At 33.7% G+C, this 288,358-nt stretch overlaps 1 protein-coding gene across 3 annotated transcripts; it reads right to left on the bottom strand.

Annotated features, from left to right (window-relative positions):
• Positions 1–115,292: 115,292 nt before the first annotated feature.
• LOC118203447 (uncharacterized) lies at positions 115,293–236,799 on the bottom strand. Of its 3 annotated transcripts, none has more exons than XM_035375730.2 (10): positions 235,904–236,799; positions 148,546–148,761; positions 146,694–146,864; positions 143,346–143,726; positions 139,519–139,701; positions 139,241–139,410; positions 131,794–131,941; positions 128,489–128,625; positions 121,818–121,941; positions 115,293–118,479 (listed from the first exon to the last, which is right to left on the bottom strand). In XM_035375730.2, exons 1-10 carry the CDS (start codon positions 235,962–235,964, stop codon positions 116,933–116,935), a joined length of 3,138 nt encoding a protein of 1,045 aa, XP_035231621.2. In that variant the 5' UTR covers positions 235,965–236,799; the 3' UTR covers positions 115,293–116,932. The 3 variants fall into 3 exon arrangements, with proteins under 3 accessions (XP_035231621.2, XP_035231616.2, XP_085677254.1); XM_035375725.2 differs by lacking the exon at positions 235,904–236,799 and adding an exon at positions 211,113–211,230; XM_085821128.1 differs by lacking the exon at positions 235,904–236,799 and adding an exon at positions 153,859–153,892.
• Positions 236,800–288,358: the final 51,559 nt, after the last annotated feature.

Raw genomic sequence — 288,358 nt, 5'->3', positions numbered from 1 at the left:
ATTGATCAATTCAAATTGTGGGGTAATTTGAATTTGACAAATCATTCCTCTCCTCCAATTTACTTGTTTAATGAAATTTGAAAAATATCTACTAATTTATTATAAAACATATTTGAAATTTTGGGATAGTTCGAAATTTGAATAGCATGATACTTCAAAAAATACGATACCCCATCCACTGCAGAATACATCTTTCCTTGGTATCTATGCCTCATCTCCAATCTCATTTTATTCCTTTCTTCTGCTGACAATTTAATGCCTTTAACACAGCTTGAATGATAAGAAAAGCCTGTAAATAAATCACACTGCAGAGAAGTATGAATTTCTTCTGTAAAACGAGCTTTAAACATAAAAGCATTAAAATACTCTTGAATAGGGAAATTTTTAATTTTCCTTCTATATACATTCCCTGCCTAACCTTATTGTTTTAACAAGTATTTTAATATATTTAATGATTTTAGTCTTGCATTTTACTTTAGATAATTATGTGATGTATGTGTAATTGTTTATTTAAAGTATTTTATCATTATATTTAGTATCATTGTAGATAACCTCATCATTGCATTTCATGCTGTTCTTGTGGTTTTATCTTGTCTGGTTGTTTATATGTGTATTTGCGCTCAAAAGTATTTAACGTGTTTCAGCGCATATTAACTGTTGATGTTTTGCGCCAGGAACTTGACTACTACCACCACCGCCTTCCTAACAGATAATAAATTTATAAAAATATTTTAGATAATAAATTTATATTAAATTTCCTAACAGATAATAAATTTTTGTTTCTTTAGAGCCAGTGTAATGCCGTTATCGTGAAACAATGAAATTTCTTCCCGTGCTAATGAGGGTCATCATCCAATGCATTCAGGGTTGAGTGGATGATTGTCCACATAGGCAGCTGGAAGTTGAGGTAATAAAACAACGAAAAAGTCCTGGGTAGCCACTCTTGTAGTACCTTTTCGTTCTACCAAAAGTCGGAAATGGCCTGCATTTGAGGCGATATTGAAAATAATAATTATTCGTCACGGCGATTTAGGATCATGAGTAGACAAGCAAGATAATGCGTAGCAAACTGCAGAAGGATTAAAGGAAGTGACTAAGTCCTTCCGAAAGAATCTGAAGCAGTGCTCGTTTCAGGATACTGGCACGTCATTTAAGAATACTATTGAAATGATGACGTGAGGTACGATAATTTGTTAAACGTTCAAAACGATCAAAATCGTAAAAAACAACCTTATATTTAGCGTAGGTATAATGAAACACTCAATCGATTTCGAGGGCAGCTAAAGGTCCCTCCTCATCAGGAGAAAGAAATACATAGAAAGAAGAAAATAGGAATCACAGAAACACGTGGTGCTTATCAGCACTGCACGTGGTTATAACTAGATTTTTAATCAGAGTTGCACTGGCCGCCTACTTTTACTGAGCCAGGCTGTCTGAATATTTTTAAGTTTATCAATGACTTCAACAGAATTTTTTACAGAAAAAAAAAAATATTTCCCCACTTCGTTCCATTATGGTTTCATTTGATGTCAAATCATTGTTTACTAATGTTCCGGTCGAAGGAGCACTAAATTGTCTTGAAACTAGGCTTCGGGAATTTCACTTCACACATACTGAAATTAATGAGTTGGTTTCGCTTACTAAAGTTTCTCTAAGTCAAACCCACTTTGTTTTCCAAAATGCATATTTTCGTCAAGTTGAAGGATTGGCTATGTGTAATCCTCTCAGTCCGGTACTTGCTGACATTTATATGCATTATTTTGAGATGAAATTATTTGATAAATTATCTTTTCGTCTTTGGATTCGGTATGTTGACGACACTTTCGCACTTTTTGACGGTTATAAAGAGGATTTATCCGAGATTCTATCTATTATGAATTCAATTGATCCAGCCATCCAATTCACTCTTGAAATTGAATCCAACAATTCCCTCCCCTTCCTCGATATTCTTATAATACGCAATGAAACCGATTTTAGCACCACTGTGTACCGTAAACCCTTTGCAGTTTGTTTACCACCCCATGCCAAGTCATGCCACCCTGTTAAGCAAAAAATGGCTTCTTTTTACTATTATGTTTTCCGCGCGCTAAAAGTTTGTTCCTCTGAATCTTTGCTTACCAATGAACTTAATTATTTGAGAGCAGTTGCGATTGACCGTGGATTTTCTCCCGTGATTATTGATAAAGCCGTCAAAAAATTTTCAGATTCCCATCAAAGAAGACATTTCACTGTTAGAAATAATATCAATGACCTTGTCGTGCTTCCATTTTATCCTTCTGTTAGCTATAAAATTGCACGGATTCTCCAGAAATTCAATTTTCAAGTCAGTTTCTCCCCTATTAATAAAATTCACCCTTCGATTCTAAAAGATTGCGTTTCTGTCTTGAATTCTTGGGGAATTTATAGTATATCATGTCAGTGTGGTTTAAGATATATTGGCCAAACAAAAAGAGCGTTGAAGTTTCGTATCAAGGAACATGAATCTTATGTCAAAAAAGGGGAAATTAACAAGTCTTCAATAGCGTATCATAGCTGGACTTTTAACCATAATTTTGATTTTGGGTCTGCAAAAATCATCCAAAAGGCTTCTTCCATATGCGAATTGGATTTTCTTGAGGCTTTTCACATTCACAAAGATTTAGAAAGTTTAGTTAATGATTTGAAGTCCAATCCAGTCCTTCCTAATGCCTTTAAAATTCTACTGTCTTAATTCAATTATTTTTGCCGATAGATGGCGTTACCTCCTCGCACTTGGTACTACCAGGGGGTATAAAAATCCGTTCAGTGGTTGCTTTCCATTATTTGAAGTTCAGAATTTGAGCGTAATGTGCATTTGCCCCTCGCTCCCTATTTTAACTTCGCTAATATTTCTTTATGCTTGATCAGACAGCCTGGCTCAGTAAAAGTAGGCGGCCAGTGCAACTCTGATTAAAAATCTAGTTATAACCACGTGCAATGCTGATAAGCACCACGTGTTTCTGTGATTCCTATTTTCTTCTTTCTATGTATTTCTTTCTCCTGATGAGGAGGGACCTTTAGCTGCCCTCGAAATCGATTGAGTGTTTCATTATACCTACGCTAAATATAAGGTTGTTTTTTACGATTTTGATTGTCACATTAGCGTGTTTCTCTTCTAGTCTAGTTCATAACGATATTGCTATTTGTAAACAACTGCCTGATATAAACTGAAGAGCCAAAATCAATAACATGTTGCCAGACAATTGGCCTGCAAAACAGCTGCAACTCGCCTTAGAATAGATGCCATAAGTTCTTGGTAGATAACTGGAGACAGATTGTACCAAATATCTAAGCAGCACTCACGCAAAGTAGAGATATTCCGACATGGTGGTGTTTTGAGCTCTAAGCTACCGCACCATGACATCCCAAATGCGTTCTATCGGGTTACAATCTGGCGAGATAGGTGGCCAAGCACATTAATTGAAATTCATCCTTATGCTTCTTAAACTACTCCAACACAATTCGAGCTTTGTGACCGTGGGGCATTGTCCTTCTGGAAGATTCCATTTCCAGTTGGGAGGGTGCAACTGATGTAAATGTAAGGGTGCAACTCATCCTCAATTATGTTCAGATGTACTACAGCTTTCATGGTTTGTTCTGCCACAACCAAGGCTCCCAGAGCCGCTCATGAGCGTCCCTTAAGGCATAATATTTCTAAAGCCAGCCTGTGTATGACATGCTGTAGGACGAAGCAACAGTTTCCTTGGAAGACGGCTTTCTCTGACACTACAATTGACGTGATGAATGAGAAATCGTGATTCCAGGCAATTGTCTTCCATTGATCCATGGTACAGTTTCGATGTTGCGAAGCTCACTGTAGGCATAGTTGCCTCCCGGGGGTTGACTCAGGCGAACGCCTGGGAAGTACTGGTTAGGATCTATACCTAGGCTGTCTCAACCACGGGGGTATATAATTTGGCTTCACAGAACTAGAATCCGAGTATTGTACTCAGGTAGGTTCAGGCTTGGTAAGGACCGTACTGGTACTATCGTGTCTGTTCCTTCGGCTGCGGTGTAGATAGATCGGAAATCGTCGACAGAATCCCCGGGGGTTTGACCCCATTCAGTTCTCGTGGCGGGGACTGACAGAGTGGACAGAGCACTCACAACAACGTACGTTTTGCCAATGGAGTGGTGCCCGGAGGCAAGGTGACAAAGTTCTTTTACATATCAATGATTCGTTCTGCTCAATGCTTTGTATAAAGCCGGGAGGGGACTGCGGATATTGCGCCCGCGAGGATGAGGTCCCTTGGCCTATAGATATCTAAACTCTGTATAGGTCCGCAAGTCGGACCTGGGCCGGAGATCTAGGTCATCTGGTGTGTCTGTAGGCATGGTTGCCAATGACGCACGGTCAACTGACGCCCACGAGTGGGACGTCTTCTGCGGGGTCCCATATCTAACAGTGCCCGCTGAACTGTGTGTTCCAAACACTTGCAGTTGGACCTGCATTGTACTGTGCTGTTGGCTGAGTCACTGTCTGCGCAGAATTTGGTGTACCAATCGGAAGTGTAAAGGTCGTCGTTGGTTTTCTTTGATGACGATTAGACGTCCAACACCTTGGCATCTACTGCTAGTTTCATCCTCATTTATCCACTTTTCATAAATACTAACAATGACGTATCATGAACAACCTACCAGTAGTACAGTTTCAAAGATACTCATTCCAAGTCTTCGGGCCATTACAATCTGCCCACTATCAAATTCACTTAGATTAACAGCCTTTCACATCACTCGCAAAATAACTGCAAGAATGATTCCTAATTTTGTCCAACAGCAGTTGAGTACCGTTCCCACTTAATCACGTGCCCTCCACGTCATCCAGAGGAGTTCATTGAAAAATGTGGAGATGGACATAATGTTTTGGCTCCTCAGGGTAGTTAAAGAAGTGTTAAAGAAGTAAACAGCATAGGTATAGCATCATCTGATAGAAAAAGAATAAAATAAAACTAATAAAGTAGCAGAAAATTCCGTACTAACTACTGTAGAAATTGAGAAAAAGCGCTTGAAAAAAAAATATTTGGTTAAATTAAAGGTCATAATTTTAATTCTTCTGATTTTGATGTTTTATATTCGATGTAAATGGGAGCAAAAGAATTAGATGAAAATACAATTTTAATGAGGTAATTACATTTTTGCCATTGTTTCCTTTAACATATATATATACCTACAGACAAAACTTCAGCATAAATGCCATAAAATGAGATAAACAAGGTAAGTGCTATCAAAATAATTACATTTTAATGAAATTCAGGAATTCGAGTAGATTAGAGATGTTTACATCCCTCTTCTCAGTTCTCGTTAATCAAGTTTCCCTGAGCAAAGCTTAATTAATTAAATCTTATATCTAAAATACTAGAAAGGATCATCTGAAACATTCGTTTGGCCTCCTACTGTTGACTGACTATCGAAATTACATTCAAATCTGAAATAATATGATAGAAGTTGTAAAGATTCTATACTGTGTGCTTAAGTTACAGTTGAATGTAAAGAATCTTAAGAACTGATGAGTTCGTGTAACAGAAAACAACAAGATATAAGGGTGAAATAACCCTTTATTATTCCATCAAGTGTAACAGAACTCCGTCTTGGAGTTTTACAATAAAGCCGACTCTTGGGCTTGAACTTAGGAACTAAGAATTAAAACTTAACTAAGCTTAACTAAAAAGATATAGCCGAAGCTATCAAGATTCTAACGGAGTTGACCCCCCTAACGCTAACTGATTGCGAAGCTATTAAGTCCTTAAGTATGGCCGAGCGTAATAATAGCTTAAGAGAGAGTAGCCTAAAACGGCAAGGCAGACGCGTGCTAGCCAGAATCTCTGGTTCTCTATAACTAAGACAGTAGAACTTCGCGGTTAAATACCACTCTTCCTCAATTTGTATCCAAACGTGATTCTAAAACTATGTTCTGACCGGAAGTGGTAAGTTCAAATTAAGAAGGGATAGGAAAAGAAGTTTAACTCAAAATTTAACTGTAAATAAAATTAGCATAATCCTTACAGAGTTTTTTGTAATCTTGCAAGTAGTAAAAATGAAGTTATAAATTCTAGGTAAAAATAAAAATTATAATTAAAAATTATAAATTAATCTGTTTATAAGTTTTAATTATAATTTATTATTATTTTTATTTTATAATAAAATTATTTATTTTTATTTTTATTTAATTTATTTTTAATTTATAATAAAATTATAGCCTATTTTTTATTTTATTAATTTAGTTATAAATAAAAATTAATTATTATTATTTCTATTTTAGGATAAAATTGTAAATTATTTTTATTCTGTTAATTTCATTATAAATAAAAATTAATTAAATTAATGATTTATAATTTACACTTTATACACATTTTAATTTTTGAAATATCTTAAATACTCATCTATAAATATACCTTCTTTTCCGCTTCTTGTTTAAAGAAAAAATTTCTCTTTTTCCCTTGGGCTTCTGCGCTCTATAATTAGTTTCAGATCCGAGAAAACTATTTTACTAAAATTTCTCCTCCTCTTGGCAACACTACTTGAGAGAATGATCCAACTGCATCTTGTATCAACGTCTTTTCTACACACAATCTGATTAGTGTATTGAAGAGATTATCAATCAAAAAATTTTAAACTTTAAAGAATGAAGTCTACTTCCCTTTTTGAGACTTATTCTTTGATTTCCTAAATGCTAGATAAAAATCTTGTCCTATTTCCCCTACTTTTAATATTTAGTTTGGAATACTAATAGTCAAGTGATCGCTAAGCTTGTATTTCGATTCGAATTCGAATCCCGACGGAACCAGCTGGTTACATGAGCGCTTTCTTAAATCTAACGAGCCAGTTTCCCTTAGACTGTTTCGCACGAGCTCATCTCTTCCTTTAGGCAAATAGTCTCATTGTGTTGTTAATGAAGCAAACAAGCAAACCGCCGATTAGATTAGTTTAGATATAGACTTGACATTGCAAACTGGTAAAGTTTGATATGCGTTTTGGTGATTTTTCCATCTTGATTTAATCTATGAATCTGGTAAAAAATTAGTTAATTCAGCTGCAATTCTGAGAGTTTAATGCTTTACTAAACGCAGGTATTTATCGATTAAATATTAAAAGTATTTAAATATATCTCGGGAAAGAATAAGGTCACGACTACTAAAAGAAAAGCAAAAATGTTTAAACAATATGAAAAACGTTCATTAAACAAAGGCTGCTTTTGCTGAAGCAAGAAGCATTTGACAGATTTCTGTAAATAGTTTTGCAAGTCCAATTTAGATGTTACCACTCTTAATATGTGATTTCATGATGAACATCCAGAAAGATGTACGAAAGACCACTCTGATTACTATAGACGTACTACACCTCTACACCTTGTACACCTCTACTGATTTGAAAGTACGATCAACATCCAGTAGACGTTCGATAGCCCCTCTATATAAGTAGAGATTTTTATTGTGTACCTTCAAATCAGATGTTAATATCATATTTCTGGATTTTGGCCGTATAATTTGCAGAAGATCTTCTAATCTGAACCTTTTATTTATGCAACACTATCAGTAGAGGTGTACAGATCGACGTTACTCAAGCATTAACTCTTAGAACAGTACAGACAGACAGATGACTTATCATCACGAACCAAATCTCCTCAGCTAGTTATCTGAGCAGCCCGGGTTTTCGGATCTGTCATGAAGACCTGTATTTAAACAGCATTTATTAGGTAAATTTGTATAATTACTTATTTAGTCTCTATTTTCATAAACTTATATTCATTAAGATGACAATTACATTATTAAAGAAAGAAAGAAATTAAAATATCTTAAATTATAAAGTAATATATACCAAGTGACAAAAACTCTCATGACTAGATAAAGCCAGTCATGTCGCTCAGAGGGCTATTAGGAATTTAGAACAAATGCTCAAGTCAGACCAAAATATTCAATACAAAGTAACATGCGGCGAAGCAAGGTTTGGCTGTAACGTCAGTATTTTTGCGAAGCAAATGCGGTTGTCAAAGCTGAAGCCTATTCAGGAGTTCAAATCAGCAGTAGGAAGTTCTCGCGGATTAACTGGACTGCGATAGCTGCCAAAAGGTTTCACGCGAACTCGATTCGGCGCTTAACTCTTTCGCATCGAAGTCGCCTGTAACGCCCGTTCATTCAGGCAACGGCAAACCGCCCCAACGCCTCGTTTATTTTCTACCTAGTTCTTTCCCCTCCACGTTAGTGCATGGCTCATTGGTTTCGCGAGTTGTTAAAAGACATAATTATTCTTTTGAAGCAAGTAAAGGAGAAATACGGAAAGGTATTGACGTTCGCAGGTTCAATCCGGCCCTAAGGTGAAACTGCACACAATAGACGAAACCGCAGGGGGAAAGTAAAACTATTCCAAGACAAATTCGTAAACATGGGCGTTTTCGATGTTTGTTGAAAACAGATTTGGTCGTCTCTCGATGCGAAAGAGTTAAATATACATTAACTAATTTGATCTTGGTGGAAGTTGACATAAATGAAAACAAAGGCAAAATAAAACATAATTCTTCAATTAATGTTAAATCTTTTAGAAGTGACAAACAAAAGTTTTAATAGAATTATTTTAGAGTGCATTACTTTAATTAATACGAATGGACTTCGAATTATCGAAACTTTTACCTAGATAATAGTTAGCAAAATAAAGGTGTTAATGAAAGCCCGAACTTTTAATCTGATCTTATTAGTAATTGGAAAGAAGTACCTTAGCTGCGTCGAAATTATTTTGAACTGAATATTATATGTCCAAGTTTTGAAATTTTAAAACCAAAGAATATGATAAATTAGCACATAAGATTTTAGCACTCAAAAATTGAACTTAGAATTTGGAACTTTGAAATTTGAAAATTGAATCATTTAATTTTTTCATTTACCTACAGATCATGAAATTACATTGTCTGATGATACAATATTTGAAGTTTGAAATCTAGGAAATTATAAATAAATACTAGAAAAGCCACAAGTCAAGAATAGTGTTGTTGTCCATCTAACTTTTGTGAGATAGTCTCTATTATTTATACAACGTATTTAATATACTTCGAGACTCTATTAATATGAAACAACTTCTAATTCTTTTTCGCTTCGTAGCACTATTCTAGAATTTATATGGTCCTAGGGTAAAAGAAAAAGCAATGAGAAAATTCCCTGCGGAGAAAAATCAACCCCATGGCTAAGCTGGTATCATTACACCAGCAGGGGTCTTCACTGTCATACAAAAACCTGGTGCGATATCGCTACACTTCGTTTCATCCACCTCCTGGTCATGGAGGAATCACGCTGAGTTCTTTTTTACTCGGATGGTTTCTTTTTGGAAGTTGTTATTTATTGCTTAACTACAGTAAATGAAGTCTTTGATTCAGACTGATATATGCTATTAATCGGAAAGTTTCAATTGCTGTTTCGTAATGAGTTGTAAAAAATATGTCTACAAATTATATGTTGGCCTTAGTATGCAGTTTCCAGCAGTTTGAATATAACAAAATAGGTACATTGATTACATGAGACATTCAGCAAAATCTTTCTTTTTCGTATATGCTTATATATATGTAAGGAAGAGATTTTTTGGTACTATTCGGTTTTGAGGGCCGTAAAAAATTGCCAAACTATTGTTGAAGCCAGTGCTGCCAAATATAATTGCGGCAACCCTAACGCAAGAAGGGAAGTATAATAGTAAAGAACTATCTAAGATTGATGGTTTAATTTAGATGAAAGATTAATTTCATATAATTTTATTATTATAATTTATATAAAACGGCTAAACATGAATGAATGGAAGCATAAGTGTAAATTTTCAGATCATTACTATAATTTATGTAAGAATTTCTATTCATAACTGAATGGATGCCTGCATCGCTATTTTGCTACCGAGTTATCGCTAAAGCATAGTTTCATCACGTTGGCTGTTTAAATATAATTTTTTATAATGAATAATGCCTTTTCTTTGAAAAAATTCTCGGTAAAGTGCAGAATCGCCCACTTATTTGTTTGCCGCTTTTCACAAGGGTAAAAACAACTGGATTTTTGTCATACAAACTGGATTTGATACTTTTTAAGTAAAAATAGGTCGATGTGTACGTAGATAAAGTCAAGGGTGTGCACAGTGCCATTTTTGCGCAATTCTAGGATTTTTTTTTTTTTTAAATTGAAAATAGGGCGATGTGTACATGGATACCGAGTATGTGCAATTCTTAACAACGCGTCAAACGGTGGGTGATTCTGCACTGTACCCAAAATTCTATTCCAGACTTTTCGTCATGGGCAATTCCCAAATTGTTAAATGCATAGGATATCAAAAAAGGATTTAAAAATTAAACTAGTATTTCAATGGCGTCTTAAGAAATATAGAACTATATAAACTTACGCAATCTGAAATCAGCGCGTACGCTAGATTTGGCGCGCTGTTAAATGGGCGCATTTGCTAGATTTGGCGCTTTTGCGCATACATTTTCGATGCAATTTTTTTACGGTTCTCAAAACGGAATAGTACTGATTTTTTCCTCAAAATTCTGGTCATGTAATATATTCAGGAGCAGGAATTTTGATGTCTTAAAATGCAGAAACGACATGAACTTATTGGTCCACAAGATGATAATAAGCTGGACTTAATGGCATCAAGAGACTTTAAAAAAGTATTTCATCCTACCTCAATTATTTTTATGAAAGGACTTTAAAACCAAAATTTCATTTTCAATGGACATTTTAAGAAAAACTGAGGACTTTTATGCTTGTAATTTATTTATTATTATTATTCCATATAAAATTTAGTTAGATGTTTACTTATAAATCATTGTATAATTCAAAAACTTCATAATTATATGAGAAAATATCATGATTTATAATAGGACATAGTTAAAGCATGTAAGCTATATCCTGGATGCGTAATGGCAAACCGCACATTGAGTTGATCAATGTTAAACGAATTTTGCATACTGCGCATGCCCAGAAGAGACTTTGGCGCAATTGTGACTTTGACACAATTTTAAAAGAAGACAAATACGGTGTGTGGTTTATATTCTGTTGTCTGGTTGTAAACGGGTCGGGGTTTTAAAACTCTGTAAGTTGCTTCATTACTTAGAATGTAAATATCGATTGTAAACTACGCAAATTTTCGGTTTAAGATTGATTACAAAACAGGAAACATTACAAGATATATTAGCTGAATGTATTCTATTGATTATATTTCTGAGGAATAAAAGCAACTGAATATTTAGCATGTGTTTCAATTGCATATACTTTAACAAATTAAGGAATATATCCAGTTTAAATTACTAAATAAAAGTTAAAGAAATTATTATCATGCTTTTGAACAAAACAAACCAAAATAAATGAAAAGAAGCAAATGCATTGAACAAATTTACATCGTATTGCAATTGTAAACAGTCGATAAGACCTACATGACGAACAGGCTTGTAGGGTTATTTATGCTTAGTCGCCAATATTTTCTCCCACGCCAACGGTACAACACTGAGCATGCGCAGTAAGCGAAATTCGTTAACATTGATGCGGACAATGTGCCAATTCGTTAACACTGTGCGGTTTGCCATTACGCATGCTGGATGTTTCTTCAGGTCTTTCCTCATACTTCCTGCTTCACTAATCTACTAATGTTTTACTCACCCGGTTTCTCGTTTTTGAGGGGGTGGAAGATGTAAAATATAGAAAAAAATACAATGGATTTGCTCTACGCGAACACGCAACCTCCAATTAATTTTCCGCAATTTAGGATTTTCCCCCTAGACCAGTACCTCCGAGAACATTCTAGCTATTATGTAACCGCTACTATAAATAACGAATACGCGTCATTTTGCAGACAGAAGCTTCCCTCTCCCTGTGCTGTTAAAACCTACGCTGCTGCTTCCTTTCCTCTACGACGCAGTACATTTAAAATAATCTTATTTAGTAACGAATAATAATCTGCTTCTGAAATTGAATTAAAGCTATGGAATAATAATGTGTAATTAAAAGCTAAATCATCTTGTTTCGTCATTCGGATTTTGCCTTACCACTCTGCAAAAACAATGCCTGAACTTTGATGCCAAGCTTTATCAGGATTGCCGAAATATCACAGTTATTTTATTTTTTAATTTTCTTACATATGTATATATATGTCGCGACCACAAAATCCATCGCAGAATCTACTTGTAACATTCAAGTGTTTTAAACGAAGCAAAGATTCATGTGTTGCCATTTTCAACTTGAAAGAAATCAGTTTTATAAAAACTGCGAAATCTACCAATTATAGATTCCTCCAGTTCCCATACTTAACTTCGGAAAAATTATGCACTCGTTTATAAGATTCCTGTGTTTTAATCTATAGCTAAAGTTGAGATACATTAAGAACTGATAAGCGAATAATCGCTTGAGTTCGTGAGACAGAGAACAAAACATGAGAAGCGTTAAATTTCCGTTTATTATTCCAAATAAAGTTTAACAGATGACTCCGTTCTTGGAGTTGCAATAAAACCTCCACTCAGGCTTGAACTAAGGAAAGTAAGAATTTAACTAATCTTAACAAAAAAACAAACAAAAAAAAAAAAATCTGAAATGTTTCAGATTCAGATTTTAAATTACGTCCAAAGGGGCGTTTTTTAACATTTTGTGTGTTACCTTTCTTTATTAAATATCATGTTCCTCGCACTTAAACCATAAGATCCAGTGCAACAGCAATATCGCAAAATAGTTTTAAAACGAGCATATCTTTAGAATTTCCGATACAGAGACTCACGCGCTGGAGATAAAAATGTTTTTTCTGCACAACGTTGCCATTGCTCGCTTTGAAATCCTTGAGTTTGTTAATCAAAAATTCGTCAAAGTTTTAAAAAATAGGAAATCGATCATAAAACAAATTTCAAATTTCAAATTTGGTCTTCCACATGCTCATATTCGTTGGAGGATTACGTTATTCAAAATTCGATGACTCTATGTACCGTTGTTTTATCACAATACGAGAAATATACATACATTTATGCAGATTTTTCATTATTTAATTTCTTCAAATATAATGCAGGACTCTAACATTTTGTGGCAACAGTTTGAAAAGTGAACCGACATTTATGAGTCCGACGCAAAATGCCAAAACGAAACTAATAGTCCTTCGGGATTCAAATCCCTTTGGACTAAAAATCTGATGTGTACACCACATAACTTCCTTGTACGGAATATTGAATTATACGCATTTTTTTTTCATTTCGTTTAAACTTATTGGATTTAATTAAATCTACTTCGCCGACAGCGCATAAAACATAATAGAATAAATGCATTCTTTAAAATTCATTCTATTTGTTTACCAGTTTACCATAGCGACACTCTGGCGCTAGGTTCACTTAACAGTATTATATTTCGTTCATATTATAACTCAGAATGCACAAAATTTATATCATTTAAAAAATTATCTAATAGTTGCCACATGTTCTATTCAAATACTATAATAAAGCTAGAACTATGTATAAAAGAAATTAAGCAAACAAAAAAAAAAAAAAAAAAACAGTTCTTCACAGACGATTGAGTATTTCTCATTCAATTAATTCAGTTCTCTCTTAAAACTTAAAAGTTACTATTCTGTTGACGTTTAAAAATCACATTTTAGCGCTTTCATTGTCGCCTAAAAAATTCGACAAATTTTGAAGGCCAAAATAGTTTGGCGCTAACTTACTCCGCTTATGGAATTTTAGCCATATAAATATATTTATATACGTTTGGTGCGGCCGATTGCAACCAAAATACGAGGTGCACATCTACATGTTATAGTAGTCCTATACGCAAAATTTCAACGTTTTGAGACTACTCGTTTTTGAGTTATGCGAGATACGTACGTACGTACATACGTTCGTACAGACGAAGATTATCTTCAGAATTCGTTTTAAAGCAGTTTTATAATTTTTTTGGAGGAAAAGAGTCTTTTATTCTGTCCTTATGTACAGATATCACGCAAAAACATCGTTAAATTGCATTCGAAAGCGGTCAAAATGGATATTTCTTCGTTGAAATATGCTGCCTGAAACTTTTCGCGATTACAGTACTTCCTTTTTACTTCGTACAAGGAAGTAAAAATAGCCGAAGCTATCAAGATTCTAACAGAGTTGGCTCCTTAATGCTAACTAACGTCGAAGCTATCAAGGGCCTAAAGTACGGTCGAGCGTAATAATAGCTTAAAAGAGAGAGTAGCCTAAAAAGGCGAATGCGCGCTAGTCAGAATCACTGGTTCTCTCTAACGAAGTCAATAGAAATTAACAGTTAAATACTTATCCTCATTTCTGTTCAAACGCGATTCTGAAAATACGTTCTGGCCGGAAGTTGTAAGTTGAAATTCAGGAATATAGGAATGTAACTTTTAACTAAAGATTAACTGTTATAAAAAATAATATAAACCTTAACACGCTATGAAAAATAAAATATAAAATGTTTGACCCCCATGCGATCAAACTTGACTGCGATATTTAATTTCAAAATTTGCGGATTTTTATATCATTTTCAATTTGTAATGAGTGACTAATGACAACTGACTTATTTATTCTTAATAGTTGTGAACACGATGTATACAGTATATATTGAGTAGGGAGCGCTTTCGCTCAAGTTGTGTTTCTGATATTTTAAATTTGCGTATCAAATATTTGTGTGTCAATAAATTTGGTAAATGAGTGTAATTTAAATAAGTAATTTAAACGAAAATACCAGATTTTCGAGCAAATCCTAAGTTCCGACACAACTTCGACATCCAATTTCCGACACAAAGAGTACAATTATTTGTTAAACACAATTTTGGGCTAGACACTCTGTCGCCAATCTATATAACAGAGTCAGCACCAAGGTATCTAGCTACATGACCTTACCCCTCGAACAAGTAAACTTTCCTAATGCGTATAAAAAAATAATAACTGAAAATAAAAAATATAATACAAATAATAATACTTTTTGTAAATATCATGTTTCGTTTACTTAGCCCTTAAGTCTTTCTGATATACTCCTTTCCTTTTCAAGCTTTAAATTGGATCTTTAAAGGTCTTCAGCGCTTTATATTTGTATGCAATATACATATATTCCGTGTGTGAAGACAAAGTAAAATATGCTCGCATATTTTACTTTGCTATTGCACGAATTTCCACGATATTTTCTAACATTTTAGGAGATTTTCTACGATTTGAAAAATACCCGATTTTTCGGTTACCGTCGAATTAATCCGCAAATTAAAGTTTTCTTATAATCGTTAGATTATTTTTATATTTAAAAACGGTGAATTTTCGGATTATGGTAACTTGGCAATTTTTTGGCGACCAACCCTGCTACAGCAACCTGCTAGGTTTTTTTTTTTTTTTTTTTTTTGGCAAAAAAATTTTGTTTAAAAATGGCGCCAAAGTAAAGGCATTTTTTTTTTTTTTTTTTTTTTTTTTTTTTTAACTAGCCGAATAACGCTTGTGCTAGAACTTTTATGGAACAAAAGTGCTTAATTATGACGAAAATTAGGTGCGAAATTGGGAGAAAGTGTAGACTCGCCCACTGCTTGCCGCGTTTTTAAGAATTGCACATACACGGTATTCATGTGCACGTCGACCTATTTTCACTTAAAAAACATCCCAGAATCGCACAAAAATGGCATTGCGCACACACTTGACTTTATTCATGTATACATCGACCTATGTTCACTTAAAAAGTCAAAGAAAATTGACAAAAATCCAATTCTTCTTACTCTTGTAAAAAACGCCAAACAAATAAGTGGGCGATTCTGCACTTTAGCAGCGAAACTGTTTCTAAGTGCTTATTAGCTAAAATCCCGATTTGAATTTTCCGGAAAACGTCACATTACATGTCTCATGATCTCTCATTTCTCTGAGAGAAAATAATCTGTGATTCGAACTGTGTACTTCTCAAATTATTGCTAAAGTCCTAGCTAGTAACCTTTATCGCCTTACCAAAATGTCGCCAAACTACCTGTTACCATATTCCAAAGATTAGCCTTAAAAACTTTTTACGCTGCTTTACGGCAGAAAATAATTTGTGATTCGAACTGTGTACTTCTCAGATTATTGCTAAAGTCCTAGCTAGTAACCTTTATAGCCTTACCAAAATGTCGCCAAACTACCTGTTACCATATTCCAAAGATTAGCCTTAAAAACAATTTACGCTGCTTTACGGCAGAATATTGGGAAAAATGCAAGGCACAGTGATTCTATTCTAAAACTCCAAACCAAGTAGTTATCAGGTAATTATTTCGAACTTTATTTTTCTTTTAGTGTTCGTTAGTGTTCGTAATTTTTTTCTCAATTCGTAGGAATCAAAGGTACTCGAGACCATCTCGTTAAAATAAATACCATATTCACTCGCCTATTCCCTCCTAGCGTTTTAGCACAAAGTTCTACAAATTTTTAAGCAATATGAAGTCTCGTCTTCTTGAACATCAAATGTGAGAAATTTCTAAAACCTTTTAAGTGAATTATTGCTATGCCTTGTAAAATATCACAGAGTTGATTTAACTCCATTATCAAAAGGCACCACTCGGATAGAGAATAGTCAGCATCTATGGCTTAAAAGTAATGAATTTGACTTAACTTTGTAAATACAAGTTAGCCCGACGCCTAACACAGGCAGAGAACGCGTAACGTCTTATTTAACGTCTGCCTGACATAATGGCGAGAATAATACAGGTCTCAAGAGAATCAAATTAGCAACGTGTCGTTCAGAAGGCGGATCATGCTCTGATTTTATCTTCTAAAACTTTCCTTTAAATACTACATCCTTTCTACCTCATTTGAATACACGCGAGCTAGAAATTTACAATATGGCAGGTATTTGTTGGTAGTTCAATAATTACTAATTAGTAAATAGCTTATCTTGAATTTTCATCGACTTATAGTTACCTGGAAATACTTGAATTTGGCACAGTAAAGAGACTCAAAGAATTGAATAATATTTTTACTTGGTTAGAATTGTTTACATGTTTTCATTCTTTCTTAGCATCGAATACTAGTCGTTTGGTTTTATTTAATCTGTTGCCACAAATACACGGTAAAATTAAAAATACATTACGAATTAAACATCTGGCGCGAGGGCAGCGCCATCTATAGAAATGGATAAAATAAGGCATAAACATTTTTAAAAACTGAACAGCAGGGAAATGGAAAAAGAGAATGACCGAAAAGCAAATTAACATAAAATAATTGGTTAATAGAACCTAAACGAAACCTTATATCATTCACTGAATTTTTCACTTCCTCAAGGCGTTCATAAAGCCAGCCTTCCTGAATTTTTAAACGGATTCGTCAACGTAATGATAATTTTCTTCTGATTAATTCATTTACTCGTGAATTTTTGGTGCATGAGCTCTGACGGGTGAAACAATAATAGTGATGTGCTTCAAGAAAAAGGGAATATCTAATACTCTTGAAATCGGGAATATCTAATACTCTTGAAAATGGGAATGTATAATACTCTTGACAATGCTGAAGATGTGGAATTGGTAAAAGTAGCAGGGTGGGAATAAACTAGTAAATACTGTAATACATTATCTCTTTCGATGAACCAATTATTTTAAAAGCAGATTTACTTAGGTGATAATTTTTTAAAAAGCCTGCGAAATAATTAATTCAATAATTGTTTTTTTATAAATGCTTCTAGCCAACTTGACGAGAGAAATCGGGTCGACCATTCAGCATTTAATAGCTAAAGAAAATCCTTTCATCCCTTGCCTTTAACAAAGGCTAGCAAAATATTATTTTCAAAATTACATTCGGCAAGATGAGCCAAACCTTTTATTGCTCACGTCTCCCAATCAATAATTCGACGTTTATCTTTTCTTGTAGCAAATTCAAATTCAATTTACGTTGTTAGAACAAAAATCAGAAGACATCAAGCGGTCATAATAGTTGAAACAATGTAACGAGTTTGAATTTATTTTTGTTCCTGTCTCGACCATTACTGTATCCTGCCACTGTGGCCTGCTTTCTTCCAAAAGAGCTTCCAAGCTGAGGACATAATTATCTCATATATTTTAACTACGTTGGAGAACAGCGCTCCAATAAATAGTGTATATGGGAGCAATAGCCTTTGTTTTCTTTCGAATTTCCTCTTGATTTATTGCACTTGGCACATAGTCATAAGCCAAGATGCGTGTGGTAATAGTTTGCATTTAAAGGAAGCATCAAGTTTATATCACATGTGGATTATCATGCATCATGTTGACAGATATTGACGCCATCAATTTGTTGTCTTTTCTTGGATCCGTATAAACTTGTTTGTTTTACCTCCATAAAAGCGATTTTTTTAACCAACAAGCAGGCTGTGGAAAGGATACTAATCAAAGAATTATCCAAATAGTAGCCTAAATCCTGAGCTTGTTAATTAAAGAATTCTCTATTATACATTATATTATAGAAACATGGTTGTATTTTCATATCACTCTGGATTATTTATTATTATTATTTCATTATTAGCCCAAAGTGCGTTAGCCCAGAAGGGCTATTAATTTCGTTTTGGCATTTTGCGTTGATTCACTATAAATGTCGGTTCACTTTTCAGATTGTTGCCACCAACTATTAGAGCTCTGAATTATATGTAAAGGAATTAAATAATGAAGAATCTGTATGTTTCTCGCACTGTGAAAAACGAACGGTACCTAGGGGCATGAAATTTTGAATAATGTAGTTCTCCATTCGAATATTTGCATCTAGAAGGCCAAATTTGTAATTTGTTTTATTATCTATTTCATGTTTTGTCAAACATTAAAGAATTTTTGATTAACAAACTCAATGATTTCAATACGAGAAATGGCAACATTGTAAAAAACATTTTTATCTCCAGCATGCGAGACTGTGTATAGGAAATGCTAAAGATTTACTCTTAAATATTTTGTGATATTGCTGTTGAATTGAATTTACGGTTGAAGTGAGAAGAACGTGATATTTAACAAATAAAGGTTATGGTTTAAGTGCGAAGAACATGATATATAACAAATAAGGGTAATTAAGACAATAACACGCCGAATAAATACTAATTCAGAAGTCAAACAACAAAAATCAGCGTTATATTTACAAAATTTTCACAGGACTAGTTTCGATGGTTTTACCGAACCACCATCCTCAGCTGCAAAACCGCAAATGAACAAGATAGGGAATAATGATTAGATAAGAAAGCCTGGACAAGAATAAGCAAGTGGCGCCATCTGTTGTAGAAACCAGAACTAAAACATAATTTCTTTAAAGGCCGAAGGCAAAGTTGGATTGGAATTAGGATCGTTAACTAGAACAGAAAGATTTTTATGAATGTGAAATGCCTCTAGAAAATCCAGTTCTCCAATGGAAGATGTTTTTTGAATAATTTTGGCAGCAGAAAAATTGAAAGTGTGATTTTCGGACCAACAATGTTGAGCAACAGAAGACTTCTGTGTTTCCTTTTTTCTAACATATGCCTCATGTTCCTTGACGCGAAATTTTAAGGGTAACACACAAAATGTTAAAAATTGCCCCTTTGGGCGTACTATAAAATCTGAAAGCTCTCAGATTTTTTTTAATTTTTCTTTTGCATGTTTTTTGTTATTAATAATTTTATATAGCATTATCGTAAGGATCTGTTTGGCAATTTTCAGGAAGTTCTTTCAAAACTGTGTTAAGAGGAGTAAGAAAAATATCATCATTGTTGTTTAATAATAAATAAGGTCTATAATTTCAGTCAAGAAAGGAGCAATCGAATGCATAATGAATGTCTTAAAAGAGATAATGTGTACAAAGATATGTTACTCAGAAATATATTCTGCACCATGAAATATGTTCGAAAATGAAGATCATCGAAAACTTAACAAGCAAGTTGAACCAATTTTTGTGATACACAAATAGATACCTGCAACATAAAACATTTCCTTTCTCATATATACGAGTATATACATATATAATTCATGAAACTGAAACTATTAAAGAAAAACTTTATTTTATCAAAACTTTTTGTTAAATACTTAAAATTTAATACGAATGTAAGTTTAACTACAAGTTGCCATTCGCAACATGTTCCAAAATTGGTGAGACAAAAATGCCATACCACAGAATATTCCAGAAGAGCAATAATAGTATATTTTATTTCACTAATGATAATGCTTAGGCATACATAAAACTTTTAAGAAGACATATATCCTCAGCCAACCGTATATCCCTAAGCTCTATCCCGTTTTTATACATTTTTTAGTAATATGAGTTATTAGGTGTCTTGGAATTATATTTTTTTATTTCGAACTCATTTATTAGAAACAACTGTCATAAGAATAATTATTTTAATTAAATTCCTATTTTTCTTCAAATGGTCATAATTAATCCAAAAGGTAAGTCATAAGGAACTGGTGTGTTCAGATATCAAATTCTGTTTTCTGTTTGTATATTTATCTCTCTTTCTCCTTTCTCTGTTTCCTTCTTTCCTCTCTCTTCATTTCTTGTCGTATAAAAAATATTCTCTTGAATTTTCCTGATTTTCAACTTTCTGATGACAGTTCATCATTGATATGAATTTGATTCATGTTACAGGCAACCTTGTATATGGCATATATTTTTTAGTCAATAACTCAATTGGTTTCGAGGGCAACTGGCATAGGTCCCTCTTCATCAAGAGCAAAGAAATCTGCAAGAGTGTCTGGCAGATTTCTTTGCTGCTGATAAAGAAGGATTTGTACTTGCTTGCCTTGGAAATCTACTGAATAATTGAGTTAATCTCCGCCAAATACACTGATATTGTTGCTTTGCTAATTTTATGTTTCCCTTTGGAGTGTTTCTCTTCTGTTTTGAGAGTTATAATCTGTTATTTTAAAATAGTAATTTCAAGGTTGTTTTTTCCCACTTGCTTCGCAACCATGGAAACGGCAGCTACAGCAGATGGTTCGAGTGGCTTAATTGTTTTCTTCTACTTCATCCTATTTAGGATGATCTATTTTCATCCTATTTTCTTCTACTTAACTATTTAGCGTATGACATGGGCATGACAAGGACGCGACTGAATGTTGACTTCAACTATTCTCTCAAATGAAGCGGCGAAAATAAATGTTATGCTGGGATCCGGATCGCATTTGGAAGACCGTGGCAAAAGCCTTGAAGTGCTTCTTTTAAAAAAGTAGATTATAGTATATATTGTGCTATAAAAACAGTTATAATGGCGCTTCTTCTCGTCTTCATACCATTTCGTTCAGATAGTTTTATATTCTTTGTGATTTCAACTATATTTCTGTGATTTCAATACTTAATGCACTGATAGAAGTAAGGGTTTCTTAAATTTAGTTCTCTCTCGGTATTTCCCAAAAATTTCCTGAGAAATTACATCGCTTTCTAAAAATCATGGTCGCATTTACACGCATTCAATAAATTGGCTGCAAAGGTTTACGTCTTTAAAAACCAGTTTATGGGAAATAAAAGTTAAAACAATGCAAACCTTTGCTACAAATGAACTAAATTTTCTTATGAAATTAAAAGTCGAATTATGCAGCATGTTATCCATACTATCAAATCCTGCTATAATGAAAGGAGCTTATAAAGAAACCTGAATAAAACGAACGAAATTTTGTATCTCTTCGGAATTTTTATATGGACCGGTTCAAAACTAAACAAAACATAAAGTATTCAAAACATAAAGTAAACATAAAGATTCAAAACTAAAACATAAAGGCAGGTGACAGGTAACAGTGGACGGGGACGCCTGGTGTTTAACAGAGGTAAACAGGCATATGTCCCGCGTCCTCCCCTATCTACCGGGAGTTTATTGAGATCTTAAAAGAATTATTACATTGCCATACAGGCGCAGATGAGAGATACATTGGCTATTTATGTTGTATTACAGATTTTAGGTTTGCAAGGTATACATTACATAACATACTGGTTACAAATAAAAAAATTAACATAACACATACATGACACATAAACACTATTAATAAAGGAGGTACATACGCTTAGAAGAAGGAAGATACACATAACTAGCACATTAAGCACACATTTGTGTGTAGTTTATGTACTTATGCTGAGTATCAATTTTGAATATGCATTCGATATACAGAATACATAATGCCAAATACACTTAATGTAGATATGTTACTCATAATACTGAATACATTGATAATACTACTTACACCCGCTGCAGATACCTGATTCATATCACATTGCTATGCATTTAACTATACATGTTGCAGATACAGTACATTTTCGATATGCTCGAGATTGCTATGTACACGCTTGAGACTACTATATAAACAATACATGCAGAATACCATATACAGAATCAGATTTAAGATTTCTATATAAAGGAAACGTAATGCTAAGTACGCTTATTATAAATATGTTACTTATAATACTGGATACATTAAAGAGACTGCTTACACACGCTGCAGATACCTGACTGATATTACATTGCTATGCATTTAATATACATATTGCAGATACAGTTCATTTACGATATACTCAAGATTGCTATATACACACTTGGGACTACTATTTACAGAATATCACATAATACAGAATACATAATGCTAAGTACACATAATGTAGATAAATGAAAATACTACTTACTCACGCTGCAGATGCATAACTCATATTATTTTTAAGTATACATGTTGCAGATACAGTTCTTTTACGATACGCTTAAGATTACTATATCTTGAGACACTAAGTGCCCGTACTGCTGGTGCACTTAATTATTACTAAGTATACACAGTCTGTAGTCGGTGCACAGAGTTCATGACTTTACACATACTGTACATAGTCAACATTTGTTGTGTACTGTAGCACTTTTCGGAATGTTCCTCGTCATGATAACACGTACATAGTACAGTTAGACTTTGTAATGTGCGCGTTAGGAGGATATATTAGGAGTTAGTTCGTATACAGTCTCTGCGCACTTACTCAAGAGTTCTTGTACTGAGGGTACCACGTTGCAGTTCAAAGTTTGGTGACATCTTATTGTCTCAGAGGGATGATTAAAATTCTGCCTGAGGATGGCACGTTAAAAGCTATATTGCCTTAGATGCAGAGGAGTACTATATTCACTTAAGACTCTGAATTAGTGGGGCTGGCATAGGTCTTGCCCCAGAGCGGTTATCTGGCTGATTATAGAGAGGGCAACGAAAAAAGCAAATTTTGTAATAGAATGCGTGAGCGGAAATGACAATGCGATAGAGAGGGTGCAGAAATGGCGCGTTAAAGAGATAGAAGGTGCGGAAATGGCAAGTTAAAGTGATAGAGGATGCGAAAATGGCGAGTTAAAGTAGTAGAGGTTGCTAGAAATATTTTAATTACTGCAAAATGTTCAACAAAGATAAGCGGGAATTCAAACAGCAGATTCCGGGTTCCCGTGAAATAAGTCCCATATAGATCTAGTTTTTGACTAAATTCATTTAGAACCTACCGCTCTTGAGCTGTAGGTAAAAGCCTTCCGCTAACGAAACAGTTTCTTTAGTAAAATAAATAACTTAATTATGATGGTAACTGATCCTGCAGTTTATGACATTGTTTACTTGGAAATATAAGAAAAAAACTAGAATAGAATAATTCGCTTCCTGCACCGTTGTAGAGAAGTGTTTATTTTTATTCATTTATATGTCGTAAAGAATTATCACATCACCCCAAGCGTGATTCTACGGCGTAAGTTCGATTTTTGTCTAGGGGGCAGTTCATCTTCCCACTCCTGAGCCAAGGCACGCAATAGACACTACAATAATGTTCGAACTAATACAAATGTAGTTTGCAATAATGCTTCACCACCTGGATATGAATTGGTTATCTCCAGGTCTCGTGCCCCTGATCACTCGCCCTTTCAATGAGAAAAGTTTAGTGAGTTGTAGAGTTATTAGAATTTTTGAAGAAGGAGACGTGAAAAATGTGCAATACCCTCCCCTGAACTCGAACCGGGTTGGATTGGATTATTTAATTACGACAAAGCACACGAGGGCTATCTGCCTAAAGGGAGGGATGCCTTCGTGGAGAACTTTCTAAGGGAAACTGGCTCGTATACACGTTACATATGGGGAAAACCACGAAAACGCCCATGCAGCCAGCCCGTTCGCGGGATTCGAACCTCGGACCGAACTACCAGTGTTCAGCGTCTTTACCGCTCGGCCGCTGGTGGGCGAACTCGAACCGGGACCTCTCTAATATGATCCGAGTGTGCTGCTGTTACCTATACACTAGCGTCTACATCCCAAAATGCCAGCCTATGAGAGAGGCGATTCTATTATTTTCATCGGGGAGTTAGAATGGTTTTCTGAGGAATGCAACGGCAGTGGACTATATACTTGCTTACATTTGGAAGTTCAAAAAATTGCTAAGGTGAATTGCCTTAGTTTCTACGGTTACTTACAGGGAAATATTAGGCAGTTTTTTCGGTTTGCTGATAGAAGGCAAATAGACAATTTACCTTTATAATCCGCGTTTATCTATTTAAACTTCAGAAGATTTAAGATGAAGAGAATATATTCAACACAACAGAACACAATCTTAAGACTTGTAAATCTTTTAAAAGACAACAGCAAATTTTTAAACATTACTGTAAAAATTATCTTCTCTTCTAATTATAATAAATAATGAGATAATGCATGGATGAATTGTTAATTATATGATAACTATGCATTTATAAAAAGTTTTTAATAATGAACTATGAATAATATTTTTAATTATCGATGTATTGTTTTTTAAAAGATTTACAAGTCTTAAGCTTGCGTTCTGTTGTGTTGAATATATTCACTTCATCATAAATCTTCTGAAGTTTAAATAGATAAACGCGGATTTATAAAGGTAAATTATCTATTTGCCCTCTATCAGCAAACCAAAAAAAAACTGCCTAATATTTCCCTGAAAGTAACTGCAGAAACTAAAGCAATCCACCTTTGCAATTTTCTGAACTTCCTAATGTAAGCAAATATAGTGCACTGCCGTTGCGTTCCTCAGAAAACCATTCTAACTTCCCTACTCCCCGATGAAAATAATAGAATCGCCTCTCTCATAGGCTGCCGTTTTGGGATGTAGACGCTAGTGTTACTATACGATTGCATGCTGGAAAGAGAGAGAAAATACCTCATAAATTTATCACTTTCACCCATGCTTACTCTTTTTATATAAGGTTGCTGTGCATCTTGCTAGCACAACACTTTCCACGTTTCGATCCCGAAAAGGGCACAATTTTTTTATGATTTGGAAATGTAATAGTTTGTACATGTTTCGACTGCTAATGTAATCAGGAATAGGATCTTTCAAAGTTTTAGTTTTCAGCTAAACTCCTGCAGTTTATGACCATGTTAGTTTACAGTTAATGACAGTTTATGCAGTCTCAGGCAATTTATGTAGTTGACAGACAATTTCAGTTTGCAGTTTATGCAGTCTGCAGTTTATGACAATTAAACTAAAAAAATTAGTTTACAGTTAAAATTTCTCAAATATTTACAGCAGCTGATTTTGAGATTTGTGCATCTGCCAAATCAAAAAGGAATCTAAAACTTTAATATAAGTCCTTGAATTATGTTACTGAAAATACGAAATTCCCATACAATCCATCTCACAAATAATTCTGGCTAATTGCCACTATTTGGTTACCTTAATGTTTTAGCTATGCAACTCCTAGTCTTAAATAATAGTTAGTAAGAGTTATTAACAGATATGCTAAAGAACGTTTGCGTTTAATGAGTAGGAAACAACACATGTTGGAGATGAAATTTCCTTCTTGATTTTTTTCCATTTTGCTAAATCTACCACTATGATTTCATCTGTACTTAGTTCACTATTTAATCTCTTAGCATTGGAACTATTATTAGCTGCCAAATATAATAGCTAGAAAGATTTACAGAGAGAAGATTTAAGCCATCTAAACGACAGAAAAATCTATCTCACAGAAAGCAAAGGTTGATCTTGTACTTCTTATACTCAAATACCTCTTTTCATACAGCGCTGAACACAAGAAGGGGGTAGAGTGAAAATGTAAACCCCTGTCAACACATGTGATTGATGACAAAAAAAAAAAGAAATGAAAAAAAATATCCTCGTTTTCCCGAAAAAGAACGAAGAAAAGAACGAAATGAAGGAAAATGTCTGGACTGTCATTTTTGGAACCGAAAACAGGAAAGGGTACTTCATATAACAGTAATAGCCTAGAGAAGCTTAATACATGCTCATGAGAAATGTCATACCCTCAATGGAAGAAGAGGATGTAGGGACCTTAGAAGCACATAACAGACAACTTGGGGGAGGGGAATAAACAACTCAAAAATATGCTGAATGACAAAAATTTTGGAGTTATTATTATTATTTTTTTTGGTTCATCATTAATAAAACAATGCGTTAAAATGAAGACGCAATGTGGTACACAGAAGAAACCGTGATGTATTTATGAATTAGGAGATGTAGAAGATAATGTTTTTCCTATACGATATTTATATTTTTACCTTGCCTCATTTATCTTCTATATATATGTCTTTATTCATTTTGCCGTATTCATTTGTATTTGTCTTATTATTACTTGTCTTCATTACCCATATCCTGTCTTATAAATATCGTTTGACTTTAGCTTACTATTTCAATTTACTAATTAAACAAATATGTTGAAATGCACATTCATTGAATATAATTTATTCACCAAATAGTTTGTTCTGATAAGGCTTTTCACTATGTGCTCTCACAAATGACATTTTAAAACACTGCTTCAAACATTGTTGGCTTGGTTAACCAAAGAAATGTAAGAAAAGGATTCTGACTATCGAATAATTTTAACTATTAATAATCATAGGATTATTGTTAACAAATGATCATAGAATTATTATTAGCCCAAAGGGTTTTATCCCAGAGGGGCTATTAATTACGTTTTGTCATTTTGCGTTGAAAATGATTAATCTCGGTTCACTTTTCAAACTGTTGCCACCAAGTATTACATCTCTGTATTATATTTTAAGAAATTAAATCATGAAGAATCTGCATAAATGTATGTATTTTTCTTGTACTGTTATGAAAGGACGGAACCTAGAGCCATCAAATTTTGATAACGTACGTTTCCCCACCCGACATTTGAAAGTCCAAATTTGGAATATGGAATTTGTCTTATTAACTTTTTCATATTTTTAAAACTTCATTAACGAATTTCTGATTACCAAAATCAACGATTTCAAAGCTAGTAATGGCAACATTCTACGAAAAAGAAAACATTTTTATCTCCAGTGCGTGAGACTGTGTATCGGAAATTCTAAAGACATGCTCGTTTTAAAATTATTTTGTGATATTACTGTTGAACTGAATTTTATGGTTGAAGTGCGAAGAACATGATATTTAATACATAAAGGTAACCCATAAAACGTTAAAAAACGCCTCTTTAAGCGTAATGTAAAATCTGAAAGCTTTCAGAATTTTTTAACTGCTTATTTAATTATTATTAATTGCAGACTAAAGTTAAGCTAATTTAACTTTGGCTTTTATAAGGTATGTCTAAAAGAAGATATACAAACGATTTAATGTAGAATACATTTAGAATTACAAACGATGCATAACACGGCAAAAGATTATCAAGGTGCAAAAGGATAAAAAGAAACATTTAAAAATTCAATGAAACAAATTTTACGAAGATTAAAAAAAAAAAAAAAAAAAAAAAAAAACGGAAAAAAGCAAAACTGCTTCAGGCGATCCATGAAATAATCAAAATTCTACTTTTTTCAGGAGAACGTCCCATACTAAAATGGTTAAATTCCATTATACAGCTCAAGATTACTATTGTAAATATACTTGCTCTCTCACTGTGGGATAAATAAATTATGACATTTAAATATGGCATTCAATAAAACAATTTTAAGGCATTCATTTTGAAAAATGCTAACTTTTAGTAAAACTATCGAATTACATTTGAACCATGCTGCTTTTATCAATTTATCACGTAAAATTGTTAGCTAACGGAAATAATATAGGCAACAGTGAAATTAAACTAGTATAGTATATTTATTAGAATCTAGAACTCATAGAAGGGTACAAAGCTGAATTATAAATCAAAGGTTCCTCATCAACTTACAGCAGCTAAAATATAAATTTTAAAGTCAATTAAATACACTCGGAACCTTACTTAAAAGTATGTTTAATCAACTAATAATTTTTATCTAAATACATTACTGAAAATTAATAAAATTAAAGGTTTATTGTTTCAAAAAGGACATAAGCCTGCTTGATTATTTAGTAAATCCACTGATAAGAGAGTGTATATACAGGGGTTGGACAAAAATATGGAAACACCTTTAAAAAAAACATGTTTCTTTGCTTAATATGGTGTAGGAAACCCGTTGGCATCCAAAACAGCTTGCAGTCTTCTCGGAATGGATAAATACAGTTACTGTATGTCTGCCAAGGGAATATTATACCATTCTTCCTGCAAAACGGTGGCAAAATCAGATAACGATGTTGGCGGTGGATAGCGAGAACGCACTTTCCGTTCCAATGTAGACCACAAAGGTTCGATAATATTCAGGTCTGGTGACTGTGGTGGCCAGAGGAGATGGGACAACTCATCCTCGTGCTCAGAAAACCAGTCCTGGACAATGTGAGCTGTGTGAACAGCGGCTTTGTCGTCTTGGAAGACACCATCACCATCGGGGAACAAAGTTTGTACCATGGGATGAACTTGATCGGCCAAAATGTTCACATAAGTCTTGGCAGTCATGTGCCCTGACACAGTTATCATGGGGCTAGCAGAGAACCACGATATGGCTGCCCAAACCATAACATAACCCCCGCCATGTTTCACTTTTGGCAACAAGCAGTCTGTATTATAGGCTTGAGATGGCGTTCTCCAGACGTAAACTCCGCCAGAAGTGGGAAACAATGTGAAAGAAGACTCGTCAGACCATATTACTCTCTTCCACTCCTCTATAGTCCAGGCTTTATGACTTAAACACCCCCTTTTCCTGTTACGGGCATTAGCATCACTGATGAGTGGCTTCTCAATTGCAGCACGGCCAGCAATTCCCTGTTTATGAAGCTCTCTTCTAATTGTTTTGGTACTCACAGGGTTCGATAACACAACATTCATTTCGGCAGTAACTTTTGAAGCTGTTGTCTTCTTATTTTTCGTCACAATTGCCCTTAATGATCGTCTGTCACGATCACTCAGGACACACTTTCGTCCGCGCTGTGATTTAGCAAATGATGTTTTTCCGCTTTTCAAATATGCGGAATAAATCTTCGATACAGTACCTCTTGAAACACTAACACCTCGGCTACCTTGCTTACGGAAGCACCTACCATACGTGCTCCAACAATTTGCCCAGGTTCGAAGTCTGTTAACTCTGACATAATGCAATGACAACCTCAAATAACAGTACTTCGACAACAACCGAACTGTTTAGCACATTTACGAAGTTGTATAGTTGGCGTCAGTAGTCAAAAACGCCAGCGCCACCTACATATTTCATTAAAATCAATCTTTCTTTTCAAACATGCATTTCACAAGGTGTTTCCATATTTTTGTCCATCCACTGTGTGAAACTGTACGCAGGAATTTTACACTGTTTTCTGATGAATATAACGGTAGTTGATTACAGATATATAATTTTAAAGAGTCTTTAAATTTGTGTACTTTTAGGCAGGGCTGAACTCTGGAACTAGAGTGGAAAAGCAAGACTACGTTCAAGAGCAGAAATGAAAAATAACTTTTAGTTAAACTACCAACGTTCACGTTTTTTAAGCTTATTCGCATAGAAAAAGAACATGGCCTACTTCTTTCTTTAAAAGCAAGTTAGAAAATATGATTTATTAGTATTTTTTTTTATTTACGGTGAAACACCGAAATCTAGAGAATGTCGACTTTCACCGGTGAATGTCAACATTCACATAGTCTCTTGGTGTATGTCCGAAATATTTTCCAAATACTCTTATTTCTGACTTACACCGGTCATTGTCGACATTCACCATGTACTAATGGTGAATTTTGAACATATAACAATATTATATTTTTTTCTCCGTAATTCAGTCGCAAATAAACGCACTTGAAACTTGAAATAAGAACTTAAGAACATGAGAACCTAAAACACACAATACATTCAAAATGGGAAAGGAAAATAATAGAAGTTAAAAACTTACTTAATTTTACAGTACGTTCTAAATAAGAAAATAAAATAACAGTAATAAAAATTTACTAAATTATGTGATTCAAATCTTATTTATTGCAACAACTTAAACTATTATGGCACTTTATGACCTCTCTTTTCGACTTTCACGAGAGCATATCTGTGATTGTCGACATACACCGGGGAGAGTCCGAATATACAAGAATATAGTGCAATATTCGATCTTTCACCGACGTATTTGGTGAATGTTGATATTCTCCGGTGAAAGTCGACATTCTCCATTCTCGGTCTTTCACGGTAACATATACATGATATACACTGAAGTGTCACTTAATTAGGGTACCTGGTTAACAGCGAGTAACTGCTACTTTGTAACTTGTTCTTGATAACTGCTGTCATATAATAAGACATGCAAACACAAAGTCTACGAAAGTGTTCTAGAAGTATGCCTGCCAAATATCTTAAAATTTCCTATAAATCATTTAAGGACTCTATGTGCTTACGGGTATTTTTTTTTCAGAGTATCCCATGGGTGTTTAGTGGAGTGGTATGTTCCATTTCTATTAGGAAACATTCCATTTCTAACAGAAATACGTGAAAAGATGCAAGTGATCGCTGAATATTGGTAGTCAACTTGCATTCTATTACCTGCCAATGGGTTCACTACATGGACGTTTTCGTAGTTTTCCGAATGTGTAACGTGAATATGAACCAGTTCTCTTTAACAAACCCTCCATGAAGGTATCTCTTCCTTAGATTACTAACCCTGGTGTGTTTTTCTGTGATCTGAATAATCCATTCCAATCCAGGTCAATTGCCTAACATCCGCGTTGTTTAAAAATCGCGTATATTCGAAACTGTAACATTTTATGTATTTTGTAGACAACATGCATATATTCATATCTGACCATGTAATTGAATCCCAATAGTATTTAAAAAGAAGAAGTCGCCAGCCGGGAAAGTAGTTAGCGGCTGCTATACCAGATACTCTAACTGCTATACCAAAGGGGCAGGTTCGAATCTCGAAGAAGGCATGGATGTAAAATTGCCTATCCCTTCATAGGAGGTAATGGTAGCAGCTTATTAGGTGCCTCCATAATAAAATTGCAACAGCTTCTGGCCTTAATAATGGCGAACGAAGTTAGTTCCCGCCATTAAAAAATATTAAATAGAAAGAAACGGAACTTAAAAACTCTCTATGTTAAAACAGCAGTATTTGTTTTAATATATTATTTAGATACTGCCTGATTCTTTGCATAGGATATTCACATTAATAGCAGTAATAATCTGAATAATCCATTCCAATCCAGCTCAATTGCCCACCCGCATTGTTTAAAAATCCAATAAGCCAAGCAAGGGAAATAGGGGTGCATTAAATAATAATAATGTTTTCCCTTTTAGCCATTATTAAATGATTTAATAACCTTGTGACAGGCTACGGGATTCCATGCAAGAGCAAATCATAAGAAAATAACTTTGACTATTATCGGATGTGTCCAGACTTTTAATATTCATTCAATATAAATTATAAATATACTTTATGAATTTCATACCAAATCTGCGCTAATCTTTGGAATATGGTAACAGATAGTTTGGCGACAGTTTGGTAAGGCGATAAATGTTACTAGCTAGAACTTTAGCAATAATCTGAGAAGTATGCAGTTCGAATCACAGATTATTTTGTCTCAGAGAAATGAGAGATCATGAGACATGTAATGTGGCATTTTCTGCAAAATTCCAATCGGGATTTTAGCTAATAAGCACTTAGAAACAATTTCGCTGCTAAAGTGCAGAATCGCCCACTTATTTGTTTGGCGCTTTTCACAAGAGTAAGAAGAATTGGATTTTTGTCAATTTTCTTTGCCTTTTTGAATGCAAATAGGTCGATGTGTACATGTATAAAGTCAAAAGTGTGCGCAATGCCATTTTTGTGCAATTCTGGGATTTTGTTTAAGTGAAAAAAGGTCGACGTGTACATGGATACCGTGTGTATGCAATTCTTAAAAACGCGGCAAGCAGTGGGCGATTCTGCACTTTCTCCCAATTTCGCACCTAACCTTGGTCATGATTAAGCATTTTTGTTCCATAAAAGTTCTAGCATAAGCGTAATTTGGCTAGCAGATCGTTAGGGGAAAAAAAAAAAAAAAAAAAAAAAACATGCCTTTACTTTGTGAGAACAAAATGGCGTCCCAAAAAAAAAAAAAAAAAAAAACTAGCAGGTTGCTGTAGCAGAGTTGGTCGCCAAATTTTTGCCAAAAAGTCGCCAAGTTACCATAATCAGAAGATTCACCCAAATCTTTTATGTCTTTGTGCCACATGGTGAATCAAATTTATGTTCATTTAATTTTAATAGTAAATTTAAAATATATTTTACCAATATATATAGAATACGTCAATCTGCGTGTCTGGTGGCATTTTATCTTAACTACAAATTTCCAAGCGAGGATCGTATCTGCTAATTTCTGTATCCCACAGTTGCATATTTATTAAATCTTAGAATAATTTCTAGTTATGCACATTGAAAAGTTATACTAAAAAACAAAGAACATGTGACTACCCTGCGTATAATAAAAAATACCACCTTTGGCTTCCTGCCACTTTACATTATGTTTTATTTCCTAGAATAGCATTTCTTTATTTTTGGCGTAATACCAAACTTCAACAGCACAACTTATGATTCATGATCCTTTTTAATAGCGCTATTGCTTTAGACGTCATTGTATTATTTATATTAATTTGTAAGAAAATTTAAATTTTAAGCAAACTTTTTTAGCATTCCGTAATGAATAAATATATACCTCAAAGATTTCTGCAAATGTATATGATTTTGCAATCCAGTTGCAAAGAATGTGCAAGTCTAAATTAAATAATTAAATCGTTTACACGTAAATACATTTTCAGAAGGGTGAAGACTAAAAGCTAACAAATTAATTTTAAAAACATTATAATATTTTACGTTGCTACGCAAAAAGAGTGTTATAATTTATTATCTGTCACATTTAAGCTTGCGCATCAGCTTCCATATTATCATAAAAATAAATAAAAATTTATTTTATGGTGGTAATATAAATTTTCATGTAAAATTCTTAAAAAATAAAATTATTTCTCTATTCATTTCTTAACTTTCTGTTTTCCCCGGGACTTATAACAGAATTTAGTTAAAAAATAATTATTTTTTGAAATTTTAAAAGTAGGTTCTGATATCTATTTAAAAGATATTTCAAAAATTTAGATTCTGATATTATTTTTAAAGCAATTATGCTTTTAAAATTTTAATTAAAACTATTTTATTTTTAATTTGCACATTTTGGGAATTATTTACTAAATATCCAGCAATAAAAGTGAAAACAAATGAAGTGATTTAAATTAATCTGCGGGGGATTCTTTTATTAATAATTAACGATAGTTAAATTTTCTTTCGAACTATGTGTTCGAAAACCCAAGTTAACAGTGACCAATAGCCTTCATGGTCCGGTGATCACTAGCGTACTTTTGTTACCATCAAATTTAATTTGATTTAAAAAAATTATCTAAGTTTATTGCCTTGTTCTAAATCTGTAATCTAACTGACTGACCATCAGTAATCATAAATCAGTGGATACCAATCTAAATGTTACCAGTGTCCTTTGGTTTAATTTTATTTTTAAAATTTACTTTTACTTGCTTCCGAACTCCACACTGTTAATATATGGGTTTAATTCCAGTGAACCGTCAACCTATAGGTCACTGGTAACCAAGTCTTGACAAGCACTAGTATGATTAAGATAAAATAACACGTCGAACAAGCATTAATTTAGAAGTCAAACAACAAAAAGCAAGGACCATTTTCGATGGTTTTAACGAATCATCAACCTTATTTGCCAAAGTATTAATTTAGAAGTCAAACAACAAAAAGCAGCGTTATACCTGCAAACCTTCACAGGACCCGTTTCGATGGTTTTGCAAGTATAACGCTGATTTTTCTGCTTGAATTCTAAATTAAGCTCTAATATGCTTCACTTTCAATTTCATTTTTAAAATCTATCTAAATTTTCTATGTTACTCCATACTTGTGAATCTATTGGTTTCTTGTGTGACCCGATGACCGTCAGTCAGTAAATCTGCAGTGAAACCATAATACTGTATAAATACGTACCGACATGCAATTTTAATTTAACAAGTTACCAAATTTATTTACACCAAAGAAACTGCAAAATACAGTTTATTTCAATAAGAAAAGCAATAGTATGATTTTTCTTCCCTTTTTTTGCTGACGTTTACAAATCATTTCAGTTTCAGCTAAACTGCAAGCATATTAATGAAATTAATCTCTCTGTAACTCATAAAACTAGATATGTATTTTTATTTTATTAAAATTAAACAAACAAATTATTTCTCATTTATATGAAATAAAAATTATAAACCTATTTCTACACATTAACTGTATAATGTAGACCAGTCTAAATGCTATATACACTTCATAGCATTAAAGGTGACGCACCAAGAAGGAATTCTCCGAATAGGATGAAATTGCGTGTGCCCATATCTTACGATAGAATATGCAACTGATTAACTTTTGATGACCAATGAAGGATGAGCTGGAACTTCAGCACATTGTAAAGGAGCATCTGAATGGTGTATAAAACAGAAGACATTCCAGGGCTAAGGCATAACTTTCATATGAATGTGGTCCGTCGACTCATGTGGAGTGCATCAGTGCCTCGTAGATGGGTTCTCAAACAGTATAAGGAGACGTCACGATCTGAGAGAAGACATGCTATTGGACTAATAGGAGCAGGGTGGTTAAATCGCAACATGGCTAGACACTTGTCGTAACGATGTTAGCATTCGACGATATTGGCAACAAAGGGTGAACCATGACTGCACAAAGAGTCAAAAAGGTAACGAACAGAACACGATGACCGAGTGATTGTTTCATCAGTTCACATAGGCCCCTGATGCGTTCTTATCAACGACTCACTTGATTGAGCTATGTGATACTCACTTGATTGTTGCCCGCCACACAGCCCGACAATCAGATCTTATGGTATGGGGTGCCATTTCATTTACAATCAGGTGTTATGGTATGGGGTGCCATTTCATTTACAATCAGGTGTTATGGCATGGGGTGCCGTTTCATTTACAATCAATTGTTATGGTATGGGGTGCCATTTTATTTACAATCAGGTGTTATGGTATGGGGTGCCATTTCATTTACAGTCAGGTGTTATGGTATGGGGTGCCATTTCATTTACAATCAGGTGTTATGGTATGGGGTGCCATTTCATTTACAATCAGGTGTTATGGTATGGGGTGCCATTTCATTTGATAGCAGGACCCCTTTGGTTGTCCCGTGACACCCTTACAGCATGGCAATACGTTGATGAAATTCTATACCCTTTAGTGTTGTCCTTCCTTTTCCGGATCGCTGGGATAACACTTCAACGGAGTAGCGCATACAGCGCGCCTTTCTACTTATCATTTTATTAAATTTAATCAGAGAAAAAAAATTAAAATGCATCAATGAATTAACGAAAATTTTTATTTTATTAAACTTAGAAAAAATAAAAAAGCGATTTAAATGGTTGAAGTTGAGAATATCTAGATCTCAAGATTTAAGCAATATTTTCGGCCTGGAATAATAATAGATTCCTTAAAAATAACTTACCTTTATATATAACGTTTAAACTATAGCATTCTTTTTGTTATAAAATTCCGGGGGCGGAAGAAAATTTATAAAGCTGATTACTGGCTTCCACACTTTATATTTTGGCTTCCATCTTTAATATTATACGCAGTTAAAAGCAGGAAACTTTAAGGAAATTTTTTGTTGATAAAAATACACTGTTTCAGGAAGTAGGTTTTACTTTCACAATGCTGTGCGTATACTTCTAACATGTGATCTCTCAGATTAAGTATCTTCATGCCACAGCATGAGATACAGAACCCTAGGAAGAATAAAGAAAGTAAACCCATTCCATACGGATTATGCGTTTTGATACTAAACAGCAGTAAGGCATGAATATTATCAGATTAAAGAGAAATGGAAACTATTTGAGTTTCCTTTCTCAGTTTGCAAAAAAAGAAAAAAAAATTAAATTTCCGTTCATAGTTGAATTTCCTTTTACTTATTTCAGACTCCGAAAAAAAAACGCATTTCCGAAAATTATCTTTCAACTCAAAAACTTTAGTTGGCACCAGTTTACATAACATTAAATTTTTAATACAATATTTTTGAGCACGAATATAATTCTGTTTATAAGTTTGCCATTCTTTCCTTAAAATTTTACTTTTTTACTGTCCCTTTTTATACGAATTTTTTCATTCTTTTTGTAACTTATAGAATAATCGTTGAGCTAGGAATAGATACAAAATTCTTCAACAACTATATTATTTGTAAATGTATATATTACTTTTTTCCTTTATATTGCAGATTGTGTAATTTAATGCTATAATTATACGTACTACTTAGTTTGGAATATTGTAAATTTTTATACTAAGTTTTCGTTGTAAAAATTCATGATATTTGGGACAAAAGCTTGAAAAAATATCTTAGCAATAAAATCGCAAAAGTAGTTTTTACTGATTGTGGCTAGTACATCTTTTAAATGAGACAAATATCAGTTGACGATAGGCCTTAGTTGGTGCTTTAAAAAGGCTTTTTCTCGAAACAAAGACTGCAGATTCATGATTTCGGTATGGCGCCTACAAAATTATACTTTTTAAACTAAATTACACTAGTCCACATCTTAGTTTGATGAAATAATTTGATGAAATTCCGAATTATCATTACTCCGTAGAAACGGTATTGCGGGATGCACAATTGTAGTCGTCTCCGCAAATCCTTCATTTTAAAATTAATATAATCGTATTTTGTCATATCTTACATATATATATATATATAACGTTAAATAATTTATAACTATATTATAACTCTAGTAAAGTTTCAGAGTTGCTTCCTATTTTTTCCTTACGTTTATAAGTCAAACTTTGTGTAACTGAAAAATACACTTAAAATTTCGCCATTTTTTTTGGAGGGGAGCTAATACATTCATAAGCATTTCAAAACTTGAACACTTCTATTCTGTACTGGCATTTTATTAAACACAGATGCGTATAAAAATGAAAGAACTGTGAAATTCAAGAACTTCGAAGCTTCGTGAAGATTGTGATTCCAGAGTTTCAAAATTTCCGGGAACCAGTTAAAGTTTCAAAGCAGTTCTTACGCCATTTTGTTGTGCTCTGTATTTCACTCAGTGAAGTTCACAAAAAATGTGTTTTTATTTTTATTTGTGTTGTTTGAGTTTGTAACCTATATGTACAATAATTTATATCTGTCATTTCTAACGTTGCCTTCTGTTAAAAATGATAGATGTAAATAAAATAATTTAAGAGACGCTTTTCTGTTACAGCTTTGCGACTTTTTTAAACGTTTTTATTCTTTTTTTTTCGAGTTATACAGCTGGCATTTAAGATTAACTCATATATTCCTCAATGTATCTTGAACTGTTTTGAAACAAGTAGCTTAGACGTTTGCACAAAATGATGTTTAAGGTCATTTTTCACATCCCAGTATACCATTTTAATGACGTTGAAAGTGAAACATTATATATAAATGTGACAGTATGAGTTATGGCTTCAAATGGATTCTCATATACGTTACCAGTTTTTGTTAGAAACACACGTGTGCATGGTATCGCATAATTTCGCTATTAATCACTGACTAGTGTGAGGAATAGATTTAGATTTCATGCCCAAGTATTGGTGCAAAGATCTTTTATGCACTATCTTTAAACTTGGAAAGAATTTTCTTGATATTCTCACTGAAATATTAATACTTTATTCTATTGAAACTTGTATGTATTCGAATAACTGTTTTTCTAGGTGCCATGTTTGCTAGTTGAACTAATTCTCAAATCATTCGATCAAAGCTGCCAAATGTTATTGTAGCTCTACCATGCTTGTTATTTGAGACATAATTTTCATTTAAACAGAGCTTGATACAATCCGGGAACTGAACAAAATGCACAAATCTATTTATATTCTACGCACAGGGGTACATATTTAAGATCTAATACTAGAAGCTATTACAAAAACCATCATTTAAAAACTGAAAACTAGAGATTCCCTTAAAATAAGATTTCTCCTATTAATCCAGTGAGATACCTAAATAGGAAACTTATATTTAGGTGTAATTAAACATTACTTTACATACCACACTTTTCGCCTTTGATATTGCCAGAAATTAGATACAATCTTCTCTGTCACTCAGGTTTAATTAGGGAACGATTATTCACTTGTATATAAAGTTAAGAGAATTTACACTTTGTGTCGAATGTTTGAAACACTGGTGAATACAATTTAATAAAATACGGTATGAATATACCTATATAACAGAGCAAGAGATGGGCAATTCAAAAGTTGTTTTATGTACGTAAGATGTTAACCATTCCCAGGGCATATATTAGTTAAACTATTCCCAGGGCAGGATGTACTCCCAGGGTACATATATAGCTTTAACCTACCTTCGAGAATATTTCCGAGAAAACCGCTAAGAATGTGCTCTAGAATGTTCTCACTCCGTCTATGGCATATCGCCAATTTTGTCTTCAAATATCTCCAAATGGACGACTTTGAGCCAAATCTAGCAACCCTGCCCTTCCCTGCTCCTTTCTGGCAACCCTAACATTGCTTTGCGGGGAAGCTATCCCACCGCAGTTGGGCGTTTCTCAATAATATATATAACTGAGGAAACAAAGGTTAGATTCGCAATCGGTTAACTTTTAGCGGTTAAAAACATTTGAATCCTGAAGAACGTTCGAATACACTTACAGCGTTTTAAAATGGAATTCTTCAAATTTCGATGTTTGAAGAGAAAATCGTTTAGCTTCGAATGCTGTACTGTGCTACTGCAAAATCATGGCTTCAAGTTCACCGATTTCGTTGCAGCTTTTATCTACAATCACAGTAACGTCAGCTGTTGAAGAGATTCGAAGCTCCAGACTTATAGTTCCTGTTTTAATTTTATTCAATAAGTTTCAGTTTTACTTTGCATCAAAATTAAGTAAGTAGAATTTTTAACTACTCTCTCAATAGAAAGAATTCTGAGAGAGCTTCACTAATAAACTTACCGATGACAATGAATAATAAATGAAATTTGTTTTCTTTCAGTTCTATAAAAGGAAAATTATTCTTCAAAGTACAAAATGTCAAATGAAAACAAAAGAAAATGACTTACAGTTGAGTTTCTTGATAAATTATGTTTGTTACAACTAAATATTACAAACAAATATTGCTAAAATATACTTCCTGTCATCCTTTATTTTCACGCTCTTAGTGTGTGCTGCTTGGCTTTCAGAAACTGTACAAAGTATAAATAATTAATAAAATTAGAATTTTAAGAGCAAAGCTACACCTCACCGTGATTTTTTTGTTTTTTGTAGCTGTTATTGAATGCGAAATAATATTGTAGTAGCTCCCTCTACATATATTATTATCTTTGTTGTTGCGAAGTTTAGTTTCTCTAGACTGGCAATAAGAAAAAAAAAGTAAATAAATAAAAAAAAAAAGAGTTTGCTTTGATGTTGTAACCCTAACGTCTTCTTTTATTATTAGGAATTAAAATATGCTTAATCCATTCTGGAATTATCATTTGAGTTATTAAATTGTTCTATGTATTGTTGTTGTTTCTAAATTTAGTTTCTCTGGATTGGCAACATTGTAAAAATCCTTCGATTCGATCTGAGTTATTGCATAACAGTGCATGTAATTAAATAAAAAATTACGATAGCTTTTCAATGGTGAGCAAAAGCATATTTACTAAATTCTAAAATGCTAAAAAAAGTTAAAATTGTTAAATTAAAAATGTGAATAATTATATTGACAAATGATTCACTTTTTATTGTTATCATTTAATATCGTTTTCAAAAGTAATAATCAAAGTGTATTTTGCTTTCATCTCTGCCTTTCTCTATTAAACAACTGGAAAGTAACTTTACGTTATTAAATATTGTTCTTTCGATCATAAATACTAAAGAAGTGTGAGTTTTCAAACTTTGAGCAAACTTGACCCACCGGGATTAAGTCTTCATATTAAAAACTGCAATTGCCGGCAATCGATTTTAGTACTCAAACTGTCCGCTAGATGGCGGGAGCGGACAACTTAACAACGATGAGAGATGGGAAGAAACGAAGATGCTGAGATGGAGCAAGACGAAGATTTTCAGGGGGAGTGGAGGGAGACAAAGATGAAATGGGGTGGTAGGAGGAGCTGAGGAAGGGAGGGGATTCTACCGACATCGGCATCGCTTGCTTTTGTTGTTATAGTCTGGCCCGGCGACTGAGTGACGCCAGTTATTTGCTCAGTTCAGTCCGGCGAGCGGATTGTGATGGTGCTTTATAAGGGGAATCGAATAAGGACATGCACGTGTATGTTGCAGAATTCCCGGGCATACGTAGAGAGGTACTTTAACAGATTTTTATCAGGAAAATGCCCGGGCAAAGGCATTTCACTACCAATTATTCTTTCTTTCAAACTTCGTAAATTATTTTTAAAAAATTGATTTTTTTTTTCAAATATTAATAAAAAATTTAATTAAAATCGGAGAAACCTCGAACAAATTAATAAACAGAGAAATCATCTGCTTGCAAATTTTAAAATGAAGAATTGCGGAAGCGACTACAATCATGCATCACGCAATATCGTTTCTACGGAGTAATGATAATTCGGAATTTAATCGAATTATCCTAAGATGTAGTTAAAACCTAAGATTTAGTTAATCCTAAGTGTAATTTAATTTTAAAAGTATAATTTGTAAGCACCATACCGAAACCAGGAAATTGCAGTCTTCGTTTCGAGAAAAAGCCCTTTTAAAACTTTCGTACTTGAGAGAAATTGAAATTAATAATAGCAAATTTCGCACAAAATTCTTTTATACGCAGTTTAGAGAAAATGCTTCATTTGGACATGAAAAACATGAAAAATAATCCCTATGCTTCATTTGGACATTGCAAAACATGAAAAATATTCCCTGAAATTAGTATTTGTAATGAGAAAAACAGAAATGCAGTTTCGTGGTTTTGGCATGGTGCATAAAGTATTTGAGAAAATTTAGGTTTTGCAGGATTCTCTTTTTTTCCGCGATCAGCCAACTTGTTGTTCTTTGCTTAGTCAATATATATTTCTTAAAGATAGTAATGCACAGTTCATAATTTAGCAAACTCCTTGACTTGACTTTTATAACGTACGCTCTCCCTTCTCTTTCCGGAGATCTTCGTGGCAAAATTAGAAGCTCGCGAGACGCGTGTTTGAGAGATTCATATTCGAGTCTCAGCGAGGGCATTCTATATTTTTCTCGTCTTCTGTTTTAAAAAAATGTCTGAAAGTTGCGCCCAAGAGGAGGGTTTTCTTCATTTACACACATATACACGTTTCGAGAACATTTGGGCTAATGCCTCTCTGGGCTAAAATGTTTAAAAACAGCATATCTTTAGAGTTTCCGAAAGAGAGTCTCGAGCGCTGGAGATAAAAATGTTTTATTACCTACAGTTTTGCACTGCTGTCTTTGAAATGCTTGAAGTTTTTAATCAAAAATTAGTTAAAGTTTTCCAAAGTTGGAAATAAACAATAAAACAAATTCCAAATTCGGGCTTCCAGGTAACCATATTCGGGTGGAGGACTCTGTTATTCGAAACTGAGTTAACGTACCATTGCTTTTTCACAATGCGAGAAACATACATACAGTCATGCAGATTCTTCATTATTTAGTTTCTTTAAATATAATACAGGGCGATAATATTTAGCGGCTACAATTTGAAAAACATATACCGCATTTAAATGATTCAGCGCAAAGCGCTATTTAGAAGCTACTAGCTCTTCTGAGATAATGCCCCTTTGGACTTAAAAAAAACTTAATGACTCTACAATGGTGCCTGAACTGAAAAGGTGGTAGACAATAATTCTTCACCACCGGGATATAGTGAATGGGTCCTCTCATCCCCAGTCGTTCTTTAAAAAGGGGATTATATAAGATGTTTTCATTTTCCTTCCAGCTTGCTTTCATGATGTAATGGTAGCACACGCGGCGCGTATTCGAAAGTTCCAGCGTGGAGTCCCGGCCAGAGGGCATTGTTCAATTTTACCGTCTGCTGCTTCGAAAATCCTAATTACTCTACAGTGGCGTCCAAACTAAAAGGGTGGTGGACGATAATTCGTCACCACCAGGATTGTTGATCGGGTCTCCTAATTGTCACTCCCCTTTAAAAGAGGAGTATGTAAGGTATTTTCTCCCTCCCTTCTGCATGCCTTCGTGGTGTAACGGTAGCACACTCGATGCGTGTTCGAGCGGTCGAGGTTCGAGTCTTGGCGAGGACATTTCCACCTGTCTTGCTTCCAAAAAAAATCTGAAAGCTTTCAGATTTAATATTACGCCCAAAGAGGCATTTTTTTAACGTTTTATGTGTTACCTTTATTTATTAAATATCTTGTTCTTCGCACTTAAACCATAAAATTCAGTTCAACAGCAATATAGCAAAATAATTTTAAAATGAGCATACCTTTATAATTTTCGATATACAGTCTCACGCTCTGGAGATAAAACTGTTTTTTTGGGAGCTGGAATCCGTACCGTGTTGCTATTTCTTGCTTTGAAATCGTTGAGTTTCTTAATCAAAAATTCGTTAAAGTGTTATAAAACATGAAATCAGTAACAAAACAAATTCCAAATTCCAAATTAGAGCTTCCAGATGCGGAAATTTAGGAGGAGACTTACGTTATTCAAACTTGGATGGCTCTAAGTACCGTTGTTTTATCACAACGGGAGAAACATACCGTATATACCCGCGTATAAGTCGATACCGCGTATAAGTCGACCCCCCCCCCACTTCGACATAAAAAATTCGTTGAAAATAAGAAACCCGCGTATAAGTCGACCCCCCCCCCCACCTTCCGAAATCGATCGAAAAACTTCGAAAAAAAAATTTTTTTAAGTACTACATTTATTCAAAATCATCTGAGAAAAAAAATAAATATATGATAAAAAAATACCTTGGTAAACAAACATTCGATTCGGGATTTTTTGTAACTTTACTTTATTCTTGCGCCAATCGCGAATCAATTTTTCGTCAACCCCAAACTGACGAGAAACAGCACAGTTATTAGTCTCTTCCGCGAAAGGAATAACTTTTAACTTAAATCCAGCAGCGTATGATTGACGTTTCTGTTTAACTACCAATAAATCAACCATATCAACAGAAACAAGAAGGGAAACAAGAACGTACTGGCGAGAGCGAGTAAGATTTAACAGTGGGGCACGTGATTCTAGCAAAGAATCCGTCGAATCTGGACGTTAAACCGAAGTGTTTTCTGCCCCCGAACAACCAATCAGCATCCAGCAGGTAAAAGCGTCGCCAACATATCCAAAACGCGGGATAATTGGGGAAAAATTATGGTATATAGAACCTTCTAGAATTCGCTCGCCCACCAGCGGCCGAGCGGTAAAATCGCTGAACACTGTAGTTCGGCCCGAGGTTCGAATCCCGCGAACGGGCTGGCTGCATGGGCTTTTTCTTGGTTTTCCCCCTGTGTAACGTGTATACGAGCCAGTTTCCCTTAAAAAGTCCTCTACGAAGGCATCCCTCCCCTTAGGCAGATAGCCCTAGTGTGCTTTGCCGTATTCTCAATACACCTAATCTACAATTTGTTCCGGAAAAGATTCGCGTACGTAAAATCTATCTGCATTTTCCCTTTTTAAAAGTTAAAAGAAATATTCAGAACTGTTCAGTTATTGCGTGGGCTATTTTTTTTTTAAATTTTGACGTGTACGCCTGTTAACAAAAGTATTTCATGAATGAACAGTAACTATTATAAAGACTTATACGTACGTAAAAACGATCCGCATTTCTCTTTTCTTGGCGTGTTGGCGAAACATTTTTATTGCTCGATATTGATCGGTTGTCCGGGGGCTGAAAATTCTTTGGTTTAATCGAAGCTTACTCTAGTTAAAGTATGAAACTCTGTGATTAGTTCGTCACATAATTCAAGTCATGAAAGTACTTCAAGTAAGTGACTTGTTTGATAAGTCATCCAATTTCAGTGCGGGAAGAAAACAACTGCATTATATAAAGAAATTTTTTAACTTCCGATTCTTTTAATTTTTTATGGCCCCGCGTATAAGTCGACCCCCCCCCCCACTTTGAAGTCTTTTTTTTTGTCCAAATATCTCGACTTATATGAGGGTATATACATTTATGCAGATCCTTCATTATTTAGTTTCTTTAAATATAATAGAGGGCTGTAATATTTGTTGGCAACAGTGTGAAAATTGAATCAACGCAGAAAGTGAATCGACGCAAATTGCCAAAACGAAATTAATAGCCCTTCTGGGTTAATGCCCTTTGGGATAAAAAAAATAGCCTGATGACTTTACAACTTTCTTCTGACTTTCGGATAATATTTAATACCCTGTATTCATAAGACTCGTCTTAGTCATTGAACACCGTGTATAAGAAAGCTGAAAATTTTGAAATATTCTGATTTTTCTTTCACAGTTTTGCTATAAATATGGAACTTTTTTCAAGATGAGTTTTAATCCAATATTGATAATCCGTGTTATAATCTTTTGAAGTGCATTACTTGGTTTAATTTCCAAAATGTGAGCGTTTCCCCCTTAAATTTTATATACTCTGAGTAGCAATAATATAAATACTTCTTAAAAACAAATATTAGTTCTCTATTATACCATGTAAAATACAATATTATTTTACATTCCTCCGTTTTATTTAATTTAACTATTTTGTGCTTTTAATGTTGAATACTAGCAATAAAACTTCATATTAGCATTTAAAATAACTATTAGCATTCAAAACGCATTAAAGCTGTGTTATTGTATTTTGCACAATCAATTCACTAATCTGCGATTTACAATATTCCTAAATAATTTTTCCAGTTATTGAGGAATCTTAAATAGGAAAGAAACTTCTCACTAGAAATGTATTATCATATTTAATGGTAAAATGCCCAAAGGTGATATTGTAAGGCCAAATATTTTTTTTTTAATATACATATTAGCTGATGGATAAAATTTACATTTCTTTTTTTTACTTTAAAATTTGTAGTTAGAGATATCTTTCGGAATACAACGAAAAGCAATTCGTTTGTATCTTCAAAATTATAAATAATTTAAAGATAATACGCATTTAGGTTCTGCAAAGTTTCCGCAATGAACTGTTTCACCAGTTCAGGTGCACCTGCCAAATAATAACTAATTTAAATGCTTGCTAATATCTCTAAATATCTTTATCTTTAAAATACCGTCTTTCTTCAGGAAATTAATTATGAATTTTAATTGTTTTTAAAATTATGTGACCATACATACTGTTACGAATTCAGAAAATTCTGCAACTGAAAAAAAAAATGCATTAAAGATCTAATTGAAACAGCTGACAATAATAATAATCTTGAATAATTTCAATAAATGATTATTAATAATTATAGTCGATGTTTTACTTGTAATCCATAAATTTGAATCGCTGCTATCTTCATAAGTAAACAGTAAGATAGTCTCAGCTAGTTAAACTCTGCTTTTAGAAGTTTCCAATATCCTGTTGGCGAATTTTCAATATTTCGACACTACCAAGATTTGGCGTACGAGTCCTGTAATCTCCAGTCACCCTTTAAAAGGGGGAGTATATATGGTTCGTTAATTCTAAACACTACCCCCCAGCCTACATAGCAGGCGAAACCTGCCATATGGCTACTAGGGCACAGGCCAATCCAACAACAATCGAACGTTAAATAACAAAACACAACAAAAAACATGTGGTGATAGGTTACATAACAAAATAAACATGCGGTGATAGGTTACAAAGTTAATATAAACACCAGGTCATATAATCACACAAAACGAATATAAGAAACTCAAAAGAAAAAAAAACGGGTTATAAAAAAATAAATATGTAAAACATGTAAAACAAATACATACACCCCAAACACTGTCGGTGAAATCAATATATAGAGGTATCGTTTCCATTTATATGTTCTTTCCTAAGTTTTAAACCCTTATAAATTTTACTTATTATTATTCAACTTTTCTTCATATTATGAAAATTCATCTTCAATTTATAAGTTCACTTCAGTTATAGCTGTTTTCAAGTATCCTCGATACCAATATTCTTCTTATTCTCATTCACAGTTTGCATGATATCTTTGCAAATAAAGCTGTATATAAGGTATTTCTTCCCTCCTTCCAGCATTCCTTCAAGGTTTAACAGTAGCAGACTTGGTGCGTATTCGAGAGGTCCAGGTTCGAGTCCTGGCAAGGTCACTGCTCATTTTTCACGTCTCCTTTTTAAAAAATACCTATTCTCATTCACAGTTTGCATGATATCTTTGCAAATAAAGCTGTATATAAGGTATTTCTTCCCTCCTTCCAGCATTCCTTCAAGGTTTAACAGTAGCAGACTTGGTGCGTATTCGAGAGGTCCAGGTTCGAGTCCTGGCAAGGTCACTGCTCATTTTTCACGTCTCCTTTTTAAAAAATACCTAATGACTCTAGAACCTACACAGTGATTGTTTTAAATTATTAAGTCATAAATTTATTACGGCTTTATAAAATGAAGTGTGCGGTCAAATTATAAGGTATTTCTCCCGCCTTCTTCGCATGCTTTCGTGGTGTGGTGGTCTGCACGCTGGGCGTGTATTCCAGAGGTCCGTGGTTCGATTCCCGGTGAAGGCGATTGATCATTTTTCATCTTGCCTGCTTCCAAAAAAATATATAATATCTCTACAATGGTACTCAAACTAAAAGCATGGTGGATGATGATTTTCTACACCCAGGATTTGGCGACTGGGTTCCCTAAAGAAACTAGTCGCCCTTTAAAAGGGAGAGTGTATAAGGTATTTCTCCACCCTTTTCGCATGCCTTCGTGGTGTGGTGGTCTGCACACTGGGTGCATATTCCAGAGGTACATGGTTCGATTCCCGCGAAGGTGTTGCTATTTTTCATCTTTCCTGCTTCCAAAAAAAAATACCTAATGTCTCTAGAACATTATAATCGTATCATCTAAAATTACAGGATCAACTAAATACTGAGGAAATTTTCGTAAGTTTTATTTTTTTACTGTAAGGCTTCTGCTAAATAGACTAAACTATTGTATGTTACGTTATTTATTTGGCATCGGCACAATTCAGCATTATTAGCTTACATAAATACTATCAGTAACCACAAAATATTCAGGGGAAAAAAAACATTATGTATTCTAATGCTAAACTGGTTTTATCGTTTACATTTAGGTCACTGCACTTCTTCAGCAAACCAAGCTAGACTAACATTGTAACTATTTTTGTATAGAAATAGTAAAATACATATATTTATATATACGCATAGACGCAAACATATATAAAGATTTTTCTCATATATAATGCATGGCAAGATAACATTATTTCCTATGTTTTGATTTCTCAAACCACTTTTAGTATAAACTGAACTATTATTTTCAGATCAACATATATCAAAACTTTAAAAGTCTACAGAAGTCTATGAGCTAAATGTAAAGTCTATAAATAATATTTTATGATAGATATGCTAATAATGTTCAATAAAATATTTTCGTATCAAAATTGTTTTATAAATATTATTATGATAATGCTAAATAATATCAATGGTAAAACAGTCAGCGAATAAAATTCTGTAAATGTTTTTAAAATAGAAGCTCATAATCATATAATGAAATTTAAAGAATTTCTTCTCAATTCTCTGAATATATTGTTCTTTTATTCATAGTTTTCTCATGAGAAATATCTTAAGAATTCTGGATCCATGCAGTCGTACGTTCCTTCCTTCAGTAAAAGAAAAATGCATATGTATTGGGCATTTCTAAACGTTCTGTAGTTTCTCAAATCAAAGGGCGTTTTCATTTAATTATTTTATTACTGCTGATATAGAATGACATTCATAGAAAAGAATGCTTAAATACGTTCTTAAAGTTGTATAATTCAAACGTGTGTTGTGGCATAATGCTTGTTTGAATACAGTGCTAAGAAAGAGAACCCCAAAGTTCATTTTCATTCGTCATATCATGCTTTTTTATTTTAAAAAAAGAATGAAATGTTAGTCATGCTACTTTTAACATTTGTGCTATATATGGAAAAAGATTTGCTTTCTGTTCAAATTCGGTTTAAGGAATTTAAGCTAGGAAATTCCAGTTTGGAAGATGAAGCCCTCTCTGGACGACCATCCTCTGTAAACAAGAATCTATCAAAAGAAGCTATTACTGAAAATCCAAACTATATAGTTCACGAACTATCAGAAAGAATAAATATTCTAAAAAGTGCAGAATGTGGTCATTTTGAAGAAGACTGGGTACATAAGTTGCTATGATGCATAGATACCCCATACTTTAACGGCACAGGATGTGTTTGCTCAGAATCAGTTTTGTCATGTGACTTTACAACTTTCTTCTGACTTTCGGATAATATTTAATACCCTGTATTCATAAGACTCGTCTTAGTCATTGAACACCGTGTATAAGAAAGCTGAAAATTTTGAAATATTCTGATTTTTCTTTCACAGTTTTGCTATAAATATGGAACTTTTTTCAAGATGAGTTTTAATCCAATATTGATAATCCGTGTTATAATCTTTTGAAGTGCATTACTTGGTTTAATTTCCAAAATGTGAGCGTTTCCCCCTTAAATTTTATATACTCTGAGTAGCAATAATATAAATACTTCTTAAAAACAAATATTAGTTCTCTATTATACCATGTAAAATACAATATTATTTTACATTCCTCCGTTTTATTTAATTTAACTATTTTGTGCTTTTAATGTTGAATACTAGCAATAAAACTTCATATTAGCATTTAAAATAACTATTAGCATTCAAAACGCATTAAAGCTGTGTTATTGTATTTTGCACAATCAATTCACTAATCTGCGATTTACAATATTCCTAAATAATTTTTCCAGTTATTGAGGAATCTTAAATAGGAAAGAAACTTCTCACTAGAAATGTATTATCATATTTAATGGTAAAATGCCCAAAGGTGATATTGTAAGGCCAAATATTTTTTTTTTAATATACATATTAGCTGATGGATAAAATTTACATTTCTTTTTTTTACTTTAAAATTTGTAGTTAGAGATATCTTTCGGAATACAACGAAAAGCAATTCGTTTGTATCTTCAAAATTATAAATAATTTAAAGATAATACGCATTTAGGTTCTGCAAAGTTTCCGCAATGAACTGTTTCACCAGTTCAGGTGCACCTGCCAAATAATAACTAATTTAAATGCTTGCTAATATCTCTAAATATCTTTATCTTTAAAATACCGTCTTTCTTCAGGAAATTAATTATGAATTTTAATTGTTTTTAAAATTATGTGACCATACATACTGTTACGAATTCAGAAAATTCTGCAACTGAAAAAAAAAATGCATTAAAGATCTAATTGAAACAGCTGACAATAATAATAATCTTGAATAATTTCAATAAATGATTATTAATAATTATAGTCGATGTTTTACTTGTAATCCATAAATTTGAATCGCTGCTATCTTCATAAGTAAACAGTAAGATAGTCTCAGCTAGTTAAACTCTGCTTTTAGAAGTTTCCAATATCCTGTTGGCGAATTTTCAATATTTCGACACTACCAAGATTTGGCGTACGAGTCCTGTAATCTCCAGTCACCCTTTAAAAGGGGGAGTATATATGGTTCGTTAATTCTAAACACTACCCCCCAGCCTACATAGCAGGCGAAACCTGCCATATGGCTACTAGGGCACAGGCCAATCCAACAACAATCGAACGTTAAATAACAAAACACAACAAAAAACATGTGGTGATAGGTTACATAACAAAATAAACATGCGGTGATAGGTTACAAAGTTAATATAAACACCAGGTCATATAATCACACAAAACGAATATAAGAAACTCAAAAGAAAAAAAAACGGGTTATAAAAAAATAAATATGTAAAACATGTAAAACAAATACATACACCCCAAACACTGTCGGTGAAATCAATATATAGAGGTATCGTTTCCATTTATATGTTCTTTCCTAAGTTTTAAACCCTTATAAATTTTACTTATTATTATTCAACTTTTCTTCATATTATGAAAATTCATCTTCAATTTATAAGTTCACTTCAGTTATAGCTGTTTTCAAGTATCCTCGATACCAATATTCTTCTTATTCTCATTCACAGTTTGCATGATATCTTTGCAAATAAAGCTGTATATAAGGTATTTCTTCCCTCCTTCCAGCATTCCTTCAAGGTTTAACAGTAGCAGACTTGGTGCGTATTCGAGAGGTCCAGGTTCGAGTCCTGGCAAGGTCACTGCTCATTTTTCACGTCTCCTTTTTAAAAAATACCTATTCTCATTCACAGTTTGCATGATATCTTTGCAAATAAAGCTGTATATAAGGTATTTCTTCCCTCCTTCCAGCATTCCTTCAAGGTTTAACAGTAGCAGACTTGGTGCGTATTCGAGAGGTCCAGGTTCGAGTCCTGGCAAGGTCACTGCTCATTTTTCACGTCTCCTTTTTAAAAAATACCTAATGACTCTAGAACCTACACAGTGATTGTTTTAAATTATTAAGTCATAAATTTATTACGGCTTTATAAAATGAAGTGTGCGGTCAAATTATAAGGTATTTCTCCCGCCTTCTTCGCATGCTTTCGTGGTGTGGTGGTCTGCACGCTGGGCGTGTATTCCAGAGGTCCGTGGTTCGATTCCCGGTGAAGGCGATTGATCATTTTTCATCTTGCCTGCTTCCAAAAAAATATATAATATCTCTACAATGGTACTCAAACTAAAAGCATGGTGGATGATGATTTTCTACACCCAGGATTTGGCGACTGGGTTCCCTAAAGAAACTAGTCGCCCTTTAAAAGGGAGAGTGTATAAGGTATTTCTCCACCCTTTTCGCATGCCTTCGTGGTGTGGTGGTCTGCACACTGGGTGCATATTCCAGAGGTACATGGTTCGATTCCCGCGAAGGTGTTGCTATTTTTCATCTTTCCTGCTTCCAAAAAAAAATACCTAATGTCTCTAGAACATTATAATCGTATCATCTAAAATTACAGGATCAACTAAATACTGAGGAAATTTTCGTAAGTTTTATTTTTTTACTGTAAGGCTTCTGCTAAATAGACTAAACTATTGTATGTTACGTTATTTATTTGGCATCGGCACAATTCAGCATTATTAGCTTACATAAATACTATCAGTAACCACAAAATATTCAGGGGAAAAAAAACATTATGTATTCTAATGCTAAACTGGTTTTATCGTTTACATTTAGGTCACTGCACTTCTTCAGCAAACCAAGCTAGACTAACATTGTAACTATTTTTGTATAGAAATAGTAAAATACATATATTTATATATACGCATAGACGCAAACATATATAAAGATTTTTCTCATATATAATGCATGGCAAGATAACATTATTTCCTATGTTTTGATTTCTCAAACCACTTTTAGTATAAACTGAACTATTATTTTCAGATCAACATATATCAAAACTTTAAAAGTCTACAGAAGTCTATGAGCTAAATGTAAAGTCTATAAATAATATTTTATGATAGATATGCTAATAATGTTCAATAAAATATTTTCGTATCAAAATTGTTTTATAAATATTATTATGATAATGCTAAATAATATCAATGGTAAAACAGTCAGCGAATAAAATTCTGTAAATGTTTTTAAAATAGAAGCTCATAATCATATAATGAAATTTAAAGAATTTCTTCTCAATTCTCTGAATATATTGTTCTTTTATTCATAGTTTTCTCATGAGAAATATCTTAAGAATTCTGGATCCATGCAGTCGTACGTTCCTTCCTTCAGTAAAAGAAAAATGCATATGTATTGGGCATTTCTAAACGTTCTGTAGTTTCTCAAATCAAAGGGCGTTTTCATTTAATTATTTTATTACTGCTGATATAGAATGACATTCATAGAAAAGAATGCTTAAATACGTTCTTAAAGTTGTATAATTCAAACGTGTGTTGTGGCATAATGCTTGTTTGAATACAGTGCTAAGAAAGAGAACCCCAAAGTTCATTTTCATTCGTCATATCATGCTTTTTTATTTTAAAAAAAGAATGAAATGTTAGTCATGCTACTTTTAACATTTGTGCTATATATGGAAAAAGATTTGCTTTCTGTTCAAATTCGGTTTAAGGAATTTAAGCTAGGAAATTCCAGTTTGGAAGATGAAGCCCTCTCTGGACGACCATCCTCTGTAAACAAGAATCTATCAAAAGAAGCTATTACTGAAAATCCAAACTATATAGTTCACGAACTATCAGAAAGAATAAATATTCTAAAAAGTGCAGAATGTGGTCATTTTGAAGAAGACTGGGTACATAAGTTGCTATGATGCATAGATACCCCATACTTTAACGGCACAGGATGTGTTTGCTCAGAATCAGTTTTGTCATGTGATTTTTTGCTGAAATAATTAAGTAATATCCTTTTTGATACGGCTTATTGATACAGATAAGCTACTGTACAATAATGTTGTAAGGGAATACTATACAATGATGTTATAAGATAGCGATTTTGGAATAAACCAAAATAATCGCTTTTAGTAACACCGAGAGGGAGGCAGTAACTAAAAGAAGTTTTACTTTGTGTATAATGGGACTACAAATTTATTTCTATACTTTTAATTATTGCACTAAATCAGACAATAAATTCGGAAAACTAAGGGCAATTTTGAAGCAGAAATCGAATCAGTATCCAGAACTAACTAATTTTCGAGGCGTTGTCTCCGATCATGACAGTGAACGGCTTTACGTTTTCATGAATGCCGGAAGAAACCTTATTGCGATAAGAAACTAGAACTTGTGCCTTCGGATTTTCCTGTCTTCATTTCACTTCAATATTCTCTCAAAGACCTGAAATTCACTTCTTTGGATGCTATCAAACAACATGTCGATAACTTCCTTTATGAATAAAATTAATAAAGTTCTTATACTTTTGTACTGCTTCATTTATATTTATCATCGCAAAACTTTACGGATGACCCAGTATTATTGTTCATGATAAAACTTTATTTCGAAAATGTAAAAAAATGGTGGTAACATTCTTGTTTTTGTAAACAACAAACCAGGAATTAAGCAGCAGTTTTTGCAGTTTCATGGTTACTTGCCTGTAAATCTGGTTTCTTGGCACTATTATCATTAAAGCAAAGAAACAAACATTTAAGGCGCTGTACAGATCTTCACTGATAGGAAATTGATTCCCAGAGTTTCCCGTGCAAAATTTTTATCGCTTATAAAGATAGATTTTATTACCCCAAAAGAGCAATTAGTACTGTCTAAATGCTATTTTTCATTGCTTCTCTTTAATGCGTTGCTCTCGAGTCTGTTTCCATTCGGAAAAACGTAAGACATTATTCTTTTATATTTAATTTGTCTGTTTTTAATTAACAAACTAAACAATTTAAAAGAAAAAGATGCATATCTTAAAAAGACTTTTTCACTTTTTAATCTTATTGGTTTAAATGAAAATGCATTTAATGCACGATACATCTAATTAAATATTTATATTATATATTAAATATATATATATATTCTATATTATATATATATATATATATATATATATATATATATATTTTATATTATATATATTATATTAAATATGTATATATATTCTATATTAAATATATTATATTAAATATATGTGATGTACCAGCTTTTGTCCAGAATAAATACATTGGTGAAGAATCATAGATGTAGTCGTAACTTTAATTATCAGACGATAAGTTTGAAAAACAAGATCCATTTATTATTGTTCAGGAGAAATAGCAGTTACAAAAATCAGATATCCGGAGAAAATAAAAAGAATTACTAATAACTTTTTGTAAGAAGTTTACTGCATCGTGACATTTAAGAAAAAGCCCGATATTCTTTTACGAGTCTTTTTATAGCCTCTGGAAAGGCGGAGCTTCCAAGAAATGACGTCAGCCTCGTCAGCCAATCCAGTTCGCTTTAAATATCTCGAGAACATTCTATAACTGTACGTGCAGAAAAGGAAAAACAACTTGACTACGGGGCTTTGGATTTAATTCCACGTACTTTCAAATAAGAGAACGTCGCTATTAAAAATGAAAAGAACATTCAGTTAGAATTTTAAGTGTATTCTTGACTATGGAATTTTATTATTACAAATATATATGTATATTCTATATTATATATATTATATTAAATATATGTTGCATGATCCTAAAATTCACTTAGTTCGAAAACAAGTTATTCTAATACTTGCGCGATAGCTGCAAAGTAAGATAATAATAATTTATTTACTAAAGAAATATTTATTATCTTATGTCCCAATATTAATTTTAGTAGAAGTATTTAAAAATAGTAAACCCATAGGTAGGACGTTTAATTCCGAAAATTGTTTTGAAGTAACTTGATTGTAAATTGTTTAAAATGTTTTACAGGGTCTTGAAGTAAATCATGAATAACAAAATTTCAAACTTTGAAAGAAAAATTAAATTAAAAGCAAGTAATTATTGCTATTGATCGGAAATTAGTTGACTTTTTAAGGGGAACAAACCAACTCCCGTTCAATGAACAAGAATTAATAAATACGAAAGTGTTTCGTCTTTTACTCAAGTAATAATGGTGATGCCAAACTGGAAAATTATGTTAGGCCAAATAATTCTGTGAAGTGAAGGTATTTAGAACCAACGTAGAGTACCAAATAACTCATTCTGAACTAAGCATTTTCGCTAATACAAGTTCTGAGTGAAAAGCAATTTATGTTGTAAAATTGATAAAATACTTGAGGAACTGTCCCCCGACACCCTCGTTTTTATGCATGGTAACTCAAAACTATTTGTATAAAAATTAAACATTGGTAATCTTAAGTGGTATAATGAAATAGAACTCAAAGTAATTGAAATAAACATTAGGAAATTAAGAAACATAATACTATCTTTGCAAAAACAAAGCAAATAATAAAAATTGAAATATTAATATATAGCTATTAAGAAAAAAGTGAATGTACATTAAGATATAAAAGGCCAGAAAAAGTATTAAATGACTTACGTTCTTTCTAGTGGGATGTGGAGAAAGTGTTCTTTTCGGTGTCTTACTCAGAAGGGTTGTGTGTCCGAAATTCCTTATCGGCAGCGGGGCCTTTGAATTATTTCAGGCGGTGCAACTTTTGAGTATTTATGTGTATTCTATATATTATATATATATATATATATTAAATATTTTTATAGATTTTTACTACGCATATTTTCACTTTTTAAATATACAGATGATACATACAGTGGATGGACAAAAATATGGAAACACCTTGTGAAATGCATGTTTGAAAAGAAAGATTGATTTTAATGAAATATGTAGGTGGCGCTGACGTTTTTGACTACTGACGCCACCTATACAACTTCGTAAATGTGCTAAACAGTTCAGATGTTGTCGGAGTACTGTTATGTGAGGTTGTCATTGCATTATGTCAGAGTTAACAGACTTCGAACGTGGGCAAATTGTTGGAGCACGTATGGTAGGTGCTTCCGTAAGCAAGGTAGCCGAGGTATTTAGTGTTTTAAGAGGTACTGTATCGAAGATTTATTCCGCATATTTGAAAAGCGGAAAAACATCTGATAAATCACAGCGCGGACGAAAGTGTGTTCCGAGTGATCGTGACAGACGATCATTAAGGGCAATTGTGACGAAAAATAAGAAGACCACAGCTGCAAAAATTACTGCTGAAATGAATGTTGTGTTACCGAACCCTGTGAGTACCAAAACAATTAGAAGGGAGCTTCATAAACAGGGAATTGCTGGCCGTGCTGCAATTGAGAAGCCACTCATCAGTGATGCTAATGCCTGTAACAGGAAAAGGGGGTGTTTAAGTCATAAAGCCTGGACTATAGAGCAGTGGAAGCGAGTAATATGGTCTGACGAGTCTTCTTTCACATTGTTTCCCACTTCTGGCCGAGTTTACGTCCGGAGAACGCCATCTCAAGCCTATAATACAGACTGCTTGTTGCCAAGAGTGAAACATGGCGGGGGTTCTGTTATGGTTTGGGCAGCCATATCGTGGTTCTCTGCTAGCCCCTTGATAACTGTGTCAGGGCACATGACTGCCAAGACTTATGTGAACATTTTGGCCGATCAAGTTCATCCCATGGTACAAACTTTGTTCCCCGATGGTGATGGTGTCTTCCAAGACGACAAAGCCCCTGTTCACACAGCTCACATTGTCCAGGACTGGTTTTCTGAGGACGAGGATGAGTTGTCCCATCTCCCCTGGACACCACAGTCACCAGACCTGAATATTATCGAACCTTTGTGGTTTACTTTGGAACGGAAAGTGCGTTCTTGTTATCCACCGCCAACATCGTTATCTGAACTTGCCACCGTTTTGCAGGAAGAATGGTATAATATTCCCTTGGCAAACATACACGAACTGTATTTATCCATTCCGAGAAGACTGCAAGCTGTTTTGGATGCCAACGGGTTTCCTACACCATATTAAGCAAAGAAACATGTTTTTTTAAAGGTGTTTCCATATTTTTGTCCAACCCCTGTAGCATTCCCATGTTAGTCTAAGGGCATATTCATATAATATCCTATAAAATGTTTCTCTATTCCACCTGGCCATCTCTATCGATAATCTCTATTGACAAACCAGGTTAAACTTTAAAAGAGTCAATTTGATGTTTGCTAAAATCTGAATCCTTTCAGATTTGTTTTCTTAATTTTTTCATTCATTTAAAATTTTTTCTGTACTGTACATACACTTTTCACGTGAATGTTTTTTTTTCACTAAAATCATTGTTACTCTTATATCTCAATTATCTGAAGTGAATAATGCAATTTCTACCTGATCATGATACAATACTCAACAGAGCACGGATCATAGCACGTTGTTGCTGTTGTTATTGTGACTTATCCCACTTGTCTGACAGTAACATTAGAACAAGCCTACGAAATTCCTCCTGACAAAGAGTGCAAGATTGCGCCCGTTATTGGCAACAGCCTTGAGCACCATGCAGGTGAAACCACGACTTTTCTCAGCTCCGCCGCCAATTTGGATGGAGAGCTTCTCGGACGGAAAGGTCCGACGGTCTCCCACCCCTATCACCAACCTCTCGAGAGGACTTTAGTCTCGACACATATTTAGAGTGCTCCCCATGCCACACAGACACTATACATTTACAAAAATCTATGCCTTCTTTGGGATTCGAACATAGGCCTATCTGTACTGCAGTCAGCATCACTAACCACTGTAGGTGTAATCACATGGCGTCATTTATGGTATGTCCACACTGCTTCATTCTGAGAAATTTAGATGTATATGCTTGCAGTCATATTAGAATTGTCTTTGAGTGATTTGAGTGTCTATTACGTCTTTGAGTGATTCAATACTAATAGCTCAAGAATTTCATTAAAATATATTAAAATGTTTAGTAAAGGTGTAGAGTCATTAGGTTATTTTGAGGCCGGAGAGATGAAAAATTAGCAAACGCCCTCGGAGGGAATCGAACTACGGACCTCTGGAATACCGGCCCAGCGTACTACCGTTACACCACGAAGGCACACTAGGGAAGTGGGATAAATACCTTATATACTCCCCTTTTTAAAGGGCGACTAGGGTTTCAGGAAACCTAGTCGCCAAATCCTGGGTGCGGAGAATCATCATCTACAACCGTTTTAGTTCGGGCGCCCCTTGTAGAGTCATTAAGTTATTTTGAAGCCGAAGAGATGAAGAATTAGCAAACGCCCTCGCCGGTAATCGAACCACGGACCTCTGGAATACCGGCCCAGCGTGCTACCGTTACACCACGAAGGCACGCTAGGTAAGTGGGAGAAATACCTTATGAAGGAACATAGTTAAAAGCGTATCAGCATTCGTGAAAATTAAAGTAGTATTACAAAGTGTTTAATTTCAATTATATTGACTAATTTAATTACTACTAATTTTTATTAATTAGTTCAAGAAATAACAGACGAATATTTAAATACAATCATTTGAAATCCCACGAAATTCGAAATGTTTCCTTATATATTTTTTGGAGTTATAAAGACAGCTAGATATTGCATATTTCAATATATTGTTTTATTTTAAATTGAAAATACACTAATTTGTGATGTTTTTTCCCTTTTTAAGCTAGAATCTGATTTAAACCACGCTGTAACATTTATATTTTTAATTGCCTTCTCATAAAAAGATAGGAAATTAGTAATACATCATAGGTGCAACACGTACTTAGTAAACCTCATACATAAATAAAAATTGAGTTATTTTATCTTGACATTTTAGACTGATGTAAAGTATTCTTTTATAAATTTCCATTTAACTACATATATTTCATCAAAAGCGCGAATTGAGTGAGCAGTGCTGAAGTGGGTAAGCTGAGTCCGAGGTTTCTGCAGTTGACCTTTTTCAGTAAATGTTTGGGATGGGCGGTGAAGGGATAATAGTACAAATCGTTTTAATCTGCTTCTAAACTTATATTGGATTAAAAGGATAGTTTTCACATGTATCTTTGTGATGCGTAAGTTAAAGTATCAGTCAGGCAAACCAAAAATCGTATTTCGATCCAGGAAAATGAAAGAAGGGCTCGTTCCAGCAGTGACCGTTACTTGAGATCTTCTATGTTCTATGCAAAAACGCCTAAATTATAAACGAAGGTAATCACAGTCCTTCGATATAAAGAATTTCATAAAATTTCTCTTGCAACAATATTTTAATTCATTTTTTAATAATAATAATAATAATGATAAAAATGATAATGATGATGATGATGACGATGATGATGATGATAAGATGATGATAATGATGATGATGATAATAAGATGATGATAATGATGATGATGATGATGATGATAATAATAATGATGATAATTATAATGGGAATGCTGTCATAATTTTGATGAATATGGACCCAAAGAGCAGGTTCTTAAAATAAAAAAAAGCTGATGTGCACACCACATGACTTCCTTGTACGGAATATTAAATTATACGCATTTTTTCTTGCATTTCATTTAAACTTATTGGATTCAATTAGTCGATAATGCATAAAACACAATAGAATAAATGCACTCTTAAAATTCACTGTATTTGTTTGCCATAGCGACACTCTGGCGCTAGGTTCACTTAACAGCATTACATTTCAGTCATTTTATTACTCAAAATGCACAAAATTTATATCATCTGAAGAATTATCTAAGCTTTGACACATGTTCTATTCAAATACTATGATAAATCTGAAACGATATATAAAAGAAATTAAACAAACCAAAAAAGGGAGCAGTTTTTTTACAGTCGATTCAATATTTCACATTCAATTAATTCAGTTTTCACTTCGCGACAAGACAAAAAAGCATAAAAACTCAAAATATCTATATTAAAAATTACCAAGTAAATCTTAAACACTTATTTACTCGAATAAATTCCAGAATGGAATAAACATGATTTAATTTCCAATAAGAAATGAAGGCGTTATCTTTGTTGTTTCGAAGCTTAGTTTCTTTAGATTGGTAACAAACCCACTATTCTGGTAAGTTTCAAATTTATACAAACATGACAAAAATACTTAGGCTTAGCCGAACTTAAACAACTCTTAAATTGTTGATAATTCTACAGATATTGCATTCAGATTTACTAAAGGCATAAAAAAACTCAACCGGATGATAAAAACAACATAATTAAATCATTTTAAAGCAAAAAATACACAATTTGCAAACATATAAGAATAAAGAAACTGAGCTCACTCTGCCGAGTAACAGAGTGAATATGTATATATATATACACTTTTGGTGCGGCCAATTACAACCAAAATACGAGGTGCACATCTACATGTTATAGCAATCCTATATGTAAAATTTCAACGTTCTGAGGCTACTCGTTTTTGAGTTATGCGAGATACTTACGTACATACTTACAGACGCCACGAAAAATTCTCTTCAGTATTCATTTTACATCAGTTTTATAATTTCTTTTGGGGGGAAGAATCCTTTATTCCGTCCTTACAAGCAGATGTCACGCAAAAACATCGTTAAACTGCATTCGATAGCTGTCAAAATTAATATTTTCGTTGAAATATGGCAGAGCTGAACGCACAAATAAATAAGGCAGATGAGCACATTTTCTCGTTCAAATTTCACAAATGATTGGACTGAAGCAATCAGTCAGATACATATGATTAAATAATTACTTACTTAAAAAACTCTTAAATTGTTGATAATTCTACAGATATCGCATGCAGATTTAATAAAGGCATAAAAACCTCAACCGGATGATAAGAACAACATAATTAAATAATTTTAAAGCAAAAAATGTACAATTTACAAACATATAAGAATAAGGAACGCTATTTGTTTTTTGTAAAAATATATATTTTGATTACTGTAACAAGAGTTTGTATTTCTATTATTTAATTTTTTTACTCTTTTTTTTTAATGTAAAGGTTTTTTAAGCACTCTATATTGACATAGATAGCAAGAACATGTGAGAGTAATTTCTTTTTTAAATAAAGTAATAATACGATAATTTTCACGGGTTAATGCTGTAAAAAATAATAAAAAAAATTATGAACTACTGACTCTATTTGACTACTGTTTATTAAGTAAAAAACGTAAAGATACATTTTGTTACAGATTAATTTTAAAACTTATCATGTGATCATTATATGTCAAAGCGAATGACATGCAATGCTTTGCGAAACTAAACACTTTTCTAATGGGAAATTAATTGAATTTAGATGACAAAGTTAAGAATAAGTAGTTAACGGAGCACCTTTTTTAATTGAAGAAAATTATAACAGTATATTTTCCAGAAGAAATAACTAAGTACGATTGGATAAAAAAGCTTTCGAATACTACGATAAACTAGAAAGCTTTCGAATGAACGAAAAAGAAAAACATAGAAGACCCATCAATAGCTTCAACGTTAACTCTTAAATTTTCAGCCCAAAAGGGCAATTTGCCCAGAAAGGCTATTAATTTTTTTTTTTTTTGGCATTTTACGATGGATCATTATCAACGGCATTTCACTTTTTATATTGTTGACACCAAATATTACAGCCCTGCATTATATTAAAAAAATAAATAATGAAGAATCTGCGTGAATTCGTGTATGTTTCTCGCACTGTGAAAACACAACGGTACATAGAGACATCAAATTGTAAAAAAGTAGTCCTTCATTCGAATAGGGACATCTGGAAGGCAAAATTTGGAATTTATTTTATTACTGATAAGGCTTTTCACTATGTGCTCTCACAAATGATATTTTAAAACACTGCTTGAAACATTGTTGGCTTGGTTAATCAGAGAAATGTAAGAATGGGATTCTGACTATCGAATTATTTTTAACTATTAATAATCATAGGATTATTGTTAACAAATGATCAGAGAACTATTATTAGCGCAAAGGGCTTTATCCCAGAGGGGATATTAATTTTGTTTTGGCATTTTGCGTTGAAAATGTTTAATCTCCGTTCACTTTTCAAACTGTTGCCACAAATATTACAGCCCTGTATTATATTTAAAGAAATTAAATAATGAAAAATCTGCATAAATGTATGTATGTTTCTCGCATTGTGATAAAAAGACGGTACCTAGAGCTATTCAATTTTGAATAACGTACGTTTCCACCCGAATATGGGCATTTGAAAGCCCAAATTTGGAATTTGTTTTATTGTCTATTTCATATTTTGTAAAACTTTAACGAATTTTTTATCAACAAACTCAACGACTTCAAAGCGAGCAATGACAACATTGTAAGGGAAAAAAATTATTTCCAGCGATATTGTGTATCGTAAATTCTAAAGATATGCTCTTTTTAAATTATTTTATGCTATTGCTGTTGAATTGAATTTTATGGTTTAAGTGCGAAGAACGTAATATTTAAAAAATATAGGTAACTCACAAAGCGTTACAAAAACGTCCCTTTGGGCTTAATAATTCAGAATGTTTTCTTCTTCGGTTGTAGAATCATTAAGAATACCTGGAACTTTCTCACGTGGGTATAAATATTTTAATGCAATTTGGAACAACGCATTTATGTGAAAAATATTTCTCTGTGTATCTGGCAACAAAAACAATATATAGAAACAAATGAAATGCAGAATAAGAAATGCAACTGTAGATAATGTAAATAGAGCTTAACATTGAGAGTTTATGTAAAAGGAATGCAAACACAACCCTGTCACTAAACATAATGCAAAGGTAGGTGAGACTTGGAGCATGAGTTAATGCTATCAATGAGCGTATTGCATAAATTTAATGTTAAAATGTTTTAATAAAAAATACAATATTTATCTTAACTGTCTTTACATAAAGTATCTGTAACATATTGATCTGCTTTATTATTTTACTAGAAAGCCCGGCCGTCATACGAAATGACCGCTGTTCTAGATATTATAAATTGTAATTAAAATGATTTGTGCAAAGGCGTCTGCTAATTTAAACTGAATTGCCCAGGGCAAGCGGCGAGGACGCCCCTTTGATTACTGCTCCACGGGGTTTTCCCCTTCTACTTGCTTAATTGCTTAAAGTAGAGTGCAATGAAGAAAACCACTGGCGGTACATTTCTTAAGAGCCACCGCTAGCTCAATCAATAAAGGTGATTTAAATAATTAAATGTTTATTTAAATGTCAAACATCTCTTTGTACACAACATTTCTTGTGTAGATCTTTCCATCATTTTTAAGCTCGCCTTGCAGAGGACCATCTATTATTTTTAATTTTACGTCCGTTCTTTCACGAACTCTTGAACAGACAACATAAAGTTGACCGTGTCCAAATGCAGGCTCAGGTAAAAAAATGCCAACGCACTTAAGCGTTTGGCCCTGAGACTTATGGATGGTCATAGCAAAGGCAAGATTTACAGGAAATTGTCTACGTTTCAACTGAAACGACAACTTCACCCCATTGGCTAGTACAGTTGCGCAAGCAACCAATAAACTATCGGCGACAAACAGACACTCAAGCCGCATATATATATATATATATATGGGGTGAAGTAACATCATCTCCTCCGAAACGGCTGGCTCTTGGGCTTAGCGAAGCACACCGGTGGATTCCAGAGTTCCGTGACACGCCATTTTGACCATTCGCGTCTTCTTGGGACTTTAATTAGCCGAGATATTAATTAAAAACTAATTTTCCCCTATGTTTTCCCTACATTTTCCACTTTCTTTCTTGGGTTTTCCCTATTAGAGGGATTTGGCTACGTGCCAAATTCTTTTTTCTCGAATATCTACAGAACGACACCGAGTTGAAATTCGAAACGCGTATCCTCGGATTCCAAGAAATTCTCCGAATCCATCGATACCATTCTCATGTTCCTGCGACTTTAATCGACCGAGATATTAATTAAAAACTGCGGAAACGTTAATTTGTGCGCTCATTTTTCCGAGTGGCAACAATAAACTATCGGCGACACACACTTTAGCCGCTTATATGTAAAAAGAATATATAATTTTCTAAGGTAAGATGGGGTTCCCTGAAAACCTCTTACAATTCTAAGGGTTGTATGAGTCGAGAAAGTTTGAAGACACTGATCTAACTCAAAGTATTTAATTATTTTTGGTTCCTCGGTTTTAATTCAAGCTAATTTCTTAACAGCAAAGGCAAACCAATGTATTAATCGACGTTGCATAAGAGCAAACACGCGATATCCACCGCTGCTTTCCATAAACCATGACGTATACCATCCTCTGTATTAATCCTAAAGCTAAGAGGTTCCTCATTTGCTTGCGATGCATAGAAATTAAGAAAAAAGGGAGAACAAATTATCTCGATGATAGATTGTTTGCTTCTGAAGGATCTAAGATCATCCCCTTTTCGAAAGAATTCCAGTCTCGCCATGATTAATACGTGTATGAACTCATTTTTATTTTGGAAACAAATAAAATGACTGATGATACAAAGTATCTTCCAAATATGTAGCAGAGAATTTTATTTTGGAATATTTTTGCTTGTAGCGATGAAATATACTTTGTATTTAAACAATAGAACGGAGCATTCATTATGTTTTTATCAAGTAGCTATATTATTAACAAATTATGTAAATATTCGCGTTTGTTTATTTTTTGTTGGATTATTTTTTTGTTAGGCTTGGGTTTATTTTGTGTTTTTATGCTCATAATTCTATTTTTTTATTGTGATTTGCTATGTTTTATACTCTGTTTTTTTATAATTTTGATATGCATTTCTTGCGCACCTTGCTCTATTTCTGTATGGTCAAAATTATGTAAATATTCGCGTTTGTTTATTTTTTTGTTAGGCTTGGGTTTATTTTGTGTTTTTATGCTCATAATTCTATTTTTTTATTGTGATTTACTATGTTTTATACTCTGTTTTTTTATAATTTTAATATGCATTTCTTGCGCAGCTTGCTGTATTTCTGTATGGTGTTCAATAATATTTTTACTGTTTCGTATTGCTTTATTATGTTGTAATATATGTGTAAATATTCCATGAAATCAACTGTTTAAGTTTTATTGGGCAATAGTTAAATTTACACATGAAAGTTATCAAAGTTTTTTTTGGCCGAAAATGGCAACATTTTTGGAATATTCGAGAGACAATGTCTTGTGAGCTGAAAACCAATTTAAAATGATTTTTTCAATAACCCATTTTTCCTCTAGTATTTCTGTGCAAGAAAATTATAAAAAAAGGTGGCAACTTCATTCAGATCAATTTATTTTGCCAGTTCTTTTCATTCCAAGCATACTTTCCTTCAAGGAGTATATTAAAATTTTATAAATATTTTTATAGCTCTAAAATTTTAAATTTCAGTATACTGATACTTTATATTGAATATCAATACACGAATGCAGGATCCTCTTTAGATAACCATTCAGCCTGTTCCATCTTAAAATATTTCCAACGCCAGAGTCTAAATTTCAATAGCAAGTAAAATTATCTAGAAGGACCAATTTCATTTAAAGTAATTTCAAGCTCAAAGAATTTGAGATCACTACAATTTTGACACTGAAAGCAGATAAAGAAAATATTAAACAACTAACTTCACATCTTTTATTTTAATCAATTCTTATTCTGAAAAAAAAAAAAAAAAGAAGAGAGAGAGAATGAATTCTGAAATCTGGCCTTTCAGTAAGAAATTTGCATTCCAATAGTTTGCCAACATCTCATTATTTGATCCTCGTCGCGTATTCAACTTAAGAATAACTTATTTATTTTTAAGTATTTTTCTTCTTTGTTTGAGAATTGGTCCTTTCCACCAGCAATATAAAAGCAACCAACCTTGCAGCAGGCGGGGAAAAAACTACAAATGAGAGCTGAGAAGTCGTGACTTCCTTCCTCCAAACTCACGAGACTGCAATTAGAGATTAACTGTGTTCGAATGAGGGCGGTTTAATTTGCATGCTCCGCTGAGCGTCAGATTAGAGATCGTCATACACTTTTGTCATTGCAACTGCCACTCTACCGTAAGACGCGTTGCAATCATTAATCCCTATCCGAATGCAACACTCATTCAAATTGAATTCAATTACTCTGCCTACGTATATGTAGATGCTATTGAGGACATTCAATAAACATTAAAGCAATGAATTGCAGTTTTAGCAGAACATGACTTTCAGTACGGGAATATTTTTCTGTGTCTTTTAACAATGATGGAAGCGAAAAATCCAAGGCACGGGGTCTTAAAATAAACACAAACTTTAATTTATATTATCTGGTGTAGACATCACATGACTTATGGCTTTCTAGTACGGCTTATTAAATTATACATATTTTTGCTGCAATTAATTTAAACTTAATTTTTGCCTCAGTTCATTTAAACTTACTTCCTCGAATTTCGTTACAGTTAAATTTCTCATTCAAGCAATTCAGTTGTCACTTCGCGGGGAGGCAAAAATACATAAAACCTCTAAATATCTTTATTAAAATGGGAAAATATAGAAAAATATAAAATACCAAATACAGTTAAAACAATTTAAAAAGAACAATTTTTGCAATTAAAATTAGAGGGGTTGTACGCAAAAACAAGCAATTCGCCTTAATTAACTATTAACTATTCTGCTAAGTATTAAATGTACACAAATATTGCTGCTATGGTAAAAAAATTAGGCTTAGCGGCACCTAAGCAACTTTTAAATTCTTGATTATTCTACAGCTATTGCATGCAGATTAGCTAAAGGCATAAAAAAAACTTAACGGAACATTAAGAACATTATAATTCATTCTTTTTTAAAGCAAAAAATGCATAATTTACCAGCATATAAGAATTGTTATCCGGCACCAAAGTTTTATATATGTTTTATAAATAACTTTGGTACGGCCAATTGCAATCACAAAAGGTGGTGCACAACTTCATGTTATAGCAGCCCCATATAGAAAATTTCAACGATCTGAGGCTACTCATTTTTGTGATATGCGAGATACATATATACGTACATACGTACAGACGTCTCGAAAAAAATCTGTTCTGAATTCATTTTAAATCCATTTTGCAACCCATTTTGGGAAAAAGAGTCCTTTATTCTATCTTTACATACAGATGTCAAGCAAAAACATTCTTAAATGGCATTCGATAGCTGTCAAAATGGTTATTTTCGTTGAAATATGATACCTGAAAATTTTCGCAATTACAATACTTCCTTTACTTTATACACGGGCGTAACAAGCATTTCGGCCAGAGGACGGGAAGACAGATTTTTCTGTGCACAAAACTGAAAGTTTACTTTCGGTCCCACTCGACCGAAAGACGCTGAAGTTGATGCAGAAACTGACTTGATTCACTATTCTAATAAGAGTTTCACATGTAAACTCTGTTGGCCTCGTTAGGCTTAGTAGCCCTAACGCAACTTTTAAATTGTTGATAATTCTACAACTATTGCATGCAGATTAACTAAAGGTTTAAAAACTTTGATCGTAATATAAAAACATAAATCAATTATTTTTAAATCAAACAAGGCAAATTTTACCTACATATAAGAATAAAAGAACTGAACTCACTGAGTCGGGTAACAGAGTAGGAATACATATATATGCCGTCCAGGCGGGAAAGTGGTTAGTAACTTTGATGGCCATAATAAAAGATTCGGGCTCAAATCCCGGAAAAGGCCTGGATGTAAATTGTCTGTGCCTTCATATGAGGCAATGGTGGCCCACCTATTAGGTGCCTCCATAATAAAATGAACACCGGTTCCGGTCTTAGTTGTGGCCATCATCTGCGATGATTTTTACCCGCCATTGGACGAAATGTATATGCTTGCTGCGCCAATTGCAAGGAAAAAGGGAGGTTCATAACTTGATGTTATAGCAGTCCCCTACACAATGTCAACGTTCTACGTCTACCCATTTTTGAATTATGAGAGACGTCACGAAAATATCTGCTCTGAATCCATTTTAAATCCCTTTTACAATCCGTTTTGGGAAAAAAGGAGACCATTATTCTATACGAACGTACAGAAGACGCTCAAAAACTTTAAATTAATTCGAGAGCGGGAGGGAAGGTACTTTTGTTGAAATAAGATACCCGAATTTTTTCCGATTACAATATTTCCTTTGCTTCGTACTATAAACTAAAAATTTCTGTAATTTAAATTTAATGTAACATTAAATTTAATATAAAAGATTTTTAATGAATTTTAATAGACCATAGTTTTCTTTGAGAGTAGTTAAAATTATTTCCAACTATTTTAAAAGTTTGTTTCCTAATCTTTCGAGGGAATGCGTGGTTCTTTCAAATTCATTAAATAATTCTTAACTAGTCGAAATTTCTTTAAAACTCACTAATTATTCAGACAGGAAAATTATAATTAATATTCTATAGTAAGGTACAAAAATAGATGACATTAAAATGTCGTCTCTTAAACATATGTGTTAACAGCATAAACACTATTAAAATTAATGGAGTAAACATAAAAGATATTATATTAAGGATCTATGTGTATTGTTTTTAGTCCCTCAGTTTGTTTCCAGTTAGGCGCTGTTATTATTCGAAAGATAAACTGAAAATACACGACTAAGATCGGCAGAAGTTCAGAAAGTGGGTAATTAGTTAGGCTAGACGAAGGATTAATTATGTAAAGTGATAATAAATATACAGCAGTCTGGTAGCTTTATGTTTTTGCACCACTTGCAAAAACCAAACGACTATATTAGGATTCTTTTCTCCAACACAGAAAGTTTACTTTTTGCCATTTTGAGTTGCCTTAATCTTCAGGATTGCTTCCAACTGATAAGTGAACCATGTGCAATTGATATGCCATCTTGTCGGTGATATCTTTTACATTCTTGCGCGGAGGCTGTGCAAGAAGCTGAAATAATCGAGTTCGAGCTTTAAAAATGAACGAATTGTGCTTTTACCAGCACTCGAATTTCGGATCTCTCAGTTGCTGTCACCACTTACATTACAATAGACCTCAGGAGGGAACTGGGTAATTCCTTACACTCTAAAACGAGTCAACAGTATTAGTGAGGAACAAAATAATATACAGAATACATAAATAGAAGTAAAAATGCATTATGCTTAATGATATAGTGATGTAGAACACAGCATGAGCGGAGTACATATTATATTACATATATAAACAGAGTAATACCAAAATTTAATGTTTTTAATCCATTAAAATAAAATAGGGATTAAAGCAGCTACACAGTAGGGTACACACTTAATGTTACATATACAAATAGGTAGGGGTAGCAATTCGCCATTTAGGTAAAATTTGCCATTCGAAAACTTGAATTTTACCATTCATGCCAGGTTTTAATTTCTTCATTTCTAAACCTTTCAAATGAAACTTTTCATAGTCTACTGTTTTCTAGCAAGCAAAGTAGCCAAATCCTGATGACGAATTATTATCCAACGTCTTTTTACTTCGGGAGCCACTTGTAAGGTTTTTTAGAATTTTTCGATGTAAGGAAACTTGTGCCTCTCGAATACGTATCATGCATGCTTGTGCTCATGTGTACAACAGTTACTTTTTTTAAAAGGTCTGTAGAATCAGAAAATGTGAAAGATGAGCTATGCCCTCGTCGGTACCTGAACCTGGACTTTTCGAAATAGGCGCCGAGTGTGCTACCGTTACACAACAAAGGCACGCACAAAGGAAGGAAAAATACCTTATACACTCCCCCTTTAAAAGGGCGATTGAGGAATAGAGGAACTAATCACCAAATCTTGGTGGTAACGAAATATCGTTCACTACCTTTTATTTCGTGCGCTACTTATAGGCGCGTCTTCACTAAAAATCAGTTGCTATGCTAATTATTGCTTTTATTTTCATATGAAGCGCCATCTGTTGGCTATTTAAGCACTTTTTTACTTTCAAATAAAAACCCATGACATTTCAAGCATGTGCGTCAGTTTTTACCTGTCTAACTGTATTATTCAGTGAATCACTGTGGCCTCTTACTATCATGCGCCAGGGAAACTATTAGCACTGATGGCCATCTGACAAACGCTATGGCTATGACGGACAAAACGGTGATCCTTTCTCTGACAACGGTGTCGCCAGACATGGATCCGTATTAGCACTGATGGCCATCTGACAAACGCTATGGTATAACGGACAAAACAGTGATCCTTTCTCTGACAAAGGTGTCGCCAGACATGGATCCGTATTAGCACTGATGGCCATCTGACAAACGCTATGGTATAACGGACAAAACAGTGATCCTTTCTCTGACAAAGGTGTCGCCAGACATGGATTCGTATTAGCACTGATGGCCATCTTACAAACGCTATGGTATAATGGACAAAGCAGTTATCCTTTCTCTGACAACGGTGTCGCCAGACATGGATCCGTAGATCACCAACGTTAGAAATAAGATTAATCATTGGAAAAAAACAATAGTTCATTTGGGACCACATTTCACATGATTTCAGAATTAAGCTAGATAAGCTTTCATAGCTTGGAGTCTATGAAAACGGACGTAAGGCTTGCCTACTGCGGAATTGTGAATTCTGCATTCTCAGGTTTACAGTTGAGTCAGTAAAGCGACATCATGACCGATGGTGCAGTATCTTGAAAGTCACTGTAGTATTTATCGGTGATGATCGAGTGTATTAAACAATCCTTCATGCCAAGGTGTACAATCATCAGTCATAATTCAACACTGAATCTTACACATGCATAACAGTATGACGCTGTTAGCTAATTTAAATTTCAGTTCACCTCATCTATACCTCATCACTCCTGTGACTTCGTTTACCTAAAATGAACTAACGTAGTGATAAACCTTCCGAAGATATGCACTTGTATTTTTGGCCATCCCAGAATAGTTTATAAACTTACAAAACAAATCTGAAATGTCCACAAGACTTCCACCTGCAAAAATGCGTAACCTATAATATTGTTAATTTTACCTTAATCTCATAAGCATGTTACATTATTGTTTCCGGGTTAACATCCTTTGAGGATCATCTAGCTTGAATAAAACCGTTTTGCAGTTTACATATTTGCCGCACACTTACTCCAACATAGGGCAGCTTCATTATCAATTAATATATTTAAAGGTTCCGCAATAAAATGCTTGAAAAATGTTGCATACCCTAAGAAGAAAATTTGAATCGAATATGAATTTACGTATTTCATAACTGAATTTTTTCTTATAAAGGTTGTAAGGTTTACTATTATTTTTCATTAACCTGTCATTTTATGCTTTGAATCTTGTCACTTCTCCCTTCCTTTTCCTCGCCTGAAATTAGACTGGAGAATTTAAGCTGGAGTTTTTCTTATATTATAAGACAGAGCATGTTTCTGCTTGCGCGCGTGCATATTACGTTTTTTCCTCAAATATAATAGCTTGAATTTCTCGGATTTGCATTATTTTCTGTAGATATTGGAATAACTAAGTGGATTAGTTTCGTGAACCAACTTCGCTTTAAATTGATTTGTGTAGTCCTTGATAACTAGCTAATTTAAATTTCAATTCACTGTCGTTTTTAGGTTGCAGTGGCGCAGAAGCACAAGAAGTGCCTTTATAATCCAGTTCTGATTGAATAAAAAAAGTTTGTTAAACCTTCATAAGGCCCTGTAGTTCTGTCCAGGCATAGTGATAATTCTCTTAGTCCGTTAGGAATTTAATACCAGTTTATGTTACCAAAACAAGTCAAACTTTATGAGACATTTATCTTGAATATTGGTTAATATTTATCTTGCATATTGGTTAATATTTATCTTGCATATTGAATATTTATCTTGCATATTGGTTAATATTTATCTTGCATATTGGTTAATATTTATCTTGCATATCGGTTAATATTTATCTTGCATATTGGTTAATATTTATCTTGCATATTGGTTAAATAATATTAACGTTTTCGCTTGAGCAATAAAGATTTTGCGCTGCGTTGTGACTTATCTCACTTGTCTGACAGTCACATCAGGAAAAGCCCACGAAATTCATCGTAGCAAAGAGGGCAAGATTGCGCGTGTCGTTGGCAATAGCCTTGAGCACCATACATGACTGTACTTAGTTCTGCCCCTAATTTTGATGGAGAGCACCCCGAGGGAGGCGGGTTCGAAGGTCTCACACCTCTCTTCCTTTACCACCAATCTCTCGAGAGAACGGTCGATTCGCCGCATAGTTAGAGTACCCCCATGCCGCACGTACACTATACATTTACAAACATCCATGCCTTTTTCAGATTTCGAACCCGGGCCCTTCGGTACCGCCTCCCCTAACCACTATACCATCGAGGGATTTTGAACAAGCATACAAGCAGCAAGAACAATTACCAAAATGGAACGGGCTGCACTTGCTTCCTTCAAGCTTTATACAGTAAGAATTTATTTTCGGTTCTTACACTGGACTTCCAGACCTTTCTGACCCATTGTGAGGGTAATGAATGCATAAAGAAGATACACTTCCAGGCCCCACGGATGGGTTAAAGCTTTTTCAAGGGGGCTCATACACCTTAAACCCCTTATGATCTTCGAATATGCGACAGTTGCAAGAATTGGGATATTTTATTTATTTTAAAAGCAATTACTTCCAACCTTTTACAGCTGACTACGTAATATAGCTGCTTTCGAAACTAGTAACCAGAAAGTTTGTGTTGCCACAAATATTTTTGTAATTTAATCCTCTTTGTGACAAAATATTTCACCATGTTTCCACCTTGCGCGCATGATATTTTAAAAATGGCTAATGGTACATCCTTGAAATTGGATGGAATTCTTTATATGGGCACTATTTTCTAACTGAACCAAAAATCTGATGAATATTTTAATATTGAAAACTTTTATGGACGAAAACATTACAGATTTTTTAATAAAATACATTTTATAAACTCAACTCCAAATAAAATAAAAGTTTAACATTAAATTCTTAGAATTTTAGGTCACAGTAGTTTCTAAATGTTATAAAAGCTATATATTAAATATGGAATTCAATTATGCAACAGAATGTTTTAAACTGTGCGCGAAAGGTGCAAAAACATGACGAGAAATTTTGTCACAAAGCGGATTAAATTATTAAAATATTTGTGGCAACATAAACTTTCTGATTACTATTTCAGAAAGCAGCTATATTATGTAGTCAGCTGTAAAAAGTTGGAAGTAATTGCTTTTAAAATAAATAAGTTATCCCTCTTCTTGCAACAGTCACATATTCGAAAGTCTTGCTGGTTTTAAGGTGAACGAGTCCCCTTAAAAATTCATTTGCTTTTTCATGTTGTCTTTTTTTCTTGGAATATCATTCTCCTTTTATCGCGATTCTTCCTAACGCTTTTCATAGGCAACGCCAAATGAGCCCAAATGTAAAAGTTCGCTTTTTCAGCATTTCATTTCACATTTTCAATCGATGAAAAGTTTTCAGTTTTGCAACAAACACAAGAAAAATAAAGTGAGTGAAATTTCATACCTCGCTTCAACTCTTTCCTCGACCAATTAAAACGCTCTAATGCGTTAAACACCCTCGTGCAACCCACCCCATGAAACCCATCCACACAAAACAACCACTAAAAATATTGAAGACAGAAAAGAAATCTTATTAAAAAGGATAAAAAAAACAGAAAGAATAGACTGTCCATTTGTTTCTCCCTTCTTTATACTTTTTTTTTTTTTTTTTTTGTCATTTCTTCTTTCTTTTCCTTTCTAGATATCTAACTTGGAAGTAGACGGAGAATCTGGAACACTGATTGAGTTACTCGAATCACGTGACAAGAGCCCTGGCCGGTCGCCAAGTGCCCCTTATTCAGACACCTCGGCGCCCTTGGGATGCACCACCCTTCCCCGCATCCTTATGTTCCCCCCTCTCGTATTTACGCTGGGGCTCGTAGACTCTTTATGCAAGTTTTTTTTACCCTTTTAATAATTTATAATTTGTGGAAATGGCTGGGAGTGACATTGAAAAGTTAATTCGGGCCTTAAGACTTCGCTGTCTATTAGATCAGTTGAGGCCCAGCCAAAATTTATGGACCCTATTTCTACTTTTTTTTTTCTTTTTTAAATATTTATGATAATGAATTTTCCCGTCAGCTAATCCTATGGGGGGAGCGACTTAACGTTGTAGAATGCGAATGCAAAACATTCTATCCACAGCATATAAATCTGGACCCCATTCCGAACAAAATTTTGGAACGAAAACGTATGTCACTTATATCAGAAGTTTTACATTCTAACGTAGCAACGTTTAATCTCTTTTTTCAAAGAAAGGTATGTCCCCCATCAACAAATTTGAGTTGTAAAGTTATTATGCTTATTTAAGGGCAAGAAACATGGAAAATCCGCAATACTCTCGCCAATACTGAAATTCCGGACCGTCCCGATTGCTAACTGAACGTGCTTCCAATTACACCGCGAAAGCACTCGGTAAGGAAGCAGAAAATTCCTACAGATTTAGCAAAGCTCGCCTTCAATTATTTTGTTAAATAAAACACATTTGGATGTTAAAAACGTCTATAGTTTGTACATATCATATTACTCTAAAGCCTTGTTATCGCCTTGTAGAGTCCTTAGGATATTTTGAAACAGGAGACATGCAAAAATGAGCAATGCCCTCACAATGATTGGAGCCTGGATTTCACACCACGAAGGCTTGCTAGAAGGAGGTAGAAAATATTTCATATGCTTCCCCTTTTTAAAGGCGATTGAGGATTAGAAGACCTAGTAGCCCAAATAATGGTGGTGACGAATTATCGTTAACCACCTTTTAGTTCAGGTGCCGCTGTAGAGTCATTAGGTTATTTTGAAACAGGAGACATGAAAAATGAGCAATGCCCTCACAATGATTGGAGCCTGGATTTCTTGAATACGTGCCGAGTTTGCTACCGTTACACCACGAAGGCTTGCTAGAAGGAGGTAGAAAATATTTCATATGCTTCCCCTTTTTAAAGGCGATTGAGGATTAAAGGACCTAGTAGCCCAAATAATGATGGTGACGAATTATCGTTAACCACCTTTTAGTTCAGGTGCCGCTGTAGAGTCATTAGGGTATTTTGAAACAGAAGACATGAAAAATGAGCAATGCCCTCACAATTATTGGAGCCTGGATTTCTTGAATACATGCCGAGTGTGCTACCGTTACACCACGAAGGCTTGCTGGAAGGAGGTAGAAAATATTTCGTATGCTTCCCCTTTTTAAAGGCGATTGGGGATTAGAGGACCTAGTAGCCCAAATCATGGTGGTGACGAATTATAGTTAACCACCTTTTAGTTCAGGTGCCGCTGTAGAGTCATTAGGTTATTTTGAAACAGGAGACATGAAAAATGAGCAATGCCCTCACAATGATTGGAGCCTGGATTTCTTGAATACGTGCCGAGTTTGCTACCGTTAAACCATGAAGGCATGCTGGAAGGAGGGAGAGAATACAGCCCTGGACGCCCTCATGTGTGATTTAGTTGGAAACAGCAATAAATGACATAAGGCGGGATAAACCTGTTAGTTTGACAACTGTCTCCCTTTTTGGCATTTCATAGCCCTAGTACTCTTAACTATCAGCTCATAAAGTACAGTTTAATAGGGTTTTGTTTTATTACTCTATATGAGTATAACAGAACTGAAAATGCAAATTAAAACTGAATGCCTCTCGTACAAACTTACAAAAATAATGTCATTCAAACTCACAAGCCAATTTCCTTTATTTGCTACAATTACGATGTGGGTGCAACAATACCTTAACTAAAATGTACAAATCCTAGAATATTAGTGGATGTTAAACTTTCCCAAAGATTGTCCGAGCGTTGTCAAACCTCTCGGTAGCTCTTTCACAGCACTGAAGGCAGCTCTTTTAGGTAAGGTGGCAGAATAACGGCACATGCTCCACTAGGCTCATGATTAAGAAAAGCAGCCTACATTTAAACTCTTGCTGTTCCGTTTGCCTAAATTTTTAGTCTAAGTGAGTGACCTGATGACCCAAGAGGAAAAGGATAGGAACTAATATTAAACTAACTGCTAATAAAACTTAAAACATAATTGCCGCAGGCTTAGATTTTCCATCTTTCATGTCACGTTACTTTAAGCTACACTGCAAGACTAAAACCTTAATCATCCACGTGGCCTTGCAAATTTGAATTTCTTAGAATTATTAGCATTTCACATAGCGTAAGACATTTTTTCCCATCTTCTTCTGACAAATAACTGGTTTTATTCCACGTACTTAAAGGCTTTAATTTAGTTTTCAAATCAGAACAATACATTGCTTAATTTGAATGGTTTGAAAGCACCAAGTATATTTCACAATAATTGATATTTGTATTTTATTTTTGAATTGCAATTCCTAATTTATATTATTATATAGGCAAAAGGATATTTTTATAATCATTTTTGTGTAGCAAAACGATATATACTACGAGATAATATTCATAATTTATAATAATTGTGACCAATAATTTGTATAAATAATGGAATTATTAGCATTACTTGAAAATAAGATTTCTAAAGGTATGAAACAGAAATATCAAAGTAAAAAATAGTAAGAACTATAGTAAGAAAGAGTAAACAGCAAGAGAAACTTCAAGCTAAAGAATTGGATACTGGTACATCTGAATATCTTAAAGGAAGAGAAGCCAAATGAAAATCTACTACTAATATTGAAACGCGTAGTATTTTAAAAGATGACCAACCTATTTCTTTGAGACCCAGACGTTTACCAATTATAGGTAAAGAACAATTAAAACAAGAAAAATCTATTTTACAAATGGGTTTGGATGCTTTTGATTAACAATGGAAAGAAAACTTTCTGTGTTAATATTAAAATGCAATAATTCCTGAAGAAAAAGAATGTTGTTGTAAAGTCTTTCCTCTCTCCGTACCGGGTGCCTTCGTAGAGTAACTGGAAAGCACGTCCGGGTAGAATCGGAAAGTCACGAGTTCGAATCCCAGCAACGGAGCTGCAGATTTTTTGCGTCTCCTGCATCTACGTATATACCTAGTGACGTCACAAAGCAATATTGTAAAATATAACTATGCCAAGTAGAGTATTTTTATAAGCATGTGATATGATTAAAGTTTTCCACAAAGCAGGTGTTTAAATTAATATTCTCCATTCCTAGATTTTTTTAATATTATTTTATTTATTTTTTGAGGTTGGTGGTCGAGATAGTTGATGCCCGGATTTCAGACATACTATGCTGTAGAAAATTCAGATACATTTGTTGTGCTTCGGTTGCAGAATAATTGTTTGCGCGCCACTTAACAATATTATCTACGATAGAAGGATTAAAAGGCTTGCACAACAGGGTAAAAGAAACAATTACACTTAAACGAAATATTTTTATGCATATATAATTCCTTCCTGTTACAATATGGCTTTTATAACAGTTACTTAACGTAAAAGGTCTGTAGACTCATTAAGTTTTTTAAGCAGAAAACATGGAAAATGAGCAATGGCCTCGCAGGTACTCGAGCTTGGACCTCTCGGAATAGGCGCCGTGTGCTACTGTTACACCACGAAGACACGCAGAAAGAAAGGATAAAATACCTTATAGACCCCCGATTTAAAGGGCGACTGTGGGATTGGGGAAATCGCCAGTACATCACGAAAGCAAGCAGAAAGGAGGGAGAAAATATCTTATAACTCCTCTCCTTAGGCAATTAGCCATCGAGGGCTTTGCCACGATCTCGACAGTCCAATCCAATCCAATTCTTTACTCAGTACATTGTAATCAGAGTTTCTGCAATGCATTTAATTTCTGGCAGAAACTTTCTTCTCGTGTTTTCAGTCTTCGACTGTATTATACTAAAAATATCACCACCAAAATACACCCCACGAAGATCTTTCTTCAAATTTTGGACCGCTTTGAATACGATCTGGGGGGGTATGAAAGATGAAATAATGCATAGAATCCTACAGCAGTTGTAGCAGTTTTTGTCTTAGCAGAGAAGTGTGATGGTAAAGACGCGTAAAACTTCCTTCGACAGCTAATCTTCTCATTTTCTCCTCATTTATGCCGTTCGTTTTGATACTGACTGCGCTTAATACTTCTGGCTGACTGTTTCTCTGCGCTGAAGGAACTCAGTGATCAACTCAGCTGTTTAGAAAATGCTGGCTATACTTTTGAGTGATAATATTGACTATAGAAACTACTTGTCTACAGGAGACGAGGTATGTTGCCAGGTCATGCTTTTTGTTTACTATCAGGACCGAAGTATTATACTTATGTTTTATCCATGGCTGCATACAGAAGTTAAATCTCTATTTGGTGCTAATGAAGTAGTGCGAAAAATGTTTCTGAATTCTTCAGACTATCTATTTTCTGTGCCATGATTCTAGGTATCATTTATCAGAAGTTTTTCTCACCGCAAGACATTTCTTTAAGTTGATTCTGTGTTATCGGATGAAATAAATGCGTAATAGTTATTCATCTATCTGATAGCATTATTTTTTTCTCTTTGGCTATCATTTCATCTGTGGATGATATAGAGAGACGAACTATGCTTGGATCATCTTCCCAGGTAGTTTTATAACGGCGAAATTCAAAACTGTGGGATAAGCTGGGACACGACATCCTAATATCTCACCAAATACTTTTAAGAGTCTGTTTCAACGTGAATTAGAAGTATAAAAACTGCATCAAAGCTCGATTTTCATTTTCATCCATCTTTGGAATCCGAATTCTGACTTTGGGCTATAGATAAAAATAATTTCTGCATATCAAATTAGTCATTAAATCTTATAAGGAGTTATATAACATTATTTTAAATCTCCTGTTCTACAAATTTCCCGTAAGTTGCTACTGCAAACTTCATTTTCTAATTTTTTTAATATCAAATTCTTAGCCTTGCATTTATTTATTTGTTTTTATCAAAAAGTTTAAGAAAATAACTGAAATATTGTCTTAGTTTGATTTAGATTTTGTAAAAACAAAAATTGGGTAAGGAGACTTCTACTGAAAACAAACTGCATTATATGTTTCAGTGTCTCAAGTTTATTGAATGTTTGATTAAACTTTGATACAATGAAACATACCATACAGACATACCATAGTATCCCATAATAACATACCATACAGACATTGAGACACGGATAATGATTAATTTTACGTTTCTTAAACTTTTTCATCTCTAAAGAGTTTAATCCACACATTCCACTTCAACATTTCAGTTAACATCATTCAGTGTTAAGCTTCAGCATTCAGTGTTAGCACAGTCAACCTTCAGCATTTCAGTTAACAGCATTCAGTGTTAAGCTTCAGCATCCAGTGTTAGCACAGTCAACTTCAGCATTTCAGTTAACAGCATTCAGTGTTAGCACAGTCAACTTCAGCATTTCAATTAACAGCATTCAGTGTTAGCACAGTCAGCTTCAGCATTTCAGTTAACAACATTCAGTGTTAGCACAGTCCACTTCAGCATTTCAGTTAACATCATTCAGTGTTAAGCTTCAGCATTCAGTGTTAGCACAGTCAACTTCAGCATTTCAGTTAACAGCATTCAGTGTTAGCACAGTCAACTTCAGCATTTCAATTAACAGCATTCAGTGTTAGCACAGTCAGCTTCAGCATTTCAGTTAACAACATTTAGTGTTAACACAGTCCACTTCAGCATTTCAGTTAACATCATTCAGTGTTAAGCTTTAGCATTCAGTGTTAGCACAGTCAACTTCAGCATTTCAGTTAACAACATTCAGTGTTAGCACAGTCAACCTTCAGCATTTCAGTTAACATCATTCAGTGTTAAGCTTCAGCATTCAGTGTTAGCACAGTCAACTTCAGCATTTCAGTTAACAGCATTCAGTGTTAGCACAGTCAACTTCAGCATTTCAATTAACAGCATTCAGTGTTAGCACAGTCAGCTTCAGCATTTCAGTTAACAACATTCAGTGTTAGCACAGTCCACTTCAGCATTTCAGTTAACATCATTCAGTGTTAAGCTTCAGCATTCAGTGTTAGCACAGTCAACTTCAGCATTTCAGTTAACAGCATTCAGTGTTAAGCTTCAACATTCAGTGTTAGCACAGTCCACTTCAGCATTTCAGTTAACATCATTCAGTGTTAAGCTTCAGCATTCAGTGTTAGCACAGTCAACTTCAGCATTTCAGTTAACAGCATTCAGTGTTAAGCTTCAACATTCAGTGTTAGCACAGTCCACTTCAGCATTTCTGCTGCAAAAAATACAGTATTTACCCTTTGATTTTATCAGAAATTCCGAGATAATGAGCCCCTCTTATAGCAAAATAAAGTATAGAGAGAACATACTGTTTTTGAAACAAACACCTGCCACAAATGAAAGTAGGATAGTTCTACATCTTCCGTTCTACTGGACCGATTGTTGAAATTTAACTTGCATTTTCCATATGTCGAAAGCGCGACTTAGGATATATATTAGATTTAAATGTAGCGTTATTTTAACAGGCATTTTGACACAAAGTCGGACTTTTACTGAAATAACATGCCATTTTTTTCCCATTTTTCGATTCTACGACTCAAATTATACCTAGAAATTAAATTTTATAATTTTTGGTGATAAATTTATGGACAAATTTGAAAATTTATCTTGGCGCATTTTTTTTTAGTTTGCGCCATGAATAATTCACTCGGCGAACTTCTTAATTCATGTCAACCTATCTTCAATCTATTTCAACCTTTTACAAACATTCAACTTAAAAAAAGGTTATTAAGAGAACTATATCAAATTAATTGAAAATCTGATTAATATACTTTAAAATTAAAAAATAGCCTTTCATATAACATTATAAATATTTATTATGCATCATTCATAAAATTGAGGAAAATACTCCATATAATTAATTTCTGTAAAGCTTTATTTGAAAAATGGAGATTACAAATAGCTATGGCAATTTGCTGAAATCGTAATAAAATCAGTATACCACATATGGCATTATTATCGCTTATAAGGAACATGCCAAACTTCAAAACGCGCCAAAATGTAAATTCTCGTATATCTCAGGAAATTGTGAATAAAAAAACTCTAATTCTTTGCAGGTATGCTTAGAAATGCATCTACTTTAAGATAATAGTAAAAGTTTTATAGCTTATAATTAAAACCTTTTTTTCAAAAAAATTATAAAAATTATTTAAAAACATAAATTTTCAAAAATAAATCACAAAAATAGGCGAATGTTTTCTTGGAATGAACCTAAATTTCGAAATTTAAAAGGAAGAATCAAATAAGTTTAATAAAAAAAAGAGATATTAATAAACATACGCCAAATTCAATTAACATGGAGGAGTTACAATTTTGAGAACTAATTTTTCAAAAAGTACGCTTGCGACTTGGCACTTTGGCATAATTTGAAAACTTGGCACTTTGGCATAATTTGAGTCACAGAATTGAAATATGGAAAACAATTGATATGTTATTTCGGAAAACGTCCGATTTTGTGTCAAAATACCTATGTTAGAACAATACCATGTATAAATCTAATATGTATCCTAATTCGCGCTTTTGAGAGATGGAAAACGCAAGTTAAATTTCGACAATCGGTCCAGTAGAACGGGAGATATAGAACTGTCCCATTTTTTCTTTGAACGGTGTACATCCCCATTTCAACACTAAAGATTTCATGGCGATCAAGAATGTAATGCATTAGTGGAAGTAATAATGAAGGCAATGAACAGAACCTCTTAAAGGTACAGCTTTTCGGCCATTTAAAGACAAGAATTTTAATTTCGAGTTAACAGAAAATTATATTTTAGTTATAAAGTTCACTTCCAGCTGATCTCGTATCTCAACCGATAGAAATGACGATAATTATAACTGAGAGTTATATCTTAATATTGCAGCATACCGATTCCAAAAATCTTTTTCCGTGGTATCCAGTACTTTCTATACGATGCAGAGCCCCATACTTCATCGTTGGTGTCATCATAGCATTTGTTGGAAAGAAAAGTTGCTTCTGAAACTCGTGATCATAACTTAATACGCCAATATTTCTTCATGCATTCTGGAGTTCATACCGACTGAGCCAAAGGCTATATTCCTTGTCTGGAAACTAATTGAGCTAAACGAAAAAAAACACATTGCAAACATGATACAAAATGGTCCCCTACGAACTATATCCAGTGATTATTTCTTATGCAATTCTTTTAAAGACAGTAAATGAAGATCTTGATCTTGGCAGTTAATGTTTATTACAACTTCCCCTTGGGCGGCAATTATTGCCAGACTCATGTAAATGAATCTGAAGATTTTAACTCCTTTATGAAACAATATCAGTTCTAAACGTATTAATTAGTGCACTGCTTTGAAACCTTTTCAAGGAAGTTCTAAGCGTATTAATTAGTGCACTGCTTTGAAAACTTTTCAAGGAAGTTCTAAGCGCATTAATTAGTTCACTGCTTTGAAAACTTTGTAAGGAAGTTCTAAGCGTATTAATTAGTGCACTGCTTTGAAAACTTTTCAAGGAAGTTCTAAGCGTATTAATTAGTGCACTACTTTGAAAACTTTGCAAGGAAGTTCTAAGCGTATTAATTAGTGCACTGCTTTGGAAACTTTGCAAATATGTTCTAAGCGTACTAATTAGCGCACTGCTTTGAAAACTTTGCAAGGAAGTTCTAAGCATATTAATTAGTGCACTGCTTTGAAAACTTTAAGAAAGTCAAGTTCTTTTACAGATTTAAAACACTAGTATTAGTTTTAAAGGTACTACAAGGACTCTTGAAAATATAAATAGCTATAAGCTTTGTAAGGGTATTGCACCAAGCTGCATAAATATAGATATAAATAGACATATAGAGAAATAGACAGCTAGATAATATGTAGATAGATTTAGATATTTCGTTTTCGAGCATTTGATATCAAGGCTGCTTTAAACGTAGCTGCACATTTTCAAATATTGCATTTGCCTCTAATTTGATTTCAAGAGTGATGTTCCTTTCCTTTTGCTCAGCTGTAATGTACTTTGAATGTACTTTTCTGTTTTTATATATAGTTTGTTTCTCTATATATCCAGTTATATTAACAGTTACATTTACAAATAAATTTACAATTACATATCTACAAATGCACAATTACATCTGCAGTTAATTTAGCAACAGTGGTAAGCAGACTTTAAAATATATTAATTTCTTTTCAAAGTAACGTATACACTAACAAATTACACTGCTCTTAAAAATTAAAGCATAATAAAAAACAATGTTCAATGATTAGAGTTTCAATAAAGGTCCAGTGGTGAAACTATTTATGTTAATTATCTACAAATGAAAGAAAAACTGGATTTCTGCGCATGGGGCAGTATATGAAAAATGCAAATTATTCGAGCGATAAGGTATTACTCAAAGGGCACATGTCGAATGGGCACTGGAATTCGAGGACGTTGTATTGCTTAAGCTATACGTAGTTTCTGAAATTAGTCAGTGTGCATTAGTTTTATTTTAAAGCCTTAAATTAAGCCTTAATTAAATTAAGATCAAAAGTGGCGGTTAACAGACGAGAACGCAAACACCAATACAGTTTGTGCAAAATCTGAATATCCCACAAAGTTTCATATCAGGAACTTTCACTTTTTAAGTAGTGAATGGCCTGTTAAAGGATGGCCAATAACAACAACTGCATCCGAACACTGCTTTATATCACTGCTAGCTCGAAGAAACAGTGAAGCGATTACAAGCGAACTAATTTCAGAACTTCAAGCTGTCACAGGAACTCAATAATTCTACTGCAGCACGATGGCTTCACACGGTTGGAGCTTTATGCAAGAAAATCAATGGTTTGTGTCCTAGTCACTTCATCTTACAAAGAGTGTCCTTTAATCCTTTAAAGTGATGTCCTCGCCATTTTCAGTGAAGCCAAGAGGAATGAAACCAAGTGTTGTTCATTGGCGAGTCCAGATATAGCCTATGCTATGACTCTAGAGGTGCTTTGATCTGGAGAGAGCGAGAAACATGAATTTTGCCTTTCCTTGTTTATGGAAAGTGTTTCATAGCTTAGAGTGGAATCATCAAAAATGACACAGCTGCAAATATTTGATGGAAGTTCTGTCATCGATAACATATGAGGTCTTGGAACCTCAAGTAAGTCTGTTTAGGGGTGCCTGTTGGCCCAGAGATTTTGCTAATTTACAACAATGCTCGTCCAGATGCAGCATCTTTGGTACCAAATTTCTTGGGAATAGAAGATATCATTCGAACAGAATCGCCATCCTACTCTCCACACTTAAATCCGATGCAAAATGCATGAGATACAAAATCTGCTTGGAACACCTAAGATTTGAAAAGTGAACTTTCAGGAAAATGGCGTCCACAAAATTTCATCAACAATTTGATAAATTTTAAGAAATCAAGATGTAAAATATGCACTTCTGTCAGAGATGATCAATACAGTATTAAATAATGGTTTGCTTCTTTAAAAAAAAAAAAAAAAAAAAAAAGATAATTTTCCCTTAATTTTTAAAAATTCCTAAATTTGTCTTGATATTCAGAATTAATCAGCTATTAAACACAGCAGTTTATGTTAAAGTTACTGTAACAGTAAGAATAAGCGTAATTTGCGTAAATTTGCAGGACTGGTTCTATGTAGCATAGTTCTGAATGTCCCAAGAACCTACTTCAGCTGCCGGAATAAAAAGGCGAAAGAGAAACATGTGCTTTTGAGACAACAAATTCAAGAACACTCCAGTTAAGGCAAGGGCAACGAAGCCACTGGCGTCATCTACTAGTAAAAAGTGGAAACGAATATGAAATAATTTCTTTAAAAGCTGAAAAACGGATTTAAATTGTTATCATTGGTAAGATCTGAAAGATTTTTATGAATGTGTAATGCCTTTGAAAAATCTACTTCAACGCAAGATGGGTTTTGAAATAATGGTTTATTAAACTTTCGAAACTATTATTCTGGAAACTTACGCAGGCTGCTCTGATTCTTGTTGCCATAACTAGTACCTTTCCTCTAAATTAAATTTAATACAAATTAGTTTTAATCATTTTTCAATAATAATACTTAAGTCTTATTTCTCTCGGTATCATGTAATTTTGTCGAGCAGCGTAATTCATTAATTAGTAAAAGTTATCTGCCTAACAAAGGGATTTCATTTTGGAAGGCCTACAAATGAAATTCTTCTTGTTAACATACACATTAGAAAAAACACTGGAAAACCTCATCAAATCAGAGCACTTTATGGAATTTAAAAACAGGTGGATCTATCAGTGTTCACCAGTCTTAGCAAGGTCTGGCAACTGCTGCTTTCTGCTACTCAACAAAAAGCTAAGTGTAAGCAAATTTGAAACAGCAGTAAAATATAAAATTACACGTTTTTAAAGCCTGCATGTTTATTTGGATAAGGCTAACCACACGAAATCTGTCTGCACAAGAGAAGGGAGTCCTTTGTAGAAGTCTGTCTAAGGTAATATTGCTCGCATTCATGTTAAAACCATGAAACCCGAATGGCTCCTACGACAAGCTGAAACCCGTATCGAATTACCAGGTTTCAGCGGTTTCAAGCACTCGGCCGTTCACTTTAATGGCATTTCCTTTTCCAACTGTTTCATTTCTCAGCTCCGCTTTGAGTATCATTAAATTTCTTCGTATTTGATAAATATATTAGTTTTCTATTGTATTTAGTTTGTCTTTTTGAAACAATACATTACTCTATGACGCAACAGCCCTTAGGGAACTATGGCCTTCAGTGCTCTGAAATCAGCTTTCTTCACCGTGGGCCGTGGGGTGCATGAGCATATGCACTACAAGTAGTCTGCTTGTCGTAAAACCCCCGGTGTTAGTCCCCAAGCGAACTTGGTACTCAATTTATCGACCCACTCAAGGGATGAAAGGCTAAGTCAACTTTGCCCAGCCCAGGGATCGAACTCCGGACCTGTGGTGCCGCTGCACGAAACTCTAGCCACTGTCCAAACAAAAGGTCCTGTACTCTATTAAGCATTACTCTATCAAGCTATCTAAAAATTTTATTAACTTTATAACATAGGATATACTAGGGAACAATCTGAAAACTTCATCTATTAGAATGCATAATGCCCCGCTGTAATCTAAAATCATTTAAATCAGTTTTATTTCCTCTTCACATTTGCAACTTAAGTCCGGTGACCTATTCACGTCTCTGTCACGAAAGGAGAAATCCTGAAAGGAGAGTAATGTTTATAAGGTCATCGCTCTTTCCTTCAGCAGTTAATTCACTTCAGTGCTGTAGTTTCTTTGAATCGAAGCCTAGCCTTTTCACTATTCTAGTTGAGTAATCTTGATAGCTGCTGTGTCTCAAGCACTCGTCATAGCTCGTCTTGTTTTGCTTTTAAGACGCAGCCAGGGAATTCCATCCCGCTTAGTGAAAGTTAAACGTCTTTAGAAGTCAAAGTATTCGCTTCCAAAAGATTAACTTTAACTTGAAAGTATTATTTTTTATGTCTGAGAGATCTGGAGAGAAAAAGATTTGGTAGAAAAAGTACTTAAGCATTGTTTCCGAGTGAAGAAAACAATAATTGTGCCATTATTTCGGAGAAATTCTCTTTGCAAGTTGTTCTGAATTTGGCATCTTCATTTTGAATGTTGCAGATACCTTGCATATTCCCTCTCATTGCATACATACCCAAATAAATTTGAGAAAACGTCTATAAAAGTTAAAATATGTTATGTGTGAGGTCTTTATATAAACCAAACCAAATAGATTAAGTCATTCCGATGCCATATATTTTCATGGAACTATACAACAAATTTATATAAGTTATTTTGTTTCATTTTCTGTGACATATTGCACTTTTTACTTCCTTGTACGAAGTAAAAAGGAAGTATTGTAATCGCGAAAAGTCTCAGGCAGCATATTTCAACGAAAATATCCATTTTGACCGCTATCGAATGCAATTTAACAATGTTTTTGCGTGATATCTGTACGTAAGAACAGAATAAAAGACTCTTTTCCTCCAAAAAAATAAAAAACTGCTTTAAAATGAATTCTGAAGAGAATTTTTCGTGGCGTCTGTACGAACGTATGTACGTACGTGCGTACGTACGTATCTCGCATAACTCAAAAACGAGTAGCCTCAGAACGTAGAAATTTTGTATATAAGACTACTATAACATGTAGATGTGCACCTCGTATTTTGGTTTCAATCGGCCTCGCCAAACGTATATAAATATATTTATAAATATATCCACTCTGTTACCCGGCTCAGTGATCTCAGTTTCTTTACTCTTATATGTTTCTAAATTGTACATTTTTTGCTTTAAAAATGATTGAATTATGTTGTTTTTTTCTTCCGGTTAAGGTTTTTATGCCTTTAGTAAATCTGTATGCAATAGTTTTAGAATTAGCAACAATTTTAAATTTGTTTAAGTGCCGCTAAGACTTTATTTTCATGGCGGCCATTGATTGTTTACATTTGAAACAGCAAACTAGTGGATTTGTTGCCAATCTAGGGAAACTTAGCTTTGCAACAACAATGATAACGCCTTCTTTTATTATTGCCAATTAAATCATGCTTAATTCTTTCTGTAATTTTTTCGAGGAAATAAGTGTTTAAGATTTACTTCGTAATTTTTAATATAGATATTTTGAGTTTTTATGTATTTTTGCCTTCTCGCGAAATGAGAACTGAATTCATTGAATGAGAAATACTTAATCGTCTGTGAAAAACTGTTTCTTTTTTGTTTTGTTTGCTTAATTTCTTTTATACATCATTCTAGCTTTATTATAGTATTTGAATAGAACATGTGGCAACGCTTAGATAATTCTATTCTTTAAATAATATAAATTTTGTGCATTATGATTTATAATATGAACGAAATATAATACTGTGAAGTTAATCTAGCGCCAGAGTGTCGCTATGGTAAACACATACTAGAGTGAATTTTAAAGAATGCATTTATTCTATTGTGGTTTATGCGGTGTCGGCGAAGTAGATTTAATTCAATCCAATAAGTTTAAATGAAATGCAAGAAAAAATGCTTATAATTTAATATTCTGTACAAGGAAGTCATGTGGTGTACACATCAGACTTTTTAGGTATATTTCTGGGTGATAACAATGGGTATAGTTTTACTGTCTGTTGTGAAAATAGAACAAAAGTGGCAAATGAGTAATTTTAAAATATCTGGAAAAAATGTAAAAAAAATATTCAGATTTTGTAACAGAATATGTAGGCGAAAATGGCGCAGTGAGTTAATAGAAGTCACTAGTGTGACCAGTAGGTTAAAGCTGTCCGCTGTCGTAAATCGCCGCTCCTAGCTCAGCTTCCGAATAGTTTATACGAGCTATATGTCATTATATTTTTATGGAAAAATAATAAAAATTTATATAAGTTATTTTGCTTCATTTGCTGTGACATATCGCACATTTTTTAGATATATTTCTGGGTGATAACAATGGGTATAATTTGTACATTGATATTTAACAATACATTAATCATAATTAGTATAAAATATAGACTTTAGATATATATTGTCAATATTTCATAAATAAAGTCAAAATTAAGTGGTTTCCTTATCATAAGTTCCTTATCAATGATCATTGTCATTGCAATTATTCAGTCATATGCTCCTCAAAAATATAAAAAATAGAATTTGAAACAAAGGAAATTGTCAATTCAAGCTCTTAATTCAGGTAACTTTGTCACTTATTCATAATATAAGCCATTTTGTCAAAATCATCAAATAAATCTAAAATCAAAACTGCCAGTTCAAAGTAAATTGTCGAAGTCGATGTAAAGTTTAATGTTAACTGTGATTGTTTATTGTCATAGTTCATTGTCTTTGCCGTGGACGTTGTTCCGTCATATGTTCTGCAGGCGCATGAAATCTGAAACAAAGCAAATCGTCAATTCAGTCTCTTAAGGGGACTCGGTACCCCAAAAATCAATGAAAATACCGATTTTTCAATTTTTTGCTGAAAAAGTACCTTAATACACTTACTACACTGAAATTTTGAAATGATCTGACGATAATAAATGCTATAAAAAGGTTTTTAAAATTTTGACACCCCTTTAAATGCCAAACCCCCCTCGGTGTTTACTTATTTTACCTAGGTGTCCGAAGTCCTGATAGTTGTAATACCTAGCAATACTGTAAAACTTTCTTAGCCGGCAGGAAATAGTGCCTAAGCATACTTTGATGTGATTGATAGCAGAACAGAGTTATATCCAGAACAGGGTTAATATCCAAAATCCAACTGAGATTACTAAAGCTAAGGGACTGCGCCTAAGGGATTTTCGCGGGACTACTGCGTCTTGTGCTGTCCTCTGGGTCAGCTGAGCTATCGCTTCTGCCATTTGCTCTGCCTTGTTGTCTTGAGAGTTTCCAAAGAGTATAGCTGCTGTCTTCTTGGCTTAGGTATGAGGAAACCTTTGAGAATAAGTTTCCCCTCTACATCTCTTTTTAATACATAGATATCTCACATGTCTTGCACCGTATCAGTAAATCTCTAGTACAAGTGGGCCGAATTTGTACTATCTTGTTCTAACTGCTAAATCTCCAGCTCTGATGCAGATAACGCCTAATGCTGTCAAGAATTCTTGAAGAGTCCTTCGATCTGATTTTTGATTGATTTGATCTCAAGAGCGTCTTCTGCCACCACAGTGCATAATTTCCACTCATAGTACGTTCTATCATAAATTCTATTTATTTAGGTCTGCTCTGCCTGCCTGCACATTTTTGCGAGCTACTTTAGAATCACAATATATAGATACAAATGCAAAACACTCTGTAAATATCTTGGAGTTAGAAGGTAGCTGCGTAGGTACATAAGATGACTTTCACAGACGGACGTAGCTGAAAACAAAACAAAATTTATTGTTGGGTACTTAGTTCTTGTGGTACATATTCTCAATCACATATCATTATGGGTGCGATATGCACCCGCAGGTTTATATAACTTGCGCATTTTTAGGCAATGGACGAGGCAGGGAGGCGAATAACACGTGCTGGCAGAGTAAGAGGAAAGCAAGAAAGGAAGAAGTAAGTGTGCATCAAGGAAAAGGTATCAAAGGTATATCTGTAACTGGATACTAGCTGCTCGCATTGCAGCATTACATCAGTAAGCAAGAAATGGATTAATTTTGAAACGATGCAGTCCAGTAAAGTTATTATAAACAGATTCTATATTTAGAACAGAAAAGGGGAGATGTAAATTTAAATGAAGAATTAGGGGGCTGTTGCTAATTTAAATTATAATTTTGATTTACATTTTTTTATCTTATATATAAGATTATGACTTAAAAAAATTTAGATTTCAGTAAAGCACTTTCGTTCTATATTAGACTTTTAAACTATAAAATTACTAGACTTAATATCGATCATAATTCAATACGTTATTAAAAATATAAGAAAAGGTATTGCTTATTTTTATCTCAATAACTTGAAATCAAATGTTTACAACCATGACCGATTTTATGCACATAAATCAATATTGCTTTTTTGTCCAGTTCCTAAAATCACGTGTGGTTTAAAGCCTGCAGTAACTTTGGACGATAATAAAAACTATATCAAAGCAACGAAGTGATCATATTCTCCAAGATTTTAGAAAATAAGTCTAAAGACAATTAATAAATTGTGACCACGGGGGAATTCGAATGATATAAACTGATATTTGACGAAAGGAATAATGTTTGCTGTTTATAACTCTTATTTTATTTAATCCAATTGGATAGAAGCTTGCCGTCTTGAAATTCGCGGAAAACTTGAGGTTTGTGGAAACGTATAAACGATAATTTTTTTCGCTGTGCTTTATTTGCGTCTTTTTTCCTCTGCGATAGGCTATAATTTTTTATTTCAGCGTTTGCTGGGAAAACGAAATTACTCAAACCTTTTTACTTCATTTATTGAAGTAAAGGTAATTACGAAAAATTTTGAGTATCATGTTTTAACGAAAATATCCATTGTCCTCGTTCTCGAATCCATTTCAAGGATATTTTTGCATGACATCTGTACGTACGGCAGAATAAAAACTCTTTTCTGAAATGAATTTAAAATGGATTCAAAATAGATTTTTTTCACGCACGTATATGTATACCTCGCATAACTCAAAAACGAACAGTCTCAGAGCGTTGAAATTTTTTATATGGGACTGATTATAACATGAAGCTGTGCACTCCACGTTTTGGTTGCAATCCGTCGCACCAAAAGTATATATATACATATATCACATTATTGCCCGGCTTGGTGAGCTCAGTTTTTTGTTGTTATATATTCGTTAATTGTGAATTTATTGCTTTAAAAGTCACTAAATGCAATAATTGCATGCAATAACTGTAGAATTAGCAATAATTTAAAAGTTGTTTAAGTGCTACTAAGCCTAATGAAGCTGCCATTTGTTGATACACTGGTTATCATAAATTAAGGAAAAATCACAAAAATTACGATTACTGAAAACGTTACATGTAGAATTTAATGAAACTTACACACAATATACAACACATAATAAGGTATCAAATAACATAAAAAGAAATTATCAGACAAATATGGTAGTATAGAAATTAGCACATGTATAAAATGAACAAATCGAAGGTGTCAGTTTGCTATAGGAAAAGTACCTTCAATATGGAATATGATCGCCTTTAGAAGCAATGCAGCACATACAGCGATGTGTGATGCTTTCAATTATGCGCCCTATCAGTTCCATAGAAAGCCATTGCTCTTATTTATTCATGCAGTTGAAAAGCAAAGCAGTTGAAAGAGCGACAAGGGTCTGAGGGGGCGGATTGAGAGCAGCTAGACGTCTCCCTAAAGCATCCCAAACGTGCTCGATAGGATTCAAGTCCGGGGATCGAGCTGTTCACTCCATGCGTATAATTGTTTCCTGTTGAAGATAATTATTTACGATGCGAGCCCTGTGTGGTCTTGCGTTGTCGTCCTGTAACAGGAAAACAGCACCTATTGCCCTGGCATGTGGGCGCACATAAACATCAAAAATGTCTTCTCTATAAAAATGAGCATTCACGGTTTCCCTTGCAAAGACATGGAGGTCTGTGCGTCCACCCAAAGAGATGCTACCCCAAACAGAGACACTGCCTCTTCCGTATGCATCTCTTTCACGGATGTTTGACGGATGATAACGGGTTCCAGGTTCTCTCCATATCAAATAACGCCTACTATCCCTTTCTAGAGTAAACCTGGACTCATCCGTAAAGAGAACCGCTCTCCATTGATCAGGCGTCCAGTGGAATATATGCATGTTACACGCACTGTGAAAAGACAACGGTACCTAGAGACATCAAATTTTGAATAACGTAATCCTCCACTTGAATATGGGCATCTGGAAGACCAAATTTTGAATTTGTTTTAGTCTAAAGGGCGTTAGCCCAGGAGGGCTATTAATTTTGTTTTGGCATTTTGCTTTGAAAACTTTAAATGTCCGTTTCACTTTTCAAATTGTCGCTACCAAATATTATCGCCATGTGTTATATTTAAAGAAATTAAATAAAGAAAAATCTTCATAAATGTATGTATGTTTCTCGCATTGTGATAAAACAAGGGTACCTAGACTAATGAAATTTTGAATAACGTACGTCTCCAGCCAAATTTGGGCATCTGGAAGCCCTCATTCGGAATTTATTTTATTATCGATTCATATTTTGTAACCACTTTAACGAATTTTTGATTCAGAAACTCAACGATTTCAAAGCTAGCAATGGCAACACTGTATGAACCAAAAAAAAAATTTATCTCCAGCGCGCGAGACTGTGTATCGAAAATTCTAAATATATGCTCTTTTAAATATTTTGTGATATTGCTGTTGAATTGAATTTTATGGTTTAAGTGAGAAGAACATGATATTTAATAAGTAAATGTAACACACAAAACCTTAAAAAACGACCTTTTGGATGTAATATAAAATCTGAAAGTTTTCATCTATTTTTTCCGAATTATCTTACAATGCTTTCCTTGGAAAAAGATAAAAGATACTTTGTATCATTTTTATGAAATTCCACCGTTGTGCCTTGCAGCTATATTTCTTTTATTTATTATTATCGTCTTACAGTTTGATGAATCTCTGTGAACATCGTACTGTTTAGTTGTATTTTGGAGGGTATCTGATGTTTCTAATTTCTTATAAATTAATAGATCTTGAATAATCACCCACATCACCACACAGTTGAATTTTTTTTTTTTTTTTTTTTTTTTTTTTTTTTTGCTTTAGTAGATATATTATCTAACTTTTATGGTTGGATTACTTTATTTGCTAGTCATATACTGATTTTAGTTTTAGATCTTGATTATGACAGATGATTTACTTCAAGATTTACTCAGTTCTGAATTAATTACTGCTGTAATTAGCTGAATGACTAATGCGCATGTAACATAAAATCGCAAAGGCTTTGATATAAATGCCAATGCATAACAGACTCAGAAAATAATGTCTTGTATTTGATATTATTTCACAGCGAAGCTGCGTGTTTTATTACCTTGTGTAGAAGACATATTATAAAACTAATTGGTCACTGCATACAGGAAGTTCAACTTAATAAAATCTGTAAATTTATTTTCAATGATTGTAACACTAATCATAACTATTGCTGGATCATTCATAATAACACTCCTGTCATTAATACCATTCATACCATTAACATCCAAAACATTAACTGCTATGATTTTGAAAACTTATATACCTCACTTCCTCTAGAAGAAATCTATACCAGTCTACTTGATCTACCAAAACTTTTCCCTAATATACTCAATATCATGACTCTTGACAAATGGAAAACCTACCTAAAATGCACACTTTTTCATAACTACATCAAGTTTCAAAATCAACTTTTTAAACAAGTCAGAGGATTGCCAATGGGCTTACATTCCAGCACCTCGATCTGTAATATCTTTTTATTTGTCAAAGAATTTAACTTCCAAAAAAATCTACAACCACAAGAGTTAAATTACTACAAACACACCTACAGATTTATTGATGACCTTATTACAATTAATAATTTTGGTAAAATTGAAAACTCCGACATTTATCCGAATTGTCTTAAACTTAATAAAACTAATAATTCACAAAATAGCATAGACTTTCTAGATCTTCAAATCATTAACTACAAAAAAATTTTACTTTTTGACAAAACAAGAAACTTCAATTTCAATACTAAGAAATTAATAAATTGGAACTCCAACATATCCAAAAAAGTAATTAACAATACTATAATTAATCAAATACAACGAATTAAAACTATATGCACAGGTACAATAGATTTACAACGCGAAATTTTGATCCTTATCAAAATTCTCAAAAATAATCTAATTCCCTTTCAATTTATCAACCATTGCCTTAAAAGAGCAGGCGTTAAATACTCACTCTAAATCATTTAACTGATAGGGATATGATAATTTATTCCTAAACCTGAGAAGGCGGTATAAGTTGGATGACTGTCAGTTGAAAGATTTGTATATAGTGTAATTACTCAATTGTATATATTGTAAAAAGCTAATTGTCTTCAGACATATACTGTTACTATACTGTTACTAAAAAAATGGGCCTATTTCCTGCCTTTAGACTGTCTACTAGCTCTTGGATAGCGAAAATGCCTTTTTCCTTTCTTAAATTCTTAATCATTGCGAAACGACAATTAGCCAGAAATTAATTAATTTCCATTCACTAGTATTTTTAAAAAAATCTTAACAGACGGTCTCTCTCAGATAAGAACTCCACAAAATACATCCCTCAAGAATTCAAAGTCCCACCCACTACCATAAATTTCTTCAACCAAGTCTTACCGACTGATATAATTCAAAGCCCCTACTGCCGCTAAGAATTTTCGGACACCCTACACTTCTGAGTCAGACACGAAGAGAACACACTGCCAACTCCCCCACTAGAAAGAATGTAAGTTACTTAATACCTTTCTGGCCTTTATATCTTCATGTACATTCACTGATCTTATTTATATTATTTTCTATTTTATTTTTATATTATTTTTATATTATTTTTATGTTCTCTTTGATTTGTTTTTGCAAAGTTTGCATTATTTATCTTTTTTATAATCTTCTATGTTTATTTCAACTTTACTTTGATTTCGATTTCATAATGACAATTTCCAATGTTTAATTTCTACAAATAATATAGTACTCAAATACATAAAGATGATAGTGTCGGGGACGATTACTCGAGTTTTACAAGATTTCTCTACAGTAATTGATTTTTACTCCAAATTGAATTGACTAAAATGCTTCATGAGAATCAGTTCTTTGAGTAACAACTATTCGCGGAAATATTTGGCCTGACTAGAATTGCCGGTTTGGCTTTAACTTATAACTCGAGTAAAGACGAAACACTTTCATATTTACGTATTTTTATCAATTATTGATCATTGAACGGGAGTTGGTTTGTTCCCCTTGAAAAGTCAACTAATTTCCGATCAATGACAATAATTACATGTTTTAATTTTTACTTTTACAATTGTAATATTATTCCTCGTGATGATTTAACTCCAGTCCCCATTAAAACATTATTAACATTTTGCTTTCAAATTACTTCAAAACATCTTTCAAAATATAACTTACCAGTATGGATGCACACTTTTAAAATAATTCTACTTTAATTAAACTTAGGAGATAATATAATCAATTAATCAATACTGTTTAGGAAATAAATTATTATTAACTAACTTTGCAGCAATTGCGCAAGTAATAATAACTTGTATTCGCACTAAATGGATTTAAGTTCATACAACATTATATATATATACGTATATATATGTAATAATAAAATTCCATAGTCAAGAATACACTTAAAATTCTAACTGTATGTTCTTTTCATTTTTTAATCGCGACGGTTTCTTATTTGAAAGTACGTGGAATTAAATCCACAGCCCCGTAGTCAAGTTGTTTTTACCGCCTTTTCTACACGTACAGTTATAGAATGTTCTGGATATATTTAAATCGAACTGGATTGGCTGACGAGGCTGACGTCATTTCTTGGAAGCTCCGCCTTTCCAGAGGCTATAAAAGGACTCGCAAAGGAATATCGGGGGCTTTTTCTTAAATGTCACGATGCAATAAACTTCATACAAAAAGTCATTAGTAATTCTTTTTATTTACTCCGCATATCTGATTTTTGTAACTGCTATTTCTCCTGAATAATAATAAATGAATCCTGTTTTTTTTTTTTTTTTTTTTTTTTTTTTTTTTTTAAATTTATTTATCGTCTGATAATTTAAGCTACGACTAAAGCTGGTACATCACATATATATATATATAAATCTGGAAGCTTTCAGATTTTACATTACACCCGAACGGGCGTTTTTTTTAACGTTTTGTATGTTAAATTTTTTTACGCACTTAAGCCGTGAAATTCAATTCAACAGTAATATCGCAAAATAATTTTAAAATGAGCACATCTTTAGAATTTCCGATACACAGTCTCACGCGCTGGAGATAAAACTGTTTTTTGTACACTGTTTCCATTCCTTTCTTTGAAATCGTTGAGTTTGTAATCAAAAATTCTCTAATATCTGACAAAATATGAAATAGATAATAAAACAAATTCCAAATTCTAAATTTGGGCTTCCAGATGTCCATCAAAAGTATGTGAAATTTGTGCTGCTAAACTGTTATTTTATCGACGAAAATTTTCTTATTTTGATAAGCAGAAAGTCTATTTATTTTGAATACATAAATTCTCTGTCAAATTCATATCTTAAAAATTGGAAATTTATGCTAAACCTGAAAACTAAACCTGTGCTAAACCGAATCCCGGAGAAGAGATGACTGTAATTGTCTGTCCCTTCCATAGGATTAGGATTATTCAATTATGGCAAAGCACACGAGAGCTATCTGCCTATACATTATTAAAAATTTCATGGCTCTAGGTACCTTTGTTTTATCACAATGCGAGAAACATACATACATTTATGCAGATTCTTCATTAAATTTCTTTAAATACAATACAAGGCGATAATATTTGGTGGCAACAATTTGAAAAGTGAAACAACGGATTCGGAAAACTGAAATCATCCTATTGGCTGAAGCTTTATATAAGTCTCTACGTCATCAGCGTCATGCAAGAAATGTATGACATGGATTAATTTTGAAATGACGCAGTTCAAGCAGATTTATTATAAGCAATTACTATTTTTAGAACAAAAAAGGAGAAATAGCCATATTGAAAAAAAGGGGGAGAAAGATTTTGCTTATTTTATAAAGCATTTTTAATAGCTTTAGTGATCCTACTATAGAAGGAATAAAATATTTTTTATTTAAAACGTGAATGAAATACACCGCTTAAATGTGAGAATTCAACTGGATTTAGTTACTTTCAGGCCACCAGACGAACATTTATGAATTATTAAAACTCCTGACACAAGAACCAGCTGAGCAAAAAATTGTTTCACATCAATCGATTTTTTATAGTTATTTCATGCTTTGCTGTACAAAATGTGAGATGAGACGAATCAAAATTTTGACTCCTTCTCTTGATAACAAAGGAAAATCTCTGCTATTTTTTTAGATGTTTTATCAAATTCAGGATCGTAATAAATGAAACAGAACTACCCTTCACTATAGTTTCTGATGTTTTTTACGACTTTTGAAAGTTAATAATAGAGTTTTCCTCAACGTTTTTCTAAATCTATTGATTTCAATGAATCAACCGAGAACAGAAAAAATTTTCGACACCAAATGCTTTTTAAAAGCATTTGTGAAGAAAGATTTGTGTGGATAGTTTTTGTTTCAGTTTTTGCCCCATCGATATCGCTAAAATCCTCAGTTAGAAGACACCAAAAATGTATTATGTTTAAGTATTTCGTATAATGGCCAGATTTATTTAAAAACACTTTTTTTCTCGATAATGTTTTCTAAATTTTTAACAAAGGAAAAGAAATTAATAATTTGTTTAGAAGGCCATGTATAGAAAATTTCTGATTAATAAAAATCAGGAAGTTAAATAGTTTCTCTTTACAAAATTTATGTGAAGTTTTATATTCACGAATATCAAACCGTTAGAGAGTTATACTAATTCAGAAGTCAAGCAACAAAAATCAGCGTTATATTTTCAAAATTTTGACAGGACTACTTTCAATGGTTTTACCGAACCACCATCCTCAGCTGCAAAACCACAAATGAAATACGATCCTAATTTCAATCCAACTTTGCCTTCAGCCTTTAAAGAAATTATGTTTTAGTTCTGGTTTCATCAACAGATGGCGCCACTTGCTTATTCTTGTCCGGGCTTTCTTATCGAATCATTATTTTCTATTTTGTTCATTTGCGGTTTTGCAGCTGAGGATGGTGGTTCGGTAAAACCATCGAAACTAGTCCTGTGAAAATTTTGAAAATATAACGCTGATTTTTGTTTTTTGACTTCTGAATTAGTATTTGTTCGGCGTGTCTTAATTACGTTAGAGAGTTCTTGATAAATATATAAATTTTATATTTTTGGAAATGCAATTAGATCGCCTATGCTTAGTTGCCCATTTAGTGGCCCATGCTTTTATTATTCGTGATATAAAGCATTTTATACGAATTTTGACAAAATAATTATTTGATATCTTGTTGGTATTAAACTATACGATAAATTTATCTTCCGGCTTTTAGTTTATTACGATTTTGTGAATTTTAAATAAAAGTTTATTTTATAGAAAATTTCTTTTATTTTCTTCTTTTTAGTCTCAAGGACACTTTATCAATCAAATCATTCAATTGAAAAATAAATTTTAACGATAAATAATCATTCTTTTACTTCCAACAACGTCAAATGATCGAAAAAAAAAAAATCCTGAAATTTAAGTTAAAAATCTCATATAAACTTCCTTTAGTGCAAACAATAAAATTCTGAGATTTTAAGTTCTTTCATTAAACGAAGATAAACTACAAAAAATTCATTCATTGTTAATTTTTAAAAATATAAATCAAATTGTGAAAATATCAATTCACTATATTGTATTATCCATAAAAAAGTTGTGTGTACTGCAGTTTTCAGTAATTCAAGATCAATTTTGAAAACATTTACTATGTATTTTGTTCATTAGATTTATTTGGATGAACAGTTTCCGCACCTTCGGGAACGGGTAAGTTTTCAGCGACAAGTTTCAATTTGTTCTTTTTCTTTCCAATGCTTCTTTACATGAAGTAAAGGAAGTATAGTAATCGTTAAAACTTTCCGGTATCACATTTCAACGAAAGTAACCCTTTTGACCGCTCTCGAATCCATTTGAATGATTTTTTTCCTTTGACATCTATACATACGGACAGAATAAAAGACTCCTCTCTCCAAAACAGATTGCGAAATGAATTTAAAATAGATTCAGAAGAGATTTTTTTTCGTGACGTGTGTATGTACGCATTCGTATGTATTTATGTCACAAAGCTCAAAAACGAGAAGCCATAGAACTTCGAAATGTTGTATATGGCACTGCTACAGCATGTCGTTGTGCACCTCCCTACCCAATAAACGTATATAAATCGGCATATCTATATCTATCTATCCGTATAGCTGAAACTTTAAATTCACTTTCCCTTGAGGAGTTCTGAATTAAAGATTCAATAAAATGTGGTTAATTTTTATATTTTGATTATCTTGTATATATTTTCTCTTTTGGCATTTTTAGATTTCGAGTTTGTACTACTATGATCATTTTTATTTTGAAATGTTATGATTTTATGTTTAACCTCTTTACAAGGATGCAATTATTAATATTATTGAAGAGCTGTCTTGCTTTGAGTCCAATTTACTTTTAACCTTAGATGCTTTAAGTTCATTTTACTTCAATCTTGCAGCTATACCGCAGGACTGGTTTAATTTTTTTCTTATTATTAAGTTTCTTTACATATTTATCCACACGTATGTATCTTTCTGTATTTATCTGTTACTCGCCTTGATTAGCTCAGGTTTTTAATTTTATTTGTTGGTAAATTGTGCATTTTTTCTTTCCCTTTCTTTTTCTTTAAAACCGATTGAATTGTGTTATTCTTATGCTCATGTTAAGGTTTTAATACCTTAATTAATCTACACGCAAAAGTTACAGAATTATCAAGAACTGAAAAATTTACATCATGCTTAGCCTAATGGGGCGGCCCTTTGTTTACATTTGAAAATCTTAGTAGAATAGTGAATTAAGTCAGTTGGTGCACCAACTTCAGCGTCTTTTTACACGGTGCAGCTAAAAGTCAAATTTCAAATTTGTACACCGAAAAATTTGTCTACCTGCCGGGTGGCCGAATTTCTTGTTTCTGCTCAGAAACTTTAATTTTAATTGTAAAAATTGTTTTATAATTTAATAAATTTAAAAATTTTTATGATTTAATAGGCCGTACAAGAAAGTAATTTGGTGTACACATCAGATATTTTATCTCGGGGAAGGAACACCAGTCTAAAAAACTTTCTATCCAAAAAAAAAAAAAAAAAAAAAAAAAAAAAAAAAAACGGGAATTTTACAACTCTTCTGTAATTAGACACTTAAGTCTAATACCGGTATACATATTTAATAGACATTTGCTGCAGAGACTGAACAAATGCCTTCTTACCGTTACCTCTGTTAATAAATTTATGGTACGTTTCTCGACAATTTACATCCGAGAAAGAGGTCTTACACTTTTATCAAGAAAAATCGGGATAAATTTTCCGGCAGATGTTCTCGTGAAAATTCCAGTTAGGTAACTAGGTGTAAGAAAACAGTATCAAAACATATAAACACAAATTTATAATGAAAACACTTTGAGCAATTTGACTTTATTAATGCCACAACGAAAATTTCGAATTTTGCTTAGATAAAATAAGTGTATTTTTTAAACTTTCATCAAACCTGCTTCCAGTGCTTGTTTGTCTATTTGCCTGTTATAAGATTTTTGTAGCTCAAAGTTTACCCATTCCTGCACGCTACCTTTTAAAGTCGGAGTTTTGATTTAAAAAAAAAAAAAAAAAAAAAAAAAAAGAAAAGAAAAGGTAGGCAGTCTAATTAGGCCTAGAGGAGTACACAAATAAAATTTTGTGAAGATAGCACTTATCGTTTATTTCTGTGGGTGTGCCCCACTGATTGAATAGAGCTTCGAAAAGAGTGCTGAAACGAGCATTGTTGTCAATGAACTGACCGATGAGATGCGGAGAAACAAAAAATACAGACTCTCAGTTGTCCTAGATTATCGGTGAGCCCGGTCTGGACACACCTAAGGTTGGCTGTTTGATTTTAGGCAAGATTTTAAGGTAAAAATTTAAAACTAATATAGAATAAGAAGATTAGCATACAGCCAAAAAAAATAACATATAAATTTCTTTTCAAACATTTCCTTTTATACCTTAAAAAAATCTGGAAGATTTCTTAGAAAAATGAGGGTCTTAAAAAAACTAAACATGGCTAAAATATATGGATTGGTTCGTGTTGAGCTGCCATCTACTATAAATAAAGGAAGTTCAGAGTAACCTGTAGTAACTTATAAATCATTTTCATTCAATTTCTCTGTGCGTACAGAAGGAAATTTTTAGGTGTGTCCAGACCGGACACATTGTGCCGCAAAGGGTTAACTCACTTTACCTAGGAAGCTTAAACTTTTCGGGTTAACCGAAAATCGAAGAAAGACAATAGCTTTCTGCGCCCACCAGCGGCGCTGCGATAAAATCGCTGAACACTGTTAGTTCCGCCCTGGGTTTGATTCCAAGTAAACAGGCTGGCTGCATGGGCTTTTCGTGGTTTTCCTCATGTGTAACGTGTATACCAGCCAGTTTCCCTTAGAAAGTTCTCCATGGAGGCATCCTTTTCCTTAGGCAGATATCCTAGTGAGCTCTGCCATAATCTACCAAACCAATAGTTTTCTAACATTTTTTAAATTTCTGCCAATTAATACGCTGTGTAGGAATTTTAAATTTTTACTTTTTCTACAGTAGCTTTTAGGAACAAAATTCTGAATTGATTTGCAACGCTGTTTATACGAAAAGTTATCTCATGGCGTTTCCAGAAACTTAAAACTTTAAAGACCATATTTGATCCACCATTTTCAAATTTATAGTTTTTAAATATCTCAAAAACAAAATAGTAGATTGATTTATAATATTATTCATAAAACGCTACCTCATTGCGATTATCATATAAAGCTTTAAGAATTTTGAAATTATTTTGTGCCTTCTTGTAATCACAAGCTTAGGAAATTTTCCTTTCTCAATAACAGAGCACATTGATCTACAATTGCCAATATGCAGAACACTGTGTCATTTCCTTTGCAGACCTTCAAATAGTGGAGCGTCCATTTTTGTTATGCCATACTGAATTTTAGAAATTTATAACATCCCAGTTTCGCGAGAAATTCAGAATCTTACTTAATATTAACTTATTTAATACTTTTAATTGCCTTCCGCAGTACAAAAGGCTATTATTTATTTTTATTTATACTTTTTATTTATTTATTTATGTTTGTATTTTAATTTTTAACAACTCCGCGAAGAAAATAATATTTAAAACTCTTCCTGCAGATTTTTTTTACGTTAAAATTATATTTATTTATTTAGTTCCTTTTTATTTTACTTTACTTTGTTTTATTTTTAATCTTTAGCTGATTATAACTCTCGAAGCAAGGGTTAAATGTTATTCCGATAAAAGTAAGGTTCTTTGAAATGTTTTGGCATATTTTTAATATTTTTGTCAGATATAAGTTCTTAAAAATTCTCAGACTAAAAATTATCTTAAGATCCTTTCATGTATTATTAACAATGTTAAACATTTTGGGAAATTTTACAAGATTTCTTGTAGTAATAATAATGTTTGTAATAATTAAGCATTTTTTAAAGTTATTTACGCGTTTATGATATTTTAGTGATTAAAATAATGTAAAAAGACAACAAAGCATTGTACACATTTTTTAGAAATTACTTAACCTTTTTAGATGAATATGTAAGGCATATATGGCAAATATGTCGCTTGTGTAAATTAATGGAAAATCAGTTACGAAAGACAATAAAAATTCAGGGCAGTTTTTCTAAAATTTTGCATTATCAAGTTAGTTTTAATTCAGTACTTACCATAAATAAAAAAAATGTCTTAATTCAGTTTTACGTTACTCGTCATTAAAACTACTACCTCATAAAGGAAAGCATTAAACATAACATATAATTTTACAAATAAATTATAATGGAAAATTAAGTGATTAAAACTTCATGTAAATTTGCGATACAGAAAATGCAGAATCGTCTTAGAGAGGTCAAATTCAGTACTAGTATTCAATTATATTCGCAGAAATACTGATCGCTTTCAGATGTGACTGTCTTAAGGAGGTTATCATTACTATAGGTTTTACTGTATTTTGAATATGAAGAGTAATTATATAATTTGAAAACTGAGAACAATAATGGTTAAAATGCTTTGATGAATTTATGAAAACTGGATAAAAAGGAAAAGTCAGAATGATGTCATTATAATAAATAATAATTTTTTCATCTGATGGATGAGGACTAAGTTTTTATACTGTTTCTCTCTTTATAGTTTAAACCTGGAATTACTGCATCAATATATTTTGCTTCACATTAAATCATGTACATTCTGAAAAAAAAAAAAAAAAAAAAAAAAAGGGGGGCGACAGTTCTATATCTTCCACTCTACTGGAATGATTGACAAAATGTCGCATTTTTCATGTCTCAAAAACGTGACTTAGGATATATATTAGATTTATAGCATTATTCTAACATGTGTATTTTGACAGAAAATCATAATTTTTTCTGAAATGACTTAAAAGATTTTTTTTCTATATTTCTTTTCTTCGACTCAAATTATGCCTAAATGATAAATTTTGTAAAATTTGGTGAAGAAATTACCGAGAAATTTAAAAAATTATCTTAGAGCCCTTTTTTCAGTTTGCGCCAAGAATAATTCACTTGGCGAAATTCTTAATTTATGGAAACGTATTTTTCTTTCCCTTTCATTGTACATGAGCGAAAGAAAAAGATGCATCGTTCATTCTTTCAAATAATTTAGCAAAGTGCGTAAATAAAATTTGGCGCTATTATCGCTTATAATAATTATGGCAAATTTTTAAACGCGGCAACATATAAACTCATATAAATTCTTTGAAATTTCTAAATAATAAATTCTAATTTTTTGCAGGTATGCCTGGAATTACACATACTTTAAAGTGATGGCAGAGTTGAAAATATAATTCATGCATTCTTTCGAAAAATTTATAAAATTTACTAAAAAAATGCTAATTTAAAAAATAAATCAGAAAATACCTGCGAATTTTATTTGGATTGAATCTAAATTTCCAATTGTGAAAGAAGGAATGTATGTTTAAAAATAAAGATCTATTAATAAATATATACCAAATTCAATTAACATTGAGGAGCTAAAATTTTGAGAGCTAATTTTTTAAAAACTACTCCTAAGATTTTTACAAAATGTTACAGTTCGCATAATTTGAGTCGTAGAATGGAAATATGGAAAAAAAAAAAACTTGTTATGTCATTTCAGAAAATATCTGATTTTGTGCCAAGACGGCTGTGTTTGAACAAAGCTATATATAAATCTAATATATACCCAAGTTGCGCTTCAAGGGATGAAAAACGCAAGTTAAATTTCGTCAATCGGCCGAGTAGAACGAGAGATATAGAACTACCCCCCTTTGTGTGTGTGTGTGTGCAAAATGTACCGTAAGAACACTTACACTGAAGACGAACTAAAATATAGCATTAAAATTTTAATTAATCCCGTTTTATAAGAATGATATGATTTACTATTTGTACTTAACAGCATTCATAAGGCAGTTTGGAGAACAGGTGAAATGCAGCTTATTTTTTCTCGAATAGAACTGGTGAGAACATGCTCCTTTGTTGGCATCTTTTGAATAACAGCAAATGTTTTTGGTTTTCTTGTCTTTTTCCTGCACTCTTCTGTGTTTCACTGGTAATTTGAAAACACTGAATACGAAGACTTTCAGTAAAAGCTGTAATCATTTAACCAACAGAATCTTCCTACTTTAGAACATCATGGATAAATTCTTCCCAGCCAAGAATTAGCATTAAGAATTTCAACTTTATTCCAAATCTTCGCAATCAAATTTATAGAATCAAAAATTACAAGTTTCTCATCATCTTCAGATATTGTATCACGTAGAAAGTTCACTAAATATATTTTGATAGTACTTAGTTCTTTATTTGACCACTGGATGGCAGCACTATAATGTTTGCATTAAAAGTTTCAAGAACGCTGGTTGAATATCTATCTGCCTGTAGACAACTCTGTTTTAATTTAGGAATTATTAAAATGGGAGATAAAATATGTCATACATTGTTCCATTTGAAAAGAATATTGTCTAGAAGCCCTGTATTATTAAATATTAAGAAAATGTATCAATTTCATATTTTACTGAAAAAGGCCCATTTGTTCATGAAATTCATTTTTTAATATAATATTCTGAATAATTTTCGATATAGTGCAAGAGATAACGAATACTAGTTTCGTAAAGGGTATAGTAGTAAACGACTACACAGAACTTAAATGAGAGAAAAATTCTCTGGATGGACGGACAGTTTTGGATCTCAAATATCAAATATCATATAATTTCAAATATCATATAAAACAAGCTCTTTTGCTTTAACAGGGAAAGTATTTTTAAATATTTTTTTAGAAAAAAAAATTAGCCTTGAATATCACATTATGTTTTTCGAACAGATTAATTTCGCTTTCACAAATATTTATGGAAAGAACTACGGTAAATTTTCTTCACGGTAATTTCAAGAAAACAGTAAATGTTTTTAATGGTCATGCAGTGAAATCCCCCCCCTCCCAAAATAAAAAGACTATCCATGGCGGTTCCAGGTGGTTTTGTATAATTGATTATCTTAGGATGATAATGTTCAGTACCCATCTGATGGTAAAACCTAAGACGATCATAAAATAGTTTGGTCTTCTGAAGAGTAGGTCGTGTTAAAAAAATAACTCTCAATTATGGCAGTTACCAAATTGCATAATAGCTTTCATCAAATCAGGACTTCAGTCGCACGTTGAAGAAAAATATTACTGCAATATATCTTTATAATAAATTAACTATAACAATAAAATAAAGCGTACAGAGAAAAAATTTTATATCTTAAAATATCCCCTTTAAATTTGCTTAATCACTATATTATTCAATACTTACCGTCTAAATATTCAAAACACTGTAAATGACTTAGGCATTTAAATTTTTTAGTGTCTGCGCAGAATTTAAAAATATCATAGAATTATTGTTGAACACAATAATTTAAAAATGCTATTTAAATATTGTTGGAAATTCCTGTACCGAAGTACGTAATGACCGGTTAATTAAAGATCTTATGATTTTAGTAATTTTATAAAGTAATTAGTAAAATAGTATTTAAAGTAAATTTATTAAATAGTAAATTTATTTTTAGTAAAATAGTATTTAAAGATCTTATGATCCAAGTAGTAGCACTCTGGGGTCTGGGTCAGGGCTCTAAAAAAGGGTTATTTGACTGATCGCGAGGAAGATCAATCAACTATCTTACATCTTGTGCAATGTTAACATTTGCCAGGTCTCCTGAATTTTAAATGGTATGTTAATGTAATAACGTAAGAGCCCCAAAATTTCGGAAACAAATCTCGCTAAAATATATTTTTAACGTTTGAATTATGACAGTACGATTCGCCGACGTGGATTTACAAGTAATTAAACAAAGTTATGAATACGCGAGGATACAACGATTGTGAAAGAATATTAAGAATATCAATATCGTGTTTCAAAAGGAATTTCTGACCCTTGAAGAAGATTTATTTACTTATAAGCACCATAAGCAATATTTTAAACTTCAATACACTTATAACATGTTGAGGAAAGCGGCGGTTGTTTGTGTTCCACATTAAATCGGTTGTGTGAGCTTCCTGTGTAAGGAAGAAAAGATGCTAATGCCTTATAACACAATTTACTAGCAAACATATAATTTCCAATATTAATTATTGCTTTTAAAGAAGCTAGATAACGTATTATTATCATAACAGCGTCCGAAAATAGAACGCTCTCTGAAGAAATCAAGTTCTGGATAGTGCTGCCATCTTCTGGGGGAAAAGGGAACGATTCTACGCAGTGCAATAAGAATTAATAAATTTCAAATAATCTCAAATGGTGGCGCCATCTAGTGTACAATATTGGATATATTTGGAACATTGTAGTTAAATAGGAATACGTTTATAATCACTAGGGGGGGGAGAAAGGCCCTAGAAAAATAAATCAGGCATTACCACTCAAATAAGCACAGTCAAGCTCTTTATTTAAATACTCATCAACATTTAGATGCAGTTGGCTCATCAGAAAGTAACAGGATGCTCAATGAGAATGAATGTACAAAAGAAGCATAAACATGCACACATCTAAGACATATAGTAAACCAAAGAAAAGTTAAATCCTGATACTTTCTGAAAAAGTAGAAATGAATAAAATACCCTCAAGCTATTGAATGTACTGTTTCTCAATTAATCACTCCAAAAAGATTTTTGGGAATGATTAATTGCTTAGTAAAATCCATGCCTCGTTTGATAGCTGTAAACCTCATCATTAAAACAGTCATTTGAGAAACATGTGTTTCAGGATAAAGATGCATTGTAACATAATCATTTGACTTCTATCCCGGCACGAAATGAACCATATCCTGGCCAGAGAAAATGCCACGGTTTATTATAATCACTGTCACGCAGCTTATCTTGTGTAGGTAGAAGTGTAGAACTTTTCGCAAAATATCCCAAACCGTTGAAAGATTTAAATCCATTTGTCGCTCTGCTTCCTCAGAACCTGGTCAACAGCATAGGAAATTAATAATATCTCAAACCCAAAACGAAATTAAATGCACAGTATCCTGGATAAAAAGGTCTTCCGGGGAGGAATGAAATGAGAAGGGGATGAACTTGCAAAGCAAGCAGTTCAAATGCAAATACGATCATTTAATCAATATCCCTTCCCGCGCTCTCATCTAAAGTACAAATTGAAGAAAACAGCACTGGAGAGCTGGCAACAAGGAATGCTATTCTGCGCCACAAGCGAGGAGACCGCACGATGTCTTCCAAAAAAGGTTACACAGAAACTATGAAGCGCCAAACCCGTTTCTTATACAATATGTAACAGATCAGTCTCTTACGCCCATATTTCTTCGATAGAAATATTTTTTCTTCTAACATTTGCATATTTGGGGAACGAGGAAACCCAGACCCCCAACGTCTTTTAATGCACAATGATCAAGAATTTCATCTGAAACGTACTCAAAATACTGATTGGATATTTAAAAGACTTATCATTAAAACTCCAGCTTTAATAAACAAAATCAACAATATCACGAACAAACTATCAAGTATCAGCGTTAACCTGCTACAATAGTTCTTAAACGAAGCATGGTTTTTAGGACCGTGTTTTATTTTATTTGTTATTAATTGTGTAATGATCGTATTCTTTATTAAAAATTTTTATATTAGAACAGTGTTTAAGATTGTATAGGACTAAATTTTGTGTATTACTGTACAAGTAAGAAGGAATTAACTTGATCAATGTATCAAGTATATATAGTACCATGCGCCTGGTATCAAGTGCGGATGCTCACAGCAACCGTTGAGTACTACTGCCATGGGCACTGTTACTGCCAGCAATGATCCCATGGGTGCCGTAAACGATTGCAATCACGGCATCGGTAACTGTTACCGGTTTCCCGGCCTCTTTCAGATCTGCTAAGGAACTGTTTCTACAGACTTCTGAAATATGCCTTTCAGTGCATTAATTGACACAGGGCTTTTACATCGGTACTTACATCTTCTAAACTCACGAAAGGTGGCGGTTGTGTTAGATGAGGGAAGAAAACAACTTCGCCATTAAAGGCTGCGTTAACATGAGACGGATGCTGAATTCAATTTAACATTCAAAATGTCTTTCGATGGCTCTGAGAAACACCCTGTATTAAAATATGTATGGCAAGTATGCATAATCCACACCCTTCCCAACATTTTAAATGGGATGTGAGGGAACGCGACTGTATGTTGGGATTGAGGTCATGTTGTAATGCTCTAAGAAACACCCTGTATTATAATATTAATTGCAAGTATGCATACTCCACATCCTTCCCCAACAACTTAAATGGGATGTGAGGGAACGCGACTAGGCGTTGAGATTGAACTTGTGTGGCTAGTGGGCTACGGTCTCCGTACCCCTTTGTTACGCTGTGAAGCGTGCCTCTATGACGTAGTGCGTCTTTTGCTTTTTGGTGGGCGAAGATGCGTTTTCTCGTCAACGAGGAATTCTAAAAAATGTAACCATTAGCATTACTATTATTTTTCTGTTTCGGTTTACTGTACGATTTTCTGGAAAGAGGCTTCCCCCCTCCTCCTTCCAAAGCCTAACCGGTACTTCTCTTTCTTTCAGCAATCACGAAGCTACTTCCCTAGTTTCCTCCTTCTATGTGAACTATACTTTTACAACTGAAGAACTGTATAACGTTCCATTAAGTTTATTCTGTTTTCGTCTCTAAGACAAATACATCCTTACATGCCTGCTATGATCAGTTCAATCATTTGTTATTATGTAATGTGATATTGCTGTTCTTCCACGAAAACTCCCTTTACTAGATTCTCAAGAAATGCTATCATTTCTGTTATGAACTCATTAACCACTTGCGCTACAACTAAACTTCACGGTTGCGGTGCCGTGCGCTACAATATAACAAGCGAAGTGTCTCATTTACGCCGCTTCGCGTCTACGAGTGCAATCCAGAGCTGTAACTCGAGAAATAAACAATCTCGTTGTTAGACGACGTGTGCACCCCGTTATTTTCATTTTTGCGATAAATGCCTATCGACATGTTCATGTCGCTCGCTGTTTGAGACAAAAGCATCTCGACGTGCGTGGCACGTCTTTTTAGCGCAAGTGGTTAAAAGTCCTGTTACACTGGGATAAAGTTTCAACTTGAAAATTCTTTACCACGACCACCTAAAATAAGATGTGATTCTCGTTTATGTTGTTGTTCGTGGCGCCATCCATTAGCAATAATGAAATGCGAGGCGATTCTTGGCCTCAGCTACTTTCAGGGAGGTAAATGACCTTGGATTTATTGATAGTCAAATGTCATAACCACGACTGAAAATGTACACCTGTTCATTCGTTTCTCATATTTGATGTTTCTTTCTGCAAGGGTTTGGTCAATCCTCGTGACTGCTACAGCCCAAAGCTTTTGATGAACCAAAGAATAAGTGTTTCTGTTGACTTTTGTTGCATCATTTATTACTAAACTTAGAGTATGAACAGCCCATAGAATAATAAAGCCTCAAAATTCCTGTTTCACTGAAAAATATTAGTCCGTATCTGCTGCCTTATCGACCGCTCACATTCTGAAACGAATTTTGTTCCAGATCATCTTTACTTATTATTGCATATAAATAGCAACCTATAGAACATCAACATGCAAAGAGGACTTCATTAGACTGTCTTGTGGCCTTAGGCATAGCATTTTTACAAGTATCCCTTGTGTTTATGAGAAAACAGGATTATAATACCATTTCGGAGCCATAAAACTTGGAGCCTTATAGGCCTAATGAGGAATTAGGTCTTAGCAATACGAAATGTTCACTGAATTTCAATGTTCCATCAACATACGTATTCAAGACTGGAAATGGGCATTTTTCCTGTCTCTTCGTACATTTTTTAGATTAGCTTAAAAGTATTTATTAAACAGTATTAGTTTATTTACTTATTGTGGTTGACAATCCTGAGTTGTTTAGACATACTCACAGCATCAACTAAATCAGAAAGCTTTTATATGACTGTAGACAATGCAAATGTGGTAACACATGCTCCTACAATTTCTATCTTCTTGACCGATATTTGGATTGATATTTTACGAATGAATTATCAAACCAATCGTTAAAGAGGACTATCGCAACGCAGGCGATGTTCTGCAGCATAACGCGCATAATTAAAATTCTAAAGTTAGACAAATTAAACGGAGATAATTAAGGAAACACGTATATGCAAAATCGCGTTCCGCAATTCCGCGGTCAACAAAGATTTACCGTATTAAAAAATTTAATACAGTTACAATTTTGTAAAAATTATTAATTTGACAAATTTAAAATATTTGAAATTTCGGTCAAACTGATTTCAGTTTTTAAAATTTAGTTGAAAGTAACGGGAAACGAAAAAATTATACAAGTGAAAAATTCTTAGAACAGAGTAAAACAAAATGATGCTCGGATTTGGCATCCTTATCATTTTTAACTTTGAAATCATCACCATACAATCCAGATATTTAAATTTAGGTATACTTCCAAAATTTTTTAATAAAACTTATTAAAATAAGTTTATAATAACTTTTTTAATAAAACTTTTAATAAAATTTTTAACAAAATTTTTTAATAAAAATTTTGGGGATTTATTAAATTACAGTTTTAAATGCTTTCCGAAAATTTTATATATTTTTTTAATAAATCAGAAAAAAATGTCCAAATGTTATTTCGGTTAAACCTGAATTTTAGTTTCTGAAAGGTAAGTTTAATTTTAAAAACATTATCATTAAATATATACCAAATTTACTTGATATTGCAGAACTAAAAGTTTTAGTGCTAATTTGGATATAAATAAATAAAAAGGAAAATAAATAAATTTAAAAATAAAAGACAAAATACAATAAACAAATAAAACTGCTGAGTCGATTTGTTTACAGTTTGGCATAACTGCATTGAATCGAACAGTGGAACAAAATTGGCATTCAGGAAAAGAGCTCATTTTGTGTCAGAATAATTAAAAGAGTGCCTAAGTTGTACTTCCAAGCCATGAAAAACGTAAGTGAAATTCTGCCGATCAGTCAAATACAGCAGGGTACCTCCACCATTCCCCCTCCTCATTGTATATACATCTGTTGGATGTCCAGAGACAGTAATGTTTTAAATAACAGGATAAAATTTCACATAGTAATATATCCACAACCTTAGAAATTTTTCATATTTAATATCTACAGGCCAGATTTAAAGTACATTCTAGGAAAATGAAGTAGCGAACAATTTTAATGGCTTATTTCATTATGGCATCATGTACTTTGATCAGCATTACATAAAACTTGGATACTTATTTTATGGATGCACAGTAACAGGCTCTTTGCATGATGAAGTAAAATCCTTCACAAAAATTCCAAAAGAAATTATTACTATTTTTGAGATCTTCCATGCAAAAAATTTCAGGTAGTAAGAGCTCGAGCTAATAAAGAAAGTATTGGAGTGAAATATGGAATACAGTATATATGATATAATATGTTATTTATTATATGTATTAAAGTGTATGTAATTCAGAGGCATAGCTAGAAAGGGGCACAGCATCCAGTGGGGCACCAAACTGATGTTACGGAATTTTAGAATTAAATGTTTTTCATTCCTGGCAAACAGGAAGGGGTGCATAATTTTCAGTTGTCCCTGGGCACTGGAAACCTTAGCTACGACTCTGACACAATTAAAACAAGGAGTTCTTTTTATTAGTGTACTTCATTAACTATATTACTGGGAAATAAAATTACATCTGTAACGTTAAAATTGGTACACAACTTCTTTTTTCGTGCTGAAATTAGGTTAATTAATTAATTTCAGTCACTTTGCCAGAGCCCAATAAAACAGCCATACTTAATATAACATTGTAGAAATTCTTTATTTCTGATGGATTTATTTCACATTAATTTTTCACATATATATAATTCTATGAAGCAGATTTTTTGATAGCTAATTTTAAATTCAAATTAAACTATTTAAAGAAATAAAAGAAATCTATATTTCAAAAAGAGATTCCATTAAGAATCAATTCTAAAAAGAATCAGTATGAAACTCAAGTTTGAAACCCTGTTTTATGTGTAGTAGAACGAGTTAATATACAGTTCCTTTATCATAATCAAAACTGATGATTAGGTTCCTGGAAAATGATGTTACGAAGAATGTTACTGACCGTAGTAATGCTATTAGAGACAAGATTAAAAAAAGCAATCTGAATTTGAGTTCACTTCAGGATTGAGTTACACATGAAAGTTGTGTAACAATTGTAACACATGCAGTAAAAATCTGAAATTTTGATCATTAGCACTATATTTTTATCTGTAATACTCAAATTTAATTGATTTTGATGTGATATTTTATTCCCAATATTAAACAGAATTTACTGAACACTATCATCAATGGAATTATATGATTCTGGCTGTCCCAAGATTGCATTTTGTAAATTTCCTTAATATATATATATGTTACGGTGAAGCACCGAAATCTGGGGAATGTCGACTTTCACCGGTGAATATCAGCATTCACATAGTCGCTTGGTGTATGTCCGAAATATTTTCCAAATATTCTTATATTTGAATTGACTTACACCGGTAAATGTCGACATTCACCATGTACTAATGGTGAATGTTGAAGATATAAGAATATTATATTTTCTTCTCCATAATTCAGTACACAAAAAACGCACTTGAGACTTAAAATAAGAACTTAAGAACATGAGAACCTAAAACACACAATACATTCAAAATGAGAAAGGAAAATAATAGAAGTTAAAAACTTACTTAATTATACAGTACGTTCTAAACGAGAAAATAAAATAACAGTAATAAAAACTTACTAAATTATGTGATTCAAATCTTATTTATTGCAACAACTTAAACTATTATGGCACTTTATAACCTCTCTTTTCCACTTTCACCAGAGCATATCTGTGATTGTCGACATACACCGGTGAGGGTCCGAATATACAAGAATGTAGTGCAATATTCGATCTTTCACCGATGTATTTGGTGAATGTTGACATTCTCCAGTGAAAGTCAACATTCTCCAATTTCGGTCTTTCACAATAACATATGTATCTTTTAGATGTAACAGAACTTTTGAAAAAACAAAAATCAAGCACTAAAACAACTTGGATTAGGTAAATAATATAAATTAAGAAAATGAACCACTACTCACCATGATAGCATTTTTAAAATAAATTTAGATTAATTCAAAATTACAGTTAAACTAACCGAAAAAAATACCACCTTCAATATCACTGCTCTAATGCATCAAAGCATGAAAATGGTTAACAGCCATTCCTGAATGAAAATTCAGAAGTTTATTTTAGACAAGCAATTTAAAAAAGAAAAGCATATCTTTAATGCATGCACATGCTAAAATGGTAGCGGCCAACTTCTCTACTTATAAAAATAAAAATAATATATATATTTTTGCCATGGGTCACACATTTTGCTTAGCCAATATTTTACAAGTATATTAATAAAAAAACATGACAGCAAGATAATTAAAAAGCCATGCTGATCTTTTACCCAATTCTGAAACAAGATAGCAATGATACTTTATTTCAAATATGCTATTCAAATTTCTAACTTAAATAGCATGTATAAATAAATATAATTAGAAATTATCATTACAGTTAACAGATAGTAGGAGAAATGATCATCTACAGACCTGCAAGATATTCATCTTCATTACTGACTTTGCAGACAAAACAATAAAGAGACAAATATTCACATTGAAATATTTCATGCCCATGAATTGCACAGCATCAAAGTAAAATATTTAAAACCTTGATCTTATAAATGTAACACAAGTTAATGAGCATGCAGGTTAAAGAAACGCTCATGTAATGTATTAATTTAACCTTGGTCTATGAAACAGTTATATGTATACTGACTGTATGCCAGAAAAAAATAAAATATTAATGTATCATCAATGAATAAAATATTTTTAACCTTGCCATAGTCTACATGTAGCCACCTAATAAAACATAATGATGCAAGATAAGAAGAAACATAAAAAGTGTATAAAATTTTTATAAACATTAAAAATGTATACTTTTATCACAATTGTTTAACTATCACTCAAGTATTTTGTTTTTTGTATGTTTTAGTATTTGTGTTTGAAGATAAAAAATTGCCTCTTTTGAGTTCATTTTATAAATATCATACATAAAAACTTGGTACTCGTATATTAGTACATCTATCTTGGCACATTTTGGTGATTTCTTACACAAGAAAAAGAATGACAATTTATGATTGCAAAAAAAAAATATTTACTATACACATGCACATTTTATGTTTTAATTAAATATTTATCCCCAAAGTCAATCAATAAACCTGCTTACAAGAAGGTTTCTATTTTGTTTTGATGGAAATTTTATGGAAACTGCTTTAAGAACAGATTCAAAGCTAAAAATAGCTTCTATAAAGAGACTATAAATAACTTCTATAAAGAGAAGCTATTTTAAGCTATTTTATTTTTCTTCTATAAAATTTAAAGCTTCTCTTTATAGAAGTTCAAGACAAAACGCTAAAACCCTGCAGAAATTTTAGTACATATTTTATTTTAAAACCAAGTTTATGACAAAAAAAATTACAATTTATCTGCAAAAACTATTAGAAATACAAAAAAAGGGAGGGCTCATGAAACCATTTTCACTGTTAACTGAAGAACTGTAATTCATGCGACTGCCAGAGTTTGGCATATTTTGAAAATTTGGTAACTGCTACAACTATAATGGTTGCACTAATACATAGCTACCAATACCTGTATGTTCTCTAATATTTATTTGTTTTCTATTTGTTTCTATTTATTAGTTACCTTATTTGCATCTGAAGAAAAATTAATTACCTCTTTGAGTTAATTTCATAAATATCATACATAAAAATTTTAAATAAGTAATAACTTGTTTTTATTGTTTTTAGATCTTTCATTTTCAGAATGTTTCTCTATTTATTTGCTTGTGCAAAAAAAACAAACAGTTAAATTACTTATTACAAATAAATTTATTTTTTAAATCCCATGCATGCCTAAAATATTACTGTATAAAAGCAAATTCATTATACCCTTTGAGTGTACAGATAAATATGTTATGAACTACTTTCAATTTCCCATTATTATGCAATCTAGAAATTTCTTTATCCTGGGTATCAATAGTTTTTTTTCTCTTTTTTTTTTTTTTTTTTTTTTTTTTCTTTTCTTTTTTGTTGTTGTTGTTGCTGTTGTTCTGTGTCATAATATAGAAAGAAATTCTGCATGAAAATAGAACAGATAGTAACAGATTCTATTCAAACAACCAAATACACCAATGTATCAATGACTATGCATCACTTTTTCATTTAGTCTCCAAACATAGCAAACCAGATACTGATATAATCTGTTTTATTTACATTTTCAAACAAGTTTAATAAATTACATGCATCTTAAAAATTTTATAGATGTTTTTTTTTATTATTATTATTATTATTATTTTTAATACCGTATCCTCTTTTCCTCCAATTCATATGATCAAATGCTATAATTTTTTTATAGTTCACACAAATAAAATATACCAACATAAAATCAAATCTGTTTGTATTAATTATATAATATTTTAATTAATCCATGTACTGAGGCATTCTTATTACATAGTCACAACAAAAGAACACAAGAAAACTTTTGCACACTTGATGCACAATTGGAACGTTCAACAGCCAACAATATAATAACAATAATAGTTTATCACAATTTTTAATATATATATTTATATAGATGCATTTATTTTTATATATGTATATATCATGACTGCTAACAGCAGCGTCTACTGCTATAAAAAGCTTTCTTTGATATAAAACAAAATTAAAACATTCTATAGTTTTACCACACTTTGCACATATCACATTGTCAGATCAAAATGGTTTTAATTTACTACAGGAAAGCTAGCTGAAGAATTTGAACTTAATAGAATGCAGGTAATCTACAGACCTTTGTATATAATAAATCCTGCATAACTTGCATGCTAAGATACAAAATAAATATGTTCTATCTAAAAGTAGGCAAAAGCATACTTGTCTTTGATTTAACTGCAAAATTCAATTCAGATTTTATCTTAAAAAGTCAGGAATGTAATGTAATTGAATGATGCATCTTAACATTTTAAATATTTTTAAACAATAATCCCAATTCAAACACATCAAATATGTCAATTTGAACATCAGTAAGATAAAAACAGTTTTGAAATAAAAGTAAGCATCTGCTTAATAATGCATGTTTTTACAGCAAAAAAGCTTTTGACTATTTCTAACTACTAACACAATCAACATATTACACCTTACAATTCACTCTATTTATATACATAAAAATCTTGGGATCTGCAGATTCTAACTGTGATCAATTCAAGAACAGCAATAAATAAAAATGTAAGATGAGCAACTAGAAAGAAGTACTTTTATAGTATGTACTTAGAGGTTTCATTCAGGTAGTTTCAATACTGGAAAACTTTTCTTTCATTTGTATAATTAGTGCTTTAATATATATATTACAATTATGCTTCTGGGAAAACAGATTAGAATCATCATATGATCAGAAAGGTACACCTTATTATGCTATATATAAAATATTTCATTTTATCAATAATTCATTTCCAAACTTTTTTTTCTTGTTGATCATACAAACAATTAAAATGCTTTTAACTGCTAGCTTGCAAAAAATAAGAAGTACATTTACAGTTTTTTTTCAGGGATGCTTCGTTTTTCGTTTTTGAAAAAAACATAACACCTATTCAAAAAGTCTTTATGCACATATAATTTTAAAGAAAACATGAAAGTTAACTTGTACAAGCACAGCCAGCAGATAAATTCATACAAAAGTTCATTTCTTATTTTGAATGATAAAATTTTATAATTAATAATTAAAGGAGCTAAATTACTGATTATCATTAGTTCTGGGTTGCGACTGAAAAGTTTTATGAAAACTAGTAACTTCAGACTCACAGAGTGAATCAATGGACAATGGTACAGATGCAGAAATATGAGGAGAGCCTAATTTACAGGGGGGGTGCTCTATCTGTTGATATAAACGTGTATTAGATGTCATTATACGATCATCATATAATGAAAATCTAGCATTTTTTGACTGATTAGATTTAGCTCCATCTGAATTATCACCTCTATTTTCTCTTTCGGCATTTACTTGGTGACCCAGTTGATTCACACTTGATTCACTTCCTGCAGATATTATTTTCAATGGGTTTGGAGCTAAATTATTAGCAGTAGTTTTACAGCTTTCTAACTTTGCTATTGGTAATGTGTTAGGTCTTTTCATCTTAGGATTATTATCAGAACACAACTGAGGATGTGTTTGACTTTGAACAAATCCATTTTGAAAAGGAAACTTTTTACTACTATCTCCTTCAAAATGCTTTACATTAGTTTCTTCAGGTACTGTCTGACTATAAACTTGTCTGTTTGCTACAGGACGTACAACTGTTTGCGTCATACTGAATTCATCATTTGGATCCATAATGTAAACTTCGGTATCCATACTTTGTGTTTTGGTTAAATTTGTAACACCTAAAGGTTTTGGAACTTTATTATGCAACTTCGGCACATTAACAGTTGGAGGTTCTACGGCTTTGGGAACTGTTGACCCTTCTATATGTTTGGGAATAGTTGGATTTGGCTCAGCAATTGAAGTACTTTTTGGAAATTTGAAGAAATTTTTAAATCCAGTTATAATTCCTCGCTCTTCCTTTTTACCTGATTTCACAGCACCATTTCCCATTTGTAAGGAATGGCCATTGCCGGGAATATTGGGCTGCTTCGGCATGGTGCTGACAATGTGAACTGCATTCTGTACATATGGTATTGGATTAACTGCACGTGTTGAATGACTCAATACATCATTTTGTACCAAAGCATTACTTTCAGACTGTTCATTTGTTTGAAGAGTATTGAACAGGTCTGCATCCAAATTAAAACTGTTGGCAGAATTATTACGAGAACTAAATTTATCCCCTCTCTCGATTAAAGTATTTCCACTGATGGTCACATCTTCAACTGGCTCGATTATTAAATTACGTTCCATGATGGGATTCTTGCCTTGATATGGTTGCAAAGGTACTGTGACTCTTAGATTAGAAGTAACGACATTGTTTGCTGTTAAGTTTTTAAGATTATAACCATTACTACTAGAATTACTTGGACATGACCTTGGTGTTAATTCACATGGTGACATAGTTATAGTAGTTTCAGCAGTATTTTCAGACATGCTGAAGTCGCCACTATATCGGTTATCCAAGCCCCAATTTGTAGGGCTTACACCTTCTGCATTGCTTTTCATTACTGGCATTTCAAAAGTTGACCCCCTGAACCAACCATTACCCGATGATTGAATAGTACCATTGCTAGTTCGAGTTTGTGATGCCGACATTGGATTTACTGTAGGACTTACTCCTTGAATAGCGGTACCAGCTGAAATTGAAAGAAAAATCAATAACATGTTTGACTATAAAGTCAATATGAAAATTTAAATACCATATGATAAAATACATGTAAAAACAATGTTTGAAAATGCCACATATATTTCAACTAGTTTTAGCTTTTTTTATAACTTAAAACACAAATATGGAAATTACCCATAATTTTTTAGATACCTTTTTATTATTTAGGCACTTATTTAGTTTACCTTAATATCTTAAGTACTTCTGTTATTAAAATGTACTGTTTAAGCATTAACACCAAAATAGCTCTAACTTTGATAGGACATTATGGAGTAACTGACTGACAGAAGTCATTTCACATGACACATACATGTTCTGAACAGTTTGAAATTTTTTCTATTAAATATCCATTCTTGTTAGGTGTAAACATTCCCACTCTCCTTAAACTGCATTAATGATTGATAACTGGTGTAAGGAAAAAACAGAAACAATTAAGTGGCCTTTCACTGCATTATAACATCTGATTGTAACTAATGTTTTCTGCCAAAAAATGTTCTTAATAAAGTTAGGGGGGAACATGAGAGCAGTGCCTTTAGTGCGGATAGTAATCATTACCCAAATCTGTGATTTTCTACCAACAATTTGGTAGTTTTTCAAAGCTTTCGGCTTAGAAACTTGGTGGCCACGAATCCAAAAACTGACCAATCTCATTTCGGACACCCTGCGCAGAATGAAAAGTAGCAACAACCAAGATGTGGCTGTAGGTGCGAAAAAATGTAGATGTCCAAAGGAGCGATGTCGGGGCTATATGTTGGGCATGGAAAATGATCCCTTTCGAGTCCGTACAGAGTCCAGCCGGTGTGAATGCAGACACATGTGGTCTTGCATTATCTTGATGTAACATTACCTTTTTGTGCTGGAACTCAGATGGAAATTTTTCCTTGATAGCAGCGTCAATATGGACTAGCATCTTGCTGTACACCTTACTGTTGAGGGTTTTACCTTTCTCCAGACACTCTTTGTGGATAATACCATGGCATCCTACCACCAGATACAAAGCATTATCTTTTTGTTAGTCAAATTGCACTTTGCAATGCTGCTGATGCACTCACCTGGCACAGAACAATCCCCTTTTTGGTCTGTGTTGTTGAAGTCAATCCACTTTTCATCACAAGTGATGATCCGGTCCAGAATTTTGTCTTTGTGTTGATATTCAAGCAGATTAGTGCAAGCCTGAACATATCTATCCTTATGTTACTTAAGCCCATGCAGCACCCAATGAATGAACTTGTACGTCAAGTTTATGCAATGCATAACATGACTAATGGACATGGCACTAGCGTCTAACTCCTTAAGAAGCTTTTGAGTGGCTGAATACTGATCTTCTTACACAAGTTCTCGTACATGGGCCCTCATCAACATCAGTAAGCCAGCCAGAGGACTCTGCTTCTTGAATGTTAGAGGTCTTGTTTTAAACTTTCAGTACCAAACCTTCACTTTGTCATATGATACAACATTAGTACCTAAAGCTATACATGTGGTTTGATGACATTCTGTAGCTGACTTTCTGGAACAGAACTTGAAGTAAATGATGGTTCTAGTTTGGTAGCATGATAGTTTCATTTCAGACACCTTATACTTAATAATAACGATATTTTTTTTAAAAAATTCACAACACAGTGTTCAAATGCAAGTTTCTTACTTTCAAATGACAAAAATTGTTTGACAAACTATGATTAAATGTGCCAACACAAAGGGTTCGTGTAGACAATATTTGTGGTTCCTTAAAACCCGATATATTAACAGATTTTCTTAGCCTGATATATTAAATGAGGCTATGGATTCACAGATGTCATTTTGAGCATCTTGCCAATTTGAGCAATGAAATACAAAACCAGCTGTAGCATGTTGGTGTTTGAACTTTAAAAAAATGCAGAAAGAAATGTGAAAAAGAAATATGAATATAATGAATGAGAAAATAAATAATCATGCAAAAAATTATTTTGATGATTATTTGATTATTATTATTCAGTAATATTGATGAAAATGCAAAAACAAAAATAATTTTTTCCATTTTCATTAATATTACTTTCTACATTATTTTTCTTCATTGAAATTTATTCATTAAGAACACCAAATTTATACTAAAGATTTCTTTAATTCAGTGGGAATTGGTTGGAATTATGAGAGTGGATTAAAGAAATACATTTTTCTTTTCTACCAATCAAAAGTGAGCACTTAATCATTCTAGGTAGGCAAATTTCCTGGCACGTCTAGAGTTAAAAACCTTCAGCATTTGATAGACCTATATTTATTATCGATACCATCTTTTTTCATATTTCTCAATCTCTTGTTTTGACTCGTGTCTTAACCATTAAAATTGGAATATTCAGGTAAATGCAATTCAATATTGGCTTTCTACTGTAGTGACTTGCTGAATTTTTACACATATGAATACATATACGAATCATAGGATAACAGAGTGCAGAACCTTCACAATAGATATTTATGTAGCTAACAACTCTCAATATTACAATGCCTATCTAATACTAGGTGAGGTGATCATTAAAGAAATTGGGATTCAACTTCTCATTAAGTTTGGCAGGGCCTTATAGAAACAAGATTCAATACTGAAAGCAATAACTGCCAATTTACAAGTCCAAATACCATAACAAATTTGTAGTTTGTATGATAGTTTGCAATGAATGGTAATGGGCATAATGACCGCCTAATGTACAGGTTTGCTGCCTGTAAATTTAGTTCATAATTTGGATCAGTATAGTTACATCTAAGCTTAAGAAATAACAGCTGCAGTAACTTGCAGTGATGACTGAGCTTATTTGTGAGCCTGTCAGGTGGTATCGCAGCCACATAAATGATACTTCAAATTCTTCCGAGTGCCAATAATGTGCAATACTTCATGCATCCCACTGCACATGCCCATAAATACAAAGAGTAGACTACCATACGTCAGAAAGACCTACAATACACTTCTCAAAAAAAGCAACCAATAGTAATTAATCTGTCAGTAATTTGTACTTGAATATTCCAATTTTGTTAAAAATTTTCAAGGTCCATGCAACAAATCTGAACTATCTGCAACATTTAACCTGAAAAAAAATTTTATCATCATCCTTACATCTTCCTTGAATAAAAATATGTTACATCACTGGGTCCAGATTAACATCATTTGTATAAAGTTAGTGGATTCTCCCATTCTATAACTTATGTTCTTGTAGCACAACTCCTTACAGATAAAGTTCTTTTTTAAGTAGTGTATTTATCTCATTTTAAACATTTGAGAGCTTACAACTCTATTTATTAATAACATAAAAAGCATCATGATAAACTTAAATAAACAAACCGCACATTTATATCGATCCCAAAGTACTGGCAGTTCTATAAGCCTTTCTTCAACACAAAGGGCAGTAAGTCGAGCTTCTGCATCTTGATCCCAACAATCTTCAATAGTTTCTTTTAGAGCTCTTACAGCCTAAAGAAAGAGAAAAGAAAATTTACATAAATTTAGTTTAGTTTTAAAATAGTAAAAAAAAAAAAAAAAAAAAAAAAAAAAAAAAAAAAATTATTGAATATTACTCGCGGGAGGACAAATATTGCCATATATTTCCAATATCTAAAATTTCAGAACAAATGTGGACCAGATGGTCTTATGCACAGAAAATGACATGCAAATAACGAAAAATATAAGAAGGACTTTAGAAAACTAAAATAAAATATTAACCCTCTGAGTGACTAGGGTTTTTGGACCTATCATAAAGACCTGTATTTAAAGAGCCTTTAATAGCTGAATTTGTATATTTACTTACTTTAGCCTCTATTTTCATAAACTTACATTTATTAAGATGACATTTATATTACAAATGGACACGAATAATAAAAAATACAGAAGCTTAAAGTAAAACTAAAAAGGAAATATTACATGCAATCAATTTAAATGCAATGGCTGAAAATTAATAATTTCTTTACATATCTGTTACACATTAATTACTTTGCTTGCCGATAGATGGCAGTGCCTCTAACCTGACTAGCTAGGCAAGTGCACGGTATTTGTGTTGCGACACACTCTCGTCACTTGCCACCAACCATGTAGCATCAACGTCTCTCTTATGTATAAAGTAATTTTATTTAATCTTATAAATAAATAGTAATTTATCTATGTTTGACGAGTCAACATATATAACATGGTGTCAGAATAAACCATGCTCACAATTTAATGCATAAATTGATATTTTAAGGATAACATGCATTTGAAAAACTTGGAATCGAAAATGGCGCATAACCTGCCCACGTTGTCACCGTTTGACGCTGGATCGAACCCTTCTGATGCTTGGAGACACTGGAAGGAAGACTTCAAGGACTATATTGAGGCATTAAGATATAGCCAAGAGTCAGAAAGCACAAAAACTGCGTTTTTTCGACATGTTTGTGGTGATGAATTAAAAAAGCAATATCGATTAATTGATTTGAAGCCAGAAGCGGGCAGCAGTGAAATGTTCTTGAAACAAGTGCTACAAGAATTCGACAAATATTTTGCAGATTATCAGAATGAGATTTATGCATCATTCAAGTTTCTCGAAATAAAGCAAGAGAAAGGAGAGAAATTCACGGACTTTTACTCAAGGCTACGATGTGCAATAGTAGATTGCAACTATGGGCAAGCGCAAGATAGAATGCTCCGTAATAAAATAGTGCAAGGCATCTCAGATAAAGCGTTAAAAAAATGCCTAATACGAGAGACAAATAGAGTGAAAAAGACGCTGCAGAATATCATCAGTGAATGCAAGGCGGCCGAACATAACAAAGCACAAGCCACTAAAATGAGCGAGAACAAAATCTGTTTTGCTGTTTGCTGATGTGTTTGCTGGTGTGGGAAAACTAAATCGTACAGTAAAGATAAAAATAAAAGAAAATGTCGCACCTCATGTTGCAGCACCACGTAAAGTGCCACTTGCTTTGCATGAAAAAGTAAAGCAGGAGCTAAACAGAATGGTTGAAACAGGCATCATAACGAAAGCTGATGAGCCTACAGAATGGGTGAGTAACATGGTTGTGATAAATACGCCAAAGAAATTGAGAATTTGTCTAGATCTAAGACAACTTAATGAGGCTATTCAAAGGCCTCATTATCCAATCCCTACAGCAGCAGCCCTTATGACAAAACTCCATGGATGTAAAATATTTACTATTTTGGATGCCAAGAATGGATTTTGGCAACTAGTGCTTGATGAGGAGTCATCATACTTGACAACATTTACAATGTCCTGGGGAAGATTCAGATTTTTAGTTCTTCCTTTTGGTCTAAACAACGCACCTGAGGAATTTCAAAGGGCCATGGAGGAGATTTTTAGCAACGAGAACGAGATAAATCCATATTTTGATGATTTAGCCCTAGGATCATCGTCTGTCGAAGAATATTGCAACTTGTTGCGGAAGACACTTATGACAGCAAGAAGTGCTAATCTAAAATTTAACATCGAGAAGACACAGCTATCTTAGACCTCTGTGACTTATTTAGGACATGTACTGTCTGATAAAGGCATTGCACCTGATCCAAAGAAGGTCCAAGCAATTGAAAAGTTTGCAGAACCAAAAGGCCAGGAAGACTTGCAGGGATTTCTAGGAATGGTGACATACTTAGCAAAATTCACACCTCAGTTGTCAAGTCTAACTCATTCGTTAAGGCAACTTTTGAGAAAAGATAGCGAATGGTTATGGGATGAAAACATCCAAAGCGACTATGAGCACCTAAAACAGATGATTGTGCAAGCCCCATGTTTACAGTATTTTGATGAAAGCAAACTTGTAACTGTGTCAGTAGATGCCAGTAAATATAAATATGGAATTGGAGCGGTTCTACTAAAAAATAATCAACCTTTGGTTTTTGGATCAGCATCATTGACAGAAACACAGCAAAGGTCACAGATTGAAAAAGAACTCTTAGCAGTTGTATATGGGTTAGAACATTTCAACTACTATACGTACGGAAGACATGTAATAGTGCAAACTGATCGTAAACCATTACTAGGCCTTAGTAAGAAACCTTATGATACAATCTCACCTCATCTTCAGCGCATGCTCCTCAAACTAAACAGGTATGATTTGAAATTGGAATATGTCCCAGGAAAAGAATTGCTAATAGCTGATGCCCTGTCCAGAGCACAGTCAAGTGTTGACACCTTTGATGACACCTTCAGTCAAGAACCTACTGTTAATGTAAGTCTATTAACACAAGCCTCTCCAACAAAATGGCAGGAAATCGTAAATATGACAGAAAAGGACCCTGAATTGCAAGACGTGTCATTTCATATCAAAAATGGATGGCCAGAAAGAAGCAAAACAAGGCCAGCAGCACAACCTTACTGGCATTGCAAAGAAAAGCTTTATACAACAAAGAATGGAATAATTTGTCGAGGACAACGACTAGTTGTGCCAGCATCTCTTAGGAAAGAAATTATGAAAAAAATGCATGTGTCTCACAAAGGTATAGTTTCTAGTAAAGCTAGAGAATATTTTTACTGGACGAACATCAACAAAGATGTGGAAGAATACGTTTCTAAATGTGCGATATGTCAGAAATATCAACAGGCTAATCAGAAAGAAGTTCTTTTAGACTGTGATCTACCAGAGAGACTGTGGCAAAAAGTTGCCTGTGATTTCTTTTACCTGAAAGGACAACAATATCTGTTAATGATAGACTACTTTTCAAAATATGTAGAGCTGAAATTACTGAAAAGTATAACTGCTGAAGCTGTAATGACCATTATGAAGTCCATTTTTCCAACACATGGAATACCAGAGAAGCTCATCACTGATGGGGGACCACCATACAACTCGGAAGTATTGCGGAAATTTCTTGAAGAATGGGATGTTATGCATAACATCACATCACCACATTTTCCTAGAGCAAATGGGCAAATTGAAAGATATGTCCAAACTCTCAAGAAGTCTCTGAGCAAAGCTGCGGAAGAAGGAAAAGACTTGTATATTGTTTTGCTAGATTACAGAATTCAACCTGCAAAAGATTTGCCATCCCCGTCTGAATTATTAATGAGAAGAAGATTGATATCTTTTCTGCCATCACATCCTAAAGCATTGCAATGAAAATTTCAAATAAAAGATGCAAGTAGAGCATTAAAAAAAAGGCAGATGGTGCAAAAGAAATATGCCAATAAACATGCAGCCCAGCTTCCAAAACTTCATGAAAATGATAAAGTGTGGTTTAAATGGAAAATTAAAGAGCCTTGGAAATAGGGTATGATCATGAAGACAGGTCCTCAGCCAAGATCTTATGTCATAAAAGCAAATGATGGAACTGTGTATAGGAGAAACTGATATCACATTCGTAAAGACAAGTCTACGTGTGAAAGACAGAGTGGAACAGAACAGCAGAAGATTTGTTTGGACTTGATCAATCAACACTGGATCAACCTGTTCTTGTAGATAATGATAGGCAGGATCCACCTAAGGAACATTAAAGTGATTCTACTAAACATTCTCAAATTCCAGGAAATGTGTCAACTGAACCAATGTTAAGACGATCCAAGTAGAAATAGAATAAATCCTTTTCGATATAAAGACAATTAGGAATAACTTATTGATGCCAAAAATTATACTTTATTTTATAGACTAATTATGGAATTTAATGAACTGTTCAGAACTCTAAAATATCAGTTTAATTAGTAAGTCACAATTTTAAAGATTTAAGTGAGTCATCCAGGTATGTAATTTTGCTATGTTCTCTAAAGTCAACTTTTAAGTAATAATTTAATGTTAAAATGTTTTCTTAAGTTAACTGCTAAGTAAGTAATGATGTAAAATAATTATTGTACTAAATTAGTAACATGCACTAGTCTTGTTCTATAAATAAAAAGGGCACGTTAGATATTAATTACTTTGCTTGCCGATAGATGGCAGTGCCTCTAACCTGGCTAGCTAGGCAAGTGCATGGTATTTGTGCTGCGACACACTCTTGTCACTTAAATTTGTAATTTATCTATGTTTGACGAGTCAACATATATAAGAATATCATTTTTTCAGAAAGTGTAATAATTATATTCATGCACACATTCTTTTCAATAATTTGAGCTATCTACATATTTATTTTGCCTTATGGTGACTATGGCAGAATTTGCTTTTGCTTTTTCAAATTTAACTGAACATCATACAGTCAATGCAGTATCATTTTCTACACTTTTTTAATTTATTCTTTTCCAGTAAAACCTGCTGAGCAAAAAGGTTTAACACTAAAAAAAATATATATATTCATAGAGGTTCATCATCAAATTAGAGAGATATCAGTTGCTATAAGTTCACTGGTGGCAGACAATAAAAGTAAAAAACAAGGTGAATGGAGCCCACCAGCGGCCGCGTGGTAAAGACGCTGAACACTGGTAGTTCGGTCCGAGGTTCGAATCCCGCGAACAGGCTGGCTGCATGGGCGTTTTTGTGGTTTTCCCCATGTGTAATGTGTATACGAGCCAGTTTACCTTAGAAAGTCCTCCACGAAGGCACCCCTCCCTTTAGAAAAAAGTCCAATCTCTCTTCGGAGCACGCTCTGGCAATCATTCTTCCACGTAATATGGACATGACAACAACAAGGTGAATGAACATTTCAATATATCCCCCCTCCCAGAAACCAAATGTCAATGATACATTTGCTCCTCCTAGCAACAGAATCAAATTCTGAATCTTCAGCACCATAATCAGCTTCCAATAAATATTAACCCTCATTTTCCTGCCTCAAGAATACTCCTTTCTGCAAGAAAGGCACAGGCATAATATTAGGCTTTTTCCTCTCTTCCTCCTATTTGAATTTTTTAAATCAGTTTACTTTTTCTGTTCTGTTCTTTTGAATTAAAAGATGGAAGCCTAAAGTTTCTGAAAATCCTTTTTTAATGTATAGGGTAATATAATGTATCATTCCACTGCATTATTGTTAAGCTCTGTCTTGTCAGTATCATATCTTGATTTGACCTTAGGACTTCTTATATATAAAATCATCTCAATGAGCTTAAAAATATGCTTTAAAAACATTTTTTTTAATCTGAAAACCTTCAGATTTAACATTATGCCTAAAGGGGCATTTTTTTAAAAAGTTTTGTGGGTTATCTTTATTTATTAAATATTGTGTCCTTCGCACTTCGACCATACAATTCAGTTCAACAGCAAAATCACAAAATAATTTTTAAATGAGCTTATATTTAGCTTACAATTCCTGATACGCAGTCTCGCTTGCTGGTGATAAAAAGTCCCCACCCTCCCCGTACAGTGTTGCCATTGCTTGCTCTGAAATTGTTGGGTTTGTTAATCAAAAATTCGTTAATTTTCTATAAAATATGAAATAGATAATAAAACAAATTCCAAATTTGGGCTTCCAGATGCCCATATTGGGGTGGAAACATATGTTATTCGAAATTTGATAGCTCTATGTACTGTCGTTTTATCACAATGCCAGAAACATACATAAATTTATGCAGACTCTGCATTATTTAATTCCTTTAAATATAATACAAGGCTATAATATATGGTGGCAACAGTTTGGAAAGTGAACCGACATTTAAAATTTTCAATGCAAAATGCCAAAAACGAAATTATTAGCCTTTCTGGGTTAACGCCCTTTGGGCTAAAAAGAAAGAAAAGAAAAAGATTATTGTTGAGTAAATCTCAAATAGTCAGCAAACTCTAGTAGATGCTTTAATCAAAATAAAAGGATAGTATTTTGCTTTTTAATCACACACAATTATTAGTTACAACATAAATTCAGCAATTTTTATGCTTTTTATTACATATTTTTTATACTTTTTATTACATAATATTCCAAATGCAGGCAGGTATTTTTTCTACAAAGACATTTAAAAAACATATCATTTATAAAATACTAATTTCTCCAGTTTATCTTCTTTGTTTTCATGTGTTTGTTTTCATATACCTCTCCCAGAAAAACTTTAAATTTTAAATACATATTAAGCACTCTATTACATTCAATTCTAGAGGTTCCGGAGGGAACCTAAAAAACTTACTGGATTAGTATCTTTCCATATGTCAGGAAATAAAGGTCGAGCTTTGTGCTTAGCAACAAGGACTTGCATTTGTTCCATGGTGGGATGATTTCCAATTTCAGCAACAAATGGAGCTTTATAATCTGGCACCTCTACTCCTACATTAAAGAAGAAAAATTATCTGTTACAAGTTTAAACAAACTCAGTGCATAAAAAAATTTCTTAATTGTATATTTCAGCTAGTTTCTTTTAATATACATATGCACAATACGATTCCATTTATCACAGAGGATACGTTCCTGTGCTAAATAAAACATGATTAAAAGAGCTCATCTTAACATAAAAATACTGGGTATAAGTGAAATAAGACGGAAGAATATGAAAATTTAATAATAAAAAAAATTCACGTAAAGAAGTTATGTTTGTAATGAAAAAGATTCTTCCTCGTTTGAATTTTTTTTTTCTTTCTTTTTCTTTTTTTTTTTTTTTGTGCGTGTGTGTGTGCGTGTGTGTGCGTTTGTTTGTTTGTGTGTGCACACACGAAGAAAACAGGTAGCATAATTTGCCCTTTCCTGTTTCATTCAGCAATTGGTTGTTAAGAGGGAAACCAGAACTCAACATACTTTATTATAATAAGAGCGAAACATCACATCACACATCAATCTTGCCTTTGAACTTCTACCAAAACTTAAATCATTTTGCATAAGCTGATTCATAATTTTCTTTATAGTAGCTACACGTTTTTTTAGAAAATCTCCTGAAAGTTCCTTTTGCTCCTCAGTTCCAGGAACACTCAATTTGTCACCTTCGTGTACTTGTTGTTCGATTGATATTTTAACTACATTGTTCAAAAAAATTTCACTAGTAGTAACTTGCAACAATTCTTTAATATCCTGCTCATTTATGTTACCCAATGCTACTTCATTAACTAGCTTTATAATTTCGCTGACATCAACAATGAATTCTCTTATCTCAACATTCTTGCTTAATTTCAGCCATACATTCTTCTATGGCTCTCGTCTATGGATGCCATTTTTTGGGTTGCTGCAGATAAAATGATGATAGCTTGGCTCGAGGATTTTAACATTTTTATTTAACACTAGAAAAAGATATATATTTCAATACATGTTCACTGATACACAGTTACATTGATTACAGTTTATAGGTAGCAAGTCCACGTAGGTAAAATATCATGAAAGTCATATCACAGCTATGAAGACATCACGAAGCGGAAGAGAGGTGAGCATTTGCTTAACTGACGGTAGCCAGGAACAGAGTAACCAGCCCGAATTTTCTCCTAGTGAAGAAGAGGGAGAAAGCTGGTGACGCCCTCTCTTGGGCCAGTGGACAAATAATAATAAAGAGTTCTCCACACTTCCATATTCCTTTCAAACATATCTTGGTCACTTCATTCCAGGAAAAAGCAAATCTCTCAATGGCAGCCAAGATTTCCAAAGCTCTGTAATGGATTGTTTAACTTTTTCATCGATTTTGTCAATAGTTGGAAAGGTCCAACACCGACTTAAAATTTGAAATTATGCCTTGATCCATTGGTTGGATTAAAGAAGCTGTGTTTGATGGCAAGAAAATCACTTCTACTAGAATGCATACTGTTAAGTTAGGCATATGTATTGGATGACAGTCAATCAAAATCATCCTTTGGTTTTAGTTTTTTTAAATTCACAATAGCGTTCAATACGTAGGCAAAAACGTGTTTGTATACCATTTCTTAACTTTGCAATTAGATACTGCTTGAATTATTTATTATAAGCACTGATTACCTATTGTATATATATGTCTCAAGAGAAGTTATTTGAGCTCTTATTACTACAAATGGGTTGAAATTTAAGTATGCATATACAGTGGTACCACAGTATGCAACTGCTTTGAAATATGTCTAGCTTGATGTCTTGTTTGAACACAGAAGTTTTCATTAGGTATATGTTATCTGTTTGGAGCACAACTCTAATTTAATGAATCATAACTGCATATATGCGACTTGGCTGCTGTATACCATATGCAAAGGATGATGGTATCCAGAATTGTGAAAAACACAGACACTATAAAATAGGCTACTTTTTCAAAAGGGTGGAACCAATTATCAAACAAAGACCAGACATACAGCATGTTGAGAAATTGCTTTTTATCTACGTAACAGAAAAAAACATTTATGTGCAGCACTTCATTCATGTACACTATATATTTCACTCACTGCATTTGTATTTTAATATTAAATAGTATTGTAATAATAATAACATTATGAATTTTTTATAAGAATCGATAAATTATTTTCTGTTTTATTTCATATCTGAAAAGTTCACTCTTTAACATGCAATATTAAGTCTAAGGATCTGGAACAGATTACTAAGGTATACCTATGTACTTAGCATATTATGAATTTTCATTTGAGAATTTAAAAACTTGAAATGATATAATACCGAATTCTTTCACACATTTCGATTAACAAAAATTTAAATATTTTAACAAAGCTAAATTTTATATATAGTAAAACATAATCAATTACATTTCAAGAGAACAGAATCAAATGTATTTCAAAGAGACAGAAGATAAAAGTGATGAATGAAGAAAAAACAAAATGATTAAATTAGTTATTTTTACTTTACAGTAAGTATCAATGATCAAGTTATGATTTAAAATAAAAATCAATAATTATCTGCATCATTTTCATTTTGTGTGAAGAAAGCTTTGACTTCCAGCAAAGCTCTATCTCAGCCAATTCAGCTTTATAAACACTTACTCAATTTCAAAGTCTTCTTCCAAACTTTGTAGAGCAGAACTTAAAACTTTTGAGAAATAAAGAACTGCAAAATCACAGAAAGAAACTTAATGCAGTTGAAGTAACATTTGGAAATGACACAATGTGAATGCCAAAGCTGAGTGTCATCTGCAAAGCATTACTGCATTATTATGCTGCCAAATTTATTCCTCAAAGAATGCAAATAAATTAATATGTATTTCACTTCAGGAATATTTTTGTATGAAATGTTGGATTAGCAATGTGATTTACTTACAGTAAATGTAGGAAAGTAGTAATTTAGGGAACAGTGGATGCAGAAAATAAATAATGTCACGCATACAGAGCTTCATTCAGGACCAGAAACCAGCAACTGATATACTATTTGGGAAAACAATTATTGAAGAAGTGTAGAAAAGTTCTACTATATCGGCTTTATGGTTAGCTGTAAAGTACAACATAAATTATCCAAATGATCATCTACTTTTTCCTAATTTTAGTACATTTTTAATTCCAGTTAATTTCATTTTATCTTCAAATCATATTAGTAATAAAAGATAAAATTATTAACCTTGGAAAAGATCAGTACATCTGGTTGCAAGTTCCCATAGTATCAAACCCAAAGCATATACATCTATTTGTTTTAAAGAAGATTCACAATCACGTAAATTGACAGCTCCTTCTAGTACTTCAGGTGCCATATAACGCAATGTTCCAACCTAAAATAAAAATGAAATTTAATTAACACTGTAATAAAATTTAACATATCATGTTAAGTCTTAAATAATCACACTAAAAACCTTTCATACATGGCAAGTGCATCCACGTAACTTTCCCAGCTAAAACTGGCATAAAGTAAAATTTAAATACTAATAAGAGAATACATTTTTAATAACATTAATACCAAAATAAAAACTAAAACAGATTAGAACTAGCACAGAAACATATGCAATATTATAAATACACTATAAATTATGGCATAATGTTATTATAATACCTTGCATACAATGTGATACAGTGTATATGTATAAAGCCAGCAAATTAGTTCAGATTCTGAAAAAAAGGTAGTGATAATTCCAAAATATTACATTTATATTTGAAAATTAAACATCCTCAGTTCTATAGTTTTTTAATAAAACTTAATGAGTGTAATTTGATATGCTACAGCAAACAGATATGTATGGCAAATTAATTATTGCATATATATGGCAAATGCCTTAACATGCATTAAGTGTATAGGAAAGAAAATGTTCATAATGAAACTTTAAATACGAGACACTGTAATTTGCGCTAATACGATACTTTTGGTACTTCTTTATTATTAAAGCCCTCATTTTTTAACAATGTTAAGATTATCACAAATTAAAAACACACACCATCTTTAAGTGGACGGCATTTCTAACAATTATCATTATAGTTTAATTGTGGTAAGAAAAGCTCAGAGTAAACCATATTACTGCATTTTCTTGTTTTCATATACCATATTTTCTGGCATATAATGTGCACCAGTGGATAATATGCATTTATAATTTCAAGCTATATTTTTTTAACTTTTAGGTATATTCACCGTATACCATGCACCCAGTTATTCACAAAGAAACATAAAAGGTATATGTGCAATGCTGTTATCTTTTGAAGTCACTTATTCAAAGATCTGCCCTAGCTTTCAAGCAATAGTATACAGAATTGACAAGCAATAAGGGGAACAATATGTGTGTGGGTTAAATGCTTGAGGGAGTAAATATTCCTGCAAAGAGGGTGGATTGTATTGAGCGCAAGTGCCCAAAAGAATGTTATTCTAGGGTTTCGGGAAAAGGGGGAATATAATTTGGAGTAAGAATGCACTTCCAACCCAAAAGAATTCCCAAAATTAGGATTCAGATGTTTCCTTTTTCTTTCATCATTTAAAGCCTTGATTTTGAAGTTTAAAGGTTTTAAATGAAGAACAGTTGATCTAGTGTTCCTCTTAGTACTAAATATAATTCCTGTCAAACGAAACAATGTCTTGCTGGTTTCAAATGCAAAGTAATTCAGTTTGCGAAAGAAAATGGAAACCATGCTGCAGCAAGAATGTTTGGTGTTGGTGAAAGATGAGACAGATGATGATTATTTATTTATGGATCAGAGTAACAATGACCGTGAAGATGAAACAGAAATCAATGATGTGCCTGAAGATATAATGGAAGACTAACATGACAGACTTTTCATGTTATACAATAATGGAAAGTTTTTAAATTCAAAAGGTATGTCATTGCTTTTAAATAAACAGCATAAATACACATAAAAGTGTAACTTTTGTATGCTAATTTCTTCCATATTTTTATATGCTGGAACATACGGTAAATGTTAAAACTTCACAGTCACTCTTTATTCTCTCACCAAGAGAACAGCTCTACGTATTCCATATGTTGATGCATTTTTTTTTTCCCAAAAAATAAAATGTTTTATATACAGATAAATGCAGAAGATGTTTTATTTTTCTTCCAAGAAAAATACATCTTACCCTGCATTTGAATATGCAAAGTTGCCATTAAATAAAACAATACATCATTGAAAGTATTTGGAAGCACAATGTGAAAAGTTGCATATGAAGAAAAAGTTATTTTCTATTGGACAGAGGAAATAACATCAGTTAAGTGGCGGGAGAAGCAACTCGATCTTATCAAAATATAATAATTGACTAAAATAATTTTACAAGAGATGTGCATTTTTTACATATATAATCTGGCAACCAAATAAACAAATAGATAAATAAATAAAAAATGAGAACATATATAAAAAGCTGTTCACATGGGAAAAACTAAGCTGGCAAAGTTCTGCAATACTATTGTTGTGTGCGCACTGGTTCGTAATAGACTGAATGCACAACTCTGATAATAGGTTCATAAAATTTATTCTTATCAAAAGAATATATCACAACTCTGGAATTTTCCTCAAAGATACGCATACAAGTGTTCACAATATCATTCAGTATAATCAGTAATTATACTTCAAACTATTAAAAATGTTACATACAACACAATGACAAGTGCATCTAAAGAGAAAGCATACTCGGATATATCAATTCACATGGAACTAAACAACTCACAACAACAATAACTATGCAACTGCGAGCAAATGCTCTCTCTTCAGCCTAAAATAGTTTTCACCTGGCCACACGAGATATTTCTAATATTTTCTGCTTCTCGAGATTTCTGGAAAGCAAAAAGAGTGTGGAATTATGGTTACAGCTAACACAGTGAACAGTTACATTTATTCAGTTTCAATACAAATTACTGAAATATCTATTTTCTCAATGCGAAATGCACGTGCCCCTGTATTCTTACTTTTCTGTCATAGCTTTCTCTTAAAACTTGTCTCGCACTGCATTTCACGAAGAAATACAATTTTAATTATAATTCTATTAAAATTACTTATCTAAATACAAAATTCGTAACACCATATTCACGGGTTATGTTGAGAAACTGGCGAAATTTTCGCAAAAAGGGAGAACCATAATGATAAAAATACAAGAGTTATTGACTGTATACAAGAGGGATTAACAACTTATTCAGATTGCTGATGATATAAAGTAGTGGAACCAAAAAAAAAAAAAAAAAAAAAGAGGGGGGTAGGTTATACTTTTCACCGTGAATCACAAACTTAAGTTGCTAATTCTGCAACAGCTGCTGCTACTCAAACATTTTAAGTACAGCGTGTTTCAAAAGGAATATATACGCATTTTGAATGCATATATTTATTAAACTGTATGACATACGAATATGAAACTTTATACACATATGTACAAACCTCTCTTCGGATTACAGATGTTCAATATGTCCTCCATCAGTGACACGAATAATATCACATCGATACTCAAATTCCTCCCATACTCGGGCAAGCATGTCTGTTGTCACTGATGTTATGACAGTATGGATCATTCTTCACCTCTTCCAGGTTCTGTGGCAGTGGCAGTACATAAACATTGTCTTTAATGAAACCCCACAGGAAGTCACAGGAAGAAGTCACAGGGTGTCAAATACAGTGACCGTGGAGGCCAGCTGGGACATGCTAAGTCGCCAGCTCCTTCACGACCAATCCAGCAGGTCGGTAGAGTTTAATTCAGATAATCACGCACTTGGCGACACCAGCGAGAGGTGCTACATCTTGTTGAAAAATGAAGTTGTCTTCGTAGAGCCTCGAAAATAACCAGTTTTGTAACATAGCAAGATACATACTGCTTTCATCAAAGAAGAATGGGCCATAAACAGATGATCGAGATATTGCACAAAACACATTGATTTTGGGCGAATCTCGTACATGTTCAATGGCTGCATATGGGTTCTGTAGGCCCCAAATTCGAACATTGAGTTTCTTTACATGACCACTAACATGAAAAGTCACTTCACCACTGAACATGATGCATTATGCAAAAGCATTATCATTGTCAATAGCATCTATATTCTTGTTACAAAATGCTACACGTTTGTGTTTGTCATCAGGACGCAGAGTTTGTAACAAATGCAACTCGTACAGCTTCATAACCAACCGACGTCTCAAAACACGCCAAATTGTTGTTGTAGGCCGTTGTAACTCCCGACTGGCATGATGAGCTGATTTTGAAGGACTGCGTTGGAAAGCAGTTTGAATTCATGTAACATTTTCGTCAGGAACACGAGGGCGGCCAGGACTCTTTCCTTTACATACACATCCTGTATTTACAAACTGTCGATACCATCTGCGAATGATCCACCCATTCGGAGAATCACTTTGGTACCTCAACTTGAAACATCTTTGTACTGTAATCATGGAATTGCACTTCACAAACTCGAGAACACAAAACAATTTCTGCTGTGGAGTAGCTATTTTAAACATTTGACAGTTCCCACGCAAAACAGAAGACAATGACATCTAGCAGCTATTAATATAAACTAGACTATATATTCATTTCACCAGCAGCCGAGCCGAGGCGCAGTGATCAATAGTTTGGACAAAATAACACTTTGTAATACATATATTCTTTTTGCAACACAGTGTAGAACACTAAAATGTGCAGCAATAGCTGCTAACATGAATGTTGAAAGACTGCAGAACTCCATTAGTGGCGGAATAAAAATCAATAAGACACAGTTCACCATCATCTTTAGTCTTACCTTACAAAATTCATGTGGTGAAAGTCCTTCAGATGAGAAAATGTTTCTGATGGCAAATTAAAAGCAATGTCAAAAATATGGTACCACAAAGTGTATGAAAAAGCAAAGATGAACTTGAAGAAAATTCTGGTGCCAACTTGGTGTTTAAAAAATGGAGGCTGTAATAATAAGGAAGATCTATATTTCTTGTTCACTTAGAACTAAATAATTTGGAGATGTAAATTTTTGGCATATGAATAATTTTGAGTATCAATTCAGAGCAAGTTATAGCATTTTTATGCTTACTTTATTTCTCAGCTGTTTTCTGCAGCACCAGAATAATCACATACATATGATGTAATATTTATTTTGCAAATATACAGATACTATATAACACAGATATTATCCTACTTTGTTACACTGTACAATGTATACAATATAATGATTTATTATATTATAATAATACCATGCATGATGCCACTAACAGTATGTGATAGAATGCTATTTGTAATTACAAAGGAAATATAAATACTTTGCAATACACGTAAATTATATTGCAAAAACCAAAAAAAGTATTATAAACACTCTACAAATAACTAGGAAATAAACACTGCAGTATCATAATATATATATTATATAGCCTTCTATAGTTTGAGAATGGGTGTAATGGTTTTTGTATAAAAAGTTTCATAATTTTTATTTTATTTTTATCTTTACATTAGTTTTGCTCAAAGTCAAATGGAATGAAACTTGAACTCAGGGTACGTACTATCCATTAGAGCGGCGTCAGTTAAAAATGCGCCTCTTTTTTTTTTTTTTTTTTTTTTTTTTGGCCAATAGTTGTTGCCAAGTGTAAAATTATGAAACAATATTAGATTTAAAAAAAACTAAAAAAAAATTACTTCTGTAAAATGTAATTTTTTTTAATTTCACAATTCTTAAATAAAGTAATTTTTTCTTTTTAATTTTTTAATCTACAGTATTCTATATATAAATAAAAAATAACAAAACAAAATGGAATTTAATCTAAACAGGTAGCATAAAATTACAAATATCATTCAATATTATAGAAAAAAACTTCAGTTTTTTAATATAACCAACACCACATAAATTCTAAATAGTGGCGAGCAGTGCCCTGCTGAAATTTATTTCTCCATTTAGCACTGCTCCACAGTTTGGGTATGGCATCTGCTTTTGGGGTCTACAAAATTAGAACTGTGATTCACAGTGAAAAGTTCAGCATTTCTTAGCAAGGAGATTCTTTTTTTTTTTTTTTTTTTTTTTTTTTTTAATTCTCTTCCAAGCAACCCCTGCCTCTGATTACATATAGTTCATCAGACACAATGGGCTAAAGAAAAACTGTAACAATGTAGTACACCCTTTCTATTGCTTCACAGAAATTGTTTAATAATCTTTAGCTATGTACTCTCTCCAAGGATACTGTTCTGTTTGACATATTTTTTTTATTTAATTAAAAAAATCTATATAAAAAATAAATAACTTAGTTGATATTTATTGATTTTTCCTGCCACTTGTATACTCTCACTAACCAAGGTTGTTTGCCCATGCTAATTTCTTTTAGTTTTCTTTAGAACACAGTGCAATGTCTATTATTGATACTTTAATTTATACCAAAACAATGAAACACTAAGTATTTACTCATAATCTGTTTAAAAATAAGAAATGAATCAAAATATCTGCAAAGGTCATTCCACATCACCTAACTCAGGACAAAAAAAGACAAAGACACTGCAGCATGTCAGGAAATTTTATATCATGAAAATCTGATGAAAAGGATTATTGCTGATGACAAGATATAGATATATGATCATGATACAAAAAAATTGGAAAGAAAGTCCTCAACAGCCTCTCTACCCCCTTTTTTTAAATCTAATGGTGGGCATTTGCCTTTTTCCAGCATTGGTCACTCCTAAAGCTAGAAGTGGTGACTATTTTATTGTGGAGGCACCTAACAGGTGGCTATCATTAACTCCTAAGAGAGTCTTCAACAGCTCCTCTACCCCCCCCTTTTCTTAAATCGAATGGTGGGCATTTGCCTTTTCTCAGCATTGGCCACTCCTAAAGCCGGAAGTGGTGACTATTTTATTGTGGAGGCACCTAATAAGTGGCTATCATTAACTCCTATGGGAGGATAGACAATTTACATCCATGCCTTCTCCGGGATTTGAACTTGGACCCTTCGCTGTCACAGTTGGCTCCCCTAATCACTATACTGTCTGGCGGCCCAAAATACAGGTGACAACTCAAATGAAATTTGAGAGTAACGACAACCATTCTTTTACTTCTCTGAGGGTATTTCTGTCAAAAACTTTAACCAGTGGGACAAATAGCCATTTGGTGGCATTATCTTGAACTGCTGAAAGGTTTTTTAGATGAAAGACTTTAGAAATCTCAGTTCTTCCATTACTGCGATACCCCATGCAAGCACCACTACTCATGATTTTTGCCAAAGGCAAAATAACCATGTTTCTTCAGTCTCTCTATTTGCCTCATATGGACCCTTTACACATTTTCCATATCCAAAGTTAAAATTTAATATGAAAAGATAAAATGTGAGTTAATTAATAATATTAGGGAATATCCACAACAGCAACTAACCACAACAATGCAGAAAAAAAGCCTATCAGAAGTATTTCAAGAACTGAAAAAGGCACTGACAATATACTAGTGAAAAAGGACAATATTTTAAATGTGACAAAGTTGAATATATAAAATTAATTAAAAAATAACTAAGCAAAATTCAAGCACTTTCTAAATGATCTTTTATTTTAATATGTTATTAAAAATTAATCTCATATGTTATTTAAATTAAAACCACACAACATGTAAATACTCAAAATTCCATGCTAAACATCACTAAGGATCACTAAAAATATATAAACTTACATCCATAAGAGAAGTTGACTCAGCAACTTGTTCTTCTCCATTAATGTAGTATTTAGAGCCTGATATACAAATAGCAAAACCAAAGTCACACAGCATACAGCTTCCATCTGCTTTAATAAGGATATTTCTTGATGTCAAGTCCCGATGAGCAATGCACATTTTTACTTTACCTGGAAGAAGTAATGTATTGTTTTATACAAAATTTATCCAAAATCAACTCTTCAAGAAAAAGAAAGCACGTCATTTAATTTTAAAAAAAAAAAAATAATTCTAATAACCTTCTTTTCTAATTTCCATGTGTAAATGAGCAAGACCTTGAGTGATACTTTGAGCCATTCTGCAGAACCACGGCCAATCGATAGTATTATTTGTTAAATAATCCTGCAAACAGCCATTTGGGGCATAAGAAAGAACTAGCAGATACTCGGGTTTTTCATCTACACCAGTACGCTCCTCAGCCCCTGAAAATGATGATATGCATAATATAAACAGTCTGTATTTAATAAATGGGATTGTACATGAAATTTTTCTTAAATCAAATTGCAACAGAAATATTACACTGTATAATTTAAGTAAGCAAGCATTCACAATCATTGCAATGTACTGAAATTCAATTGACTTCTTTTACACTGTAAATTTTGCAACCATTTTTAATACCCAGTGCTTTTAACCAATGATAAAAAATGTTAGCTAATTACCTAATGTGATTAAATCAGAACCTGATTAAAATATGGCTGAAATACTATTTGCTTTTACTTAATAGTAAAGCCAAAATATGGACACCAATGGATTTCCTTTAAGCCAAATTTCTTTTTAAATATACTTTATAGAAAGAATATTTTGTTTACTTTAAGGTAAAGAAAATTATGCTGTTTTAATTACATAATCATTTAAAGAAATGATGTGAATAAAAAAAAGGAGGGTGGGATTTGCAAAAAGTTTACTTTTATATTATTCTGAAATGTATAATAATTCAAAATCAAGCTTGACAATAATCAAGGAAACTACAGTCATCTGGGACCAATAAACACTTAAAAATTTTATCTGCTCACTTTACAGATAAAGCAAAAATAATAAACTTGGGAAAATTTTTAGCGTCTCTGAAACAAATAAGTAAAATGTAGTTATTTTATAAATGGTTATGCTTTTCAAAAGTGGAAGAAATAGCAGCATTGAATATTATAGAATTATTCAAAAATCTACAATTTTTTTATTTTCACAGAAGGAATTTGGTGCATTCATGATCAGTATGGTAAGCAATCTTTTCCTTTTAAGAGTAAGAAAATTTATGTACATTATGCTCTAATTTTCATTTCTTTTCACTAAAACTTATAAACTTTGTGACTGCAATGATATTCTTTAAAACTTTCTTTTTAGCTCACAAGAAGCACATTTTTTCTAATGAAACTGTATTTTAATCTGGTAATTTAAAGAACATTGTTTAATGTAAAACTGAATATTTCACAACTATTTATGTAGTTAAATTCTTGAAATGTAATAATTACTTAGATGGCTACGCCCACAATTTCCAAAAGTCAAAAATAGCATTGGGGATTTTAAAATCATTTGGCAATTAATGAAGAAAACAAATAATAAAGCAGTTTAGAATTTTTTTGTTGAATTGAGAATTGAGCCATTTAGAATTTTGTTTGCTACACCATTAAAACTTTAATTTATATTAACCCCTTGAGAACTAGCACGCGGAGAACGAAAACGCAGGCACGGGACCCAACCCCCCAGAGATAGAGCGTCACCACCGGCCCATGCATTTTCAGCATTTTTATATAATGACTTCAATTTTTAAAGTTAGGTACCTAATATACTAATTATTAATATGTATTAATATAAATATCACATTAAGAGAAGTAAATGAAACATGTGAAATAATAAAATTATAAATATAAGCATGAAAACAAATACTATACACATGAAAACAAAATTACAAATACAAAATGTAAAAGAAGATTAAGCAAAAATCTGTAGGTAATTAAATTCTAATTTAATAATCCTGCTGTCTGTGGAATAATTCAAAATGAGAATCAACACACAAGACAATGACGGCTTTTTTTGCGAGCAAGTAAGATGCATCACGCATCAAGATAGCTGATATCTTTCCTCTTGTGTTATAATGCTGTAAAGTTACTTTTTAATTAATCAAGAAAGTCTATGTTAAGTTTTAAAATAAATATAAAAAAGGACAACTGGTCTGAGTTTTTCCATTACAGAAGTTCGGCAACATTACACCTGCCATAGTCAGCTAGACATGCCTTCCCATGTTCTCGTAAGAAAATAAATAAATTAATTAAATTAAAATTAAAAAAAAAGAAAGCTTTCAGATTTTATATTATATCTAAAGAGCATTTTTTTTTTAACCTTTTGTGTCTTATCTTTACTTATTAAACGTTCTTTGCACTTAAACCATAAACTTCAATTCAACAGCAATATCGCAAAATAATTTTAAAATGAGCATATCTTTAGAATTTCTGATAAACTGTCTGCACAGTGGAGATCAATTTTTTTGCCCCCCCCCCTTGTTTCAACCCTTAAAGGAAGCATTACGGGGAAGATTTGAAAGTGATGAAGGCGTCATTGCTGCGGTGCAGGTTACAAATGCAAACAAAAACTTTTTTTCTGACGGGATAAAAAAAAAAAAAAAAACCTGTGAAACAATGGGAAAAGTGCATTGAAGTACAGGGAGGTTACTTCAAAAAATAAGGTATGTTATGGTTTTCCATCATTAGAATAAGCACAGCTTTTCTCAATTATGCCTTTACTTTTTGAGTGTTTACCCCAGAAAAAAAAAATTATGACATCATTAAAATGTAAATTCAAAAGTTATAAAAAATTATATATTAAGAGATAAATATTTTTCAAATCACTTCTGATAACACAGTACCCAAGAAACATGAATTACAAAGAACAGAACTTTCAATTCATGGTTGTTTTATTCTTTCCTACATACAAATATGCACACTTATCAGAACATGATTTTATGCTGGCAATAACATTGTTAGTCACAGTGTGAGGAATTAAGTTCCACTTGTTCAGCAACATGGTTTTCAAAGCTTTACATCTGCAGGAGGATTATGTCTCTGTGCAAGGAAGGCAAATGCATTTACAAATTAAAAGTTTAATGTTTCAAAAAGGAAATTCAGCTACCATTTAAACCTTTTTCATGCCACATATGTAAATAAAGTCTTAAATATGAAACGTATGTTTAAATTTACTGTCTCCAGTAATTATGAATAAATATGCTTAAGTTTTAGTGGTGTATCTCGCAACCAAAAACAATTTGGGGAGGAAGGAAGAATAAGTAAATCAAAATAGTTTATTGAAAAGGCTTGACGTGAATTTACTGTCATAATAAAATGAAAAATAACTTATGAACCAAGGCTATTAATTCAAAATCGACTTCTGATATAAAAGTCCCCCCCCCCGAACGTGGAACGTCTTTTTTCAACATTGGCCACTCAGGCAGCCACCGTTACCTCCAATGAAGGGACGGACAGTAAGGCTGCTATCACACATCCGTTTGTTTCGGAAGAACTACTGCTTGGAACAATTTGTCTGCTTTCATAAGCCAAGCACCACAGATCGCTTTGGCATTAACAATGGGGAAACTGGTACTCCATTAAAAACAATCTGATAGCTGACTGGTTGAAAACGAACAACTTGCATTTTTTTTTTTTTTTTTTTTTTTTTTTTTTTTTTTTTGAAAGGTAGGAAAAAATTGTGCGTCTTTCTTTCAATAGTAAGACAGGTAGAAAAATTGTCCAAAACAGTTGATCGTGTGAAACAAATGCATGTGTGGTATGGGCCTAACAACCATGCCTTCTCCGGGATTCGAACCTAGGCCCTTCAGTATCGCAGTCGGCTTCCCTAACCATTACACCCTCTGGGCAGCTTTGATATAAAAGTCAGCTTATGACTATCTAACAGTTCTCTTTTAACACAGGTGCATAACATGGAAGAAAGAGGTCTTTCAGTTCATGAACAGTTTACTAAGAATCTAAATCTGGCTTACCAATTGTTTTAAACACCTATTAAAGTACACACACTTTAATAATGAAAAAAAGAGATCTGACATAATATATTAAAAACTTACCAAGGAGCTTGGGAAGGCACAAATGATCCATAAAAGGAAGACAATAGATATATCTTTCATTTATATAATTTTGGCGATTCTGAGATGAAAATATTTTTACAGCAACAGACTGGTTGTATAGAGTCCCTCGAAATACATGGCCATATCGGCCCCTGCCGATACTTTCTGCAATCTTCAAACTGTCTAGATTAAATGTTGGAGATGGTGGCAGTGGAGGTTCCATTAGACAGACAGAATCAGGACTAGGTTTTGGGGAAGATGAACACATGTGGTACGCAAAACAGGCAGCAAGCATGATTATGACAGCTAATGAACACATGGTGGCAACAGCAATTATCACAGTCTGAGTGTCATATGAGGCATGTTCCACATATCTTGGAGCTACAAAAAGATACACATATTTTACACTCTGGAATGAACAGTGAGCTATTTTTCTATCTACAAATATTGTTAAAGAATGCTAAACCTTAAAATTAATATATACAAAATAATAATAAAGATAATTATTTAAAAATATTTATGACAACTTCAACACATTTTGAGAAAACAAATTACCTACTCTTTCTTTTTTTTAATGTAAGCAAAACTTTTTTTTTTTTTTTTAATATTATTCAGCATATGAAACAAACAATTGAGCATTAACACATGAATGTTAAAAAGAGGATTCATTTAGTGAATAAAGGTAATGTAAAAATATTTAAGCTTTAGATATGTAGTGTTTGAATACTCTAGAGTTATTATGAAGTATTATGTAAACGTTTTAATCAAAATGAATGTTTATACATTGTTCTCATGTATCTATAAATCTGCTGGTACTCTACATATCAAACTATTCATACATATGAAACTTTAAATCCTAAAAAGATTAAAGTTTTATTAATAAATAGTAACTGACCTTAGCATATAAAAGAAGATAATTATTATCCATTTATGAGATGAGTTCTGCACAATATAATTTTTCATAATTCAATCTTTATATTATTTCCTTAAGATCTCACTTTTACTACTAAACTTTACTTTTTATATGTAGTTACAGAGCATTAATTAAAGAAAAGTATTTCAGTGCTAACTAGCTTCAAAGGGATATTTACACATAGAACTTTCTAATCGAAATTAGTTCATATTCACTTTATGTATATCATATGCACCACTCAAACAGCCTATTTTCTTTTAATGAATTGAAAACAACGTTTAATCTTATCTGCTAAGTGAGTGGTAGCTTGGTTAGATCGACAGATTACTAAAAATAGGCACAACCTGAAGTGCAATAAAAAGGGTATAATTCTTAAAATAGAATGAAATGCAGAAAACATAATACAAATATCAATTTTATAAACAAAGAATGTATTCCTGAAAGAATTTTAAAAAATTGTAAAATTATGTGTTACAATTATGTATTAAATACTAAAATACTGTTTAAAGAATCTGCAATCATTCTAAAATTACAGAGATAGATCTTTTAATAACTTCTTTACACAGATTTTAGATAGGATGAAATTTAAAAAATTTGAAAATTTACGCTGTTGTGGAAATACATGAAAAGTTAGAAATTTACAGCTCTTAATCACTACTGATGGAATTAATCTTCCAACACACAATTAGAGTACAACTAATCCATTTACTCTAGAGAAGTTCATTATTATTATTACCATTTTTTTCCTTCCATTTATCACATTTAAATTACAAAAATTACAAGACCATATTTAAATACTACAGTATTTAAATACTATCTGGCTGAATGCATTAGTTGAATCAGAAGAATGGTAATATACTTGCAAGGCATTCATTATTCAAAGTAACCTCTCTCCATCAAAATACGTTTTCCAAAAGCTACTTTATCTACATCCAAAGGAAGATAGAGTCAAATCCCGAGTAGTGGAAGGACAGACTTAAAATCATAAAAATAAAATTTAACTAAGTTGGTGTATTGCAGTACAATAAAAAATTACCATCATGGACCATCAGTGCAAAACAAAACTGCTTACAGAAAATGCAAAAACGAAAATATAAACATGTAAGCTAACAGCACAGACAGCAGATGTCATAATATCCGAGTACAGTTTTATCTGCAACAATATGTAAATCAGCATGGAATAATTAAATATTGTTAACTTATCTGCTAAAACTAAACTGCTTTTAAATTTTAAAAATAAATCAAATGCACATCCATTGAATCTTATAACTGATTTAATTCACACAAGCAAATGAACTTAATTTCACAAAAATATAAGTAAATTGTGAATAGTACTTATGCGTTAATTATAATATGGGTATTAGTATTTCAGTATTTTTTAAACATCTTTTGGATTAAGCACAATTTTGATTTAACTATTGACACTGCCCTTGATATAATTCTGGTTAATCAGGAGTTGACTGTATCTCTTTTTGAACCACTATGTTGATGCTAGGAAATACTCAGGGCTAAATTTGGAATACACAGAGGTATAACAGCATATTCTATCAACTTATATGTAAGAAACCATTATTCTGTATATTACCAGCAAAACTTATTAAAGCTGGAATTTTCTCTCCATTAAAACCTCAACAATATCCCTCCAGCGTCCCAAAAAACAGCAAACTTATTTTGACACAGATTTTAAATAAAACTCCTATCAATGACCTCTCCATCGAAATATGTCTTCCCTAGCATTCAAGAAATTATTTTATCACAACTTCAATGAAGATACTGTCAACATGGGAAAATAAAGTTCCTTTTTTTGGTCAAAATATTTTTTGTCCAATGTTTAAATTTTACACTAGTTTGTCTCTCCATCATTAGAAAAATCCTTTGCTCCATATAGAGGAATTTTCTATCATCACTTTAGCAAGAACTATGCGCTGACAAGATCAAACTTCTACGGCATTACAGATAACAAGACAGTCATAATACCCAAGGTCTCACACTCAGCTACAACTATAACCACATGAAAAGTCCAATGGTATAATTTTAGTTTTAAAATGAAGGAGCACATAGCCTAAGTTACCATTTATTTATTTCGATTAAAAAAATTAATTATGACTATATGTAAGCATCAACATAGCTAGGTATGCTTACAAAAATTTACAACCAAATATATTGTTACTGCTTTTAAAAGTGTGAAAAATTTCATAGAAATTACATCTTCTTGCAGAAAATGATTAAAATATGTAATTAGGATTACAAAAAAAGAAGACACAATTGCAGCAGAATATTTATTAAATAGAAAAATAAAATAAAAACATGCACAAATTTCATGTCAAGCACATATACGAAAAGATACTTAAAAAACCCAAAATTTTCTCTCCCCGAATCAATAATTAATACTCCTCCTCAAAAAAAGGGGAGCATGGTAAAAATGCATAACTTACTTGCTTCATTTTCCTCAGAAGGTAAGAAGGATTCTGAAACGTTCACATTGCACATGTCCCCATAACAACAACAAAATTTTGTTGTTGTGTTGTTGTATTTTTTCTGAGGCTTCTTGGCACTTGCAATGCAAACACCTTCACTGCAATCAAACTCAGCTGCAGCCCAGCAACCTAATTAAAATAAAAAAAATCTGTTAAGTCACACATCATATACTATATGCATCAAAGTACACAAACAAAACCTAAAAATAAGAAATTTCAACATGGAGCAACACTTAGGATCCACTAAATTAATCCTTTCAACTCCTTCCTGTCCGTTCCATACGGAAAGAAAATATTTCTATATTTATCAATTTATTTACACTTTGCTTGTTTATCTGTGATTATGACAAAGCCTCAAGGGCTATCTACCTAAAGGGAGGGATGCCTTCATGGAGGACTTTCTAAAGGAAATTGTCTCGTATAAACAGTACACATGGGGAAAACCACAAAAATGCCCATGCAGGCAGCCCATTCGTGGAATTCGAACCTCGAACTGAATTACCGGTATTCAGTGATTTTACCACTCGGCTGCTGGTGAGACGTATTTACATTTTATATTGTGAAAGAAAATACTGAGAATCTTGGAACCATACATTTTATATCTTAAAAATAAAATTTTTCTGATATACTTCTATTCTCTTTTCTCAGATATGCATCCATTAAAGCAGGCAAGATAATCAGAGAACCAGAAGTAACTGCAGGCCATGCAGTCAAATAGTAAAATGACATCGAACATAGCAAGTGAATTTGGGTGGGGGGCGGAAACTGAGCAGCACAATATAAAATCTGCATATTGTGTGTAGTTATTTGGAAAATAAAACCTTAATGAGAAGAAAAATTTTATAATAGATGATACAAAATGGCATTTACTATTATAAAAATCATGGTAATCATTATTATTTTCATGATATGCATGAATTTTAAGATATTTGCTCTCTTTGCAAATATTATAAGTGGCAGCAATATAAGAAATTTTAGATGCATTTTTTGTCTTTGTAATTAAACAAGTTTGTTATTTTGAAAATAATCTTCTCCATTATATTTCAGTTAAATCATTAATTCATCAATAATCCATCATTAATCCAATCAGTGCCATTCGAATTCCAATAGACTACACAGCAACTGAAATGGGTGAGATTTTTGTCTTCTTTATTCAAAAAGGAACCAATTTTACTTCTAGTTCCCTATTTTTAGTGTTTTCAATATGTTATAATATCTTTTTGAAGAAATGTTATAATATCTTTTTGAAGAAATAGAGTAAGGTAAGCAGTCTAAATTTCATTTTCCCATTATTCATATTCAAAATTCGATAGAGACTTAACATAAAAGTACACAATAATCAGGAAGCCACTGAAACAATGGTGGATTGAATATTTAAAATAAGCAAGCATGTATCTTTATCAAGCTGCAATGGAAATAAGTGCAGGTGTAGTATATAAAGCTTGCATATACCACTTCAATATTTTTTTAATAATTAATGAACAACCTTCACATATATTACCACATTAAAATGAATTTTAATCCATGCTCAGGTAGCAGAAAAATTTTATACACATTGTTTGAATAGTTTCCATCTAATTAATAATTTAAAAAAATGAATTTCAGTAGTTACATAAATAGTGCTAACAATTTATACACCATTCTACACTTCATAAGCATTTATAAACAGAAAATTTACACTCACAACTATGTAGAGCAAGGGATTTATTGAATCTTATATATACCAGTAATTTAGATATACATTAATTCCTGCGTAAGGCTAAAATAGCAGATATAAAAAGATTTTACAATTAATGAACACATGGTTTACCTTGTGCAATAATAACAGTCTTATTTACATTATCTTCTTGCCATAGTGCATAGCAAGATTTTGTATTAGGGCATCTTTCAGTATGGTTTCCATCCAATAACTCCCCTGTTTTGATGGGCTCAAGTTCTTCATCAGTTGATGATTTCTCTGTGACAGAGACTTTGACAACAGACATTTTGGAATATGCACAGTATGTTTCATGGCCAAAAGTATAGCCTGAAAAAAAAAAATTCGTTATAAATATAACCTATATTTTTTAAATCTAAATAGATACATATTAAAGAAAACACCCTTTAGATTCATTTTAAAATTCTCCTTACAGATGGGCATACCATTTTCATATATCAATGAAAGAATCAATGAATGCAAATAAATATTTTTTATGAGCTGCACCTAAACAAAAATGAATAGGCAGATAATTATTTCTTTAATATAAAATTACCGCTTAAGATCTGCAGCCCTCCTTTACCTACAACATAATGAAGCTCATGTGTTTTTGAACACTCTTAATATAATTTGTTTACACACGCACTCACAGCTAATGTATGATTAAGCAGGTCTATTATCCCCTGTTGATTTCTTTCATAAGCTCTACTTTCAGAACCTCCAGAGCAAAAAATTTAAGTGGGTTTAATTTACTCGATCACGATGGCTATTCCACTGAATGGCTATGTCCAAAAATATTAGTTCCAAATGTACCATTTTAAAAAAAACTGTATAGCCCTGTGGATTTAGTGATGCCAACTTTCGGTTAGTGGAAGTTAACTGAATAAAAAGGAAAGTAGTGGATTTTTAGGCAAAAATTCTCACCCCACTTAAAGGAACAGTGCAACTAAGTGTACACCCAACAACTTTGGCTTGGACTAGCAGTTTTCCTCTTCTCCGAGTTATCCATATGCACAACTGTCCCCGAAAGTCTTATCTCCTTCCTTTATTGGCACATTTGGCAATAACTTGCTAAACTTAACATAATAAAAAACAGCACTTCTTTCTTTGTTGGAGCAATCAAACAACGGTAAGTTACAGTCACACAGAGCCTGAACCAAAATGTTAGCAAATGTCTCCAAACTTGGCAGCTTTAGAGATTAATTGCCAAATCAGGCGACAATAATTAGTCACCAAGACCATCACCACCTTGGCATTCAATGTTACATGACCTGTAACCCTATTTTTCCAGTCATGCTCTACACCCTGAGCCTTTCACAAAGACATACAAGAAATGAAATTCAAAACCAGTAAAGTCCCAAAATTTCAAGATTTAGTACTTCCCTTTATCAAATTTAATTTTAACTTTAATTCATTTAAGAATAAAAGAATTTTTTGTACTATCAACCTTTTCATTAAAGTTTTGATGATCTCAACCTGCATAAGATCTTTAAACAAGCTTAACAAAAATTTCCAGCAATATAGTCTAAAATAATTGTCTTGTTTTATGTACAATAGAAAAGTAAGTGGTTACATTACCAACCATCATAAAGAAGATTTTTCTGCAACTTGATATTGTAGGAAAAAAGAAATATATCATAGTGTAGTATACACTTAATATTGTAGTGAAGGTCAGCTACTGTTTTCAGTGGACACGATGTATACTTGATAAACAGGGCAATCATTTTATTGCTAAATGAATTTCTGCAAGTTTTCTGACTTTCCGTGTGTTTTTCTAATATTTGGCAAATATCAGATTTCGAATAAGTTTGCAAATTTTGGATTATTTTGCAATTATTTATAATCTTTTATAATAAAAAATTGAATTATTATATCTTACTAGTATATAAAAAATATTATGCAAAATCATATTAAAATTCTCACAAAAATGCATCTACTAAATAATCCTATTCCAAAATTCAAACTAAAAGATTAAATAGGATAATTTAGCTTAAAATTTACTGAACATCTAGAGTAGGAGAAAACTTCATTTCCCGGAGACTCATAAGACACTTTTTATTGCTTATCAATGCCCAAGAACAATTTCGAATGCTGAGCAATTCTTTTTTAATTGTGCTACTTAATGAAGAAAATTAAAGTATGTATAGCATAAAATTAAAGTACCTACTATATAAACAAAAATCCAATAAAATTGTGATCTATAACTGTAATAACAGTGCTGAATACGTTAAAAGAATCTGATGAATTTATAAAATTAAATTACAAATAAAAAGTGCAAAAAATTTTGCTTATTTATATTATAATCATAGGGAGAATTTGTTAAGTTCACTCATGGTGCATGTCATTAGGGTCAAAAATTCGTCATTGACTTTTAAACTACATACATTCTGATCAGCTATCCAGTTTAAATTTCGTACCCACTTTGCTAGTAGATGACAATACAATGTAATGAAGTGATTTTTTTCAAAATTTAATTTATAATTTTAATTAAATTTAATACTGAAATGATTTTTTATGCAACTAAAAAATCTGACAAATTTACCTTTTACACACCATCATGCGGAGTGGGGTCTCTTTAACATTATCCCTGTATAAAATGTTTAACATCATATCTGATTTTTCATAAATTGATCATTTTTTCAACAACTTAAAGTTTATTATTTTAAAACTTCAATATCTAAAAATGTATCGATTATAAAGTTTTGAAGCTTTCGCAGCTTAACAAGATGTTTGTTTTCTTTTCTTTTAATATAACAATGATAAAATGACATTAACTAGAAAATTTTCTATCTATCCATGTTTCTTTCTTTCTTTTTTTTTTTTTAATATGCTACAATGTTAAACAGAATATGGAGTATTATTTCTTCAGTCTCAAGGTTATGATGTCATTGTATACCCTATTTTTCTCACTTCTGTTTGGAAGCAAAACAGTGACAATTCATTGTTGAAAATCGATTTTTTAATTGAATAATTAGACTGATAATGTGACATTGAGATTAAAATGATTAAATATATATACATATATATACAGTACAAAGTCTTTACTCCGTACTCATCAGGACTTCTGTGATTCCGGATTAGGGATTTTTCCGGATTATAGATCATCAATTTAAATCTGGTAAGATGGCATGCAGAAATTATAAAATTAAAAATATGAAACTGTAATTTATGAAATAAAGAGCAATTATGACCTAAAGGGTACTAAAATTTTCAAAAAAAAAAAAAAAAAAAAAAAAAAAAGCTTAATATTTATTTGTTTATTTTATTAAACATTTCTTTCAACGTAAGTAGTTTAAGTTGCTTCGTTTTATGTGCTAATACTTTCTCTTGAATTCTATAAACAGACATAATTTCTTGTTCAGTTACAAAGTTCCGCTGTTCCAAGTCCTGTAATTGCTGTCCCGAGAATACCGACTAACATGTCTATAGAAATTTTTTCGTTTTCACTATATTGTCACTCTCTGTCACTTTCTTCATGCCTTTATCCATTTTTTGCAGCAATTCCCCTTTTTGTTTGATGGACATCGAAACATGCTTTCGCTTTGTAGATCCTTTGGCAGCTCCATAACCAGAAACTCTTTTTGACATAATCGAAAGTTCAAGCTTACTTTTTATAAAATTGTTCTAACAGTCTGCAAAAAATGATAAGCCTGATCCAATTAGAAGATTAAGGAACAACACAATCTGCAACATTAACTGAAATAGATAATTTTAGCCTTGCTTATACCGTCCGTTACATATTAAACGCACATGTGTAAACATATTATGAGCATACGTAAACATATTATGCGTAAACGCTACGCATGCGCAGAAAGTTTGTAACTTTGAGGTCCAGATTATAGATCATTCTGGATTATGGACGTCCGGATTAAAGACTTTGTACTGTATTCATTTTGTAGAGACATTAGGTACTTTTTGAAAACTGGAGAGATGAAAAATGAATAATGCCTTCGCCGGGACTCTAACTATCGACCTCTCGAATATGTGTCGGGCAGGCTGACCACTACACCGCAAAAGCATGCTAACAAGGTGGGAGAAATACGTTACATACTTCAGCTTTTAAAGGGCAATTGGGGATCAGGGGACCCAATCGCCAAATCCTTGTGATGGAGAATCATCATCCACCAACTTTTTTAGTTTCACTGTACAGACATTAGGTTATTTTTAAACAGGAGACATGAAAAATGAGGAATGCCCTCACCGGGACTTGAACCACATACCTCTCGAATACGCGACAAGCGTGCTGACCACTACACCACTATGGCATGCTAAGAAGGTGGAAGAAATACCTTACAATCTTTACATTTTGTATTTCAAAAAAATTATTCTTGATTGTGATAATTAAAATAATTTAACTAATTAATTTAAATTAAATCTTAGCTGCGTTAACACTAGATTATTGTTTTGAAACTCTATTTTAACTCAGTTTTGTACAATTCATTATTTTAAATATTATATTATATATGCATATATTTTAGTTTTGATGAAAAATAATTTATCACATAATTTAATGGCAATAACAGATTAAATAATTTTCTTTACAAAATTCACAGACTATTTTATATCATGAAATAATAAAAGCGTAGAGACTTAAATACTGAAATCTATAAATTGAAATGCACTGATAAAAGTATAAGACATTATCTTCATATATTAGGGGCACCCCATGATTTTTTTATTCATGATATAAAATAGTAGATGAATTTTGTAAAGATAATTATTTCATCTCTTGTTCCCATTAAGCTACGTAATTTTTCTTCTTCTTTTAGTTCATTAATTATTTTATGATTTTTTAATAAAAGCTTACTTTATGAAAACTTAAAAAGAAAAAAAAGAAAAACTATTTTATTAGTGTTACCGCTTGCGTTTCTGGTATACACCTCTATATCCAAAATTACGCATGTTAATCCTAAGATTCGGAATTCTTACTACTTATCCAGCGAATTTTGCCTCTTTTTGACCTGCTTATGCCTCTTTTTGACCTGCTTGACTTTTTGACCTTGGCACTTAATAAATAAATAAATAAGAAAAGAAAATCTGAAAGGTTTCAGATTTTAAATTACGTCCAAAGGAGCGTTTTTTTAACATTTTATATGTAAATTTTATTTATTTAATATCATGTTCTTCGCACTTAAACTATAAAATTCAGTTCAAGAGCAATATTGCAAAATAATTTTAAGCATATCTTCAGAATTTCCATACACAGTCTTACGCGCTAGAGATAAAAACGTTTTTTCTGTACAACATTGCCATTGCTTGAATTTGTTAATCAAAAACTCGTTAAAGTTTTACAAAATATGAAATCGATAATAAAACAAATTTCAAATTTAGGCTTCCAGATGCCCATATTCGCAGTAGGATTACGTCATTCAAAATTCGATGGCTCAAGGTACCGTTGTTTTATCACAACGCGAGAAACATACATACATTTATGCAGATTCTTCATTATTTAATTTCTTCAAATATAATACAGGGCAATAATAGCTGGTGCCAACAGTTTGAAAAGTGAAACGGACATTCAGAGTGATTCGTCGCAAAACGAAAACAATAGTCCCTTAGGACTAATAAATAAAAATAAATATTTATCTGCGAGCCTCTCATGAAAGGAAAACAAACTCAACCTCTTTAACAACACAAAATTTTCCGAACGGCAATCTTCTTATGCAGACTGAGACAACGAATTTAAAACTAAATATTCTACTCCACAAAGGGGGGTTCGTAAACATGCAGTCGTGAGACTGAAAATAACTTTTAATTGCATTAGCTGGTGCAATGGCAGTGTCACTTGCCGACTGAGGTTAAGAGGTAGGCGTTATTCGTATTCAACTACTAATGGTAATGAAGCACAAAAGGAAAAGGGGCACCTCTTTACACTTCAATGGACTGCTCCGCTGAAGAAAAGTAGGCCAACGCCTGGCATGTGGCACGAACTTTTTTAGCGGGTAATTAGCGGGAAAACAATTTTTTTCCTCTGTAGCAACTTTCGGCATCTACAGTTGTGGCGTATCTCTTCACCCATAATGTTTATGAAAAAGGTAAGTACAAAAAAAAAAAAAAAAAAAAAATACAGGTAGCAAGATCGACAGATTTTTCATTGCCAGCAGCAAGAACAAGTTAAGAAAAATAAACATCGCCATTTTTTTATAGCTTTGGCATCATGTAAACATGAGTAAGTATGATCGTGACGTCTGCATCCTTGGTCACAAACTGGAAATAACTGTTTATATATGAATTATGTATTACAGCCACTTTTCTACATATGTTTCTTTTCCAACAAAATATTTCTTTCTTATGAAATTAAACTCCAAACTATCAAGCCTCTAGATATTCGAAACAAAATTCGCTAATTTATATACATGTTTTTAATATTTTTTTACTTAAATATTGCAAGACTTAATTATTATTAATTTGCATCACTTATACTATTCACGAACAAATAAGCGCAATTCGGCTAACAGATTGTTGGAAAAAAATGTTGAGGGGGGGAAATGCCTTCTTTACTTCGTGAAAACAAAATGGCGTCCAAAAAAAAAACTAGCAAGTTGCTGTAGCAGGGTTGGTCGCCAAATTTTCGCCAAAAAATCGCCAAGTTACCATAGTCCGAAGATTAACCACAAATATATTACCTTAGGTGAATAAAATAATAACTTTAAACAGAAGTAAGTTAGGCTCCTTAAAAAAGAAGGGAGGGAAGGAAGAATGAGAGAGAAGAAAAGAAACAAAAAGCTAAAAAAACGGTAGCTTTGTTTAATTTCGTGTAGTAACAATTAAAGTAAGTTTATGGCTGCGTCGACAAAAAATGAATTTCAATATTTTAGTTGAAAAAGAAAGTGCTTGAAGGCGTAATCAAATAAAATATTTCGTTATTAAATTTTGTCTTGAAAACGTTTTTTATCTTGCCTTACGCGGGGAAAGGCAGCAAGAAATTACTTTTTTTAACTATAAAATCGAGTATAAATAAAATGCAGTAAACGGGGTAAGGAACTATCCATATGATTCTATGACAGGTAATAGTACTAAATGCACTTTTTATTAATAACAATATTAGGGCTTAATTTCTAAAATCCGAAGTGGAGCCCTATGTTAGAAATGATAAATATAAAATTGGTGTGAACAAAATAATAATAATTAAAACAATAAATTATGAGAAATTAAATTAAATAAAATATAGAATATATTATTAATTGTTATTACATAATTATAAATGGATAAATAATAAGTATTAAATATATTATAAAAATTAAATCCGTCATCAAAGAAACGCGATATGAGAAAATTAATAATACGGTAGGTTACTAAAGATAACAAAAATAAATATTGTAAACAGTAAATTTCAGTTTTTTTCCTAATTGTGATATAGGTTTTTAATTCAGTAATTCCTGAATCCATACTGATCTTCATATCTGTGGATCAAGATGTTTATTTTTTAAATTTTTCTAGAGAAACACAAAAATTAATAGTTACATCTTATAAACAAAATTTTATCTAGTTTCCCAGCAACTTTTTGAACATTAAATTTTATCCTAAAATAGTTCCTAAGTTTAAATTTTTAGCAATGATTATTTAAATTCTTGCACAATTATTCCAAATCTTACGCTTTGAATTACGGAAAAGAACAAGTGCTCCAAAAATTTAAGCTTTTTAATTAAGAAAAGATAAAATAATGCTTAAGTATTCTACTATCTTATTTTTGCAAGTAAATAAATCTCTTGAAAATTCTTTGAAAAATTATATTTCAATGGCATTTAAACTGATATATTTAATAAGTAAGTTTAACAGATAAGTAAGTTTAACAGTAAGTTTTAACAGATTTTTAATTTACCGGAAAAATTATGCCTGTACTTTGAATTTAGAAAGAAAATATATTGTTGCATTTTTCTTTTCTGACACCAGTTCTTACGTTATGTTCTTCCTTCACGTTCGTACGGGGTTCGTAGATTTGGAGTGAATAACTACGACGCTAGATGAAGTATCGAAAAACAGACTTTATTGGCCGGTATTAATCAGGATAGCTCTAAAATCACTTTTTTTACAGTCGTCAATGAACTACTTACTACAAACACGCTGACACGATCCGCGACACAGCCTCCAGGTTATCACGGGAGACAGCTTCACAGCAAAGCACTAGAGTACAGCTCCCGACTCTGCTTGGTCGTTCTCAGAACTCCACTTACTCTCGAGCCTCTCCACGCTACAACTCGCGATGCACTCGAAGACAGCTCCCGACTCTTCGGTTCAGTCGTTCCCGGAGCTCAACACGCTCTCTCGACAATGCACTAACTGCGACTACGAGACTCTTTCGGTGCACTCGACGACCCATTCGGCACTCGCTGCCCGGCTGTCAACTCGATCGACTCCGCAGGGATTGACTCGCTAGACGAGACACCACCTGGATACTAACTCTCTCGCACTCCAGACGAGGGACTCTGACTTGCCCTCTCGATGAAGCACACACTGACTGCCTTAGACTCTATAATTGGCCGAGCTATTGCGAAGAGTAATGTAGCCGGTTCCAGAATTAAAGCCCAAGGGCACTTGATATAAAAATATCCGGACGTGGAGAAAATCTCAGATGAGAAAACGAAGAAAAGGGGAAGAAGAGAAGTACCAAAAGGAGCAAGGCAAACCAATCGGACAAGTTCGCAAAACGTGACGAGCGATCATAGCTTTCAAGGAGGACCCAAGACAATACAAATCAATGACAACAATATGAGAAGATACACTACAGCAATAGTTCCAATGACAAATTCAAATACAACTAAACAACCTCAATCAATAGTGCTAAATACAACACAATACAATACAACTATACAACGAAATTTTAATACAACTATACAACGCAATTTTAATACAACTATTCAACGCAATATACTACAGCAACTCAACAACAACCTAAGCAACCTATTTACAACACTAATATATCATCACAATGCGAAAAATCTCACAGCATTAGTTTTATAATTCACCAAGAATAATATTCAAGCTACAGAAGAACTAACTGCCTGCGGACCAGCAGGGTTTATATAGCTTTCGGCATGTGTTCGAAAACATTCTGGCCTAAACCGGTAAGAATTCGCTCCAGAAGGATCTCCATCCGTCCATGGCATATCGCCAATTTTGTCGCCAAATGGGCGATTTCTCGTCAAATGTGGCAACCCTTCCTTCCTTTGCCATTTTATGGCAATCCTAAACCTGCTTTGCGGGGAAGCTATCTTACCGCGCCTGTACATTACGTAACAATATATCTTCTCACCAGGATTAACAAAAATATATCTTGGTCAATTTGGAGTTTTAAGTTATGCTGACTTTAATTTTATGATTACTAAGTTCTTAATGTTACTTATGCTAAACTGAAGTTCAGTGTTTTTACATCCCTTAAAAGATTTAATGTATTATAATAAGGAAAAATTTTAAAAAAAACAACGATAGGGGCAAGTCCTGTCGCAAAATCATCCGATCCTGCTTCACATTCGTGCACTTTGGCCGTCCAGAGCTTTGAATCCTCGATGTGTAACTTCCTGCACCTTTTGCCCAGGCATGTCCGTACGATGCACGTGGCGGCCTACTGCTCAGTATAACCAGCCTGCTTCATCCATTCCTACTATGCGAGCACGTTCGAAGTCGTCCAATTGTCTAAAGCAGGGGTACACAACCTTTATGTCCCCAAGAGCACATTCTAGAATATCTATTGGACGGCGGGTACTACACTTTTTCAAGGTGAATTTATAGTTGGATAGAGTTAATAACACATGCACATAAAAAAAAAAGAGAGATCAGTTGAGACGCAATTTCTATCTCATTAAAAATGAGAAATCTTTCACATAGAATTTAATTGAAAATTAATACACCTTTACTGTGATAGCACATCGGCGGACACACATTAAACGATCGGTGGGCGCCATGGTATCAGGGGCCACAGAGTTGGCAACCCCTGGTCTAAAGTTTTCGACAACATCCTAACATCATTATTGGTTTTCTCTTCAGGGGGCTGCAACGCCAACAACGACAAATGATAAACCGTCCGCAATCGTTACCTATTTTATACGTTGCTAGATGTGTAGAAGAAAAGTGTTGATCGGATTCCTTCTTAATTAGGATTAAACGATCGGTGGGCGCCATGGTATCAGGGGCCACAGAGTTCGCAACCCCTGGTCTAAAGTTTTCGACAACATCGTAACATCATTATTGGTTTTCTCTTCAGGGGGCTGCAACGCCAACAACGACAAATGATAAACCGTCCGCAATCGTTACCTATTTTATACGTTGCTAGATGTGTAGAAGAAAAGTGTTGATCGGATTCCTTCTTAATTAGGATTAAACGATCGGTGGGCGCCATGGTATCAGGGGCCACAGAGTTGGCAACCCCTGGTCTAAAGTTTTCGACAACATCGTAACATCATTATTGGTTTTTTCTTCAGGGGGCTGCAACGCCAACAACGACAAATGATAAACCGTCCGCAATCGTTACCTATTTTATACGTTGCTAGATGTGTAGAAGAAAAGTGTTGATCGGATTCCTTCTTAATTAGGATTAAACGATCGGTGGGCGCCATGGTATCAGGGGCCACAGAGTTGGCAACCCCTGGTCTAAAGTTTTCGACAATATCGTAACATCATTATTGGTTGTCTCTTTAGGGGGCTGCAACGCCGACAACGGCAAATGATAAACCGTCCGCAATCGTTACCTATTTTATACGTTGCTAGATGTGTAGAAGAAAAGTGTTGATCGGATTCCTTCTTAACGGTACCTCTTTTTCTCCAAAAAAGAGTATATTTTGAATTATAGCAACTAGATAGTTTTATTAAGAAGTGGAAAAAAAAAAGAAAAGGTAAATTATATCATACAACATGTTTGTTTTTAAATCATTCGCTTTGTTAAGCAATTGCATAAAAATTAAACATGGAAGATTAAACTAAGTTCTATGTTTTGCCTGAATTCCAGCACTTTGGTTACTTGCGAGGCTACGTAAAATATAAATTAAAATTCACGAGATGGTAAGATTTAGTATTTATTGCACAAGATAATTCCTGCATGATAGCGTAACGTAAAGTAACATTACGAATATAACGGGCTAAAAATTTTGGGAAGACCGCAAAAGATGATTCTAACGATACATGTAAGCCATGCATGTAAAGTTATTAAGTGTCTGCAGTACAATTAACGCGTATCTTGTCCACCGGAAAATGGCGAGCTGATTACTTAGCCTTTACTAACGTAACGGCCAGATTCAATAAAAAGATATAAACATAAACTACAGGCGTTCCCCGATTGTTCAAAAGATTAGAATCACGAAAACTGTTGAAATAGGAAAAAAAAATCATTTTAAATGCAGAACGCATTGCATTGCAGGGTAAAAAGATACTCCTCCCGAATATGAGCGAGAAATTAAAGCTAAATGCATATTTATAAACAGTAAGCTCTTGTTAATTCGTACCTTATTAATATGGAACTCATTTAACGCAGTCAGTCACCGGAATAATATTAATGATCGTACAACTGAATGTTAAGAGGAAAAGCAGCTCACGCAAGAAACCAAAATTCTAAGGCAACAATCTATGCAGCGAAATATCTTTACAGTAAAGTTTCTAAATAGATTTCTGAAAGCTGATAAGCTCTTTACCGGTTTAGAAGGACAAAAGATATTAACAAACATTATAGAATGTTTATTTAGAAAAAGAAAAAAATCTGAAGGCTTATATTCACGCTCAAAAGGGCGGTGTTTTTTTTTTTTTATTATTATTATTAAACATTTTGTTTGTTACCTCTATTAAATATTATGTTCTTCGTAATTAAACCACAAATGTATCAATTCAACAGCAATATCACAAAATATTTAAAAGCAGCATATCTTTAGAATTTCCGATATACAGTCTCGCGCGCTGGAGGTAATTTTTATTCCCCCCGTACATTGTTGCCATTGCTCGCTTTGAAACAGTTGAGTTTATTAATCACAAATTCGTTAAAAGTTTTACAAAATTTGAAATTGTTAATAAAGTTCCGAAAATCAAAATTCGAGCTTCCAAGTGCCTATGCTCTCGGTTGCAAGACTACGTTATTCAAAATTTGATGGCTCTGGGTACCGTTGTTTTTCCACAATGCGAGAGAAATTCATGCATTCATGCACATTCTTCATTATTTAGTTTCTTGAAGTATAATACATGGCGATAATATTTGGTGGCAACAGCCTGAAAAGTGAACGAACGCAGAAAGTGAAACGACGCAAAATGCTGTTTAAAGACGCCCGTTAGGACGCCCTTTGGATCCAACGCCCGTTAGGGCTTTAAAAAAAAAAAAAAAAACTCAGATCAATGATTTTTTGTATTTGCAGCCATTGCAGACAATATAAAACCTTCAATTCTGGTACAAAGGAGTGAAAAACATTGTCTAAGAGATCTTTAACGAAATCAATGTGAGATGAAGACTTCCTGACAAGTTTGCAGAAATGTGTTATTCATTGCGAGGCGATTTTAGCATGCAATAAACAACTCCTCCTCTATGAAGCATGTGGAAGGTAAATAGTTGGTTGGTTAATTAATTAATTGTAGCAAGTAAACTCGTTTAAGGCAGTCTGAGATCCTAAAATTAAAACAGCTCTTTCAGAAATTTCCAACGCCCACTTTTTTTCCTTACATTTTACTCTTACAGGATTATGGAGAATTATAGGTTCTTTTGAGCCCACTTCCCAAACCTGGGGCAGTAGATCCGGACCTTTTGATTTTAGGTGGCAATGAAAGCATGAAAGAAATAATTATGGGCCATCGGCTAAGATGAAGAAATACCTTACGCAAGGAGAAAACAGAAAAAGCCATGAAACCAAAATGTTCTGTGATCGATATGCAGGTACCAGCAATCTGTGGCCATTCTGGATCATGAAGACAAAGATTGGAATGGATTTAATTTAGCACACATACAGCAACACAATTTATACGCTGGAACTATACGTGTAAAACCTATGGTGAAATTCCGGTATCCCACCTAGTTATACTTGCACTCAGGGCCAGGTTTTCGGGCCAGAAACCCTTTTTCCGAGACCTCTGGCCACCTACAATATTCAAGCAGTGAAAATGTATTCCTTTCGTAACGGTGAGTTTGTAGATTAAATCTGAAACATAAATATCTTACATTTTGTGACTCGCAACACTTTGTTTTTAAATCACTGAGTTTTTTCAATGAAAAGCTCACTAAATTTATACAAGTTCAAAAAAAAAAAAAAAAAAAAGGATGGTGCACATGGTTCGGATGGTTTGGTTTATTTAATTACGGCAAAGACTCAAGGGCTATCTGCCTAAGGGAAGGAATGCCTTCGTGGAGGACTTTCTAAGGGAAACTGCCTCGTACACACATTACACATGGGAAAACCAAGAAAACGCCCATGCAGCCAGCCCGTTCACGAGATTCGAAACTCGAACCGAACTACCAGTGTCCAACTTAGCCGTTCGGCCGCTGGTGGACCCCGTATTCGGATAGAGTATTCGGATAGAGGATATATATACAAATTTCTTCATTATTTAATAACATAGCGCGAGATTTTCAGCGTTACTGGTGATAAAATTAAGTTATTTTCTAACACAATATTTTCGCACCTCTGTACAGAATAATCCCTTGCGGGACATTTTACAACAAGTTTTTAGGATCTTCAGAAAGGTTAGGTTATACTATTTCTTAGAAATTATTCATCTCAACGGAATTAGAAATTCACTAACGGTTTTTAGATGAGCAATTTATGCTCATTTACGGATAACTATGTCATTCAAAAGGCATTATTTTCACAAGATTATCATAATCTTTTTTGAAACGTTTCTATTAAATACGTACACAAACACACACAAAAAAAGGGGAGTACGTTTTTAAAGAAGAGCTCGAAATAAAATGCAGCATTCATTCCCGCTGAAAAGCAAGCATTTTGAACTTCAACAAAAGTCAATACTGTATGACGGCCATAGCCCACAAAAATCTCCATCCGGTTTGCCGAAAATGGTTCTAGACCATTACACTGCATTTAAAAAAAAAAAAAAAAAAAAAAAAAAAAAGCTACGCGTATTTCATATTCTTCAAACAAAACTAACACGAAAAGCGCCTACACAAACAGCAACGAAAAATAAACGGGGGATCCACGTTTAGAAAGTTAGGAAGGAACATTCTTTGAAAGAAAGAGTTGCCGACATAGCAAAGATGCATTTTAAGGAGATGTAAATACGCATAAATAAATACAAAATTCGAGTAAAGCAGTCGTATTTTAATTCTCATATTTCATAAAACAGAAAGCGCCGAACATAATCTAAGGTTTTTTCATTTTTTCTTTAAAAATAATGATAAATACGAGCAGCTACTTGCCTGATAACAAATAAAATACATAAAATGCAAATTCCCTCAATACTTTCATTCAGCAGAATAAATATGTGGCATAAACACAAATACAGTCGTAAGGAATGAAAATCAAACATAACGATATGATTACTTTAAACTGGAAATACAATAAACTTAGGTATAGAAACTAGCCAACGTATAAGTTTATATTAGGCAAAAAAGCAACTTTAGTTTGAAGAAGATTTTGAATTAAATTCTGTCGATTTCGAATTCAGACACATGCCCCCCCCCCTTCATTTTTTTTTTTCCTTCTGAATCACTTTAAAATTTTTTCAATTATAAAAATTCAACTTTGTAAAATTATGAGGTCTAACTTTTCATACAGCCTTTCGTGCCTATAGTTTATAGTCTTTCTAAAAAATTAAAAGTTTTCTCCCGTACTTTCTAAAAGTTTGACCCCCACACAACAAAAATTGATACAGATAGTTAGTTAGTTTGAGATCAGAAGTCGTAACTTCAGGAGCAAAATATTGAACTTCAGGAACTAGCATAACGAACACACAACTTGAGTAGCAAAATATTTGCATTTTTTTTTTAAATGTCCGAGTGCTTTATATATTTGCATTTATACATAACTAAAAATTAAATATTACTTTAGAAATGGGTTTCTGATATCAATAAATTAATTGACGACGAATCTATGCAGACTACTGGATAAGTATTCATCAATTTATATAAATTCAAAATACAGTAATTAAAAGTAATTTCTTATTATAACTTATCAATATATATTTGCAATAATAAAATTCCATAGTCAAGAATACACTTAAAGTTCTAACTGTATGTTCTTTTCATTTTTTAATGGCGACTGTTCTCTTATTTCAAAGTACGTGTAATTAAATCCACAGCCCCGTAGTCAAGTTGTTTTTCTCGCCTTTTCTACACGTACAGTTATAGAATCTTCTGGAAATATTTAAAGCGAACTGGATTGGCTGACGAGGCTAACGTCATTTCTTGGAAGCTCCGCCTTTCCAGAGGCTATAAAAGGACTCGCAAAGGAATATCGGGGGCTTTTTCTTAAATGTCACGATGCAGTAAACTTCATATAAAAAGTTATTAGTAATTCTTTTTTACTTACTCCGGAGATCAGATTTTTGTAATTGCTATTTCCCCTGAAATATAATAAATGGATCCTGTTTTTTAAACTTATCGTCTGATAATTTAAGCTACGATTACATCTATGATTCTTCAACAATCTATTTATTCTCGACAAAAGCTGGTACATCACACATATATATATATATATTTCAAGAGGGATATATTAGTCACAGAATCTTACAGAAATTCTGTTCAAGATAACAATAGCGAGCACATAACCAAATTGTAAATAACATTATTTCCAAAAATTTAAAACATTTGTAAGTAATAATTTTGTAGATAACTTGAAGATTAGAAGATAGTGTAAATACATAAGATGACATAATAACAGAGAAGAAACTTGCAGACGTTGGCGTAAATAACAAGACACGGTTTTATTTCTTCACAACTAATTCTGAGAACACAAACTGTCGTTTATACATCATTATTGTTCTTGTTTATCACATTTTTTCAGATAATGCACGATACAGAGAAGAGAGCGATGCAACAACGTATACTAGCATAGCGGAAAAGGCAGGCAAAGTGTGCGCGAATTTCAGCAAGCGTTTTTTATGGAGTTGGTTTCTTTGTTTAAATTTTAAACTGCGATTGGACAAGAGCTTACCGCATTGCAGGATTAATAAGATGACATAATGCAGATTAATTTTTCCGAGGACGCACTTAGATTCATAATTTTACGACGGAAGGGGGCGTAGCAAAATTAAAATCGGGAATTAAATGGATTCCGAATGCATGTTTCGTTCCTCTGAATCTTTTGAGACACAAAACCGCTTTATTAGAATCACTTTAAAACAACATTTTACTGGCTTTCAAATGCTCAGATCTTTTCCTTACACGTATTTGCAACCACAGGTCTCCAGAAATAACATACAAAAGTGTAAACTAAAAATTAAAAAGCAAAAAAAGAGTTTTTTAATGTTTTTCTAATTCAATGTTTAGTATTTTAATTATTAATGTTTCAATGTTTAATTTCGAAGCAACTAATTAATGGGAATATAAAAGGCATGAAAGCATAATAAACAATGTAATATATATATGGGGGGAAGGCCTGTCTATAGCTCCGCCTTTTTCTTTTTGAGGGGGGGAGCGTGCAAGATAAAAAAATGAAAGCAAACTTCTAATTTTAATTGGCTATAACCTCTTTTATTTTTTATTTAATCTGGGCACTTCCTCTCTCTGTCTTAGAAATAGTCTAATAACTCTAAACTGCGTCATTCAAATTAATCATGCGATTTACGTAACGCTTAATGCAGACATCTCTTGACCAATCAAAGTATTTGTAAACCAAAACTTTTTGACTCCCTCCCTTCTTCCCTCTGCATTACTACTGGGACACTCTTCCCCTTTCGCTTACGCTTTCATCCTGTTATGACGCTGCTGCAATCATCTATGTTCCCCTCTATGGCAATAATATCAAAATTGTTCTAGAAATAGGCACGATTGGAGTGCCAAGTGAATTGTGGTCACAAATGTAAATTTAAATGAATATGGAATTTAATCCGACTCCGCTGCTTCTACTTCAAAATGGATGGACGCATCAAGTATCTTCGCAATCAGCGTTTCTACGCATCTACAGCTCAGTGTATAAGGTATTTCTCCCGCCTTCCTAGAGTGCCTTCGTCGTGTTAGTGATTCTGCACACTGAGCCGGTATTTCAGAGGTCCGTGGTTCGATTCCCGGCAATGTTCCTGGGTTAATTTTATTTATAAATTTAGTTAAATGTTAATTTTTCATCTTTTCTGCTTCCAAAAATATCCTAATGACTCTGCAAGTGGCGCCCGAACTGAAAGGTTTTTGGATGATGATTCTCCGCACCCAGGATTTGGCGACTAGGTCCCCTAATCCCACTTCCCTAGCGTGCCTTCGTGGTGTAACGGTAGCACGCTGGGCCGGTATTCCAGAGGTCCGTGGTTCGATTCCCGGGGAAGGCGTTGTTAATTTTTCATCTTTTCTGCTTCCAAAAAAATCCTAATGACTCTACAAGTGGCGCCCGAACTAAAAGGGTTGTATATGATGATTCTCCGCACCCAGGATTTGGCGACTAGGTCCTCTAAAACCCTAGAAGGGCGACTAGGGTCTGTACATAAGATATTTCTCCCACTTCCCTAGCGTGCTTTCGTGGTGTAACGGTAGCACACTGGGCCGGTATTCCAGAGGTCCGTGGTTCGATTCCTGGCGAAGGCGGTTGCATATTTTTCATCTTTTCTGCTTCCAATTAACCTAATGACTCTACAGTGGCGCCCGAACTAAAAGGAATGTGGATGATGATTCTCCACACCCAGGATTTGGCGAGTAGGTCCCCTAAAACTTTAGTCGCTCTTTAAAAAGGGGAGTATATAAGGTATTTCTCCCCTTTCCTAGATTCCTTCGTGGTGTAGTGGTTCTGCACGCTGGGCCGGTATTCCAGAGGTCCGTGGTTCGATTCCCGGCGAAGGCGGTTGCTTATTTTTCATCTCTCTTGCTTTCCAAAAAAAAAAATCCTAATGTCTCTACAAGTGTTCTTACATCAGTGCTTCCAAAATTGTGCTTTTGTTACGTATAGATAGCGTGTGTGTTTATTTACGCATATGTGTAATTTTGCAAATATTTCCTTTATGCTTTTTGAAACCCTACACACACCGCTAACAGAATACTAAAAAACTCAATGGCCACCATACATGAAACTGTGGTCATAGTTTTAAATCAAAAATTTACATTCTCCAGCGTAAATTAATTCCGCGAAAATTAAAATGAGAGAACAGTGAAGACTATAAGCACGCATTCCTACGCTTTTAGGGGAAAAAAAAAAAAAAAAAAAGAGAGAGAGAGAGAGAGCAACAACAATAATAACGTGGAGTGAAGTAACAAACTGCTACCAGTCTGTCCTACAGCAATTATGCTGAAATTAACGGCTATATCAACATTTCCCTTTCTGTGTCAGTGCATTAATACGACGTCTAGACAGCTTAATATTACGTAATTCTTTTTTGCATTGTTTATAAATCTTATAGCAGCTGTAGAACCCTTGAATTATTTATAACAGTCATGTTGAAATTGTTAGGTTATAAAGAATATCGTTGCGTTATTCTGTCACGCTTTCCAAACTACGTATTTCAAGGAAGACAGGAAACTTAAAAAGGAAAAAATAAATCTTAGCGACATTTGTTTGACTACTACTAACAGACTTCGGATTCAGTATAATAGTACATTCATGCGAGAAGAAGCCTTCAAAACCAATAAACGCCAAACTCCAAAGGTCTTGCTCAACGATTTAGTTAACAGAGCGTGTGCTACGATCAGAAAAGAACTGTTTCAGCCTCAGGTATGTGGAATTATTTTTGAAATACTAAATGTCCCTTGGGCTAAAAATATTTAAAAACAGCAAATCTTTAGAATTTCCGAAAGACAATCTCGCGAGGTGGAGATAAAAATGCTCCCCCAGTGTTGCCAGATCGCTGTGAAATAGTTCAGTTTTTTAAATCAAAAATTCGTTAAAAGTTTTACAGAATATGAAATAAACAATAAAATAAATTTCAAATTCGGGTGCAGGACTACGTTATGCAAAACCTGATGACTCTAAGTTCCGTTGTTTTCCCATATTGCGAGAAACATACATACATTCATGCAGATTCTTCATTATTTAATTTTTTTTTAATATAATACAAGGCGATAACATTTGGTGCCAACAATCTGAATAGTGAAACGGACATTTAGAGTGAACCGACGCAAAATGCCGTTATCATACTTATAGCCCTTCTGGAGTAACACCACTTTGGGCTAAAAATGTGAGTAAGCAGTTAACTCTAAATAAAATATACAGAAAAGTCGTTAATCCGGACTCGTCGGGACTTCGGCGATTCCGGATTATCGATTTTTCCGGATTATAGATCATCAGTTTAAATCTGGTAAGATCGCATGCAGAAATTACAAAAATAAAAATATGAAACCGTAATTTATGAAATAAAGAACAATTATGATCTAAAGGGTATCAAAATTTACAAAAAAAAAAAACGCTTAATATTTATTTGTTTACTTTATTAAACATTTCTTTCAAAGTAAGTTGTTTAAGTTGCTTCGTTATATGTGATAATACTTTCTCTTTAATTATATAAGCAGACATAATTTCTTCTTCAGTTACAAAGTTCCGCTTTTGAAGTCCTATAATTGCTGTGTCGGGAATACCGACTAGTTTGTCAATCGAAATTTTTTCGTTTTCAATAACCTCTGTGTCACTTTTTTCGCTATTGGAAGCGAATTATAATGACGAGGAATTTGATTTAAATCATATCAAAGACGAAGTACATCGAGATGAAATACTACATTTAGTAAGGTATTATAAGCCGAATAAAATAAAAACATCTTCCCTGAAGATAAGGATAGTGCTGACGGATCAACTTCGAATTCATTGCTCTCCGCCCCCCCCCGGCCGCAGAGCAGCGTGAAATTGATAAACAGATTTCGGAATGGTTAGATAAATAAAAGACCAGGAATGGTTATATAACCTTTATCCATTTTTTGCAGCAATTCCACTTTTTGTTTAATGGACTTCGAAGCATACTTTCGCTTTGTAGATCCTTTAAATATTAGTAAATATATATCGGAAATTCTATTTGACATAATCGAAAGTTCAAGCTTACTTTTATAAAATTGCTCTAAGAGTCTGCAAAAAATAATAAGCCGAATCCAACTGGAAGATTAAGGAACAACGCAATCTGCAACATTAACTGAATTAGATAATTTTAGCTTAACACATACCGTCCGTTATATATTAAACGCGCATGGGTAAACGTATTATGCGCATGCGCAGACGCATATTCGCAGCCGTAAAGGTCTTACGCGCATGCGTCAACGCGACGCATGCGCAGAAAGTTTATAGCTTTGAGGTCCGGATTATAGATCATTTCGGATTATGGGTGTCCGAATTAACGACTTTTGACTGTATATCAACGACTTTGACTGTATTTGACTTTTGACTGTATATATATATTTTAACATAAAATTCGTAAGCAGAAAACAGTTTAATAATTGAAACTGATAAATATATTTGAAATTTGACAGAATTATTCACATAGCTGGTGAAGTTCCTTGCATTACCCGCGCTCAAAATGTGTATCACTTCAAAATTTATATTTAAAATAAATTTAACTCTCGCAGTTTTACTTTTGCAATAGTATGGCATAGAGTGTGTTTCCCCTCTCCCCGGGGGAAAAAAAGAGAGAGATTTTATTAGCAACTTAAGCAACATGGCAAAGAGCACAAATTCATCAACAAATGACACATATCCAATGATCAACAAACTCGGTGTCATAAACAATTATTACATCTGAAAGAATCGAAAAAGATATATATGATTAATGCATTTGGCCCCCTGCGGTTTACATGCAGCTTTTATTATGAAACCATTAATACAAAATTGCTTGCTTTTATAAATTTTTAAATTACCCAGGGAATATGTTCCCCATAAGATTTAAAATGTTTCTGGAACTGCTTCGTTCTTCTTTAACATTATCAGACTAATAAACAGGTACGATCACGAGTGACAATGGGAAATTTCTCGTGGTTTGCAGTCAACGTTCCTCTTCGTCTTAGATGTTTGGCACCACGCTCTTTAATATTCTTTAAAAAAAAAAAAAAAATCTGGAAGCTTTCTAATTTTATATTACGCTCAAAAAGACTTTTTTAAAACTTTTTGTGTGTTACTTTTATTTATTAAATATCATGTTCTTTGCACTTAACCATAAAATTCAATTCAACAGCAATATCACAAAATAATTTTAAAACAGCATATCTTTAGAACTTATGATACACAGTCTTTTCTATTCCCCCCCCTTTTTAAAGACTAAAGGGCGTTAGCCCAGAATAAGGCTATTAATTTCGTTCTGGCATTTTGCGTTGGTTTACTATACATGCCGGTTCACTTTTTAAATTGTTGCCACCAAATAATAAAGCCCTGTGTTATATTTAAAGAAACTAAATAATGAAGAATCTGCATAAATGTATGTATGTTTCTCGCATTGTGAAAAAACAACGGTACCTAGAGCCATCAAATTTTGAATAATGTAATCTTCCACTGAATATGGGCATCTGGTAGCACAAATTTGGAATTTGAAATTTGTTTTATTATCAATTTCATATTTTGTGACACTTTAACGAATTTTTGATTAACAAACTCGACGATTTCAAAGCGAGCAACGGCAATACTGTACGGAAGGGGGCGGGGACATTTTTATCTCCAACGCGCGAGACTGTGTATCATTGGATTTTATGGTTTAAGTGCGAAGAACATGATATTTAATAAATAAAGGTTAGAAGGTATTTCTCCCGCCTTCTTAGCATGCCTTCGTGGTGTAGTAGTCAGCACACTCGACGCGTATCGAGAGGTTCGAGAATCGAATCCCGGCGAGGGCACTGCACATTTTTCATCTCTCCTGCTTTCAAAAAATACCTAATGTCTCTATAAGGTAGCACAGACAATGTTAAAAAAACTTCCCTGTAAGGATAATGTAAAATCTGAAAGTTTTTAGATTTTATTTTTTCTTTTTGTAATTACGTATTTTGTCCTTTTTTTACAGTGTTGCCACTGCTCTCTTATAAATCGTTGAGTTACTTAATCAAAAGCTCATAAATGCTTTACAAAATATGAAATAGCTAATAAAACAAATTCCAAATTTGGACTTCCGGATGCGAGAAACATACATACATTGATGCAGATTCTTCATTATTTAATTTCTTTAAACATAATGCAAGGCGATAAAATTTGGTTGCAAGAATTTGAAAAGAGAAATTCTGCTTATAGTGAAACGGCACAAAATGCCAAAACGAAATTAATAGCCCTTCTGGGCTAACGCCCTTGGGCTAAAAATCTAGCAAAGATGAAATTAATCGTGTAGATAAAGGAAAAAGACTTCATTACCTGCCATGGCAAAGAACGCAGTTCCGCTATTTGCACAATGCAATGATACCAAAATAAGAATTCACCATTTTTCATTAACAGTTTTTCAGTACATCGTGTGCTGGCATAAGCTGAATTAAAGACTCATTTTTGAAATTTTGATGAAAAACGAGTGCTAGATTAACGTTCAACGGAATTTTCAGCTACAAATTTCGACACACAGGCGTCTGTCTGTACTTTTTAACTGGTCAACTGTTAGTACCTAAGCTGTTATTAATACAATGTATCCCATTTTTAATCATCACTTACACGAGTCATTAAAAAATATATAAAAAATACTTCTCAAGCTTAATTAATCAAAAGGCGACATTCTGTTGACGGACTATTAAAAATCATCCATTTTTTCATTAGGATTCATCTTATTTCAAATGAAGTTGTTTACGAAAAACGGAAGATTGCGTGATGCCTTTAATACCGGTTTTAGCCATGATTCGGCCAAGCAGATCGATTGCTATGAAGGAGTGCCCGGATACATTCGACGTAATACACGTTGTTATGTTCTATAAGAATTACTCTGGTTTGCTATGCTTGCGTGACACAAAAAAAATAAGCCTAACTCGATATTATTAACATGGGACTTAAGAGTCTATGAGCACTGCATTACGATGATGGTTCTATTTAATTCCAGTTCTCTCCATATAAAAATTTGTTTTAATATACGGTTAAAGGTGCTATTTTTCTCCTGGTCAAAATTCCTGAAATGCCTACCACATGGGAGGTCGCCACTCGGATTATCGGACCACTCGGATTATCGGAATATGGCAAAGCACATGAGAATTCTCTGCTTATGAGGATGGATGCCTTCGTAGAGGATTTTCGGCCCACTAGCGGTAAAGTCGCTGAACACTGGCAGTTCGGTCCGAGGTTCGAATCCCACGAACGGGCTGGCTGCATGGGTGTTTTCGTGGTTTTCCCCATGTGTAACGTGTATACGAGCCAGTTTCCCTTAGAAAGTCCTCCACGAAGGCATCCCTCCCCTTAGGCAGATAGCCCTCGAAGCTTTGCCGTAATTAAATAACCTAACCGTAGATGATTTTCTAAGGAAAGCAAGAGCGCTTCCATGTTACACATGGTAAAAACCGTAAAAACGAACGATATCCGGAATTCGAACCGGATTTGAATAACTAGACTATTTATTAACTAACTTCGGCAAATCACAAAACCATTCGTAGTAACAAAGACAAGCAATGGAAAGATGAAAACTACAGACGAAGAATTTAAAGAAAACTACAGGGTTAGAGTAGATTGAAGGGTGCCGCTTGTATTATCGCGAAGTTGTTGTTTCATTTATGGTAGCTTGAGTAGTTGAAAGTTATGGAAACCCTATTATGACGTAATTAATTGCGTGACTGCGGTGAAGTTAAATGATGGGAAAAGATTTGTAAGGGCTTGTGGTGTATGTAGGTCAGCAGGTTCGTTGCTTGTTTTGTGGTTTAGACGGTAAAACGGCTGAATGTGGTGAGATTAATTTGAAGTTTCTATACGATTTGGAACGAAAGGGAAAAAGTGCGTTAAATGACTGGTGTGTAAATAAAGGTTTACTTAGTACCCATTATAATGCCCTGTTTGTAGGAAGGAGGACACCGGCACAACGGAGGATATTTTTTACTCTTATTTTTGTGAATTTATGTGGCGACGCCGATATACGGATTCTAGTTCAGATAATTTTAGGAAGTTTTTGCATGCTGTTAAGGAATTTTGTGTTCCACAGGCTGAAGGACTCGGAAATTTCTAAATAAGGTAAGAGGAAATTTGCTTTGTGTAGTGCTTAAATGCATAAGACGAATTTCCTTTTTTATGTTATTTTATTGTTTGATTTAAAATGTAGTTTATTGAGATTATGTATTTTTTGTTTGGCTCTATTGTAGAATTGGGTGCTCCTTTGACTTTTTAAGTGAAAATTGATCCATGTGTACATGGACAAAGTGAAGCGAGTGCGCAATGCCAAGTTTGTGCTATTCTGTGATTTTTTTTAAATGAAAATAGGTCGATGCGTACATGGATACCAAGTTTGTGCAATTCTTTGACTTGTTATTTTGTCTTTGTGTAGCGGCGATTTTTGTGCCAAAAATCGCGGCTACTCAAAATTACAAGTCAAAGAATAGCACAAACTCGGTATCCATGTACCGCCAGAAATCGCCAGTTTTCGCCAAGGGGCACCCGTAAATATATTTTTACTAACTACAGAAGAAAATCTGCAATTAATACCACAATTACTACTTCAGAGTACTAGAATGTATAATAACATAAAAGAACATATACAACCTTCAACCTGCAATAACGTCTTTTTATGACGGATGGGATTTTACCCCAAACTAAAAACAATAAATACCGCTTCTTCAGAGTATTAAAAAAATTTAAGTGTTAAGGAATTTTCTTTTCATAGTCAAAAATTATATTCTCAACCACCTAAAAAAATAGACAGTTGCAGAACGATGTGGAATATTTAGATAAAGCAAAGCACACAAGGGCTTTCTATCTTAAACTTCTTTCCAGTTTTCATCGCGAACTATTCGGTGGATAGAACCCTAAATCTCTCGACATGACTTTCGGATCGTCAGATTTTAACTACTGCCGCCCAAGCGGTATAGTGGTTAGCGTCGCTGACTTCGACCCGTGCCGAAAGGCCCGGGTCCGAATCCCGGAGAAGGAAGGCATGGATGTTTGTAAATGTATAGTGTCCGTGCGGCATGGGGGCACTCTAAATATGCGGCGAGCCGAAAGTTCTCTCGAGATGTTGGTAGTAGGGGAAGAGAGGTAGAAGACTCTCAGACCCGTCCCTCCTGGAGCGCTCTCCATCAGAATTGCGGGCGGAACTGATCTAAATCGCACTGTCACCTGTAAGTTGCTCAAGGCTGTTGCCAACGACAGGCGTAAATTTGCGCTCCTTGCCACGAGGAATTTCGTGAGCTAGGGTTGACTGTAGGTCAGACAAGTGAGCATTAGCAACAGCAACAACTAACTAGAATCAAAAACGCTCATACAATTACATTATTCGGACTTCGAATTCGATCTTAACAGTTTTATAATCAGCAATGCCAGCTAACCATAGTACTTATCGGGGTGACCAAAAAAGATGCGATGGATCGGAATAAGATTGAAAACTATATATGCCAAAGAGAAAATTACCACAATGACACCACAATGAAGCTATTTTATAGCTCGGGCCACAAATATGATGTTACACTTGGCATAAGAGGCCATTTATTATATTTTTAATATTAACTGCAAACGGCTACAAAAGATTCTTTGTCTACATCAAATGATACATTAGCACTCGAAATTTTCTTCAGCAAACATCAACAAATAAATAAAAATTATATTTTAAAAAAAAATTCACTCAAACTATTGTAATCTATATTTTTACACTTACTAGAAAATCAGCTTGAAACAACTGCAAAATTTTTGACATTTCTAGCGGTACGTAAAAATGGAAATTATACAACTCAGTGCGTCCTTCGCCATTCTTTTCTAAATATACTTAAACAGCGAAAACAAACAGCTTCATCAAACACACAGTAACATAAATTCAAAAGCCGCCTTTACGGAAACAGAAAATATTATTTAGCACGTACGCATCTGAAGGAAAACATTTACAAAAGCTTTAAAATTAAAGCATGCTCGTGCACGTGCTTCTCAAGGGCAAATTACAAGACACCCACAATTACTGAGCAAAAGAAGTCACAGTGAAGAATAGACATGCAACGATTAGGATCAACAACTATGTTCCTGTGTTTTACGACCTCGCATAACTTCTCTGTTAAAAACATTTCGCAAAATTTTATTGGCAATGAAAGTAGATGTGCGTTATATTCGTGAAATCCTACTGTATTAGTTCCTTCCGAAATTTATTTACGTTGTTCTGGTCAAGACCTCTCAAATACAGCTTTCAAAACTTTACCAACAGATATAAACAAAGCATTAAAAGTTATTTACAGCTATGTATATGAACTTATATATATGACAGAAAAGGGTTTTTTGAATTTCTAACCGTCTGATTTTCAAATAAGTTCGACGTTCAGACATCGTTTCTTCAAAAATTCTTAAAGGCATTAAAAAACTGGCGAAGTACATACACAACACCGCGTCCACAAATGCATCTTTTATTTTCGCAACCGTTGGACGCAGACATACACTTCCCGCTACAAAAATGTTTTAAATGATGCAAATATTCATGTTTTGGTATTTTTAAATATAAAGAAATGAATCTTATAAATCCGTGAAATTTCAAAAAAATTTCAAAAAAATTTTGAATTTTTTGAGATACGCGCAGACGATAAGTGGCAGAAAAAATTAACGATTATATATGAAAATACGAACTATTTTAGCCAACACAAGATTTTTTAATTGCCCATTTACAAGTAGTTTAGCGTAAAATAAATTTTAGACAAAAGGAAAAATGGTGTTCACGCCAGAACATTATAGCGCTATGATTTTAAAGTGGGATTAAATCAAGAATACATTCAGAGTCTACAGTTAGCACTTACAAATGGAGATCTATCTCAAACTACTGTATGTAGATGGTTTACAGAATTTCACAGACTTCGCAAGTCTCTTCAGGATGAAAACACACAGGAAGCCCGTTGTCAGCAATAATCCCGGATAATGTGTCTGCCACCCGGAAAATGTTAATCAATGATAATCGCTGCACCTACCAAATGATACAGAAGGAACTTAATCCGCCGCCATACATAAAATTATTCATGAAGAATTATAGGAAAAAACTAGTTTGTCGTTGGGTTCCCCATTATTTAACTGAGCACCAAAAAGAGTAATGTGTTAGATTCAGTAGAGAAACCCTTAAATTATTTAAAGATGGTGGCCACCGCATTATTTCTAAAATCGTAACTGGCGATGAAACGCGCATACCATTTTTTGACGTTCCAACACGTCAAGAAAGTAAAAGTATGGGTCTTTGAAGTTGATCCCATACCCACAGGGGTGGAAAGAAAACGTGCCATGAAAAAAGTAATTATGCTGTTTCCTTCAGAAGGACAAGACTGGTCAAAGTCGTCGAGCTGGAAAGGCCAGAAGACAGTCACAGCTAACTGGTACACCACTAGGTGTTCAGAACTTTTTCAAGAAGTGAATGTCAGAGGACTCATGTTCCAAAATGACGATGCAGCTTCTCATTAAGCAAGATTGACAGCTGAGTTTCTTGAACAAAAACACTAGCTATGTGTGACTCTTGACTATATTTTAATCTAAAAATGAACTTACGCGAACGTCATTTTCATTCCGAAGATGAGATTGAATGAGACTAGAAATGCATTTTCTTCGTCGTTCCCAAAAAATGAATGCCTTGAGACATTTAATCTTCGCCTCAAGAAGAAAATTCGCCTATAGAAGTGCATTAATGCTGAAGAAGACTAGTTAGAACATTCCTAAAATTTCGCACGTTAAATAACTTTAAAAGACTATGCATATCTAAAAAATTTCAGAGCGACTCTCGAAATTACGAACTTTTTATACGTTCCTCCAATATTTATACTTACAGTTAAGAAAATGATATACTCATTACAAAAAATAAAACACAAAAAGTGTGACTTTCATTGGACAAAAACTGATCGAGATATTAAAATTGCAGATCATATTCGGGGACTGTACAAAAATTGAAAAACAAACTTCTTGCATTCGTGCGTAACTTAAAAAAAAAGAGAGAGAGAGAGAGTTTAGAAAGGTTTCTGATTTTCAAAGATTAAGTGACGACCATTTCCATGTAGATTATGTGAAAAGTATGTATCAATATAACCCCCCCCCCGCTCCAAATGGAGATCTTAGCCATTTAAACTAGAAAACACTTGTGAACTTTATTACTAGAAAAACACCTGTGAAAATCAGTAATCGCACGTATCCAACTCGTCATGAATTAAAAATCCTTTGTAAGTTTACTAAATTATGACTAACGTAATAAAACTTCATGAAAATATTTATCAGGTATCAGAATTCGAAAATTTATAAATTACTTACGCGAAAATTCTTCCGGCATACGAAATTGAACAAAATTATAAACTAAAGACACTTCTCGTAAATCACAAAAGAATATCACTGCATGGCTCTTAAGGTGGTAAAAAATCAACTTCGGATTATTCTAATTTATTTATTAACCGAGCCCTCAAAGAAAACTGAAAGTGACGTCAAACACAGCAAATTCTTGAATAAAATACCTGAGTCAATTTTGGTCATACGGGAGTCAAATGTTTTGTGCTTTATTTTTTTATAATGTATGTTATTTTTTTATAACATTTTGCTAATAAGTACAGAAACTAGGGGAACGTGTAAAAAAATAGATTTCGTAATTTTACAAAATTATTTTCTTTAAAAATGCCAAAACATGAATATCTCCATTTAAAACACTTTTGTAATTAAAAGTTTATGTCTACAAGCACCGGTTGCGAAAATAAAGGCCAGGAAGGGCTTTTGTAGACACTATATAAAACTGAACATAACCTCTCTTTCCCCATTCTAATTCGTTCAAATCATTGATCGACATTCACTTGTATTTTGATCTCCGTGCAAACCTACTCTCCTAAACACAATGCCCCCCCAGGGAAAAAAAAAATTCTTGTATTTCAGCGATACACAAAGTATCAAGGTACGCGGTATTAGAAATATGTTTCATTAATCAAAATAATAATACTGCAAATCCTTGCGAAAACCATAAATTATTTGGTATAACAACGAAACGTATTTCTCACATCAGATAACATGAATAGCAATCATATAAAGCGGAGAGAACTGTTTACCTTTATTCTTTAAAAAAGCGGGGACAATTCTCCGATTTTTAAAATTAAGGTCACTTACAAGAGAGAAAATGCATGGCAATTCCGGAAAAAAGACGATTTTACCGAGGAGTCAAATTGTAGTTTTATGTATGGCTCGTGGGTCTTAATGTCGCATCGCTGCTGAAATGCACGTAGATGTATCCACTGTGCATAGAATTTGGTCTAGATGGATCGATGAAGGAAATGTAAATAGTTGCCGAAGACCAGGTCCATCTAGATACACTACACAAAGCACAGATTGACGCATACGAAGAGAAGCAGTGGAGGCCTCACAATCGACTACTATGGACATTTTGAGGAATGGGTGCAGGGAGCTTTATACATTCCAATGTCTGGAAGACCAGATATAACAAGATATATAACAGATATACAAAGCTAGATACAACAGATATACAAAGCTCCGCTTTTAACCGACGTTTGGCTAAATGCGACTTGCACACAAGCCGCCTTTGGAGAAGACTGTCATTAACGCCAAACCATGGACACGAAAGATTGCGATGGTGTCGTCAACAAGCCGGTTGGACATCTGAATGGCACAATGTGATATTTAGCAAAGAGTCTTGTTTTCTTTTGTCTGATGACAGTCACCGGTTAAGAGTCTGGAGGCTTCGGGGGAGATACAGCCAATCCGACTACTATTGCTGAACGCCACGCCTTTTGTCAACGTGCCATGATGGTTTAGCAAAGAGTCTTGTTTTCTTTTGTCTGATGACAGTCACCGGTTAAGAGTCTGGAGGCTTCGGGGGAGATACAGCCAATCCGACTACTATTGCTGAACGCCACGCCTTTTGTCAACGTGCCATGATGGTTTGGGGTGTCACCAGTCATGCTAACAGGTCACAGCAGCAGAGGCACAATGACCACACAACGATACGTTGATGAGATGCTGCAGCCGGTTGGGTACCTTCAACTAATGTAAAATGGTATTCGATCTTTCGCCGATCGAGTATATCTGGGACGTGACTGATTGCCGTTTGTCTATTCTGCTCCAACCGTTATCGTAGGACCGAACTTTGAAAGTGGATTTAGAGGATCCATCCTTCCTTCAGGCCACTATCCCCACACTGATTGAATCTGTTATTCGTAGGGTTGCAGCTTACATCGCTGCGAGAGGTCGTCATAATCTTGTTGATTCCCTATATATTTTAGCACTGTACAAATTTATCTTCCTATAAATAACATTATTTATTTACATATGTACGCTCTCTATATATCAATTGACATCTTTCATCGTTGAACACCCTGCGCTGCATGATAAATATCTAGATCGGGGGGGGGGTTATAGTTTGAGGAAGGAATATGGTCAATGTTTTATTTAGCTGCTAAGTATTTAGTTTTAATTTATTAATATAAAAGAAATGCTTTTACGAATAAAAGTTGAAAGTTTGGTATTTATCAACGTTTGTTGTTTAATGTATAAAAAACACGTTTAAATAAATGTATATATGTTTTTCAAGTTTTGGAAAGGAAAGGGGGATGATCTTTTAACAGTGGTAAAACGAACACATGGGGGTAGAAAAGGTTGAGAACCACTGGTCTATATAATAGGGTGAATTTCTCCTGTAGCCTGGCCAACACATCCAGGCGTAATGTATAGCATGGTAGCAGTGATCGTGATTTTCTGCTTGTTGGCATTGGTAGGTATGTTTTCTGTAAGCGTTATTAAACTTCAGATTTGTGTAGTACTGATTCTGTTGAGTTTAATTTCGCAAATAATGGCGCGAAAATCTACACAATTAATACTCAGCACGAACAAAAACCTCCTTTCTGCTGTATTTACATGTAAGCTATCTTTTGTATTCTAATAGATAGAACTGTGACGTTACTGTGAAACCCCGCAATCCTTGATAAGGATGATGTGATTGTTAGCGATGTGTTAGTAGTATGAATAACCTCCCCTGTAAGTTTGAGAACCCTTTTTGGGATTTTGCTTACTCCAGTTCTTTCATCCTATTGTTAACAAGACAAATGAAGCTCCCGTTTTTAGACAAATCAGAGGAGTTAGATAATTTGTTAGATTCCTTCCCCCAACCCCGTTCTGGTATCTGTGTATCCCCGACTGGATTTTCCTGTGCAATTTTTAAAGGCTTTGTTGCTAAAAGTAGGGAACTCACATGTGTTTGTTTTAAGTTTTAATTAGCTTTGAATGAAATTGGGGACTTTTTTGCAGTTTGTTGTTCATTGTTTCTTTTCGTATTCATAACATTTAGGTAGGAAGTAAGGAACTTCTTTATTTGTTATGAGTTATTTACTGTATATTAAGTCATGTTTATTTTCCTTTAACAAATATTCTTTTCCGCTTCACCCTGAATTCTCATAATTATTAGTATGTTCACTTAATGAATTTCCTTTAGTGCTAGGGGCATACTTTTTATTTTTTGTTATTTAAACGACTTTTTTATACATTAAACAACAAACGTTGATAAATACCAAACTTTCAACTTTTATTCGTAAAAGCATTTCTTTTATATACATAAATTAACACTAAATACTTAGCAGCTAAATAAAACATTGACCATATTCCTTCCTCAAACTATAACCCCCCCCCCGATCTAGAAATTTATCATGCAGCGCAGGGTGTTCAACGATGAAAACTTGTAATACATCCTTTGCAAGGCTAAAATGCAATTCGTTTCATCCGTGCATTTTTTTGCTGCTCTGTAACAAAGGCTAATAAAGCTATTCTACTTTACACCAGAGAACAGCGGCTCCGTTGCCTTCCAGTCTAGCAGACTGCCTTACTCAGATTAAAGCCCAAAAAAGCAAAACCCTGATATTTATTCGTAGATAACCGGTATTTCACCAAGGGAAAAACAACTTCATCAATTCCATTCACAGTTATAGACAGCCAACTTTTCATTTCCTGTGCATAAAAAAATAAATAAATAAAACTGAAGCCTTTCAGATTTTACATTACGAACAAAGGGGCGTTTTTTAATGTTTTGTGTATTACCTTTATTTACTAAATATCATGTTCTTCGCACTTAAACCATAAAATTCAATTCAACAGCAATATCGCAAAATAATTTTAAACTGAGCATACTGTTGCGTTATATTTCTTCCTTCTGACACCAGTTGTTATGTTATTTTCTTCCTTCACGTTCGTACGGGATTCGTGAGGATTTGGAGTGAATAATGACGACAGCACTTGATGAAGTATCAAAACACACTTTATTTAGCCAGTACTAATCAGGACAGCTCCAAACTCACATTACAGTCGTCGAAGAACTACATTAAACCCGCTGACACAATCAGTGACACAGCCTTCAGGCTATCACGGTGGAGATAGTTTCACTTTCTTTCCACCGACAACGAGGCAACCGGTCCACTGGGTAGTTAGCATATCGGCGAGGTAGCCCCGCTGACGGAAATAACTTGATCAAAATAACACACTTATAAATACATATTGTGCTCAAGATGACTGCTGGGGGCAGTGCAAACAAATGCTGCACTCGACGACACGCAGAGCACAGTTCCCGACTTTTCGGTTCGGTCGTTACCGGAGCTCAGCACGCTCTCTCGACGATGCACTAACCGCGATACACTACGAGACTCTTTCGGTGCACTCGACGACCCACTCGGCACTCGCTGCCTGGCTGTCAACTCGATCGACTCCGCAGGGATTGACTCGCTAGAAGAGACACCAACTGGATACTAACTCTCTCGCACTCCAGACGAGGGACTCCGACTCGCCCTCTCGATGAAGCACACACTGACTGACTGCTGACCAGCAGGGTTTATATAGATTTCGGCTTGTGTTCGAGAACATTCTGGGCTAAACCGGTAAGGATTAGCTCCAGAAGGTTCTCCATCCGTTATTGGCATATCGCCAATTTTGTCGCCAAATGGGAGATTTATCGCCAAATGTGGCAACCCTGCCCTCTTCGCTATTTTATGGCAACCTTAAAACTGCTTTGCGAGGAAGCTATCTCACCGCGCCTGTACATTTCGTAACAATATCTTTAGAATTTCAGAACCAGAGTCTTGTGTTGGAGATAAAAATGTACCCTCCCGTATAGTGTTGCCATTGCTCGTTTTGAAATCGTTGAGCTTGTTAATAAAAAATTTGTTAGTGTCACAAAATATGAAATCGACATTCCAAATTACGGCTTCCAGATGCTCATATTCGGTGGACGATTATGTTACTCAAAATTCGATGGCTGTAGATACTGTTGTTGTATCACAATGCAAGAGACATACATATATTTACGCAGATTCTTAATTATTTAATTTCTTTAAACATAACACGGGGCGAATATTTGGTGGCAACTATTTGAAAAGTGACACATTCATTTAAAGTTTTCGACGCAAAATGCCAAAACGAAATTAATAGCCCTTCTGGGCTAACGCGCTCTAGCTTAAAAAGAAAAAGGAAACTTGTCTTTAGGCGATAATATATAGAATAAGCACATACAAATACAATCCATCACTAGGGGAAACATTAAGACCAGGAAATCCGATTTCAAAACAGGCTGGAAAAGATCCAAATGCAGAGTAGTACTAAGCATTTTCTCGCCGCCAAACCGGTGTAGCGTCGCTGACTGCCGTGCCGAAGAACCCGGGTTCGAATCCCATAGAAGACATGGATGTTTGTAAATGTACAGTGTCCATGCGGCATGGGGACACCCTAAATATGCGGCGAGCTGAAAGTCCTCTACAGAGGTTGGTAGTAGGAGAAGAGGGGTGGGAGACCTTTGCGCCTGTCCTACCGGGCTGCTCTCTATCAAAATTGGGGGCGGAACTGGGCAATCTACACAATTCTTAGCCCCAATCAGCGGCGTTTTGTTTTTTATAGGTATTAAATAATCATAATGTGGCTTAAAATCTAACAATAAAAAATATTTTTAAAGAAATAACGCGAATAATACTTTCTTATAGATATTCTTACAAATTTTTCAAGCAATGTAATTTTTGCAAAAATTTATAAGCTCAGTAGCATACATCACATCTGGGTACTCACATTACTTTAGCTACAAGTGCGCTTCAAAATGCATTAACGAGAGAATAGTAGTAACAAGATTATGTTGCGCTTCACCCCTCATAGTCATCAATCACTTGCTGCTCTTTTATGAGACAGACTTCTTTATATTTCTTCTGCTCTTCAAAGCATTTCACTTCGCACTTCGGATATTGGCACTTTTGTTCATACTTGATTTTCATCTCACAATACACAGTAGATATCATGCATTTCTACAAGTTATAAAAGTATTTCCTTACTTTTGTGATAGTACAGTGTATTCATAAAATATTAAAAAACACCGAAAAGAAATGGGGTTTTTCATCTCACCAGGACTTATACGGGAAAGACTTTTATAACTGTTAATGCAGCGTCGAAAGGGTTATTTTTTTTCTCTTGACATTTTAATCAAAAGTTTCAAAAACTTTATTATGAGCTAGATTTATATTTATGATAAGATATACTTAAAACAATAAATTAAAGCCGAATAAAATAAAAAACTTCTCTTTTATTTTTACGAAATCTTTCATTACATGAAATTTTATTTGAAAATACTTTTGTAAATTTCATCTAAATATACAATAATAATAATGATTAATAATTACTGCTGCCGGGTGGAATTGAAATGCAGACTGCGGTGTAGTGCACTAACCACCCGCACTATCAGGGATTATAGCAAATGAAGTATACTTAGATAATACGACTAATATTTAATACTTAAACATAGGACTTTTTCATTCATGAGATGCATGTACTAGATATTCACTTTGCAATAATCTGTAATTTTCCAATAATCTGAGATAAACCTACGAGTCCAAAGGCATGCGCTTGGCTTTTAGGCAGGAAGAAGACTTCTAATATCTGAAGAAAGTCCTCAAAATTAACTGATCAGCTTGGTTAGATTGACTTCTGCGCCATTCTTCCAGGCATAAGAAAATGTCAAAATAGAAAAGTTTTAAGTACAGGAGCCAGCTGCGAGTATTAACTCTTACAAAAGTTTATTCTGGCAACTGGTTAGAAGTTTTAAACGCAGATTGACTCAAACTTATTACAGCTAAACAGAAGAGATTTTTTTAAATTTTTAGGTTACCAGTTACTAATTTTAAATAGCGTTCGATTTCTGGGCAGGGCTGAAATCATCCATTTCAACCCTGTTTAGAACTCCAAGAGCTAACTTGTGTCTTCCGAACCCTGTCAAGAAGATACAAACTCATAGCATATCTAAACAAAAAGCCCATGATACTGTAGGATTCCATCCTTTTATCTAACAGCAACTAAATTGCCTAATGACCTAAATGAACCTAATGAACAGCTAAGCGAATAATCGGTTTAGTTCAGGAACAGAGACGTAAACTCGAGAAGGATTAATTGCTCTTTATTGCTCAAAATAAGAATTGACAGATGGTCCCCTTTTCTCAGGGCGTACAGCAAAGCTTGGCTCGAACTCAAAGGAGTAAGAAATAAGACTTAACTAATGAACTTAAGAGATATAGCCGAAGCTAGCAAAATTCTAAGTAGTTGGCCCCTAGATATCAAGCTTGTAATAAGGCCGAGCGTAGTAACAGCTTAAAGAGTCGTAGCCAAAAGGCAAACGCGCGCTAGTCAGAAACTCTGAGGCTCTCTCTCAAAGTCAATGGAACTTAGACTTTAATACTACACTTACGCATTGGCATTAAACGTGATTCTAAAAACACATTCTAGTAGGAAATTGTATGCTGAAATTAGGAAGGACAGGAAAGTAGCTTAAACCAAAAATATACTTAGGATAAACCTTGCAATACAAACGAAAAACCGCTCGTTCGCCGCTGATGGAATTTCCTGTGACAAGTTATACATTAACTAAAAGTTTAAAAACTTGCAATTTATATCGACCCAGGCGTAGTCTGAAAAAAACAATAAATCTCTCTCTTAAACATAATCAAAGACTATTTTTACAACGCATTCTAAACCAATAGTTAATAAAGTCTACGCTGACAGAAAAAGTGAAAAGCGTTTAAACACTGAAGCCTTATTAGCATGTGGAGAATTTTTTAACGAACAAACTTCCTTCTTCGCAAATAAAGGGCTTTTCTTATCTGCGCACACGTGCATAACGAAAACAATGGTCCTGCTTTTCAGGAGTGAAAGAATAACGATCTGCTTTAACAGTACATATCATTTCACAATCAGACATATCATAAATCTCCTAACAGGAAATATATGATCTATAATCCATTTCGTCGCGTCACTTGACTAACAGGAATAACGGAAGTATAGTGGAAACTCGAACCACGAACAAATTATCTGAACAAAAAACGTCTGGGATGAAGAACGTGTATCCGGCTGAAGTCAGAAACAAATCATAATCAAAAACGTTTTCAGGTAAACTTTAGCGAATTAACGCTCAGAAACTATCTAAACAGCATCGTTTTAATATTTTGCGCTGCTTATCTCTCATTAACAGAAAGCAAGCAATTATATGCCCAATAATTCGGTTAAGAAAAAGTTGGCCAGACCGCGTAGCAAGCAGCGATTCTAAAAGCTTGACGGTGAGGATTATCTCCCCCCCCCTTATCTATTAATACGGTGTCTAAGCAGAACAATAACCTTGAAAGTTAACAATGAAGTTACTATAAAAATGAGTTCAAAGAGAAGGAATTGAAACGCCATTAGGAGCAACAGTAAGGCATTTGTGGGGAGAAATGACTCTACAAAACAAGGAACGAGCAGAAAACGAACCTAACTCTCTGATCCGCGAAATTCATACAAAATTGGATAAACTGCAAATTTTCATGCAATGAGTTTACTCAGACACAGCAGTAGCAGAAACCAAAAAACCGTTAATTTTAAAACACTTCATACAATATTTAAAACAATTTAAAATGTAGAGAACAAATTACACTGGACAACTGTTAAGTGAAATCGAGCTCCAGTATGTCTCAAGCAAAGTCGAGAGGCGAAGTACATATTTAATATACGTGTTATTTTCAGTCTGGATAACAAATCTAGAAACAAATATTTCGCACGTAGCCCTTAGCTCCGCGTCTATGTTAAATCGTTACCAAACATGTTAGCTACCCTCAACTATGCGTTGAAGAAACATTTCCGGGAATCTTCGATTTCAATTAACTGATTTAGTTCGATTCTGAGGATCTGATCGACCTGATTTGGTTTTATTTACTTGATTATGGCAAAGCTCACGAAGGCTATGCGCCTAAGAAGAAGGATACGTTTGTGGAGGATTTTCTAAGGATAAATAGCTCGTTACACAGGTGAAAAACCACGAAAAAGACCTCGCAACCAGCCTGTACGCCAGGAACCAGATTCAGGTCGGACTGCCAATGTTCAACGGCTGGTGGGCTCCTGGATATCTTATCGGTTGACTTTCGCGAAGACCTATGTGAGACATTACTGCAGAAAAAACCTTTTCCCCAGCCTCGTAAAATATCCCAGACATATATGCGAATATACACATCTCTGAGCGGAGCGATTTCGGCTGTAAACTTCTCATTCAAGATAGAGCGGGAAGAAACACGTTTCTCAGAAACATTTCTTACAGCATCGTTATATATGTAATAACCTCATCAGTAGCGTTATTCCAAAATATTATTTCATTACAAATTGCGGTAAATTATTTTCATATTGGCCTTTCAGGGTTGCTTTTCAATCTGGATCTACAAGAAATATTTCATTTCAGCGGTGAATCATCGAACTGGATCTAAAACGAGCTCCTTTTTATGAAAATTCACAGCTAGTACAATGTTGCCGGAAATGCTGTGTAATCCGTAAGTTCGATATTAACGACAGCTATTTGAGAAACTTTTTCCTAGCACTTATACAGAAAGGTACGATGGCGTGTACCGCTAATGTAACGAGCATATTCTCGATTCTCTTTTTAGCAAATAAACTGTTCAGTAAAAGCGACTTGGCCCAATATCACCAAGTATGATCATTAAATAATATCACAAAATATGATCATCATAAAATAAGATCACCAAATATGATCATAAAAGTACCTATAATATTTTTAGTCCAAAGGGATTTGAATCCCGAAGGAATATTAGTTTCGTTTTGGCATTTTGCGTCGGACTCATAAATGTCGGTTCACTTTTCAAACTGTTGCCACAAAATGTTAGAGTCTTGCATTATATTTGAAGAAATTAAATAATGAAAAATCTGCATAAATGTATGTATATTTCTCGTATTGTGATAAAACAACGGTACATAGAGTCATCGAATTTTGAATAACGTAATCTTCCAACGAATATGAGCATGCGGAAGACCAAATTTGAAATTTGAAATTTGTTTTATGATCGATTTCCTATTTTTTAAAACTTTGACGAATTTTTGATTAACAAACTCAAGGATTTCAAAGCGAGCAATGGCAACGTTGTGCAGAAAAAACATTTTTATCTCCAGCGCGTGAGTCTCTGTATCGGAAATTCTAAAGATATGCTTGTTTTAAAACTATTTTGCGATATTGCTGTTGCACTGGATCTTATGGTTTAAGTGCGAGGAACATGATATTTAATAAAGAAAGGTAACACACAAAATGTTAAAAAACGCCCCTTTGGACGTAATTTAAAATCTGAAACATTTCAGATTTTTTAATTTTTAAACCGTTAATTTAGTATTTTTTTTTAATTTCTTACGAACACCATCTGGTAAATGGCGAAGTAATCCGATAACATTAAATAAGATAACTGAAACTACGAAGCACCGTTTCGTAAAAGCGACAAGATTGAACTCTTAAACCTGTCCGTTTAATGAAGCACAGAAGAAGACTAATTTGCCAGATAAGAACATGGATGCTACTACTGTCTCTTTAACCTCAATATTTAGCCTTGACTGTGGCTTACATCCACGCACTTCTCTGAAACTTAATTGTTCACATCTCGCACAGAATTTTTCAAGCTACCGTTTCTATACAATGGTAAAACAATGAAATGAAATGCTTCGATTCCCTTCTTGCTATCGTGAAGCAAGTTTATTCTTGTTCACTACGCGGATTCGACGAGACTTTACTTTTTACTAGCTACTCGCTTTGAGACTTAATGACTCTGTGTCTTATTTTTTTAATTGTTTCAGCATTTACATCATGTCTGCAATTTCCTAAACACTTCGTTTATGACTGGATGGGTTAAGATACAAGAATCTGTACGGCTAAAATTATCTAAAGTGATGCCTTTGTGGAGGACTTCCTTGGAGAAACTGGCTCGTATTCAAGTCACACATGGAAAGAACAGAGTAAATGTCTTTGTCATCAGCTCATTACCAGGGATTCGAACAGGTGCCGAGTTATACCCCAATTCAACGGCTTTACAGATTCAGTTACTTGTGACTTTTCAGAGACCGTCACTCTGCCAGCAACTCTCTTTTACATTTAAACATTGAATTGCAGTGTAATTTAATATCATCTTGAATCCTACTAGAAAAGAAATACGCCAGTATAAAGTTTAAAATTAGGCAAAACAGCAGTTTCAGATTGGTGTAGAATATGAATAAAATTCTATCGATTTCGAGGGAGATCTGACATAGATCTTTCTTCTTCTGATACAAAAAGCTTATAATAATATTTTAAATCGATTTTAAGGGCACCCCATGTCTGATCGCTTGCGAAATCGATAGAGTTTCATTGAAAATCTATACTTATTTTTTGTGCCTAAATTTTAAATCTTCTTAAATGTTAAATCCCACTTAAAATAAATAAATTTTTGGATCGGCAAAGTAACATAGTAAGATTAGCTCATTCCTTCCGAATCCTTTTAGCATCTTTTTTGAGAATAATTATTTACTGCAACACGCACACGTGTAGTTGCTTCGGAGGGTACGAAGACAGTAGAGACTGCAATAATAATAATAACAATAAGATTCATCTTTAATTAATGATAACACTTAAGTAAAGAGGAGATTTAATGGACTTAAGTAAAGAGGAGATTTCACATTCTTTTGCATAGCAAAAAGAAGGAAAAGAAACTTCAAAAATTTTCATGGCCCGTCAGACCTGACTAACTGCTCGGTCATTATTCTTACTTTGGGAATAAGCAGTAAAAGAGATTTCATATTTTAAATGTATAAATGTAATAACTGAGATAATCGTGCTTTCAATTCCTGTTGACTTATTCTTTTATTAAATAGATATTTTAGTATTTTTTAAATTTTTATTCTAAAATATAAAAATATAAATCTTTTTTTAAAAAAAACATGCTGGTACTGTCAGCAGACAATTTCTCATCTTTGGGGATTTGCCTCCAATCTAAGAATTTATTTTTGCACTATGCTTTGTAGTAGCTACAAAATATCAATTATAGTAATAAAATAATGTAATCTTTAGTGAAAGTTACATTATTTTAGTGAATTTTCATTTTTTAACTCTTAGCACTTTTTTTCTTCCAGAATTTTATTGTTGTCCTATGAAGAAAGATTTTTTCTTAAGGTATCTCAAAAATACAGTTGAAGGAAATCACTCCAGGAGAGTGAGCGGTTTGGTTAAGTTGATTCCAGCAATCCCACTCCTTGTTCAACTCTTTCTGCTTTTCGCCCACTGCTGCACACCGCTCTTGATCTACGTCTGTTCCACCGCTCATGATCCACACCTGTTCCGAGAGCATTCATCAAGATCATTGTTAGTGAAAAGGTAAATCGTTAAAAAGAACTGATTCCCTTCAGTCAGCGAACGGTTCCGATCCCTTAGAGGAGCGGTTTTGCCGATGTCTAATGTTATATAATCCATTGAAAATTGAAAAACAAATTTCTCTATTTAATTAAATTAATTTCTCTTCATTTTCATTAAGAACAAATATATCAAAAGCCACATATGTATTTTGACATAAAGGTTGTATAAAAATGAAAACAGCTAAATTAAATAGTTAATACAGGTTTAAATAACACAAAAAGGAGATAAAATAAATCAAGAAAAGAAATCAATGGAAGTGTCATTTATCTTATTAATGAAGAAAAGAATTTTGCACCGAGTAGTCAAACTTTTGTAAATATTTGATATTTAATCAAAGTTTAATCAAAGTCAACAGTAGATAAAGATCGGTACAGTACAATAATTAAAATTCAAATGTTTTATTTTTATATTCATAATTTAAGTTACAGCCAGTTCCCCCTCCCCCACATAAAAAAATACATCAATGAAACTATTATACTGAGCCATTTTGGCAAAATAAAATCTAATATTTTAGTTCAAATTTAGGTTAGATCCATGTAATTCTTTTATTAACCATTAACTAGTACATGATAATCAGTTTTACCTGTAATTACATTTCTTTTACAATCAAAATTTTTTATTTGGCATTTCAGAATTTTTTATATTTCAACCCATTCCATTTTGTATTCATTACAAAATTAGATTTACAAACCAGATATATTGCAATTTGTAAAAATAAAAAGCAACACTATTTTAGCAACATTTCTGTGTCTATTATTTCATTCTATTATTTCATCAGCAGCATCTGTAGAATTTTTTCTGCATGAATACAGAAGTTACTGTGGAAACAATTGACAAAACATTTCTTGAGGAAAAACAATATTCATAATGAAAGCGATAAATTATCACTTTGCATGCAAGTTGTAGGCATTATATATAAACGTTAAGACTTAATTTTGACAATGAATAAACCACAAAATCTAATTACTTAAACTAAAATTTATGCATAACCAAAATTTGTATTAATATGTATAACAAAGTACTATATGTCGAGTTGAGGGACTCAAGTAGTATATGTAAATTATTATGGGATATATTTATTTTAAATGCCTAGAATACTCAGGAAAGTATATAAATTCACTAAAATGGTAAATCACTTTTTACCCGAGGTGCGAACCCAAAGATTCTCTGTTGTTTATTTGATAATATCACCATTTATAACAATAAAAATCCCCCAAAATAAAATATATATATATATATTGTTTATGTATGCAATGTCATAAAAAATATATATTTCTAATTCTACCAAAAATAACTGCTAAAATATTCCGATGCGAAAACTAATTTTAAGTATTACAGAGGGGAAAAATGCAACTAATTTTTTAATTGTTATTCAGAATATATGAGGACGCAATACTTATGAAACTCTGCGCGTTTTTTCAGAACTAAGAAAATTTCCGTTCAAAAATAGATTACAAACTGGGAAACACTACACGATATATTAGTTGAAAGATTATTGATTTTTCTTCTAATGAATAAAAACAATTGAGTGTTTACTGTATGTTCCATTCGTATGTCATAAAGTAAGACAAACGAATAATGTAAATACATGTAGTAATGTAAATATATGTGTAGACGAATAATGTTTGTAAATAGCAGCAAGGATTTTCGATTCCTTAATGCTGTTTTATTTAATTCTTTGAAATAAGAAAATAGAAGCGCCAACATACAACAAACTAGCGAGAAAACCCAATGCACATTACTGAATTATAACATTTTAACAAATCAAGTCAAAATAATTGTTACATACAGCATATGTGTAAGGACTGTCAATTATAAATAAAAGAAAGAAAAGAGTTGTGCTTTTCCGGAATGGCAACATCAGAAGAAAACGGTGGTGATTTAAAAATAGAGAGACAGTAGCGTCAATAACGAACGGAAGCAGGAATGAACGCTGCTTACCGTATCTGTAATCAATCTCCTCCCATCATTTTAAATTTTTTGTGAAATGTAATAAATTATGCTGTTTTGCTAAAGGTATTTGTTAACTCAAAAGCCAAATGACTGGATTCGTCAGAATCCTTTTGTTAGCCGTCCACCGCGAAAAAGAAAGTTCTACTACGCTGTAATTATTTAACTAAATATTAAATGTACCACTTAACGACAAATTAGCCCTAAATGAAATAAAACATTTCCTACACAAATAAGCAAATACAATCGGTATGAACATTAAATAACGTGTAAACAAATGTCCACAATGTATCATAATTGTAAACTTTACTCGATACTTTACTGCACTTGTAAAAAAGCTTGTTGTAGCCAACATTTCTCCTGCGCCAACAGTACATCATCAAGCATGCGCATAAAAAAAAATTCGCTTAAAACAGTGATTAACTCAATGTGCGGCCTGCTATTACGCAACCCCGCACAAACTTGAAAACTAATTTTATGCTTTCGTGAAAATAAGGCTGCTTCAGACAAAACATTTTTAAAATGACTATAAGAGAAACAAGAATAACAAATTGCATGCTACACTCTCAGTACTTTTACCTCACTAAAATTTAAAAAGCAAACATAAAAATGAATATCTTCAAAAACATAAAGCACGCATACATGTATTTGTTCATAATTCACAAAAGGAAAGTTTCAGACGTGGGGGGAAAATAATTGATTTATCATTTACCATCCTCATCCTTCCCCTTCCCCTTTGCGGGATAGTCTATAACAAATTACACTTCGGCGCGCGCAGACGAATTTGTCGTTCGCAACCAGACGTCAGGAACAGACCAGACGATCAAAAATAAAAGGAAGAGAGAACAAAGAGAAATAGCGAACGCCAAGCAAAGAAGACGTCTGAGAAAAACGGGAAAAACAGCAGAAGCATTTTTTAATGTCTAGGATATCAGACAGTTGAAGAAAATACAGAGCGCTGTGTGTAACATTTGTTTGAAATGTTTACAAAGTATCCATGGAACTTTTTGTATGCAGCCATACTTCTATTGCAACATATACCGCAATTATTACGCAATTTCGATAGCTCAGATTTTACAAAACATAAAGAAATGTAAATAAAGATCAAGAAATTAAAGAGGACAATAACCTGGTAACGTAGTTACATAACGCAACTAATACATGCATCATTTATATACAATGGGTTCGAAAAATGTGAATATCGACTTTTTTCGTTAAATACGATGCTAGTCATGTATAAAACTGCAGTGCTTTTTAACGTAAAGCAGATAATTTTATGATAATGGTTTCAACACAGAGAGCTGAAACTACTTTCGTAACATTACCTACCTCATTTTAAGAAATTTTGTATAAATCTATAATTATAAAAAACCCAATAAGCTCCCATTAGAGCAAAAATTATGAATTACTAGTAAACTATTCATTTTGGTTCGATGAATTATGTATGTAAAGCTCTATATCCGTAGCATTTTAAAGATATATTCGCGAACGAATTTACTGACAAAGATCACTTTTCAAGGTATACTAGAGACAAAAAGTGGAATTTTTCAAAAAGATTTAAAGAGCAACTAGAAACTGTTTAGTCCGGCAATTAATGGTTCCTTACTGGGTACAAATAGCACTCATTATTAAATTTGAAGCTGACGCTTTAAATATATTAATTGTGAATATCTCTTCTAATTTTACACGTAAAAATGAGAAAGGTTTCTAGTTTTAGGTACTTACGTATTAATGCAACCACCTTGGCGCAATTTGGAGATTTTTTACAAACGAAAATGTAAAAATTACTTATAGAGTACAAGTTGGTGGTTTTTGCGCCGTTTTTTTCTTTAAAAAGATTTCCAAACTAACGATATTTATCGCAAGTCCATAAAAAATATCAATATATACAATTACAACATACTTTAGCAATTTAAAATATAATTTGAATTATTAAATAAGGATTGCATGATAAATTAAAAAAATACCTGCATTCTTCTTCGAATCTTTCAGTAATATTTTTTCCCCCCGCTATTCTTCTCCCGAAGTACACAGCGATCTGTTTTCGCTTTAAAAAAATCCGAGAAATGCGGATACACGGCTTCGTGCAACCCTCGGCAACAGCGGCTATCGAGGAAACGCTTTTCCTAGTTATTCCCTTCCATAAATTTTCAGCAAAATTTTGTATTCTTGCAGAAATTTTACAGAAGTTCCTTCCATTGCTGCCAAAGTCTACAAGCGCGTATTTTAAAACTTAGTTTAAGGTAAAAGATAAGACGACTTGTTAATAAAATCCGCTGAAACTTAGAATACAGAAAAAGGGAGGTATACGAAAATGGCGGCATTGCTTAACAGGATTGTTATCAGCATGGTTGCCGGAAGAACGATTATATGCGAACGGTTGCCAGAGCTTGGTACATTTTGAAAAATTTCGCGACTTCTACTGAGCTCATTACGTTAATAAGTAAGTATTCTAGTTTACTTAATATTAAAGATTAATCCTATAGGTTTTATATCTATAGAATCTCCTTTTTGTAGCATTGAAGCTGCTTTTACCAAATTACCCGCCTCAGTCTTAGAAATTTTGTAACTACATGTCTAGCAGCATTCCGTAAATCAAAGTGCATTATTATTACGAAATGTCCAGGCGCCGTGGGATGATAGCTTCCCCGCAAAGCAGGTTTAGGGTTGCCATAAAATGTCAAGGGGAAAACAGGGTTGCCATATCTGGCGAGAAATCGCCCATTTTGCGACAAAATTTGAGATATGTCATCGACGGATGGAGTACCTTCTGGAACGAATTCTTACCAGTTTAGCTCAGAAAGTTCTCGAACACAAGCCAAAAACTATATAAACCCTACTGGTACGCGGAGAGTAAGTGCGAGATAGTTAGTCTCGAGTTAGTCAGTCCGTGCGGAGTCGATCGAGTTGACAGCCGGGCAGCGATTGCCGAATGGGTCGTCGAGTGCATCGAAGAGTCTCTTAGTGTATCGCGGTTAGTGCATCGTCGAGAGAGCGAACTCCGGGAAGGACCGAACCGAAGAGTCGGGAGCTGTGTGCTCTGTGTGTCGTCGAGTGCATCGCGAGTTGCAGCGTGGAGAGTCTCGAGAGTACGTGGAGTTCCGAGAATGGCCGAGCAGAGTCGGGAGCTGTACTCTGGTGCAGTCTTCACCGTTATAGCCTGATAACCTGAAGGCTGTGTCGTTGATTGTTCCAGCATGTTTATAGTAGATCTTCGACGACTGTAAAAGTGTTTTGGAGCTGTCCTGATTAATATTGGCAAATAAAGTGTGTTTCGATATTCCATCAAGTGCTGTCGTCGTTATTCACTCCAAATCCACACGAAACCCGTACGAACGTGAAGGAAGAAAATAACGTAACAACTGGTGTTAAAAAAAGTAACAATATCAAAGGTAAATGAAGTCTCCAATATGAATTTTTTATCATTCTGTATGACACTACAAACAATAAATACACCCTAATTCCAATTCAGCAATTTAATTTAACAGCAAACGTTATTCGCACTTCACTTACGGAAAATATTAGCTATCTTAGAACGCTTAAGCTATTGCAGATGAATTGATTGAAATTTAAAAATCAATATTAAATTTTCAAATTAAATATTTAAAAAAAATAATGATAAACTCGTATTTAAGATGTTGGACTGTAAATTAAAGTTTACAGATTGCGAATTTACTTTTCCCCAACTCATCCGACTAGAAACAAATAAAACGAATACCAACCTTGTGAAGTTTTTAATATCTGCGCTCCCTACCGCCCGCTTCCAAGAAGGAGATAGTTTTCTTAGGGTTTCTGCTAATCCACGGAAATTCTTCGTAATGTAAATCTTCCGTAAACTGGAAAAGGTGGAAAATAAAATCCCGGACAGCTGTAGTAAAATTCAATAGCAGCATTTAAAATGTAATCATCCGGAAGCATTTTTCTCCTTATTTCATTTAAATGACTAAGTTGAATTTTACCACTTTTAATTCATAAAAGAGATGAAATGTGAATGTTACGTAATTTACATAAATGCTTTGCTTTTAACAATTTTATTAATCACTTATTTCTACCTTTTACGGATAAAAATAATTCGCATGGATTACCTAAAAGGGCTGCGAATACACGGAATGCTATTGCATGTATAAAAAAAAAAAAAAAAAAAAGAGTAATCCTTTAAATTTCTTTCAAACTCGACATTTCCGTCGCAAACATGCGCCCTAACTTTCGCTGATTTCTAATTTTATGCGCTCATAAAACGCAGTCATAAAAATAGGGAAAAAATATTGTTTCTTCAGTTCCAAAATGCACGCTGCTCTTCAGACCTTCATATTTCCTTTTACGATTCACATTTCGCAATTCGAAAATTTCGCACATTAATTTCCGTGTGTGCATGACTGTGGCTTCTCGTCTGTTACATAAAAGGCAGCTGGTGGGAATTATTCCATCGCAATAAATGAAATTCCAAGCCCAAAACTAAGCATTAAGCTTAGATAATAAATATATAAATAAAATTTGAAAGCTTTCAGATTTTATATTATGCCCAAACAGGCCTTTCCTGCCCCCCCCCATTTACAGGCACACACAGTTTCCGACAGTATTTGGGTAACAACATATCTTTAGAATTTGCAACTGACACTCTCGCGCACTGGAAGTAAAAGTGTTTTTTTCCCTCCAGAGTTGCCACAGCTCGTTTTGGAATAGCTGAGCTTTTTAAATCAAAAATTCGTTAATTTTTTACAAAACACGAAATAGACAATAAAACAAATTCCAAATTTGGGCTTCGAGGTGCTCATATTCGAGTGGAGGACTACATTATTCAAAATTTGTGGCTCTAGATAGCGTTGTTTTTTTCACAACGCGAGAAAGATAAAGTGCAGATTCATTATTTTGTTTCTTTAAATATAATACAGGACGAGCAACAATTCGAAAAAGTGATACATCGCATTTAAGAGATTCAACGCAAAATGTCGTTTCAAGATTTTAATAGCTCGTTCGAGCTAAAAAGTTTCTCTTTTTAATTCGCCTTGATTGACTGATTGATTGATCAATAAACTCAATGTTTCTCAACAAAAGCTAACATCCTTCCTATTGAAGTAAAATCTCTGCCAACTGCTCAAGTATGGCCGAAAAGCACAGTTTCGAAACAGCAGTAAGCTGAGAAGTTTGCGACTCCAGACTCGACGCTGATAGGACGTTGAAAGGTTGAGAATAAAAAGAGAATTATAATATCCACGGATCCCTTCCCCCGAGATCTTATTATGGAGCTGGTTATTAAGTTGGGTAAAACTGCACTTTCATCACTCTTGTCAAATTTACGACGAAGGACAGATACGGCTAAGGATGGATAATCCGCTCATGACCTGATTCAAAGAATAACAATGTACGATCCACTCGCGAACCGATTCAAAGAACCGGTTCACTTAGCTGAGTGAGCGAGCGGTATACCCACAAAACTGAGCGGTAGCTCCCTTCGAAAGCTTTTATTGGAAGCATGCCACGAAACTTCCATTCCCATTTCAGAGAAGAAAGGAGTGTTTCTCCTGTAAAATGAAAATGAGTTTAATTTTTATAATAGTTTCCCGAATTTTTTAACATATTTTATTATTAGTTCTATGTAGAAATGAGGTTCCATTGAATTTCAAAACTACAGCTGAAAGAACTCAATTTAGGAAGCGAACGGTTTTATTAAATCGATTTTCGCGATCCCACGTCTTGTTTCATTCTTTCCGCTCTTCGTTCCATCCTCATACACCTCTCTTGATCTACATTCCTTTACCGATCATCAAGATTATTGTTAGTAGGTGTGAGTCGTAAAAAGAACAGATCAAGTTCAGTAAGCGAATGACTTTAAACGATTAAATCAACTCGGGGGTGTCACTAACTGGGGAGTAGTCACAATCTAAAAAGGTTCAGATTACAATCTAACTCTTCCAATAAGAGTTTAGAGTTGAAAAATTTTTTAAATAAAATCTATAAAAAAATAAAAATATGTCACTTCATTTCTTAAAAAAAAAAAAAAAAATTCTAACTGCTGTTGTTAATTTCTAAATTTTTATTAATGATAAATAAAATAAAAATTCAACTCGGTAAGAATTTCAATTTCAAAAGCTCTCATGTTTGTTTTTAAATGTAAAATGACATAAACAGAAAAAAAAAACTGAAAATCAAAACACTGATAATATGAAAGTAAACCATTTGAACATGTACATACACCTTCTCCCTGGAAAGGGAGGGGGGAAATGCACGTAAAAAAAAAAAAAATATATAAAAAGCAATAAAAGATTCAATCCGTATGTAACTACGAAACTACATTGCCACCATTTGATTTTATTTTGAATGCAGATAATATGTATAGACAACAGAAGTAGAGTTAGACATTTTGCTATTACCTATTACGATTTGTTGGACATTACTTTATTTACGAGACTGCAAAATGTTATTAGGTAGACAAGATAATATGAGATTTTAAATGATTAACTGACGCTGCACTGAGAAACGCACTTTTAAATATAAAAGATAAATAGAAGATCTTATGCACGGTCAACTGGCAATATGGTGCTCTCATGTTTCCGATCTTTATTTGTACAGCCTAAACGATTTTATCGTTAACTAAGAACAATAACGTTAAAAAACTACAGGTTTTGCATAGAGACCAAGATAAATTCAGGGACTAAAAACATATGAAAAAATACTGATACTGATTGAAATACACAATACTTTCGGCGACATTTATGCTACGTTTCGGATGAAACTGTTAGTTTGATGATGAATATTCAACTTGCACAGCAGTGTCACAGCCCACACCTAGTAACACATATATGGGGCTAAATCTAATTCTTAAATAGTTTAAGTATAATTTATATATTCCAAGTGATATATGGAAACTGCCTAAATGAGTTATCATTTAGTATCTTAATTACTTCTGAATCAACACAGACACATGTGCTCAACTTATTCTTATAGTTTACCACACCAGTTGTAAGGAAGGGTTTACAGTACAAAGTTCCCAGTCACCAGGACCTGGAGGTGAACATAAAACTGACCTTTAAATATCTTGTAAATATAATACCTGATTACTTTCTAAGAAAAAAAAAAAAAAAAAAATTCACAGAGCAACTACTAACAGCTATTCAAAATCTGGGCTTACCAACCATGATTTGAGATTTCAATCTTACGCGAGGCAGTGGCTAAGGGGTAGCATAAATGGCCCGGTCATTAGAAAAAAAAAAAAAAAAAAAAATTCTCATACGGGGTTGCGAGTTTTCCTCTTCTTTTATACTAAATGGATTTTCATCCGCAGAGAACCCGTTGGCGCTTCGGGAAAGAACCCATTGGCGCCATTGCATTTTTACTCGCCAAGCTCGCGGTTCAGCGACGATGAGCCGAGCCTGTAAACGTTATATTTTGTAAACGTGATTTTTAGCGCATGTAAATTCAAATTAGCAAACAAAACAATATATTAAGCATATGGTAGCAAAAATTCACAGATAATAAGCATGTAGATGTAAAACTAACCGGTTAAACGTGATATACAAAAATAAATTCGTATTAAATTCAAGTTAGCAGAGAAAAGAATATATTAAGCATAAGACAATATATAATCATTTATAACGGAAATAAAAATTCATTTAAAAAATATAAATTAGTATTAATATACTGAAATTAACCGGTTAAACGTGATAAACGAAAAAAAAATTGTCTTAAATTCCATTTAACACAGAAAACAATATATTCCTTACACCAGCAGTGGTTTGCTGATTTTGATGACTATGGTAAACTATTCTCTCATCTTAGATAAAAATATTTTTTATTTCAATTTAATCATCTATTTATGTCACACCTGCCATCCTCTGAAATGTTATTGTTAGAAAAGCATTAACAATATATTACCTTGTTAAAATTTTGCACCATAAAAATTGGTTTATTCTCATAATTTTAGATGACATTAACCAATAATAAAAATAAAAGCATTACTTAATTATTTAAAATGCACATGCACATTTTTGCGGCCTACGGAAACAGATTATTTTAGATGTTGGAAACCTCACGGTTCTTAGAGCTGTTAATAATTAAGAACACAACGTAAACAGCCGTGTTACAAATTAGCATTCACCCCTCCCGCCGTATTTTCTTCCTTTCATCCCGAACCGAGAACCGGCATCTATCTACGAAAATATTTCTATCTATTCGTTGTTAAAAAATTCAGAAAAAATAATAATAAATAAGAGAAGAATAATATAAATCTGCAAATGCGAACAACGACAGTGATAATTCATCAAAATGAACGAAAGAAGAATGGTTGCAAACTTCGAACAAGCGAATAGGATAAATCTGCTGGGTTACCAGGTTTGAACTACTATCGCCAAAGTTGGCGATGTTTACATTTACCGGGTTCTCTGCGGAAGTGCTTCCTACTAAATTTCTTACCACTCAAACCTGAATAATTTCTAGAATGTGCGAGTCCATGACGAAATGAGGCAATAGGAAAGATGTAAATTAAAATCAACTTAATTCGTGAAACTCAAACCCAATGCCCCACATATTACGAAAATTGCTTTTTCCATATTGGGAACTGATCTCCATATGGGATACCAAGGTATTTTATAAAAGATTTCGTCTTTTAAAAAAGGGGGCGTAATGCATAATGATCCACGATCATCTTTATGAAGCGAACTCCATAAAATTATTTAATGTGCGTAAATAAAACATACACGTTAAAGCCGCGGCTGTACACATAAAATGAAGAGGTGGACAGAGTGAGAAGGGTGTGGATTAACTTTTCAAAGCCACTTTACACTCCGTTTTTCCACACACTGGCCAACAACCTCTCAGACTCATTTTGCATCTGATACGATTAGAACAGATGATACAAGATACACAATATTATATAATAATCTTGACTAACCCCCTCCATAAGCATTGGTTATTCAAATATACAGCTTGCCTAAAATTAATAGTTTTTTTTTTGTTTGTTTGTTTGTTTGTTTCCACTCTTATAACACAACAAATACTGCAAAAACCTTCAACTCTAACTACTGCATTTCAGTCACATATTACGGACCGGAAGACGGGGGAAATATTAAGAAAATACAATAGACACGAAGCTGTCTGAGGAAGAACCGTCTGTTATTAAAAGTAAATCCATCTTCAATAGACGAAATTGAATGAAGGGAGAAAAATTTAACACAGCAGTGCTTGATTGATATTTTTCAGAATAAGAGTCCAGAATAACAAAGGACGAAGAAAATAAATTTAAATTACTCTTTGTATGCATTTTCTACATTAGTCTCATTCGTAAGACTTCAGCTCTAAGGCAAACAAAAAGATGTCTTCTCGGACAATCCACACGAAAGCTGCAAGGCTTCGTAAATCAATAGAAATCTTAGGAAAGAACAAAATGGAAAATAACTAAATAAAATACTACTTGGTTATAAATGAAGACAGGCAGTACTGGTAAAATAGAGAATCGAAAAGGCAGGCAAAATTGCAAAATAAATCCAAAGAATAGAATTAAGAAGGACAGTTTATATTTGGTGAAAATGAATTTGTGTAATTAAGTACCACTAATTCAATAAAAACGCACAGTAGATGCATTCATCCACAATAAGCATCGTTTGATAGCTTTAGGTTATAAATTTTAGATTATAAGCTGCTTAAAGATATAAAAAACAGAAAAAAATTAACATGGGAGGACGAAAATTATATATTGCAAAAGTAACAGCTAAAACTAGTATCTTTCATAAATATGAAACTCCAAAGAAAATAAGCTAATGAGTATCGGGACAAAAAACTACATTAAAAAAAAAAAGAAAGAAAAGAAAAAAGCCATTCAGAATTACGCATTATATATTCTGGCACTTAAGAAAGCAGTCTTTACCACATGAAAAAGCAGTCCACAGATTTCACTTCTGATTTATATATCGCAAGCATTTTCCACAGATTTTTTTTAACGGCCGGTTGCGTTATTGAATAGCCATTAGCCTTGCGCCAGTACAAGGGCCAGAAGTGGTGGCCATTTCATTATGGACGCGCCTAATATGTGGCCATCGTTGCCTCCTATGATGAGACCATGCCTTCAGGACTGAAACTCGGGCCCATCTCTACGGTAGTCAGGGTCACTAAAAACTATACCTGCTGGGCGGCAATCCACAAACAGATTATATCGTATTGCCTGTTAAGATGTGACTGAAAGTGGGAAAGCTATCGTTCTTCGTCTACGCATGTGGCAGAAGCATATTTGAAGCATGTTAAAATCGAGGAATTCATAGTAACACCAACCATTCTTTCACCTTGTACTATTTTAGTAAAATTTCTATTCTACTACTACGACTATTACTACTATTACTATCTATTGAAGTTTAAAAGTATTGCAGATCCAATTCATCAGCTAGAAGACATGAATTTTACCAAGCAAATTAATACATGAACTACATAAAAACAAAAATTAGATATTAAGACATTGATCTGAATGAAGTAATTAATAAAGAAGAAGGTAAATCTGCAAAAATTAATATCCCTTGTTTGGAGCTTCATAATAGAACTTGTCAAGGGAAAGTATTACTTCATTTAGTAACATTACTATTTAGTACTATTCTAATTGTCTGCGCGTCAGAAATTTTACTAACAAGACGCTCACACTTTCCCTCAAAACTAAGCTTTCTCACTAGGAATACCGGAACATGTTTTTCCACATGCCACCAAACACATTCACGGAATTCATCAGCTCTAGATACTGTTCTTCCAGGAGAGTTACTGAAGTTGGCAACTGAGAGAAATATGAAAATATGAATGCAAAATCATTCTTTACAGATGACTGCCCGAAAAATTCCTACATATTTCGAGTGGAAAATGCATCCTCTTCATCAAAGAGTTCAACAACCTTCTTGACTTTGTCAAAATGCTCGGTATAATAACAAACTGCACTTAACAGTGATCTCCACTCCTTAGAAACGGACTATATCTGTCTCTCTTAAGACTTTATCTCCGGCAGGCGATTTAAGAAAGATCTTTTAAAATATATATATATAGCTGAAATTAATGTGTCAGTGTCGAAGAACAATTCACAGTCTTTCAGAATCTTGTGCAAAGCGTATGTCATGCATGTCAGATGTAACATTTGGGGGAGCAAGACTTTAAATGCCTCACTACCTTTTGTCAAATACGTAACTGTATCAGTCAGAATGTTGTGATGTTTCATTCCAATATATCAAAAGCAAATTAAGAGCACAGACAAAAAAAAGTCAATTATACTGGAACTGTCAGCTCCGCCCCCCCCCCAATAAGAGCTGCCAGGAGGAAAATTTTCGGTGGTTTTCTGAAGTCCACGTTTCCGATCACAACTTTGTACATGAATCTGCACACAGTATAGATTGTTTCGTCAACGGAAATGAAAATATTGCTATCTCTAAGTCGCACTTCAAACCCTAAATACATTAGAAAAATCTTGACCTGTTTACATAAAACTAAATCATAAACACAGCTTACATAACGGAAATTCAGTCTGATTTTAAATTGCTTAAATATTGGCTGTATAAGAATACCTCCCTTAATACGGTTTTGACTAGCATGCCTTCATATTAGCTTTGCATATAAACTGTAACCTGTTTCCACTTACGGAAGGGATGAATTTCACATACAGTCCTTTATAAATGTTACAAATGGATAACTTTTATTTTCCGATTTGTATGCTTGATTCCAAATATCTGCTAGTACACCTTTATCAAATAAGTCACAGACAGTTCAATATGAGAATGTTAAAATTGTGTTTTTAACTTTTAACACATATATTTTGAAACCTATGGATCTTCATATCTTTGCCATTCTTTAAAGCCAATTACCTAACCCTGACTTTTAACAGGTAATGCAAGATGCTATGAGCGATAACCCGACTGCATTATTCAAGTTCTGGAAGAAATTCGACGTAAAAAAAAATAGAACAGATAATATCCAGTCGTGGAAGCAACAAGGCATCAACGAATAATCTGCAACTGATTATGCAACCAAAACCATCGCCAGCGAAACTGCAACCAAAATCACCGCCAACCTGGCGATATCTCGCCAATTTAGTGAAACAAGAGCCATTTATCATAATGTTAAATAGACTCGCCCTTTAATAGACCTTACTTTTTGAGCAGACCTTTGTTTTTTCAGCATTTCATGTCGCATTATGCAAAAGATATTACTATTTCACATCTACTTTTACTAAAACTATTTACATATATATAAAATTCGTAACAATAGTATGAAATACAGTATTTTACATGCATTTTTATATTACATATATTTTATTACGCTTTCGTGTCAACCATGTTAAGCAACAGACAGAAAAAAAAAAAAAAAAAAAAAAAAAACACTAAAATTTCCAATCTTATAACTAGAAAAGACACGATGAACAATTACAGTGGACATAATTTTCCCATTTTAAGACTTTTTGCTTTTGTAATGTTAAATGAACAGTGAAGATACTGCATATATTTCATCATATTAAATTTTTTATGTATACGAAAACGTCTCGGGAATAACAGAACAAACAACTATGAAAACAAAACAGAAAATTCCTTCTAAATGTCATTTAATCTTAAGATTTTAAAGTCAAACCTAACCGTTCCAGTAGCAATGGTAAGAAAAGGGGGGAAAAATTGTGCCCTACAGATATTTAAAAGAAAAAAAGGGGGGAAGAAAGCGAAGGCCAAATAAAATGGAAAAATTAAACTGGAAGAATCAGCTCAATTTCAATTGGCAGACGGTATTCTTTCGCTTGTTTTTTTAATTCTTTCTGCAGACGCAGACAAAAAGCAAAAACATAAAAGGATTATTAACCGAGACAAAATGGTAGAGTGGGGCTAAAAATCGAACGCTGAGCGTTTTATTTTTTACTAAGGCTTCTCGGAAGCCTTATCACCATTCAATACATCCAGACCAGTGGTCTCAAACTCGCAGGCGGTATACACGACCTGAAAACTACTCACAGGCCAGAATTCCCTCCCAACCCATAATGGAAAGTTTTAATAACAAAATAAAAAATATTTTAAATAAATTTTAAACTTCACTCATTTAACATTTATCAAAACATAATAAACAATAATAATAATAATATAAATGAAAACAACTGAAATTCATATTTATTTTCTACCTGCAATCTAAAGTTTGGTACCACCACGACATTTTTGCTGGTTACATTTTGTAATCTAAATACATTGATAGATAAATATGAAATTCTTGGACTGCACTGCGTTCCAATAATTGTAACATGTTTAATCTGTCACTAAATAATTCAAACTAAAAATAAACAAATTAAAAATAAATTATTCTAAGAGAAAATTTTACACGTGGCATAAAACTTGAGAACCAATAATGACTCTTCCTCTTATTTACTAAATTTTTTTCCGAGAAATAAAAATACATATTGTTACGAAATGCCCAGCCGCGGTAGGATGGTGGTGTGGCTGCAGCGGACGTGGTCAGAGAGGACACATCCGATTTCGTGGCTAGAGCGGACACTTCGAAACTCATCGTGGTTATAGCGGACACATTTTCTCCCATCTTAGAACACATAAAGGGGGCAGATAAATAAGTAAATAAATATTTTTAAAAATCACAAATATAATTTAAAACAGTATTGTAAGTGGAAAATCTCTTTCAAGTGGGATAACTTTATTATTATTATTATTATTTAATCGAAGTTTTCTGTTTTTGCACTCGATTATCGAATTACAAGGCACTGGAATTACTCTTGGCACTGGGGTATGTCGGCATTTTAGTAACGAAATCATATCCTTCCTGATATAATTCTGAAAGTTCCTGAAATCTCTGGGGAACGGGAATTAATGTTTCTGCTCGGACTCTTTTCTTCAAGTTTAGAACTTCCATCTCAGCAATGTTGGGCACGCAGGAATGTTCAGTTTTCTTCAGTACTTCGTACTGAAAATTTGTCTTTACATTTCCTTTACAACGATCTGTCTTACATACCCAACTCATTCCTAATTTATTTTTTCGGTGTAAACGGTGTGGGTAATCATCTACAACTAAACATTCTTTTCCTTTTTTTGTAGAGAGTAATTTTGTTGAAATGGCTACGGGTTCCATCACAGATTTCTTCGAGGCTATAAAACGATACACACTTCATAAAGATCAAACATCTACTGAGAAAATGAGAAAACCCTTTTCTCTTAAAATTATCGGCTTACCTCTACAGCAGGTGCAAAGCTCGAAACTACACAGTAGATGACAATAGTGACTGATTAAGATAAGCAACACAATAGGTGCAAGAATGTCCGCTCTGCCCACCCAGCTACCTTCGTGTGTGTGTGATTATGGCGAAGCCTCGAGGGCTATCTGCCTAAGGTGAGGGATGCCTTCGTGTAGGACTTTCTAAGGGAAACTGGCTCGTATATACGTTATACATGGGAAAAACCACGAAAACGCCCATGTAGCCAGCCCGTTCGCGGGATTCGAACCTCGGACCGAACTACCAGTGTTTAGCGACTTTTACCGCTCGGCCGCTGGTGGGCCCCCCAGCTACCTTCACGTGTCCGCTGTAGCCACTGTCCGCTCAGACCACGTAACCGGTAGGATAGCTACCCCGCAAAGCTGATTTAGGGTTGCCAGAAAGAGGCACGGGAAAGAAGAGTTGCCAGATTTGGCGCGAAATCGTCCATTTGTCCACAAAATTGGTGATATGCCACAGACATGGCAAGAACACTCTAGAAAGAATTCTTACCGGTTTTTCCGAGAATGTTCTCGAAAGTAGGTCAAAAGGTGTATAGACCCCTGCCTGTACGCAGAATAGAGGAGTCACAGAGTTTGTTGAGTTCAATAGTAGTGTCTTGAGTTCAGAGATTACATCAAGAGAGATCGGCCGAGTCGGGAGCTGTACATTTGTGCTCTGCCGTGAAGCTGTTTCACCGTTACAACTTGAAGTCTGTGTTGCCGATTGTTTCAGCGTGCCTGTTTTAGGTTTTCGACGACTATAGCGTGTCTTTGGAACAAAGAGCCTACTGTGTAATACTGATGAATAAATTGTGTTTTTGGCTCTTCATCAAGTGTTGTCATCAGTCACTCCATATCCCGCATAACGTAACAACATGTTTACACTTAAATAATTATAAACCTCTTTAGTTCTTACAACAGCTTGATGGTGTTTTGATTTTGATAAAGTTTGTATCCTCTTAGAAACAAATTACTAGAAATTATCTTTATCACGGTTTATAAGATTCTCGTTGGTCAATCAGATTCTTTTTTTGTCAGTTTCCAACTGTGAAAAAAAAAAAGCTGTTCAAACAAACCGATTATTCTTAGTGGAAAATTCGTAAATCTTATATCACACTGTAAATTAATGAGCTTTATTTACATATTTTTATGAGTTATTCATGTTCGTTTTTAATGGAAATGAAAATATTATAAACTCGAATTTCAATTAACCAACATCTTGAATCTTTGATTGCAACATAACTGAAATGTCTTCGCGGGCCTCATAAAATTGCAGCCAGTTTGAGATCACTGATCTAGATATAATTCTTTCAGATGTTTCCTATATACATTAGTTTTATTGAGAATTTTACGACAAATACACCTTTTACAGTTGTATAAAAAAGAGGTAATAATAAAGGTAAGCTTTATCAGAAGAATATTACTACATACATAAAATATATGTCTACCACTGCGATCATTAATACTTTATGAATAAAAAATTACACTGTTTTTCCAAATTTCCATCAGCTAACAAATATTTAACGAATCAGCAAGCTAACACAATTATCACACAAGGTAAACTAATTTAGAATTTACATTCGGAAATAATATAGAGAATTAAGTTTTTTTTTCTTTGTTTTATGAAACTGTCCTAGCCTAATTTTCTACTTTACAACAGGAAGCATAAGTACAAGCTCAATATTTCAGGTGTCCCATACATTTGGATACCTTAAAAATAAATAAATAAATTAACGAACTGATGCATAAGACTGCAGTTTGCATCTGAAACGTTAATCTTCTTTCTTGTACGAAGTAAAGAAAGTATTGTCGTAAAAAAATCAAATAAATTCAAATTGCAAGGCAGGTAATTTGTGTACATATACTTCAAAGGCCTTCACAACAATATAATTGTTCGTGTCAAGATGGACATCAGCAATTATGCACAAAATCCTATCAGACAACTTAGTAATTTTTGAATATTACCAGAAAAAGCAGCTCTCCGAGCATAGCTTAAGCTTGCTTACTGAAACACAAAGGCCATTAGGAAAAGCCAAAATCTGGACCGAAAGCAGAAATCTTATTTGACTTCTTTTCTTGAGATGATAGGAAGTTATTATCAGAAGCGACACAGCAAGTACTGTGGTCTCTGTTATTTAAGCATCACTTCCTTTTGAAGAGCTGAAACAGAATCCTGAAATAATTTTAACTAAATTAAGTATGAAAACTCGAAATTGTATGAAGTAAAATAGTTTTATTTATTTATTTATTTAGAAAAAAAAAAAAAAGAAGAGAGAGAAGGAGGGAGCACTTGAAGCCGGAAATTTACTTAATTAAAAACGGAAACAGCGGGAAAACTTTATAAAACGCATGAGCAAATTTCGAGCCTTCACGATTACATGTGATAAGCGGGATATTGAAAAATATGGTATTGTAAGAATGGAATTTGACTGATCCATTCTTGGCATGTTCTAAGCACATGCAAGTTAACAATTTCAAACAAGCTCTTCTATGCGACACGCTCAAGATGTAAAGAACAAGACATTTTACGATGACTGATTGTAACGAAAAACTTCCATCTTCATATGTCGAGATATAATCTGCAAGTCGACAAAATTGATGTACAATGTATGTTATTATGAGATATTTGACTGTAAATGCTAATACTACGCTGGCTGAATACAAATAATCTCCGGATATGCTTGATTAGATCTCTCAAAAATGACTTCGATCTTCTGAAATTGTTTCCAGCGTCAAACGACCCAGATTTAACCATCTGATCACAACTGTTTTGCTTCTAATCTCCCTTTTGCCCTCCACCCCAATAAATCATGTGGATGAAATTAGATGAATTACACCTTCTTATCACCGCATCTGACAACGTAAAGTCTTGAGATCTCCTATCAGTTCAATGCAAATTACTTGCGCACGAGATAGCTTCCTGATGTTTTCTTCATTCATTTTATTACGATTTCGGCACTAATGAAAATTTTTATACTTATTGCTCAATTCTCAGCAGTAATAAATGCATCTTTAAACGCGGCAGACTCTTAAGTCGCTTTAGAATAGCATAGAAACAGTTTGTCTGTTATAACACGGTTGAAGCGCTTGAAAAACTTAACTGAAAAAATTGTAGAAATTAATACTGTAAATGTCTCTGCTACTTACCACGGTAAGTTACATCTGTTATGTAACAGATTGTTAAACTACTCCACAGTCCAATCGGGGAGGTGGTTACTGTTAGCACTTTCCAGACCGCCAGGAGCTTGAATGTCGACAAAAATTGCCAGCTTAGATTATTTGAATACGGCTATCGAAGGGATGCCTTCGTGGTAGTCTTTCCGATGAAAACTAGCTGGTATTAATACTACAACTATGCAGGCAGCCAATTCGTCTGGGTTCGATCACGGATCGAATTACCAATAGTCAGCGGTTTTTAACCACTCGACAACAGACCCTAACTGGGGGCGAATGCCGGCAAACACAAGAAGGTTTACGGCTATCATGTTCAAGCGAGGTATAATGCAAAATCCGCCGCCCCAGACGGTACAGTGGTTAGGGGAGCCGACTGCGATACCAAAAGGGGCGAGTTCGAATCCCGGAGAAGGCATGATTGTAACTGTCCGTCCCTTCATAGGAGGCAACGGTGGCCGCCTATAAGCGCATTCACAATAAAATGGCCAACACTTCTTGCCTTAAGAGTAGCCTATTAAGAGCATCCACAATAAAATGGCCACCACTTCTTGCCTTAAGAGTAGCCTATTAAGCGCATCCACAATAAAATGGTCACAACTTCTTGCCTTAAGAGTGGCCATGGTCGAACAGGCAAGTGCCCCACCATTTGCGAAGGGGGGGGGCGGATTAAAAAAAAAAGAATGTAAAATCCGCCATTTGAGAAGTTCTTTAGAATAGAATAGCAGGTCTTAGAAGAAAAGACACTTAACATACCATGGAACGAACTGTCTAAGATGAAATGGAATCAAGCAGAAGTCACAACAACGAACACAGATAAGGCATTGAAGGCTATCCGCTTCTGAGAAGAAATACTTCGAGGAGAGTTTTCCAAACGGAAAATTGTTTCATATTATTCGAACAATGAAATAACTAAATACAAACATATTTAGTACATGAGAAAGGAAACAAAAATTGGGTAACCGAAAATTAGCAAGTAACAACCTTTTCTTTGGCATAGATTTACTCCACAACTCAATTGATTTGTAAGGCAAGCAGGTATAGGTCCCTTTTCATCAGAAGCAATCTGCAAAACTTCACTATTTCTTATAAACTATCTACTACATGTTACTTGTCTATGTTGTGCTTCGTAGCACTTGTAGCTTATTGAGATTTGTTTTACATGCGTAACCCCATAACTGGAAGTAAATGCATTACAGAATGTCGTGTATGTAAGTGTGTAGGCTATGTAATGATCAAGGTTTTAAAAAAGAAAAGTATGACTGATTTAAACTCCTGTGTTTAAATTGTTATTAAACATACGTTACAAATTCTTACGTTATTTTTCAAGCATCGCGTATGTATACGCTTTTATTGATCAAGATTAAGAACATAGATATTTGAATTATCAGAAAATTAGTAATCGGAAGTGACCACTAAAAATTTACAAATAAACGAACTCATTCAGTCTAAATTAGCGTTCTTCAAGGCTTAGTTGTAAAATACTTCATTAATCGAAGATTCAATAGCCGATCGATCATTAATTGAAGATTCATTTACCGAAATAAACACACATGTTATACATGTATATGATGTAATTAAACTAATTATGCCATACCATGTGAAGGCTATTTCACATGGTTTGGCATAATTAGTTTAATTAACTAACTAACTATTAGGCTAACGAAGGCCTATATCAGAACAGGCAGGTATTCATATTACATAACGGAAAAACAACGAAAACGGCTAAACAACAAACCTGTTCTTCAGGATTTGAATTTGTGTCGAACTATCAGTGCTAGAGGTCTTATCCGTTCGGAATCTGTTGGGCTAATATACATTTGGACTGATTTTTAATTATATTAATCTATAATATAATAATTTTAGTTGTGTGATATATAAATGGATGTCAGCAAAGCATATTCCATAGAAGGCAAGCCAGAATTAACTCTTTCTTTCACACATCTGAAATACTATGAAATATAGCTCATCAAAAGCTCAATGACATTTTCCATTTCTGGCGAAACCTGTCAACAAGAATGAGTACCAAGCATTCTTTTAGTTTTCTATGTCTGGAAATGCACGTCATCCGCATACAGAGACAAGGTCACGATGAGTGAAACGTAAACAAAATCAGCCAAGACGGTGTTTTCACTTGACTCAGACAAATAAAGAAATAAAAATGGCGCTCGAGGAGCGTAGGCGATTCGTGAACGTGAAATCGATCGATAAGGAAAATTTCCCTGCTGTTGACATTAAATCACTTCCCTGCAGATACCATGAATACTTCATCATTAATGTTCTCATCATGTCTGCATGCAATTATGTTCTGCACGTGTGTGTCTACCTTTACCTTAAAATTGTGGAATAAGAAAAATAAAATTTAAAAAGGAAAAAAAAACTCGTACAGATTTCTATACAAAATCTCATTACTTAATTTTTATAGTGGAAATAGGATTTATTTCTTTATTCGAACGCTTAAAGATGATAAGTAATTTTCTAGAATCAAATTTCAAAGACAAGACGTACGTACCATACATCATACATCATTACCATACATCTCATATATAAAGAAATAGTCACCGTATTTCACTTACTCACTCCCCTATTTGTCCCGTTTTCTTCCTTAACTCTGCGTGAGACAGCCAGCACGCGGCGATTCAAAATATACTTGCAGATAAAAAGAACCGGATGTTCCATAGGTCTGTAAGTATTTTAAAAATTCGAACAAATTGAAGGATGTAGTAGAACTGAAAGCGGTTTGCGAAAAAGTTATTCTCGTAAAGGGAGAATTTTTTTTGGTATAGGGGAAAAATAGTTACAATTTTCGTCGACAGAGGGCGCTGCACATGCGCAGTAAGTAGAAATATGCAGAACAGAGTCCTATAAATTGCAGACATTTGCAAGTTTGATCACCAAAAACCCGATGATCACTACGAATCTCAATTCTGCACTAACATCTATCCCTACCAAAACAGAAAAACTGATCTCTCATACACTGATAAATTTTCCTGCAAACACGTCACAGGATTCCCTCCATGAACCAATTTTGTATAAAATATACTTGAACGACATACCACACCAAAACGATACAGCAATTTTTACACAAAATGCAACTTAGTTAAAAAAAAAAAAAAAAAAAATTCCAAAATCATACTGGAGTCTTGGCTACTTATTTTGGGAAAATTAAAATCAACGTCAATAAACTAGATGCTATTCTGTTTACATAGAAAATTATACTAATAAATATGAAGAAATTTTCATGTTTAACACACTTATTTCATGGATCAAGCAAGTCCCGTACCTAAACGTTACACTTCATAAACAGCTAATATGGCAGTCCCCCCACCATTAAGCATACAGAGCACATAAAGCTAAACTTTTCCATTTAATTGCTCGGAACAGTGTTCTCTATACTGAAAATAAAATACTCATTTATAAGGCCATGCTGCGACCTATTATTACTTATGCCTGCCCCGTCTGGGATTATGTTAATACCACCTCAATTGAAAAGCTTCAGACAGTTCAGAATTATGTCTTCAGGTAAGCCACTAATTGCAAGTGGTTCATCCGCAAAGATGCTATATCGCGAGTACAGTATCCAGCAAATGACTAAAATTGCTAAGAATTTTTACAAAAATCCCAAAAGGCCAAAACCCCACGATAACAGTTGTGAGCTATGATTATCGTAGTAACAGAACTAGAAAGAGACCTAGAGCAATCTTACGGCTGTTCAGTCAAAATCATATTTAGCTAATCCTATTTTTAATACCACTTATTACTTTTTCCCCTCTCCTACTTATTTCGGCCTCCTTCCAGATTAGTATGGCAGTGAAAAGAGTACCCCCAACCCCCATATATTCATAGCCCTTAACTGCCGGATATTCCTTGCACTCCTTATTCACTTGGCTCTTTTCTAGGCTATTCAGCATTGTTTGTTCAAAACATTCTCTAGGTTCGCGCCCAACTGGATACCAGCGCAGGCATGTAGCCTGAAACTTTTGTTCAACCACTTTACACCGTCTTCTTAATGGAGCTACTATACTATGAAATGCTATGACTGCTATGACTGCTACGAACTCAACGACTGAGTACTACTCAACTTCTACTTTCCAAACCTCGGACAAATCACAAGTTCGAAAATCATCAACTTGTTAACCCGAGACAGCACTTCTGCGTGGATACCTGTTTTTACGAACTGCGTTCGCCTAAAATACCCGATGGCTGGAGACAGGCTCATTATTCATAAATCATACGCAAGCGCTGTAAAGTCCGACATCTCTGCCAATAAAATTCATAAAGCAGTGACCGTGACACACAAGGTCATGAAAAACCTTTCTAACCTCATTGCATTCCTACATAATTCTAGTTATTTGGCCGGCGAGACAAAATTAGTGAGACCTAACACTGAAGTTAATCACGAGCTACATAGAATGGACACCTGTACCAATAATGAATTACAACGCGTAAAAATCACAAACAAAATAGGCGAATTACAACACTTCCTACACAACCATAATGTTGACATTGCACTCATATAGAAACACACTCTGCGGCCGTACATCCACTAAGCATCGCTAACTACAGATACTACCGCTGCGACAGGATGAGGCATAGAGATGGTGATGCCCTCATCTATGCGGAGGAGCTTTAATTTTTCCGTTTAAGCATCAGACAACAGCCACGGTTTTGGGGAAGTAAGAGTTACAGTTCAAATCCCAAATCGCGTGAGCATTGGAAGTATTATAGTACATTATACTATAATACTCTCAATTTGACAATCTAGGACTAGCATCTACTCAATCTCCTAAACAATCGACAGCCTACCATTATTGTTGGAGATTTGAACGTAAAGCACACTAGCTGGGGCTGCAGGAAAACAAACAGGTATGGTGAAGTAATCAACTTTCTTTTTAACAACCTTACTATATTTAACTCCTCACGATTTCACATTCAGGACCATGAATCACACACAGAACTCGAACAGCCTTGACATTTCTATTCCTTCCGCTAACATACTGTTTTTTATAAGTTATTGATGACCCCTCCTCAGATTATGTCCCTGTCTTGGCACACATTGGAATTTACAAGCCAGAAAAGGAATGCGTTTATAAAATCATGGACTGGCAGCATTTTCAAAATTATACCCGGCAACATCCCCCCTGAGCATTTCTCTATAAAAACGCACAATGACGCCGATCAAGCTATTTAAAATCTCACCCAAATTATTAAGGCAGCTTTTGAAAAATCTACTAGTGAAGTTAAAAGTAAACATTATTATCTTAAACTCCCAATTAATATTCGAAACCTGATCAAAGAATGCAACCGGCTGAGAAAAATACTCAACTTCTCATGTGACTCTGCCATCAAATCAGAAGTGAAGAAGCTCAGCAGGAAAATTAAAGGATTGGTCAACGAGCACCATAGATATATACGAAATGATAAAACTGAAGGCCTTAACTCTGAGGATGGTCACTTTTAGACTTTTACTCGAAATTTAAATTCAAATCGCACCAGAAATTTGCTCCTTAAAGATAATAATGGATTCAAATATTCTAATGAGAAAGCCAACGTATTTGCAAATAAATCACTTTGGGGAACAATTTAAGACGAACGATACTCCCTCCGATTCAAATTTCATCTTCCCGATTGCATAACAGAAAAGCTTCTGATAAAGATAACATTTCCAACAAAATGATTAAGCACCTGTCTTAATACTACGCCAATAAATTATGTGTCATCTATAATGCTTATCTGTTTTTAAGTTATTTTTCGATGACGTGGAAGCAAACAACAGTATTTTTCATCTCCAAGCCCGGAAAATATGCATCCTGTGTTGAAAACTACCGTCCCATCAATCACTTGGGAAAAAATCCAAAGGATTATTTACAAACTTTTTCACTCGGCGCTGAAATTATTCTACGATTACAAGTACGAATTTCGTAGGGCACTTTCTACAACTATGCAATTGGTCAGAATAGTGAAATTCAAGTAGTGCTTAGATATGAAACTACTCCTTTTCTCATGTTAGACGTGGCCAAAACCTCTGACCACGTCTGGCATGACGAACTAATTTATAAGTTCATCATCCTCTATCTCTGCAGGAAAAATGTCTTAATTCTTTATTCCTTCCTTGAAGAGGTAGAGATCTCTTGTGTGCTTTGGCGTAATTAAAAAAAGCCAAACAAAACCTTCCTTAATGATCGCGCTTTTTGTATTAGGTACGGTGATTACTATTCGACTGATAAAATTATACAAGTTGGTGTCCCGCAAGGTTCGAACCCTAGCCCAGTGCTCTACCTCATCTTTGCCATAGATATACCTATGTTTGATAACAGCTCAAATTGTATTACAGCGTGCTACGCCGACGACATGGCCATTCTTCCCAGTTCACTCAACCCAAGTTTCCACTGCCCGCATTCAGGATAGAAAATAAATGATAGATAGAGAAAGAGATAGCCGACACTGGAGGATGAACATCAACGCTTCTTAAGTTGCTCCTCAATGGCCAACATTGGCTTCTCCACTCTCACCTGGGAGTGCCGGTATTTCTTAGGTGTAATCCAAGTGTATTTGGGTTCTTTTCCAAACACTTAATGGCTTCGCCTTTGGCAAAGGAGCAATTAGAAGTGAGATGTTTTTTTCTTTCTGTAGTTCTTTGAAGCCATGATTTTGAAGGGAACATCGAAGGCCTTGGTGAATCCCATTTGCTTTAGTTGAAACGCAAATGATCTACTTTTTCGTTTAGTAGTAAATATGGCAATGCCAAATAAAACAAACACAGTGCTTGTTTCAAATGCAATCATTCAATTTACGAAAGAAAATGGAAATCGTGCTGCAGCAAGGATGTTTGGTGTTTGCAAAAGCTCCATGCGCGAGTGGAAGAAGAATGAAATTACAATAATTAATATGCCAAGCAATAAATGTGCTTTTCGTAAAGGTGTAACGAAATGGCCTATCCCAGATGAAAGTTGCAAACTGGGTCCCAGAAAATCGGCAGAACATATTAATTGTAGCAAGAAAGCATACGTTTATTTAAAGAGGGTAAAAGAGAATGCAAATGAAAGTGAAAACTTTAAAACAGCTTTGGTCTAGTTGATTTATGGCACAATTTAATCCTGCGAGAAAAAACAAAAGTTTCGCAAAGGCTTCCGAAAGCTTCAGACAACAAATTAGCAAGTTTCTAAAAGTAGTGTTGCGTTTTCCTTTCTGACACCAGTTGTTACGTTATTTTCTTCCTTCACATTCGTACGGGGTTCGTGAGGATTTGGAGTGAATAATGACGACATCACTTGATGAAGTATCAAAACACACTTTATTTAGCCAGTACTAATCAGGACAGCTCCAAAATCACGTTACAGTCGTCGAAGAACTACATTAAACCCGCTGACACAATCAGTGACACAGCCTTCAGGTTATCAGGCTATCACGGTGGAGACAGCTTCACTGCAAAGCACCATAGTACAGCTCCCGACTCTGCTCGGCCATTCTCGGAACTCCACGTACTCTCGAGACTCTCCACGCTGTAACTCGCGATGCACTCGACGACACACAGAGCACAGCTCCCGACTCTTCGGTCCACTCGTTCTGGGAGCTTAACGCACTCTCTTGACGATGCACTAACCACGATACACTAAGAGACTCTTCGAAGCCCTCGACGACCCACTCGGCACTCGCTGCTCCGCTGTCGACAGAGTCCCCACGGACTGACTAACTCGACGAGACACCAACTATCTCGCACTCTAGACGAAGCGCACACTCTCTCGCACTCTATGCGAGGCACTCTCTCACACTGACTGCGGACCAGCAGGGTTTATATAGCTTCCGGCTTGTGTTCGAGAACATTCTCGGCTAAACTGGTAAGAATTCGTTCCAGAAGGTTCTCCAATCGTCCTTGGCATATCGCGAATTTAGTCGCCAAATGAGCGATTTCTCGCCAAATGTGGAAACCCTGCCTTCCCTGAAGCCGCGCCTGGATATTTCGTAGCAGTATGTTAGAGCTATGAATTCAAAAAAAATTATTTACTGTCATAAACTGGAAATAAGAATGAAACTCTAATGTTTCAGTGATAGGAAATGCACTCTTCTGGAAAAAATCTAAGCACCAAGAAAGACTTTTGCGATCATGACGAAATTTGGTATACAAAAACATCTTGATCGAACACGCAAATGATCAAAGTTTTAAAGCAAATGAACAGGAATTGCAATAATAGCGCGCATTTATAGTGAGCAATTCGCAAAGTATGAAACAAGTAACAGAGGCGGAAAATTTATCCTTTTTTTTTTTTTTTTTTTTTTTTTTTTTAGTTGTTGTTGTTGCTGACATTGTAATTCCGTAAAGAAGCAACTAAAGATGCTATTACGACAATATCGAAGACATTACAGACAACTAAACGACTTTCGAACGAGGTCGCATTGTACGGTTGTGTAAAGCTGGGTGGTCATACCGAGCAACAGGCCGCAACCTGCAGCGTACAGACACTGCTGTGCAAAGATGATGGTAGCAATGTTTGCTACAAGGACACTGCCGACGAAATGAAGGCTCTGGAAGGCCAAGGATCACAAATGCGAGGCAAGATAGGATGACTGTTCACCAGGCCCGAACCGCCCCAACGTATCATTCTCGATTATTCAACGTACTACAGCCAACTCTATACCTCCCATGGTACCGTCCACCATCTTACGGCGCTTGTCTGAGGTGGAGTTACGCTCACAGAAGCCTTTAAGACGTTTGTCTTTGACCCCCATATCATCGGCGAAGTCGTCTGGAATGGTGTCGCAGCTGATTACCATTGCTGCCATCAGCTGGCATCGTATAGTGTTCAACAATGAATCCTGCTTGACTCGTGAAGCAGATGACCACCGTATTCGTGATTGGAGAGGACGGGACCAGCAATCTCTATCAGCCTTTGTTTTATAAAAGCATACAACCATAACCCCTGGTGTGATGGTGTGGGGCGCTATTTCGACAGCAGGTCATCTTTAGTCATCCATCGATAGGTTATTGGAAAGAGAGATGCGAGATCCTTGGATCTGTCTCCGGGGAAAGATAATTTTGAGGAAGACCCCATCAAAATTGCGATGGAACTAGCAAATTAGTACTGCCACCTGGTGCCCAAGGCTTAAACAAACGACTGGTGCATGGCCTCATAGCCACGATAAATTTCGTGAACTTCATTTGAGGCATTTCATTCCTCCTTTCTGCATGCCTTCGTGGTGTAACGGTATCAGACACTGGCCGTATTCGAAAGGTGCAAGTTCGAGTCTCGGCGAGAGCATTTCTCATTTTTCATGTCTTCTGCTTCAAAATAACTTAATGACTCTACAGTGGCACCAGAACTAAAAAGGTGGTGGATGATGATTCTTCACCACCAAGATTTGGCGACTGGGTCTCCTAATCCTCAGTTGGCCTTTTGAAAGGAGGAATATATAAGGCATTTTCTCCCTCCTTGCTACATGTCTTTGTGGTGTAACGGTAGCACACCCGGCGAGCATTCGAGAGGTCCAAGTTCGAGTTCCGGCAAAGGCATTGCTCGTTTTTCACATCTTTTGCTTAAGAACAACCTAATGACTCTACAAATAATATCAGACAAAGTGAGATAAGTCACAACAACAGCGTAATCAATAGAAAATACGAAATTAAAATTCTATCAGCCTTTACAGAGAATTTACAAGGTTTCTTATTTAGAGCCTTCGGCCCTTGTCCACAGTTAACAGTTTTTCATCCTGACCTCTTCACAGAAAATGACAAAACTAAAAAAATTTAAAAAAAAAAAAAAAAAAAAATCTGAAATGTTTCAGATTTTAAATTACTTCAACGTTTTGTGCGCAACCTTTATTTATTAAATATTGTGTTCTTTGCACTTAAATCATGAAATTCAGTTCAATAGCAATGTTGCAAAATAATTTGAAAATGAGCCTATCTTTAGAATTTCCGATACACAGTTCGACGCGCTGGAGATAAAAAGGTTTTTTTTCCCCCGTAGAGCGTTGCTATTGTTCGCTTTTAAATCGTTGAGTTTGTTACTCAAAAATTCGTTAAAGTTTTACAAAATATGAAATCGATAATAAAACAAATCCCAAATTTCAGATTTCAGATGCCCATATTCGTAGTAGGTTTACGTCATTCAAAATCGGATGGCTCTAGATACCGTTGTTTTATCACAATGCGAGAAATAGACATACATTTATGCAGATTTTTCATTACTTAATTTCTTCAAATATAATGCAGAACTCTAACATTTTGTGGCAACAGTTTGAAAAGTGAATCGACATTTATAGGAGTCCGACGCAAAATGACAAAACGAAAGTAATAGTCCTTCGGGACTCGAATCCCTTTGGACTAAAAACGTAAAGCTGACGCTCTTAACACTTAAAAACTCAGTGAACAGGCGTCATATAGTGCGATGTCTCATGTAGAAATGTAACACAAGTTTATAAGAATTCTGCTAGTGCTGATGTGAAGCGGACAAGTTCACCAAGATCAGTTTTAATTATCTCGTTCATATTTAAGTTCAAATATCAAGAGCGGCATTAAATTCTGAAGAGCCAACAGCCAGTTTCTTTGCAACCACTTCATTAACTTCATACTAAGAAACACTGCATACACACATGTACATGTTTTCAAACCTGGATGCAATTCTCTTGCTAAAACTCTTCACTGCATCTCACCTGCACTAATTTACACATATATTCATATATGTGAGTTAAACTATTGACGAAATTGACGCAGTAAATATTGTAAAGCTGCCATTACCCGCAAAAATAATGCTGCCATTACCCGCAAAAACTCACAAATCAAAAACAAAAGAAAAAAATAAAACGCATTTCGAATCTGCAGTCAACAATAACAACAACAATTTTTTTTGACCTTGCCGCTGGCAACATGAACTCAAGATCAGCCACTTGGCCGCCTCTGCATTACATAATACACCTCTACATTGCATAACACAACAACAAACTTGTTTACAATTAAGTAAAAAGAAAGCATAGGATGGCGTTTAAGAAACGCTGCACGTATTGAGACAATCTGACAAAATATTTCTATTTTAAAAAAACAAAAACGTTGGAAAACAATATATTAGATAATTATTTCTTTTATCTTTATTTATTTCTTTACTTATATTAATTTACGCCCTAAGCCTTGACAAAATGCTTTAGAATCTTCGTGAACGAAGAGGAATCACTAATCTCTCAAAATACCATGAACATTTCTTGGAAATTAAATGCCAGTGCAAAAATGTATTCTGCTTCATTCTAAAGCTACTTTTTAATTCATTAATATTGAAATTAGTACATAATTTTGAGAATTATGTTACTGCTTCGTTAATGAATGCCTCACCGTTATTCTATTTCTGCTTACTCTTATTAACCTTTCCGCCATAGGATATTTATTGGCCACTTATACCCCTATTTCTTTACATCACAGCCCCTCACTACATTCTGCAAGTTTTATTTTTTATTTTTAATCCCTACATAATGCTTTTATGTTTGCTTGTTTGTTTAAAATACTGTCATTAATCAAAAGTTTACACCATTATTTCACCTCCAGTTTCTGATTATACTCAAAATGGAAACACTAAGCATCACTCCTAATTTCATTCATGCATGCAAAGTATCATTCTTCAGTGATAGTAGCAGTTTAAAACCTTCTATTTGCATGTCTAAAAATATGCTAATATTCAAAGTGGCTCTTCATTTTATGCTAACCAAAATGCTCACAATCCCCCCCTCCAAAAAATTGGCGAAAAATATTCTATTTCTCGCATTGTGATAAAACAACTCTGTAACTTAGCGAGTAAGTACATAGAGCCCTCGAATTTTGAATGACGTAATCCTCCTATGAATATGGGCATGTAGAAGACCAAATTGGGAATTTGTTTTATTATCGATTTCATATTTCGTAAAACTTTAACAGATTTTTGAGTAACAAACTCAACAATTTAAAAGCGAGCAATGGCAACACTCTACAGGGCAAAAAAAAAAAAAAAAAAAAAAAAAAAAAAAACCTTTTTATCTCCACAGCACGGAACTATGTATTGGAAATTCTAAAGATATGCTCATTTTAAAATTATTTTGCGACATTAATATTGAACTAAATCTTATGGTTTAAGTGACAAGAACATGATATTTAAATATTTAATAAATAAAGGTAACTCACAAAATGTTAAAAAAAAAAAAGGCCCCTTTAGACATAATTTAAAATCTGAAACCTTTCAGATTTTTTTTTAATTAAAATTTCCAGAAATTCAGGAGCAAATATAAAAAATGCAAAAAAAATGTTTCAATTGAAGATATCATTCAATTATAGTTTGTTATATCTGACTTTCATAGCTTTGGAGGTTTGCTACAGCAACATAAAATAACATTAACACGCTGTCACAGCATCACAGCACTTTTCGGATTCCGGTCCAAGAAGCCAAATCGATTTAATCATATTATATTATTAAAAATACTAATTATGATTCGTAACAATCATTAAAAAGTTTACAGGTTTTGTAGGTCTTGTAGTCGGCTTTTGTTAGACAAAGCTCTTCGCAGAAGCCCACTATGAGTTTATTCATACAGACATGCTTTGACTTGTCGTTTCAGTACAGCTAAAACAAGTTCTAAGTGAGTAAGTAACTTGCAGCGACACAAAAGTGGCAAGTCAAGAAACTATGAGATAACTTGTATTGGCTGTCCTGAAGAAGAGTGCTAATATGAGTTATCTCGTGTTGGGCAGTCAACGTGTTAAGTATTTAGGAAACTGTATGGAACAAAAAAAGTTTTGTTTGTTTTATCCAAAGGTTCCTTACAGCGGGGTTCACAATTATCATTTTGGATAAATGTCCTGAGCTTTCAACCTTGGATTCAGACCCAGACTTTATCTCAAAATACTGACTATTTTGAAATCCTATACAAAAAATTCAACTATCATAACAATGGTAGATTAAATGACCAGCAAAGAATCTCTTCCTTACTGTCCCTATAAATGTAACTCCGCATGTTAATAATAAAAATAGCATATATACAAGAAACTTTTGTTAATTTAAATTAACTAAGACAAAATTGTGATTTTTGAGACTGAAATGCACAAATCCAGAATTCTTCTCAAAATTTACCTTTTGCATTCTACGATTTTTTAATGATTCACTCTTCATTGGAACGAAGTTTTAACTGTTTTGCTCGAACACTGTTCGGGTGTTGCGAAAAGGGACTTTTTTTTTTTTTTTTTTATTTGCCGATACTCCACTCGGGCAGTGTATTTTCCTACACCAATCCACCGATTTTCCAAGCTTTTTCATATTCTTTACTTTGCAGTGTTTCTAATAGATGTACCTAGTAGTTCAAGAGAGACTGGATTGCAAAATCTGGTCAAAAGATGAGTTTTACTGTTTTTCATTAAGCCAAGATACTCAACAACTTTTTGCACTTGTTCAGTGCATTAGGCTTTGCGAATAGCACCTCTTCCCAATTTTGTCATGAAATAAAAGGACAATGGATGACAGTAAATGACTCATAACAAAATCTAATATTGATATCGAATCAAATAGCGAATCTGAATTTTCTACAAATGATTCTGGTAGTCTGAAAGTTCTTTATCGAAATTCTCTAGTGATGATGAGGAAACAGAAAATTCAGATGATCTAATTCAGGTCTGGAACTTTTGTGAAATGGATACTAGAAATTCTCCTCCATCACCGCCACAATTTAATTTCACAGCGAATTCACTTCTTTCACATTTATCTCCTGTAAAGTGTTTTTTCCAGTTCTGCAGTTTTGTCAGAAAAAAGCAACTTTAAATAAAAATGCCTTAATTTCGGCGTAATTAAAAATTATCTTAATAAATGCAGTACTTGTAATAGTTTTGACTGGTGATTTGAATTCATATAATCGATTATATTTGTAAAAAATATGCTTATTTTTGGTCACAATACAATATGGCAGGAAAATGAAACAGTTAAGTGGTTAAGAAAAAAGATTCATTTCATTGGTGACTGTAAATGTCTATACAATCAAGAAAAGTTTGAATTTCATACATCTAAAACATAAAAGTAAAATAAAGAGATTAACCTTTAAACCTCACTTATCTTTCATAACCCAACTGATTAAAAAATAACCCCCTCTTTTTTTTTTAATGTTAGGAAGTAAGCAGTAAACAAGTTTCTAAATGCAATATACATGCATGATTCTCATATTAAAAAAAAATGCAGATTTCCTGAAAATAAAAATTCTAAAATGAAAATTAAAATTTTTTTCATTGCCTCCTAAAAGGGTACTCACATATTATTCCATCTACCATGAAGCTGCCACTGAACAGCATGATTTAGTGCATGAGTAAGTATTATGCAACAACAATCTATACTTTCATCTGATGTAACCCCAAATGATTCTCAATAAGCCATGCATTGTTTTTATAAACAAGGATCTGAGTTAATGGCTATTCTGTATTTTTTTCTAGTATTTAAAAAAATTATCAAAATCTGGGACCTGCCTTCTAGATCATGAACAATGGATTATCTTGTCCTCCAAAATAAATAAATAAAAGATCGTATCCTCAGCGAGCATGATACGATCAACTGAGTATGGCTGACAAAACATTCATAGAGTCATTGATTAGAATAATTACTTGCATGAATTTTGTACTCATATCTTTCTAAACAGAGCTTCCAGTAAAACAGTAAGGCCTAACAAAACAGTAGAAATCAGTGAGTCTTTTTAAAAAGCTTAAAAACTAAGTAGGTTGAATACTGATTGTTTATTAAATATAGGTTATACCCAATATAACCTGCATTCTGATGCTCAAGAGAAGACTTTAAATCATCCGACTCCATAAGATGTGAATGCTAGCTTAATCATTCAAAATCCTGAATTAGCCTGAATTTCACAATCTTTTCGCATAATTCAGAAATGAAAGCTATTTGAACTACTTTTTTTATGAGATAGACTTTCAGTTTCATAACATTCCTTTAGAAAACTAATATTTGCATTATCATTCTCATATTCATTGACAAAAGCAACAATATGCATCATTACATTCACTACAGTTTTGCTGCCAGTTAAGGCATCTTTTCTTTTAAGTACCTCACATACATACTCTTTATGTTTATATGAATACATATGTCAAATATAAATATGAAACAAAATTATTAAAGTTAATTGGCAACAGACCTTCAAAGTCATAAAATTTAAATTAATGCATCCCCAGTTCAAAAAAAGATACACTTGATGATTTCAATTATGAAATTCCATGACTGATATGATTTCATCGATTGAGTATGTTCAACTTACCTATACTTGGATAAATTCCAAGCTAAAAAATCGTCAACTCTTAACCCAGGATAGGGCTTCTGCACAAATGTCTGTTTTCTTGCGAACTGTGTTTGCTTAAGTTGACTAAAAGTCTGATGGCTGGAAACAGATTTATTGTTAATAAATCATGTGCAAATGCTGTAAAGTGTGACATTTTTGCACATAAAATTCAAAAAGCAATGACCGAGGCACAGAAGGTCATGAAAAACATTTCTGAACTCACTGTATTCCTACATAATTCTAATTATTTGGCTGGCAAGCCAAAATTAGCGAGGCCTAACAGTGAAATTCAACATGAATAATTGACACCTACATAGAATGACACCTGTAACAATACATTGGAACGCGTATCACAAACAAAATCAGCGAATTACACTTCCTACACAATCATAATGTTGACACTGAACTCATATAGAAACACACACCATGACCGAACATTCACTAAGAATCACTAACTACAGATGCTACCACTGCGACAGTATGAGGCACAGAGATGGTGATGCCCTCATCTATGTGATTCTTGCGTTTGATTACGATTGATTCTTGTGTTTACGCATCAGACAACAGCCATGGTTTTGAGGAAGTAAGAGTTACAGTTCAAATCCCAAATCAAAGGAGCATTGGGGGTATTATAGTACATTATACTAGAATATTCCCAATTTGATAATCTAGGACCAGCATCTACTCAATCTCCTAAATAATCTGCACCCCACCATTATTGGTTCAGATTTCAATGTAAAGCACACTAGCTGGGGCTGCAGAAAATCAAGCAGGTATGGTGAAGTAATCAACTTTCTTTTTAACAACCCTACTATATTTAACTCCCTCATGATTTCACATTCAGAACCATAAATCACATACATAACCCGAACAGCCTTGATATTTCTATTCCTTCCGCTAACATACTGCTTTTACTTGAAGTTATTGATGACCTCTCCTCGGACCATGTCCCTGTCTTGGCACACATAGGAATTTACACAACAGAAAAGGAATGTGTTTATAAAACCACAGACTGGCAACATTTTCAAAATTACACCTGGCAACATTGCTCTGCACCTTGCTCTTTTAAAAAGCATGATGACACCAATCAAGCTATTCAAAATCTCACCCAAAATATTACAGCAGCTTTTGAAAAATCTACTAGTGAAGGTAAAAGTAAAAATTATTATCTTAAACTCCGTCCTAATAATCGGAACCTGATCAAAGAATGCAAAAGGCAGAGAAAAATACCCCTTTTCTCACATTACCCTAAGGTCACCAGGAAAATTAAACGACTGGTCAGTGAGCATTGTACAAATATATGGAATGATTAAACTGAAAGTCTTAACTCTGAGGTCGGTGACTTTTGGAATTTTATTTGAAATTTAAAAACAAATCGCACCAGAAATATGCCCTTTACAGGTAACATTGGTTTAAAATATTCAAATGATAAGAAGGCCAACGCATTTGCAAATCACTTTGAGGAACAATTTAAGACCAGTGATAATCCTTCAGATTCACATTTCATTACACATGTTGATAAAACAGAAGATTGGACTCAGCAACCCACAACTACTAATACTGCTACCCTCACCCCCCCAGCCGAAGTTAATGCTATTATTTCCCAATTACATAATAGAAAGACCCCTGATAAACATAGCATAGAAAACAAAATAATTAAACACCTGCATAATAGCTGCATCAGTGAATTCTGTGTGATCTGTAATGCTTGTCTGTTTTTTAAATTATTTTCTGATGATGTGGAAGCATGCAACGGTTATTCTCATCTCCAAGTCCAGGAAAGATGCATCATTTGTTGAAAACTACCATCCAATCAAATCTGCTACCGTCACTTGAAAAATTATTTGAAAGGATTACTTGAAAAATTATTTGAAAGGAAATATTTTTAAAATGTTTGGATCTGGCACTGAAATCATTCTCCAATCACCAGTATATGTATTTCATAGGGAGCCCCTCTAAAACTATGTAACTGGGCAGGATAGTGGAATTCATTAGAGCAGCAATACATAAATATCAAACTACTGCTTTTCTCATGCTAGCCATAGCCAAAATCTTTGACTGCATCTGGCATAACGAACTAATTTATAAACTCATCATCCTCGATCTCTGCAGGAAAACTATCTTAATTATAATTAGCCATGTGCAATTCCCTAAAAGCAGGCATTTGAAAGCGACACAGGAACCTTAGCAAGCCCAAAGAAAAATCCACATATATAGCACATCTGCTTCCTTTTATTGGATATTATATTAACCATTCCTGGAGGCTGTAAGCAAAGAGGAGATTTTCTTATATTATTTTATTTCATTAATTTATTTATTTTACTAATGGTCCAGATATTAGATCATTCCAGATATTGGATATTCGAATTTCGGACTTTGTACTACATTTGATTATATTTTAGTTCAGGTTCATGAAAATGTTCTTTTGCTACATAAACAAAATAAAATAAAGGTACTTCCTGATTATCAGCAGCCTCACTGAAAAATCAAGAATTCACTGGCAACTTTGGAGAGCACCTGTCAACTTGTTGCCAACTGATTTTCTGTCAAGTTAATGAGCCAAAGATAACAGACATTTTCAAAATGGTGGCAAAGAATTTGATACAAGAGGAATAAACCAATAAAATTTTTTTTAAAAAAAGAAACACTGGTAATAAAATACTTAACTTTTTGGAGAAAATCTTCCTTTTTATGCTCCATGTACACACAGATCTCTTTTTGCTTAAAAAAACTATCAAAGAATTGTACAAGCTCAACATCCCTGCTACTGGACACTGAGCAACAGCAGCCAAAACAGACATGTGCTACATGTATACCTGGGTTGCCCCATAAAAACTTTTTGGTGGCATCATAACGTAACTATTTTGGCAGCATACTGCTTTTCTTGTGAATACTTTTCCGTGACTTTTTGGATGGGCTATGAATAATCAGAAAGTCCCAACATAAATTGATGCAGGTTTTTGGCACAATTCCGTGCTGTGGGATGGTATTTTATATTGACACTTAGAGACGTGGTAGCAAAATTTCAGTCGCATACAGATTGTGTGGAAAATAAATTTAGTATTAAAAGGTACGATGTTGGAGTTGTTAATGAGTCTTTTGTTCACTTGTGTGTTTATGCGGATAGAAGTGCATTTTTGGAATTTCTATGGGAGTCAGTACTTTTAAAATGGAGTTTGGCGTGTCTGAAATGTGGAGCTGAAATAAGAAGTCGGACGAAGAATGGTGTTTCTGATGGACTTGTGTGGGTTTGCAGTCAAATGGTTACTGCTAAAGTATGAGGCTGTCTGCGGAGTTTAAGATTTGGATTGTGGTTTTCGCATAGTATGTTAACTTTGGAGGAAGTTTTTATCATTACTTTTGAAATTTTGAATCACAGAACGACATGTGATATAGCAAACTCATGGCACTTTTGTTGACAGACATTGTGTGACTGGCAAAATTTTATTCACGTATATATTATGGTAAGTGCCTTTTTTTTTGTATTGTTTTTATTTTGTAGAATGTTATGTTCATTGTATTTTTACTATGGATTTCTGTTGTTATTTGAATTGTTTGTAATTTATTTTAGTTTATTTTTTGATTTCTGCGCAATGCCTAGATTGTGTAATTCGTAGATGTTTTTTAATGTTGAAACAGAACGCTGTGTATATGGCATTCTATTAAATTTATTGTTGCTAGGTTAATTTATTAAAGCGAGGTATGCTTAGTTCATAGATTCCTTCGCTGCCTAGATTGTGCAATTTGTAGATGTTTTTATAAGTTAAAACACATCACTTTGTACATGGATTCTTATCAAATATTTTTGGTGAGAAACTTTACGTTTTTGCTATCTAAATTTGTTTTGTTTCAAATTTTTAGCTTAAATTGTGTGTTCAAAACGTGGTTTTTGGAGATATTTTTGGCTTAAAGTTTGAAATGTAGACAAAAAATTTAGATAGTAGTATGGCATCCTGGAGTTTCTCACAAAAATGTTTGGCGATTTGAGGGCGCATATAAGAGTAGTCCCGTTATTTGATTTTTTAATTTAAAATGTAGTTTACTGAGATTATATATTTTTTGTTGGCTGCTTCTTTGACTTTTTTAATGAAAATAGATATGTACATGAACAAAGGGAGTGTGCAAAGCCAAGTTTGTACAATTCTCTGATGTTTTTTTTTTTTTTAAGAGAAAATAGGCTGATGTGTACATGGATACCAAGTTTGTGCAATTCTTTGACTTGTTATTTTGGCTTTATGTTGCAGAAATTTTTGGAGCAAAAATTGGCACTAGACATAGCCAAAATATTAAATCAAAGAATTGCGGTATCCATGTACTGCCCAAATCGCCAAGGAGCACCCGTAAATATATTTTTACAAAATTTAATAATACAGAGACAAACCAAAAAAAAACTCAGTAAAAAAAATTTATCGCAATACCACATCAAGAATTCTACACATATGCTGTTTTAATCATTTTTGATTTAGCTGGTAAATTTTACGCAGTGTAAACATCACATTCATTGCTTACAAATAAAGCTAAAAAGACAAAAAAGTTGGGTACGTCATCTTGTTAAGACAACTTAACTTGAATATATGGCAACGTTTAACACTCAATCGGGAATTCTAAAAATATGCTGCTTTTAAACATCCTGTCATTTTACTACTGAATTTTATGCAGGATAAGTATAAAGGAAACGATATTTAATAATTTAAATAAACAATGTTTAATTAATTAGTTAAAAAGACAAAAAAGTTGTGTTTGCAAGATGAGTCCAAAAGCAACAGATCGTGAGCTTAGCGAGAGCATAAAAGAAACCTTAAGAAACCCTCTCATGCGATGTCAAAACCTGAATTCTTTAACATTTTCTTTCTCTCTTTCAGACAGAAATATTTTGAATTAATTGGAATCACAAAGAACCTGTTAGAGGCAGTGTGATTTTTACTAACAACAGCTAGGCAGTAATTGTTTACGCATCATACGATTAACATGGCAGAAAAATAGGACAAAAAGTATGACGTTACATTATATGCAATAAAAAATAGCTTGCTGAGCATGATATTTAGCACAACAAAATGAAAACAGGTGGAAGAAAACATGATATTAAGCATTGTATGTATGCGCATATATGTCAACATACATTATACGCACATACATATGTATGTATGTGTATACATGTGTGTACATACATATGTATATATGTGTATGTGTACATATGTATGCATACACACATAAATTTCTGAATCAAATCCCGATAACAAAAGCATACCAATCCACTTCTACTACAGCCTTATATCCCTTACAGCATCTTTTTCATGAAGGCAATAATCTTTCAGGTATGCACAACTGCAAATACATATCAGTGTCTCTAACAATTTCCTCAACTAAACAAAAATAATTCATCTATTCATTGCTAAAAATTGAAAAGAGACAGCATGAAGAAAAACAATAACAATAAAAGAATGTATTAATTACAGGAGCTAAGAAGAACCATGAGAATGTATAAACTGCAAATGGAATATAAGAAACCTAGGAAGAATGGCTGTAATCTCCAAACAATTGATGGGATTACTAGCTTTGAACTGCTATTGCCATTTTTTGCAATGTTTACATTTCTCAGTCTTTCTGCAGTAGTGCTTCTAAATAATCATTTTTTATGACATTGATCATATTAAAAAAAATTTACTTTAAAGCATTTTCTTCCTCCTTCAAGCATATCTTCATGGTGTACTTGGTAACAAACTCAGCACATATTCAAGAGGTCTAGTTTTGAGTCCTGGCGAGGATACTGCACATTTTTCATGTCTCCTGCCTCAAGAAAACCTAATGTCTCTACAACTTCTTATTCAATTTCTCTTCCTCATCTAATTTTCCCACATTTGTTAATGCATAGTGTTACGGATTTGGTATTTAAATAGCTAATGTTAGTTGAATTATAAATTAAATTGTTGGTTGATCTTTACAATATAGTAACTGGTAGTTTGGCGACATTTTGGAGGCGATAAAGGTTACTACCTGGGACTTTGGTAATAATGTGAGCAGTACTCAGTTCCGATTACGCATTATTTTGTGTGAGGGAAATGAGAGATCATGGGATATGTCATGTGATATTAATGGACGAATTACGGTTCTTTAATCGGAAAAGGGGGGAAATTGGGAAAAAATCTGGAAATTTTGTATTTGGTTTATTCTGTGTTGTGTGAAACAGTGTTCGTGAATTTTTGGATCCCATGGCCGTAACTAAAGAGAAGTTTATCGGACACATAATCAAGATTCTGAAGAAGATTAGGTAAGTTAGTATTTTTAATTATTTGAGGATATTATTTTTATGCATTGTTTTCTAAATGTAAGGTGGAAGTAAAGGAATTTGGTATTATTGGGAAAATTGTTATTAGCAATGATTTAGTTTAAAGTAATTAGGATTGTAAGGTAATTTTTATTAATTTAATGTATGTGCTCATTTATATTTTAAGTAGTGTTTTTGAATTTAATTATATTTTAATTAAATGATAGTTATTTTGTGAATTTTATGTTTGTAGGAATTTGGTATACGTTTCAGTTGAAGTAAACGTGCATGGAAAGAATTTAAATATCTGACACTAAGTATTTGTAATGGTTGCGGTATGAATTCGTTGGTGACATTTATAATATAATAGATGATTTAGAGGTAAAAGTTTTTGGATATTTTATTTATTTTATATGTGGAAATGTTCATATTTGGAAAGGGTAAATACTTTTTCGCAATCAGGTAATTTCATATATGTTCTTTTTACCGGGTTTAAAGATTGAGAAAATTGTCATGTATTTTCGTGAAATTTTTCTAATTTATGAGAAAAAAGCAGTGTACATGGATATAGTGAAGAGTGTGCGCAATGCCATTTTTGTGCAATTCTGGGATGTTTTTTTAAGTAAAAATAAGTCGACGTGTACATGGTTTAGTGATATTTTAATTAAATGATACTTATTTTGTGAATTTTATGTTTGTAGGAATTTGGTATACGTTTAAGTTGAAGTAAATGTGCATGGAAATAATTTAAATATTTGATACTAAGTATTTGTAATGCTTGCGGTATGAACTCGTTGGTGACATGTATAATGTAATAGATGATTTAGAGGTAAAAGTTTTTGGATATTTTATTTATTTTATACGTGGAAATGTTCATATTTGGAAAGAGTAAATACTTTTTCGCGATCAGGTAATTTCATATATGTTCTTTTTACAGGGTTTAAAGATTGAGAAAATTGTCATGTATTTTCGTGAAATTTTTCTAATTTATGAGAAAAAAGCAGTGTACATGGATATAGTGAAGAGTGTGCGCAATGCCATTTTTGTGCAATTCTGGGATGTTTTTTTAAGTAAAAATAAGTGGCGTGTACATGGTTTATGTGTATGTGTTATTTTGAAAAACGCGTAAGGAGTATGGTATTGTGCACTTTTTCCCAATTTTGCAGTGAATATTTGTCATGATTAAGCAGTTTTGTTAGATAAAATTTCTAGCATAAGTGTAATTCGGCTAGTAGATTGTTGGAAGAAGTGTTCAGTAGATAAAAAGAAAAGAAACATGTCTTTACTTCGTGAAGACAAAATAGCGGCGGGAAAAAAAAAAAAATAGAGGGTTGCTGTAGGAGAGTTGGTCGCCAAATTTTCGCCAAAAAAACGCCAAGTTACCATAATGTAAAGATCAACCAAATTGTTTTAATCCCCGTGCAGTGCAGCACGTCATGAATATTAAAGAAAAGCTAAAGCGGAAAATTAAAAATACAACAGCACGTGCATTTAACATTAAATAAATAAATATCTCTTCTTTGATTTCGAGAAAGTTCCAGAAAATTAATGCGCGCGATTTAAAATCTTATAACAGGAGGAAAACCTTTCAGTTCATGTGATTTTAGTTTGTTTGTTGTTGTTTTAAGAGTTTGTTTAGAAAACTGCTCTTGTTGACTGTTGCGAATTCTCGGATTAGCTTTCTCTAGCTGTTTTGAATTGAGTTCTCTTAAAAGATAACTACTGTGAGATATTGTAATACTGAACGAATACCTGAGGAAAATTAAGCATTCTTTTGTTGTGATAATAAAAAATTTTGGTACAACTCTGATATACGCCCTAATTTCACCAAATGTGGCGATATGTGTTCTGCACTGGTTTTTGGCGCGATTGCGTGTTGTATGGCAACCCTGTTGACGTTGAAAAATCTTTCGCAGGAGTTCCTTGGTTCGCGTCATGCTTTGTGTCTGAGAAGCTAAGAGGGAAAGATATAATGGTGAAAGTTGTTGAATTGAAGTTCGGCAAAAGGAAATATCGTCGTGGCCATCCTGTTAAGGGGCAATGGGTATTTGGAGGTGTGGAAAGAGGGTATGGGAGATTATTTTTAGTGGCTGTGCGTGATAGATGTAGGGATTTGTGATTATTTGTTTTTTTATTTATTTGTGAACCATAGTCTGAATTTTCTGGATAGTGTGTCTGGCTGTCATATAAATACGATAGTGATTACGTGGCAGTATGAAATTGGTATTTCTGCTGTTCGAAAAAACATTGATTCATGGTAAGTGCATTTTATTTTATTCTTGTTCTTATTTTGTAGAATGTTATGTTCATTTTTTTTTTTTTTTTAGTATGAATTTCTGTTGTTATTGTTGTTTTTTTTAATTGTTTGAAATTTATTTTAGTTATTTTATTGATTAGTGTTTTAAAGTTGAAATAGAACGCTGTATACGTGGTATTCTTTGAAATTTATTGTTATTATGTTAATTTATTAAAGTGAGGTGCGCGTAGTTCGTAGATTCGTTTGTTGCGTAAATTGTGCAATTCGTAGATTTTTTTTTTTAAAGTTTTCAAAGAATACCATGTACACAGGATGCTGTGTACATGGTATTCTTTGAAATTTATTGTTGTTATGTTAATTTATTAAAGCGAGGTGTGCGTAGTTCGTAGATTCGTTTGTTGCCTAAATTATGCAATTCGTAGATGTTTTAAGTTTAAACAGGATGCTGTGTACGTGGTATTCTTTGAAATTTATCGTTGTTGTGTTAATTTATTAAAGCGAGGTGTTCGTAGATTCGTTTGTTGCCTAAATAGTGCAATTCGTAGATTTTTTTTAAGTTTAAACCGGATGCTGTGTACATGGTATTCTTTGAAATTTATCGTTGTTATGTTAATTTATTAAAGCGAGGTATGCGTAGTTTGTAGATTTGTTCGTTGCCTAGATTGTGCGATTCGTAGATTTTTTTTTTAAGTTAAAACATATCGCGGTGTACATGGACTCTTGTCAAATAATTTTGGTTAAAAACTTTACGGTTTTGCTATCTAAATGTTTTGTTTTTGTTTCGGATTTTTAGCTTAAATTGTGTGTTCAAAACTTGGTTTTTGCATTCGCGAAAACCGTGTTTATGGAGACATTTTAGGCTTAAAGTTCGAAATGTAGACAAAAAATTTAGATAGCAATATGGCAGCGTGGAGTTTTTCGCCAAAAATGCTTGGCGAGAAATTTGGTGACTTGAGGGCGCATATCAGAGTAGTTCCAAAATTTTGTTTATTTTTCATCGGACTTGTGCATTCAATTCAAATGAACCCATACGCACGCAACAATTTTTGGTGTCAGAAGTGGGATTTGAATGCCAATAACAAGAGCGATGGAAGAACAGTTAAGGCAGTTGATATCAGCCTTTGCCTCATTTAAGGAAGAAATGAAACGGGACAGGAAGAAACAAAAGCGGGACAGAAACAGATGAAATTGGGCCAGGAATCTGTTAAGGAGGAGATGAAAGTAATCAAAGAGAAGATGGATGCTGGCCAAGAATCCATTAAGGAAGAAATGAAAGCTGTTCAAGCCAGTCAAGAAGAAATGAAAAGAGAAATTAGCTGCATAATAGAAAACAAATTTGAGGCCATGGAAAATAGAATGGACATGGTTGAAAATAAAGTTGGGCAAATTGAAGAAAAAGTTTCTTCCATAAAAGATCAAATTTAAGAAAGCATTTCTTCAGTGAAAGAAGAAATAGTTTCTTCTGTAAAAGAGCATACAGAAAAGAGAGTTTCTGCCTTCGAACAACAAATTAATGATAGGGTTTCAGCTATTGCAAAAGAAGTTGATACTTTAAAGAAGATCATAGCGATGGCAGGGAACAATTCTGATAGTTTTAAATTCTTACCCATGCCTGCTCGTCCCTCTCTGAAGTCATCTACATATGATGGGAAGACCTCTAGGCAAGTGTATAAAACACAATTTTCTATAGTGGTGGAACCGAATGGATGGGATCCCCAAGCTAAGGCCTGTTATCTTACCGCTTCTTTGAGACCAGACGTGGCGGATATCCTTCAGATTCTTCCCAAAGCATAAGGCTAGATTTCAAAAGCTCTATCCGCCACAATTGGAGCTGTGCTTCGGCGAAAAATGTTTAAAAGACTACAGCAGTCTTCAATTAAAATCCCGTCAACAGAAGCCCACCGAAACACTTCAGGAGCTCACCACTGATGTAGAAAGGTATTTAGATGTAGAAAGGTATTTGGTATTTAAATAGCTAACGTTAGTTGAATTATAAATTAAATTGTTTCAATCCCCGTGTAGTGCAGCGCATGAAGACTATTAAAGGAAAGCTAAGGTGAAAAATTAAAAATACAAGAGCACATGCATTTAACATTAAATAAATAAATATCTCTTCTTTGATTTCGAGAAAGTTGCAGAAAATTATCGCGTGCGATTTAAAGTCTTATAAAAGGAAAAAAACCTCTCAGTTTGTGGTAGTTAGTTATTTTAGTTAGTTTGCTGATGTTTAGTTAGTTAGTTCTCTTGAACGTTTGAGTAGTTAAAAGATAACTACTATGAGATATTGTAATACTGAACGAATATCTGAGGAAAATTAAGCATTTTTGTTGTGATAATAATAAATTTTGTTCATTTTTCATCAGACTTGTGCATTCAATTCAAACGAACCCATACGCACGCAACAATATAATGAATTATTGTACTCATTAGTTTTCATATTCAAAGTACAGTACCTCATCATATTCAAAACATTGTATGAAAATGACCAATATTTCCGAGACTATTAACAAACATGGATACTTAGCAATGCCTCAACCATACCCACTGTGTACCAAAATGGATGTTCATTAAAAGTTTTCTTTACAACTAGTTTTCTTTGGAAAAAATAAATAAACCATAGCACAGTACTAATATTCTTAAAAATTCTGTAATCTGACAATTCATTTATTCTGATTTAAACCATGAACTCAACTGCTAAAATTGGGGATACTCAGATAACCGGCACTTGGCAAACTGATAAAACAGCTACAGAAATTTATTTTGGGAGTATCAAGACATCTACATGGGATTTTCATGACCCCCAAATATAACACAAACAAGAGCCAGTTCTCCCTTAAAAGTCTTCATGACTGCTCTCTCCTACGACACCATGATTATTAAACTAAAAAATTAATCTGTTTGTTCAATGAAAATCATATGGTCACAGAACACCTACATTTTATATAAATACAATTCCTAACTGAATTCGACTAGATCCCTCAGTATTTACCAAGCCCTAACCAAGTACAACATAATTACATAATTACAGACCTTTCCTTTTAAAAACCCCTCCTTTTTATCAGAGACACACTTACTATATCTTCTGTAAGTAATAAACCAGCTAAGATGTTATCAATTATGAGAATATACTTTACGATTCATAGCCATTCCTCAGTAACTTAACAAAAGAACTAATACACATTTTCTCCTCCCATAAATACATTATAACTTGCTCTAAAAATAAATACCTTAATTCTTTTGGAGAAAAAAAATCAAATCTTAAAACTTAAAATTCACAAATGATAAAATTTTAATTTCATTAAAATCTGAATAAAAATAAATTTCTCATAGAAACAGAGAGGTAAAAGTTTGGCTAAAATCGTTTTAAATCACATTCAAGTGACCTGTAAACAACTTCAAGGATTAAATACTTTATAACTATTTTATTTAAAAAAAAAAAAAAAAAATACCAGTATTGAATCAATTCATCCCCGACCCCGAAAAAAAATTTTTTTTGCTGCATCAATTACAACAATATGGAGTTGGTGAGTAAAAAAGAAAAGAAAAAAAAAAAAAAAAAAAACTGAACTCACCTGCAGCGATGACGAGGAAAATAATGTAGCCGATCCCTCGCGAGAGGCTCTCGGTCTGCATGGCGGCAGACGTCTGGCTTGAGTCTGTATAGGCTTCTGTAGCCTTTGAAGGGACAACTAGCCTGTCAGGGACCGTCTTCTAAATACTGTCCGAAGCATGATCAGCTGATCATATGATATCTTCATAATTTTAAAGCCAGAACATTTTCAAATTACTATTGTATTCGGATCTGGGTTAATTCAAAAAGTTTATTCTATACTTGTAAAACAGTTCGAGGTTGTTCTGATTTGACTCACAGCAAGTTACGCATCTCCATTTGCCATTCCCAAAGAGAATTCTTAATTCTTCTACATATAATCAGATTAAATATTGTTGATCGATTCTTAAGTAATATTAGAATGTGTTCGTTTATTATAAATTTCTTTTTTATGATGAACTCGAGATATGCAGATCACATATGATGGTAAGCGTAAAGGTCAACTTTATCAAAATAACCAATCTCGCACAAAATCAGAATTTCATTTGTGGAATCTAACAATTTATATCACATATGCAACCTTATCGCTAATCGTCAGCTAAAGAGTAAATAAAATAAAGTATTAAAATCCGCTAGACAAGCAAATCGTTATCAAAGGGTTTAAATTTCTTTAGCGCTTTCTGGTAGTGTCGAACGCTGCGCTGTATTTCCACGCTATTCACTCGTTTGAAATCAAATAAAATTTCATAAACAACAATAAGCTCTTCGCAACAAAAAAAAGTCCAGTGATTCTTTTTTTTTTTTTTTTTTTTTTTTTTAAAGCTCCACTACATGGCAAACCTTAGTTTATTGAAAAAGTTTCACAACGCAAACGTTCTACTTCGTCTAGCAATAATGACTGCGAACTGATAGCAGCGACGGGCCTGCAGACTGTCTGGCCGTCGGACGATACCATATTATACGGAAGGGGTGATTTCGTACGCAGACGGAGGGATACAGGACATTTTAACCTTATTTTCGCCATCTCGTGTCTGTTTCGGGAGCGCAGTTTGCGTTTTGATGAAAGAGCCCTCTTATTGTTTATTAACTAGTTGTTATTTTTCCCAAGCAAAACTCAAAATATCACATTTCCAGAACTGCTTATATATCTGTTACATCCCATATATTTTCTTACGATTTTTTTTTTTTACTGATATTCATGTCAACGTACCAAAGCTTCTGAAATCTGATATTTTCTTGGAGGCCGCAGATGTGTAACAGAAAACTAAATTTTCTGCGTAATAATTAATTAATTGATTACTTTTTTAAGTTCTATCTAAACATGCATTTTTAGTATTTTCTTACGCATTACATTTTAGTAGTATACCCCTACAGATAAAATAAAAATTTCTTTTATGATGGAATTAATGCTTACTGACTATTAATATTAAATTTTATAATATTATATAATTAAAATTAAATAGATTATTAATTAAATAACTGCATTCTATAATTCCCCTTCCCCCACCCACACATAACTTATTACAAAAAACAGCATTAATATTTATAATCAGTAAGTTTTTCTTGGATAAGCAAAAAAAAACACATCTGGATCAACTTTTAATAATTAGTCATTCTTTAGAACGTGGGTCCCCAAGCTTTTCCGACAGCTTTTATGACCCTTTCAAGAATTTATTGTCTCTAATTCTACTTCAAACTTTTTTTTTTAAACCACACGAAAGGGGGGAAAAAAATAGTAATAAAGGAAACACCGTTACAAATTATGCTTGAATAAATTACTTCAAAGCGAAAGTTTCAGTTTGATAATACAGCTGCAGATGATTTGTTTTAATTATTTACAACTTTTAAATAAACGCAAAATACAATTAATGAACTTTATATGCATATATAAAACAATGACATACCCCGCTTTCACACAAGTCCTTCTCCTGACTTTATTTTTTCATCCGTTGTTCATAAGCCTATACTTACACGCAAAGATTTAAGTTTCTTCATTTTTAAATTTTAAAAATATATATATATTTAATTACGAAATTTAATCTTTTACACGTTTCTCTGGTTCCTACACTTAAGAAAATTTTATGCTGTTTGTCAAAAATAAAACACAAGAAGTTCGACTCCCGTAAGGACAAAAATTGGCAGAGATTTTTTTTTTTTCCCCTCTCAAATTTGCTATTTTTTATGTCATTTTCAATTGGCATTTTGATTTGAATTCAATTTGGATTTATTTATAAATTAAATTAGAATAATTCAAGATTGATTTTTTTCTGTAAATGCTATTATTCACTATTTCTTTTAGATTTACTAGTCTATAGCATTCTTTAATTTATAATTCTTTTACAAATGATACTCTGAAAGAATTTTCACATAAATAATTTATTATAAGTTTTCAAAGTCTAAAAATAGGTTATTAATATTCTCATGAAGCTTTATTATTAAGTAACTACATAAAAAATTCATTAAATTACAAATATTTTACATTTTTAATTAATGCAAATAAAATTACGATTGGCTATGAGGCAATACTGGCTCCTGCCAGTATTTTCTAGAACATGAATTCTATTAGATTTTGTGGATAAGATCTCCATTTTGGGGGGGAAAATTGCATGGATTAACACTTTTTACAATAAATTGCATAGGAATGTTTTTCACTTAATCTCTTAACATCAGAAGCCTTTTCCTAAACTGATATTTTATGTTAAACATTTCATTCTTCAGATATTGCGTATGGCTTCTGAATATGACCTCATTTTAATGTCAAATATCTTGGCCATTTTTTGTTATACAGAAACCACTTTCTTTTTATAAGAAGTACAAAATTTTCGTAAATATAAACACAATGATTGGAGGAAAGTATAAAAAGATAGATTTCGTCATTTTTAAAAGATTGGTTTCTTTAAATTTAAAAATGCCTAAACATGAGCATTTATGTTATTTAAAACTTTTTGTAACTGAAAGTACACTGGTGTACAAACTTAAGAGATAGGAAACATTTTCCCTCATTTTCTCCTGAAATAACACTCAAAACCTGGACAGTTGCTTGCCTGCCATAAAATGTTACTGTGCCGTTGAGATGAGTTTATGTATTCTTGTGGGCTTTGCTACACCAGCAAGAGGTACAAAAGTTCCCGTACAGCTGTTCAGCCTTTTCCACTTTGCAACACGGTAGTGGTTTTTGTTGTATTTCTTGGATAAGCTTGTTTTTTGGGGGGCGGTTGAAATGAGTATGCATCATTGCTTAGACGAAGGTAGGAGCTGAAGAATGGTGAGTAGCTTGAGTCAGGGCAAGTCCAAGGTCGCCGGAGAGCCACAACGACCAATGACGACCGGAATTTGGTACTTATGGCCACGCGCCAGAGGACGTCTACAGCCACATAACTGTCTCGTGGCCTCGCTACTGCCACAGGAACATCAGTTTCAAGGAAGACAGTTGCTAGAAGGTTCTATGAGACAGGACTGTATACCAGAAAGCCCGCTATTTGCATCCACTCACTTTCTCTAACAAAAGAGAGCGTTTACAACGGTGCATACAACATCAACAATGGACACAGCTTCAATAGGCTAATGTTCTCTTCACGGATGAGTCCAAATTCGGTATACAACCGGATTCTCAGCAATTATTGATATATAGGGAACTGGGGCCCGATACCATCCCAACAATACCATGGAAAAGGTCTAATGTGGTGCTGGAGAAGCGATGGTCTAGACCAGGGGTCGGCAACCTGCGGCTCTTTTGATGTAAAGTTGCGGCTCTCCTGTTCCATACGGAAAAACTAATATATTATTATCAAAACCCTTTAAGAAAATATGTTTTTTAAGTACCTAATTTCTCAATAGCTTCAATTTTCATAATCGTTAATTAAGCTTAACATGACCGTAATGAGATAAATTTGAACCATTGTTACTGTACTGTTAATTTGAACTATTGTTCATTTTTTCAGCTCCGCTGTCAGCATGGCAGCTGGCAAAAAAAGAGAAGAACTGAAGAAGAAAACAGAGAATTCAATCAGGATTGGGCGGAGTCGTTTGCATTCATGTGCAACACAGATGGCCTTCCGAGTTGTCTCATTTGCCACCAAAAACACGCACACAATAAGAAGTCGAATTTGGGAAGAGACTTCACTACAAAATATACCCAGTTTGCTGGTAAATATCCAAACAAGGACGCACCAAAAAAGCTCTTGAAGAGCTCCAAAAAAAAAAAAGTCAAGTTCCATGCTAAGTAACGGGCACAATCTTCCAATAATGTAAATCTGCCAAGCTCTGCAGTATCATTAGAAATTGCAAAAAGAGTAAAACCATTCACGTCAAATACCTCAAAGATTGTTTTATACGTGCATCTGAATAACTGTTTCGTGATATTAAAATCAAAGCAGAAATCATGAAAAAAATCAAAGATTTGCCTTTATCTGCAAAACCAGTACAAGATAGAACTGCTAAGATGTTTTCAAATGTAACACATACGCAAGTGAAAGACATTCAGCTGGCTTCTGCCTTATCACTTGCTATAGATGAGTCTTGTGACATAAAAGACACGACACAAGTTACCCTTTTCGTAGGGTATATGTCCTCCCAAGGTACAAACGAAGAACTGTAGAATTGTTATCACTCTCAGGGCAAATTCTCGTGGAGAAGATATAGCAAATGCTTGTGCAAAGATGCCTGGAAGACAATGGAATCGATATAAATAAAATCGTTTCGATAGCAACTGATAGAGCCAGAAGTATTACAGGAATACACAGAGGTGTAACATCAATTCTTCAGAAAAGTAACCATGAAACTCTAACGTTTCACTGTGTAATTCACCAAGAAGCGCTTTGTGCCCAAACATTTCCGGCCGAAATTGTTGAGGTCATGAACTTGGTAATTAAGATTATTAACAGCATTTTGCAAAAGCATTCTACCATCACCAGTTCAAAGATTTCCTTTACAGATAACCAGTTTTCTGACCCACTTCTGCACAATAAAGTGTGATGGCTTTCCAGAGATAACGTATTGCAACGTTTTACTTTGTGCTTGAGTGAAATAAAAACATTCCTCAATGAAAAAAGCATTGATCATCCCGAATTGGAAAAAGACAAACGGTTGCAAAACTTCTATTTTGTGGCAGATACCACAATGAAACTAAATGAACTAAATCTAAAACTGAAAGAAAAGGGTAACCCACCCTACGCCTTGCTCGAACAAGTAGTTTGTTTCGAAAACAAATTACTTGTTTTTGTTGAAGACATGGAGAGCGGTAAATTAATTCATTTTAAAAATCTGATGTAGTATATCGCAATGAGACCAAAGTAACTATTGACACGAATTATTTCAACATAGCTTTAAGAGATATGAAGGATGGATTCGCTGAGAGATTCAAGCAATTCAAAACAAACTAAAGTACTCTTGCGTTCATAGTAAATCCTCTCAACGCAAATAAATATGATATCAACAATGAGACATTTAGAATTGATGCTGGATCGCTTCAAATGCAACTGCTATATTTGAAAACCAAAGACTTGTGGAGTGACATGTTCACAGAACTCAAGAGCAAGTTGGAAGAGTTGGAGGTCCAGAAATGCATGCACGTCGAGCAGCACAAGAGGACAGCTCAAAAAGAAATTCCGCGAGTTGAGGCCCTCATATTCGGGGCATGGAATAGTCTTCCAGAAAGGTACAGTGAGGTGAAGAAATTGGCATATGGAGTACTGACGATCTTCGGGTCGACATATTCGTGAGAGCAAGCGTTCTCTTGCATGAATATAATAAAAAGTAACGTTTGAAATCAACTAACAAATAAAAATTTAGAGCTGTGCTTGAAACTTAAAACAACAAGTCATAAGCCAGATTTAATCAATCATTCAAAAGGCATGCAAAGCCAGTGCTCCCATTCATGTAACTATCTATATTTGTGTTCATACATATATTATTGCGTATTTAAAGCCGTTAATTTTGAAGTCAAAAATCAAATATATATAAGCAAAACTATAATATTGAAACGAAACGCTTTAGTGGCTCTTTAAAAACTGGTAAATTTTGTAAATTGTAACTTTTGGCTCTTCCGTTTCAATAGGTTGCCGACCCCTGGTCTAGATAGCGACCATACAAGATATCCACACACCGCTCCATGTGTTTGATACTGGTTCCATGTGTTTGATACTGGTTCGAATACTGGTTCCGTAAATGCCCGGAGTTACAGACAGAAGATCCTAGAGCCCTATGTGCGACTTTTCAGGAGTGCTGTTGGCCCTGAGTTCATTTTTGTGGATGGTAGTGCACGACCACATAATGCCCACTTGGCTGATAACTATCTGGAAAGCGAGGATATTCACCGAGTGGTTTGGCCAACCAAATCTCTTGACCTTGTTCCAATTGAACATGCTTGGAATGCTCTTGGGACGGCTATTGCAATACGCCAATCCCCATCCAGAACCATTCAGGAGTTAAAAAATGCTCTAGTGGAAGAGTGGGTGCAACCTCCACGGGGACTCCTAAACTATCTAATTAATAACATGGATACTCGTTGCTCATGCTGTCTGTCTGTCAGAAGCAACCACACACCATACTAGGCACATTTTCACTGCCATCTTTCAAACTCAAAGTTGAACCACATTAGACTCTTGGCCATAGCTCATGCTAATGAATGGCATTTTCGTTGTTGTTTTGTACACATTATTAAAATACAATAAGCTATATCCATAGCTAATTTCATTTATTTCTATCTGGTATTTCTCGAGATATTTGGGAAATAGTGTTTGATCTCTTACTTTTGTCCACCAGTATATATGTCTACAACAAACGGTTGGAGTAACGGTTTGGGGAGTACGGTGTGTGTGTGTGTGTAATAATATACATAATTAATTCATTTTAAAATAAAAGTATTCCAATTTAGTTACTTATAATATTAGTGATTTTTAATTTACTTTTCATCGGCTTCTTTCAATCGCACTTCGACTCCTGAGGGCATATAACTTTGCAGATCTGTGGTTTAGAATTTAAAGCAAAGGAAGGGGGCAAGCGAGTGGCACCCAGGCTGAGAATCTTATCTTGTGTGTTGCAGAATAGAAAATATGCATAGCATTTTGTACTGTAGAGACATTAAGTATTTTTTGAAAGCAGAAGAGATATGGTCACTTTACTTAACCTGTTCCGCCAAACTAAGTTAATGGCACTACAGGGTTAGGAAGTCATCCTAGTCGTTGCAAGCAACCTGACGGTTAGTGCGCCTTTCTACATTTTACATTAATCTTTAGTTTCTTGATTATTTTCATTCACTCTAAGATGCCCTTGTTGCAGTAATAGTCCGTGAACAGTCTATTCACAGGATATGTTTTGTAGAAGGAAGGAAAGAACTGCTGTCGTAAGTGCTCTGTCAGATGGCAGGAAAGCAGGTAATGAAGTGCGTCCGCGTCTTCCCCGCGAAAACCGCAAGAACAGTTGACGTCCCGTCTGAGAAATCGTCTGTAATACGCTGGGAATTTCCCGTGATTGCTACAGGCCTGGAGGAAGAGTCGGTTGCGTTTGAGCCTCTTGAGAGTAGCTATTGGGAAGATGTTGTAAGTAAATCTTCCTGTCTCTTCTTCCTGCCATCGTGATGACTATGTCTCTTGGAATGTTGTCTTGAGGAGCCTTTTTGAAACTTCTGCGGAAAACGGAATTTCCTTGTCAGTTTCTAGTTTGAGAGCTACGGTCTTAGCTAGTTCACCAGCTCGTTCGTTGCCTTTTTGCCCGGAGTGCCCTTTTATCCAGTTGATCTTTAAAGGGATGGAGGAGCCTAACGTCAAGCGGATCTCTCTAAGTGCTGCTGTGTGCGGATCTTCTGGAGGAAAGGAATTTAGCGCATTCAGAACGCTCATGCTATCTGTGAAGATCGAAGTGTGAGCTGCTGGTTGCGTACCTAATCTAATTAGAGCTGTTTCTTTGAGAGCGAGGGACTCGGCTTAGAAGACTGAAGCGGGGTTTCATAGATGGAATTGTGCTTGGTAAAAAATGAGTAACGCCTTCGTCGGGGCTCGAACCACTGGCTTCTCGAATACGCGACGAGCGTGCTGACCATTGCACTACGAAGGCATGCTAAGAAGGCGGGAGAAATATCTTATATACTCCCCTTTTAAAGGGCGAATGGGCATTAGGAGACCCAGTCGCAAAATCCTAATGGTGGAGAATCATCATCCACCACCCTTTAAGTCCGTGCGCCACTGTAGAATCATTAGGTTATTTCGAAGCAGGAGTCATGAAAATGTGCAATGCCCTGGCCGGGACTCGAACCACGGTCCTCTCGAATACGCGTCGAGCGTGCTGACCACTACACTACGAAGCCATGCTAAGAAGGCGGGAGAAATACCTTATAGTATTAAGCATAATGGTGAGGAATTTAACCAGGACCTGAAGCGATGCTAAACAAATGGTGTTATACGGTGGAGGACGAAGTAGAGGCTTAATGAGCCCATGAAATCTACGGTGGAGGAACGATACAGCAATTATACACAAACGCCAGGAACCTTATCTGGAGAGATTTGGGAAGCAACCTACAGCAAAGGCGATAGTCAGAGCTCAAAAGAATGACTTCAATGAAGGAGGTGGTGTGATCGAAACGTTGGAGGTCTTCTGATTATGTGATCGACAGGAGGATCAAAATTGGCAGTGAGGTAAGTTTACACAAGCAATTCAGGCAAAAGGGGCAGGGCGGGGACTCTTTGAGAACCATAATTTTAGAAGCCTCAGCCAAAAAATATGGGGAAGGTTGATGACAAATTACGAAAAAAAGTGAAAATAGTAAATAGGGTAAATAGTGAACTAAGGCTAATTATGGATAGAATACAGGTAAGAAGTAAAAAACATTTGGTAAGCTAAACGGTATTATTGCACAAAAATTGTTTATTTCAACCTTTGGTCAGCTGTTTCAGAAACATTAAGTAGAAATATAAATTTTCTTTATAATAGCTGTAGCAGAACTTAGTTGCTGTTAATATTTCTTGAAGATATTATTAAATATAGCATTCGAGTTTTTGACAGTTAACTTCTTTAAAAAATTTTAGGGAGTTAAAAATTTCAGAAATACCATTTCTTCATTACTGCTATCGTGGCTATTATTAGTAGAAGTTTTAAGCTTCTTAACATTGACCTATGCAGCCTTAGTCGACTGTGGAATATTTAAGGCCAAATTTTTCAGTGCTTGCGCAAAGGACACTCCAGGTTTTATCGATTTTTCTTTTTCAGCAGAGGAGATTTATTTTTAGGAAATTTCGAGCAATCCGTGTAACTGGCTGGATGGGGAGGCAGACAGATGTCATATTTGGGGATTTTCGTCCGCCCCTGTTTCGGACAATTGATGGTTCTTTGAGGCAGAAAGCAGTTCATGCACTTTTGCTCGAAGTAATAATTTTCCAAAGAATGGTGACAATTTTAACAGTTATGACCCTGCGGTAGGCACCTGGTTCTTCGAAATGTACTTCTCAGTATATGAGGTCATGTAATTTGTAGATTTTTCCAGGCATGTCGTTTTTCACATCGTAATATCAAATCTAGGGGCATGGGAGTCTCCGTTCTTCTTTTCGCCAGTTGAGCGGTTTTGTTGATGGAGAAATCAGGTTCCGTGAGGGCATTGATGATCTTAGGAGGGTCCAGTTTCGTAATCAGACCTCTTATAACGACCTTAATGGGTCTTGTATACGTTCCATTAATGGAAAGTATACATATTATATACTCCTTTGAGTTTGCCAAGGAATTTGGCAGTCGTATTTTGAGCCAGTTTTTAAACAAAACCAGAATAAGAGGAATGGTTTAATTCACCTACAATGGTGAATTAAGAGGCTGGCATTCACCATTGTATGTGTAATACCCGTAGTAGGATTAAATTTCAGCTGAGGCTGCACAACCTGTTGCTGCTGTTATTGACTCTAACTGCTTAGCCATTAGGCTAAACCAGATCCATGTGTCTAAGAAGCGCCAGTTTTTCCTATACGAAGGTAAGTCTTTTCAATAGGTCTTCTTTTAAGTCCCAAACAGTTCAGAAGAAATCCAGGAGTGAAATGATCGGCGTTACATTTATTTGATGGTGTAGAGAAGGCTACAGATGGGGTAGGTCTATTTCTCCGGTCAAATTTAAGGCATTTCAGGTGTCCACTTAGGAGCCTGTTCAAAGTAGTCTGCTAAGCACTATTACCCTTAAAAGCAATAGCACTTTCCAGGCGAAAGTACCAATCATGAACCAGAGGAGAATGCCAAGAAGAGGCAGCAGAAGATGTAACTCTCTAGCGGATCTCCAAAAAGATCAGGGTACCAGTGTTGAGAGTCATTGATGTACCTTCCTTAACCAGTCATTTCGTTACCACTGAGGCCAATATGTGAAGAGATCCACTGCAGATATACTTAATAACGAGAAGAAAGTTTTTGCAGCAAAGCCAAAATAGAGAGTGAAGTGTTGTCACCAGTACGAGGGCAGTTTTGCAGATGCTGGATAAAATTGCGAGTGTCCTTCAAAATCCAAATATCTTTGTAAGCAGTGCAAGTGTACAAGTGTACATAGCTTTAAGGCCCTCCTCAATTTTTATAAGCTCAGAGTCTTAAATTTAAGCTCTTAATAAGTGTTCTGACTCCACATCAATTTCCATGTTCATTTTTACTGCCGTGAGGGAAAATCTGAAGCGTATTAGAATGAATGCGATTTAAGTTTAATTTGCCGAATATAATTTGGTAAATCTTTTTTTTTTTTTTTTTTTTTTTTTTTTTTTTTTTTTTTTTTTTTGTTTTTGTGGTTGTTGTTATAAGAATTTAGGTCTGTGTGCAAGTAGGCGCTAGGGAGTCCTTCCAGTGGGTTGATTTGCCTCAACGTGGCGAGGGGTGACAATGGGCGATGTACATCGGGAGTTTCTCCTTGTAGGGCCACCCAGGTGTGTGAAGACCATTCCTCTTAGCCCAGCTAAAAATAGTAGGCCAAGTCAGCCTTCGACGTTTTGGTGCTCCGCGTCTCCTGATGAATAGAAGCTGTACCACTCCCCTTTTCCCGTGAACCAAACGACCTGTTGTTTTTATTTAAGTTACGTCTACAACATTATTATCATTGGATATGATATTAAATTTATTCAGTGGTAACTGGATTTTTAAGATTATCAGTTTTGAGTTGCTGTGGCGAAGCAATCAGGATTTGTATTAACATTAAAGTCAGATTTCATTTTAGTGACTTTATAATCAGAACTAACTTGCTAACTGTTGTTAAAAAGATGAAAAACACTTATTTCCAAGTATTTTGACTAAATTTTGTACCAGATCATCGATGAGATGTCTGTTGGCGGCAGCCGAGGATTGTGCCCTTCTTTCAAGCTGGATTCAGTCTTTTCAAGCTCCTCGATTTCTGCTTTGAGTAAAGCAAATTCGTCAGGTTCAAGGAAAGTTGAAGATGTTGCAGAGACATTAGGATTTTTTTGGAGGCCGGAGAGATGAAAAATTAGCAGCCGCCTTCCCTGGGAATCGAACCACGGACCTCTAGAATGCCGGCCCAGCATGCAGATCACTACACCACGAAGGCGCTCTAGGAAAGTGGGAGAAATACCTTATAATGTAGAAGCGACGGATCATGAACTGAGATATCCACATTCTTCACAGATGACTCGCAGTGAAGAGTAAGTGCTTCTGAATTCTCAGGCACAATACTGAACGAATCTTCAAGCTCGACAGCCCGTGTTAAAGCAAGGGGAAAGATGTAAAAAAATCTAGAAATTTAATCAATAATCAGAATTAAATTACATTTCTTGAAAAATCTAATATTTATAAGCATGTAATGTTGCGCGCTTCCAACCTGCACGCAACAATAGTGGTGACTGCTATGAACTGGAAAGTATACAAAGTCTTGAGAAGGGTTTAAATCCCTTTTTATTCAACTTTAGAAATTACAGATGCGTGCTCTTGACGCTCACAAACTACGCCGACCCGGCGGTAAAATAAAAATAAGAAACTAAAAAAAGAATAACAACAAGAGACTAACTACGAGGCTCTCTAAACGTAACTAACCTAACCGCGTTCTAAGATACCGCTGACAATTCAGCAAACTTCTGAATATTACGTTGAAAGATTTAACAATCTGCCGAGGCAAGCACACAAGCCGAAACGCGTGGTTCTTCAATTTCTAACTAGCCACCTCCACGCTCGTGAAGCAAGAAAGCACACCTTCGAACTCGTTTCCCTTCTATTTAACTCAGAACACTTCTGCTGATTATTTTGAATACTTTGCGCGTTCTACTGAAATTTACATACTCTGGCATTGGCAATTCCAGGGGAAAATAAGGTTTCACAGGAAAGAAAGTTTAAACTTAAAATAAATGTTAGTTAAAATAAATCTAAACCCTACAGGCATAAAAAGACGACTTTATAAGAAAACAAAATCCTCAATTTCTGAGGTGAGGATTGTGAGGTTCTTTCCAATCCTCACTTTCTAAGAATCATACAATAATTTTTAAAAAATGCCAAATATATCGGGTGTCTTAAGATGAGGAGCCCTCAAAAATTCAAGATAAGCTGATCCCCAATTATAAATCTATCGCTATACATATATGTTGCATTTCTCACAAAATGCAAAATTTCCAAAACATTAAAAGAAGGGCGGAAGGAAATTTATTTACAAATTAAAAATTTTCCAAGCTTCAGAATTTGTCAGCTGTATCATAACTGGAAGAGCAGCTGAAAATGATACAATATTTCAGAAAAGAATTATTGTTCGGTTATCAATTTTGGCAAAGCATGTGAAGTCTATGTATTTAAGAAAAATGATGAATTATGCTTTTTGTGAATGTGTTTTTATGGGGAACTGGCTCGCAATAAAGTTACACTTGATGGAAACCTATACATCCAGTCCATTTCAAAGGATTTGAACCCAAAACTACTAACATTACTTACATTACTAGCTCAGCGATCTTTTCCATTCGGTTGTTGGTAGGCTTTGGTTTGGGGATGGTGGAGATGAGATTAAATAATTATTAAAAATTGCAACCTTACAAGTATCAACCCTTACGAAAATGTCTTATAGAATTCTATCAAAGAAATCAAATGTTAAACATGTTTAGAATTCTTTAAAATGATGAGCCAATTTTTTATAAACTAGGCCAAAAATCTTCTGTAGAATTTTGTAAACTAGGCCAAAGATCTACAAAATTTTAGATATAGTTTCGACACCATTGGTTCTCAATCATTTTTGTCCCATGCACACCTTTCTCCAGTACTAGACGATCATCCCCTTCCCTTCCTTTTCAAAACTCGAAATATATACATGCATTTATTTACATTTAGATTATTTTTATTGGGTTCGATAAATTAAACAAGAAAAACTTATAGAACAATAAGTACCAAAGTAATTCGAATGAAATAAGTACAGAAGTTTGCATTAAGTACTAATACTTAATAAGTATTGAGTAAAAGTAATTTTTTGTTCATAAAATAAAATTAAAAAGTTGTAATAAATTAGCTAAAATAGGATTCTTTGTATGCTAGAATACTGAAGAAACATGTAGCGACTATTCGCTGAGTTCTTGTAGGTAAGTAAAAACTCCAGAGAAGGGTTAAAATACCCTTTTACTCAAAAACATATTAACAATTGGCCCCTCTCTGGCATACAAGAAGCCTCCACTTGGGCTTTAACTCAAAATAGAAAATACGAAACTAACTAACACTAACTAAAATGAATTAGTCGAAGCAGCACAAAGTTGCTACCGCGAGTTGGCTTTAAACTAAGAATCACTGGCGTAAGCGGCGTAATAAGGATGGCCGTAGATTAGCCAACTTTAACTTATAGCAACAACGTGGCCGAAGACAGAACTTGCTCTCCTACTGAAGTAACTCAGACCTCAGCTTAAATACTAGATTCTACCTATTCTATAGAGATAATGGGTATATATTCTATAGAAATTTGTTCAGAGATTATCTAAAAATGTGTATAGAGTTTCTAAAGTTCTCACGGATAAAAAGTAATACATCAGCTGATAGTATTCTACTAAAAATATCAGAATATAGGAAATAAGTCGTAATTCTAAAGAATTCTTAACAATTTCCTTGCTTTAATTTTCTATATAAGATCCCATAGAAACTTCTGAATATTTCACTTATTAGGTAACTGTAACTAATATATAATCAACAAAAATTTATAGAGTCAGCATTTTTTTTGTGGAGGTAGGGGGTTAAAAGGAACGAATTCCTTTTTAATTTTAAAATAAACATTTTTAACTTTTGCTAAATTTAGAAATGATCTATGATATGGAAGAAATAAAAACTTTCAAAATGGATATGATTTTTTCTTAATAAAAACATTTTACTACAACTTTGATTTGAAAAATAGTTAAATAAAAGTATTTTCAATAATAGTTAAGTTTAATTAAAACTAATAAACCATTTGTCTTATCAGGGGCGCAAATAAATAATTTTAATTTGAGGAATTAAAATTTTATAGTTATTAGCAAAAATTTAATCTTTAAGTTATTTTTATGATGTTAATTGATTTTACATTTCCACAAGTTTTAATACTTTATGTACTTCAGAAAGAACCAAATTCAGGAGATAAAAAAACATTGAGCTGGAAGAAAAATTGCAAAAATTTCCATTCAAAACTGGTATAACAATTATGAATGAAAAGTATTTATTTTTGCTCTTGTGTACCCAAAATAGCAAAACAAAGAGTAACATTTGCTTTGATTACAGTTTGAAAATATCACAGATTTCTATAGAATACCATTCTATGAACACTTTATAAAATTTCTATGTGATTTCACAAAGCAACATTTTTATAGAATTCTACAGAATTCTATTCTTCTCTATGAAAGATTAAAAAAAAAAAAAAAAAAAAAGTGTTACAACCAGGACTGTGGAGTCCTAATCGGAGTCGGGCAAATTTTAGGGGAAAAGGAGTCGGAGCTGGAGTCGCTAAAAACAGGTCGACTCAGACTCCAGTTTTTGTTGGACACTTTGAAATTGAAAAGAAATTAAAATGATTTATTGAAATGACCATTAAATTAATGACATGAATGAAAAAAATTAATGACAAGTTGAGTTATTATTTTTATTTATGAACTGTATACATTAATAAATAGTTATTTTCTATTTTATTGACCTATTAATAAATAAATATAAGGGAGGAGGATGTATGTGATATTGCAATTAGTCATTAAACTGATTCATTTAGTTACAAATCTCACTGGTAAATTTAGGTCAGCAGCAATAACAGCAAGAACTCCTAAAATTGATGCCATTCCTTAGGAAGCGAGCAGGAAAAGGAGCAATTACTGATCAAGCAATGCTATAAGGAAGTACATATTTGATGATAAAGAGGTTTTTAGAATTAAGAACTTTTTAGGAGATGTAGATAACTCTAATGTTTCACTAACAGAAAGACTGTGGAATGATCTTGCAGAACTGGAAACTCTTCTTTCTATGCTGCATATAACCACAAAAAAGCTGTAATCTGAAGAATTGACAGGAGGCGAGAATGGGATGTTTGTTCTTTCTGAAATGGAGGGTTTATTGCAGAAGGAATCATTTCTTCAATGAAGAAAAGGGAAACTAGTTTGCTAGAAAATGAGATCTAGCTGGGTTCAATATATGGAGATCCGAAACACCGAATTTTCTTGGATGACGAACAAATTCAAAAGGCAAAGAAAGTCATCTATGAACTTTCATTAAGAATGAAATTATTCTCATAACAATTGGAGAATTCGAATCAGGACAGTCAAATTGCAGACATTGCAACTGAGCCTTTATCATCCTTTTCCATTGATGAATTAGATTTTGAGAAATATTTTTGGATAATATTGAAAAGGCTAAAGCAAAGTGAATGAAAATAAAAAACAAGAGCCTTTAGATATAAAAATGAAAAAATACAAACAAGATTTCTACATGGCCTTTGAAAAAAATAGAGAAATATGATTGCGCTTGCAAGACACCTCTTTTAGAACTATCCTGAAAAGTTAACTAAAATCTATCCTGAAAAGTTAAAAGAAGTAACCCTAACGGTAACATTCCTCCTACTCAAGTTAGTGTGGAAAGACAGTTCTCAGCTCTGGAGTTTATCAAATCGGATCTGGGGCCCTCCAACAAAGAAAATCTTGTAGATGCTATACTGTTTCTTAGAAATAACTAATGCCAGTTTTTCCATTTCATAATAAATGCTAATTAATATAAATAATTTGCTATGCATCATTTTTTTTCTATAGCATCTATTACTTCTTTTATATTAAAAAAAATAAGCTGTAACCCATGTGTGTATGTTTACATATATACATATGAGGGAGTCGGAGTCATTAAAATTCCAGGAGTCGGAGTCGGTTATTTTCCCTATCGACTGCACAACCCTGGTTACAACCCCCCTCCCACCACGCTCTATGGATAATTCTAAAGATATGCTGTTTTTAATTATTTTGTAATTTTCCTCTTAAATTTTATGTGGCGTAAATGCCAAGAAATTGATTCTTAAAAATAAAGCTAAAAAGACAACAACAACAAAATAAGAAATAGTATTAGCAGAAGTACGCCCAATAAAATATATTGGTAATTTATGATGCTCACTGATAGCATAAAATATCTTAACAAATCTTCTGGAGTGACTTTAATATATGAATCGTTCAGTTTTTTTTTGGGGGGGGGGGCTTTCTTATTCATGTATTTTTTATATAGCATTTCTAACTATGGTATCTTCTATTGCATTGTATTTAATTACGATATAAAAGATATGTTTCAGAGATTTTAATCTCTAGGAAGTGATCGATGTGAAAACACTTTTTTCAAAGATGTGGTTATTTCATAAAGGCTGCAAGACTTATCGCTTCAATGATTAGTGGTAAATCCGTACACTAAAAAATGAATCAAGCAAAGTAGATTCAGCTTGCGACAATTCTGGTCAACTGTCATTTTTAACACATTTATAATAAATCTTAATTTTGATTTAATTGCTCTATGATTAAAACTAATGAGTTTTTCTGGAAACATTACATGAATAAAAAAATCTGATGTGATGCCCCATGACTTTCTTATACGGCCTATTCAATTACGTACACTTTTTACTGCATTCCATTTAAACTTATTTAGTTGAATTTCATTAGAGATATATTTCTCATTCAGTCGATTCAGTTCTCACTTCGCGGCAAGGTATAAGCATCCAAAACATCTTCATTAAAATTTGTCAAATACAAAAAAAATCTCAAACACCAAGTATAGTTAAAAACAAATAATGAAAACAATTTTTGTAATTAAAATTAAATTCTACACGAAAACAAGCGATTCGACCAACGAGCAGGAAGACGAAATCTTCGTTGCACAAACTGAAATTGAACTTTTCATCCCACTAGGCAGAACGACTCTGAATTTGGTGCACTAATTGAATTCATTGTTCTACTAAGAGTTTCAAAATGTAAACAAATGGCGGCTCCGTTTGGCTTAACTTGCCTTTTAAACTGTTGACAATTCTACAACTATTGCTTGCAGATTAACTAAAGGAGTAAAAACCTTAACCAGAACATAGGAAAAACATAATTCAATAAATTTTTAAAGCAAAATTGAAAAATTTACCAACATATAAGAATAAAAAAACTCAGCTCACCGAGCCCTATAACAAAGTAGGAATATATACGAGTATATGTTGAATTACACAGGCAATGAAAACACACATACACAATTTACATATTAAAAATTAAAACACAATTTTCGAAATGAAACTTCCTACATATGGGTTCCCTCTTTTTTTGATACTTCTACTAAATTTATATTAGGAGATAACATAATCAATATCTCTTTGGTAAATATATATAAATATATATATATTTATTCATATACGTTTGGTGCTGCCAATTGCAACGAAAAAGGAGGTTATCATTTCAAAAAATCACTTCTGAATCCATTTAAAATCCATTTTACATTCCCATTTGGGCAAAAACACTCCTTTATTCTGTCTTGTACGTGCAGATGCCATGCACAAACTTTGTTTAGATAGACTCGAGAGCGGTCAAAATGAATATTTTCGTTGAAATATTATACCCGAGTTTTTTCATGATTACAATACTTCCTTTACTTCGTACAAGGAAGAAAAAGAATTGTGTAATACGTAAAATTAACCAAGAGATTTTTTCGAAAATAGTGTGACATAGGTCATTGTCATCTCTTCAAAAGCAAGCGAAAATAACGAATTCAGAAAGCGCACGATAATTGAATTAATCAGATTAAAAATCGAATTAAAAAAACTGTAATGTGAAACTTCCCATGCATTCACTGTCCTTTCCTGTGTATGCTTCCCCTATTTTCGTTGTAAATTGCTTATTGATTTCAGTCTGCAATAAATTACGTCTCCTATAAATTGATGTTGTTGCCAAAAGATGATAGTATTTCATTCTCTTAAAAGTGCATTACTCAATGTAGAATTAGTTAACTACTTAAAAAATAATTTTACCTAGACGTCTTAACGACATTTAACAACAAGTGTTATTTTATACCATGAGTGACATAAATAAAATAGTTTTCCAAGACCGGATAATTAGTCTATTGCGAAATTTCTAACTGTAATTCTTGGAAACCTGTCTGCTACATCCAGATTAAAATCTAATGGTTGTGATGAAATTTTGTAGTAAAGCATAGTTTGTAAACTCCTTTTATATTTCTACTTTAAGGTTTCTCAACTGGTAGTAGAACGTTTTATTATTTTTCTTTCTGTACCATTTTACATTCAAAAAAGAATTCTCAAATAAATGACGGAGCTTTTAAATCGAAATTCCATTTGAGTTTTAATTTTGTTCTGTAGGATTTAGTTTCATGAATTGTTAGAATTAGATATTATTTTTTAAGATGAGAAAAGGAAATATATGTCTAACTGTTTAATTATTTGATATACTTAATGTTTTAAAAATTTTTAATGTGTTTTGTTCTAAACGTATTATATTATAATCTAAAGTTTACAGACTAATTTTTTCTCTCTCTTCTCCTTAAAATTTTTATATTCTGTACTACATGCGGCTTAAGTGTCTGTTTGTCGCCGATAGTTTATTGGTTGCTTGCGTAACTGTACTAGCCAATGGGGTGAAGTTGCGACAGCATTCAAATACTCCATATACACTGTTACCATACAAATGAAGTTATCATTGTTTTAATTAAGTTATCGTGGTATTTAAGAACTTTTAAATATTTTTAGTTCATACAATTGTTGCTTATTATATATTTAACTATATTTACATCTGAATTACCTAGAAACTTGCAAACTTTGAGAAATTAAAAGAAACGAAACCAATTAACGAGTTGTGCGTAGTACATCTCATCAGGTAGGTTTACTCAAACTCCTATGCAAAATAAAGTAAAGAATTTAAATTTCGCGTGAAGAGCTTAAAATCTTGCCCGATTTTATTCCGACATTGTATTTTAAACTGAATTTTTAGCTGAACGCAAATTGAGCGTGTCAGGGGGAACGTGAACATTTGTTTTCATTAGCAATCATCTGGTTTTGATATGGTTTACAACTGAACGCAAATTGAGCGTGTCAGGGGGAACGGGAACATTTGTATGCATTAGCAATCATCTGGTTTTGAAATGGTTTACAACTGAATGCAAATTGAGCGTGTCAGGGGGAAGGTGAACATTTGTTTGCATCGTTTGTTTGTATTGCAATTTATATTATCTAGAACATCCGTCATTTCGTATGACCGCCGGGCTTTCTAGTTGGATAAATCAGCATAAAAAAATTCTATATTTTATATGTCTAGTTATTGTTAGCAATACATATATACATTTCAGTAAAAATTATAATTAATGATAATTTTAATCGCACGAGAAAGGATTTTTACTTCCTTGTACGAAGGAAAGGAAATATTGCAAACGCGAAAAATTTCGGGTATCATATTTCAACGCAAACATCCATTTTATCGATGTTTTTGCTTGGTATCTGTACCTAAGGACAGAATAAAGGACTCTTTTTCCCCGAACGACTTATAAAAGTGATTTAAAATGGATTCAGAGGAGATTTTTTTCGTGGCGTTTACACCTCCTACCTTCTGCTGTCTACGTACAACAGCAGCTAGGAGATGTAAAAGCCACAAAACCAGCATATTAGGTAATAATGCTGGTAGCGTTCAAAGGGCCAGTTGCATCGGGAAGCTGTTGAAATCTCAGAGGTGATCGCATAGGTGCACTTATTCGATGATAGTATGATGCTTTAGTGCTGAACAGACCCACTTTCGATTCTTGAGGTCATATATCACTTTAAAGGCAGTGGACCCACATAGCCCCGTAATAAAGGTTAAATCTTCAGTTAGGTAATAAAATCAGTTCAGTAACAATTTACTTTCTCATTGACAAAATATAGCCGGATTCACTGGGCTGTGGGGAAGGGGGGGGCGTTGCCCCCGGTCAAGGCTCGGCGATGGATAATGGCAACATGTAAAGTCCCCGTGAATTGATCGGAGGGAGTGGCGCCCATCCGGACAGTCTCTGACGGCTGAATTGTATAACTATGTAAGGCAGTTCAATGAAGCAGCCAGGTAATGGATCCACTTTTGGTAAACTACCCTGCAGGTGTAAAAGGTAAAAAAAAAAAAAAAAAAGAAAGGTGATCCACTTTGTTTACTACTCTTTTCCCAAGAAATCTTTTTTAAGACCTCCTACACGATACTTGTTTTTAGACATTTAACCGGATTGTCTTCAGACGCGAAATTCAGTGACCAATATTTTTTGATAGCCCAATAAGTCACACAAACGATAAAATCAAAACTTTCTTGCAATCAAAGTTAACTGAGATATTGCTAATTATAATTTTTGGGAAAAGGCGTACGTGCTGCTAATATCACGTATATTAAGTTTTCGTACGAAAATTTTAAAAAGTAAAATTTTTCAGTATATATATATTTAAAAAAAAATTCATATACATATCTTTTACAGAAGAAGACAAACACTGATACAAAAACATGGGTTTCACATTTTTAATTTATAAAAATGCTCAATTCGAAATTTTGCATTAGCTACAGTAGATTCTTTACTATTCCTAAAATCTATTACTTTGCTTCAGATGAAAGTATTTTAGGTCATAACACTTTACATCTCTTTTGAGAGCCAGTTTGCAAGTACAGAATCTTTTTTTTTTTTTTTTTTTTTTCCCTTAAAGATTTATTTATTATTTCCAATTTTGCAACAAATTTCCTATTTTCTATTATGTTGCTTTTGTTGTCACTTATCCCAACTGGTTAGCCATTAGGCTAGGCCAGATTCATGAGTCCAAGAAACGTCAAAAATCCAAAGCGAGAGTAGGTCTTTTCAATAGGTAGTCTTTTGTAAGTCCCAAACAGATGAGAAAATGTCCAGAATTCAAATTAGTATTACACTTGTAGGGGTAGATAAGGGTACAGATGGAGTAGATCTTATTTTCCAGGTCACATTTAAGGCATTTCACGTGTCCGTTTAGGAGCGTCGTCAAAGTAGTTCCCTAAGCCTGATTACTTCCAAAAGCAATAGCATCTTCCGGCTGCCTGCCGAAGTACCAGCAAGGAGTCGGAGGACAGTGCCAGGAAGAGGCAACAATATTGTTACGAATTTTGTATTCAGATAGGTAATTTTAATCGAATTATAATTAAAATAGTTGTATTTTTCCTTGCAATGTAGCGCGAGACAAATTTTAAGAGAAAACTATGCCGGAAAATTAAGAATACAGGGGCACGTGCATTTAACATTGAGTCAATGGGTATCTCATTAATTTGTATAGTAACTGAATAAATATAATTGGCCACTATGTTAGCTGTAACCGTAATTCTATACTCTTATTGCTTTCCAGTAATTTCGAGAAACAGAATGTCCTAGAAATTTCTCGTGCCCGTTTGAAAGCTATAAAAGGCCGGAGAGAGAGCATCTGAGCTCAGTTGCTTAGTTATTGTTGTTTCAAATTGTTTAGTTAGCTGCTGTTGCTATTGTTGTGAGTTCAGAGTGAGATCGGATTAGTTTTCTCTTTAGATGTGTTTTTCATTGCTTTGTATTTAACGTTCTTAATATTTTGAAGTGATACAACTGATTATGCAGCTTAAATTCAACATCGATAAGACAAAAATGATCACCTTTCCAAAGGGTAATAAACTTATAAATAGTCCACCCCGTACAAAATGACAGTGCCGAGCACTAAAAAATGAAGATACTTTAAAATACCTAGGATTCTTGCTTGATAGAAAATTCACCTGGGTACCGCACTTGATGATGATACGAGATAAAACCTGCAATCTTATTAACAGCTTAAATAACATTGTCACATATAAACAGAACCTAAAATGGAAACTTTTGAAAGAACTCCATCTTCGTGGCATTAAAAGGGTGATCCTTTACGGCTCTCCCATCTGGATGACTGGTACGGTAAAAGTTCCTCAGAAGCTACTCCAAATTCAACACATCACCTTTCTCAAGATCACTAAGTGTTTCACTATCACATTCACAGCAGCTCTTCAAATACTAGCAGGGGTTCTTCCCTTAGATCTCAAAGCAGAAACTGAGTGAGGCACTTACAAGTTTGTTCATTTTAAGGACTCCTTCCATCTCGACGACTCCTCATTCATAGACCAACGCTCCTTAGAACCACAATGCCACTATACTCCCATCCATCCAGCTCTCACGAAATATCTAAAATGGCATAACATCTACCAAAAGGACAGGACTTAGAAATCTTTTCTGATGGCTCTAAGGTTTCAGAGTAAGTAGGTGCAGCCTACACCCTTTTCCACAACAATACAGGAATTTACTCAGTAGGGTTCAGATTTGGCGACCACGCCTCGGTTTTCCAGGCTGAATCCTTCGCTTTAAAGAAGGCAGCTCTCTGGGCAGGCAACACCAGTTTTCCATCCATCAGCTTCTACACGGGCAGCATGAACATCTTACAGACCCTGAACAAGAACGGCACGCAAGCCTCTCACATCTCCTCATTAAAAGAAATGCTTATTAGTCTTTCTTCTTCCGAACAAATTTCTTCTTCCTTATGCTGGGTACATAGCCATCAAGGGACTAAGGTAACGAAAGAGCTGACTCTTTAGGTAAAAAAGCCACAAGTCACCCTTCCATCGACTCAGAGATCCCAGCCTCCATAGTCGCTGCCAAACACAAGATTTTCTGCGCCTCCATGTCTATCTGGCAAGCTCGCTGGGATGACTCAGACACCGGTCAACACACCTACTCCATCTTTCCCGTGGTCTCCACCAAGAAGCTCAAAACAGACTTCTATCAACAACAAAATTTCACAAATCACAGAAGATTTCCCGAGTACCTCAGCAGATTCTGCTATCAAGACGTCAAATGCGCCTGCGGTACCTCAGATTCTTCAGCAGACGTATTACATTACATCCTCGACTGGCCACTCACTTCTCTCATCAGAGCCTCCCTTCCTCAGCTCCAGGAATCACATAGCCTCAAAGAGCGTCTTCAGGATTACTACGGACAGTGGGGCGTCAGAAGCATCACATCATACAGTATGTATATTCTAAGAGAAACATAATCATAGAGGATAACTAGATCTAGACACCTAACGAAATGTAAAAGCAGCAAGCCTCCATTCATGTATATATGTAAATATCTCTAAACTAACTAACCCTTTTTGCTAATTTTATACTAACATACCCAAAATATTGTAAGTTGGAGTACCCAAAAAAAGTAATACACTAATGATAAATTTGTTTATATCTGTTGTAATAAAGTTGAAAAAATAAACAACCAAAAACAAAGGTAGCTGGTGCAACGATCAGGATAACATGACTAACCTACAATGCTTATTGAGAGGTGAAGCAGGCAGAATAATAATAATAATAGAATAAATAAACTACTGATTATAGTGCGCGATACTGCGAACACTTATACGAATACTTCTGTGCAAAATTTCAGAGTTCTGAAATATTTCTTCTGATAAAAATAAATTTTATTAAGCTATTATCAGACTTTTGCATTCAATATGCTATGAGCCGGTACTCACGCAACAGTATACTTGACTCTCAAGCAGATCTCCAAAAAGGTCAGTGGTCAGCGTTATTGAAGTACCTTCCTTAGCTAAGGCATCAGTCGTTTCATTTCATTACCATTGAGACCAATATGTGAAGGGATCCATTGAAGATGTATATCATGATGGGAAGAGAGTTTTTGCAGCAAAGCCAAAATACAGATTGAAATCTTAATACCAGTACAAGGTTAGTTTTGCAGTTGCTAAATAGAACTGCGATTGTCAGTCATAATCCAGATATCTTTGTAGGCAGTGCACGTGTATGCAGCCTTAAGGCTCTGCTCAGTTGCTATAAGTTCAAAATGAAAAACAGAACAGTGATCAGTGGGAACTTTAAATGGCATTCCCTCTAATGTCCTTCAGATTTTTACTGATGGCAGTAAAAATGAACATGAGAATTGTATAGTAGTGGAGTCTTCATTTTCTATTATTATTATGGAAGTCGCATACTAGTTTCCGACCACTCTTCGTTTAATGTGAAAGTTTATTAACACAATAATTCTGAAAGGTATAGATTACAATATTTACCGTATATACCCGCGTATAAGTCGAGATATTTTGGACAAAAAAAAGACTTCAAAGTTGGGGGGGGGGGTCGACTTATACGCGGGGCCATAAAAAATTAAAAGAATCGGAAGTTCAAAAATTTCTTTATATAATGCAATTGTTTTCTTCCCGCACTCAAATTGGACGACTTATCAAATAAGTCACTTACTTGAAGTACGGCAGTGAACTTCGTCAGTTGATCATTTTTAAAAGAAAAACTTTACGGGAAAACGTTGTATTTCCATCAGGTGCGCTGGTTCGCGCCCATGAAAAGGGATGGATGGATGCTGACGGAACAGTCGATTGGCTTAAAAATGTGTGGGATAAAAGACCGGGAGTAGCTTTCAAAAAACCTTCTCTTTTAGTATACGATTCTTTTCGTGGACACTTTTCTGAAGAAGTGACAAAAGTGACAAAACACCTAAAAACGACTATGGCCGTAATTCCGGGAGGATTGACATCCGTCATTCAACCCCTCAATAAGCCCTTCAAAGTAAATGTTAGAAAATATTGGGCAGAGTGGATTAGTTCCGGTCGACCAACATTTACAAATGGAGGCAACATTAAAAAGCCTGATATTACATTAATTGCTCAGTGGGTTAAAGATGCTTGGAATGAAATACCCTCTGAAATGATTATAAAATCATTTAAAAAATGTTGTATTAGCAACGAACTAGACGACACGGAAGATGATGCTGTTTTTGAAAGTGAAAATGACGACGAAGGCTCTAGTAGTGATTGTAACAATACAGAGTTCGAGACTGAAAATATGTATGATGACAAGCCAATGACGACAGAAGAGTTCTATGAAATGTTTGGCGAATCTGACCATGAATCGGACGTTGAAGGATTTTGATTTTGTTTATTTACCAAGGTATTTTTTATCGTTTATTTACTTTTTTCTCTCAGATGATTTTGAATAAATGTAGTACTTAAAAAAAATTTTTCGAAGTTTCTCGATCGATTTCGGAAGTGGGGGTGGACTTATACGCGGGTTTCTTATTTTCAACGAATTTTTTATGTCGAAGTGGGGGAAGGGTCGACTTATACGCGGTATCGATTTATACGCGGGTATATACGGTAATAATAAAAGAATTTTCTTTACAGCTTTGGAAATGTTAATTTTTAAAGGGAACAAAAAAAGTGGACTTCAGATTTCATTCCTGCTATTTAAAAACACCAAACCTTCTAAACAGCGATGAGAAGTCAAATGATTATGTATGATTTTTACATTTAATTTATTATTCAAAATTGGTACTATTGTTATGGTTCTACTAATAAAATATTGTCTTCAACATCCTTATTCATCATTCAAAGATTTTCCTTTGAAAATTATTCCATCAATCCTGATTTATCTTAATTAAATAAAACAATGTTAAAATAAAATACTAAATTTTAATAAATATATTTTAAAGCACCAAAAATCATAATACGGATATATTATGTTCCTTTAACTATATAAATATCATTAATCCTTTTTAATGAATAACTAAAAATTCATTTGTAAAATCAACGTTCCTGTTCATATCAGACAAACGTTTAAGAAAAAGATTGTAGAATTTTCTAAACTTCTTTATTCCTCAATAGCTATCTAATTGAAGCCAAAGATCATTTAGTTTTGTCTTTGATTTTAAATTTATTCATCTGGTAAGATGAGGATTTTCTTTCAAAAAGAGTCCATCCCAGAAGCTTTATCGATTTAACTTAAACCATGTTAAAGGATTTAACAAATCTTTGAAATACATTTCACAAACAGTGTAGCTAATAAGTGTACTTGTATTCAAAATTAAAATAATTTTTATATTTGGTCGATTACCTCCAGAACTGATGGACATATTTTTAACGAAATTCGGTACGGATATAAGTTGATATACAGCGCACTCTCGATTATTGAGGGCTAATGTCGGGGACTTAGGTCGCGAATAATTGAGAAAAACGGATAACACAAACTATCAATTTTCATGCTTATGGTACGTGATTTTTCTTATAAAAGTCATTAATCTTTGTTTATGAGAATGTTTAAATATTTGTTGAATTTCATAGCGAAATTTTTTTTAACTTTATCATTGTATTCGAAACCCCTTTGGTGAAGTTCACACTCAACCCCAGCTGAGTTTGAAGAGAAGTCATTGCTGTCTCAGAACTAATGTCGTTGTCAGTATCTTCTTCGCTTGTATTTTCAGTATCACTGTCTGCCTCTTGTCTTATGACATTTGAAAAGCTTAGTACTTGTAATATATTCTTTATTCATTTTTAGTTTGTAGAGTTTCCCACTTGTAAATGCTACGTTACAGTTGAACGTGAAGAATCTTACGAACTGATTAAGTGAATAATCGCTTGAGTTCGTGTGACAAGAAACAACAAGATGTAAAGGTAAATAACCTTTTATTATTCAAATATGATTTAACAGAACTCCGTCTTGGAGTGTACAATACAAGCCGACACATGGACTTTAACTTAAGAGGCTAAGAAGTAAACTAAAACTAATCTAAACTAAAGAGATATAGCTGAAGCTATCAAGATTCTAACCGAGTTAGCCAGAAAGCTAATTGACTGCGAAGCTATCAAGGGCCTAAGTACGGCCGAGTGTAATAATAGCTTACGAGAGAAAAGCCTAAAAATGCCGACGCGTGCAGACAGAATACCTGGTAACTCTCTCTAATCAGCAAGTAGAACTTCGCGGATAAATACCACTCCTCCTCATTATATATTCAGACGTGATTCTAAAACTACGTTCTGGCCCAAATAGGAAGTTGAAGTTAAGAATTTGACAGGAAAGAAGTTTAACTCAAAATTTAACTGTTGATAAAATTAGCATAATCCTTACAAGTTCTAAAATTTTAAATCAATTTTTTAAAGAATAAGAAGAGAATATCCACGAAACAAAACAAGCCCAATGATCAATCCAAACGATGCCTTTATGCATATGGAGAACAAACTGTGCAAGATAATCGTTGAAATTAAAGTACAAAAATATAACTGGCAGCAGTCATGGTACAAACCTGATCATACGTAGGCTGATCTGTGTGGGAGAGAGAAAGAGAGATTGTAAGATCGAACAAACAAATGTGGTTAGTTAGGAGGGCATATGGTTTCAGTTAACACACAACTCTCATAACATGATTTCATAGTGAAAATGAGGCACTTCCTGTGGCAGTCAGTACAACACATGTAACAGCGCTGTTTTCAAGTTCTGGAGGAAAATTGCGAGTTCCAATTGCTCTTCCAAAAGTCTCCCAGATATCTTCTGTTACGTTTAGGACTGGAAATCTACTTGACTGATCCATCTGGTAAATATCCTGTCTTTCTAGAAAATCGTGCTTCAGGTGCTTATGAGTGTTGTCGTCTTCAACGATGAACTGAGTGTCAGCTTTACCCTTGAAGAGGCAAAGCACGGTACCAGATTGGTTACTGAATATCCTACACGTTCTTTTTGTTAAAACTCTCTGCGCAGAACAACCAAATGTGGGAAGATTAGGAAAAACAATGGGAACAGACAGTGAACCTTCACTTTACTTTTGGGAATGAGACTTCTTCTTTCTGCAAAATTTTATGTCCAGTAAAGAAATGAACAAACCTCAGAATATTCGAATTTGAAATTATTTTTTAGTTGGGGTTTATTGTTATTGAACAGTAATGATTTAATTTAATGATCTGGCAACAGTAGATATTATTTTTACTTTCTTGTATGAAGTAAAGGAAGTTTTGTAATCGCGAAACATTTCGGGTATTATATTTCAACGAAAATATCCTTTTGGACCGCTCTCGAATCATTTGAATGAGTTTTTTTTTTCTTGTCATCTGTACTACGGACTGAACAGAGGACTCATTTTTCCAAAACGGATTGTAAAATAGAATGAGGAGATATTTTTATAATGTCTGTAGGTTTTATGATGTATGTATCTCGCATAACTGAAAAACGAGTAGCCCTAGAAGGTTAAAATTCTGTACATGGGACGCTATAACATGTAGTTATACCCCTCCCTTTTCGTTACAATCGGCCGCACCTAAAGTATATATATTTATGTATTTCCACCCTTTTTCCCGGATCGGGAAGCTCAGTATTTTTATTCTTATAGGTTGGTAAATTGTGCACTTTTTGCTTTAAAGGTGATTGAATTTTATTGTTCCTATGTTCCGGTTAAGATTTTTATACCTAAGTTAATCTGCATTGCAGAATTATCGACAACTTAAAAAACTAAGTTGTTCTAAGCCTAATGAGGTCGCCATTTCTTTACATTTGAAATTCATAAGTAGGTCCAGCTGGTGCTCCAACTTCAGTGTCTTTTTTTTTTTTTTTTTTTTTTTTTCGGTGTGAGCAAAGTTACTTTTAGTTTTGTGCACCAAAAATTTGGCTTTCTTGCCCGTTGGCCAAATTGCTTGTTTTTCCGTTGAAACTCTGATTTTAATTTTAAAAAAAAGTAACTTTTTTTAATAGTATTTGATGTTTTAGGTTTTTCTGTACTTTACAATTATCGATGAAGATGTTTTGAGATTTTATGTATTTTTGCCTTGCCGCTAAGTGAGAAATGAATTGATTGAATGAGAAATATATCTCTAATGAAATTCCAGGAAATAAATTTAAATGAAGTGCAGCTCAAAAAATGTGTATAATTTAATAGGCCGTGCAAGGAAGTCATGTGGTGCCCGCATCTGATATTTATTTAAGAAAAGAATTGAAATTTTTGCATGTTTCCCATATTAATAATGTAGAATCGGCACTTACTGTCTAGGAATATGATGTTTGTAAAGTTAACTTCCGATGTGGCTGTCTAGGGGCTAATAAACTAGTCCGATTTGTGTAAAACTTGAATATTTAATGAAACATGAATAGTTGCTACAGACTACAAAATAATTACATACGTAGAAGGAAATAGGTGAGATTATTTACAGATGAAGAGAAGGAATCATCTTTAATATGCAAACATCTTTTAATCGCGTCATCGTCTTAATGGCGGAATCGTCTGCCTTCTATCATCGGAAAAGTAAAAGATTTATTTTCACAGCTTGTCGTGTCATCTGATTATAATGAACGATGCCATCCCACAATAATTTTTTAACTTTTTATGTATTTAATTATTACAAATTGCTAATGATAAACTCTTCTTAGAGCTGTTATACTGTAATCTAGAGTCTTTTTTTACTTTTGATTACTGTGAATAAATAATTTTATTAAGTTAGGAATTTTGCTTAAACATGTCCGCTGAAATTGCAATTAACGATACTAATATTCTACCCTTAGCCTTGAAGACGTAGATCAAATACTCTAACCAGTTGGACTATATTTAGTTATTTTTCACTGTGCCTTTCGTTCCACTATTTATGTATTCGTTAGAATTTCTTTCTTCGTTTCTTTCTTTTAATGAAAAGAGTTTCCTCTATTTTCTCATATCACGTCACTGAATAATTACAGGAAATAAAAGACATAATGATTTATTTTCCTCTTGTTTTATGCGAGTATAATTTAATTCGGAAGCTAAGATTACAAAGAAAAGTTAGACCATGATTCGTTTTTCTATACCCAGAAATAGTACATCTAAAAAGACCTTCACCTTTTTATAATGAAGTTTGTTTCCATAGTACTCTGATGCATAGTGTCTTGATGCTTAATATTCAGTTCTAGTCTCTCTATTTCATTACGAAGATGAGAAGAACGGGCGACTGAACGCCTAATGATTCACTCATTGTCCAAAACATTCATTTCCATAATAAACACAAGAAATTGTCGTCTGCTTCAGACACGCCATTCATTTTGAGCTATCTGATAATGACATCTCCCCATTCAGCCATTTTTTTTTTTTTTTTTAATTCTGTGTTCTAAGCCATGCGTAAGTTTAACGTGAATGCATGTGAGGTTATGAAAAAGTCAGAGGGAAGTGATATAAATATATATCCGCTTGCTATCCCCTCTAACAACTTAGCTTACATTAAAAATAAAAAATTGCGTAAAAGTAATGAAAAAGTGTCTCGCTCTCGCCGTTTTCCCGCTGATTCCAACCTATTAAGAAGCGACATATCCTAATAAACGGTCGAGCGATAGTGCAAATCGCGATTGTCTAGTTTAGGGACATACTCCATGTTTGAAAGAGGGAAAGCCTGACACTAGTATGAAATGAAGAGCAAAAAGAAAGAACGATAAAGACCTGCGATGTTCATGTTTCAATTAATAATTGTTAATATGGTAATCAAAGTCGAAACAGAACGACTATAAAGGTACGCTAAATTAGCTGCGAAACTTTAGAAATGGATTAAAAAAATTATGATAGTTAACTACCTATTTATGAAACATACCGAGAAAGACCCTTTTAAAATAACTTATTTAAATCAATAATAAAGGCACTATATTCTTTACCACTTGTGCAACTCGTGGATTTTTTCTTAAATTCGTTAACCAAATCAAATAATTAATTATTAACGATTTACTATTTAAAATACGAAAAAATATATTATACCATATTTTGTTTAATTTTGAACTCATTATTTTGTATTTACATAAATTTCAAACATATATAAAACATGGAATTGCAATATATTAAACCCAATAACCTCTTTAAGTAAATCAGTTTAAGATTTTACGCATGTCTTCGTGGAATTTAATACTGCAAGTGAAACAAAAAGGTACGTAAAAAACTTGGACTCAAGAAATATAACAGAAAGATTACGTATTTCTTTCTGGAAAGAGAAAAAGTATTCTTGAAAAAATCTGAAAATTTAACTTTAAAGAAGAATTTATCAAAAAAAAAATATGAAAAGAAGTTAGTAAAAAAGTTAAGAAACCAGATTGTCGAAAGTCAATTTGTAAAGTAGCTAATTTTTCAGAAAAAAAAAAAATATATTTTTACAGTTTGGTGTTTATATAGTATATTATGAAAAGCTTTTATGCCTTAAAATCAGGCTTTAATTCCAAGAAAAGCTCATTGGAAGTATTTGTAGATTTCTCAGGGGGCCTATGATAGTATTTGTAGGAAAGATCTCCTAACGAAATTAGGAGAACAAGGAATAGAAGGGAAAATGCTGAACTGGATTGGAAGGTTTCTAAATTGGAGATGGGTTAGGATTAGTTGGAACAATATAGATTCCAAATGCAGGCAGTCTAAGATCGGCCTTCCACGGGGTTCAGTGAGTAGCCCCATAGTCTTCAACATTTATGTTAATGATCTCATCAAGATACAAAATAAGTTTGGAAATATCCAATTGAGCTTGTTTGCTGATGACCTAGTAATATGGACGGAAACTAATAACTGTCGAGACATTGACAGAAACAGCAACTTGAGAGTAATATGAATAAAGATCTAAAGACCCTTCAATCTTGGGCCGTGAACAATCACATGATAATCAATAAATCAAAAACTTTGTGTTAATTTTTTACTTTGAGACCTGTTGAGCTTGATTTTCATTTGTGTTTGGATAACACAAAACTAAGTGGAAACTGGCAGGACAAAATATCTTGGGTTTATAATGGACGGTAAGTTAAAAGTTTTCAGAGTATATCAGACAAACTGTGGTTAATATATATATATATATATATATATATATATATATATATATATATATATATATATATATATATATATATATATATATATATATTATATTATATATATATATATATATATATATATATATAGAAAGAAAGAAAGAAAGAAAAGAAAAAAAAGAAAAAAGAAAGATTGCCTCTCTTAAAGAAACTGGCTGGCGCAAAATTGGGCTGCACCCAGGACACTCTAAATCTCACTCACAACACCTAGATAAAACCAGTTCTTAAAGATGGCACTGGAAGTCCAGTTTCAGCTGCAGAGACAAAGTTGGAAGTCCTGGAGAGAGCCCAGAATAACGCTCTCCGCTTGATCACAGGAGCGGTAGCGTCAACTCTGATAGCAGCTTTACGATCCTATACTTCAAACCCTCCTATTGCTGTTGAGATAAAGAAACATAACAGTTTATGCATTTGCTAGACTGAAATCATCTCGGCGGGCAAATTGGATGCAAAATAGACAAGTGTTCATCATCAGAACTCAGATTTCTTCAGTCAAGATTGTAAAGCTTTTTGGATAATTTAAACCTCAGTCAGTATTCCTGTTGAAAATACTTGAAGCTGCTGGAATTTTTAGAAATACCCTATAATCTAAAACTGGGTGGAAAAAAAAACTACCGTAATTTCCGGAAGAAACGCCGCGGCGTTTACGTGTTTAAAACTTAAATTTTCATCGGGTGCGGCGTTTCTACCCATGCGACGTTTAGGTGCACTAAAAATAAAATATTCCCTATGATGGTCATTGTACATAGTTTGGATGGCCTTGTCATTGTGCATAGACTGGTGCTGTTCCCATACAAAAGACCACTTAGTTGCTTTTTGCGAACGTTATTTTGTTTACATTCTTTCCCTTGAACGGACCTACATGCCTTATTCACCCTAAACGAGATCTCAGAACAATAACATTCTTCCCCCTTTCAAATCAACATTCTCATCAGTTTGAATAGTCTCTCTTCTCTGCCATTCGATGAATCTTCCAGGACCCATCCTCTCCCCACCCCTGCCTTTTCTGCAATTTTTTTCAAAGGCGGACACGACTGCACCTGCCTCGCAATAACGAACTCTGACATATTTCCCCTTCAGCACGAATGGATTTTTCTTGGCATTCTGCCAGATACTGGTGAAACTGGTGCAAAAACTGTATCTGTGTTTATGACGGAGCATGAAAGAACGTCATTTACATATGTGTTAGCTTGTGCCGCAAACGGTGACAAGCTAAAGCCGATGATCATTTTTAAACGAAAGACTATTCCGAAGGGAGATTTTCCTAATGACGTAATTATTTGTGCAAACGAGAACGGCTAGATGTGCATCAACAATCATGCATGAGTGGCTACAAAAAGTTTGGCAGTGTCGTATGGGATCTTTTTTCCAACCAAAGCGGTTATTGATAATGGATTCCATGCGTGCTCATTTCTTTGAGTCGATGAAAACCAGATGTCAAAAATTGTCTACGACCGAAGCAATAATTTCTGGTGGTTTGACAAAAATCTTACAACCATTAGTTTTGTCAGGTAATAAATCCTTCAAAGCTGAAGTCCGAAAGCCTTGGGAGTGTTGGATGAGTGAAGGATTGCATACGTAAACCAAAAGCGGTAAAATGCGTAGAGCATCTTTTGAAGAAATTGCAAAGTGGAAGTGCGTGGAAATCGTTAGAAACATCGTCAATAATAGCAGGGTTCAACGAAGCTGAAATTATATCCTTAGATAAAGAGACTGTAAACCAAGAGGATGAATGTGACGATCTGGAAAACTTAGATCAGGATTTACTAAATCTTTTTAATTCAGATAGGTTGAGTTTTCGCATCTATACGGCCCACGACGATGTCACGCGCAATTTAATCTATTGCGACGTTTACGCTGATGCAGCGTTTCTGTGTAATTTAAATTTTTTTCCCGCCATTTTTCTCGAGTGCGGCGTTTACGCTGATGCGGCCTTTCTTCCGGAAATTACGGTATATATTATTCTAGAAACAAATGCCTTGTCACTATTGGTCAATAACTATACTGAACCAGAATGGATACGTGCATTTACAGATGGCTGTAGAATTAATAAGGCTTCTTAGAGCTCGTTATTTTAAGTTAAAGTACTTTTTTTTTATTAAACCTCATTACATTTCCCTGCCTGAATGCAAACTTCCAGCACACGCGATATTCAAATTAAGAAGACGAAAGAAGTAATTAAAGGAAAGATTTAGACGGAGAATTCAGAGCGTCTTCTGCCTGCTTGAAGGCCACGTTTTTAACTTTGATTCTGTAAGGATTAGAATTCTGCGGCGTTGAGTTATTCTTGCTATTAGGCTTATTTACACCGACATCGAGTCAGAGCTAGCTTACGCGACAGATAAACTGTTAAGCCCTTAGGCTATAATTTTTAAGTTATTCATTACCTTTTAAATTAAGCCAAACGTGCTAGCTTCTGTAATCACGAGCTGTTGCCAACTGTTAAACTTTATTTTATTAATAAAGGGTTTTCCACAGCCTTCTCCTGACTTTATAGTACTTTAAAACAGTGATAATTCACTAAATGGTTTGCAATGTCACGTGAATTTTATGACAGCTAAGAATACACGACGTTACAGACTGTTGAGTGTAGAAGTATAGAGATGCATTTAATTTGGTTGTAGGTAGAGGCATGAAGTTAAATTTTTACTTCAGCGGAATAGATACCTAGGCAAGGCTCTGATGGCCGTAGACAGAAACCTGGATTCGGTACTCTTTACTATCAGAATTTTCAGATTTCAAGATTTCGGAGTTAAAACTATTTTTTATTATAACATTCATAAAGGATTATGCAATTAAAAGGTAAAATTTTATCGAAGGAATTAAAAAAAAAGCGTCTGTTTTTGTCATCTTGGATAACAGAGAAGCAATGTTTTTCACAAAGTGATAAAAATCAGTTGTTTATGAAGATAAACAAGGAAGACAGTACAGCTTTAATGATAAGTGCTTGGTTTTTTTTTTATGCTAAGTTGCTATGTTTAAACTTTGCTGTGAAATGGATTCAAAATTCTTGTAGTTTGAATTCAATGCGTATTTTAATCCGTAGTGATTCTTTTTCTTCGCTACAACTATTACAGATAATTAGTGTTCCAGAGAAACTAGCTGTTCAAATTCAAGTTATAATTAAGACCTTGCAAAACCTTGATATCGACATTCATTTTGATTATATTCGTTTACATTGCGAAAATTCTGGAAATGAGACTAGCATTCTGGAAATGAGACTTTGATGCTCTAGCAAAGCTAGCCACGAAACGTCACATTGATTTTAATCTCTGTGTTCCTGCTTCTCGTTGGAAGAGCTTTTATAGAAATGACACTATCTGTATTTGGAAGAAAGAATATCTGGCCTCACCAAAAGTATTATAGACCAAAGGGTTTTTTCGTACAATTTTTAACAGGATAAAAGGTGATCAGTTTTCAACAGATTTTAAATTAAATCAATTTTTGACTGTACATGGCAAATTTAATTGTTATTTAAAGCGATTTGGTCTGGCCTCAAGTGCTTTGTGCAGCTACGGTATCGGCGATGAGGATGCTAAGCATATTCTTTTTGAATGCATTCATCATGTCCAGCAGAGAAAGATTCTTCAGGCAACTTTGAACCGTCCGTCTGTATTTTGGACACCAATATTTTCTGAACTTTTTCGAGCTAAAGACACAATTTCTGTTTTTCGAAATTTCATTCTAAATTTAGATGAGTTATCATTACTTTATTACTTTTTATTCTGTTTTATTTTTCTTTCACTTTCTTTCACAGATTTTTTATAATTATTGTTCAGTTTTTATAAACTTGATCAGATAATTTTCAGTATAACCCTATTAGTTGATTTTATGTACAAGATTATATAAGATTATATATAAGATTTTTTTCCATGGGATTTTCAGAAAACACGTACACATTTCTACAGAATGCCTGCGCAAATCTATAGGGAATATCTACACATTTATCGATAGAATCTCTATACATAATTCAAAAGGAACTACATGTAAATTTTTATCGAATTCTATTATAGATCTGTGACCTAGTTTATAGAAACTTGGGATATAATTCTGAAGAAGTTTAACATTAGATTTTTTTAAAAGTAATTTTATGAAACATCATATTTTTTTATCTATCATGCACAAACCTATGACGGTAGTATATCGTCACTGTTATTATTGCAATAGGTCATATGTCCAAAAGCACATTTTTGAATTAAGTGCACATTCAGTGATAGTGCTTAACTTTCTTTCAAATCCCGTATGCGGCGGAAAAACAAGCAATGAGTTTTTATATTTGTCATAAAACTATAACCATTATAAAAGCATTATATTTCTTACATTTTCTGAAAAGTTCTTTTTTTGACATAAGACCTGCAATAACAGAGAATTTTTTTTTAAGATAGTGAAAGTAATAATATATATTCCCATTCTTAGCTTGAAAATATTACACTAATTGCCGGACTACTTCTCATCGTGGTCTGATATTGCATTAATTGCCAGACGTCTGGTCTAACGTGTTTTTGATGGGATCATTGTTCCAACTGCGTTTGTGAAAGGTTATACAGCAAAAGAATGGGTTTCTCTGCTATCTTTATTTAACTCATATTACCTGCGATTAAAATTGCAAAAATTTCAAACAGCTCGACTCCAAACGCTCGGTTTAGCTGGGAACACAACACATCTGCATATTAAAAATGTCAAGATGATTAGGTATTCTCCCCCCCCCAGTATACCAAGAACAACAGTGAGGAAATCTCAATTTTATTTTAGCAAAGATGGTACAATTAAAAAAAATTAAATGTCTTTTATTTCAGAATGTCAAATATAAAATAAACTGTTTCCAAAAATTAAACAATGAAATTATATTTTATTTTCTTACACATACAGATGACTATTTCTCTTTCAACTAATAAAGGACTGAAATTTATTTGTTTTTACAGAGGACTTAAAAATTAAACACACAGTCTTAGTCGACGTTTTTATTATGGTAAAGAATACTAAGGCTACCTACCTAAGTGTAGAGATGGCTTCGTGGAAGCCTTTTTAAGGAGAACCGGCTCTGTAATCTTGTTTTTGTATATTTAAATATTTAATAAAGAAATCATTTTTTATTTGCATAAAAATTCATTCTATGAAAAATTAAAACGTTCAGGAGATGCCACAAACCTTTGTATAACAGACAAAAGCAAGAGTGCGATTTACTTGAGGGGAAGAGGATCATTAAATCCTCTAGAAAACCATGGAAGTGAAAATAACTTCGCATTTAAGGATTCTTCAACGAAAGTCATAACCTCTTCCATAATTACGAATAGCATGTGGCTTCCATAATTAGGAATAGCTTATTGAAAAATAAAGAGAAGGAAGTAATTTCAGTAATATTTGGGGAAAAAAATCTCGATTTATCGAATTTTGAAAAGTTGGCATCAGTTTTCAATATATTTTGCTGGTGGAAACTATTCAACTCAAATAAACTTTGCATTATTGAACTCCTACATTTGTCGGATGCGCATGTGATCAGAGCATGCAAAAAATCCTGCCATAGTACCACAAGATCCAAACCTAAAGGGGCATTCGTAAAGTTAAATCTAATTTCATTTAGGATGAACACCTTTCTAGACTGGAAAACATCCTCTTTGATTTCCTAGACTGTTCTAGACTTTGGATGAAACTCTCTCTTTTAACGTAGATCCCTTATTTTCTTACTCCTTCATTTCTGCATAGTTTGTTTTGCATCGTGAATAGCGTACTAATGAAGACTGACCTCAAATGAGATTGAAAAATAGCTGCCAGCGGTAATAACAGCACGCATTTACGATCGTAAATGAGGAAAGATCATTAAGACCTTTAAAAGCTTATTTTAAAGTAACTGACTATAACAGAATGTAACAACTGTAAAATCAACTAAATGTTTATTTATACTTCAATGGAAGTTACAGAACTTAAACGTAATACCGCTTCTTGCGCCTGATACTACAAAGATGCCTCAAATTTTTACAAGCAGATACTGGACTCGGCTCCAAACTAACGAGACTTCTAAGCGCTAATTCTAGTGAAAAATCAGGACTCCCGTTGTATCAGCTCAGTAACTTTGCCTTTCTGGAGAAGTTGACAGAAAACGTACAAATGTAGGAAAGATTAAACATAAACAATGAACATGTTAATGAAAATAAACCTTATAAATTATGCTCGAAAATCTTCCGGAAAGCATCATAGAAGAATAAATACCAAATTTATTAAAGATAAGATTTAAATAACTCTGTTGTTGTGACTTATCTCACTTGTCTGATCTTGTAATACCAGGACAAGCCCACGAAATTCATCCTGGCAAGGAGGGAAAAGTTGCATCTGTCGTTGGCAACAGCCTTGAGCACGATACACATGACAGCACGACTTTGCTCAGTTCCGCCCCTCCCCCAGTTTTGAAGAAGAGTACTCGGGGGGGGGGGCGGGTCCGAGGGTCTCCTACTCCTCTTTCCCTACCAGCAACCTTCCGAGAGGACTTTCAGTTCACTGCATATTTGGAGTGTCCCCATGCCTTATAGACACTATATATTTATAAATATTCATGACTGCTCAGGGATTTGAACCCGGAGCCTTCGGTACGGCAGTCAGCGTCATTTCACTATTTTTTTATGAGCAATCAGTTTTTCCCGTCTTAGGGATTTAGAATGAAATAACTGTCAATTTTCTTCTACAAGCAGTAATTCGCCAAATTATTCATATTGATTAATTAGCTGAAATACCCGGCGTTACCCGGTTTTTAAGTAGAATGAAGAAGCTTCATTTAGGGGGATGGGGACATTTGTTTCGAAATCTCAGATAGACAACAATCTTTTTTTCTTATTTTCTTTCAAGGTGAATTGTGCAGATAATTTTACCGAGATAGAATAAAACTGTAGAACGATATAGAATCAACACGGTGCCATGTAAGAACTGATACTTAGTACTTTTATCGGCTATTAATCTAAAGTGACTTTGTCTCTGAAGAACTATTGTTTTCGTTTTACGATTTTGCGTTGAATCACTATAAATTACCGTTTCACTTTTCAAACTGTTGCCTCCCAATGTTAGACTCCTGCATTATATTTGAAGAAATTAAATAATGAAAAGTCTGCATAAATGTATGTATGTTTCTCGCATTGTGATAAAACAACGGTACATAGAGCCATCGAATTTTGAACGACGTCATCCTCCTACGAATATGGGCATGTGAAAGACCAAATTTGAAATTTGGAATTTGTTTTATTATCGATTTCATATTTTGAAAAAGTTAACGAATTTTTTATTAACAAATTCAACCGATTTGAAAGTGAGCAATGGCAACAATCTATGGGGGGAGAATGTGCTCTTAGAGACAAAAAGCTTGGGGACCTCTAGCTTAGTTTGTTCTTAAGAGAATGGATTTGAAAGGAAAATTAAATATTTTGTTCTTTGCTGAACGACCGAACAGTACCTCGTAGAAAATCAAAACATTTTAATTTGGGCAGGGGCAACATGTTTCTTTTAAATCGCTGAATTTGCTTATTAAAATCGAAAGACAAATGCATTGCAAGAGGCAACACACGTCTTCCACAGCACCAAGTTTTGTGATTAAAATAAAACATAAATATCTTTCGTTTTGTTGAATGAAAACACAAAGTTTTTGGCGATGATCGATGACGTCCTCTCCGCGTTATATTACAGAAATTTTTTTTAATCATCCGATGTAGAATAAACAAAATAACCCAATGAATATATTTTAGAATTCGTGCAATAAAATGCATGCTAGCTGAATTTCAGATCAATTCCTATCCTAAGATAATTTTATTCCTAAAACTTTGAAAGGTATTTAATGATTTTGTTCCAGCGAAGTTCTGCTACAAGGCGATAAAGGCAGCTGCAGTGTAGTTGCTGTGATTTTGTTATTGCTGTTACGCATTCTCTTGCTTGTTCAAAAGACGTGAAAATTCGATTACTTAGCCATTGTTAAAGTGAAAGTCGCTCACTGTTTTCAAAGACCCCATATACGTTGCTTGGTGACCACACGTGCTGTTGGAATATTTTCTTTTTTCGTCGGGCAATTTATTCAGGCTTATACATTAAAGAAGCCTCTTAACGAAATCGTTCACCTTCTCTGAATTATAAGCGGGGAACAACGATTTTGGTTAAAATAACGAAAATTTTCATATTTTGTTCTCACGTACGTACTAAAGTCCAAGACTACTTTTATAAACATAAATAATTGTGTAATTTGAATTTAACAAATATTCTCTATTCGTAAAAAGCAAATTTAAAGTTAATAAATTTAAATGAACAATTGTGTAATGTATCTTTTTAGTACGAACAACTTGAACAATACTTAGTTGCATAATAAAAGCTTCTTTTATATATCTCTTAAGGGGACGTTCAAAATAAATAAAAAATAAACAAAAATAAAATTAAAAATTATAACAACCATAAAATACGAAAGCTTTCAGATTTTACATGATGTCCAAAAGGGCGTTTTTTGTAACGTTTTGTGTGTTACCTTTATTTATTAAATATCATGTTCTTCGCATTTAAAATACATAAAATTAAATTCAACAGCAATAACACAAAATAATTTAAAAACAGCATCATATCTTTAGAATTTCTGATACACAGTCTCGCGAGCTGAAAATATATGTATATATATATATATATATATATATATATATATATTCCTGCAATGTTGCCATTGCCCGCTTTGAAATCGTCGAGGTTGTTAATCAAAACTTCGTTAAAGTTTTACAAAATCTGAAATAAATAATAAAGCAATTTCGAAATTCAAAACTCGGGTTTCCAAGTGTCCATGTTCGGTTGGAGGGTTACGTTATTCAAAATTTGATGATTCTAAGTACCGTTGTTTTTTCGCAGTGTGAGAAGTATTCAAACATTTATGCAGATACTTCATTATTTAGTTTCTTTAAATATAATACATGGTGATAATAATTCGTGGCAACAGTTTGAAAAGTTGAATCGGCGCAAAATGCCATTTTGAATTTAATAGCCGTTCTGGGCTAACGCTCTTTAGCCTAATTAATCCTTTTTTCAACATTAAAAATTTTAAGAAAACCCAGCTAAATCAGGCTTTTTATTAACTCTTTATAATTCAGTCTTGATAGAAAGTTATGATAAGTTATGCATTAACTTAATGATCTAGCTGTAATCAGGGCTGTTTCATCAATAACGCTAAATGAAACCAACTGGAAATTTCTGAGTGTACTTAAATAAAACAGGGCAAAAATTCGAACTGTTTCATTTCACTTGGAGGCAAACTTTGTAGTAAAATATCTCATGTGTACACCCCATGACTTCCTTGTACGGAATATTAAATTATACGCTTTTTTTTCTTGCATTTCATTTAAACTAATTGGATTGAATTAAATATACTTCGTCGATAGCGCATAAACCACAGTACAATAAATGCACTCTTTAAAATTCACTATATTTGTTTACCATAACGACACTCTGGCTCTAGGTTCACTTAACAGCGTTATATTTCGTTCATATTATAACTCAAAATGCACAAAATTTATATCATTTGAAAAATTACTTAATCGTTGCCACATGTTCTATTCAAATACTATAATAAATCTAGAACGATGTATAAAAGAAATTAAGCAAACAAAACAAAAAAAGAAACAGTTTTTCACAGATGATTCAGTATTTCTCATTCAATTCATTCAGTTCTCACTTCCCGACAAGGCAAAAATACATAAAAATTCAAAATATCTATATTAAAAATTACGAAGTAAATCTTAAACACTTATTTCCTCGAAAAAAAATTCCAAAAAGGATTAAGCATGATTTTAATTCGCAATAATAAATGAAGACGTCATCTTTGTTGTTGCGAAGCTTAGTCTCTCTAGATTGGCAACAAATCTACTATTCTGCTGTTTCAAATGTAAACAAACATGTCCGCCATGTTATCTAAAAATTAGGCTTAACCGCACTTAAAAAATTTTTTTCTTGCAGATTTCCTAAAGACTTAAAAATGTTAACCGGAAAATAAGAACGTCACGTTCTGAGGCTACTCGTTTTCGAGTTAAGCGAGATACGTACGCCATGAAAAATTCTCTTCAGAATTAATTTTAAAGCAGTTTTATAATTTTTTTAAAGGAAAAGAGTCTTTTATTCTGTTCTTACGTACAGATATCCCGCAAAAACATCGTTAAATTGCATTCGATAGCGGTCAAAATGGATATTTTCGTTGAAATATGCTGGCTGAAACTTTTCGCGATTACAATACTTCCTTTTTACTTCGTACAAGGAAGTAAAATAAAACAAAGAATTTTATACGAAGTATGGTGCAAGAGACTAATAATGACATGGTACATCAGTCTGTAACAGTATTATGGAAGATGTTTAGTTTCTATTATATATTTCTTTCCCTTCTTGCATTCCAATTTAAATTGCACAATGTTTAGTAGCATGTATAATCTATACGTAACTGCCATTTACTTCAATATCACAATGCATAAACGCTGGTTCTGCTGCATTCTGGATTGGGATTTCAATCGATTTTCTGCTTAATTCAGTTATGTTACATGGCTCACACCTCATTATTCAGCATCTTTTCTTATTGGATATTTTATTTTGCTTGTACTTACATTTACTGTTAACTGTTAAGGTGTTTTGTATTTTAGAATTGGATTTTGTCTTGTCTCGTATACATACACTGTGTAATATTAGTCGTTCCGCATATACATAGGCAACTCTTACGATTGCCTGATCTGCCAGTTAGGGCTTTTGCCTGAGGTTTTGTATTAAGAAGAATCTACTGCTGGTGGGGCATGTTAGCTGTGTGCTCAACCGCTGGTTAGCTGCCCTGCCAGTGGAGTAAACTAGCAAAAGAATATTCGTCATCAAAATAGGAACGTAGCTTCGCTTTCTCGTGCGTGTTATTTGGTCACCCGGTGTGGTACATCCTGGACAATGTTCGTGATGATGAGATGGTAAAATGACCAATGGTTGCTGGACTGTACCCGACATATTCATTAAGGTGGAAGTGTTCGTCCATTTGAATTAGCTTTCAAAATCATCTGAGCAGCGAGAGAAAATGTTGATGAATAATTCAAGTTATAAAAGATGCATAAAGGAAATTATTTCTTTGTATAAATGAAGTATTTTACTACTGGCATGAATGAGAATCTATACGGTCACAGATAAAGCGACGTATAAATATTAAAGATGTAAAAATGAGATCTGTATAAATGGAGCTTTCCTGTTGGCGATATGTTTCAGATTAATGTATTCTCCAGAGCTCTGAGATTACATTAAGAAAGATGTTAAGAGTTCCATGAGAGAAAAAATAAGAACTTTTGTGAGTTCGAAGTTAAAAAAAATAAGATGTGGCCAGAACGTAAACTCCCGTCGATTTCATGTTTAAAATAGCAACGAGCCTTAAGTAAAGCATCACTTCCGATTAGCTATGTACACAAAATTTAATTTATTGTTCTAATAAACAGAAAGGTCTTCAGGAATTTTTGAATTATATTTTATTAGGTGTAATTGGCGATGCTTAAAACTTTTTTAAAATTTATACCAACGTAATTAAATGTTTGTTTCTTTATTTTGTAACGTCGTGTATTCATAGATAGCATAAAATATGCGCGATGTTGAAAGACTGTTTAATGAATTCTCACTAAGTCTTTTAAAATACTACAAACTCAGGAGAAGAGTGTATAGAACCCTTTATTAACACAAGTAAAGTTTAACAGTCGGCACCAACTGGTGTTTACAGAAGCCATCTCATTTGGCTTAAATCAAAAGGTATTGAATAAACTTAAAATTGATGAAGTTCAAGTATTGCATAAAGGTATCATAGTTTAACTATCGTTTAAGCTGTCTCTGCTTCGAAGTCGATGTAAACAAGCCCAAAGGCAAGAATAGATCAATGCCGCAGAACTCTAACCGCTACAGAATCAAAGTTAGCAGCGTGGCCTTCAAGCAGGCAGGACACGCTCTGATTTTACCCTCCAAAACCTTCCTTTAAATACTTCCTTCATTATGCCTAATTTGAATATCGCGCGAGTAAGAAATTTTCATTCTTGCAGGGAAATGAAATGAAGTTTGATAGGAAAGGTACTGTCACTTATAATAACTTTTTAGAAGATTAAATGGTAATCTACAATTTCTTTTTCTTTCTTTTCTTTTTTTGTTAAAAATTATATTTTATCGGGCAGCTGAGTAAGATATAATTTAATTATTTTTTAAATTAAAGAAAATTAAGTGTTTCTAAAATATTTAAAACAAATATTTTGAAACTAATACTATAATTTTAATTTTCTTCTGTGTTATTTTTATAAGCATCAAGAAACCTAAATTCCCTTTGATCTGTACTTAAGATCCCCGAATATTTAGGTATCAGTAACAAGGCTCATTAATATTTAGAACTGTGATTAAATAATGACTACCGTGAGTTCTGAGATAGTTAAAAATTAAAGCAAAAGGTAATCAAAATCGTAAAAACAACCTTGTATTTAGCGTAAGTATATTGAAACACTCAATCGATTTCGAGGGCAGCTAAAGGTCCCTCCTCATCAGGAGAAAGAAATACCTAGAAAGAAGAAAAATAAAGGGGAAGGAGTCTCAGAAACACGTGGTCCTTATCAGCACTGCACGTAGTTATAACCGAATTTTTAATCAGAGTTACACTGGCCGCCTACTTTTACTGAGCCAGGCTATTTGATCAAACAAGTAACACCAAGGAACAAGAAAAATTAGCGAAGTTAAAAATAGGGAGCGAGGGGCAACTGCACCTTCACGCTCAAAATCTGAACTTCGAACTTCGAAAATCTGATTACAAGGTTGTTTTTACGATTTTGATTGCCACATTAGCGTGTTTCTCTTCTAGTCTAAAGCAAAAGGTGTTTTTGAATTTGCTATTTGCTGATGCGCCTCGTCATCATCAATAATGACAGCATTACAAGAGTTTTAAAGTTCTGCAAATGAAATACCTTTATAAAAATCATTTTGTTTTACGATTTGAATAAATATCTATTAAGAGTTCTAACTAAAGTTCCGGTTTGTCATACATAGTCAAAATCTAATATGTTATTCTCAGTCATCATTGTATAATCATCCCATATGCCCATACGAAGTTTTAAATATTAAATCTATCATACTACAGTTTTTTTCATGAAAATTTATTCAGATTTGAATAAAAATTTCAAGTAAAGAATAATTTCTGTTTTATCAATTTTATCCCAAACCTAAATACATTGTTCCATTGAAATAAAAGTCTTCAATAATAAAACTGAAAAAAATACTATTACAGTCCGCCATTTGGGGGAGAGGGAAATGAAAAGTTTTGTATTACACTCTGTCCCAAAAGTTTATAGACTCAAGTAAATTACATATTTAAGAAACATAGATATGCATAAAATTACAAAATTAAAATGTGTTTAAAACACATGTGCCTTGCATTCGAATAAATATTGAACAAAAATAATCAATTTCTCTTTTAGAAAAAATAAAAATAGAAAAAATGTTGTCCCAAAAGTTTACAGACAAGTGTAATTTTATGCAAATTGATGAGGAATAATCCTGATGGGGAACTTGAGCCTTTTATATGACAATGCCCTCATTCAAACCTCCAATTGAAAAAGAAAGAAGATCATTTGAACTGCGTTTAAAATATGCCTAAAGCTACGTACCTTTCTGATGCTGAAGTTAATATCACGGCAGGTCTGTTAAATAAATTTCAAAACTTCTGAATAGATCTGTAAGCATGATCTATCGTGTAATATCTCGTAAGACTTCACATGAGCCAAACCTCGTTCAGGAAGACCCCCGAGTAGCAGCGATAAGCGAATACAAAAAATAGTGACGGATAATCCCAGCGATAGGGCCGATACAAAGATTGGCTTCGACACAGAAAAAATCAGCTCGCCAGATTACAAAGGCTTTTGGATTGCAAATATCCAAAAATGCTTTTCATAGGCGAATCAAAGAATCTGGTTGCCTTGATTCATGTAAAAATGGCTCAATCATTGCCTCTCTCAAAGCTTCACAAACGAATCAGATTGCAATGGGTCAGTAACTACTTGGCATATGGTGACAAATGGATCTCTGTAATTTTTAGAGATGAATGGTCCTGACGGGTATTCATACCACTGGCATGATTTACGAAAAGAGACTCGGAGCTATTTCAGTAGGAGCAGTGGAGAGAGATCTGTTATGGAGTGGGCAGGTTTTGATTTCAACGGGCAAACGGGTTTCAGCTTTCTAGATGGTCGGCAATATTCGTCTAAAATGGCATAGAAACACTAACAGACCATCTTATGCCATTTGCAGAAAACACTGGAGGACAGAATAAGGTGTACCAGCATGACAGTGTCTACCTCTAGTACTGTCACTTAGATTTAGGACTGTTATTACATACCTCTAGTACTGTTATTTAGACGTAGAAAATGTCGCTGTTCTTGAGTAGCCAGAAATGAAGCCTGATCGAGAATGTGTGGGGTATTTATGTCTCGAAGATTTTATGAGAATGGAAAGCGGTTTTCTTCCGCGAATGCCTTAAAAGTAGCCAACGAGAATGCATAGTACAATGTGGCACCACGGATGTTACAAAACTTAGTTCTCGCCATGGAGAAACACATATTCGATGTCATACGGAATAATGGGGGGACTTTGAAGTATTAAGTAATTTGAAATTTATCACAAGTTGTTAAAATGTTAATATTCTATAAACTTTGGGGACGCACATTTTTCCGTGTTTTTACTTTTCTACTTCTTCTTTACTTTTCTAAAATACAAATTGCTACTTCAGTTAAATATTTACTGGAATGCGAGTCGCGTCTGATGTAACTAAATAGGTTTTTAATTGGTGTTTGTGTTTCCTTCCGTTTTTATAAAACACGTAATGTAGTAATTGAGGCCTGAAGACTTTTGGGACAGAATGCATATTTTAACTTAGTTTTTCTTTAAAATTGTTACGAGCTTCAAGTAAAGTACCACTTCCGTTTTCTGACCAACTTGTGAAGTTTATTTTAATTTGTTTAACCAGTTATTTAATGTTCTGAATCTTTACTGTCACTTCTCTCTTTTCTTTTTCCCGCCAGAATGCAAATGAGCTAGCGTTTATTTAAATGAGGGTTTGAGATGGTTTATATGCAGCGGGTTTTGCCTAGTGAATGCAACGTTGCTAAGTGTGTAGTTCTAAGAGAAGAGTTCCTGTCTTCGGCCGTGCATTGTAATTGCCGATAGTATTTCACGCTTTTGAAGCCTTAAGAACCACCTTCGAGTTTAAATGACTTTGCATAGCCTTTGTCTATTATCTATTTAGATTTAGTTTGACACTGAATTTATAATTCTGAGTTCTTGCCATAAATGTTGGCTGAGCTGTAAGCACCAGATGTGCCTTCTATTCATCTTACTTAGTTTTCAAATAAAGAGCTCTTTCATCCGTCTCAAGTCTGTGCAGTATTTCTGAAGACTTGGCGGTAAGTCGCTTACAATCTTGTTGAGGATAATCCATAAATTAGAATTAGTAAAAGGCAGTTCCTTACAAACTCTTTACATGTATGCAGAAAGTTTAAATCTGGAAATGAGAAATTTTTAGAAGTTTCATATAAAAGTTACCGAGGACGAAAAGATTGTCATAGACGTACAGATACACAGAGAGACATACATAACTATAAAAATAGTAAAACCAATGTTGTGGGAACACTAATTAGTGCTTATTTACTGAGATCTCACCATCCGAATTTCCGAACAAAGAAATATTACCCCCCCCCCGCCCGTAAACGAACTGGATTTATTTAACTGGACGGATTTATAAAATTAAACAAAAATATACTTATTTAAATGGATGGATTTACAAAATTAAACAAAACTGGACTTATTTACAAAATTAAACGAAATATATTTATTACCTGAAAGGGAAAATGTAAATATTTTAATATGAGAGAGAAAATTTTTTCACTCTTTCGCTTTGAACTGGAATAATTTTTATTTCAGTTACGGAGTAAAATATCTTGGATGTTTTCCCAACAATCCCACAATATTTTGTATGACGATGTTTTGCCCTTGCGTTATTTCTCTGCGACGATTTCGTCCGCAATGTTTTCGGCGGATACTTAATATAAATGATTGTAATTAATTTGCACTTTCTATCCATGAATGAAAATAAATGAATAAATAAACTAATGAGTAGGTCCAACGTCCATTTTTATAACAGCACTTTTCCGCCATAGGTATTAGAAATGTATTCTGTGGTTTCTAGCAATGAACTAATGCACAAATTTAGAGAAATTCTTCTTGTTACTCTTTTGGCGATTTGCGCGAATAATAAACAGAATTACCGCAGGAAAAAAAAAAAAAAAAAAAAAAGAGGTCTCTTAACATTTGTCAGCACACAGATGGCCGAAACAGCTGCATTAAGCCAAGAAAATGAATTATCAAAAGCTATTTCCGGCATATGAATGAAGTTGTCAGAAATTATCTGGATATAAAAAGAATAGCCCAAAATAACATTACACTATTCTTGCTGCTTAACATGCCAGCGCCGCACCCTGGCCAATGTTCTATTTTACTTTCCTCTTAACTCTATTCTGTTAATTTATTGCAACAAGAGTCTTTGTATAATAAAATCTGATAGCTTTCATTATTCTTGCATTTATTTCTAAATCTACTGTTCTGTATTTCCTTTGACAAAACTTTCAGATGTTTGACAACTACAGATGATTGCACCGAGGCTTGTTGCCCTTACCTGTTGATAGGAACACCCTTTCTGTTCTATGTTATCAGGAAGTAGTTCCTTCCAGATATGAATTAGCGTTATATTTGTAATTTCACTTCGGATTTTATGTAAAAAAAAATAGAGTCTCCTTAAGTAAGTCAAACGCGTTTTATTTTCTTCACGTACTACAAGTACACGGTTACATGTTATAAAAATTAATAGTGTTACGAAATGCCCAGATGCAATAAGACAGCTTCCCCGCAAGGGGGGTTTAGGGTTATAATAAAATAGTAAAGGAAAGCAAGGTTACCTTATTTGGCGCGAAATCGCCCATTTGGCAATATGCGATGGACGGAGAGAGAACATTCTAGAACGAATCCTTGTCGATTTACCCCAGAATGTTCTCGAAGGCAGGTCAGAAGCTATATAATCCATGCCTGTGCACGGAGTAGCAGTGCATCGTGAGTGTATCGTGAGTTTTATCGTGAAGAGTATCTTCAGTTTGTTCAGCTCCGAGAGCGATCGACCGAGTCGGGAACTGTAATTAGCGTTTTGCGGTGAAGCTGTCTTCACCGTTATAGCCTGATTGTCTGAAGGCTGTGTTGCTGATTGTTTCAGCTTGTTTGTCGCAGTTTTTCAACGTCTGTGAATGGGATTTTGTCACTGTCCTGAGTCATACTGCCTAAATAAAACTGTGTTTTGTTTCTTTATTAAGTGTTATCATCAATCACTCCAAATCCACCAACCCGTAGAACGCAACAATATGTAAACCTAAGGCAAATGTATGCACATATAAAAATAGAGCTCTTTACAAAAATCACAAAACAATTCCCAACTTCCCAACTTAGTAACATACTTTATATTTCGATACGTTTAAATTCCCATAATATCACTGTACTTAATATATTCTTCAGATACTGTTAATCGCAAAGGGTTTTTATTAATTTCATTTCCGAATTTTTTCGGAAGATCTGATTTGTATGCATGCAAGGACTGTGAATACTTTCTAAGCGACCGCCTCCGTAAATGAGTAGTATTTCTTGCGATCGTAAATTAACATCGTTATTGTATATCTTTCTAAAATGGTCACTTCAACTAAAGATAAAAACTGTCTGGAGCTCGTCGGGGCTAATCTTAGAAAGATTTCGTTTTGTTATAAAACATTATAAACAGAAGTATATGTATTTTTAGCCCAAAAGGATGTTAGCCCAGAAGAGCTATTTGTCTCGAAATGATTTATTATAGTATTTGAATAGAACATGTGGCAACGATTAGATAATTCTTAAGATGATATAAATTTTGTGCATTCTGAGTTAAAAAATGAACGAAATGCAACGCAGTTAAGTGAACCTAGGGCCAGAATGTCGATATGTTAAACAAATATAGTGAATTTTAAAGAGTACATTTATTCTATTGTGGTTTATGCGATATCGACGAAGTAGATTTAATTCAATCCAATAAGTTTGAATGAAATGTAAGAAAAATGCGTATAATTTAATATTTCGTGAAAGGAAGTCATGTGGTGTACACATCAGGTTCTTTTTATATAACTTTGCGAAGTTTTTTATTTCTGAAATAAAGGACGTACCATCAGTAACCCTATAAAGAATTTTCGCCTTGTCTGTGCATACCTTTCGTGCGATAAGTAGAGGCACGTGCGTTTAGCAATTAGAAAATCCGGAGAGCATAGCTGATTTATCCAATACGCTTCTCTAACATTTTAGAGAAATCTGAATATGTTACGCATCCATCAAACTTAATTTAATGTTTATAACTTCTTAAACATATGAATTGCAATAGATTATTTTCCAATATGTTTAAATAATAAACGAAGAGTAAAATGCACATAAATAAATTAATTTACAACAATGACAAGCTTAATTTTACTTAGCCCGGAGATAAAAACAAGAGATCCAGATATCTGGAACTAAAATGATTTATTACATACTTGTGCTTGGTTTTGATTCCCTGTTAATTGCAGGCATAAAGGTGGCAAAAACTATTTGAATCAAAGCACAGTCAAATGGTCCACATGTTATAAGCATTCATTCACATGCCACATTTTAACAAAGCAGTATAATACCTATCAAGTAATAGGCACGATATCCTTGAAGTGTAGGCTTAAGTTTTGGAATCATGAGAGATATTTCTGGCAGCATTAAAATAAGCGATTATTTTGTTCAAGTCTGTTTTTTTTGGGGGGGGAGGAGACTGACAATTTTAATAAACTAAACGATTGTACGGCTCCCACATAGCACAAAAACATCCTTGGGATATCCCAAGGATGTTGCTCGCGGGATATGCGCACATCCTCAGGACATCCCGCGAACCTCCTAAACACCTCCTCCCGAGTGCTTAATGTCACATCCCGGGATATCCTCAGGACATCCTAACCAAGTCCCATCGACAGCGTGCGGGATGTTATTAGGATATGAACTCCTACTTACTACATCCTCAGGACATCCCACAAACCTCCTAAGCACATCCCATTATATCCTTAAAACATCCTATCTATGTCCCATCGACAGCATATGGGATGTTATTAGGATTTAAAGTCCTACTTACTACATCCTCAGGACATCCCGTAATATCCCAATTTCCTCCTAAACTCATCCTCCTGAGCGCTTAATGTCACATCCCAGTATATCCTTAGGACATCCTATCTACGTCCCACCGACAGCGTATGGGATGTTATCAGGATTTGAAACACTAGTTACAATATCCCTTTAACCTCTTAAATACATACTCTCAACTGCTTAGTGTCACATCCCAGTATATATACAGAGGAAAATTCCAGTGAAAGTATGTGAAGGTGTGATGATCTAAAACCTATTTTTTTTACACAGATAGTCTCAAATCCTTCTCCTATGGTTACTATGGAAAAATCAGAAATGTTGAAAATATTTATACAACTTATTTTGTTTTTAAATCTGAATTTGTGAATATATTAAAACTGAGCAAGGAAATTAAAATGAATTATTAATACAAAATATTAAAACTGAAAATTTTGCTTTTATTTTTAAGATATTAAAAATCTTTTGATCATTTTTAAACATCCAATAGCCCCCAAATTGAATTATTCATAATTAAATTGTTTTACAAAATCAGTTTCTAATTTCAATTAATTTGTATTAAAAATTGAATAATAAAATTAGCCATTTAATAATCTTTACATTAATGAATCATCTTTCTTTAAAACATGTAAGGAATTTATAGTGTTTTGATGACACTGTTGGGAAATCGTTAAAAGGAATAAATTGTATTTTTAAAACTAAATCAATTCCTAGCCTCAGAATAAATAAATATGTTTTTGTAACATGAGAATGCTGCAGGCTTTTTTATATATTTAATATTTAGTTGTAAAAATTTGACATTATGTTAACAATTCTTTATATCATTCAAAAGGTAACTCAAGAAGCTCTTCTAAAATTCTATCTTTCTGCTCACACAATTAAAAAAAAAATCTGAAAGGCCTCAGATTTTAGCAGTCACTCAAAGAGGCTAAAAGTTTATGAATGCATAGATTATCAATACAGATGGGGCAGTGGAAATAGCAAAACATTTTATAAGATACTGACACCAGAAAGTTATATATCTTCTATATATTTGAAAACTGAAGAAATATATCATGTAATTATGTAGAAATATTAAAATGTTTTCAATTAGATATATCATGAATTAAATGCATTTTAAATCAATCAGATTAAAAATTAAAAAAAGCATTGTTAAGAACTGTGTGTAATGCTTTTAAATAGCTTGGCTTGCTAGTCAATAATATATT

The sequence above is a fragment of the Stegodyphus dumicola genome, chromosome 7 (genome assembly GCF_044657685.1).
Source record: "Stegodyphus dumicola isolate Sdum_Otavi_A_Nest chromosome 7, ASM4465768v1".
NCBI lineage: Eukaryota > Metazoa > Arthropoda > Arachnida > Araneae > Eresidae > Stegodyphus > Stegodyphus dumicola.
Note: the sequence above shows the minus strand (reverse complement) of the source record. Positions and strands in the feature narration are given on the sequence as shown.

Coding starts and splice junctions, on each gene's coding strand:
- LOC118203447 (XM_035375725.2), bottom strand. CDS start 211,215: ATGGAACATCCGGTTCTTTTTATCTGCAAGTATATTTTGAATCGCCGC. Junction 148,762..211,112: donor CGGGACAAATAGGGGAGTGA/GTAAGTGAAATA, acceptor TTTTTTTTTCAG/GCTATACTTTTGGCCATGAA. Junction 139,411..139,518: donor CATGGAAATTAGAAAAGAAG/GTTATTAGAATT, acceptor TACTTCTTCCAG/GTAAAGTAAAAATGTGCATT.